Source organism: Bacillus rossius, assembly GCF_032445375.1.
Source record: "Bacillus rossius redtenbacheri isolate Brsri chromosome 4 unlocalized genomic scaffold, Brsri_v3 Brsri_v3_scf4_1, whole genome shotgun sequence".
NCBI classification, from domain to species: domain Eukaryota; kingdom Metazoa; phylum Arthropoda; class Insecta; order Phasmatodea; family Bacillidae; genus Bacillus; species Bacillus rossius.
Genome location: NW_026962010.1, coordinates 27033563 through 27321920, shown reverse-complemented (window position 1 = coordinate 27321920; position 288358 = coordinate 27033563). Strand labels below are relative to the sequence as shown.

Genomic DNA, 288358 nt, shown 5'->3' with positions numbered 1-288358 from the left:
AAAGTTGTACCACAATCCAAACTTCAAGCAGAGTTATTTTTGGAAAAAGATGTATCTCGCGATGAATTACTCGAAAAGGGAGAGACATTCATACTTTAAATGTACAGGCTTAGGAGATATTCTAATCTGAATGAAGCTCGCTACTACAAATTTACATCCATGACAAGTAAATCTGCTTTAAAATCTAACCTTGGTTTATCAAAATTGTCCCCCACATCAGAAGCAGCTTACCAACATCTATTACGAGTTTACCTCCAGGCGCAATATTGGATGGGCAATAAACTTCCACCTACAGAATGGGGTTGGAGGCATGAATATGTAAAGGAAAATTGCAGGAAAAATAAAGTTTTAAAACCTGTTCCCAATACCAAAGCCTTTGCCCCTGACGAACTTTGTCTTGTTTCCTGCAGCTGTAATAATTCATGCGGTAACAATTGCAAATGCAGAAAATCCGGTCTAAGCTGTTCTGCTATGTGTGGAAACTGTAATGGATTATCATGTCTTAACTCTCCATATTTTGACGAAGAAATTGAACTTCCTTCAGAAAACTAGTGTCATAGTAAGGTTTGTAAATGCCAATGACCAATGCAGATGAAGGTCAACATGTATTGATTAAGGACAATTTGTTAATAATTAAGGATACATTACTTTTATATTAGAGGCGGGTGGGCGGTCCGTGATGCTGTCATCTAAACTACAATTTAATATTTAAAACATTTTTAACTTGTTTAAAGTTATTCATAATCATGACAGCTACCGGTTTTAGCCAGTCAGGGACACGGCGGGTGGTGGATAATGGGAGGCCCTTAATTAGGTAGGGGTATCTTTCCCCCCGAATCAAATCTGGCTATGCGTATTTAAGTAAAGAATTTATGTACAAAGAATTGCTTTAAGTATTTGCTTATAAATATTAGTGTTAACATAAAGTGCAAAAAAGAAAAATTTACATTAGTCGTTTTATTAATTATTTTATATAAAAATTAAAACTGTTTAAAACTAGATATATTATTCCTCAAATAATTATGAAGGCTACGCAAACGGACTGCAAATACAAAAGGATGCACATAGTAGGTCGGTGCACGCTAGCCATACGCATGCGCTCACTCCCCCCCCCCCCCCTCCTCATTTACCCAGCAGTAACCAATGAATTCCCCGATATAAACTATAGCCTACATCATTTTAAAGTTGGAAGTGTGTGCTACAAAATTTACTTGATGATTTTTTGTGTATTTCCAATATTTAAAAACATCCAGAACGAGAACTGCGCATTTTGACATTAAAAACCCGTTTTTTTTTTATGTTTGTGATTTTATAACGCCTTAAATATCAACATTAAAGAAAATATTGTCAGAAACAAAATTAAAAACCAGACTTTTGATAACAAAATACGCTATATATTTACTAATTTACACAATTATTCACAAGCGATTCTGTAAAGGTCAACATTTTAGAACTTCCGAGAGGGATGGGAGGGAAAGCACAAGGGGGAGAGGCGGGGACTTTTGAGGAAATACGTGTCTTATAAGGGTCCAACATCTGACAAAAATTCAGCTTTCCCGGAATTAGTTGCGACAAAAAACCTTTATTTACTGGGCTATTAGTATAATTATATGTTCACCATACCTTTGACCTCGACTGTTGGCATTGAACTTTGACCTTGACCTTAAAATTAGACCTTGACCTTGAAATATTACCTTGACCTTGAAATTTGAACTTGACCTTTACGACCATCTTGGATCCGGCATTTTGTGTTCAGTACATGCTACCAGGAGCTATCACCTGTTAGAGGACATTACCACCATCTTATTTTCGTCTGCTGGAGGACACCATCTTGTGTGTGTACTCGTCTTTTAGAGTTTATTACCATCATGCTAGTTTTATTCTAACTCGCTAGAGTGCAGTAATCATTTATTATTACTGAGGTTCCCGCCATTAGGAAATTTGGACACCATCTTGAAATCATGTACCTAATTATTTAGCTAGAGATTCGGGAAAAATTCCAAAAGTCACCAAAAAATCACTCACCAAAAAATCACATCAGTTAATTTACATATTGAATCGATGGATTCCTATCCTCGGTTCGATTATTGACCAGTGTCAGGTGTAACTAAATATTAAATATATTTAATATTCTGTTTTCCATTACCTTTCGTGGAATTTATTAATAATTCACTCTACGAAAAACAACTCAAGTCAATATACCTGACCAACTAAATAAATACCTACAGTGCCGCTATGCCTTACATGAAAGTCAAGTTTTTGATGATTAGAATAAACTTTAAATTATTCATGTACAAAACCATCCATACATATACACCAAGCGTCTTCGGACCGCGAGACCGGGTCATGAACAATGTCAGACATATAGACCATGAACACACACAGTACACACAGTTACCCACAGGAAACGGAATGAAAACTCATTACACAAAGGAAACGGAATGAAAACACAGTAAACACTGGAAACATAATGAAATAAGAGTACACACAGTACACACAGGAAACGGAAATAACGCACAGTACACACAGTAAACGGAACGAACACGCAATGTTCTCGCAATTGACGCACATACACGCAAAGTACACGCAATGTACGCAATATACGCAATGTACACACAATGTCTACGCATCGTTCGCGCAGTATAAGCATTTAATGAAAACGAAGCACGTTTGGACGGAAATTCTACAAAACGAAAGCTCATTAAACGAAAAGAAGGGGCATTCTCTCGTTCATTAAACTCGCTAGGATGCGATCGTCAATGATAAGTTAGGATATAATGTCTCCAACTGTCTATGAATCCAACAGTTTTTAGTTCCAAAAGTCATTGGCTCCATCAGTCATTGACTCCAACAGTCTTTTGGCTCCAAATGTTATTGGCTCCAATAGACATTGGCTCCAACTGCCCTTTTCTTCAACAGCTCCAATGATATTTGGCTAGAACTCTACGAGTCTAACAGGCTATGAAGTTACAAGGCTATGAGTCTACAAGGATCTAGCAGGTTACGACATGGCTGCGAGACTGCATGGCTAAAAGGCTGCGTGGCTACGAAACTACATGGCTATGAAGCTACATAGATACAAGTCTACTCGGCTCCAAATGACTGCGAGGCTACATGTCTACAAGGCCACTTGGCTACAAAGCTTCAATTCTACTAGTCTACAAGACTCCTCCAACTGCCTACGAGTCTACAAAGCTCCAACTGCTCCAGCAGCATTATGTTAAAAGATTACAAGGCTACTTGGTTATGTAGCTACAAGTCTACGAGGCTACTTGGTTACGTAGCTACAAGTCTATGAGGCTACTTGGTTACATAGCTACAAGTCTACGAGGCTCCAAGGCATCATGACTACGCGACTATGAGCCATGAGGTTACGAGACTACGTGACTACGAGTTTACAAGTTTACGAGACTGTGAGGCTACAGAGCTACGAAGCCTTTAGAACACAAGGTTACGAGACTGCGAAGATACAGGACTACAAGTCTACATCAGTACTTGACTACGAAGCTACAAGTCTACAAGGCTCCAATTGCTGCATCTATCTTCGGCTGAATTTTCTATTTGGCTCCAACAACTCCAAATACGCCCAAAGCTCCATCAGCTCCAACAGCTTCAAAGCTCCAAATGCTGAATCATCTCCAAATGCTCATACAGCTCCAAAGCTCCAACAGCTCCAAAGCCCCAACAGCTCCAAATCTACAACAGCTCCAAATGCTCCAAAGCTCCAACAGTACCAAAGCTCCAAAATCTTCAAAGCTCCAACAGCTCCAAATGCTCCAAAAGCTTCAATGCTCCAAATCTCCATAGCTCCAAAGCTTCAATGCTCCAAATCTCCATAGTACCAAAGCTTCCATGCTCCAAATCTCCATAGCTCCAAAGCTTCAACAGCTCCAACAGCTCCAAATGCTCCATAGCTCCAAAGCTTCAACAGCTCCAAATCTCCAAAGTTCCATCAGCTACAAATGCTGCAACTGTCTATAGATCCAACAATCAATGATGTCAAAAGTATTTGACTCTAATAGTCTTAGGCCTTGCGCTACTTGACTAAAAGACCAAGAGCTTACGAAGCTACGATTATAAAGAACTGCTTGTATACATGAGTATTTGACTACGAAGCTACACGTCTACAAGGCTCCAATTGCCGCATCTATCTTCGATGTAATTTTCTATTTTTCTCCGACTGCTCCAACAGCATTATGCTATGAGGCTCCAAGGCATCATGACTACGTGACTACGAGCCATGAGGTTACGAGACTGTGCAATTGCGAGTCTACAATGTTACGTGATCGCGAGGCTATAGGACTACGAAGCTTTCAGAACACAAGGTTACGAGACTGCGAGGCTACAGGACTACGAAGCTAACAGGACACGAGGCTTGGGGAAACCACAAGAATAATCGAGAGCACACGGAGGAAAACGTCACACATAATTCTCCAAGTGCTTCTGGTTGTTACTGAGAAACCGTTCTATGCAAGAAGGATTATTTACTTAATGAGTTATGTCATTTTATTCAGAGTTAAATTTAATTAATAGAATTTCTGCTACTAAAATCTCACTTGTAATAGTTTTATCAGGTGGATTTCAAACGATGAAACCATTACTCAGTCATATATAATAATAAGCTCTCAGACAACTTTAAATCACTAATAATCTAGATGGACTTCCTTCTCCTTGGTACTTAACGAAGCCATCCTACTTTTGCGAACGTGAGCATCCTGCATCCCGCATAAAATAACTAAATAAAATTTACCTGTAAGCAGCTTGTGGTGTCATCTGTTGACAAGAATCGACATTACTTTAAACAGGTTATTTTGCATGAGATAAATTAACTCTCACCGTTGAATGGTGCTATTGTAGTCAGTTAGAGCCAAGTAGTCTCGTAGCCACGTAGCCTCGTTTCCTGTTAGCTTCGTAGTCCTGTAGCCTCGTAGTCTCGTAACCTCGTGGCTCGTAGTCACGTAGTCATGATGCCTTGGAGCCTCGTAGCATAATGCTGTTGGAGCATTCGGAGAAAAAGAGAAAATTACGTCAAAGATAGATGCAGCAATTGGAGCCTTGTATACGTGTAGCTTCGTAGTCAAGTACTCATGTATACAAGCAGTTCTTTATTATCGTAGCTTCGTAAGCTCTTGGTCTTTTAGTCAAATAGCGCAAGGCCTAAGACTATTGGAGTTAAATACTTTTGATATCATTGATTGTTGGATCTATAGACAGTTGGAGCATTTGTAGCTAATGGAACTTTGGAGATTTGGAGCTGTTGGAGCTTTGGAGCTATGGAGCATTTGGAGCTGTTGAATCTTTGGAGCTATGGAGATTTGGATAATTGAAGCTTTGGAGCTATGGAGATTTGGAGCATTGAAGCTTTTGGAGCATTGGGAGCTGTTGGAGCTTTGGAGCTGTTGGAGTTTTGGAGCTATTGGAGCTTTGGAGCATTTTGAGCTGTTGGAGATTTGGAGCTGTTGGAGCTTTGGAGCTTTTGGAGCATTTGGAGATGATTTATCATTTGAAGCTTTGAAGCTGTTGTAACTGATGGAGCTTTGGGCGCATTTGGAGCTGTTGAAGCCAAAGAGAAAATTCAGCCGAATACAGATGCAGCAATTGGAGCCTTGTAGACTTGTAGCTGACAGATGACAGGAGTGAGGCGCAAGAGGGTAAAAACTGGCAGTGAATGTGTACAAAGTGCTAAGAGGTAGCAATAACATGTTTATTATCAATATTACAACCCTTGATGAACATATAAATATTAAATATTCGTGGAATACAATTGATATAGCGTGTTATGAACTTATTCACACAGCTGAACTCCATGCAGCAGTATTCTGCGGGCAAACAACTTGTCAGTTAGTAGAGGACCTTAATACATGCGTGTACATTAGCCTTAAAGAATCAACTATGTGACACGTAAATAAATGTGTCTTTATTTCATGCAAACTCACAAGGCGCTGTCGAGAACACATAACACTGTCAAAGTTACTGAACATTATTAATCTCTTATTTAGATAACTCGTAGGAACATAAACAATTTATACAGTTGCTATGGATGAACAAGACACTATATTGGCCCTCTATTTACATTCAGAATATTACGTGGGGCAATAATAAGTATAATATCATCATTAATAAGTACACTCTAAAAACATGTGTTTATCACAAATTACTAAAGAACAATCTTTTTACAATATATAAATTACAATAGACACCACTACTGGGCTCATTAATAGTTATTAAAAATAATAAAAGTTACTGGTCTCCATCTAAATTGGCAAATACCTTTACGTTACAGTTTATTATAAATAATTCTGCTGTATTGTCCTACAACAGAGGCCATGTATAATAGTAGCATACATGACTATTCAGTGTGTCTTTGTAGAAAACAATGATATAACCCACGGCGCCAATGCAACTCGCCTTACATTAAGTGGATGCCGTCGTGGTGTCCCGGGTCGTCGTGATAACGAGGGCAGCTCCGCTCAGCGAGCAGAGTTACGAGTTACTCGTGAGCCTAAAGGTCTTGCCCCTCGGACTCGCTGCCTGGGCTGCACACCGCAGCTCCCGGGCGCAGAAGGCAACGACTCACAGGACGGCTTCCGCAACAGTCTCGTCCTAGTCTTAACACAGGCAACTAGGATGTCACATACACATAACCTAGGGCTGAAACTATGGTACTCGTCTGCCGCACCCGTGGTCTTGGCAACTCGTTACTTGCTGCTCAGTTTACTGTGCGATATCGTGTCACTTGAAGAAGTAACGACATGTAAACTGTTATACGGCAGTTTAAATCAGGTACAGTATGCACAGTCCCACTCGCCTGCTGCAAACCACGCTGTCGCTACACGCCAACCTTTATCAGCCCGTTACTCGTTGCGCCAAAATATTTCCGAGTCCAAACGAGTATGATTTATCACTAGCCTCGTTAACTGGCAAATTCTTCCAAGTCCTTGTAGCAAAATACAGGACAAGTCCAATACTTTAGGGCGTGAAGGAGAACAGAGAGGGCTTACCAATGTTCAAGTCCAGTAGGTGGCGGCGAAGGCGGCGACATAGCGCGAGCTTCTCTGACGGCGCCCACGGGCAGCGGTGGTGTTTGCTCCCTTCGCCTCTCGGAGGAGGAGGGGGGTATAGTACTGTAACATCGCCCATCGAGAAGGCGGTAGAAGTAACTGAGCTGTTCCCGCGGGAAGTAGCTACGGGCGCAGGTTCCTGTTCCGAAGACAGCCGAATATGAACGAGCGGCTCCGATGCTAGAACCACTGCGCGCGAAACAAGCTGGGCGGGTGGCGTCATCCGACTCGCAGACAGTGTCTCCCTGCACGGTGACACTTTTGGCGTGACAACCCGGTGGATTTCGATTCTGGAAGCCCGGCCCACCAAACACCCGCCCTTTTGTTTATTGCACCATCAACCACATGAACTACTCACACTTCCAGCCATGGCTGCCAAACTAGATATTTGCACCACAATGTCATACGTGACGCATGGCAGTAATCACAACATTTAATGTCCACAAAGTAGGGAAGAAATTTTGAAGTGAAACTTCATTACTGGGGGAGGGGGTGGCTATCTTTTTTGAGCGTTACGAAAATTCCGAGTGAGTCTGCGTCGACACCACTCCAACGCATGCACGAGTGGTCGAATGGGAAAATGGAAAAAAAAGGAGGGAGGAAAAGTACGTAGCATGTCATAGCATGCCCTATGCTAGTTATAATGGCCGGAAGGGGAAGAGTTAGAACTGGCTCAGCAGTGATGTTACGAAATTCTCGTAACGCTGCTTGAGTTTGTCTACACCTCAGTTTTCGTCATGGCTAACGATTGGCACTACCATATTACTTTTATTTAATTTAAAGTATCTACAAATGAAAATAGTTAATGATTTGTGCAATTAACTTTATAAGTATCAATAATTTTTATGTGAATAGTGTGATTCAAAATGTAAATAATGTATCTCTATTTACACCTAATAAGCAAGAAGTTTCATTTCGGTCAGACGTGGATTCCACGCACAAGCTTTTTTTTTTTTTAGGAAAATAAAGTAGTTTAAAAAGGCATTTTCAGACTCTGAGAAGCAAAGATGTGACACAGGGAGGATATTAACCGTTCAGCCTCATACATTTTAACTACATAAGTGGGCAGTAATAAAACATCACCCCAAATACACAAGAACCGACAATAATATTTTCTTTGTCATTCTTGCCTTACATATTCATTCTAGAGAGGTAATGTCACTTTTACCCTCAACCATCAGTCAGTTAGTGCATGAGCTAGGTGCTACTTCATGCTGATGTGGATGCAGATCTATCAGGAGATGGTCAAAGCTCTTTTCAGAATTGGAGTACCAATTTGCTATCCAAAGGGTTGTAAAATCACAATAATCAGAAGATCTAGACATTGTAATTTTTTCTTCTCGTAGCCGAATGATGCCAAATACAAAACAGCAAAACGACTGTAACTTTCTTATCAGTGTTTACAGACAGCTACCTTATCAGCTACTGATTGCCTGGAACTTCATAGGATAATGCTCCTTTTCTCTACTGCGACACTCTTTCTGGAACTGGTTCAAACTCACACTTTGGGGTAAAGAAAATTGCATGGGCGACCGTCAAGTGACGACGGAATAACTTTTATGGTAAACTAGCTGCCCGACCCGGCTTCGCACGGCTATACTAATGGAAAAAGAATTATGCCACATCTCCCATTTACAGTAATGGTAAATAATAAAAAATTCCGTGAAAATTTATTACAATGCTGTATAATGTACCGATGGTTTCCCGACTCGTGCACGCAACATAAAACTGATGTACCCGTACTTCGCTATGGCAGTCTACAGGCAGATCACTCTTGCGCCGCTTATTATACATGCCCCTCCTTGTGGGTACGCCACTGCCGCGCGATGCCCGTTGCCATGGAGACGCAGAAGGCATGAACAATTGAAAATCCTGTTCTCATGCAGACAAAGTACCCACTGTTTCCTGGTTTTAACCACCCATGGGATCTAATTTTCGGAAAATGTCATCCTGCGTAACATAAGGAACATTACTGTGAAGTTTCAAGTCTGTAAAATATATATACTTGAAAAAAAAAGAGCAATTTTTGATATTTAAAGTACCCGCAAAATTTCAACGGTGATGAGGACTGCACTAACAATGAAATAGTCGTTGCCATGGAGACGAATGAAGCATCAACAATGCTACAGCCGTTGCCATGGTGATTTCCTACCAAAAACTGGAAATAAAAAAAATTTAGGGGTGGACTACCCCTAACATTTAGGGGGATGAAAAATAGATGTTGGCCGATTCTCATAGATACCGGATAAGCACAAAAAATTTCATCAAAATCGGTCAAGCCGTTTCGGAGGAGTATGGCAACGAAAACTGTGACACGAGAATTTTATATATAAGATAAGGGACGTCAACCAAGAAATTTGTTTACTCATGACAGTTCACAAGTGCTTGGCTGTCTTCGCAGGCCTAAACAAGGCAGGGCGAGCAATTTAAACCTTCAAATTAAAAAGACGTTCGAAAAATTTGTTGTTGTACTTGACAGTAAGCCCACGTGGTCCATAAGTGTATTTACTATTAAACAGGTTTGTTTGTGTGATGTTTCCAGCTAACAATCGGAATATCATTGGTTGATCCTAATTGCCTGCACTGGAAATGAGTTTCCCCCCAAATGGTTTTTCATGTTCACTCAGTGCTTCAACTTGTACAAATCTTTATAATGTACTTTCACACTAATTCTGGATTAGAAGTTCATATAAAGATGCAGGGGCGTAGCGAGGGGGGGTTTTTAGGGGTTAAACCCCCCCCCCCTCCTTAGCCCCGAATCTTTAATTAATTTCTTATTCATTACTCAAACAAATTTCATATTAAAATTAATAAAAATTTTACCATTACAATATTTAAATTTAAGAACCGAAAACTGCTAAAATAGCACTATTTAACACCTTAAAATCCAAATTTTCCCGGGGGAGGACCCCCGGACCACCCGCTTTAATACGGGGGGGGGGGGGATGCTTCTTAACACCCCCCATACACAAATCCTGGCTACGCCACTGTAAATATGTAAACATTACAGAATCCTTGTGCATTATATTTTTATTGGTAATGTCAGTGTTGACATGACATAGAACATTTCGATCCCCACAAACTACAATTGTTCCAAATTTACATCTCGAATCCTAGACCTCTCTAGTTGTCATGAAAGATCATTGAACTCAGCTCCACTTGCAGATGTTATCTTCTAAAGATTTGTTAATAAAATCGTGTAGGCCAGGGCCCCAGTAAGGGGCTTCCAAACTCCAATGCTTGTGTGATTGTGTAAAATACACCCTTGTGGGACATAATTCGACACTTTTATTTGACAGCTCGGGAAGAAATAATAACTTGCTTGAACTGTTAAAATATAAACATCGGTGACGCAGTCGCCTGGATATGGGGCGCCTGGGTTTATGGGCGAACATCAGGTCGGTCCTCCGTCAGCTCGTGTGGCCATAGGTGGCATGGCCACTTGATTTTATATTTATTTTAATTAATGTTGAATTATGGCTGTGACGTAATTTTAGTTTTAGTATTTGCCCTTTTCCTTTTTTATAAGTATTGGTCTTTTATAAGTTTTGTTAATCTTATTTTTTAAATATGTTTTTATATTATGTTTTTTTAAATGGTTTAGTTTCTTGATATTTAATTATATCGTTTTGGACTTTGAATCATAATACGGTTTACGACGCTCCCCCCCCCCTCCCGTGAAGATTGAAATGGACTGTTCCAAGGCAATAAGGTGGTGGGGGAAATACGTCACGAGGGACGGAATGAGCTGTATGAGGGAGTCGTCAGCTGATCGCCGTGGTGGACGTGCATGCGCTTCGGGCGTGACGAGCGCGGGTGATGGCTCGTGGTATTGGGCCGGCGGGGACTCGTGAATATTTTGTAACATAAATCAGCTGACGTATATTGAACTTCGGCAAATACTTAGATTGTTGAGGGTGCTACCAAGGGGATGAAGAGTCTACGCTACATTTTTCGTTAATGAAGCTTTTAGCATGTGTGCTAAAGTACAGCTGGCTAAACTCCGGGCCAGGAGGTCCAGGGTGGGATGCGGCGTACAACGTTTAGTCCATGTAAGTGATTCCGGCTCCGAACTTTTGCCCCTGTAACCCCGGGGCGTTGATATAAACTTTGCCCACCATAACAGTGAACAATTTAAAAATGATTTTTGCCAAAAGACCCTAATTCCCTCGTCGAGTGTATGTTGCGTACTCATTTTTACCGAACCTTCCATCAAGCATGCCATGAAGCGCCTTAAAATAAATTCACCCGGGTGTAATCAAGATGTTTTAAAGAGACATTAATTTTTACTAACTTTTATTTGAATAGTATTGTAATTTATTATTTATACATATATATATATACTTTTAGAACGGTTTTTGTATCAATGTCTGAATTTATTTATGCGTTTATTGCAGTATTTATTATTTATTGGTATATATTAAAACGTGGCTATATTAAAAGCCTCTGTAACTTTATAGGGCAAATGGTTTTAGATATAATTGTAATTTTTTTGATATTTGGTCGTAAATTAAATTCATTACCATGCTCATGCGCAAATGGTCTCATTAAAGTTTTTCACATTTCGAGTAATTACGTTCTTTTCATTTTAAATACTATTAATCTGATCTCTTCCTTTTCTAAAAACCTTTTGAATAATTTATTTATGAATTTTGGGGCACTCGTTTTTCGGAGCAGCATGCAAAATAATAATTTAAAAAAGATAAACAAGATTGGAGTGTTGAAGGCTGTTCCCAGACGGGTGTCTAACTTGTGGTGGTGTGACACCGGGAGTGTCAACCGCGAAAAAGTGCGCCACTCTGCTGGGAAGAGCAGATTTTTAATAGTATTTGCGACTATTTTGTGTTTGAGCATGGCGGTAAATTGGGTATATGAACTTGAGCGGGGCGGAATTATGGCTAATTTAGAAGCGGCAGGAGTAGTGGTCGAAGACGATGATGACGTAGAGATACTACGGCTCAAATTAATAGAAATGATAAAAGAAAATTTACATGGGGTACGCGACAATATTCAGCCTGTTTGCACAAAAGAAAGGGATGTGGTGAGTCAAGTAGAAGCTAACCAATTAATTAAAGAGATTGACTCGTTGCCTTTTTTGCAGAAGGGTGGTCCCATGGAATCGCTAGAATTTTGTAAAGGCGTAGAGGAATTGTTGCAATTGCGCATTTTTACGAGCGCGACCAGCCTTTTTAAATGCATAGTTGGTAAATGCGCCGGTGTGGGGCGGACTATTATCGCGCGCGGACTCGCGGAAAATTTAGGTTGGAAAGAGGTTAAGGGTTTACTTTGGGATAACCTGTGTCTTAGACGGGTTAAATACGGGATAATCCATCAATATGTGAATCGGTTTCAAAGAAGGGATGAGTCAATGGGTAGTTACGTGCAGGAAATTTTGCAATATGCGAAAATTTTTGAAGATAATTTTTTGGAGGGAGAAGTAGTGAGTTTAATTTTGGAGAATATGAATCCCGAAGTTCGTAGGGAGTGTTCATTCCTAAAGAGACCTGAAAGGGTAGGTGAATTATTAGAGAGGGCCGCGAAAGTGGATAATTTAATGTTCGCGTGGGTAGAGTACCAAAGGACCGCGCGCGTCGATAATAAGAGAGAGGGTGTTGAGGGTATAAAAAAAGATACTGCTGAGTGCGAGAGGGAGGATTTTCAGAAAAAGGTAATTACGCGAACATGTTACCGATGCCATGTACCAGGGCATTATGTGCGGCAATGTAAACAAGAGAAGAGGGTTCCGGGTTACGAGTTAAGGCAAAGAAAAAATGATTTTATTAAATGTTGTATAATTAAAGATAATAAAAATGATGCAGATAATTTAAGGCCACGTAAGGGAGTGAAGGTTGAGCATAAGGTATGTTTTTCTTGTGAGAAATTTGGGCATTTAAGCCGGAATTGTAACCAAAGAGATGGAGGGCCGAGAATATGTGGCTATTGTGAGCAAGAGGGACATCTCGCGAATTGGTGTAGGATAAAATCGCGTGATAAGAAATATAGGTTTAAGGAAAAACACAGACTAGAAAGTAGATCAAGCATTATTTTGCACATAAAAGTTGAAAAATTTTCCTGGGACCGAAAATTTTACGTGATACCTAATTTGATATTTGATTTAATTTTAGGTATGGATTTCCTGAGCGATACTAAGGCTATTATCGATTGTAAACAGAGAAAATTGAATTTTGGTTTTGAACCTCGGCATCAAATAATGCTAGAAAAACCTAAGACAAAAAAGATGGTGTGTGGGGGGATAGAAGAGGCACGGGAAAGGTTAAGTGAAAGAGAGGCCGACAAGATACAACAGGTAATAGAGGAATTTAAGGATGTTATTACTACTCGGATAGGGAAATGTGAGTTGGCCCCATATGTCATTAAAGTAAACGATGAAGTGCCAATAAAATGTGCCCCATACCAGTGTGCTCCCCCGAAAATGAAGGCTTTTAAGGGTATTATTCGAGATTTACTCGAACAGGACATTATTACGCATTCTGACTCACCGTATGCCTCTCCCGCATTTTTAGTAAAGAAGAAAAGGCCAGGGGAATATAGGCTTGTGCTGGACTATAGATTGTTGAACCAGAAGGTGATATTAGATCCCCATCCCATGCCGAAAATAGAAGTTCTATTGCAATATTTGAGCAAGGCTAAATTTTTTACGGTTTTGGACCTGAATTCAGCTTTCCATCAGTGTATGTTGCACGAATCCAGTCGTAAGTACACGGGGTTTGTCACCCCCTGGGGTCATTACGAGTGGAAACGAGTCCCCTTTGGGGTAAATTTTGGTGCTCAATGCCTATCACGTATTCTGGGGAAAATTTTGAATGAAGAGCAGTTTAAATTTGTGCTAAGTTTTCTTGATGATATCTGTATCTATTCAGAGTCCTTAGAGGAGCATGTCGAACACGTGAGGGTAGTGTTGGAAAAATTACGATCTGTGGGATTTACCATTAATCCTGACAAAGTTTGTTGGGCCAAAAACCAAATACATTTTCTAGGGTTTGTGGTAGGAAATGGGAAGTTAGAACTGGACCCCTTGAAAGTGGCACCGATCGTGCGTTTTCCTCCCCCTAAGAACGTAAAAGGGGTTATGCGTTTCTTGGGAATGGTAGGGTTTTTTAGTAGATTTATTCCGAATTATGCGGAAATTTCTGCATCCTTAAATCATCTCAAGAAAAAAGGTGTAGATTTGTATGGGGAGAGGAGCAAGATAGAGCATTTAAGGAACTGAAGAAAGCCCTTTCGGAACCCCCAATACTCTCGTTGCCAGACTTTGACAAAAAATTTATTGTGCAGGTGGATGCGTCTAGTTTAGCATTGGGCGGGGTGTTATTACAGGAAGGTCCTAAAGGCTTGCAGCCGGTGATGTACGTCAGTCGTACCCTTAATCGGCATGAATGTAAATATAGCGTGTATGAGAAAGAGGCCTTGGCCTGTATTTTCGCTGTAGAACGTTTTGAAAATTTTTTGGAACATGCCGAGTTCGAGCTTTGTACTGACAGCCAGGCGCTTACATGGTTATTTTCCCACCCCCGCCAATTAGGGAAAATAGGGTGGTGGATAATGCGCCTAACCCGTTTTAAGTTCCAAATCAGACACGTAAAAGGTAGTGAAAATGTCGTTGCCGACGCGTTATCCAGAATGTATGATCCTCAAGATTTTCAGGCTGAGAAAGAATATAGTGAGGTGGATGAATTAGATGGGAGTAGTGAAGCTGAGGATATGGTAGTTTGTAACGTGTTGGGAGAGTTTCCCGAATGTTTTGTAGATTTGAAGGAATGGCAAAGTAAGGACCCGGAAATTAGTGAGATCCGAGCGGGTATTCATGAACCTAAATTTCAAGATTTTCAGGTTATTAAAGATAAAGTGTATTTCATAAAAAATGGAAAAAGGTTAGTTTATGTGCCGAGAGGATTAATTAATATGGTCATTAGATATTTTCATGACTCCGTAGTAGGGGCTCATGGGGGCATTGAAAAGACTTTTGAAAAAATTTCGGCCAAATTTTATTGGCCTGGGATGCGGTCTGACGTGGAGCAGTATGTGAGACATTGCGAACTTTGTCAGTTGGCCAAACAGCCACGTAACACTAAAGTGGGAAAATACTCCGTGGAGAAAATTACTCGACCATGGGAAAGGGCGTATATTGATGTTTTTGGTCCCTTACCCAGGTCTATGAAAGGGAATAATTTCTTACTTATACTGGTAGATGGTTTTAGTAAATTTTGCATATTTTTGGCTATGCGCGATATGAAAAGTGCTCAAGTGGTGAAGAATTTGGTAGAAAAAGTGTGGAGTTTATTCGGGGCCCCAGAGCAACTAATTTCGGATAATGCTAGTTATTTTAATAGTGAAACCTTTAATCGTATGTGTTTAAGCTGGGGCATAAAGCATATCAATACTAGTCCATATTTTCCAAACCCGAACTTGGTAGAAAGAGTAAACAAAAATGTTAAAGTTGCCCTAACAATTTTTCACCAACGCGATCAACGCAAGTGGGATGAATATTTACCTTTTTTAAACTTGGCCTTTAATACGACCAGGCATAGTGCCACAGGAGTAACCCCCGGGCATGTATTTATAGGGCGTGAATTATGCCATCCATTGTTAAATATTTGGGGGTTGGAAGCCGATAATTTGCTTATATACAGCCCCCGAAAATTAGAGCAGCTATGGGAGCATGTTGCTACAAATTTGGATAAAGTGAGGCTTAAAATGAAGTCGCAATATGATAAAGACCGGCTACCCAATCCTTTCACTGTGGGTCAAGAAGTAGTGTGCCGTCAATTTTGGCAGAGCAACAAAGCCAAATTCCGTGCCGCTAAGTTGCAAAGTCCATACGGGGGGCCGTTTATTATTAAGAAATTTCTAGGCCCAGCAACAGTGTTGCTCGAAGAAGTAGGAAATAAGTTAAGAGTGCGAAAAGCTCATATTACGCATCTTAAGAAATTTTGTGGTAAAAGGTAATGAGTATGTAAGTTTAGGAAAAGTTTATTAAATTTTGTTTAGTTTACTGATTTAAGTTTTCCATAGTTGTACCTGTTCCACGAGTGTGTTCTAATTACGTGTTGTTCTATCTTGTGAAGCATCTTAATTGTGCCTTGAGACTGTTGAGACTGTTTCTAATACTCTCCTTTCGAACTCTAATTTTCATACTTGCCTTATTATATGTTGCTTTAAGTGTTCTAGACTTACGTGGAACATAGGTAGTTGTAAGATTATGTATTTTAGTTACTATTTTTAAATTTTTTTTGGCCGGGGAGATTTGTGGCCATAGGTGGCATGGCCACTTGATTTTATATTTATTTTAATTAATGTTGAATTATGGCTGTGACGTAATTTTAGTTTTAGTATTTGCCCTTTTACTTTTTTATAAGTATTGGTCTTTTATAAGTTTTGTTAATCTTATTTTTTAAATATGTTTTTATATTATGTTTTTTTAAATGGTTTAGTTTCTTGATATTTAATTATATCGTTTTGGACTTTGAATCATAATACGGTTTACGATTCTCCCCCCCCCCCTCCCGTGAAGATTGAAATGGACTGTTCCAAGGCAATAAGGTGGTGGGGGAAATACGTCACGAGGGACGGAATGAGCTGTATGAGGGAGTCGTCAGCTGATCGCCGTGGTGGACGTGCATGCACTTCGGGCGTGACGAGCGCGGGTGATGGCTCGTGGTATTGGGCCGGCGGGGACTCGTGAATATTTTGTAACATAAATCAGCTGACGTATATTGAACTTCGGCAAATACTTAGATTGTTGAGGGTGCTACCAAGGGGATGAAGAGTCTACGCTACATTTTTCGTTAATGAAGCTTTTAGCATGTGTGCTAAAGTACAGCTGGCTAAACTCCGGGCCAGGAGGTCCGGGGTGGGATGCGGCGTACAACGTTTAGTCCAAGTAAGTGATTCCGGCTCCGAACTTTTGCCCCTGTAACCCCGGGGCGTTGATATAAACTTTGCCCACCATAACAGTGAACAATTTAAAAATGATTTTTGCCAAAAGACCCTAATTCCCTCGTCGAGTGTATGTTGCGTACTCATTTTTACCGAACCTTCCATCAAGCATGCCATGAAGCGCCTTAAAATAAATTCACCCGGGTGTAATCAAGATGTTTTAGAGAGACATTAATTTTTACTAACTTTTATTTGAATAGTATTGTAATTTATTATTTATACATATATATTTTTTTAGAATGGTTTTTGTATCAATGCATGGGCGTAGCCAGATTTCAGTTTTGGGGGGGGTTTACAAAATAAAATGACAAAACAATGCAACATTAATATACACGTGAATAGAAAGTGCATACTGCATACACAATTACACTTATAGAATTATTCTTCTGTTTTTCATTTTGAATATGTCCACTACTTCATCCGCATCTATTTCTGCCCCATAGTGTATATTCATAAGAGCCAAACCGTTCAGTCTGTTTTCACTGGTTGTGTTGCGTAAGTAGTTTTTCAGTCTCCTTAGGCTTGAAAACGTCCTTTCTGGGGTAGCAGTGGAAACAGGTATGGTAGCCAAAATTTGTAGCAATGTGTAAACATTTGGATATAGTTTTTGATCGCACTTATCTAGGCATTCCAAAGCAGATTTTGGAGTAGGGGAGGTGTTTGTCATCACTGCTTTCCACACATCTAGTTCTGCTTTGACTACAGATGTACTTCTTTCGGGAAGCACTGAAGAGTACATACAAACTGCCTCTTCAATTTCAGAACTGGCTGCGAAATTTGATGGCAAGATACCAGAAAGTGCAGTCACTACTTTACGGTGCTTCGTAAACCTTTCGTTCAATTGTTGAATGGTATGGTCAAGGAATGGGATGAAGAAATTTATTTTGTAATGCGAGCATGTATCAGACGCAGGAATGTTTGAGCGGTTCAACTGCCTTCCGACTATGCGTGGCATCTGCAGTATACCGCCATTTTCTTCGAGCAAAACCTTTGCTTCTTCAAAAATATGAGGATACTCGTCATCAACTTTATTCCTCAGAAGTTGCAAGGTATTAATAACATCATCCACATGGCTGAATGCTGTAATCAGGTCGGTGTTAGCTGTTTGCAGCTGTTTGGATAACGACAATGTATAGCTCATGACTTTCTCAAGAATCACTAAGGACATCACAAAATTCGAAGATCGAAGTGTGTTAAGCATTTGGACGGCTTGTTGTGATGTTTCCTTATTATGGCTAGATTGGAGTTCTTCGAGAGCATTGACAATCGCTGGATAAATTTCTTTGAATCTCATGACAGCTTCATGCTTGTTGACCCACCGTGTTTCGCACATTACAAGCAGGCTTTTTTGGTGATCGGCGGGTAACAACTCTCGAATTTTGTCTTTCAAAACAGCAGTGCGTTGAGCGGAATGTCTGAAATACGAACCGACAGACTGTACAATCCCAACACAATTTCGGATATCTGCTTGTGAACATGAGTCAGCAATTGCAAGGTTGAGAGAGTGTGCACTACAGTGTACATAAAGAGCAAGAGCACATTCTCGACGAACATAAGCTTGGGCCCCGTGCAAATACCCACTCATAGCTGCAGCCCCATCGTAACCTTGACCAACCACATGAGAACACTCAAGCCCATGCTTTTTCAGAGCTGTAATAATTAGATTTGCTAGGCCGGATCCTGTGACATCAACAGTAGGAATGTACTCGAGAAACATCTCCTTAACTTTATGATGTTCAACATCCTTCAAATCAACATATCGCAAACACAGCGAGACTTGCTCCACACGCGAGATGTCAGTAGTTTCGTCAGCGAGAATAGCAAATAATCGGGCTTTCTTTACTTCTTCGATTATCTTATGTTGAATTATTTCACCACAAATGTCTATTATTTCATTTTGGATCTGAGGGCTTGTGTAAAGAGCATTCTTCTGAGAAGTGGCCAAATGCTCAGAAAGATCTTTATCCCCAGACTCAGCTCCGTACCGCAACAGTGCCCGAAAATTACCATCATTCTGCAGTGGTTGATCAGGCTCTGGTACAATCCGCCCAGAATCTATTTTACCTCTTAATGGGATGCCTTGTTTACCGCAAAAAATTATTCCTTTTACGATAGGGATTAATTTCTTTCGGTTTTCTTCTTGCTGCCTCTTTCTCTCAGAAGACAACTGCTCACTGACTGAAAAAGCCTGCAAAGATGTTACTTTAAGAAAGTTTTCTGCAAGTTCCAAATTTCTCTTGTGATATCCTGTTTTTGCATGAGTTTCAAATATTTCTAATGCATTTTTCCACTTGCAGAATGGCTCGGTTACAAGCTGGCCAATTCGCTGATGGCTGCCTTTACCTTCAAGTGAACGTCCCATTACAACACAAATTCTGCAGAATGCTCCACTTTTATATTCAGAATATGACAACCAGGGGAATCTCTCTATCCATTTAAGTTGAAAGCGCAAATTTCGTTTTGTGGAAATGGGAAACTTATAATCTTTGGGTGGGGTCCAAGGGACTTTTAAAATTTGGACTTTTATATATTCATTCACCATTTCATCTTGATTCGAATAAAAACCAACGTCCAGTTTAGCTACAGGATGAGATGATGATGAAACAGGCAAGCTGGTCGGTTCCTGAATAAACGTAGGCTGGTTGGTCGTACCCATTAAACAGGCTGCAGGCACCACTGACTCGAATTCGTCGTTAGATACTGTAACTGAGGTCACAGGTGCCACTGACTCGACTTTGTCGTTCGATTCTGTAACTGAGGTCGAAGGCTCACTTGCCACCACAGTCTCATTACCAGCAGCGCGCAAGCTTGTTGTAGTTTCAGTAGCCAAATGTGTTTCCTTACTGGAAACCGCTTGACCACACCACTTTTTCCAGTAGTCCATACCCTTAAACTTATCGCCTTTTCTTTTTTTTCCCTCCATTTCTCGACAACATGAAACTCGTACCTAGAAAGAAAAATAAAAATTACAACTAAATAATAAGAGTTAATATTAAAATTAATGTAACTGAAATTATTCATTAAGTACATTACAGCAACAGTGCTATGTGCTAACCGCGCGAGTCGTCTGAATTGAATTATTTAATTATTATATCACTGAATTATCATTATTTTGTATAATACAAAGAAGGAGTAAGTTGTAAATTACATTTTTTTCGATAAATGTAACATTTATTCGCACTCGTTAATTTTAAGGTTTTTTTATTTTTGTAATAAACAATGTAAACCACGACAATGGAAACACTCGGCTCAAACGGAATGGGACACTTTTTCGTTCGTGCAGCCAGCGTTCATCGAGGTATAAGACATTATCACGTCAGAAATAACATTAAAGAACATTGCATTTGCTATGTATACTATTAATTAACATTCAATATGGAAAAAAAAAGAAACTTTTTTTACGACATCATTACAAATCTTTCTAGAATTTTCTCTACTATAATATGCATGTATAATACGGCCAAATATAGCTTACAAATATTTACGTCACCGAATCATGAAATTTCTTGCATTAATTTGTGCAGCCAAATTTCACTTAACCCGCACTGTTTTACTGTATTTTGGCATAACAAACCACTTTTCACATATTATTTGTTCAAAATTAAGCTTCCCCTAATGCGGGAGACGCTAAAAGTTTCAAAGGAACAAATCAAAACTTTTTGATGTTTTAAAGTCTCAGCATGCCATGGGCCGCGGCACTATTAAGCTGGAATCACAATGCCACGACGGGTCCGACACGACAGGCCCGACAAACCGTCGTACAGCATTGCAGCACGACAGATTTAATAGCCTAGGGTCACAATGCCACGACAATATTCAACCCGACGATTTCTGATTTGGCTGTCGGCAAATCGTTCCAAACAAATTATTTTCATAAAATAAAGTATATCTGACGTTTAAAAAAATAATTGAAAGAGAAACAGATGATGCTATTACAGCCCATGCTTTTTTCTCGCTATTTGTTAGGATAATTATGGCAGTTTTTCAACCTAATGCCTTACAAAATAGATTCAGCCTTAACTTTATTAATATTTAGTTATTCGCTAAACTCATTCATTATTAAATTCAAACTTCACCAATCTACAATAACAACTTTAACCATAAACACGATTAAATTTGTACAAACAGATGAAGGCAAGATATAAAACTCACTCGCATGTTAAACAAAATTACGAAGTAGGTAAATATTTTTGAAATTTAGTTCCGTACTGTTTCCTTTCCGTTGCCGTTTTGTTTTCTGTCGGGCCGTACGACACGACGGAATTAGAAATAAAATCTATTCGTTGCGGGCCGTCGGGGTGCGTTTTCTGACGGAGTGACGTCACGGTGACATTGCATTTCATTGGCTATTGAGCTTGTCGGACCTGTCGTGTCGGAGCCGTCGTGGTATTGTGATTCCAGCTTTATTCAAACATTTGAAATGCCGCCCGCCGCGACGAGGACCAGTCACATGCAGCGAGCCCGAAACTCCAAACAAAGCCGTTACTGATTCATAGTTTTACAAAACACAAGGTTATAAAAAACGTAATTTTACTCTTATATAATTAATATTAAAATAGAATTAGCAAAGTTTTCTAAGCGAAATCAGCAAACAAAAAAAAAATAAAAATTTGATGTAAACAAAACAACTTTCTAATCCACGATGGCTTCTCGGCGACTGGAACTGTTCACCGAATGAAGTTTCGAATTTCTCTAAAGGTGTATATGTATATTACGATAATATACCCTTACAGCCTTAACATAAGTTGAGTAGTTTAGAAGATCTAGGCGTACAGAGTTGCAAACTAACAGCTATAGAGACAACCAGACAAAAGCGGGAAGCGAATTAATTTTATAGTAAGTAAAGAAGATTACAATTTACTTACTCCTGTAATATGGCCAGTGGCCACTTAAGTTACTCGAAGTGAAATCACAGCCAGAGCAATGATCACACAAATAACTATGTCCAATTGTCCACACTTCACAGTACACGGTACACAGATTCAGTGATCGGTGGCAAGGGATCGGTGGAGACTGGCGATAGCCGAGCTGATTGCACGCAACGGATGCATGCGCGGCGCGGGTTACAACACGAAATCAAGTCTAAGGTTACCAAACGAATACGATGATGCGGGCAGTGTCATTGGATAATCGGCGGCGTGCGGCGGCAGCGCGGCATGTTCAAAACATTGTTGTAATAGTGAGCAATTACCGTGGAACAAGTGTTAATATTTCAGTATATATTAATGAGATATTTTGAATATTTCGGGGGGGGTTTGAACCCCTAAAACCCTCCCCCTGGCTACGCCCCTGTATCAATGTCTGAATTTATTTATGCGTTTATTGCAGTATTTATTATTTATTGGTATATATTAAAACGTGGCTATATTAAAAGCCTCTGTAGCTTTATAGGGCAAATGGTTTTAGATATAATTGTAATTTTTTTGATATTTGGTCGTAAATTAAATTCATTACCATGCTCATGCGCAAATGGTCTCATTAAAGTTTTTCACATTTCGAGTAATTACGTTCTTTTCATTTTAAATACTATTAATCTGATCTCTTCCTTTTCTAAAAACCTTTTGAATAATTTATTTATGAATTTTGGGGCACTCGTTTTTCGGAGCAGCGTGCAAAATAATAATTTAAAAAAGATAAACAAGATTGGAGTGTTGAAGGCTGTTCCCAGACGGGTGTCTAACTTGTGGTGGTGTGACACCGGGAGTGTCAACCGCGACACTCGTCATAGTGTATTAGAGAGCCTGAGGACCGCTGTGCTAGCGCTTCTCAGTGCTACACAGCCCCCAGCACAGACAGGCACCGGCGCACTTGATTACACCTCTCTGCCTGGCCGCAACCCCAGCTAACTAGTCCTGGAGCTCGGTCAGTCGGTGATTTGAAGTGTTGATGGGCTATCTACGGACAAAGACAACAATCATTCGACGGCCCCTGGCATCCCTGGCAGAACGTGGCAGACTAAAGGTTGAAGCAGATCCACGACCACACCTACAAGGCAGATTAAGCCACTCTGTGTATTCCTGTATCAGGTGCACATCTACCCAATGGTTTGGAGACGGAAAAATTAGCATCTTGCTATAGATGCTATTTATTTTTGCTAATAAACACTTTATATGATATTTTTTTGCTAATTTTCAAAATAAATGCTATTTTTCAGCTAATTTGTTTAAAATGGCATTCACTTGTAAAATATCCGTTTTAAAATAATACCGTTACATATATTTTGATAGTTTTGAAAATCGTTGTAGGCTAACCTTAGAAACAAACAACACTATATGTAGACTTTCATTTACATGACTCATATTCATACTTTCTGTTTGGCTAGGACAATTGTGCCAATTAAGACTTATCAGCAATAAATTTAATACAAAAAAAAATCATCCAGCATTTTTGCCGCAGATTTTCTCATCGCACGGACGAAAGGTGTATGCTAATAAAATGAAAACAAAATAGGCTACAGTTTCTTGCATTTTGCTTTAGCGGGAGAGTGTAGTAGACCGAAGCAATACTACAGTTAATTGACGTTCCCCCAATTGTTACACTTCACCATGTGGTGAGTTTCTGGTTATCGATCACTACACTAGTTTTTGTTACCATACTTCGTGATAGTGCCATGTCTCTGAGATACAACCAAGTTAAATGCATTGTGAGATGTCAAGATATTACTCAACCCAATCAATCCAGTTGAATTAAACCTGCGACCCAATGTTTACTAAAATATCACACTACCAATTTTTTAAGTAAAATAAAAATTTAAATAATTTTTGTGTTTTTTTACGAAGGAATGACAATTATTTTTTACAAACTGAACTAAAGGGTTATTTGTATGCATTTGTACATGTGAATATTTAGTTGAACAGTTATAATGTAAATATTAATTTTTAAATAAGTTGCATTTAAAGTTCTAATGTATTTAAATAACAGATGGTAATTTTGGGGAAGATAGATGCTAATTTGTCCAGTCCCCACCCATGGTACCTGGTGCCTTGCAATCGACCCTCCAGAAAACGTAGTCCGTGAACAACAGCGGACGCGACCGACCGCAGTGCCGACGGCTAGCACTGCCGAGTTCCAGCTGCACCAAGGCTCTCAAGGTCAGTGTGCCCAACATCCCATCCCTCTCCACAAGGATGAGGTCCTGAAAACATTCGTGTTCCGTGGCGTGCACCAACACACACACCAAGGTGTCCGCGAACACGAAACTGCCCGTCCAAGCATTCTGGTTGCTAGCCAACCGCCAGACCAGGCAAACATGCGACAAACTGCTTGTCGAGGTCTCTCAGACCTGCGACCCTTAAAAGATGCTCGCGATCCGCGTCGAAGACTACCGCCCCCCTCGCGGGCCACTGTACCAGGGCTGCGGCACCCCGACTATGTGTCACTGGTGCAGGGCCTCTGACTGTCCACAGGGCGGACATCGTGACTGTCCCACCGCCCAACTGCTTAGGCCAGCACCTCGCGCGGGCCAGCAACAACAGGTGTGCGCCCCTCGCCCAACAACTGTCCTAGCCAATAACCCCAGGCCGCACAAGCGAGGCCTCACTTCAAGGAACACACTAGCGCGAAACAGCCGGCACAAGACGAGCTGCTGGCCACGAGCTTCGCACAGACTCCTCCACGGCGAACCCTGCAACAACGGGCTGCTCCCGCGGGAAGCATGGCTGTCGATGCCACACCCAGGCCGTCACGCCGACTTCAGGAAGAGTGACAAGTACCATCACCCGCCACCAGGGGCGCATGCGCCACTGGCACAAACACAGACGCGCCCAAGTACCAATGAGGAGCCGCTAGTCCCAAGCTCCTGACCACAGTGTAGTTGCAACTATCTGCCCCCGACCAACTCTTCTTTCTGGACCATTCTTGTCGTGAATTAAATTTTCCTGCTTAATGCGAGCAGTAATTTAACCCCGCGTGAATGAGCCTAGGGTTTTCCCCGCGTCTTTGCAGGTTTTACCTGGGTGCAACTTAACAAGTTATAATCTAGATCTAAGACAGGGGAGTTAGTCATGGCATCAATTGCTGCCATGGCTGGCCAATCACTGAGAAAAGCACACGATGCATGCTACCCACCTGCAGGGCTGAAACCAGCATGATTGGGCATAAAGGCTTGGGACACACCTGGAGTCTTCCCTAACCCAGACCCCTCCCAACAATACACTTTGTTTTAGTTAGGGTAGGAAAAATAAATTGTATTGTATTATCCATCCCAGAGACGTACTGAAAGTTCTTATTTATTTTTACCGGCTTGAGAGGTTCTCAAATCTTCGTTAGCCGACACCATGAGCATTATTTATGGCACCAAACCACAGATTAAATGCAGATTTTAATGCATTCTGCTCTAAGAAAATGTTTTGGAAATCTTCACAGATTTTGTTCCCGACAACGAAATCGAAGAAAATTAGTCTTCAACTCAACTTTGACTTTTCGAAGCTTTGAACGCCCCTAACTCTAATCAACTTAGCCTGGTATGATAACACCTTAAATGTACTAATGAAAAAGTTAGCTACTTTCATTGAATGTCAGGTTTTCATTTCATCAGTTGGTATCCGAACAGCAAAACCAGCTCCTCTTACATCAATTCTTCGGAGCCATGGGGAATAAGTGGTCATATCAATTCCCTCTCAACAATGAAATCCATGTTTGATTTCCGGCACGCATAAACCCAAGTTTTCTGCATGTGAAAAATGTGACGAGCATTGCCATAAGCCAGTGGGTCTTATAAGTGTGACGTTGACCAGGGCTACGGCCTCCCAAACCCAATGTGCCTCACGCCGCTGCCTACCCCCTCTCCGCCCACCGACACAAACTATTTCAAACCTCCCGCCAACAGTATGTGTGTGTGCACGTGTGTTCGGTCGCCCAGCGCGAACCCTTTCGGCGCCCACCCTAACTTGAGCATTGGAGACTTCATCTTTTTAAATAATGTTCTGAATAATTAAATAACTGTAATACGCAATACTTCAGTTTAAATTAACGTGTACATTTTAAATGGATTGATTATGTTATGTTTAATTGTTCTGTTATATCAATTGCAGTCACCCGGCCTCTGTAGAGGGCTCGGGAAGTACCTGACGGGCGCTACAGGCGTCGCGGTGCTGCTGATGTCCGGGGGGGGGGGGGGGCGGCCAGGCTAGTGATACACTAGGCCGTTGATGGTGGGTCGTGGGTACTCTGCCCCCGCGTGCCCCCCCCCCCCCCAGGTACGCGGCTTGAAGTCTGCCCTGAAATTCCCTGAGGCCGCTCGGCCGTGTGGAGGACGGGGTGGCGCGAAATAATTGTAAGCGACACTGGTTATGTTGATTTACGTTTAATTAACGGACTTCTCCGGTGGTACGCATGGGTATGCGGTACTCCCTATGCGTACTCTACGCGGTGGCAGAACCGCTACAAACACTACGCGAATGCGCTATGCGGCGTCTGAGCCGTTGTACAGTTACATGAACATACGTTACTTACAGAACAAAACACGACACTAATATCACACAATGAACTCGCCGCGGCAGTCTCGCGGTGCGCGGTTACGAGTGCTCTGGAGACGGTCAGTACCGAAAGTTAACTGTTTTAGGGTGGCTCAGTGAGCGTGGCCTTAAATTACACCTTACACTTACTTGTGGTTGCTGCCGGCAGGCGTATTCGCGGCGGTCTAGCGAAAACCTGTTGGCTGGAGTCGGCCAGTGCCGTACGTGGTGTGGTCCGCCGGTCCGCGACGCGGTGCGGAACCACTAACGAAGGCGGTCGGGATAAGCCCGGGCCGACGTGAGCAGCTATGAATAAAAGAAAAGGTTTAGGTATTAAAATGACTGCAGAATGAGCGATCGGTGAAACAAAGTGAAAGGCTGCTCACGGACACACGTCTTGACCCGGCGCGGAGTGGTTGGAGACTGCCGAAAATGGCCACCTCGCAAGGGAGGGAAAGTTTCACTTCCTTTGTGAGTCGGTGCCAAAAACTTATATTAACTTAATTTGCTCTATTATAAGCTAAAAACACGTTCCAGGTGCCCAATTAAAAGGTAGCACCTGGTAATTGGGTGCTTAAGGCTTAACAAATGTTTTAGAGTACTATTTTATTATTTGAATTGTGGCATCAAGTTGGCGACTGTAAATTTATTAACATATTGTCTCCCTGTGAACAGTATTAGTGGGATTTCTCCTAATCCGACTTGATCATTGTCACTGGCACTTTAATTAAGGCCAGTGGCCGCGGTGAATGGTAATGAGGTTCGTTGTCTACTCCGTGCGTGCGGTGCTCGCACGGAATGGCTACGTCGCACTTGTTTAATGTCTGGTAATTAGTAATTTTGTCCTAATGTCTTTTCCCTTAATTGTTTTATGGGTTCGAGCCCCCGGGGTTACGTCTATTGGGGTCACGCCCGAGGCGCTCGCCTGACTCATTCCCGCTGGCCTGGGGGTGCGCTCCGAAAATGGGATCGGGTACTAGCGGTGCGGAGCACGGGCTTAGAGGCCATGGTCGGTACGACGCACGGTCTAAGAAGGGGAGGTCTGGACACTCGCCAGATAAAAGTGACCACTTACTGTCTCCATAGTTCGTTCGACGTCCGCTATTCAACTCTAGCGCTAGGTGTCTTGCGGTGGAAATATATCATTAGGCGTTATGATGATATTGTCAATTCTCGTGAAAAACAAACAAGAGGTAAATAATATACGATACAAGGATAGTTTAAAATCATCGCCGGAGGACGCACAGTATCGTGATAATCGGGCATAGGGCCACATTTCCGCAACCTAATTTGTTAATGTCTATAAAACTTTAAAAAATACACTCGTTTAAAAAGGTAATTTTTATGCAAATTACTGGAAATATCGCAATGCCGTTTTGCAGAATGATCAGGAATCATGTAAGGAAGTAAAATAAGTTTTGTTTTTACTTTTTTTATTTCCATGGTGGCCCTATACTCCATAATTACAAACGTAGATAGTTACGACAGTATTTGATGCACTGCAATGAATTTTAATATAATTACACTATATTTTAACATTTAAAATTAAAGGCTGAATCAAATTACATAACTTGGCTGATTTACGTATTTGAATAACAATACCAAACCTGCATTTACAATACATTATTTGCTACACAAATAAGTGCCATCGTCAATGTTTCGTGTCTCATGTCAAGTGTTGACGCTTCAGCTTGGGTGCATAGTAGGGACGTATTTTTTAATTTTTTTTTATTTACATTGCCTTACAATATCCAAATAAAAAATATATACGTTTTTATAAGTTGTCGAAAACAAACAAGACGCACATACACAGCAAGCAAAAATAATTTTGATAGCCGCATGAATGCACAGGTATTGTAATGTAAATTACAAACTGCTATTACTCCTAAACGAGTTTGAATTCCGTATCTGCGCCTTTTAAGATAACAAAGGAAAGTTTAAACCACTGAATAAAAGTATTTTGGGATTTTTATAATTTTTTTAAGGAAGAGATCGCACTCGTTTTGCAAATTTTGTATTTTAATAAAAAGTGGTGTATTGTCAAACTACTTACAAACAGGTATTATCAGGGTTGTGCTGGTCATTAATAAAATTCGACATCATACATTCCATTTTTAAAAAAGTTGGGCCTATACAAAAATAAGTAATCTTTAGACTACATTCATACAAATAATAAAAATTAACTTACTATTCCAAATTCCAATGACGTTTCCGAACTGATCTTTGTGTTCCTTTTTTTGTGAGAATGTCGTCTTCCACAAAATGTTTTTCGCATACATAATGGGATCTTTTAAGTACAAACTTGTCTCATGGAATTGCTTTCTGCCACAATTGCCTAACATTGTCATCATTGGGAACTCGGAATATTGCAACTTTCTCGTCCGACTTTGCCTGATAATTTGTTTTGCACCCAGGTGCAACACAAAGGTTAGGCATTTTCACAATTAAAATAATATACGCTTATTCTCTTTACTAAAATCAATGCTCCTTGCTCACAATGAAGTTCCCGCCAATGCCAATGTGGAAACTATACTTCGTAACCTAATTTATGAAATAATTCCCAAACTTATAAAAAATAAACACATCCAATTTAATACTGTATCGATATCTGGAGATTAATGCATTTTAAACATTTAAATGAACATTTAAATGATTATTATGTTGAGTTGTTCATAACAACAAAGCTTAAAATACCACCGCAGAACAACCAGCGCTACACGTCAGATGGTGGAGCGGAGCGGAACTACGGAGACATTAGGTGTGCCACTTTTGCATGCTGGCCAGGTTGGGGAGTGTCCAGACCTCCCCTTCTTAGACCGTGGTACGACGTCACAATCTACTAACGCTTAGTTCAGCACTTCCTGTGGCCATGACACCCAGGGCCCGCCGCAGCACCTTGTCGACTTCAACTATTGCTCTCACCAGATGTTATTATCCGCCGTCGTAATTATTTCAAACTTTTATTAATTAACCTTCGAGGCCTACCCCGGCAGCAGACTGTGTAACATAATTAATTAAAGCCCCCTGGAGTGATTTGTAGTACTCGGCGAGCTTGCACTTTCGGGACCAGTCCACACGGTGTCCTGGTCAGCATGAAAGCTGGACTACTTGCTGTATTTTGTACACATTGTCAGTGTACTTGTCGGTGGCAATAAAACTTAATATTCACCCGACTCGTTGCACTCGACCACTTGTTTTCCAGTACAGAGACGGGGGTGCGTGGGGCGCCTCAAGACCCCACAAGCAGTCGTCTTCGCCGTAACATAGCGTGCCCACCACTGAGAGCGGGCCGGTAAGTTCTAGCGAGTGTATACACGAGGGGGGGTGGGGGGGGGGGGAAGTCGAGCCTAGTTCCACATGGGTCACGTCACGACCCTGGGACAGAGTCGGTAGCCGGGTCCACGTGCCCATCCACGTCTACATGTACGACAATCCGAACCCCCCCCCCCCCCTCCTTACACGTGTACTCATATTCCTCCCATCATTCATTCCCACAATGCTCCATTATTATCCCATAACCTCTCACTGTCTTTGATGACCTTCATGATCCATCCATTTAACTATGGTTCAAGGTAATGGAATACATAGTGCCAATGGGAAGTCATGATAGTATCTAGCATTTTTTTTCCAACATTCATCTTAAAAAAAAAAATTGGTTGTCTGTAAAGTCGGTTTACGGACGATAGTTTAACGTGACGTCATAACAAAACATTGATGAAATGACTGATCCAGAAGAAAAGGAAATATATTCGGCCTGAGACTGAGCCTTAATAGGTTTTTGCAACCAAACCTTTTAGGCATTAAAAATATTATATTCTTTGAGGAAGAATTTTTTTTTAATTTTTCAATATTTTGCATGATAAAATCTACCTCTGCATACTTTCATGTATAAAATTGAATCATTTTTATTGAATTATCACTATTTTGTATGGATACAAAGGAGTGAAATGAAATGTGCAATTGAATTAATAAATTTACTTTTATTTGCATTCATTAATTCAAATATATTTATTACTTTTGAAATGTTGCGGGGCCAAATTTATTTTTACAAGTACAAACAAAAAATTTCGCAACTGCCGGGTTTCGAACCGACAACCTTATTTTAAGAATTAGGTACGCTAACCACACACCCACGAGGCCATACTAAAGTAATGAAGTTTCAAATGTTATATATATATATATATTTATAAAAACTTTGTTCACAATAGGGGTATAATATTAACACGATTTTATAACAAATACGCATCTCAAATACACCTAACTTATTTATAATATGTTACAATATTTTTTAAAACAATGTGCAAAAGATCCCGGGTGTAATTTGAATTATTATGTGTAAGTGTAAAACACCATTGTTGGTTCAAAACGTATTTGAATTTTCAACATTACTTTTAAATAACCGTACCGATTGTGCTGAAAATCGGTGTACGATCGTTAAATTACATAATATTAATAATTCAAATGACGAAAATATGATTGAAAAGTCAAATCGATGGTCGTTCCAATCGAGTGGAAGAAAGATGCCACGCATGCGTACAATGAGCATGAAGAGAGATGCCACGCATGCGTACAATGAGCAAATGGACACATCCGTAGTGGGACATCCGTAGTGGGACACTTTCGTGCGTGCAGCCGGCGTTCATCGATTTATTAGACGTCACGTCAAAAACAATAGAAATTTTTGCTTCTTGTTTTTGAGTAACTTAAGAATGCTACACTATCATTCACAGACTTTTAAATAATCACAGTAGGCATTATTCAAAATACAATTATTTCTTGCTCTCAGGACAGGATTTTCCATTAATATCTTATATTTTCATTAAAAATATTTTTTCAACAAAATTTATTAAATTATTTATTTATTAAAGAAACAATAGGATTAAAAATATTTTTATAAGCTAAAATTTTAGTCAACCTTGATTTGAGAAATACCATGTGGAAATTGATCCCATTTGGGAAAAAAAAATTTTTTTACTCTAAATGTGTAGTCCAACATGCAAGTTAATAAAAACGTTATAAAATATTTAAAATGTTTTTTTTTTGTTTGCTAATTACATTTAAATTTCAGAAATTAAAAGTTTTGTGTACAATGCTGTCATTGGTAAAGACAATTAATTAGCAGTAGTTCATGACAGTAAAAACCCTAACTATAAAATTTTGTTAGCACTTATGTGCTCTCGTAACTCATAAGTAGAGACCCGGAAAATTTGCGGGTTCATTTCGTGTTATGCTAAAATTGAAATAATTATACCTTAGTGCTGCTTCTGTCATTGGTTCACTGTTAATCTGGAGGACTGAGGGCCAATTAGAGACCCTCACTCGAATCACAGGCCACCCAGTCGAGACGACTCACAAGTCAGCAACCAATGAACAGTTGGCATTTGCTCGAGTGTGTAGAGGATATTGGAGTCTATCCTGGAGGTCATTGAACCCGCAAATTTTCCGGGTCTCTCCTCATAGGATATTTTGTATGATATGACCAAATTAAATCTAAGGTGATCAAGAAAAGGAGTAACTAAACCAACAAGATTTCAAACAAAGGTGAACTATTTGGGACTATACTTCAGAACTAAAAGAATATGTTTCAAATGAGTTTCTATACAACATCTTTGTCTAAACACCTACAGTTTACAAAGTTAAAACTATAAAATTTGAAGTGTTATATTTTATAAAAATTCTGGTAAGTTAAATTTAAATGAGCATGAAACATACTTTTCACAGTAACAACTAATAACTTTAGGTAACAGTAACGTGTCCCCCTCCCCCCGGAAGAGTAAAACATGCACTGGATAATGCGACTTCTGAAGTAATAAACAGATATTGTTCTAGGTCCAGATCAGAAGTCAATCATAGGTCCACCAGGTATCTATAAGTTTCAATTTGTAGTCTTGAACTTCATCAAGAGTCACAGAAAACAAAAATGTAAATTAAATTTACATATATGTAAAATGCAATTTTTGTATTTACGTAACTAGAGGTCTATAAAAAATTTTAATAACTTTTTATCACACTAAGATTTCAAGGTTCGACATTTCAGTTTAATTTTTCCATTATAAAATTTTTTGTAGTTTCAAGCTCTAAAATAATTTTTAATGGTTTAAAAAGTATAAATACATCAACTGAACAAACCAATTTTATTTTGGTCACAATCTGCATACTTACAATAAATAAAAATATGTTAAAATAACAGTAAAAAGCTTTTGCAACCTCCACATGCAATTTCACATATTAAAAATAAAAGTTTGTGTAACAAGTTGCTAAAAAAAACTTTTTAAGTAGGCCCTAATGAAAAAAAAAATACAATACAATATTTGATAAAAAGCAAAGAGTTACTTAGTCTAAGCTGAAAGAAACCATTTAAAATATTTCTGTATTTTGTGGTATTAAGTCATAATCTTCGGTCACTAACAATACAAGCATGCGTTGAGAAAGCAATCTCAGAATCAGCATTGGATGCAGGCAGCTGCAGCAATCTGAGAGGGAAAATATAAAATGGAAGATAACCTACTCTGAGAGAAAAGATCATTTGGCAGAGGTCAACATTCTCGATGTTTGGATCTTGTAACTGTTCTACAGTTATTCTCTTGCAGACCCTTAAACTTTCAAATTCACACTTCAACTACTCGTTCTAATCTTGGTTCTTTAAAAATTGGCAGTTTATGCAATAGTGTTAAATGTCTTTTCCATTACTGATTGAGCCATTAGATGTATCAGATGTAGCATTCTCCTGCAAGCATGAAAAATACTTAAGACTGGATCTGAAGACATCAACATTTACAGTTTTGTTTCGCTTTTTTGAGCAGCTGTTTTTAGTTTATTTATAAATTAGCTTGCTTCACGGTTCGAAGGACAGGCAGTTTCTGTTATATGTAAGTGAGTATCAGGGGTGCACAAATAGCATATTTTAATGTCGAGTTGAGTCAAGTAGTGCAAAAAATATAGTATTTTCATGTCAAGTAGTGCAAAAAATGTAGTATTTTCATGTCAAGTAGTCTGAATATATATATATATATTTTTTTTCATTTTCTTTTTAAGCTTAACTAACAGGAAATGGTAGCAAATATTACCCTCTAATCAAAGTATCTCATGTTGATTTTTGAAACACTATCATAGTACTAAGTGCATAATAACCTACAAAAATATAGTATTTAGATTTACAAAAGAATTTTACCAAAATTTGTAGGCAACTAGTACTATTAATAAAATGATAGAATGAACCCTTTCCAATTATCTTATGAAGCACAAGGAAACTAAAATATTGTTACGGATTATTAAAACAATAATCGTCGTCGTGGGAAAACTACTGGGTTCGTAAATTAAAGTTTTTTACTACACAGTTTTATTGATTACCAATATTTACATCACAAACAAATAATCTTCTAAAAATGCCTACTGATCAATTACATTTTAAAATGTTTATTCCCCAGTCACTCGGTTTTTACACACTACACGCTGGGCCGCACCTCTGGCACAATTCTCGCCGCAGCACCCCTCGTGGACCTCCGTCGCGGCACTCCATCGCTGCCGTCGCACTTCCCTTCGCCGAGAATCAGCTCGACGCTTAGCTAGGAACTTCGCTCGTGACTCTCGCTGCACCCGCAGCACTTTTGCCACCCAGCTATCGCCGTGAAACTCATTCCGGAACTCCCTCACCGATGAACTCCGCCACACTTGTGACTTTATCGGCCGAGAAAAAAAAACCTGGAGGCCAGCAACCCCGGCTTATACAGGCCCAGGCGCCACTTCTAGAAGTAAAGAGCACAGCTGGGGCCAGTCACATCATCCCACGCTAATCAAACGCCTCAAAACGTCAAGAAAGTTTAACGTGACAGGCCACGTCATCCCGCGCCGACCCGATGCCAGAATTGTCTAGAAAGGCATCGGCAGCTCGCGCGACAGCCCGTGGAATTCTCAATGCTGCCAGGTGCCAGGTAGCGGCGCCGAGGCAGGGCGCCACGCGGGCAGCAGAGGGGAGGAGGGAGGTGACGACCCTTGTAATCCGCCAGGCGCGCGTCAGCGGCGGCCACGTGACAGTGGCCGTGCAGGGCCGCCAGCCAGCTCCGAACCTGCACGCACCGCGGCCCTGCTCACGTTCATAACAATATATTTGTCCAGTTGCATTGCAGTTAAAGACTTGAAAATTTAGAATGTTAGTTCGGAACATTTGAATTGTTAATTTTTCACAACACTTTTTTTTTGTTTTTAATATTTAAAATATTATAGTTTATTATATTGCTTATGCTCGGTGGGTTAAATACCAGTTACACAATATTTAATTTGCCTAATATATATCAGGTTATTTACGGTAGCTTTGGTGCATCTGTGGTAGTTATCATTCGTCTGTAGTATGTACGGTGCTTTTATGGTAACTATTGTGTTTGTGCTGTAACTATGGTGCTTTGTCCGTGTTAATTTGTCAATCATTGTTCAATTGTCTTCAGATTCATGTAAGCAATTATTATTTTCAACTAGGCAGACTGTAAATCAGATGTGTATTTTGTACGTTTATTTCTTTTTATTGGCTCACGATATAGATGATATTTATGTAGAAAAGAATATCCAAAGCCCATTTTAAGAAACAGATGTTACATCCAAACAAAAGTGAAAATCATTAAGACAGTGCGTGATTAATGTTAAATCAGTCACCATTGCTAGCAAATTCAATTCTTAAGTATCTACTTTATTATGTTTTAACCTTTAATTTTTTATCGCAGTAGTGTATCGTGTATAAAAACGTAGTCACCGCTATTTGCATCATTATGTTTGGTTATGTTGATGCCCGTATAGAGTGCGCGCACATAGTGGAAATTCAATATTGATAGCTCGCCAACTTCATACAAAGTGCGCACTCTTCTGGTATGGAGTAAACTACATCTGATAGCCCGCACTCTTTCATGGTTAGTGTGTACTATGACAATACTAATGGGAATATTTCATTAGTTACAGCTCACGTTCTTCATTTTTTATATTTTAAGTTTAACTTAATATGTACGTTTTTGTTGCATAACTAATTTAAATTTTTTGGCATGCTTTTGTATACTCTGCTTTTTAATTCAACGTACTTTAATTGTAACATGTTTTGTTTTTATGAAGGAAAGAAACTCAACAAAAAATACTTTTCTCACCTAAAAATCACACCCCTACTTTTCAAAAATGAATTAAGCATAAAATCAGCGATGATTATGTGATAAAACATGGTACATCATTGCCTTAAACAAAGAATTCCAACACGTTGTTACTGGCAGTTGAAAAAATTTCACTGCTTCAGGATATTCTTGATGTCTTTCTCTCAAAAATGCTAATATGCATGTCTCCTTTTCCTAATGTTCAAGAACACACTTTTACACTGATGACAAAATGATTCAATTCCCTCAGTGTATTCAGCCATATGTTGCCTACAAGACTTATTTTATGTGCTCAGCATTATACATGCATCAACTGTTCACCAATAACACCAAGGAGAGTAGAATCACACTTTTTCATTTATGGAGCTGAATCTGTCACAATTGCAATACAGTTTTCAAACGTGACATCATATTTACTTAGTGTTTCAAGTATGGCCTGAGTGCACATACATTAGACTACCGATTATCCGGGTGCAGTTCGTGGTTTAACCATGCCATATTTCATAAACCATGGACACAAAAATTATTTTTTTATTTTATTTCGTGCACATACAATGGCCACGGCACTTGTGTAGCATTAAATACAATGCAATGAATTCGTACTGCAACTAATTAATAATGTGACAAATCAATTTTTTTCCCCTCAATAGCTAATCGCTTTATTCATCGGGTAATTATTTCCGACGCCGCCCAAGTGTTCAGCAAACATTTATATTCAGCCATCCTGCCTGTCAACAGCAGCTCTGGAGATAAAAACCAGAACCCAAAAGCTTTCAGGGCTAGTTTACCTTGCGCCACTAGGATGTGCTAGTGAAAAATCATGGCAGACATGCATTTAGTACACATCTGTGTTAGGAATTACGTTAACAGGTTAAATTATCTGTCTAGTAATAGAAAACATTAAGTTTATGCTTTTAAAATTCTTATTAGAACTAAAATTTATCTTCTATATCAAAAACATTATTAAATTGTAACTCAGAAATATTGGTAGTGCCTACATAGGAAAAAAAATGTTATGTCCAAACCCTATTATGTAAATAATGTAGTATCTGAATTTTATAATTTAATTTTAGGTTGTTTAATCTCTATATGTTATTCAAAATTTATTTAAATTTTAAATGTATTTCAAATGTATTTACAGTGAAACCTCATTACAAAGTACCTCACTATAAAGGATTTCTCACTTTAAAGCATTGTTACGATTTATAATTTGGGGAGAACTGGGTTCGTAAGGGATAGCCCAATTAAGTTTTATTACATATTTGTTAATTACTAATATTTACATTAATAATTCATTTTTTTTAAATGTTCGATAACAATTCACTGGCACTTAAAACACATTTATTCTAAAGTCAATCAATGTCTGTCAAGTTCCACAGTTCGCACTCCTCACTAGAGCTAGGCTTGACAGTGGTTCGCCCCTTATCTCGTGCCTGTCCTCACACAGTCTCGCGCCACTCGGATGCACTCTCGCAATCCCGTCGCTCTGCATCATGCCGCTCTCGATAGCGTCTCACATCCTCTTCAGCGATGTCGCACTTCCCTTCACTCTCGGAACTTGGCACTCACGTGGCACTCGCTGCACTCACTGTCGCGGAGGCCTGCGTCACTAATTAAGAACCTGGGCGCCTTTCTCGAACCAACGAGAGCTGCTGTGGCGAGTCACGTCATCCCGGGCCGACCTAACGCCTGAACAATCCAGAAGCGTGGCGTCAATTCATGCTGCTACGTGCAGCGGCCTGCGAAATTCCCAAGGCCGCTCAGCGATGGATAACGGCGCCAAGGCAGGATGATGCGAGGGGAGTGGAGGGTAGAGGGGGATAGCGACGACCCTTGTAATCACGCCAGGCCCGCGTGGCATGCCTTATGTAGCCTGGTATCGTGGTCTGATTCCAACAAAATGTTTCACATTTAGAAGCAGTTCTGTATAAAGTACTTTCATCATTAAGTACCAAAAAGGTGGGATTTTTCAAGTATGTTGTAATGAGATTTCACTGTAGATAGGCATTAGTACTATAAATTAATTTTAATAAAAGTAGTGTCTTGATTAAAATATTAGTCAGCAATCACACTTACCTATTAAGAAAGTGAATTATTTTGATAAAAATTCTTTCTTATGGAAAAAAAAGTGTGTGACTAGTGCTTTTTTTATTAGTGCTCTGTTTTACTGGAATGAATTAGGGTGTTATTTTGAGGGACTGATTTTACGGTGTTTGTCTAGTTGGAAACAAAAATTTCAATGATTTTTTTTACACTGCTTTAACTGTGTTTTTCGGTTATCCCTGAACCCCTTGCCAGTCATTACCCCGGATAATAAGGAGTCTACTGTAGTTGAATTGGCTGTATCCAAAACAACTGTGGAGGCCAAATACACATCTTAAACTGATGAAGGTGTCAGTGGTTTAAAGAGGATATTAAACACAGTTTCCAATTTTGTCCATGTTTACATCAAACAATATTACTAAGGCTGTACTTCTGAGTTCTGACATTCTCCTTGAATCTCTCCATCATTTTCTAACAAATCAAAGGGACATGTTTTCTTTGCGAAGTGTCGGAACACTGGAAATCTTTCTCTTAAGTTACATTGCCAGCTACCTAATTCCATAAGCTGGGAGGATCAAGTGTTCCCAGTGGGATTCCAGCCTCGGTGGTGCTCTTTCCGAAAGGTTGTTTCTCAGTTCCTGCCTTTTAGAAATGTCTTGCACTTTTTGAAGTAATACTCGCCTCTTCCATTCACTGCTAATTTTTAGTTTCTTGTGATGATCACTTTCCAAATGTTTTAAATAGGGATGGGTCGGTTCTGTAATTTTTTCGGTTCCGGTTCCATTTCGGTTCGGTTCTTCTCCGGTGCCGGTTCCTGTCTCATTGGTTGTGAGGATAATCAATCTTTAAGAAAAGAAAAAAAATTACTGTCTCATTGGTAGTATATGCATCAAGAACAAAATGTTCCCGCACAGATGACATTACTGCAACGAAAACTCCTCATGCACAAAGCTGAAAATATTACTTCCTTTATTAATTTACGTGCCAATAACACAAATTATTTATCGCCTAAACCACGAAAGTAGCCAAAACAAAACGTCGAAGTTCTGGCTGTGTACCAACCTCTCGGTATTATTGGTCGCATGTGTTGAAAAATTACGGTAAAATAAGTATCATGTTAAAGTAACATAAAAGGGTGTTAATTGTTTACTTCAATTTTCACATACATTTAAAACCACAGTCAAACCTCATTAATACGAATCCGCTTAGTACGAAATTCCCGTTTATGCGAAGTACTTTCACAGTCCCGGAAAATAAAGTATGATTTCCTATGTTATTCAGTACTTTTAATACGAAATACGGTTAATATGAATTACGAAGTTGTTTTGATCCCTCAAGTAGCTGTTAACGTGTATAAGTAAACGGTTAATACGAATTTCACCGCCGAAGTCTAAAGTAAATCGTCTTCATAACCGTCATGTAAACAAACGTTTCTCCAAAGATACATGTATGTATCCTACAGCGCAAAATGGTCGAAAAACAAGATGAAAAGTTCAACTCTAGTGGCGATGTTAGTAACTAAACTAGAAAAGATGCCATGTTGTAAACGAAAAACGAAAAGGAAAGAACTCTATACCTTATTAATATTAGTCGTCGGAAGTGTACATACGTAGAAGTTTAAACAATCTATGGAAAAAAATTCTGATATTTTCCATTGTTCATGCACGTGTATCTTAACCTCAATTTTGAGTGTTTGTTGTTTTGTAATATGACTGCGAAACGTAAACGCAACGAACTTACATTGCAAGTTAAAGTTAAAATTATCGAAGAAGTAGACAATGGAGAGAGAACGAAAACTGAAATTGCAAGAGAATTTAACATCCCGCAATTGTCGTTGTCGACAATATTAAAAAATCGTGAAAAGATTGAATCAGCTTTTGTGAGTTCGTGCAGATTATCAACAAGAAAAAGAATGCGAGGCCCAAAACATCATGAAATGGAAGCTACATTGTTGCAGTGGTTTTAAGAAACGCGTGCAGCAAACTTGCCAATTTCTAGACCTATGATTCAGAAGAAGACAGACTACCTAGCATTGAGGTTAGGAATTTCAGACTTCAAGTTCAGCAATGGTTGGCTACAACGGTTTAAGGATCGCAACAATATTGTTGGCAGAACAATGTGTGGGGAGTCGGCATGAGTATATATGACTAAAGTTAAATGTGGTAAACAATGCCTATAAGAAAAAGATAGTGCAAACCAGAATTGATGCTTTTTTTTAAACCAAATGTTTGAATTGAAAATGTGTCATGAATGCAAGTTTATTGAAGTTTGTATTATGATTTATTCTGTAAGTGTTGCATTGTGTTTGTTTTCTTCAGTGTTTACATATTGTCATGCATGCAGTGAAGCCAGCTTATACTACCAACGGTGTGTATAATTTTCTTTATAATTGTAAATATAGGCATTTAAAGTTCAATCAATATTTTTTGTCATGATATCCCAATAGTTTGGTTAATACAAACTCTCGTTATTACAAAGTGCTAAAATATGGTCCCTTCAGGTTTGTAATAATGAGGTTTGACTGCATATGGTTTAATTATAGAATGGTAAAATAACATTTACTGTTTATAAGTTAAAACGTATAAGTTGTGTAATCCATGGCAAGTTGGTCACTTGTTCACAAAAACATGGCAGCGCAGCCGCAGCATATTACCGTAAATAAATGAAAATAACAATATCACCAAAACAGAAATTTAGGAAAATTTTCAAATTTTCCATACAGAATAAAGTTATCCCGGCACTAAATATAATATAGAACATAGTTATGGCTGCGATTGCATCAATTTTCTTAAGCGCATTCAGTCACGCCTTGTAAGGAGGTTAGGCACTGACCTACCCTAACATTGATTCTTTAAAGTGGGGTTTTGAGAAGATGAAAAATATTTATTCTTGTGTTATGTTTCATGTTGAAATATTTGTCTCTGCATTAGGTACTTAAATGTTTTTCTATAACTCCTTTGTTTCTGTTGGTGATTTCTGGCAGAGATCATTTACAAATTTAAGTTTAAGCCGGGTTTGGGGAAGAAGGAGTAACGAAGGGCCGTCCAGCTGGCGCCAAGAGATGTTTGAAAGTGCTGTGGTGTGACCTAGATAGCTGTGATTGGCCAAGTGACGTTTCACTTTATTTGGGAGAAGATTGCTGTAGGCTGCCGCCATATTGTGCCGGAACTATTTCTTTATAGGCTGCCAGAAGTTATTGTAAACTGTTAAATAATGGTAAAGTAAACGAATTTGTGGTTTAAAATCATGTATTTTTTTTTTTGTTAAACTTATGTGACTTTGAAGTGTATGTTTGGTTGAAGTAAGTGCAAATATTGACCGCGGAAGGATATGTAACTTTGTCTTTGGAGGGAGAGAGAGACTTGTAACAGTGAATTGGAAGGAGCTGTAAAAATGTGGTGAAAATAAAGTTTTTTCTATTGTATTTGGGCGTTGTTTAAAATTTATTACTGGAGAGGGACCCACTACATATATTTTGGCGCCCGAACAGGGACCCGACGAAGTTGAGTACTCGGGTAAACAATAGACAGTGTTGAGTGAAAAAAAAAAAAAAAGGGACAAAAGGAGTTGTTTGTCAAAAGGTCGGCGTCCGCGTGGCAAATGCAGTGGAAACAAGGGCGGTGTAATCACCTTGGGAGCGTGACTGGAGGTCTGCAAAGGGCAGAATAACGAATGCGGCGTAAATAGTCACTCGCGGTGTAATCATGGGAGGAAGTGTGATTCTACATGTGAAGTCCACATGGCTACAGCGGCAGAGGCGACAACGTGGCTACAGCAGCAGAGGCGACAGCGTGGCTACAGCGGCAGAGGCTACAGCGTGGGACAGCTCGGCAGAGGACAACAGCCTAGGACACTCCGTGGACGACATGGCGGCATTCGCAGCGATCACCAGGGAACCCGGCAATTAAGGTCGGAGATATACCACCACACCCCACATACACAGTATCAGCAGAGTATTTTGACTCGTCGGTTTGTGTTAGTAGCCTATTGACGGTATTATATTTCTCTCTGTGGGAAGTAGTAGTGCACTTTTGTTATGTAGGGTCTTTGTAAAAAAAAAAAAAAAAAAAATTAAACCATAAAAACGTGCAAAAACAGGATAAGGTGCAGTGGTGTAAGTTGGAACTGTAATCATTGATCATTGATTAGCAATACATGTGCGAGATCCTGTTGGGTTTAGTGGAAGGGAAATATGTTTTTTTTTTTGTGTTTTGTCTATTTAGATTAACTAGTGTATGAGTAAAATAATATTATTGTCTTTGAACATGGCGCCAGTAAATACGCGGTCAACACTAGCCAGTAGCGCAACAGGCGCTAGTTTGGAGGACCAGCCACTAGTAAGTGTTGGGGTGCTCGATCAGCAAGGGGAAACAGTAGATCAAGGGGAGGAACAAACTGTCGGGTGCATATTCACAGCACCTCCGTCAGCAGGGGAGAGTAACCAGGATCTAGCGTCACTAATTAAAGAAATGTTTGCAGTACACAATCAAAAGTTGGAAAATTTCAAAGCAGAGATCAGGGGGGATTTTGCAGAGTTTCGCTCGAAGCAGGTGGTTTTGGAAGAGCGGTATGCTGGATGTTTAGCAGAAGCGGAAAACCAAGTTTCCAGCCTAGTGCAGGAACAGGTTGCCATTAGGGAGCAAATAGCCAAAGTGGAGGAGGAAGTAAACACTCACCTACTTGATGTCAAAAACATAGAACATCAGCTGACATCCCTAGAGGGAATGATGGCCAGCAGCCGAGGGGAATTTTTGCTCATTAATCAAAAGCTAGAGACGGCGAAAGCAAAACTATCAAGCGAAAGTAGGTTACAGGAAGAAGCCATGGCACAAACTCGTAATGAGATGAACCAGTGGGGGCAAAAGATAGATGGGAACGAAACCAATATAGGGAACCTCAGTCAAAAGTTAGCTACGATAGAGGGGGAACTTAGCTCTGGGGGGTGCAGTGGAAACAGCATTTGTCGAAATAGGAGTCTCACGCAGCCATATCAGGACCGAGACATCCCTAAATTTTCGGGGCAGGATAGGGTACACCCAAAGAAGCATCTTGGCAAACTACATGAATTTTTCGCTGTTTATGGGTGCTCAGAAGAAGAAAAACTTTTTGTTGCAAAGAGATCCATTGTGGGGATAGGTGAGAATTGGTTGAGGCTTAGTGAAAACCACATTACCACGTTCAGAGAATTCGAAAAAGAATTTACAAGTGAATACTGGGGAAAAAGGGTGCAAGGGATAGACCGAGCGAATCTGTATCAGGGGAGATGCGTGGCAGGGCAGCTAGAGGCTCATCTTAGCAATGTAGTTGAGCGTAGTAGGTATTACGATACGCCGTTCAGTGAAGAGGAGATAGTTACTCTCGTGTATTCTCAAACACCTGAACATGTACAAGAGGCACTGGTAGGAAAGGATATATCCACGGTGGAGCAGTTGCGCAAGGAGCTTAATGAGTTAGACCGTATCAATGCTTGGAGAGAGCCACGAGTAGCTTCTGGGCAACCACAGAGTCTGAAGGTCGATAATTTTTGCCATGGCAAAGCAAGTGGAGGGTATCAGAGCCAAGGTGGGTGTTTTCAGGAAAAGACCCGCAGCAGTAATCAGGACTCCAATAACAGCTACTGGGGGACCAGGCCATGGAAGGGAGGAGGATTTGGTAATGGGAGGGGGTAAGGTAGCTGGAGATACGGGAAGAATGGTAGTGGGCCAGCAGATGGGGATGATAGAAAAGCGGGTGCAGGACAGGGAGAGAGGGGTGAGAAAGAAGGTAAGATAGATGAGAGAGGAGGCAGCGGCGACCACCGTTCTAATGCCCAATCGGGAAACGAAGTGGATCGTCGAGCCTAGGCAGTCAGGCTAGGACGATCGAATCTGTTGAAGGGCCGGTAGGTGGGTGTAGGCCTATTCACATGGCTGCTGCAATCTTCACTGATGATAGAGAATTTTTATTTTCTGAAGGAGCCCAGAAAACAAATAAAGTATGTGTGCCTGAACTAATGTGTAAGATAGGGGACCAGGAGGTGGCAGTCCTTTTTGATTCGGGATCGGAAGTCAGTGGGATTTCCGAACAGTTCCTAGCAGAGCTAAACAAGCAGGGATTCACGTATTCCATACTGCCCGTACCTCAGCTGACGGTAATTGGGGCCACCAGGGGTAAAAGCAGAAAGGTAAACAAGCAGATTTTTTTTGATTTTCAGTTAGGGAGAGAGACCTACCGTGCAAATTGTCTGGTTATACCCAGATTAACCAAGGAGGTGATACTTGGCATTGACTTCATGCATAGTCACAACATAGTTGTTGATTTTGTTCAGGTTAGGATTTTCATTAAAGGAGACCCTTATGATATGGTGAGGAGTGACAACTGGTTGGACCGGAGTCCAGGGGTGTTGAGGGTACAGTGTGTGGAGGATTGGAAGGAGGGTAAATTGGAGGAAGAATTAAGGGAAATGTTAGAAAAGGACCACAACAAATTCAAAGGGTCACCGCTACACCTTGGGAGGAGGAGGAGGTGAAGCATATGTTAGAGCGATGTGAGGTAGGAAGTGAGGAGGAAAGGATGCAGTTGAGGGGACTGTTGCTTGAATTTAAAGATGTTTTTCGGGGAGAACCTGGGCTGACCACCAAGTATGTGGCCAGAATACCCATGAAAGACGACACGCCATTCAGAGGTAGGAGCTACCCGATCCCTTGGGCATGTAAGGATGAGGTTCAGAACCAAATTAGGCAGATGGAAGCTAGCGGCATAATCGAGAGAGGGAACAGTCCTTTTGTAAACCCCTTGGTGTGTGCTAGGAAGAAAGATGGGAGGGTGAGGCTATGTGTAGATTCAAGGACATTAAAAGGCAGAATTGTTCCCGATAGGCAGAGTCCAGTGGAGCCCAGCCAATTGTTCACTGCGTTCTATGGATGTAGATACATCAGCACGACTGATTTTGTAAAGGGGTACTGGCAGGTGCCACTGCATGTCAACGATAGAAAATACACAGCTTTTCTTTACAAGGGGCAAGTATACCAGTTCAAGGTACTGCCTTTTGGTTTACCTAATAGTGTAGAGGAGTTCTGTAGGTTGGTGGATGCTTCCTTAGGTCCCGAATTAGAATCCAGAGTTCGAACCTATGTGGATGATGTGCTAATTGCAACAGAAATGTTTGGCGAGCACTTGGAAATTCTTGAACAGTTGTTGTACCGACTAAGGGAGGTGAATTTAACCTTGAATGTTACCAAAACAATGTTTCTAAGGAACGAGGTGATTTTTCTAGGTTTTAGGTTAAGTTCGGAGGGAATAAGACCGGATCCGGAAAAGGTGAAGTTAATTAGAGAATTTCCGCGACCCAAAACTGTCAAAGAACTGCAAGGATTTTTGGGATTGTGTAATTTTTACCAAAGATTTGTTGAACGGTTCTTGGATGTGGTGGCACCTATGTTGAATTTACTTAGGAAGGGTGGCGTCTGGGATTGGAATGACCTATGTGAGAGTAGTTTCCACAGGGCAAAAACCCTTTTCGTGGACAATTGTGTAATCCGGCACCCTGATTTCACCAAGGAATTCTACATCAGTACAGATGCCTCCAGCTATGGACTGGGTGCAAAGTGCTTCCAGCTAGGGGAGGAGGGGGAAGAACACCTGATAGCCATGCTAAGTAGGAGTTTGAATGCAGCTGAAAGGTCCTATATTTTTACGGAACGGGAATGTCTGGCAGTAGTGTGGAGCCTCGAGAAATTGAGAAATCTAGGGTTAGGCAGTAAAATAATAGTGCAGTCCGATCATCATTCACTAGCTTTCTTACAATCATGCAAACTGATGGGGAGCCGTCTGACTAGGTGGTGCCTAGCTCTGCAGGAGTATGACTTGGAGATTGTTTACATCTCGGGCAAGGAGAATAGGGATGCAGATTTACTAAGTAGGACGATAATAGAGCAAGGGGAGTTAGTTATGGAGGAGAAACCCCGAGCAGGACCCATTATGGCCATTATTAATGTGGAAAAGGATGATGAACTATTTAGGAAGTTCACCAAGTTAGGGGAGGCCCAAAGGGAAGATGAAGTCTGGGGCATGATCATAGGGGTATTAGAAGATGAAAATAAAGATGTCAACGAACCACAAATCCAGAAGCTGCTTTTGTGGTACTGTAAAACGGGGAAAATACTCTATAGGAAGGATGCTTCGGGAAAATGGAGACTATGTATACATAACATATTGGTAGAGTCCCGTAAAAATGGTTTTATTTTTCCTTAAATTTCGTTTTGAAAAAATCAAATTTCGGTTTTATTTCGCTGTTTTGGTTTTCCATGTTTACTTTAACTTTTGAGAATGGTTTTATGACCTACAAGTTTTGCTTGGCTAAATAATAGTGGCACGGCGTATACTCGTATACTGCACTCTAAAGTCAACACTATTGGCAAATAAAAATTGTAGGCTTGAAACAGCTCGGCACGGCCCGGTGCCGCCTAGCGCGCTGCCTCGGCACGGCCCGGTGTCGCCTAGCGCGCTGCCTCGGCACGGCATGTCTCAACTTAGTATTCTTTTAATATTTCTTGCTGCTGTTCTTTGTCCCGTTGACGCCGTATTCACTTGCTCTGCGGTCGTATTGCATTTGCTGAGAAGTGTAGTTACGGCAGTTAAAGGTCACTGATTTTGCTTATCAATCGGCGTAGTGCCATGTGTTCATGTTTACGAGTAGTAGAGGTGTAAAAGTAACGAAAAAAAGTGTACCCGTATGTATTCGTTACTATAACAATTAGTACTCGTTACTATCGTGTCGCTACGTTACTCGTTACTTCTGATACCGCATAACATGCAATGTTATGTTGCAGCAACAAATCGAGTCATATTGCGTACGCGTACAGTATGACGTCACGTAAATAATAATAAATAGAATATAAACAATTAACAATATTTGATAATTAACAGTTTTTGTTAACCAAGAAACAATTAAATCTCATTAGAGCAGTTTTATTATATTATCTCTTTTAAGATAAAAACAACAAAAAACGTGAAAATACGCGATAATAAATAACAAAAACATACATATTTCTAATTTGTAAAAAATACTTTCTTATAAACAGTAAACGACAAATTTCCATATTATACTTAATAAACAAACATCGTTCTTTGTAACGTAAATTCATCGAATATGCGCGCGCATGCGTAAAACATACGAAAAATGCGAGTAACGAAATCCAGCCGTGTGTAACGTTTCGTTACTCGATACTAGATGGCGCACCCGTTACTCAGTCAGTACCGAATACATACGGTTTGCTACACCTACAGCTCTAACGAGTAGGTTGCCAAGCCAGTCAAACGTAGTTGAAAGCATGAGGTTGTTAACTGTTCAACATGAAAGGAAGAATTAAAATTTTATATTTCTCTACAAGATTAATGTGTAAATACAGCGGGTTGAAAATCATGGCAGCTATATTGTGTTGAAAACATCGCCGGTATTTTTTATTAACTTTGTGTTGATGCTCAGGTACATTTTTCTCTTTTTAATTAGTTAATGATTGCAATTACTGCTTTCGTTTCAAATTGTAATGATTACGTGACGGGAATACTGTAAATCATTATTTACTTTCATTACTACAAAGCGGCCATGTTGAAACTTAGAAAAATGGCGATGTGCCGTCAACGTCGTGTTTACTTGTTTTTCGCGATGTCTTGCATGGGTGGTCTAATTCATTATTATCAGTTTTATTTCTCGATGCTGTGCGATTTCGGTGTTTTGTCGCGAATTAAGGTAAATTGCGGTGTTATTTCGCGATATCGCGATTCGCGAAATTTCCGTGTCTCTACATATTGGTCAACCAATTAGTATGGCATCTTCACCGATCCACTGGACATTTTGGGAACAAAAATGTATTTTGGTTAGCAAGTAACAGCTACTATTGGTCTAACATGGAAAAGACAATTAGGAAAATAATTAGTAGTTGCGACATTTGCCAAAAGGCGAAATATCAGAATCGTAATTGGGAAGGTAAATGGGAACCTATTGTTCCATCAGGACCGGAGGATCTTTTAGCTGTGGACCTATATGGCCCACTGCCCAAATGAAGGGGAGGTGTCCAGTACATCTTCGCGGTATTGAATGTTTTCACCAAGTTTGTGCTTTGCTATCCCTTAAAGAAAGCCACAGCAGCGGCATGTGTTGACAAATTACTCAATCATTATTTTGAAAGAATGGGTGTACCTAAGAGAATACTGAGTGACCACGGTACCCAGTTCACTGTGGATGTTTGGCGCTGGGAGTTAGCCTGGAAGGGCGTTGATGTGATCTATAGCTCTGTCAGGCATCCGCAGGGGAATCCGATTGAGCGTGTTATGAGGGAAATAGGGAGATTGCTACGCACCTATTGCCATGAACAGCACAGCAAGTGGGCTGAAGCTGTACCACTATTAAATAGGGTTTTTTAATGAACACATTCACAGCAGTACAGGTTTTTCACCGCAGGAACTTACCAGTGGGAAAATTCAGAGGGACAGTCTAGCCCTAAGATTTAAGTTTCCTAGTGGGGAGGAGGATCAGACTAGTGACAGGATTGAGGAAGTTAAACTGAAACTTAAGCATGCAGCATTGAGGAGAGGAGTACAACAGAGAGTTATAAGCAGTAACTTCAAGATAGGGGATTTGGTACTGCTCAGAGTTTGTGGGAGAAGTGATTTTATGTTAAAAGAGACGAAAAAACTGGGACTGCTATATGAAGGGCCGTTCAGGATCACTAGGGAAGTAAGGAAAAAATGTCTGGGAGATTGGACACTTGACTGGTGGCGGGGGTGTTCGAGGTAGCTTCAACCAATATTTGTTAAAGCCGTACATTAGTGAAACATAAATCCAATCGTGTGGCGCCATTTTCAAGTTAATTGGAGTTTCGAGAGTTGTTTCATGTTATATTTTTTAATTTGATGTTTGTCGTGTGGTTAGTGATGTAACGGGATAACCTGCATAACATGTTGGCTTTAAGCAGGAAATCTCTTGAGACATTTTGGGACTCTCATAAGGGGGTTGTTGGTAAGAGCCAATGTGGTTTTATTTTATTGATGGTTGTGTACAAGCATATTTGTGCTAAGGGTGTCCTTTTGTTTTGTTTGTTAATTACAAGTCAATAATTTTGTCTACTGGGATTCTGTGACTTATTATTAACAGTGTCAGAGAAAGTAACTAAGTAAAACTGAACACTTGTAAATGTCTATCTTGTTTTGTGAGGTAAGTGGTGTAAAAGCTGGAAGGAAGTAACTAAGGGAGAATTGGTTGCCGGCTTGCACATACCTCAGGCAAAAGTTAAATTTTGTTTACTCAAACTCCATTTAACTTGGGGGGGTTGTAAGGAGGTTAGGCACTGACCTACCCTAACATTGATTCTTTAACGTGGGGTTTTGAGAAGATGAAAAATATTTATTCTTGTGTTTCGTGTTGAAATATTTGTCTCTGCATTAGGTACTTAAATGTTTTTCTATAACTCCTTTGCTTCTGTTGGTGATTTCTGGCAGAGATGATTTATAAATTTAAGTTTAAGCCGGGTTTGGGGAAGAAGGAGTAACGAAGGGCCGTCCAGCTGGCGCCAAGAGGTGTTTGAAAGTGCTTTGGTATGACCTAGTTAGCTGTGATTGGCCAAGTAACGTTTCACTGTATTTGGGAGAAGATTGCTGTAGGCTGCCACCATATTGTTCCGGAACTATTTCTTTATAGGTTGCCAGAAGTTATTGTGAGCTGTTAAATAATGGTAAAGTAAACAAATTTGTGGTTTAAAATCCTATATTTTTGTTTGTTAAACTTATGTGACTTTGAAGTGTATGTTTGGTTGAAGTAAGTGCAAATATTGACCGCGGAAGGATATGTAACTTTGTCTTTGGAGGGAGAGAGAGGCTTGTAACGGTGAATTGGAAGGAGCTGTGAAAACGTGGTGAAAATAAAGTTTTTTCTTGTGTAGTTGGGCGTTGCTTAAAATTTATTACTGGAGAGAGAGGTATGTACGTATGGTAACGTCTGTCTGTTTTAGATATGCGGAATGTTTTATTTACCTATTTATTATTTATACTATTATACGTATTGGAAAACACCATTAAATAAAGCATTGTAAAACGTCTTAACAATAATTATGCCGAACGGTTGTGCTTTAAATTTGAAGTGTAGTGAAAATACTGAAAATGAACCTTAACCCCGTAACTTTAAAAAACCGGTCTTTACAGTACCCGAAAACGGTTCTGGTCTGGGGGCCTAGAACCGGGGAACCGAGAAACCGAAGAATCGACCAGACCCATCCCTTGTTTTAAAGCATCCATTCGTTCATGTTCCAACCGGCAATTACATAACTTTTACATGAGAATTTTGTCTCCATAGCAAAAAACCAGTCACACTTGAACTGTGTGACCCTGGCCTGAGGGGTTACATGATTCAGAAATAATTTTACAACTTGAGATAAAAATACTTATGTACAAGAACTTCACATAATTAATGTAATAAGTAAAAGAAAACCCCCTTTATTTCAGAGTTATAATAACAAAATAAAAATGTCATAGTCAAACCATAGATAAATGTTAGAACAATACTAAATGTAATAAAATCGGTGAGTATGCTACGCAGCACCTATGTATAGGGACCCTGAAAAATGGTAAATAAAAACTACCAATAGCGGTGCAAAAAAACTAGTGAAAGCTGTGTAAAAACCCCTGGTAAGAGCGGTATAAAAAAACCAGTAGAAGCGGTGTAAAAAGTCAAAATTTTTAATAAAGCGGTAAATAAAATTTGTTTCACTTAACACGTAGTACATTTATGTAGGGGGGGGGGGGGGGGGAGGAGAGAATACAGGAAAAGTGAAAATAACTTAACTGTTAAATTTTAACTTTCATTATGAGATAATATTGAAAACATCTTGCTATTTTAAACACTTGAACATTTACACATTTAAAATTGTAATATTAATATAAACCCTTGTTGGGAAGTTGCAAAATTTGCACATCAATATTTGATTCTTTGCATCAAATACATAAAATCCGTCAGTTGCAAATTGATACAATTTTCGGCATGATTTAAACGCTTGTAACACGTTTAGATATGGCGAATTGCAATTGTATAACTGTTGTTTAAATTACATGCTTCATTCGAGGGCAAAGTACTAGCTAAATTACTGTTTCAGATAAATGTGTGAATATATAAATTCAAGAGTAACACTTAAATCCACTTTTCAATCTAAAAAAATATATGAAAAGTGTGTATTCAACAATAAGCAGCATCAAAACAAACAAGCCCGGAGTTTCTGAGCGAAAGATAAATGTTTCTCCGAACGTCTCAGAGAAGACGAGATAAAGTGTGTAAGTTTTCTTCACAATACATCAAGGACGTCATTTTGTATGGAAGGACGCCATGTTGGTAAAATTATTGTTTTTTTGTTGTTTTTTTGTAAATTACCGTAATTCGGTATTGACTTCAGATATATTGTGAATGTTCTAGAAAATTAAGACTTTTTTTCCGTATAAATGGGGTTTGAAAGAAAAAAGTAAAGATTCACAGCGAAAAATTAAAAAATTCAACATGGCGTCGCAATGATAAAGTGTTTATGTACTTTCTTTTCTATGGCTTGTTATGGCAGTTAGGAAACCCGTTGGCCAACGAAAGAAAACAAAACAGTTGTGTTATTGTTAGGTTAATAAACGTAATAAACCCGTTTCTTGAACCCGAGGGCGTTAAAATATGAAGTTACTTATATTATCAAATTATAAAGTGAAAAAATGATTTGCCTAGGCGTCGTTCTGTAAAATATTTTCGTGTAGTGTGGAGTTTTATCTTTGACTTGTAAACATATTCTTGCGCAAATCTTAAAAATAGTGATTTTAAATGGACTATTTCGTGCGAAATTTCGTGAAATAGAGGAATTTAGCCCTATTTCGCGCAAAGCGAGAAAAATGGCAAATTTCGTGAAATTTCGCGGAATTTCGCGACGCATAAACGGTTTGTAAGACAATAAAAATAACATAAATTGTTGGTATGTTGACCCTATATGCTTGTATAAAAATTTCGTGAATAAACCATTCGCGAAATAAAAGGGTCCCTACCTATGTATCATTGGAGTATATGTCTATGATGGGAGTAGATATTGATTGTTTTTTAAGGGCTCTAAGAAAGTTAGCAGTTCAACGTTTATGAGCAGTTGCTCCACTAGGTTTCAAAACGAAAATAATGTTGTGATGGTTTAATTTTAATTCTCATTCTTCTTGTTCAAAAAGTGTTTAATAACATTGTACGAACTGCATATACAAAGAAAATTTTTAATTAAAGGAGAAAAAAATAGTACATGCTTATGGTGCATCTTCACCAACTGTAGCGGAAACATGTCAAAACATTATACATGGGAGAATTTTTTTGGAAGCTGGATATAAACTTAGGTGTGTACATGTGATAACTTTCTACTTGCATTTTTTTGTGCTTGATGATATTTAGTATTGTTAACACAGGTTTTCAGTTGAATGTTGGTTTTATTTAGTGAAAACTGAAAACATATTCCGCAGCTTTATCACAAATTGGAGTTAATTTCAGAGTTATTTCGCGATTTCACGGTCTGCTAAATTTCCAAGCTCCTATAAATAACAATTTATTTTATATGTACAAGGAAAAAAAAATAATGGAAATTAAAATGAGGTATTACACTTTAGCTGGGCATGAAGATGGAAATTAAATTTCAATTTAAATTACCATCAATTTAGGTACTTCATTTCAAGAATCACAACCTTTGTACTCTGAAAATTATAACCAATGGCATTGGCCATTTGCTGAATTCACTCTATTCTACTACAGATCATTTTTTCCCCCCATGTAATTGAAATGAATTTTAAACTTATACAATTAAAATATATATACGTATAAGCACTAAAATGAGCACATATTAGAATTGATGGCATCATATGCAAGAAATATATGTATGTATAATGTATATATTATGAATTTCAGTTTGCATTAGTTTTCGAACAAATTTTAGGTGCATACAAACAGAGTATGTAATTACTGCATAAAAAAGTTACTCATCATTGGTGAAACTGAAAATTATTACCAATTGAAAACTAGTTTTGCTATATTTGAAGTGGCTGGAGAAACAGGTGGACTACATGTAAAACAGCGCAGGTACGATGTGCTGGTCTTCAGCTGAGCGGCTCAGCGCTGCGCTCCAAGCCCTGCTTCTCCGCCGCCTGGCGCATTCGTCGCAGCACCAGCTCCTCGAAGTCGCCACCTCCCGCAGACACCGCCGGCGCTGGCGCTGGCACTGGCCGTCTCTCCTCCTGGAACCCAGCCAGCCAGGCACTTCACACTGCCGCTCTTTTCCTAATTACGTAGCTGTAAACAACTGCCTGGCAGCTTCTGCCATGAACATACCTGACAACTTTTAAAATTTCATATTCAATAACAAAAAAATTTTAATTTTGCCTTCAATCAAAAACAACAATTTCATTACTAGATGATTTAAACTAACAAAAAAATTACCTCATATTCTTAATTTTATATGATCTACCACAATCGAAATATATGTCCAGTTAAAACACATATAAATTTTTAGTGGAGAACTATATGACCCTTTCAGCCTTCAAATTAATCAAAAGACACAAATATTGGAACGGGTTCCTCTTGCTTGTTTTTCCCAACAGCTGCCATGCCAATTTAGTGTCCAGGTATAACTGCAGCATTATCTGCAGAAAAACATATCACATTAGCTGCAGGTACTTTAAGTTTTTTTCAAATTGGCCAACATCAAATTTTTCAAATATATATTAATACACGAGAGAATTTTTCTAAATGTTGTTCCCATAGCATGGGAATGAAAAGGCCTAGAGACAAAAATTTTCCAACAGGGAGAGTCTACTTGCACTTTTAAAAAATTAAATTTAGTTTTCTTATTTAAGTTTGTGGCAATCTTTGCCCCACTACTGCTTAACGAACAAAGTAGAGTGTCAGAAAACTGTAAAACTAATTGCAGATTTTTGATGCCATGGTTTTTACAATTGTGAAGTTAAATTTGCAGCTTATTACACTATTTCATTTTGTTCTTTCTTTACTGCAGACATGTGTGACCAGTGCCAAAAAGGTAATAACACTGGATTCCAATTCAGAATAAAATAATTCACATTTTAATACTTCTTATGAGCTAATTTTGTCTTTCTGTCTTTACAGTGAGCAGTGCTAGTGTTATGCCAATAGATTTCCATAGCGAAGCACGGGTACATCAGCTAGTAACTTATATTGTGACCAGTTAATTCACTTAAAAAATTAGGCAACAAAAAATGAGAGCAACTAATATTTGCAAATATTTGTCCAAAAATTCTTACTCAGGATAAAGTTTATAATTTGAACTATTATTGCTGTCTTCGCAGACAGACAGAACAGGTTATTTTGTAAGTGGTCATATTAACCTACATAGCATAAGAATGCATCTATTTAATACGTAATAGCAGATGTTTTTGTTCTGCAGCAACTAGATTTATTTGCAATGTCAGACAAAGGAAACATTTTGCTAAACAGAGGCCTTACGTGGTCGACCACACTCAATGGTAGGTTATGTTCCACAATCAAATTTGTACACAAACTTGATTCTTACAACTGCCTCATCCCACAAAATAATTATGAAATTTCTTCTTTTCTTCACCTCATTTTGTATTGCTGATTTGTTTGTTTATTTTTTTATTTTTAAAAAAAAGCTATACTGAGATATTTTAATGCAATTTCCTGTGTTAAAAAACATAATATAAGGATTATCAACTAGGTACTCAAAAACAATTTATTCTAGTATCCCATTTTTGAAAAGTTTTTTTTTCCTAGTAAAAAGTGTGTTATAAAAAACAGAAAATTCAACATGGTGGTAAGGCAGAGCACTTTATGCTCAATCTCATGCAGAATATGGTTAGGTTTTTTTTCCCATTACTATTATAAAGAAATTTTCCTGTAAATTTATTCTAATAACTGTCTTCCATTGTTTAGTGATATGTATTTTAATTGCAGTTGTAGCAAATACTGTGAGCTTAATCATATTTGGTTATGGTTTCAATAAAATTATATTCATGTTTACAATATGACAAAAATTTTCAGTACCTTTGGATAGTTGGCCATAAACAATAAGTCACAAAGTTTGAAATGGCACACTATATAAACATTGCATTCCATTCCTTCCACAAACTATCTTGTACGAGATCAAACACACACGAAACTCAGTGTATGATTGCCTATTAGCAATCCATGAGGAAAATAATGACACAGACGTATCTACGACATATCTTTAAAGACAAAGATTTTAAATCACACAAAGCACCAAAAAGCACATCAGCAAAAAAATTTAGGCTAAACAAAATCAAAACAACCAAAATCAAGAAAACTGTTTACAAAAAGGTTTTATTTCAGAAATAGAAGATTTTTTGACCTTACAATAATTTTGCACATTTTCTAATAAAACTGTCACAAGACCCAGAAATTTAACTAGTTTATAAGAACTAGCATATCGTCACTTTTTTTTGTCACATAGGCAGTGTTGTTTCTTAAGCGATGATATGCATTTACCAATTTTGCAGTCTGAATATTGGCTTCACTACTGAAAACATACTGCCTACACAAAACTTCCTTATATTGCAACCTGCCCTTATTGTACTGCTCCTAGCTTTATTAAATGCTTATCCAAATTTTCAGCTGCTACCATCCAAACTCCTATGACTATTCACATATAAATTTTCAGGCGCTACAGCACATACATTCAACAAAGGGTGGCAGAGATACCACCCCAAAAATCTTAAGCTGGAATAAATTTTGTGAAGCTATGCTGCAACCATATTAAGGGCTAAATTGAAAAAAAAATGACTCATTCCACTTCTTCTGTTCCTTCTGGTGAAAAATAGTTAGGGTGACTTTGATATTTTTATTCATCTTTTCAACGAGGTTAGGGTTCGGATAGTTCGGGCTAATTACGTATAATATTCTTTATTCCCCACTTGAAACACATATCCTGGAACCAGTTGCTTGAGACACCCAAACAAAATTTGACCTACGAAGGCTCTTATTACCTGCATACTTTTCATGTCTCTCATAAGCATTAAAATACAAAATTGACTAAATCCATCTACCAAAATCATCCACTCACTAACTTAGGTAAAGGCCTAAACACATCAATAAATTCTCGTTCCCATGGCCTTGAAAGTTTTTCAACCAAATACAACCTAATTTAACTGTTCTGGGGTTACTCTATTAACTGACATAAATCACTCTCTTTAACATAGGGGAGGGTGGGGAACTGTGAACCATGGGGTAGTGTGAACCAATGAAAAAATATGTTTTGCTATTAAGGAAATTTTGACATTAATGCAAGAGAGCAGTTTGGCAGTAAAAGTTCCTTTATTTGTTTAAGAATGTGTGAAGCTCCATGCTGCATTTTGGTGTGTGGATTTTTTTTTTCATTTTTGAAGGTAAGAAACAAGAATTTGTCTTACTTAACTATATTCTTAATAACATTTATGTTTTTTAATTAATAAATTGGATGTAATACTCTTTTCAACTACATAGATCTCTATAATGTGTATGTATGTTTTAAACCTCCTGGTTACCTAACATAACTTAAAAATGAGAAATTTGTTCATTTTGGTATCATGGGGAACAGTGAACCATTTTAACTGGGGAACTATGAACCAGTGGTTCACTGTACCCCACATTTATTTTCCACCTTTGAAATAATGAATTTTGGTTAATGTTTGTTAATGAATGTTACTTAACAACATATACTGTTCTAGATAATTACTTAAGGATATATTTATGCAACTTATGTTTAATAATGTTGGTTTTGACATGGTGTTAATATAAATTTGTTGACAAATTTATAATACAGAATTAGTTGAACATATTTGAATGATAATAATTTCTCTGTTTCAGATTCATTTTAATTATATAGAATGGCTCGAAAACCAAAGAAGAAAACAACTCGTCAACCTGATGGAGAGTTGATGAAAAGAGCTCTCGAGGACCATAACAATGGGAAAGACTCAATACGAAAATCTGCTGAGAAGTTTGGTATAGTGTATCCCACATTTCGCAGGTATGTTTTAAAGTATATGCTGCTTCCATGAGCTTTGAGCCTAATTATTGCAACAGAAAAATTTTCACTACCCAGCAAGAAAATGAGTTAGTAGATTATTTGGTTAAGTGTGCAAATATGTGCTATGGCTTGACTACAACACAATGTCGTCAGCTAGCATATAACTTGGCTAAGAGTAATGACATTGATGTGCCAGACAACTGGGAAAGAAATAAGGAAGCTGGTATAGATTGGTTCTATAGTTTCAGACAGAGGAATCCCACCTTGACAATTAGAAAACCAGAAGGTTGCTCATTATCACGTGCAACATCTTTTAACAGGCACAATGTAAACATGTTTTATGATAACCTCCAGGAGGTCTTGCAGCGAGAACCCAAGTTTTGTGATGGTACTAGAATCTTTAATTTGGATGAGACCAGCACCAAAACTGTACCAGATAAATTGCAAAATGTGATAGCGGGCAAAGGGATTAAGCAAGTGAACCAAGCCACAAGTGAAGAGAAGGGGATTCTAGTTACTAATTGTATAGTAAATGCAGCTGGAAATTCGTTACCCCCAGTAATGATTTTTCCTCGAAAGAAAGTTACAGATGTCATGTTTGAGAAAGCACCATGTGGCACGTTAGCATTAAGTGAGAAAAGTGGATGGATGACTGGAGAAAACTTTGCAAAAGTAATGACACATTTTGTGAAGCACTCAACAAGTAGCAAGGACAACCCATCATTGTTAATCTTAGATAACCATGAAAGTCATTTGGATCCAAAGGCATTAGACATTGCTAAAACAAATGGAGTGACAATCCTCACTCTAACACCTCATACATCACATAGGCTCCAACCTCTGGATGTTTCTTGTTACAGGCCATTCAAGACATATTATGCAGGTGCACTACAGTCTGTTATTTTTAGGAAAGCTTTGCCTGTTACCATCTACAATACTGTAGAATGCGTAAGCACTGCACATGAGAGAGCTCTCAACTCCTCAAACATAAAATCTGGCTTTAAGAAGACTGGCATTTTTCCTTTTGACCGTCATATATTCACAGAAGATGACTTTGCACCAAGTCAGGTTACTGACAGACCTCCACCTGAAGATTCTGATACTGGCATTAACCTAGATTTTCCATCAGGTGAGATCACATCCCAAGCACCTGCTTGTGATGTTGACAAAGTTACTTCCTTCACGTCTTCACCAGATGACAGACCTATAGAAAGCAACACGAGTAAATTACGAACAGATTTAAATATTCCTGTTTCAGCAAACCAATCAAGTTTAGTTCCAAAAATGGACACAGCTTCTTCAACTGTTAAATTTCTGCAGGAGACACCAAATATAGGATTAGAAAAATCTGTTATTCCTAAGTGCTCCCCAGTTGATATAAGGCCATATCCTAATGCTGAAGAACAGAAAAAAAAAGAGGGGAAGGAAACAAGGCAAGAGTATTATAGCAACAGACACATCAGTGAAAAATGAAATCGAAAAAAGGAAAAAATTTAAACAGAAGGGGGAAAAAAACAAAGACACAAGTAAAGCAAGAAAAAAAATTAAGTTTGATTCAGACTCAGATGATGGAAAGCCATAAAATCTTTTGATGATGAAATGTCATCAACTGATGACATTATTATTAGGTAATGGTAGCTGAAAGATGAGTAACACCCGAAGATAGAAGTTCTTTATGTGGCTCAAATAGTCAAAGACAAGGACGAAAATGGTGATTTCGAAGTTAAATATTTAAAGAAAAGCACAAATGTGTAAGGACATTTTTATTTGCCATCTACTTGAAGACACCAAAATATATACACTACCTGATGATTGTATAAAGATGCTTCTACAAAACCCTAAACAATATGGCGTCACCAAAAGAGAGAACTCATACATTAGTTTTGGTATTTATTTTAATAACTTGGATATTAGCTAAAACCTATTTTTTGTCTAAGGAATTCAACATGACAGTTAGTTTTTGTGATGGTTTTGTTAAATACCTGGGGTAATGAATGTAAAACTGTTTTTTTTTGTGTATTTGTAGTGTTTGATAATGCATTTATGTAAATTAAAAATATGGTTCATAGTTCCCCAGTGTGTGGTTCATTCTACCCCATGACTGGGGCACAGTGAACCACAGTGCACCTTAAAAAAAAGTTGAAATTCAAGTAAAAGTAAAAATATATTTTAACCATATTACAAGTGCACTTAAAAGTTAAATATATGTCAAAACCAATTACAAAGTCAAAAATATAAATGTAACATAATTTTTTGCTGAATTGCCAAATTAAAAAAAAATGGTTCACTGTTCCCCACCCTCCCCTATCTTTCCACGTCCATACCTGCCAACTTTGGCCAGTCCAAAAGCGGGAGGTTTTTTAGTGAAGGGGGGGGGGGGGAATTTCGAATTTTTTTTTAAAGAGTAAACCAGCATGATTAGCACAAGCAATGGGCAAATTGTGTTCTAAAATAAAATACTTTAACAAACACTCTGCTTTTGTGACACTATCTTCTTTCCGACTTGTCACGAAAAACGTCTAATTTCTGATTTGATGCCATAGCATTGACGGCATGTTTCTTCGTATTTATATGCTTCACAATGTCGCCCTTTCCGGCATGCCAGACGGAAAAATAACAACGACACAAAGAACAAAATGCAGCATGTTCACCTTTCCTCGATTGCAAAATACACGGAAATCCGTCACTAAATGTCTTCTTGTACACAGCAAGATACTTCACTGTAGGCTTACTTAGCGCCATTTCTATTAAATCCCTATTGCGGAGTAGGCCTACAACTAAACAACGCATACAAAATATTCATCACGCAACTGCTTCCACAAAAAAATATTTTTATTAATACACCGTTGAATAAATTCGAAGACTGTACTATAATGCTACCTCTACACTTCGTCTGTGAGCACAGACGTGAACAAAGGCGAATTTGTTCGGGGACGAACAAACAATTCACACATAGCCGGCTGACAAACCGAAGCGAATTTGGGCACGAATGTAAACAGTGGTATCATAAACTCATTATTAATCCACTCCGTCTTTATTTCAAACCAACACCACCGAAAATACAGTTTACAATGTTGACAAAACACGCTATCTTGGAAAACAAATGAAACCTTTTTCTGGTTGGCTAATAAACACCAATGACGAACGTGTACCAAAACAGTTCCCATAATTATCGTAAATAACTACATTTCTTTCTTAGATGTACGCTTAACCAAGCGTTTTAGCCGACAATTGTGGGCATTTAGGTTATTAAAATAACTACACATTATGGTACGAACCGTAGTTACTATAAGATTGTACGGAATAATGGTACAAACATATTAATTCTAAAATTTATTGCATTAGAAACTTCAAGAGAAACAGAACCAAAAATCGGGAGATTTGAATGACAAATCGGGAGGGCGGGAGAAAGGGTACAAAATCGGGAGTCTCCCGCCTAAAGCGGGAGGGTTGGCAGGTCTGCACGTCCTATTTCATATTAGGCCAATAAAACACAAAAACTTTGCTAAGGGTCTCATTATCCCACCACGAGCCCCAACTGAATATATTTTAAAAGCATGCCTCTCGAAACATTTGTCACATACTCCCTTTTAAACCTCATCAATCACATTATCCAACATCCAATTTTCCCACGCTGTCAGGGATATGAAAAAAACAAGGGAAGGGACTGATTATCTGCCACAGCTAGAACCAGGCCCCCGCAACTTGAATAGGGAAACAAATTCCTTACATACCGAATACCTCCGAAGTTCGGGTTCTACCGTCATGCAACTTCTGTATAATAAAAAAAAGTCGGTACAATAAAGTAATTTAATGTAACTGAAATTATTATAGCGATGGAATATTAATTTTATTACGTGAATATTCTTTATTTATTTTTTAGTTTTAAAATTTTAAATATTTGATTTCATTTAGAAGGTGGCAACGAGGTGGAACTTGAGTTTTCAAAATGGTTGCTCTTGAGTGATGGTTAGCGGTTATGGACGAGATGTTGGCGTAAAGCATGTTTGATACATATTTGTAGTATCAATATATTTTTTCAATGCCTAATAAGAAGTATTGTTCTGCTTTTGGATGTCCATCAACATGGGATGCTTCTACTTCAGGAGAAAATGCTACGAGAATTCACATGTTTAAATTTCCTCTTCCAAGAAACAGGTAACCTAGTGGGTTGTTAGTTCTTTTAATTAAAAGTTAGGAAACCTATTATGTTAATGTTAGCTGTTAGGTATGTGTAATATAGTTATTCATTTTTAAGCTATTGCAGTTTTTAGGTATTTGAAGGATTTTCATGATAGTATGTTTGTAGTGAAATTCCCTTTAAAGGGTTTCTCTGGTAAGCATGTAGGTTATTTTTATAAATTTATAAATTTTTTAATACGAATGAAACAAGATCATCTTTTATTTACTAGGTTCCTTAAGAACAAAGTAGGCCGTTAAGTTTTTTAATAAACAAAAGCACTTGTATTACTTGGCTAGAAAATAAGTTTCCTTTCAATTTGATTAAAAATAATTAATTCATTCATTTATGAAATCCCGATTTGTAAGAAATTTAGATATATTCGTTTTCAATTTGTTTTTCCATACAATATTGGATGAAATGCTCTAATTAAGTATTATAACATCATTTCTTAACACATTAGTAAAGCTGACTATGGTAGGTCAGAAACATATTAATCAAAAAAAAATTTAATCATGGTGCAGCTTTATACAGCTTTATACTGCCATTTATATTTTTTGTTAATATTAAAGAGAAATATAAGAAATTTGGTTTTTGTAAAACTGCTATGTAATTGATGTTAACTGTAATCATTTATTTATTTTTCAGAAGTAATGAACTTTGCTGTTCAAGAGGGTTTTAGAGAAATTTCATCTCCATGTGATACTGGAGGTGTTAAAGGTGGGTAAGAGTATGTTAGTTAAAATAAGAATTGATCATTCGTTACCAGCAACGATACTTGTAAAACTGGTTATATTTTTATGTAGTTAAAAAATGGCACAGTTCACAAAATAAATTTTTTTTAACCATAAAAAATTTTTTTTTAATATTTTCTTATTTTTGATGAAATTACCACACAGCTTACATGTGTTATTATTACACTATATGATGGTAAAAATATGTTAATTATGTTTACTGTGAAACTTTATTATAGAACTAGAAGTGCCTTAATATTTTATGAGAGTTATTAGTAGGGTTGGTGATTTTTGTTTTCGTGAAATATATTCAAAAATATGCTAAATTATATTTTTTCTGCTATGAAATATGAACACAGATTATTCTGAGATAAATGTGAAAGCAAGGTAAAAAAACGTAGATTTCTCTTCACTCTACACAGTTTATTTACCGATTGTATTTGGTTTCAGTTCGCTAACAAAACAAAATCATAATTTTATGGCTTATTCAGCACAAGTATCTTATTGTTTCATTATTCAACACAACACAATAATTGTTCGTAAATATAAAACCATTAACGGGCGCAAGAAGGGCCATCCGCGCATCGCGATTGTAATGGCAATGAAGGACGCGAATAACTATCTACAAAATTTATTACATATAATAAAACAACTAATGCCAAAATTGATTGAAATTAAGAATAGCCCAAAAACTATTTTGTGAAATTCTGTCAAATTATGTCAATTCATAACATATACTTTTTTTTTTTTCAACTATTGAGTGCTCATTATTCACTTTAAAAAATACTTCTCTGGGTAGTTTTTTGTATCAATTGCATGTTTGTGTGAACTTTTCATCCATTTCATCAGTTATACTTTATTATTATACTAATAACAGTTATTGTGTACATATGTTCCAGATGGTTGTAGAAGTTTGGAACAGTTCAACATTAAACGGAGAAGAGAGACTAGTTGCTCATCTCAAACATCAAAACGGCAGTGTGTTCGTAATGCTGGAACAAAGAGTGTGAATAATTGTAAGTTTCTCTTAAGCTATTGCCTAATTGTGAGTATTATTTTATACCGAGCGTTACTGCCATATAAGAGCCACCACAGTTGTGATACTTTGGCTATAGATCATATTAATTTCAAAGTTATTAATTTGCATAATGTGTAAGTTTTAAGTAAATTAATTTTATATTGCCACAAAATGTAGACACCTAACACTTACCTTGAGTGTCGTACCAGACAGCAACTTCAAAACAGCAACATCAGCAAAATCAGGATGGCTATACTGGGCTTAAAACCAGTGTCATCTGGAATTATAGTTAAGTGTCTGAGCACTGCATCACTGCTCTATAAAATTATATTAGTTTATACTGCAACATTTTTATTCCAAAAACTGAAATTATCATCTTACATGAATTAATTTTTGTAACAAATACTGTAATACTAGCTGTCTAAAATTCTATGCTCATTTGGCAAACTGAGTGACCATGAGTCAGTGTTCATCAGTTTGGCCTAAAAAGTATGAATGTGTATTGTATCATCAGTGTTATGTAATAATTAAGCAATCACCAAAATGCAGTGTGCTGTGATAGAAAATATGAAAGGACAAGATAAAATACAACTTAATTGTTGTAACACTGAAGTAAGATTGGAATTCTACTTATAATTACACACACAATGTTAGAATTATACACAGAATGTGAGCTTATTAAATAAATAGAACTCAATTTTTTAAATCCTTGTAGGCTCTGCCTGCAGATGCAGATACGTTAAAAAACAACCTTCATAGCATGAGAGTCCCTGCCCACTATGTACTGCAAATAATGTTTTATCAGAACATGTATAAAAAGTTAATTAAATAAGTGAATACTGAGGGGAGGAGGGCAGGTAAAGCTGTATTCATATTTTTTTGTTTCATTTTGTAGGGTAAATTATTGTTTAATTAAACACTAACATTGTGATTAACTTTCCTTCCTTTTATGTTTTGTATGAAACTGTTAAGGTTAAGGTTCAGTATTTGTGAAGACCATATAGGGCTACGTATTTTTATAGTTTTCTAGGCTTATCTTTGAATTATTTAATGTCGTGTTTAGGGTCACATCTTCCGTTCCTGAAAAGTCTTCCTGAAGCCGCCCCTGTTTGTAGGCATGGACTGACTCAAACTGCAGTTTGATGAAACTAACAAGACAGGAAATTTTCGTTTGAATACTAACAAAATTAGTTAATCCCTACTGAAATGTTGTTTCTTACAACATCTCCTGAAGTTGCATTAGTCACAGTTTCACATGTGCAAATAAAATTGTGTTGCTGAGCTTATGAAATTAAGTCACTATTATTTTTCAACTAAGTGTGAATTAACAGATCAACAAAGTTTTTGTAATTATTAATACGTCCATGAATTTTAACATGCATTACGTTAAACTTGGTGTATATCTTTAGTTAGATGTTAGTGACTAATGACATTATAAATAGCTTATCAGTAATAGTAATTACAAGAAAATTGTAGGAAATCAACATAGCATATAAGATTGAGCCGTAACGGGGTGTGTCCCAATTCAGGCCATGATTTTATATTTACAGTAGTCGATCAACCTGCAGACTTTTCAAATGGTTTAACTTTCACAAAATGAAAATTTTTTACTTCGCATACTTTTTGCATAATTAGCTGCCAAAGTTATATTTTTAATGTTTTTGGGGCCTATATAAGGAGAATCAAATGGAAAACTGTACTAAGATACTTTAGGTTTTACTGAAATGCTACTGGCAACTTCATGAAATAGTTAGAATTTCTTTCAGAATAAGTATATTATTTAATTTTAGTTGGCATTTCGAAATTCTATTTTTTTATGGTTTTGATAGTAAAGCAACATAAAAAGAAATTTAGTGATAGTAATTCTAACTATATCATGAAGTAGCCAGTAGCATTACAATTAAACATAAGTTTTAGTACTGTTTTCTGGTTATTTCTCCTTATTTGTACGCCCCAAAAATGTTCAAAATGTAACTTTGGTAGCTAATTATGCAAATAGTGTGCGATGTAAATATTTTTTATCTTGGGAAAGTTAAACCATTCCAAAAAATCTACAGGTTGATCTGTAATTACTGTAAATACAAAATCATGACCTGAATTGGGACACACCCCCTTAAGCGATGCAAGATAATCTGATGTGCTTTAATTTGGTATTAAAATATTTTATAACAATCATTTTTCTGTCAAAACAAGTTTAGGTAACATTTGTATTGCTTACAGGGGTATGTGAGTACTCATAAATACAAATAGTTGCGAATAATAATTAATATACTATTCCCATTTGGCGGTTGGATATAAAATATAAACATTGTGAATATTTACAAGCACATGCATTTAGTTTCTAGTGGTCAAAGAGGTGTGGTTTCCCCTAAATTTAATAATTTTGTCATTTCTAATCTACCAAAATATTTGTATTAGCGTGTACCGTAAAGCTTGTTTAAACAGTTAACTCCCAGAATTTAAAGGAAATAGTTCGATACAAGCTGCCGCGACAGCATGACTAATAAATAAGCACAATGGCATTTCCAACTGAAACAGAACGTTAGCAGGAATGCCAACACCTACCATATTTGCTATCATTTGTAAAGCAAGCACACTGCAGAATGTTAAACATGACATTCTGAAAACTCCTGGTGACATTTTAAATTATACTTTATACACATTTGTCAACATGTTTATGTAATTAAAATGTATCCAAGGTTACTATTTTATTTGTTTTTTCTGTTCATACCAATTCATTATTAGCTTGAAGTAAAATCAAACAATTTTGTTATTACTGTATATGGAGTGATAAGTTGATACAAATAAAACTTAGAAAAAAGCTTTACTAATATTTTTAAATTGTGTTAATTTCTTAAGCTAATTATTATAGTACATTTAGTGATGTCTACTTTCTTTCAACTTTTCAGAACAGTAGATTTTACAGTATAAATTAATGTACCTTTTCTACCCAAAACTTTATCTCTGAATGTTGTTTATTCTGTTGTATTCTTTATGGTAGTACATGAACGCAATCTGTGACAACTATTTGACTACGAAACTATTCACATTCTATATGAAAAAATTACTATACCACCAAAATCCACTATTTGCACACCCCTAATTGCTTAATAAAGAAATAGTTTAACAATTTTTATTCATTTGCTGCCAAGAAGACTAACCCTACGATTTATTGTAATCATGTTAGATAATTTTTACATTTCCAATGTTCAGTCTTAGGTATTTATTTTTTCTTTCCAGGTACAGTAAACTAGTTTGTGTTTTGGCATGTAATTAACTGTGACTTGTGAACATGTTTTAAATATGTCAAATGAAAATAAAAAAATTTCCCCTGCATTTCTACTTTTATTTTTAAGAATATTGTCTTCCTGAAATAGACTAAATTTTTTTACAGTTATACATATTTGTGTGTACGTATACCTTTTTTTTTGGCTACATTAAGGAAAATTACATTGAATATGAGTCTCCTCTTACATTCGATAACTTTTCATGAAGTCTGTTACTATGATTATCATGCACTTCCTGATGTGAAAACATTTGGAGCAAACACATTAACAATTAATTGAATTGGCCAATGTAATCCTGAATGGTGATTACCTATACACTTCATTAAATGTGTTTCTTTAATCCATCATGATCACATACAAACATTTTTTAACAAAATTATTTTATGTTTTTTGTAAAAGTACAGTAAACTCCCGGTATATCGCGCCCCGATTCATCGCGGAATCGGGTATATCGCGGGTCAAACCATGTCCCCCAGTCAGAAATGAATAATAATAATGGAATAAATGGTTGACAGCCGATTAGGATAATTTTGCGGTGTAACTAACAAACTAAGCATCGGGCAGAAAAAAGCCTAGGCGTAGAAAATGTCCGCAGTAAAATTCTAAACAAGATATCTCCGTACATTATTCCTCTATCTTGTAGGGTTTTCAAATTATGGTCCAATCCAGCCCAGTGATATTTTCTGAAACACTAGTTCTTAACGTCGCTTTATCTCACAAATGAAGCATCGGACAGGGGACCTGATAAAGCCCACCATCCAGGAACATTATCCAGCGTGACTCGGCTGGGGATTGATGTTGGATAGGCTTGGTTGTCGGCAAGCGCTGGGTAGGGAGAGGCGAGCCGAGAATATGGAGAGAGGTAGAGATTAGAGCGGGCAGAAACACGAGGGGGAGTGGGGGAGGGAATGTGTTCATGCAGCACACAGGCAGAGCATGAGTCACTTGACTGAGCAGCGACGCTGCGTACAAGGCAAAATCAGGTAGTCCGGTGTTTAAAATTCCACTACAGAATCTTAATTGGTACTTTACTGGAAATCTGTATATAAATGTTTTGTTACAACTTAAACCTACAGACGTAATATTATTGGGTAATTCATTGTATTATACAAGTTCATCTTTCTACTTTGGTATAATGTTTTAACATTAAATAGTAAAGTAAATCGGCTAGCGTATTTTTAATCTTTGCCCAGGAATTCCCAGTGGTCCAATATTTACGTGAACCATACTGTACCACTTTTGCCGTGAGGTAGTAAACAAGTCCCGGAAATGTTTATGTGTAGCGGTCTCCCGACCTTTAAACAGAGGCTGGGGAATATAACACTTGCCGATCCGAGCCACACACACTCAGCAACTCGACACAGCGTTTGGTGAAATAAGTAAAGACAAAGTTTAACACGGTTTTTAATACGGCGTCACTGATTGCGCTAAAATTAAATTGGCGCAATTTTTGTTTCCCACATGTGACCATTTATAATTTACTGTAAGCATGGATAATAAAGTTTAACCACTTGACACGATAGACGATTCTTTATTTTTTATTGTACGAATGCTAGAATCGTTTTTTTCCTGTATCTGCGGCCTGCTTCTACAAAAGACAAGCTATCTGTAAGTAAATCTAGAATTTTTATTTTGTCAATCAAACTCGGTACTTTGCGATTCATATTCGGTTTGAAGTATCACTACGGCCTTTCTTTTTAGAAGACTTTGACCACAGAATCGTGTGTAACCGCACACACTGCACTTACTTTGTTACGGACACTGACGAAGCAGATACTGTGGCTAACACCACGAGACTGGCAGCAGCAGCTTGTGTGCCGCACGTGTGTATGGCGGCGTGTGGCGCGCTCGTAGGCCGTGCGACAAACTGTGCGCGGCACGCGGAAAAATAAAAACAATTCAACATTTAATATTTATCTTTAAAATTTATTATTTTTATTTTTTCACCCGTGTTTAGTGGAAACTGCGGATGCAAAGTCCGCACAAAGGCGGGCCGTCTATACTGTGCGTGCTTGCCGACCTATTAGAACACATGCTGTGTTTTATGCCTTTTGACCTTGGTCACATCGAAACATCGCGGTTATGCAACAACGCGGGTAAAAGTTATGTCCCCCAACAACCGCGTTAAATAGGGAGTGTACTGTATTAAAAACTACAAATGTACTCTGGGTCTGCTCTGGCCATTGTCAATTAATACTGTTGAACTGACTTAAAGATGTTATTTTAGTCAATTTGTATTTTAGCAAGGTATTCTTTCTCTTCAAGTAGTGTAAAATTAATTTCTCCCAAGTTAATGTTAACTGAAGTTAGATCAAATAATTTTTCTTTAATGTATTTTAATAGCTGGTGTTTATGAGATTTAATTAGGGTAAGATCTCAATGTATGTTTTGTATTTCGATTACTTTGGACTGTTGCGAGTAATTGTCTTAGTATTAAAAAAAAACACCGTAAATTACATTTTTTTTAGTAATCCAGTTAAAACAACCAGCAAACCAGTATGACAAATTCATTAGGAAGTTGAGTGTGAGAGAGAGCTGAATCAAAAAATGATAATCAACAATTTACTCCCAAGATGTATTCAAGGTAAGTAAAATAGTCACATAATAGTAATTTAAATGATATAAAGTTATATTTTAGTAATTTAAGTGAAGTAAAGTTACATATATAAATAACATAAACAATAGCTTTTGAAATTCCCGCCAACAATGTTTTTTTTTGTAGTACCAATATAATAATAAAAAAATTGTAACAAGTTTTGTGTTCAGCAGTTGGTAGTACGGTAGGGCCGACTTCGGGTGTGTTCGGTAAACAAACGAGCTCGACAAGATTCTCGCCGATTACCGTTGAATTACAACTCTTATCCTTTATATGCTCCTTGGCTAGAACTCATTGGGTTCCAAAAAATTTTAATTTCCTCACCACAGCAAACACACATGCAAGAGCTTATTTTTCATATGCACTGTAGCACTGTTAATTCTTATTAAGGGTTCTACTTGTAAACATTACCAGCTACAAAACTTTTTCTCCTTCTTGTAACAAATTTGCTCTATAAACGCCAGACTTGATGTACCGTATTTACTCGCATATAGGTCGCGGCAATTTTACCATATTTGGTGGGGAAAAAATGAAGTGCAACCTATATGTGAAGAAAATTTTTTTTAGAATTTTTGAGGAATTTTTTTTTGCAATATTTTGCTTTAAAATGCGAAAAAGAAGTTTATATAGGTATAGGCAAATTTATTTACAATGTACACATACAGCGAAACCCCTTATTTACGTTACCGTTATTTACGTTTTCCCGTTATTTGCACTATATTCTTCAGGTCCCGTTTAGTTCCCATTTAGTCCAATACAATACTTTCACGCAAATTACGACTCAAAAATAGATTCCATCCCGCTATTTACGTCACGTAACAACCATAAACAACCATAAAATACCGTGGGTACTTTAAGAGAAGATAAGATTAGCTAGTAGGCCTAAAAACATCGAGAAAAACGTAACGTTTATAGTCGGCAATGAACATTTTAAATCACAAAATATACATATTTTATAACATCAAAAGTTGCTTTTATTTCTAAACATATAATAATTTAAGCCTAGGCGTGTAAAAGTCCGAGTAATTATAGCAGGAGACAATCTAAAAGGCACGAGGGAAAAACGTAAACTCACGAATGTATAAACAAACGTGGCTGCTTGTAAGTTCTGATACTGTATTTATGTCACAACTTAGCCGAAATACTGGTACGAGACAAACTTCACAAGATAAAATAAGCGGATTCTTGGTAACTGTTTTATACGTATTTTATAATTTCGGAAGTATTGTACAGTTGACGCATATTTTTTAAACTAACAATTTATTCCTGGGGATCGTAATTAATTAATTATTGGTATCAAGACATCAAGATGGACGTAAACATGAACGTGTCACGGCAGCGAGAAAACTGGTGCGTATACCAATAAACTGGTATTAGAACTGTTCAAAACTGGTACACGGGAGGTGGAGCTTATATTTTTTTCCGCTAAGCTCGCATCTATTGGCTGGCTGCTGATGCAAGGTCACGAGTCTGGGCGGAGCGTTGAGTGAGTTATACTGCGCATGCGCAGCACAGTTAACAAAGAGAGCCAGCAGGCGCGCCGTAACAGCAGCTGATCGAGTACAATGACCTTTCTCCGCGCACGGCGCGGTAATGAATTACCGGTGCGACCTATTTGGGGGGAATCTTAAATACCAAATTCAAGACCTCAAATTATGGGTGCGACCTATCTGCGATGGCGACCTATATGCGAGTAAATATGGTATCTATCTACACCGAAAGTCTTCTTGAAATCCTGAACAACTAAAACCGGGGGTTGAGAAATGGTATTTTTTAGTTAAATAAAATCCTTATTTTCAACTTCTCCCCAAACAAACTTCACTCCTTTTTTTTTAGATTATTAATAGGGGCACACATAATCACATAGTTTTGGACAAATCTGTTAAAATACCAAAGCATGCCATAAATTTGCATCAAACCCTTTACATTTTTAGGGGCAGGGAATTAACAATGAGGACCTATCTCCATTTTTCCCCTCACCTATCACAAAACATCAAATTTCTGTTAATTTAAGTAGGCAGTATTATTCTAAGAAATAACGGAATTCAACTTTCAGTTACATTGTTTTGTAAAGAAGTTTATGGGCACATCTTACATGGAATAAAGTAACGTACATCTCATGGATAAAATGGCGGGGCCGAAACATTTGACCATATCGGACGGGAAAACGTATAGTGTCGGTACATATTAAATGAGATTTACCGTAATCATAATTACTATACTTTCCCATTATAACAACCACAATGCCTCACAGCAACCTGAAAACCTATTGCTGTTGCATGGTGCTTTGTCCTGTAATCTTTGGCAAGGTCATGTTTAACAACCTACACAAAGCGCTCCGAATCTAACAGTGGGACCAAATACATCATGCAACTTTTATTATTTTTTTATCCCAAATTTTTATACCCTCAAATAACAGTGCAACAATTATGCAAGTGTGACGATTATACAATAAAACACGGTAGTTTAGTCTACAGCTTTAATCTACATTGTTTTATACTGCAATTTTCCGTTTGCATACTTTTTTTACATTGCAATTAGCCTTTAACGTACGAAAAGCCAGAAATCGTAAAATTCCAACTAAAAAAAATGTGTGCATGGAGTCCTTGCGGGACAGAAGTGAAACTTCTTGCTTATTAGGTATACGATAGAGATAAATTATTTACATTTCCAATCATCAATTCACATAAAAATAATTGATTAAGAAAACTGAGCAGTAGACAAACACAAGCAGCATTACTAGAATTCCATAGCATCACTGCTGCATCATTTCTACCTCTCCCCTATTGTCTCTTCTCCCTTCCGGACCTTACAACTAGCATATAGCATGCTACGCTATGTACCTATTCCCCCCCCCCCCCCCCCTTTTGCTGTATTCCCATTCAATCGCTAGTGCATGTGTTGCAGTGGCATTGCCATTGACACACTCTCCTCCTCTACCAATTCCTCCACCACGTACATAATTATTTCCCTCATGCGATCAGAATTTTCTTAACACTCCAAAATTGTAGCCGCTCAGCAGATTTCACTTCAATAACAGTACTACCAAAATATGAAAGGAACTGAGAGATGCCATTTTGTTTCAACTGTGTTTGTGTCATAACAGTTTGTTTTGTTATTATTTGAAATTTTTTCTTTGTAAAGCAGAGATCACTCAAAAAAAAAAAAAAGAGAAATGATCAGTCATGATGAATTTCAGGAATTAAATTTAAATACACTACACTGTAACATAGAGAAAAATTAACCACAGAATCTATAGCCTAAACACTGCTGAAACTAACATGGCATCTTTTGGTTCCTATGTTTCCCCAAATTAATTGTAAACAATACATATTCTATGAAATACATTTTTCATGCATTATTACATCACAAAACATAGGTCACATAGAAAAAATTTGTTTAATTTTTCCGCATGAAAAAGTATCGCTACATGAGGTAGCAGAAACGTACGCAAAATACCAGGAACCGAAACCAAAGAAAGAAAAGTCGGTTTTGGGTCCGGTATTTGAAAGGAAATATAAAATCAGAGAACTGCACAGGCTGGGGAAACTTGCGACCAGTAAAGACACGGGGTACTCACGGGGTTTGCACGGGGGGAGGAGATGGGCTGTTTCTCGCTGGCTTCCCTTAGCCAGTGGACGCTCACGGGGTTGCTGCTGACCCCTCGCTCCAATTCCCTCGCCAGCTCCTGCAAGCGTCACGTCAGGAAGCCTCCATGCCACTCTTGCCTCCTTAACACGGGCTATAGAGCACCCCACTCTTAGACTGCAGTGTGGAAGCCACTCTCTGTGTTGCCATATATCATACAAATTTAAAATTGTATTTTTTGGACAAAGTGTTTTTCAATAATTGTATAGCATCTGGTAATATATATTTTGCATAGGTAGTTAATGGCAGTTTACAGATCCAAAAAAATTAAAAAATATAACTTCCTCACTGGGAACCTACACGTGTATTAAATTCAATTTTTTTTGTTCATAAATTAATGTTTTAGAATGCCACCAAAAACATTTTTCAAGACAAAAATGCTCCATGTTTCAGTTACATTTTTTTTTTAAATTCTAAAATGCATTTCCTCAGAAACTGACGAGTTCATTACGACAAAGTTTTTTGCTATTAAAGTTAGTTGGGGGTCCAAAGTTTGAAAGATGTTCACAATAAATGGAATTTGTTTTTAAAAGTAACACCGTCTCAATTGCTCCAACAGTATCCGTGTCCATTGCTGTGAAGACATGTTTATCAGTGCAAGAGCGAGCTGTAATATAGACTCACTCTCACACTGCTGTAGTAAGATGAAATACAGCAGTGTTTTTGATGAAGTGTGGTTCTGTCCTGCAAAGATAAGATAAAGGCTTCCTTAGTTCAGCTATTTATTTTAACCCGCATTTCTGGATACCAGCCTGCCAGTCAGTGCAGTGTCTTGAAACCAAGAAACACATTGTATCCTGTGACTTGTTACAGTTACAATTGGGACAAATTTTTTATTCATATGTATGATTTGACTTTCTGCCTTTATGTGAATTGGTACTTAAATGTACACTATGGAAGGTGGAACACCGAAAATAAACTTCATTGGTACGGGAAGCCTATGATGTACATTCTATATTGCACAGACCCGAATACTCACGTTCGCAAGCCTTCTTTTCACAGACCAGAGAGCCAAACCCGAAGTTCCCCAAAGTTCATGCTCACTTTTTTTTTTCTGTTCTATCTCATTGTATAAACCGGTGTGGCATTAAATTTTGCGGTCGATTAGGATAGGTTAGCTACATTATAAATACTTTAATACATTGTGGAAGGTTGGTTATATTAGGTAAGTATAGCTACATTAAAAATACTGTAAAATCATTTTATGGTTGCTTAGCAAATAACGTTTTAATATGTAGCTATCCAGGGCTAAGAAACCGTTTACATGATTTCACAGTATCTTTAATGTAGCTATCCTAATCAAATCAACCGTCCACAAGGTTTTAAAGTATTTATAATGTAACTAACCTAACTTAATTGACCATTAGTTATCATGAGTTGTATATTTATTTACAATGAACAAAAAAAAAAAACCGAACATGCACGATTGGGCGTTTGGCTCTCTCGCCTGTGAAAAGAAGGCTTGCCAACGTGAGTATTCGGGTCTGTGCAATATAGAATGTACATCATAGGCTTCCCCAATATTTACTGCTTGTAAACAGAGTAATAAAAATACGTGGATTTCAGTAAAGTGTCAAAACGAAGATAATATCACAGCCAGTCTAAGTTTATTTCAACCCTATGTTTATGATGGCGTAAATAAAGAGAAGTTGCGACATAAGGACATTTTTTGTGCGAAAAAGCAAGAATTTCATGCAGAAATCTGATAATTTCGCGCGAAAATTCGTGAATTTTGCAACTATGTCGAAATCAAAGGAAAGTTGCAATTTTCGTTTAAAGTATCAAATTTTTGCGTTATTTATGTGAATTTCGCGCTTTACCATTTTTCGGGTTCTCTAATTATTACTAATACAAATCTACATGATTTAATGTGAATATTTAAAACTTAGTCATCATTATTGCTCCTAACAATTTTATAAACAATGTAAAACAATGTATTATCAACATATACAAAAATATTTTTGCCAAATTATGTAATTAAAATATTTGCATCTATTAAAAAATAGTTTTAAAAAGAATTTTCGATTGGTTGTATATAGAACACTCACTGTTTTTAAATACGGCGGGAAGAACCAAGTACCACTTGTAAATTTATAATTTTAAGTTAGGTGTCTTTGAGTTGGAAGTATGACTTAATTCTTTAAAAATTTTAAAGGTTTGCATTTGTTTGAAGTTTTTGTGTCAACATCACTTAAACTTTGTCTTCGGTGTTTGAACCGGACAAGTACATTACGCTATATCCCGAGGAAACAACACCAATAAGTGTTTTTGTCTAAACACCGACATGTTATCGTTCATTAGCACCAAGCAGTAGCAAATTTTTCCGAGGCCCTTTATAATCATAGAGGTCTCCTCGTCACAAATATTTCTGTGAGAAACTCTGCTAATTGATAAACTTACTTAATCTTCCATGTTTTTGTTGCAACCCTTCATTTCAACATACAAAATAAAATATTTGTTTCCTATCATCTATACATTTACCAGATAACCAAGTTTAGCCTAATTAATTACTTTCCAAACACATTTGGAAGTAATACTTCAATAATTCATGCCTGACACATACACAAACATTCATATGTACATGCATACACGTAAACAAACATATATACATACCCCTATGTGTACAAAATTCCAATCTTCAACATAATTGAATGAAGGCCTACTTGTAACCTATACACATGTTTATAAATATTAACGTACTACAGATATATAAATAACATAATATAAATACATATCATATCCTATATTAATACAAACATGAGTTCATGAGAACGTTTAACTTTCAGATGACTATTAAATTAATGATGAAGATGATGATGATGATGATATCAGCTGAATTGTGAGCTTGGTAACATCAGTTAAGGGCGTGGTTGGAAACCGCAAAAACACCTAAGGTTTTCTCGATAAGGTGATCCTGCGATTGCCTTAGGTGACACATGAATGAAAGGAAATAAAACCAAATCTCAATCGAAAACATTTTCAACTCCGGCAGTAAGCAAGCTGGGATGTTCTAACCACAGACCAAACGACTGGATAAACAAACATACACATACGTACTCACGCCTACATTACACACACAATATTTGAGTGAACATATTTTTGAACAAATATACAAATTTAAATATACATACATACATACATACATACATACATACATACATACATACATACATACTAGGGTGATGCTTAAAAGACCAAAAATAAATCATTTTTATTTTTGCTGTAGTTCACCCCACCATTTTGTTCTACCTGATGAGAAAAACAAAATATAATTTTTTCAATTTTTTTGGACAAGTTTTAGGGGTTGCTTCCAAGCTTTGAAGTCATAAAAAATATTGCAAAATTAAAATTTTTCAAAAAAAAATTTGTTGTGGGGAATAAATATTTTTTTATTACAACCCAGTTGTTTGTGGTCGTTCAGTATAAAAATTTTTATTAAAGCCTAATTTAAATGCTAAAATTATCTCTATTTTGTTTTTAATTACATAATAAAATAACTGGTAATGGTAAAAAAAATAACACAATTTGGCCAATAAATCTTTTTATTTTCATTTCCTTACAAATAGATATCAAACATGGTCTTGTAATACTGTGATAAAGTGTCTGAAATTATATATTTATATTTTTTTAGATTCTTAACGAACAGTATACATTTTTGTTTTAACGTAATGATGCAATAAAAATACGTACAGACACAGTCTTTTAAAAACTATTCAAATCAAACCTAACCAACTGCTATAGTCCACTAGGCAGAAAACAATGTGGATTTTTTGTAGCCTGGATACTTCTGCCTGAATGATTTTACAAGTAATAAAATGTACTGTTTCTGGTCTTCATTAAGTGTAAGAATTTTATTATATTCCTGAATAAGGGACACTCCTCTCTCTGCAGTATCATTTACTACCTTGAATGACTTCACTTATCCTTTCATATTGACATATTCTTCGTCTTTATTCCAATCTTCAACTTTTTTTCCAATAAACTTTGAACCGATTCCGGCAATGGAAAAGAATCGTTTTGTATTACTGCTGACAAAATCCTCCAGCCCTTTCTTATTAATAGTGTCTAGATCAACAGTGATGCGCTTTGGAGAGAATTTAGCTCCTTCTTTATTCAGTGCTTCCACCATTTTTTTCTTTGTTGCATTTGCAACGTTATCATGAAAAAAAGATAGAGCAATCAGTTCTTCAGAAATGTACCATAAATGGCCACAAATTTTGTTTTTGCTAAAACACTGTTGACTTCCTCATATTTCTTCAGCTCTTTATGGAGCTCTAAATCGTTCCTTGGTGCCGAAGATGCTGATGGAACTTGGAACCAAAACTTTATGTAAATAATAACCGAGAACATACAGATCTCAAGCAATCCTTTTTCTTCGAGCTTCGTCAATTTAAATTGTTCTCTAAATAAGAATATTTTCAGAGAATAAATTGATTTGGCCATCCATCGAGCACGGTGAAGACCTGCAGGCTTCTTAAATGATACACCTTTTTCTGGAACTCCTACAAATATTATGCTTAGCTGCAACAGTTCCTTGTAGTCATCTCTTGGCTGATATTCACTTAGTTGTTTTTGAGAAAAGACAATTATTTCATCTTTAAGATTCTTTATATTGCCCATAGATTCTACATCATTTTCAATTGTTAGATATTCTTCTTTATTGAGCGATGACCAACATTTCTGGAATCTCTTGAATAACAAATTATCTGACCCTGAAGAAGGTCCTAATTGGTTTTGTACGATGGATTCGAGCATTATTTCCATAATATGGCGCCTACATGGTAGCCAAAGCATTTCTTTATCCCTTTTCTGTTAAAGTAAAATACAAGCCCCTTTGCGTGATCCAGTATTAGATGCAGTTGTATCAAAACACATACTCTTCACTTTATCAATTATACCCCAGGAAACGAGAGAGTCATAAACTGCTGATGCTATTTTTTCACCCTCTCCAGATTCAAGTTTTAGTATGCAAAGGAGCTGATCCACTCCTTTCCCTGAAACTAAAAATGGAAGACGATCGCCTACTTCCTGTACTGTAATATCTTCTAACATTTTCCCATCCCAGTGCACAGTTAAAGGTACAGTAGCTGAAAACTACTTTTTTATACATTCTGCTATGCTCTGTCTGCATTCAACTCGCTGGCGGCGTATAGAAGAAAAATTTAGATTATATTTTGCAGGATCACATCCCAGCCGATTTAAAGTGGATGTAAGGACAAGAGCTGCTTTGCGATCACTTATTTTTGCAACATCCAAGCTTGTAGTCAATTCTCTGTTAAGCAGCTTTTTTTCTTCCTCTTTTCTTTAGTCCTATGTTTTGTATTTCCCCAGATTTAGATGTTGAAGGCCCCTCAAAGTCACTGTTGTAATCATGTGAGGATTCATCATCGGAAAAAATGCTAGGAATTTTTGATTTACACGTGATTGCCTTAATACTATCATTTTTCCTTAAGCACCTCCATTCGAGCCTTTTTACGCTCTTGCTCTTCTTCCTTCTTGGATAGTTTCTTGTCAATGCGACCTATTTTCCCTGGATGTCCTTTTTCACGCTGCAACACTAAAAAGTCTCTATCGTCTTGAATTTGAATCATTTCCAGTGCCTTTGCATGCGCTACATCAAATAAGTAATCTAAATTGTAATTACATGTTTCTTCTTTTAGTCTTAATACTGCTGATCTTTTAGATTTGTTCTCTTTATTTTTCTTCAGATTCTGCCACTCTTTGAATAACTTTTCTACTTTATCAACAACATGTATTTGCTGTCTGGTAGGTATCCTAGCCTTATTCCAAACGGCTAGCAAATCTTTAGAGGTTGAATAAGCAGCTTCACGAATCTTTTGCTTTACTTGTTCTTTATAATAAAAAAATACGGACAGTACTTCCCGTTTAGATGAAAGTTTGGTACGAATGAACGTTTCAGACATCTGTCCAACCAACCATATTTCTGTCTTTTGTAGAAATTGCAGAGTTTTTACTATGTTCCATGGTAAATACTAATAGTTATAAAATTAGTAAACATAAATTATATGACTTTTCAGTTTAAATTCATAAATTTGCAGCCTACATAGATAAAAACTTTTCAAGTAAATAATATTTAAACAATGAATACAAAAACACTTACTATGAATTCACAAACCAAAATCACTTTCAATAACCAACTTTAACCACACACTCACAATCATAATTACTTTTAAAAACACTCTGGATAAGCTACATGAACAACTGCACATATCAGACAGGCACACTGCCCAGACAGGTACTGACAGGCAACTCACACATGTACCCTAGGGTAGCGCGCCTGGACGGAGATCACATTTCTTTTTCACGCCTTGACAGCTGCCCGGAAGTAGCGGGTTTGCCTGTCCCTTCCCCGCCCCCTGCTGACAAACCTTCCGCCAACACAGTTGCGACCTTCCCCGCATGTTTTATAACCCGAATTAGTCCAGGAAACCAAGACTTAAAAAGGCACAAACCTGTGAAAAATTTGTGTAAAGCTGAATTTTTGCACAGTGGTAGATTTGACTATGCTTAATAAAAAACCGAAAGTTTACCGCTGTAGACCTTGTGCGTATCACCAAAAATTTGCATTTATGTCCTAGATGACAGCGATTTACACCAGTCCAATAAAATGCTACCCATTCGTACAGTTTTTAATTTAGACTGTCCATAAAATTACAAAAATAATCTTGAGACTCTAATACAGCCATTAATGTTGTAAAAAGCATAAATTGTTAATATTAAAGATATTATATTAAGCAATTAATTCATGACATTTTTTTTATCTTTGCCACCCAGATAAAAATACTATTTACACCAATTTGAAGATACCACTGCGAAAAATGTCCAAATAAATGTTTTTGGTTATACCTTTAGCTTTAAGACAGTATATTTATAAAGAGTCTAACGTAATTAGTTGGCTCATTAAAGCGGCCCGAGCGTTGCAGTGTACTGCGGCCGTACTGATCTCTCACGGCCACCGCCGCGCCGGCGCGGAATTGCGACCCACTGCGTACTGCGACACTCATTCAACTTGGTCTTATTTAGGGATTACTTAAAACATAGCTAATTCATATGAGAGGATGTATTTATGTTCCATGTAATGAGATATGCATTTTTTTCTTATACGAATGTTTTTTGATACAATAAAATTAACAATAAACGATTTCTGCTTGGAACTTGTAAATGAAAAACTCTAGAGGACCTCTGGTATTATATCTGCATGGATTTATTCTGTTTCAAAAATTTTATTATTAAAAATAATTTTTTTAGCAATAAATTTTTTTTTATTTCTGATACATCGTTTTATTTTTGATCAGAACAATGCAAAATTTTAATGTAGCCTGTATTCGAAAATATTAAAAATTATATATTTACTTCTTTAAAATCAGTTTACTAATAAAAATTGAATAAAACGATTAATCGTAAATGTACTAGTTTTTTTTTTTCAATTTTATAACATAATTCCTATAATAATAGGTTTTTTTCCAGAAAATAAATAAAACACGAGTTATGTTGTAAAATGTATAGGCAGCATTACATATTTAAATTTTTTTTATAAGATAATGTAATTGAGTGCTGCGCCTAGCTGACGTCGTTGGATTGCTAGTGGCAAAGAGCGGTGGTGGATGTTTTTGCAAGAGTTTGAATGTATTTTATGACCATACCTGTAGAGGGTGTTCGTACCAGAAATCCTAACGGTTAAGGAAACTAGCCATTCTCTGTACGGGTGTGCTACTCGCGCAATATCGTCAAATATCACAACTTTCCGGGACGCTCAGTCATTTCTCGGTTAGCTCTGGTTTCACCATAGTAAACGGAACAAAATCTTGTCTGTAGTGATTTCATATTCCTATTACCGTAGCAGTATGGCGTTTGAGAAAAAACCAAGTTTGCTGTATACTGAGAGCCTACTTAAAAAAAGTATTTAGGGATTTATTAAATTATTTACGAAACACAATTTTGTGAATCGTTTGGGAAATTATCATTTAGGACTTAACTGCTCGTTATTGGTGTGATCACTAGGATTACATCGGTAAACTGTTGACATGTTACTAAGAAACGTTTATTCTACAACAGTACAAAGTTTCTGCATTGGGATAATTTACCATATTTCTTAACAGCGAAATTCGTCCCGACCCGAACCTACTTCGACAACCTCACAGTAGTACACACTACACGGCTCGGATAGCTTCAGCGGTTAAAAAAATTGTATGAGACCCTTAACAAATATACCAATTTAAAGATGAATAAATATGCAAAAAGGTTTACTGAAAGCGATTTTCACGTAGGGCTCTTTATATTTATGTAAGATGTATTAACATTTCCGTAAAATTGAATGAAAATGAATTCGTTAACTTTAATGATTTAAATGGTCTATTTTATAGAAAGATGTTTAAACTTTGTACTTTTTATCACTATCCTCAGATAGGGCAATGTTTCTAGATTACTTTGGGTTCCATACTGTCAGTCTACTTCATAAACTGCATTTGCAATATCCATTATTGTGGATCGTTGCAAAAAATTATCATTTAGGACTTAACTACTCGTTTTTGGTGTGACGCACAAGGTTTGCGGCAGTAAACTTTTCACGTGTTACTAAGAAATGTTCATTCTACTACTGTACAAATTTTCGGCTTTGGGATAATTTTTCATAAAAACCTTTGTTTCTTTACAGCAAAATTCGTCCCGACCCGAACCTACTTCGACATCCTCGCAATAGTACACACTACGCAGCTCGGATCGCTTCAGCGGTCAGACACATTGTACCAGGCTCTCAACAAATAAACTAATTTAAAGTTTAAGAACTTTCCAACTACTTTTATTTAATGTTTTCACATCGGGCTCTTCGTGTTTTTGTAATACGTATTTCCATTTGAGCTTTTTTTTTTTTCATAACACCTCTCTTCTAATATTATTGAATAAATATCATATTTAGTCAAACGTAGTGAAAGGTTTTTAAATTTAAGCATTGAGAATAATGTTTCGAGTAAGTTTTGGCTTGCTATTCTGAAAGTATACTATAGTAATTACGTTTGAGTGCCATATTGTTGAGTGGTCAATAAAGTATTATTTAGGACTTAACTTTTCGTTTTCGGTGTTCCGCGCAAGGTTTGCGGAGGTAAATATTTCAAATGTTGCTAGAAAATATTACCACTGTTTTAAATTTCAGTTAGGAGAAAATTTTAAAAAATGATAAAAAATCTTCGATTTCGTGGGAGTGGGAGTGGCCACAGCGCTTGCGGCTGTGGCTCTGTCGCAGTGCGTAGACGACATTGATAAGCTCGGGAGTCTCTAGTGATCCTATAAATTAAGCTAGACTTTTGAGAGATATGTCCCTGTAAAGCTTAAGAACTATACAAAAACTTTTGTTTAAGAAATATTTGCGTAATACCCTTTATTTGTAAGATAATTGTCTTTTTATTGCCTTGACTGATGTAAAAAAAACTTATTTCATTAATTAAACATTTTTTTTCTTACCTTTAATACTAACACTTAGAACTTTATTCATTATAAATGTGTGTAGTAGTGCTTTAAGATTATTTTCATATAGCTATCGAGAGTCTACGGTAAAAAGTGCGTAAATGGGAAGCATTTTAATGAACTGCTGCAAGTCGCTGTCATCTAGGACTTAACTGCAAATTTTCAGTGATACGCACAAGGTCTACAGCGGTAAACTTTCGGTATATTATTAAGCATAGTCGACTCTACCACTGTGCAAAAATTCAGCTTTGGACAAATTTTTCACAGGTTTAAACCTTTGTTTCCTGGGCTAAATGGTAGAGTGACAAAAACACAAGCAACCAAAATCGTTCCTTGCCCACCGGCCGCCTAGTCGCGCTTGATTGGCCGCGCAGTCTGTCGGCTAATGAAAAGTGGTTCTTCGCCTAGCGCATTCCTGCCCGAGCCTCTGGACGATGCGGACCTGTCCTGCATACACCAGAGCCATGCCTAGGCGCATCACATATAATGAAAGATACGAGCGCGGAATCGCCCTTGAGGTCAAGACCCCGTTTTTCGCAGCGGAGTTGCACTCTGTGAGGGCACTCCCTGCGGACCTAGGCAAGCGGATCGAGGCGGATCAATCATTGTGCGGGGCGCACTTGCAGCCATGTCCGGAGGACCGGAACAGGGCCACAATTTACGTGTGGTCCGCGCAGTAGATGTGGGATCTGGAAGATTTCGCGCAAGAGCAGCAGCCTCAGCTGCACCTAGAAGAGCAGGCTGTTCGTTTGCGCGCATCGTGCAGCGAATCACCTGCAAAATACACCTCGTGGGCCATCTACGAAATGATGCTGCTGGTAGAGGAGGCAAATGAAAGTGGGCGAACAACACCAGAGCCCGCCCCAGCAGCACCAGCACCACCAGAGACACGGGACGTTTCGACGCAGTCTGCGCCCCCGCAGGCTGCCCCAGAGCTGCGACCACAGCAGCTGCCAGATTGTCCCAGCTGTGTGGAGTCGGCACCAGTGGAGCCAGACGCCCGCCCCAGCCAAGTGCCGGGAATCTGGCACCCAAGCAGCTGTTGTCACGGCTCAGAAGAGCACTACTGCAGCTCTTCACGTGGCACAAGGATTCTCTCCACTGCTGCCACCGCCGGTAGCCTCTACAGCCACACAGACCGCCCCCAAGGCGGCCTCGGCTGCGGGGAGATTGGCGCGGCAGCCAGCAAAGGTGCAGCCCAGTCAGCGGACACAAGATCGCCGCGCGCCCTGGCACTTTGTCGTCCTCAGGGGCGGCAGGGGGGCCGCGGCACCTGCCGAAGAAATCGACGCAGCCTTGCGCTCGGCCGGCCACAAGCCGACCAGGTGCTGGCGCGTCTGCAGCAGGGCAACAGGGCGCCTCACTGGCCTCTACAGAGTGGCCTTCGCCACTGTTCAGGAGGCCACTCGCCTGCTGGAGGCCGGCCTCACCATCAGAGGTGCCCACTGCGCAGCTGAACCAGCCCACACCAGACAGCAGCTCCCCAGGGCCTGGGGCCCCACCGAGCTGCAGTCTACACCGCGCGGCGCAGTGCTGCAGTTGGCAGAAATGTTAACTGCGGTTCTGAGCTGCGCTAGGTACACACCGAGCCAGCCGTGGGCTGGACAACACACGAGTTTAAAGTAGAGTCACCACACGAAATTAAAGTAGATTATACCAGGCCATTTGCAACAAAACACAGCTTCGCAGCTTATTTAGAAAGTCATTTACAAAAGTCAAAACAGAAGTCACATAGGTCAAAACAGGAGGTTATGGGTCGGCAGGACGCCACCTGGTACTCCTAAAGGGTCGCGGAGTTCGATGCCAAGTTGCGGCATTCGGGCCCCGCGGCCCTCACTGGCGATGATGTTATCCCTTTATCAGTCAGACGAGAGTCTGCTGGGGGGGGGTGCTTCATTAAGCACTGATACTGAGCCTCTTCGCCTAGCGCGTGCACGCGGAGCGTAAAAACACAGTCCTTGCAATTCTAAGCTGGCAGTTCATACTATTAAGTTTAATTAAGTATAATCATAGTTTTAAGTGACTCATGCAACGCCCAACACCGACGCAGCCCTCGGAAAATACTGTCGTGCTTTGACCCAGAGGGGCTCTATAATTATAGTCTAATTTTTTTTCTTCCTTTTTTGGTTTCCTGAGACCCTAATTGGCAAAGCACACAAGAATAATCCCCTACACATTTACACATTCTTTCTGATATTTCTAGTTTAAGTATGTATGCTGGCTAGCAGCATGGCGGGAAACGGCGCAAGCAGCCCCATAAAAATCAGTACCATCCAAAATAAATGCGGACCAAAGAGTCCAAGCTCCTCACCTTTGTTTAGTAGAGATTTTCTACTCTCTCTCTCTCTCTCTCTCTCTCAATATATATATATATATATATATATATATATACACACACACACGCACGCACGCAGACACACGCGCACACACACAAATCGTTTTGTAGCATTTTAGTGGAAAAAAATGTAAAAAATAAATGTAATACCCGACGCCACCACGCATACAGATATCGCAACCTGGCCTATCAATTACGTGTATACTATAAACATAAATGTGTTGAGTACAAACTTAAATCTGTCTTAAATAATAGCAATATAGAAAAACTCAAATAATATTAATGGCATGTATTTTTTTTGTTAATGACCAAAAAAATTTAAATTTGTGTTTAGTCATAATATTAACAGGAATAAGGTTTTTTGTTTCTTAATGTGATTTTATGAACCATATATTTAGTAAATCTCTGAGGAAGGAACAAACCTGACGGTTGCCAACCCTTGAACACGCAACATTTCCAAATTCGCCACTATTTCTCGCTCGTCCATCTGCTCGATGTGGTTGTATTGGCAGCATGTGTTTATTTGTTCATCCTCAATGCCTATGAAATAGATTTGCAACACCTTTGGATGGCCATCAGGCATTCAGAACAAAAAAACAATTTTATGATATACTTAGACCTTAATCTTAAATGTCGATTCAAAATTACGACCATCCTCAATCTTAACAATTTATTTTGCTCTAAATGATGTCATTTTGAAGCAAGAATTGAATTAACGAATTTTCATTGAGATGTGGCTCCAGCCAATAGCGTTATCAATGGTTCTGGTGGCAAATGGTGGTGCGCAGCACAAGGCGGTGAAGTGGCTCAGATCAGTTGCTTAATAAACACACAACATATAAATATAAGGTTCTTATATTTGAATTTTTTGGATGTTATAATATGTTGAGCTAACTCACATGTTGTATATTTTCGATGCGCTGTTTAACACTCCGTAAATTTTATAGAATCATCGACACAAATAAGCACTGAAAATAAAAAGTAGCACGTTTGATTGATTGTCATTAAATGCACAAAGGCATAAAATTTAAATTCTTGGAATATCATGTAAGATATTCACTTAAAAACATACATAGTGCAAATTTGTAAGGTTCCGCGTTAAAGTACACTTCATTTATGATTTAAAAATTTTTTTAATGTGTTTTGTCGATGAATAATACACTCCATATGCACGCAATTGTGATACATGGAACATGGAAACAAAGAGAACAGAAATTGAAATATCAAAACAATGTCAAGCTACGACGCAAGTGACACAAACAAAACTATGTATAATACTTTACAGACGGTTTTACGATCAATTATTCTTTATATTATCATATTTTGTAGTTAAGAAATATTGGGTGGTGGTGGAGATGTGAAATTTTGGTTCTAAATATGCAAAAAATAAAAAATTAGTATAAAAAATCCGAAAATAAAGAGTTTTATTCCTAGAACTCGATAACAGCGCTACATATCGGGTCCAATTGTGAATCCAAACCATCCAGAGACCCACTTAAACACACGTAAAAAATTTCATCGAAATCTGTCCAGCCATTTAGGAGGAGTTTAGTCACTCACATACACACAGCCGGATATATATATATATATATATATATATATATAAAGATTAAAAAACTAAACTATGTAAACTGAATTTAATTAAATAAGCACAATAATAATAAAAAAAACACTATACAAAAAAATAAACGTTTACCGTTTTGAAAAATACTGGGTTAGAGTTGTTGTTTTAACACATTTTCTGATTGATGCATCATGTAAATTGTCCAATTCACTTAAGCTTTCTTTCACACTATCTGTAACACAAATACAAGCAGATTATTGGTCAAAAAATACACTTGTAACAACGTGTGGCGTGCGGCAAAGGTTTCAGAGGTTTACGCAGTTCTAATTGCACTAGAACCCCGATTAGCAAACCCCGCATTTTACGTAACATCGATTTTATGAATGCATTCTCAGGAACAGTCGAAAAATTGGAAAATTTCACACCAAAATATAAGTAATTAGAAAAATTTGAAAAAATCACAAAGAATGGCAATAAAAACATATTTAATGCACAGCAAATATGTTCTGTGAGCTTTAATACTCGTAATTATATTCCTATAAGAAGACCAAAATAATCGGACATTCCATTTTCGCAGTTCATATGGATGTATTAATATCATGGTAACACATTAAAAAAACAAGTCCTCTTTTACAGTCAGAAAATGCAAGGTCATAGGATTGCAGGGTTATTAATAAAGTGTATTAGAAGCTGAAGGTCTGAAGAAATATTACGTCCTCGGTTACAGCGGCTGTAGGTAAAGTGTGTGTTCAGAGACGTGTGCAACCAGGTCCTCGAATTGTGTCTTTTAGCGTATAAACGGACACTCGGTGTATTAATAATTTAGACTACAGTACTTCCTACCGGTAAAACGCTGAACTATGAATTTGTCGCTCTACAGTGTAACCGAGGACTCGGCCAGATTTCGTTGAAAATTTGCAAGAAGGCATAAAAAGACAGGATATAGGAGAAAATAGGGTTTTTTCAATCCGAGGACCTGGGTCAGGTCCTCAGATTCACATCTGGTCCTGGGAAGCCCGGTGAGAAATCATATTTGTATTGAACACGTTCGTAACATGATATTCAATCTAGTTGTCACCATAAATATCTATATAGGTTGCTTACAACAAGGTCGAAGATTTCTCAGGCTGGTACAACAGGATCCACATTTACGTAATATTTGTTGTAAATTATAAGTTATGTTTAGGTGCCAACATGAAATCTATATGAACATAAACACCTGAGTGAGAACCTTTGTTAATGCTATTTATTTTATTTGATCCTGTTGCAATCATAATCTCGAGATACAGTCCATTCCTACATTTAACCAGTCTGTTAACTTGTCTTTCCCGGATGAGGTTACACCACACTGTAAAATTAAACATAACAATATTTTTGAAATACCTTTACCACGCTAAGATTGACGTGTTAGACAGGGCAAATACAGTTGTAACTAAATCTATTCTTCTCGGTGTGCCAAGCGGAAGGGCGGTAGTTGCACATACACAATGTCTATATATAAGACAAACACCAATAAGATGTGTGTTCATGTTATTGTGAATTTTAATAACGTCTAATATTACACACGTCTCAGATTAATGCAAATTTAACTGAACATAAACGTATAGGTATTTATTAATAGTTATAAAACAACCACTAATGTACTTGCAATGTCTGCATGAACTGTGTAGAGCCGGGTGAACTGCTTACTACATGGTTTGCAAGTCCGTCCATGAAATACTGCTCGTGAGTATGTTATACACATAGCCTACACGCACACGCCAATTTATTGTATTGTCATTTGGATTGCGGATACGACAATTAGAAGAAGGTTAAAATTGCCTTGCAAGATATGATTACATAGCTAGTTACTAATTTAGTTTCAAGCGAAACTAATAAAAGCGTATTGATAAAGAAAGCACGGAAACTGTATTGCGCGATGGCGACCTCCCTCCACATCTAGAACGGCAACCTTTTTCAAAGTTCTCAAATAAGTTTACAGTCAGTGGTCAGTCCACCCCCCCCCCCCCCACCGCACACACACACACACACACACACACACACACACACACACACACAAGGGTCCACATGAATTCCTTGTAGTACTTTGTTAAGAGGACAGATGTTTCTGATTTATTTTTTAATTTTTTTTTTGGATCTTTTCGGACTGCAAGGATGAGTTGTAAACCACGGGAGGGCTACAAAGAAGGAAGGTTGGACAGGGTGTAGACAGTCTGACAATGGCTAAGGGTGAAGAAGGGTAAATTGTTATGGAGGAGGGGAAGAAGTGGACAGATTTTGTTTCCTGGAAAATGAAGTGAAGTTTTTTTTTAAATTTGTTATTAATTCAGTTTCGCTAAGCAAGTATATGTCAGTGTGGTTCAAATTATAAATTTAATTTCACTAATAAATGAATAGAGATAATTGCTGTGTACACTATGTAGCAAGAAAGTTTTTAAATTAATTTATTTTAATATCTTATGACAATTTATATATTTTATTAACAACATACTATCTATAAATAACATTTTTGTTTTTAATTTTTTGCACGTTTGACCACATTTTAAAAGTCAGCAAAGTAAAGGGGAAACTATCATAATATTTGGCCCATAATTATACAGAGTGTGGATAAGAGTGAATCGAAACCAAAATAAATGATTTTACCTTTCCATAAAATAAATGTAACACAAATTAAATGGTATATATAATTTTCTCTGTTTTCAGTCACTTACTGAAAAATTTAAAAACATAGATAAATAATTATGACATTTTTAATTTCCTGGTGTTTTGTAATAATAGTTCTTCCCAGTAAACTCTACTGAGCCGGCCTGGAAATTATATAGTCACGTGCCTGCTCGTAACGTGTGCAATTCTCTGTCGCACCAAAAATGGAACATGATCCAATAAAAGTGCAAACTTTGGGATCATTATTTTAATAGTTATGAGTTATGTGTGATTTTTTAAAATTGTAAGCAATGCTATTGGTTGGGAAATCACAAAAAACTCCAATTTTAAACTTTTGATTCCACGGTAACAGCAGCTTATGTGTGCGTAGTGTTTGTAACCATATATTTAAGTTTTAATTTTTTCTTTAATTTTAATTATATTAACTTAAGTTTATGTTTATACTTTAGTTATGCGAAATGTTTAGGAATACAAGTTTATGAATTTATATTTTTGTATGGTGTTGTAGTAGTGTGGTTAAGTGTATGAGAAGGCTAAGAAACTTAACTTCGCCACTCAGACAATAAATTAAAAATATATATGAATATAAAATATAAACTGATATGAATCACACTGTCATTTGATATTTGCATTTATAGTCTTTTTTTTCCGCGTGCGCATGGTGATAAAAAAAGTCAACGATATAGACAATTAGACTGAATATATTTGTATTGTTTGAATTCCTACAGAAAATCATACCTATTATATTTCTCTTGGTATTGGCTGCTAGATTACTAAATGTATTGACATAGTTTTTAAGGTTTTTTTCATATATTTATGAACATTTGTGCTGAAAAAGGTTATCGATGGAATCAGCAATAAAATACAAATTATGTCAATGTGAATAGCACAGTGAAACTTACATTTTGTCGCAACACAGTTTCATAACAATGTATTTCTATTTCTGCTGTATTCACGGGTGGATCCAGAACTCTCGCGAAGTAAGGGCTATTATAGTTCAGAAATAATGTTTTTCTCCCTCTCTCCTTAGAAAACGTAATTTAGACCCTGTGTAATTTACCATTGCGAGGGAGGGGCTTTATCTTGCTCCTCCTCTGCTTGAATTTGTCACTGCTTACTGGTTGTATTACCAAACACAACACACGTCCTGTCATCAAAATAACAAAGCATCCTGAATACATGCTTATGAGTAATCTGTAACTTGAAGTCCCGTGATAAGATGCTTAGCTGGTTACGAATAAGTGCACGATACACAGATTTTAAATCGCTGAACCCTTGTTTACAAAATATTGACCAATTCTATCGCAGACTATTTGTACAACAGACGGTAGAAAGTAAGTGATATCCATTTATTTAATACACGCTCTAAATCGGACTTACAACTATGCGTTTCCAATCACAAAAATAATGTATGTATTCCAACTATCCTCTCACTGTGTATGCTGCACGCGGCTGAGACAGGCTCCTTGCTGTGTTGTGAGACTCGGAAACATTTTCAATGTTTAACGTGAGGTTGCTAAATGCATCGTTTCATGTCGCAAATGATTCCAGAAAAACCTTTCGCACACGTTCGTGCGTATATGTATAGCCTAATGTGTGTCTAACTACATTTCTTTACATTGCATTTATATTTAAGGTTTTTATTTTAACTATGTTTATTACTTACATTTCTTAATGTTCTTTTATTATTAAATTTTTTTGGAATTTTAGTAATTTATTACTTTAGATTAGTTAAGTCTAGTATTTTCGTAATAAGTCACGTTATTTTTTTTTGTAGTAGGCCAAATGTTAAGCGAAGGCTAGAAGCCTGAACTCCACTATAAAGTACAAAAAAGGTAATGAGATAAAAATATAAATTTACTTAACTTTTCTCCAAATTTATTTAGTCACGAACAAAATGAAAATAGTAAACACTTGAGCAACTTCATGCTGCTATTAGGTAATAGTTCTAAATATATGATATAAGACTATACTTGCAAAGTAATATTTATTGGTGTTTTTTTATTATTTTTAAGAATCGTGTTTTTTCAGGATAAGATACTTATTTCGATCAACTTGAAAAGTAAAGTGTTAACTAAAGCTAAATTTTCACCCCAATCGTTTGAAAGGTTTCCGAGATACGAGATATATAGTGAGACGTAAGATGCCCACTGCTGAAGGCTGAACACAGGACGACCTCAAAAACAACAACCAAGGGCGACTCTGAGCAGTTTGTATATAAATATTTATTTATGAGAGCAATGTGAAGTTTCATGTTTTTCTCAAAGGTTTCCTAGGTATTTGGGAGTGCCCAGGTTGACTACAAATACAGATTTGAAATAAACAGTATGAGTTCCTTGGTCTAACCGAAAAACACACACACACACACACATATATATATATATATATAACATTGCTAGAAGAATTAACATGCAAATTTATGCCAGAACGTTCAGACTAACGATTTGTTTAAACATTCACACCTCGTTAAAGAAAAACAAAACTAATTGGTGATATTGTTATTGCCTTCAGTCTGTTCTTAAAAGAAAAACTTGGAAACAGTAAACAAAAAATATGATGGCAAAGATCAACTTACATACAGAAACAGTCGCGGCAGATAAAGGTATGTTCAGTTGGTATAGCTGTATTGAAGTTGCCACTCTGTGGTTAAGGTGACACAAAAACCATCTAATTATATCCGAACATCTCATACCAACTATTTAATTACATTTGTTTTTCTGAGATACACACATCTCTTTGAATTTTTGTTTACTGGTGTGTTTGTATAATTTAAATTTAAAATGGTACCTGAAAATGAATTTTCATGCATTTTGGGCCATTTCTCGCCTCTGAGTACATCTATTCTGTAAATTTAAACGAAATCGTTAGCGCCGTTTCCGAGATACACAAGATCATAGGCGTACCCAGGAATTTTTTTCGGGGGGTGTTCTTCCAGATTTTTAAGAAAAACTGCATAAACACCAAAATTAATTATTTCTTGAGTAAATAAATATAATAGTCTCAAATTTCATTTTTTAACCTGGGCTATTGTTGATATGTAATTTGTACGTAATTTTTCTTTCAATAACTTAAGTAAGTTCACATTACAATATTTAAATATGTACCTACAAAACCCCCCAAAAAGATAAATATTGACGCCACTCCCGCTGCCTGTTTAAGTATTTGAGTAATTATTAATTTGAAAGTGATCTCAGGGGGCAAAAACAGGGATTCGGCCTCGTGGCTGCAGGCAGGAGTGCGTCGCGGTTCGAAATCTACCCGGGCTGTTCAGGCCACCCAGAACGCCTTATAAATAAATGGTAAACTGATTGACACGGCACTGCACTTTATTAAGAACCGTTACACACGCTTGTCCAAGGACTGGCCGCGTCTGTTGTCTGACCGTCGCTGCACGCGAGTCTCTATACGAACACAATGCGCGCGACCAGGATAGATGGCAAAAAGGTATATGCGGACTTATACTGTGGCCACTATCGACGTGAATGATATGGCAAATAATCGCGGAGCTACTATGCTGCAACTGCTTATGCAGACAATGACGTTAACATGTAAAACAACACATACAAATGAATGTTCTAAAGTTATTTGCAATCTAACCTGTTACAAAACGTTTAAGTACTGAAAAGTACGTAGGCCCGGCAAGATGAAAACAAAAAAGTCATAGTCACTTATTACAGCTTGAAAAAGTTATTACGTGGTTAGATTGCACGTTAAATGTTACACACTTAAATAAGATTAAAGTTAAATACGTAGATTAACGAGTTAGAACTCGATACACGAGGCTAGCTAGGAGCAGTTGACGATAATAATTACTTGGCTTCGAGGCCTGAAAACAGCGTGAATCTTTTACGCTGTCCTTAAACTCTGGACAGGAAAATTATGTAATAAGTAGAAAATCTCCCTGTTGGGATTAAATGATTTAAGTAACCATTCGCACGAAATGACATACGACTAAGTGGGGTCGGGCACAGAGCTGAGAAAAGTATTTGAAGAACTTACACTATTGCTGAGACTAGGACGTGGCGCGAAATCTGAGGGCTAGGCATTCGCGGAGCGACCAACACGTGTGAGCTCCCGACGGCAACTAAGCGCGTGTCCTGCCACAGCATACGTGATATTAATGAGAGGTGGTGGGGCTGGAACGGTGACGGATTTATGGGTTTGAAGCTGACACAAAACCTGAGGGAGCCATCCTTCTTTTTCGCCGCTGTAAGGAGCACTAGTCCTGTATAACGTATGTAATGTTTTTGACATTTTTTTAACACTTAGAACTCTGAGATGTGTGAGGTAATGAATCGTCATGTTAGAAACACTATATAATGGCAACCAGATGATGTTTCCATGAAGCCGATACTTTGCATTACTCGCAGGACTGTGTTCTCTAAGGACACTAGTCCTGTATAACGTATGTAGGGTTTTTTACATTTTTTTAACACTTTGTTCTCTTAGATGTGTGAGGAAATGAATTGTCATGTTAGAAACACTATATAATGTAAAACAGATGATGTTGCCATGAAGCTGATACTTGCATTACTCGCAGGAGTGTGTTCTTAAAGGAGCACTAGTCCTGTATAACGTTCGTAGTGTTTTTGGCATTCGTTTATCACTTCGAACTCTGAGTTGTGTATAGTTATAAATGGTCATGTACGAAACACTATAAAATGAAAAAAAAAGATGATTTGGCTACAAATCTGATACTTTGCATTTCTCGCAGGAGTGTGTTCTTTAAAGAGCACTAGTCCTGTATAACGTATGTATTGTTTTTGAATTTTTTTTAACACTTCGAACAATGAGTAGTGTATGGTTATAAATGATCAAGTTCGAAATACTAGAAAATGGAAACCAGATGATGTTGCCATGAAGCCAAAACTTTGCATTACTCGCATGAGTGTGTTCTTTAATGAGCACTAGTCCTGTATAACGTAAGAAGTGTTTTTGACATTTTTTTAACACTTTAATCTCTAAGATGTGTGAGGTAATGAATCGTCATGTTAGAAACACTATTTAATGGAAACCAGATGATGTTGCCATCAAGCTGAACTTTGCATTACTCGCAGGAGTGTGTTCTTTAAGGAGCACTAGTCCTGTATAACGTACGTAGTGTTTTTGGCATTCGTTTATAAATGGTTTAGTACGAAAGACTATAAAATGGAAACCAAATGATGTTGCCTCGAATATGATACTTTGCATTACTCGCAGGAATGTGTTCTTTAAGGAGCACTAGTCTTGTATAACGTAAGTAGTGTTTTTGGCATTCTTTAGCACTTCTAACTCTGAGAGGTATATGGTTATAAATGGTAAGTTCGAAACACTATAAAATGGAAACCAGATGATGTTGCCACGAAGCTAATACAATGCATTACTCGCATAAGTGTTTCGTTAAGGAGCACTAGTCCTGTATAACGTACGTAGAGTTATTGGCATTCGTTTAGCACTTCGAACTCTGAGATGTGTATGGTTATAAATGGTCGAGTACGAAAGACTATAAAAAGGAAACCAGATGAAATTTTCACGAATCTGGTTCTTTGCATTACTCCCAGGAGTGTGTTCTTTAAGGAGTAGTAAACCTGTATAACGTACGTAGTGTTTTTGGCATTCTTTAGCACTTCGAACTCTGAGATGTATATGGTTATAAATGGTAAGTACAAAACACTATAAAAAGGAAACCAGATGATGTTGCCACGAAGCTGATACTTTGCATTACTCGTTGGAGTGTGTTCTTTAAGGAGCACTAGTCCTGTATAACGTATGTAGAGTTTTTGATATTTTTTTAAAACTTCGAACAATGAGTAGTGCATGGTTATAAATGGTAAAGTTCGAAACACTATAAAATGTAAAATTGGTGATAATGCCACGAAGCTGATAGTTTTCATTACTCGCAGGAGTGTGTTCTTTAAGGATCACTAGTCCTGTATAACGTCCCTATTGTTTTTGAAATTTATTTAACATTTAGAACAATGAGTAGTGTATAACTGTAAATGGTCAAGTACGAAACACTATAAAATGGAAACCAGATAATGTTGCCACGAAGCTGATACATTGCATTACTCGCAGGTGTGTGTTCTGTAAGGAGCACTAGTCCTGTATAATGTACGTAGTGTTTTTGACATTTTTTTAACACTTCTTTCTCTTAGATGTGTGAGGAAATGAATCGTATGTTAGAAACACTATATAATTGAAACCAGATGATGTTGCCATGACGCAGATACTTTGCATTACTCGCAGGAGTGTGTTCTTTAAGGAGCATTAGTTCTGTATAACGTATGTAGTGTTTTTGGCATTCGTTTAGCACTTCGAACTCTGAGATATGTATGGTTATAAACGGTCAAGTACTAATAACTATAAAATTGATACCAGATGATTATGGCACGAATCTGATACTATGCATTTCTCGCAGGAGTGTGATCTTTAAAGAGCACTAGTCCTGTATAAAGTATGTATTGTTTTTGAATTTTTATTAACACTTCGAACAGTAGTAGTGTATGGTTATAAATGGTAAGTTCGAAACACTATAAAATGGAAAACAGATTATGTTGCCACAAAGCTGAGACTTTGCATTAATTGCAGGAGTGTGTTCTTTAAGGAGCACTAGTCCTGTATAACGTACGTAGAGTTATTGGCATTTTTTTAACACTTCGAACAATAAGTAGTGTATGGTTATAATGGTCAAGTTCGAAACACTATAAAATGGAAACCAGATGATGTTGCCACGAAGCTGATACTTTTCATTACTTGCTGGAGTTGTTCTTTAAGGAGCACTAGTCCTGTATAACGTACGTAGTAGTTTTGACATTTTTTTAATACTTTGTTTTTTTAGATGTGTGAGGTAATGAATCGTCATGTTAGAAACACTATATAATAAAAACTAGATGATGTTGAATTGAAGCTGAACTTTGATAATTACTCACAGGAGTGTGTTCTTTAAGGAGCACTAGTCCTGAATAAAGAACTTAGTGTTTTTGGCATTCGTTTAGCACTTCGAACTCTAAGATGTGTATGGTTATAAATGGTCAAGTACGAAAGACTATAAAATGGAAACCAGATGATGTTGTAACGTATATGATAGTTTGCATTACTCACAGGAGTGTTTTCTTTAAGGAGCAATAGTCTTGTATAACGTACGTAGTGTTTTTGACATTTATTAAACACTTCGTTCTCTTAGATGTGTGAGGTAATGAATCGTCATGTTAAAAACTCTATATAATTGAAACCAGATAATATAGTCATGAAGCAGATACTTTGCATTACTCGCAGGAGTGTGATCTTTAAAGATCACTAGTCCTGTATAACGTACGTAGTGTTTTTGCCATACGATTAGCACTTCGAACTCTGAGATGTGTATGGTTATAAATGGTCAAGTACGAAAGACTATAAAATGGAAACTAGATGATTTTGCCACGAAACTGATACCATGCGTTTCTTGCAGGAGTGTGTTCTTTAAAGAGCACTAGTCCTGTATAACGTACCTATTGTTTTTGAAATTTTTTTAACACCTCTAACAATGAGTAGTGTATTGTTATAAATGGTAAGTTCGAAACTCTATAAAATGGAAACCAGATGATGTTGTCACGAAGCTGATAGTTTGCATTACTCGCAGGAGTGTGATCTTTAAAGATCACTAGTCCTGTATAACGTACGTAGTGTTTTTGACATTTATTAAACACTTCCTTCTCTTAGATGTGTGAGGTAATGAATCGTCATGTTAGAAACACTATATAATTGAAACCAGATGATGTTGCCATAAAGCAGATACTTTGCATTACTCGCAGGAGTGTGTTCTTTAAGGAGCACTAGTCCTGTATAACGTACGTAGTGTTCTTTACATTTTTTTAACACTTCGTTCTCTTTGATGTGTAAGGTAATGAATCGTCATGTTAGAACCACTATATAATGGAAACCAGATGATGTTGCCATGAACCTGATACTTGGCGTTACTCGAGGAGTGTGTTCTTTAAGGAGCACTAGTCCTGTATAACGTACGTAGTGTTTTGTGACATTCGTTTAGCACTTCGAACTCTGAGATGTGTATGGTTATAAATGGTCAAGTACGAAAGACTATAAAATGGAAACTAGATGATTTTGCCACGAAACTGATACCATGCGTTTCTTGCAGGAGTGTGTTCTTTAAAGAGCACTAGTCCTGTATAACGTACCTATTGTTTTTGAAATTTTTTTAACACCTCGAACAATGAGTAGTGTATTGTTATAAATGGTAAGTTCGAAACACTATAAAATGGAAACCAGATGATGTTGTCACGAAGCTGATAGTTTGCATTACTCGCAGGAGTGTGATCTTTAAAGATCACTAGTCCTGTATAACGTACGTAGTGTTTTTGACATTTATTAAACACTTCCTTCTCTTAGATGTGTGAGGTAATGAATCGTCATGTTAGAAACACTATATAATTGAAACCAGATGATGTTGCCATAAAGCAGATACTTTGCATTACTCGCAGGAGTGTGTTCTTTAAGGAGCACTAGTCCTGTATAACGTACGTAGTGTTCTTTACATTTTTTTAACACTTCGTTCTCTTTGATGTGTGAGGTAATGAATCATCAGGTTAGAACCACTATATAATGGAAACCAGATGATGTTGCCATGAACCTGATACTTGGCGTTACTCGCAGGAGTGTGTTCTTTAAGGAGCACTAGTCCTGTATAACGTACGTAGTGTTTTGTGACATTCGTTTAGCACTTCGAACTCTGAGATGTGTATGGTTATAAATGGTCAAGTACGAAAGACTATAAAATGGAAACTAGATGATTTTGCCACGAAACTGATACCATGCGTTTCTTGCAGGAGTGTGTTCTTTAAAGAGCACTATTCCTGTATAACGTACCTATTGTTTTTGAAATTTTTTTAACACCTCGAACAATGAGTAGTGTATTGTTATAAATGGTAAGTTCGAAAACCTATAAAATGGAAACCAGATGATGTTGTCACGAAGCTGATAGTTTGCATTACTCGCAGGAGTGTGATCTTTAAAGATCACTAGTCCTGTATAACGTACGTAGTGTTTTTGACATTTATTAAACACTTCCTTCTCTTAGATGTGTGAGGTAATGAATCGTCATGTTAGAAACACTATATAATTGAAACCAGATGATGTTGCCATAAAGCAGATACTTTGCATTACTCGCAGGAGTGTGTTCTTTAAGGAGCACTAGTCCTGTATAACGTTCGTAGTGTTTTTGGCATTAATTTAACACTCGAACTCCGAGATGTGTATGGTTATAAATGGTCAAGTACGAAAGACTACAAAATGTAAACCAGATGATGTTGACACGAATCTGATACTTTGCATTACTCGTAGGAGTGTGATCTTTAAAGAGCACTAGTCCTGTATAACGTACGTAGTGTTTCTGACATTTTTAAAACACTTCGTTCTCTTAGATGTGTGAGGTAATGAATCGTCATGTTTGAAACACTATATAACTGAAACCAGATAATGTTGCCATAAAGCAGATACTTTGCATTACTCGCAGGAGTGTGTTCTTTAAGGAGCACTTGTCCTGTATAATGTACGTAGTGTTTTTGACAATTTTTTTAACACTTCGATCAATAAGTAGTGTATTGTAATAAATGGTAAGTTCGAAAGACTAAAAAATGGAAACCAGATGATGTTTCCACGAATCTGATACTTTGCATTATTCGCAGGAGTGTGTTCTTTAAAGAGCACTAGTCCTGTATAACGTATGTTTGTTTTTGACAATTTTTTTAACACTTGGATCAATAAGTAGTGTATTGTAATAAATGGTAAGTTCGAAAGACTAAAAAATGGAAACCAGATGATGTTTCCACGAATCTGATACTTTGCATTATTCGCAGGAGTGTGTTCTTTAAAGAGCACTAGTCGTGTATAACGTATGTTTGTTTTTGAATTTTTTTTAACACTCGAACTTTGAGTAGTGTATGGTTATAAATGGTCAAATTCGAAAATCTATAAAATGGAAACCAGATTATATTGCCACGAAGCTGATACTTTGCATTACTGGCATGAGTGTGTTCTTTAAGGAGCAGTAGTCCTGTATAACGTAAGTAGTGTTTTTGACATTTTTTTTTTACTTTGTTCTCTTAGATGTGTGAGGTAATGAATCGTCATGTTAGAAACACTATATAATGGAAACCAGATGATGTTGCTTGAAACTGAAATTTGCATTACTCGCAGGAGTGTGTTCTTTAAGGAGCACTAGTCCTGTATAACATACGTAGTGTTTTTGGCATTCGTTTAGCACTTCGAAATCTGAGATGTGTATGGTTATAAATGGTCAAGTACGAAAGACTATAAAATGGAAACCAGATGATGTTTCCACGAATCTGATACTTTGCATTATTCACAGGAGTGTGTTCTTTAAGGAGCACTAGTCCTGTATAACGTACATAGTGTTTTTGGCATTTTTTAGCACTTCGAACTATGAGATGTATATGGTTATAAATGGACATGTTCGAAACACTATAAAATGGAAACCAGATGATGTTGCCACGAAGCTAATACAATGCATTACTCGCATAAGTGTTTCGTTAAGGAGCACTAGTCCTGTATAACGTACGTAGAGTTATTGGCATTCGTTTAGCACTTCGAACTCTGAGATGTGTATGGTTATAAATGGTCGAGTACGAAAGACTATAAAAAGGAAACCAGATGAAATTTTCATGAATCTGGTTCTTTGCATTACTCCCAGGAGTGTGTTCTTTAAGGAGTAGTAAACCTGTATAACGTACGTAGTGTTTTTGGCATTCTTTAGCACTTCGAACTCTGAGATGTATATGGTTATAAATGGTAAGTACAAAACACTATAAAAAGGAAACCAGATGATGTTGCCACGAAGCTGATACTTTGCATTACTCGTTGGAGTGTGTTCTTTAAGGAGCACTAGTCCTGTATAACGTATGTAGAGTTTTTGATATTTTTTTAAAACTTCGAACAATGAGTAGTGCATGGTTATAAATGGTAAAGTTCGAAACACTATAAAATGTAAAATTGGTGATATTGCCACGAAGCTGATAGTTTTCATTACTCGCAGGAGTGTGTTCTTTAAGGATCACTAGTCCTGTATAACGTCCCTATTGTTTTTGAAATTTATTTAACATTTAGAACAATGAGTAGTGTATAACTGTAAATGGTCAAGTACGAAACACTATAAAATGGAAACCAGATAATGTTGCCACGAAGCTGATACATTGCATTACTCGCAGGTGTGTGTTCTGTAAGGAGCACTAGTCCTGTATAATGTACGTAGTGTTTTTGACATTTTTTTAACACTTCTTTCTCTTAGATGTGTGAGGAAATGAATCGTATGTTAGAAACACTATATAATTGAAACCAGATGATGTTGCCATGACGCAGATACTTTGCATTACTCGCAGGAGTGTGTTCTTTAAGGAGCATTAGTTCTGTATAACGTATGTAGTGTTTTTGGCATTCGTTTAGCACTTCGAACTCTGAGATATGTATGGTTATAAACGGTCAAGTACTAATAACTATAAAATTGATACCAGATGATTATGGCACGAATCTGATACTATGCATTTCTCGCAGGAGTGTGATCTTTAAAGAGCACTAGTCCTGTATAAAGTATGTATTGTTTTTGAATTTTTATTAACACTTCGAACAATGAGTAGTGTATGGTTATAAATGGTAAGTTCGAAACACTATAAAATGGAAACCAGATGATGTTGCCAAGAAGCTGATACTTTTCATTACTTGCTGGAGTTGTTCTTTAAGGAGCACTAGTCCTGTATAACGTACGTAGTAGTTTTGACATTTTTTTAATACTTTGTTTTTTTAGATGTGTGAGGTAATGAATCGTCATGTTAGAAACACTATATAATAAAAACTAGATGATGTTGAATTGAAGCTGAACTTTGATAATTACTCACAGGAGTGTGTTCTTTAAGGAGCACTAGTCCTGAATAAAGAACTTAGTGTTTTTGGCATTCGTTTAGCACTTCGAACTCTAAGATGTGTATGGTTATAAATGGTCAAGTACGAAAGACTATAAAATGGAAACCAGATGATGTTGTAACGTATATGATAGTTTGCATTACTCACAGGAGTGTTTTCTTTAAGGAGCAATAGTCTTGTATAACGTACGTAGTGTTTTTGACATTTATTAAACACTTCGTTCTCTTAGATGTGTGAGGTAATGAATCGTCATGTTAAAAACTCTATATAATTGAAACCAGATAATATAGTCATGAAGCAGATACTTTGCATTACTCGCAGGAGTGTGATCTTTAAAGATCACTAGTCCTGTATAACGTACGTAGTGTTTTTGCCATACGATTAGCACTTCGAACTCTGAGATGTGTATGGTTATAAATGGTCAAGTACGAAAGACTATAAAATGGAAACTAGATGATTTTGCCACGAAACTGATACCATGCGTTTCTTGCAGGAGTGTGTTCTTTAAAGAGCACTAGTCCTGTATAACGTACCTATTGTTTTTGAAATTTTTTTAACACCTCTAACAATGAGTAGTGTATTGTTATAAATGGTAAGTTCGAAACTCTATAAAATGGAAACCAGATGATGTTGTCACGAAGCTGATAGTTTGCATTACTCGCAGGAGTGTGATCTTTAAAGATCACTAGTCCTGTATAACGTACGTAGTGTTTTTGACATTTATTAAACACTTCCTTCTCTTAGATGTGTGAGGTAATGAATCGTCATGTTAGAAACACTATATAATTGAAACCAGATGATGTTGCCATAAAGCAGATACTTTGCATTACTCGCAGGAGTGTGTTCTTTAAGGAGCACTAGTCCTGTATAACGTACGTAGTGTTCTTTACATTTTTTTAACACTTCGTTCTCTTTGATGTGTGAGGTAATGAATCATCAGGTTAGAACCACTATATAATGGAAACCAGATGATGTTGCCATGAACCTGATACTTGGCGTTACTCGCAGGAGTGTGTTCTTTAAGGAGCACTAGTCCTGTATAACGTACGTAGTGTTTTGTGACATTCGTTTAGCACTTCGAACTCTGAGATGTGTATGGTTATAAATGGTCAAGTACGAAAGACTATAAAATGGAAACTAGATGATTTTGCCACGAAACTGATACCATGCGTTTCTTGCAGGAGTGTGTTCTTTAAAGAGCACTATTCCTGTATAACGTACCTATTGTTTTTGAAATTTTTTTAACACCTCGAACAATGAGTAGTGTATTGTTATAAATGGTAAGTTCGAAACACTATAAAATGGAAACCAGATGATGTTGTCACGAAGCTGATAGTTTGCATTACTCGCAGGAGTGTGATCTTTAAAGATCACTAGTCCTGTATAACGTACGTAGTGTTTTTGACATTTATTAAACACTTCCTTCTCTTAGATGTGTGAGGTAATGAATCGTCATGTTAGAAACACTATATAATTGAAACCAGATGATGTTGCCATAAAGCAGATACTTTGCATTACTCGCAGGAGTGTGTTCTTTAAGGAGCACTAGTCCTGTATAACGTTCGTAGTGTTTTTGGCATTAATTTAACACTCGAACTCCGAGATGTGTATGGTTATAAATGGTCAAGTACGAAAGACTACAAAATGTAAACCAGATGATGTTGACACGAATCTGATACTTTGCATTACTCGTAGGAGTGTGATCTTTAAAGAGCACTAGTCCTGTATAACGTACGTAGTGTTTCTGACATTTTTAAAACACTTCGTTCTCTTAGATGTGTGAGGTAATGAATCGTCATGTTTGAAACACTATATAACTGAAACCAGATAATGTTGCCATAAAGCAGATACTTTGCATTACTCGCAGGAGTGTGTTCTTTAAGGAGCACTTGTCCTGTATAATGTACGTAGTGTTTTTGGCATTCATTTAGCACTTTGAACTCTGAGATGCGTATGGTTATAAATGGTCAAGTACTAAAGACTATAAAATGGAAACTCAATGATGTTGCCACGAATCTGATAATTTGCATTACTCGCAGGAGTGTGTTCTTTAACGAGCACTTGTCCTTTATAATGTACGTAGTGTTTTTGACAATTTTTTTAACACTTCGATCAATAAGTAGTGTATTGTAATAAATGGTAAGTTTGAAAGACTAAAAAATGGAAACCAGATGATGTTTCCACGAATCTGATACTTTGCATTATTCGCAGGAGTGTGTTCTTTAAAGAGCACTAGTCGTGTATAACGTATGTTTGTTTTTGAATTTTTTTTAACACTCGAACTTTGAGTAGTGTATGGTTATAAATGGTCAAATTCGAAAATCTATAAAATGGAAACTAGATTATATTGCCACGAAGCTGATACTTTGCATTACTGGCATGAGTGTGTTCTTTAAGGAGCAGTAGTCCTGTATAACGTAAGTAGTGTTTTTGACATTTTTTTTTTACTTTGTTCTCTTAGATGTGTGAGGTAATGAATCGTCATGTTAGAAACACTATATAATGGAAACCAGATGATGTTGCCATGAAACTGAAATTTGCATTACTCGCAGGAGTGTGTTCTTTAAGGAGCACTAGTCCTGTATAACATACGTAGTGTTTTTGGCATTCGTTTAGCACTTCGAAATCTGAGATGTGTATGGTTATAAATGGTCAAGTACGAAAGACTATAAAATGGAAACCAGATGATGTTTCCACGAATCTGATACTTTGCATTATTCACAGGAGTGTGTTCTTTAAGGAGCACTAGTCCTGTATAACGTACATAGTGTTTTTGGCATTTTTTAGCACTTCGAACTATGAGATGTATATGGTTATAAATGGTCATGTTCGAAACACTATAAAATGGAAACCAGATGATGTTGCCACGAAGCTAATACAATGCATTACTCGCATAAGTGTTTCGTTAAGGAGCACTAGTCCTGTATAACGTACGTAGAGTTATTGGCATTCGTTTAGCACTTCGAACTCTGAGATGTGTATGGTTATAAATGGTCGAGTATGAAAGACTATAAAAAGGAAACCAGATGAAATTTTCACGAATCTGGTTCTTTGCATTACTCCCAGGAGTGTGTTCTTTAAGGAGTAGTAAACCTGTATAACGTACGTAGTGTTTTTGGCATTCTTTAGCACTTCGAACTCTGAGATGTATATGGTTATAAATGGTAAGTACAAAACACTATAAAAAGGAAACCAGATGATGTTGCCACGAAGCTGATACTTTGCATTACTCGTTGGAGTGTGTTCTTTAAGGAGCACTAGTCCTGTATAACGTATGTAGAGTTTTTGATATTTTTTTAAAACTTCGAACAATGAGTAGTGCATGGTTATAAATGGTAAAGTTCGAAACACTATAAAATGTAAAATTGGTGATATTGCCACGAAGCTGATAGTTTTCATTACTCGCAGGAGTGTGTTCTTTAAGGATCACTAGTCCTGTATAATGTCCCTATTGTTTTTGAAATTTATTTAACATTTAGAACAATGAGTAGTGTATAACTGTAAATGGTCAAGTACGAAACACTATAAAATGGAAACCAGATAATGTTGCCACGAAGCTGATACATTGCATTACTCGCAGGTGTGTGTTCTGTAAGGAGCACTAGTCCTGTATAATGTACGTAGTGTTTTTGACATTTTTTTAACACTTCTTTCTCTTAGATGTGTGAGGAAATGAATCGTATGTTAGAAACACTATATAATTGAAACCAGATGATGTTGCCATGACGCAGATACTTTGCATTACTCGCAGGAGTGTGTTCTTTAAGGAGCATTAGTTCTGTATAACGTATGTAGTGTTTTTGGCATTCGTTTAGCACTTCGAACTCTGAGATATGTATGGTTATAAACGGTCAAGTACTAATAACTATAAAATTGATACCAGATGATTATGGCACGAATCTGATACTATGCATTTCTCGCAGGAGTGTGATCTTTAAAGAGCACTAGTCCTGTATAAAGTATGTATTGTTTTTGAATTTTTATTAACACTTCGAACAATGAGTAGTGTATGGTTATAAATGGTAAGTTCGAAACACTATAAAATGGAAAACAGATTATGTTGCCACAAAGCTGAGACTTTGCATTAATTGCAGGAGTGTGTTCTTTAAGGAGCACTAGTCCTGTATAACGTACGTAGAGTTATTGGCATTTTTTTAACACTTCGAACAATAAGTAGTGTATGGTTATAAATGGTCAAGTTCGAAACACTATAAAATGGAAACCAGATGATGTTGCCACGAAGCTGATACTTTTCATTACTTGCTGGAGTTGTTCTTTAAGGAGCACTAGTCCTGTATAACGTACGTAGTAGTTTTGACATTTTTTTAATACTTTGTTTTTTTAGATGTGTGAGGTAATGAATCGTCATGTTAGAAACACTATATAATAAAAACTAGATGATGTTGAATTGAAGCTGAACTTTGATAATTACTCACAGGAGTGTGTTCTTTAAGGAGCACTAGTCCTGAATAAAGAACTTAGTGTTTTTGGCATTCGTTTAGCACTTCGAACTCTAAGATGTGTATGGTTATAAATGGTCAAGTACGAAAGACTATAAAATGGAAACCAGATGATGTTGTAACGTATATGATAGTTTGCATTACTCACAGGAGTGTTTTCTTTAAGGAGCAATAGTCTTGTATAACGTACGTAGTGTTTTTGACATTTATTAAACACTTCGTTCTCTTAGATGTGTGAGGTAATGAATCGTCATGTTAAAAACTCTATATAATTGAAACCAGATCATATAGTCATGAAGCAGATACTTTGCATTACTCGCAGGAGTGTGATCTTTAAAGATCACTAGTCCTGTATAACGTAAGTAGTGTTTTTGCCATACGATTAGCACTTCGAACTCTGAGATGTGTATGGTTATAAATGGTCAAGTACGAAAGACTATAAAATGGAAACTAGATGATTTTGCCACGAAACTGATACCATGCGTTTCTTGCAGGAGTGTGTTCTTTAAAGAGCACTAGTCCTGTATAACGTACCTATTGTTTTTGAAATTTTTTTAACACCTCTAACAATGAGTAGTGTATTGTTATAAATGGTAAGTTCGAAACTCTATAAAATGGAAACCAGATGATGTTGTCACGAAGCTGATAGTTTGCATTACTCGCAGGAGTGTGATCTTTAAAGATCACTAGTCCTGTATAACGTACGTAGTGTTTTTGACATTTATTAAACACTTCCTTCTCTAAGATGTGTGAGGTAATGAATCGTCATGTTAGAAACACTATATAATTGAAACCAGATGATGTTGCCATAAAGCAGATACTTTGCATTACTCGCAGGAGTGTGTTCTTTAAGGAGCACTAGTCCTGTATAACGTACGTAGTGTTCTTTACATTTTTTTAACACTTCGTTCTCTTTGATGTGTAAGGTAATGAATCGTCATGTTAGAACCACTATATAATGGAAACCAGATGATGTTGCCATGAACCTGATACTTGGCGTTACTCGAGGAGTGTGTTCTTTAAGGAGCACTAGTCCTGTATAACGTACGTAGTGTTTTGTGACATTCGTTTAGCACTTCGAACTCTGAGATGTGTATGGTTATAAATGGTCAAGTACGAAAGACTATAAAATGGAAACTAGATGATTTTGCCACGAAACTGATACCATGCGTTTCTTGCAGGAGTGTGTTCTTTAAAGAGCACTAGTCCTGTATAACGTATCTATTGTTTTTGAAATTTTTTTAACACCTCGAACAATGAGTAGTGTATTGTTATAAATGGTAAGTTCGAAACACTATAAAATGGAAACCAGATGATGTTGTCAAGAAGCTGATAGTTTGCATTACTCGCAGGAGTGTGATCTTTAAAGATCACTAGTCCTGTATAACGTACGTAGTGTTTTTGACATTTATTAAACACTTCCTTCTCTTAGATGTGTGAGGTAATGAATCGTCATGTTAGAAACACTATATAATTGAAACCAGATGATGTTGCCATAAAGCAGATACTTTGCATTACTCGCAGGAGTGTGTTCTTTAAGGAGCACTAGTCCTGTATAACGTACGTAGTGTTCTTTACATTTTTTTAACACTTCGTTCTCTTTGATGTGTGAGGTAATGAATCATCAGGTTAGAACCACTATATAATGGAAACCAGATGATGTTGCCATGAACCTGATACTTGGCGTTACTCGCAGGAGTGTGTTCTTTAAGGAGCACTAGTCCTGTATAACGTACGTAGTGTTTTGTGACATTCGTTTAGCACTTCGAACTCTGAGATGTGTATGGTTATAAATGGTCAAGTACGAAAGACTATAAAATGGAAACTAGATGATTTTGCCACGAAACTGATACCATGCGTTTCTTGCAGGAGTGTGTTCTTTAAAGAGCACTATTCCTGTATAACGTACCTATTGTTTTTGAAATTTTTTTAACACCTCGAACAATGAGTAGTGTATTGTTATAAATGGTAATTTCGAAACACTATAAAATGGAAACCAGATGATGTTGTCACGAAGCTGATAGTTTGCATTACTCGCAGGAGTGTGATCTTTAAAGATCACTAGTCCTGTATAACGTACGTAGTGTTTTTGACATTTATTAAACACTTCCTTCTCTTAGATGTGTGAGGTAATGAATCGTCATGTTAGAAACACTATATAATTGAAACCAGATGATGTTGCCATAAAGCAGATACTTTGCATTACTCGCAGGAGTGTGTTCTTTAAGGAGCACTAGTCCTGTATAACGTTCGTAGTGTTTTTGGCATTAATTTAACACTCGAACTCCGAGATGTGTATGGTTATAAATGGTCAAGTACGAAAGACTACAAAATGTAAACCAGATGATGTTGACACGAATCTGATACTTTGCATTACTCGTAGGAGTGTGATCTTTAAAGAGCACTAGTCCTGTATAACGTACGTAGTGTTTCTGACATTTTTAAAACACTTCGTTCTCTTAGATGTGTGAGGTAATGAATCGTCATGTTTGAAACACTATATAACTGAAACCAGATAATGTTGCCATAAAGCAGATACTTTGCATTACTCGCAGGAGTGTGTTCTTTAAGGAGCACTTGTCCTGTATAATGTACGTAGTGTTTTTGGCATTCATTTAGCACTTTGAACTCTGAGATGCGTATGGTTATAAATGGTCAAGTACTAAAGACTATAAAATGGAAACTCAATGATGTTGCCACGAATCTGTTAATTTGCATTACTCGCAGGAGTGTGTTCTTTAACGAGCACTTGTCCTTTATAATGTACGTAGTGTTTTTGACAATTTTTTTAACACTTCGATCAATAAGTAGTGTATTGTAATAAATGGTAAGTTCGAAAGACTAAAAAATGGAAACCAGATGATGTTTCCACGAATCTGATACTTTGCATTATTCGCAGGAGTGTGTTCTTTAAAGAGCACTAGTCCTGTATAACGTATGTTTGTTTTTGACAATTTTTTTAACACTTCGATCAATAAGTAGTGTATTGTAATAAATGGTAAGTTCGAAAGACTAAAAAATGGAAACCAGATGATGTTTCCACGAATCTGATACTTTGCATTATTCGTAGGAGTGTGTTCTTTAAAGAGCACTAGTCGTGTATAACGTATGTTTGTTTTTGAATTTTTTTTAACACTCGAACTTTGAGTAGTGTATGGTTATAAATGGTCAAATTCGAAAATCTATAAAATGGAAACCAGATTATATTGCCACGAAGCTGATACTTTGCATTACTGGCATGAGTGTGTTCTTTAAGGAGCAGTAGTCCTGTATAACGTAAGTAGTGTTTTTGACATTTTTTTTTTACTTTGTTCTCTTAGATGTGTGAGGTAATGAATCGTCATGTTAGAAACACTATATAATGGAAACCAGATGATGTTGCCATGAAACTGAAATTTGCATTACTCGCAGGAGTGTGTTCTTTAAGGAGCACTAGTCCTGTATAACATACGTAGTGTTTTTGGCATTCGTTTAGCACTTCGAAATCTGAGATGTGTATGGTTATACATGGTCAAGTACGAAAGACTATAAAATGGAAACCAGATGATGTTTCCACGAATCTGATACTTTGCATTATTCACAGGAGTGTGTTCTTTAAGGAGCACTAGTCCTGTATAACGTACATAGTGTTTTTGGCATTTTTTAGCACTTCGAACTATGAGATGTATATGGTTATAAATGGTCATGTTCGAAACACTATAAAAGGACACCAGATGATGTTGCCACGAAGCTGATACTTTGCGTTACTTGCATGAGTGTGTTCTTTAAGGAGCACTAGTTCTGTATAACGTACGTAGTGTTTTTGAAATTTTTTTAACACTTTGTCCTCTTATTAGGGTTAGGTAATGAATCGTCATGTTAGAAACACTATATAATGGAAACCAGATGATGTTGCCATGAAGCTGAACTTTGCATTACGCGGAGGAGTGTGTTCTTTAAGGAGCACTAGTCCTGTATAACGTACGTAGTGTTTTTGGCATTCGTTTAGCACTTCGAACTCTGAGATGTGTATGGTTATAAATGGTCAAGTACGAAAGACTATAAAATGGAAACCAGATGATGTTGACACGAATCTGATAGTTTTCATTACTCGCAGGAGTGTATTCTTTAAGGTGCACTAGTCCTGTATAACGTACGTAGTGTTTACATTTCTTTAACACTTCGTTCTGTTAGATGTATGGGGTAATGAATCGTCATGTTAGAAACACTATATAATTGAAACCAGATGATGTTGACATGAAGCAGATACTATGCATTACTCGCAGGATTGTGTTCTATAAGGGGCACTAGTCCTGTATAACGAACGTAGTGTTTTTTACATTTTTTTAACACTTCGTTCTCTTAGATGGGTGAGGTAATGAATCGTCATGTTAGAAACACTATATAATGGAAACCAGATGATTTAGCCACAAATCTGATACCATGCATTTCTCGCAGGAGTGTGTTCTTTAAAGAGCATTAGTCCTGTATAACGTACGTTTTGTTTTTGAGAATTTTTTTAACATTTCGAACAATGAGTAGAGAATGGTTATAAATGGTCAAGTACGAAACACTATAAAATGGAAACCCGATGATGTTGCCATAAAGCTGATACTTTGCATTACTCGCAGGAGTGTGTTCTTTAAGGAGCACTAGTCCTGTAAAACGTAGGTAGAGTTTTTGACATTTTTTTAAAACTTTGTTCTCTTAGATGGGTGAGGTAATGAATCGTCATGTTAGAAACACTATTTAATGGAAAGCAGATGATTTTGCCACGAATCTGATACCATGCATTTCTCGCAGGAGTGTGTTCTTTAAGAGCACTAGTCCTGTATAACGTATGCATTTTTTTTTATTTTTTTTAACACTTCGATCAATTAGTAGTGTATTGTTATAAATGGTAAGTTCGAAACACATTAAAATGGAAACCAGGTGATGTTGCCATGAACCTGTGACTTTGCATTACCTGCAGCAGTCTGTTCTTTAAGGAGCACTAGTCCTGTATGACGTACCTATTGTTTTTGAAATTTTTTTAACATTACGAACAATGAGTAGTGTATGGTTATAAATGGTCAAGTACGAAACACTACAAAATGGAAACCAGATAATGTTGCTACAAAGCTGATACTTTGCATTACTCGCAGGAGTGTGTACTGTAAGGAGCACTAGTCCTGTATAACGTACATAGTGTTTTTTACATGTTTTTAACACTTTGTTCTCTTTGATGTGTGAGGTAATAAATTGTCATGTTAAAAACACTATAAAATGGAAACCAGATGATGTTGCCATAAAGTTGATACTTTGCATTACTGGCAGGAGTGTGTTCTTTAAGGAGCACTAGTCCTGTATAACGTACGTAGTGTTTTTTACATTTTTTTAACACTTCGTTCTCTTATTAGGGTGAGGTAATGAATCGTCATGTTAGAAACACTAAATAATGAAATCCAGATGATGTCGCCACGAAGCTGATACTTCGCATTACTCGGAGGAATGTGTTCTTTAAGGAGCACTAGTCCGGTATAACGTATGTACCTAGTGTTCATGACATTTTTTTAACACTTCGAACATTGAGATGTGTATGGTATTATATGTTTAAGTTCGAAACATTATAAAATGGAAACCAGATGATGTTGCCACGAAACTGATATTTGCATTACTCGCAGGAGTGTGTTCTTTAAGGAGCACTAGTCCTGTATAACATACGTACTGATTTTTACATTTTTTTAACACTTCGTTCTCTTAGATGTGTAAGGTAGTGAATCGTCATGTTAGATACACTATAAAATGGAAACCAGATGATGTTGCCATGAAACTGATACTATGCATTACTCGCAGAAGTGTGTTCTTTAAGGAGCACTAGTCCTGTATAATGTACGTAGTGTTTTTGACATTTTTTTAACACTTCTTTCTCTTAGATGTGTGAGGAAATGAATCGTATGTTAGAAACACTATATAATTGAAACCAGATAATGTTGCCATGACGCAGATACTTTGCATTACTCGCAGGAGTGTGTTCTTTAAGGAGCATTAGTTCTGTATAACGTATGTAGTGTTTTTGGCATTCGTTTAGCACTTCGAACTCTGAGATGTGTATGGTTATAAACGGTCAAGTACGAATAACTATAAAATTGATACCAGATGATTATGGCACGAATCTGATACTATGCATTTCTCGCAGGAATGTGATCTTTAAAGAGCACTAGTCCTGTATAAAGTATGTATTGTTTTTGAATTTTTTTTAACACTTCGAACAATGAGTAGTGTATGGTTATAAATGGTAAGTTCGAAACACTATAAAATGGAAACCAGATGATGTTGCTACGAAGCTGAGACTTTGCATTACTCGCAGGAGTGTGTTCTTTAAGGAGCACTAGTCCTGTATAACGTACGTAGTGTTTTTGACATTTTTTTAACACTTCGAACAATAAGTAGTGTTTGGTTATAAATGGTCATGTTCGAAAAACTATAAAATGGAAACCAGATGATGTTGCCACGAAGCTGATAAATTGCATTACTCGCAGGAGTGTTTTCTTTAAGGAGCACTAGTCCTGTATAACTTACGTAGTGTTTTTGACATATTTTTAACACTTCGTTCTCTTAGATGTGTGAGGAAATGAATCGTCATGTTAGAAACAGTTCTGGCTATTGTATAGGGGAGAGGGGGGTACATGTGGACAGATTTGACTCAATAATAATATGGCAATAAGCAAATTTTTTCTACTATTAATTAAATAATGCATTAGTTGCAGTGGACAGTACTGTAAGTGTGTTAACTTGGCCTCACCTACTCAGATTACACTTATAATTACATACTTTGTTACTGAGAATTTATTTTGTCAAACTGAGTGTTTTGTCCACATGTACCCCATGCTGGGGATCTTGTGGACAAATGTGGCAGTTGTGGACGCTGATTTGAGTGACTGACCACTTGCAATAAAATTACACTTTGGCATGGAATTTATTAACTAAGTATTATTAGATTTTTAATTTAGCAAAAATATAAATTAAAATTGTATAATAATATTATATTTGCATATTGAGTTCAAGTTAATTCCATTTATGCCTACAGTCTTAACTACAACTGCACTAATAAACAAAATAATAATCATGCACATCAAAATAATATGATAAGGAAATAGTAATCTACAATTCAAAATGGTTTTTCATTGCTATTCTTAACCCAAGTTGTAGCTCTCAGTGTCAATTGAAAAAGTTAGAAAGCCACTTGCTCGCATTGTGCCACCAATTAAACCCATTCTTGGTTTTGGCAATTTCATGACAACGTCCTTTATAAGCACTTCACTTTTGTCAACTTCATTTGGGAAAACAAATTTTCCATCACTTTTCCGTTTTAAAAAGTTAATTTCAAAACTATTCTCATCTATTTTCTCGTCAACTTGACCAACATAATGTTTAACCATTTTTTTAGACTGAAATATTACTATAACATAGTCATTCACTTTAATTTCACCCGAACATCCAGCTGAATCCATAACGTCATTGTCAATTTCATTTTCGCTGGTGCTGTCAAATGTTGTGGTATCAGAGTCAGTAGAGTCATTTTCATTTGATTTAAGTTTTGATCTAAGTAGGCCTACACTGCTAGGAAAATTAGTTTTGATGGTTTGATTATTTTTACTGCATCTTTTCTTAGTAGTTCTTGACTTGCCCTTGTCTTTTTCCTGTAGGCGTAGGAATTCTTCTTCAAGTCTAATTTTTTCCGGCGTATCAGTCAATACTGTAGATTTTCTTTTTCTCTTACAATTTTTTGGTTTTTGTCTGTCTGCCTTTGGGAATGGTCTTACCATTTCTGGTGACAATGTTTGTACAGACCTTCTAGTTCCGCTGTTCAGTTGAGATAAAGTAGACCTACAGTTCTCGTTTGATGCTGTTGAAACAGAATCAGAAACATTATAGCACTGATTTGAAGTGGATGGATGAATAGCTTTCACGAAGCCCGGATTATTGTCTGGATGAGAAGAACAAGTCGCTGTGCTTGACTCAATTGAAGTAGGATCTGGAGAAAATCTCATACTTGACGTGGACGACTGAATGTCCGACTCAATTGAAGCAAGATCAAGCCTACTTGAAGGCCCAGGAATGGTTGATTTTTCTAAATTACCATCAGTAGAAATACTAACCATGTGTATCTCGGTAACATTAGAAGGCATGAAATCTTCGTCAGTAAAAACATCCCTATTCAGAGGAAAAATTCCTGACTTCTCAAAACCAGCACAAATGTTATTTTGTGAGAATGATTCAATGAAGGGTTTTGCACTCAAATAACCAATGTTGTAAATTGTAATCGGCTTTCCGGGATTAGAAGCCATCCAGGAATTGAATGCAGTCTTGCACCTAGACTTAATAGGACCAAAAACTGCTATATCAAGGGGCTGGATTCGGTGGGTGCAATGTGGAGGGAATGTTAATAGAACTATTCCATTCTCTCTACAGAATACAACTAAATCAAGACTTGTGTGAGAGTCATGATTGTCAAGAAGAACCAGAATTGGATTTTCTTTGGAAGCTGCAGTGACCTCTTGAATGTGTTTCATAACCTGCAGAAAACCGTCTCTTGTCATCCATCCATTTTGGATTGCCAAGCCGATGCTACCTGGAGGAGATCCTGTGAGGAATGCTTCCTTGAAACGAACTCTAGGAAATATGTACACTGGAGGGAAAGCTTCGCCTGCCGCTGAAACTATTCCCACAAAAGTAACTTGCTCACCCCTCTCACCAGACACTGTTTGGCCCACTTGCTTGCAGCCAGTTGGAGCAACCACTTTAGGAGCTGGTAAGACAGTGCTGATTCCACTTTCATCAACATTGATGATCCTGCTGCTACTAAATTTGTGTTTGTATAACACCTTATCTAAATTGTCAAAAAATGAACTAATATTATATTGATTAAAACTGATATTTCTGCCAATACTGGTCGACTCTGGTTTACGAAGAGATAAAGCAGGATGACGTTTCATAAATGACTTCATCCAGTCAGTCCCGGCCATTTTCTGTGTTGTCCAGTTGCTCGGTAGAGGACGACATAGCTAACAGCATAAGAATATGCAAATTCTCTAATTTGAAGATATGTGAGCCCAAACTGCATTTTAGACGACTGAATAAGGTACTCTTCTAACATAGCTTCCTCTTCTTTTGTAAATATTTGCCTGCTCGTGTATTTTGAATTATAGGGTTGTATTTTTTCTTTATTTTTATGTGAAGTAGTTCCTGGTACACTTACACAAATTTCACTGTTTTCACTACTTGCTTTCATTTTTGACATTCTTTTGTGTAGCATTGATTTTGTTAGATCATACTTTGCAGCTGCTGATCGGATAGAAGCACCACCTAATATTTCTTTAATTGCTTTTGATATGTTATCTTCAGGAATTTCTGCACGGCTGGTTTTTCGTTTATATGTTCGTACCATTTTTATTCACTGAAAAGAAATATAAAAATTAATATAATAATCATGTGGGCAGTCCCCACTCCTCCTTCTATGTATATTCTTTTATTTATTTTCTGAGCTCGTAACTTAACCTTATACTTCAGCTTACAGAATTAATACTTGAGTATGGTGGGTGATACCACAGGGGTGAAGAAAATGTTTAATCTGTGGTGTTGATGACTCGTTGACATATTTAAAACTAATTTGTACTAAAACCCTTGAACACTAAATACATTAAAATAAATGAGCCAACAACAAATGACTCCTGTTGCTGATAAACTGTAAATGATATGGTCAGTATGCTATGGAACCCTAGACTATAGTATACTGGTAGGAATGCAGTTAGAAAAAGAAATAACAAGATAATTATGATGAGAGAAACAAAAATATTTAATGGTGGAAAATTTATTAGTTAAAATTAAGAGCCGTCTGGATGAAAATATAGTTTTGAAGGTGGAAATGGTAGATATATAAAATGACTATAAACAGGAGGCAAAACACAGCAAACACTTTCACTAACAACAAAACACTGACACACAGAACCAAACAATTATTACTGAAAACCTTCAAAATCTTATTTAAACCGTATTAAGATTAATAAACATGAAAATCTTACATTAAGTTTACAATTCTCTTTGGTGTATGACGTAGTTGAGGATTAGTAGAAAATTTATTATACTTTACAGGCTTTATTTCTGAGCAAAAAAAAAATATATATATATATTATAATTATTTTGAATATTTAAAATTTACATGTGATCAATCCCTTCTGGAGTCTAATTGCAGCTAAACTCATTGGGAGATACGGAGGCACAGATAAATTACAAATGTTTGTAGATACTTTAATACAGTTTAAATTCAAAGAGATAGTTATAACGAAAACAGAAAATAATAGTTACTTAAGGCACACGGCATTACTCAGTAGAAGCAATTGTTAATCGATCTGAAGGACCACTGAGTGTTCGGAAAACGTACTTCTCTTTAAAAACAGCCAAAAATATTTGATCTTCGTTCCAAATAATGTTTAAGGTTACAAAGTTTACGTGACGGTACAGTTCAACAATTAACGCGGGCGTAAAATCACTTTTGCTATAAGCCCCTTGCTTAGTACAATGGCGAAGCTATTTGCTTATGGCGTACCTTTACTAGTGAAACTTAAGTCAATTTTCATCTAAAATAATTTCCTTAGTTCCAGAACAACTTTACTCACTGTCGATGTCTGGGTCGAGATGCACAATTTTACATTACACCATATAAGCAACAATAACAAGAAAACCATATTTTATAGATTGTAAATCACCAAGGCGTTAGGCCTCAGCCTATACGTGGTAACGCCAGAAAAAAACTTCTTTCTTAATTTCTAATCTACTTCCTGTTCCGGTGCTGCCGAATCCCGTGAAGACCCTGTCTGGGAGATCCAGAGCAGCATCTCATGGCCTTCGGTCACAACAATAGTGTTAAATCACAGGTAAGTAATATCTCGAAAAACAATAAAATTCCAAATTAAAAAAAAAATGTGAACAGGATGAAACATACATGAAAAATCAGTAGGACTTTCAACAATACATAGGAAAAATAAGTTCATAATAATAGTGTTCAAAATATTATAAGTTCTTGTTTTCAGGTTAGACCTATAGTGTTTTTCAAGTTGAGGTAAATCAACAATAGCGTGCTCGTAAAAATACATTGACACGAGAGAAGGTTAATTCAAACAATAGGAAAGTATATAAATAATACTGAAAATAAATTTAAATAAGAATTAAATGTCTGTACGGACACTTTGTGGTAGTACACATGCACATCAAAATAATATGATAAGGACATAGTAATCTACCATTCAAAGTGGTTTTCATAAGGCTACATAACCTAAAAATGGAAAATTTATAGGATGGGGCACATGTGGACAGTGTCCACATGTCCACATGTCCACATGTGCCCCCTGTGCACTGTACACATGTGCCCCAGCACCACTTTAAACAAACATGAAAATAAAAAGTGCATTTAGATTATGATCTGAATTTCATTGTTTATTTTAACAGTTAGATAAAATTACACTCTTTCATCAGGCAAATAATTGTAAATATATAAATGCATACAATATTTGTATTTTCCCAAGATATAAAGTTCTGAAAACTTACCTTTCATGAGTAAATCTGATTATTCAGCAATAGAAAACAAACAACAGATCTCAACAGGTTGAAATTTCATGTAAACATAGTGTGCAGTAGTGCCAACTGTGAATAGAAGCCACAGTAACATTTAATAAAAATAAAGGCGGGAAATCTGAACTGTCCACAACTACCCCATGTCCACATGTGCCCCCCTCTCCCCTACCGTGGGGAAAAAAAGTAGTTTATGTACAAACCATGCTGAAATCTTCTGAATCATAATTTTTAAAATCTTACGTTGACGTCTAGATTCACGTAACATAGACGTATTCGTATGCTAGAGATGCAAAACGTCTCACACCGATGATGATTGTTTTTGTTGCCATGTTTTAATATTAAATTTGTTGCAGTGAAGCCAACAATTACGTATTTTACCGTTGTATACTTTCAAAATATATTTTTTTTTGTTTTATTGTCTTTATAAATCACGACTTTACTAATTCCTTGCTCTACTTTAACAGTTAACAGAAAAGCGTTTTCGCGTGGTTAACATTTCACGGCGTACTCCAGATGCAGCTGACAGTGGCCGCAGTGACTGAGACTGCTTCACCTGTCAACTGTTGCATCAAACAATAAACATTACTTGTTTACAGAGGACACTGTAATCTTTTACAGTTTATCTTGTCATGGCGATTGTTTAAGTATTTAATTAACTGTGTTACACAATATGGAAATTCATTACGGGTGCTTCAAAACCACCAGAAAAGAAAAGAAAAACGGACGAGGACAAGTCAGAATATAATGTTAAATATCACAAAATCGCCCCGTCCCGTACCTTTTTAACGTCTTGGTGTTCCGAGTTTCTTTGGCTTCGTTACGACACAGAAACCAAACAAATGTTTTGCAAAGTCTGCGAAACGCATTCAAAATCATCTGGATCAGTTTTTGTTACGGGCTGCTCAAGTTTTCGCAAGGAAAACCTAACGTCGCATGCTACAAGCAGTGCCCACAACAAGTCTCAAGATATGGAAGACGCAATACTGACAAAACCTGGACAATCCAAAGCAGAGATGACCTTACAAAGTATTCAAAAGGATGTTTTCACTAAACTGGAAATACTGTTTCGTACGTCTCATGCCCTGGCTAAACCTTTCACAGACTTTGTTTGGCAGTGTATACTTGACACAAAGAAAGGCCTGGATGTTGGTAATACTTACCGCACTGACAAGAAGTACAAAGAATTTCTGGGTTCCATTGCAGAAATAGAACGCCAGGAATTGGAAAATAACTTAAGAAGTGCACCATATATTTCAGTAATGTGTGATGAGTCTACAGACAGTGCTGTACAAGAACAGGTCATTGTTTATGTAAGGTTTGCTGTTAAAGGGGTAATACATTGTAAGTTTGTAGGTGTTAAACATGTAGAAAGGCCTAATGCAGCCCTGATTTATGACTGCATATTGTGTGTTTTAAATGAGTATTGTGGGTTCACCATTTCAGATTTAAAGCTGCATTTGGTAGGCTTTGCAAGTGATGGTGCAGCAGTGATTCGAGGATTGCATAATGGAGTTAGTACCAAATTGAAGCAATCAATTCAGCCCAATGTGGTTGCCATACATTGTCTAGCACACCGTCTTGAACTCGCATTGAAGGCTGCACTTTCTGAAACACCATTGAATCTCAAAGTGGAAAATTTCTTGAAGAAATTATATGCATTCTTCCACCACAGTCCAGTGCACCGAGCGATCTTGACAAAATATTGTGAAACTCTGAGAATCAAGTTCTGCGTACCTACCAGAGTTGGAGGCACTCATTGGGTTTCTCACACCAAACGAGCCTTGACAAATATGCTCAAGATTGTTCCTGCACTTATCCTCACTGCAGAAAATTTACGCCAGGAATCAACGTGTAATGCATCAACTGCTGGTTCATGCAAATTTATTGAAGATGCACTGAACAGTTTGGAATTTTTTCAGTATATTCACTTCTTTTGCGATGTAACCTCCATTTTGAGTTACTTTTCACAACTTTTGCAACATCCTTATTTGACTGTAGCAGAAACACAAAAGTCACTGTGTGATACTATCACCATGTTGCAGAAGCTATGTGACAAAGATGGCTTTCATCTCCGTGCATGCAACAAATTAATTGAAGATGAAGTTAAGCAGTTGAAAGGAGCTCCTATGCAGACACCCACGAAAACAGCTGTTTTAAATGCAATTGTTGAAAATTTAGAATCTCGCCTTGGAGATAAAAAAACTGGACTCTGAGAATTACTGACAGCTACAAATTTGTGTAGTTTTAAAACGTGGCCTACAAGCATTCAGCCAGAGTTTGGTGACACTTGCATCGTTAGGTTGATACACTTTTTTTCTCCCTCCCTTGTGAATAATGGAGTAAAGTGTGAAATGATTGAGTTGGAATGGACAAGTCTAAAGACCACAGTTTACCAGCTGTATAATCCAGTAACCAAAGCAAATTGGAGTGATATCAATCTCAAATACCACACTGAGTATGAAAATGTACTCTCTCTCATTGATCTTGTGCTATCCCTGCCAGCTCACACTGCAGATTGTGAGCGAGGGTTCTCGCTCATGAAGTCTATAAAGACAGACTGGCGAAACTGTCTAAATGATGATACACTGTCTGCCCTCATGCGTGTTCAAATACAGTCACCTTCTGAAAGTGAGTTTGATCCAGCACCAGCAATAAATCTCTGGTATCATAATGTTCAGAGAAAACGTCGACCCTTTCAGCCTCCTTATCGAAGATGTTCAAGACAGAATCAGCCAAGTAATTTGTGCAGTGACTCAGACAGTGACTCGTCTGAAAATGATGATTAAATAAGGATGTTAAGTGTGTGATAAAAATAGGTGCAAAATATAGCAAAAATCCTTTTTTCTCACTTTTTCAGTGACTTTGAAATTTTTTTTATTTGGGTAAAACAGCGGAGAGGCAAATTGGATGGTGGACAGGCAAATTTTCGATTACACCTGTCCGTTGGGCAGGTTAAAATATTCCTTAAAATCTAGCCCTGATTAAAACATATTTTATCAGGAGGAATATAACAAAAAAAATTGTGAATTTTAGGACTTTTCCGCTTCGTAAAAACGTATGAAACGGGAAATTAATGATTTTATAAGTGTATGTTCCGGGAAAGAAAACCTTTGTAAATATAGTACTTTCGGCAGGACCAAAATTAATTGACGTATGACACAGGAAAATGAATGAAACGGGAACGTATCATCGAGGTTCTACTGTATATCCAGTCACTCACAGCCTCGTTCGTGCTCCCAGGTCAGCAGCAATCATCTTAGAGCACAAAACTTTTCATCCATTGTCACAACAGTTTTCTTTCTTTCCTCCGCCATTTTAGCAAAAATCAATGATAAAGAATATCAACAATAAAAAATATCAACTATGAAATATGTACAGTTATACCAGTTAATAATAGCTATAACAGCAGCAAACACTTCTGACATACAGTTCAGAAACTCACTTGCAAAACAAAATGACACTTTAAAACAAAAACAAAGACTGAGGGTAGCAAGCAGATGGCAGCCGAGGTTGAGAATAAAGGAAGGAGTTTCCGGGAAAGAGGCATTGACCAAGTCAAGGCCGCAACCCCGCTCAGAATAGACTAGGCGCGCAAACAACATTCCAGCTGCACCTTTCACTTTTTCATCCCTCTCATCTGGCACACTACCTCGCACACAAATTTCACAAACCAAAATTGAGACATTAGCTTGGAGATATGTCCAGATATGGGAGGATCCGGACATCACAGGTCCGGATGTGACAGGTTAAACTGTATTTTATTTTAATGGTACTTCCAAACATAAATTTTCCCTAAAAAAAACACAAACAATACATCTTTAAATAGCATCCCTACAGATGAGAACTAAAGGTTTTATGTATAGAGCATCACCATGTGAAGATCTAAAGTCACCTCAGCTGGCAATCACACCCGTACATCATGGTGTGTGCGTAATCTGGCCACTCAACCTTCGCAACCTCAAAACTTTAACTCGGAATAATAAACGGAAATCCTTCAGATAAACTCCTTACCAGATTATAACTATTTTTTAACTAATTTTTATTGCTATATATAACATTTAAGTGCATTATTGGCTCAACAACAATATGAAAAAGTAGTAAGGTTAAAATATTCATGATGTCACTACTGAAGAGCAAGATGTTTCGACACATTTTGTTGCTATTATTACTTTTAGTGTAAAAAATACTAAAAATGTATGGCTTAAAAAGTAATAAAATAAAAATGAATTAAATAAATTTATCTGAAGAAAGATTTAAAGGAATGTTATCTGTGACAGCTTTCCTGTAGCTTTCCAAAACTGATACTCAAATCTGTGTAAACTACATGTGCACCAACAGCACAACGGCAGTTAGAACAGACGGAGCCACTGACCGCAGCCTGCATGGTGCTGTACTCCACCAGCGCACTGCCCTTCTTCTTCGCAGACAGGATCAGCGCCGTCACCTCGCCGTGCTGGAACACAGCGGTCTCACCTCCGTCACCACACACAGCTCTGCACTTGACATGCTTCAATACTGCTACCACATTCAGTTCCTTTCACACGTTAACAAAAGCCAGTTTAGGATATAACTAAATAGATAATGGGATAAAACAGCTATGAGATTTATTTGTAATAGGAACAGATAAATGTACAGAAAAAACACCTACCAATGCAGTAGCAATTAAATTAATTCTGCATGTAAATCATATACCATATTTACTCGTGTAAAGGCCCCGCCCATGTATAAGCCCCCCTCCTTGTTTTGTAAAAATTTTTGAGAAAAAATTTAAAAACGTGTTTTTCTGGGTTTATCTGAGGGCAGGGCAGCTTGGCATGCATCAAACAGCAAGCCATGTATTGTGAGCGGCAGTGATACAGAGACTGGTATTATAGTTTGTCCGTTCTCAGTAGGACCTTTGAATATATATATTGTATAGAAGTCGCGAACGGATAGGATTTACTCTACGTTTTTCAGTAGCGTAAAATGAGCAGCTTGGGAACTTCACCGCTGCAGTGCGCTGCCGTAACGTCTTGTATCGTCTTAGGTTGTTATTTGCACGTTAGAGCGCAGCACTGTCGACCACTGTCTTTCCCCCGCACCCCCCCATCCTAGCGTCAGCGACAAAACCGGTTTGTTCATTCCCCTGATCCCCTCCTTTCCGGCTGCCTTACAAACATTTGCAGGTTTCTACCCCGCACGCTGTACGAAAATAACATACCATTATAAAGTATTTGAAAACACACCGACGGGACGGTCACTCCACGCGCCAAGCTTTGACCATCGAGATAAAATTCTAGGGTGCTAGGGAACAATATGTAATGTCACAATTTGGTCACAATAGCGGAAGTCAGCAAGATGACTGACTGTTTACATTTTTTCATTGTACATTTGTACATTTTTACTCTTTCAGCCCATGTAGCAGATTTCGGAACTATTAAATATGCTAGCATAGATGTGAAGTAGAAAGTGATTTTTTTTCCTTTAGTGTAAGGTGTATATGGCAGTTCGTGACAATAGTTATACAACCTTTGGCGTGTGACGTCGGTTGTCGCTTCCCGTTTCGTGCTGGCAGAGAATATGACGTAGTGACTGACGTGATACGCCTGTGGCGAATTTGTGTTAGTTAATTGTTATTTTATTTTCTCGCCTGATCCGGCGTAAACAATATACATTAGCATGCTTGTCTATGGTATGATGGGAAACGTGTTTATTTATTTTTGGTATTTCGTTGATACATGAAAACGTTTGTGGGTGTTATTGACACAATAAATAGTGCATGGTAAATAAAATATCTACTAGTTGGGATTTTGTGGTGTTTATAGTAAAAACACACGGTGAATATCAAAACAAAAACGCCGCGAATCACTGAACTCTAAAGTTTTGTACGGATTATTTTTTATGACACATGAATCTCCAAACATCTTACGTTATTATTTTCATTGTTATAAACAAATGGGTCATCCCTATTACTATGTCCAACAATTACAGTAACAACTAATAATACTGCGAATGAGTGATTTAGCAGCTGTAATTTGTCATATTTGAAGTAAACCACTATCAGAAAAATTAAGATATTAAATGTCAACGAACGCGTAGAACATATTGCAAACCACCACACACACGTACTACTTATACAAATATATTTAGTTGAAAAACAATGGTTCACTCATGTAGCATCATCATACTTATTATTAGTGTTTAAGTTTTTTCAGTTTACTATTTTCTTTCACATTATCTGTCATTTATCATGTGACTGATTTATTTGGGGGTCAGCTTCTGAAATATGTTCTTCATGGAGTGTCAAAAAAACAAGGACTGGAAGCAGTCTCCTATGTGTTGAAGCTTTGTTCAGTTAGTGGCGAGGATTTGCATGGTGTGAACATTCGAGGAACGACAAAATAATTTAATGACTTCTTAAGTTCATTTTTGAATTGGTTCACTTCAAAATGATCAGCGCATATCACACGGTTTCTAAGTTTGTTGTCTGATAGTTCCAGAAGTTTGTCGTAACCACTTTTCAAAATCCATTCAAGACATCTTAAAAAAAATGTCATTAGAACCTGTTTTTATCAATCAATATCAGTAACCACAGTGTACCTACTATGTCATTATTAAAATAACCTTATCAAGTAATACGTACATTAAAATATGCGTACATTGAAGTAAATTACTGCTAAAAATATTATTCTGCCTCAACTTTCAAGATTAAATATTACTTATGCGTAGTGTATTACTAGGTTGTGATGAAATTCTTTCAGTAGGTTAGGAAAATAATCACATCTTATTAAAACGAAAATTATTACACATTTACACGTTTGCAAGATTTTGGTGTTGAAAAACACATATATTGATGCGCCAAACAATATAAGGGGGGAAAAAACCTATTTGTGTTGATATTTGAACCACGCCATTGTTCTCATTTCATTTACACTGATAATGTAAATACTTTCAATTTATTATTGTTAATAATAAAAATCCTAAAATGAAACATTAGCACAATCATTTTCCATTTTTACTACAGTCCTAACGTAATTATCATGACTGTTACATGTTTTTGTGTATTGGTAAATTTGAAAGTATGTAAACGTAATGGGAAAAACGCCAAACAATATTTTATATTTTCATGTTGGATAGGGCACACACTTAAGTGTTCGTTAAACCTTTGTGTTTCTTACATGTGTACGGTTGAAGGTAGAATTTTATTGTTGCAACTTTATACCTAATCGTGAATTTCAGCGTCACAAATTATTTACTTTGCGTTATTTGACGTAAATTACATTGTAAAAAATTACATACACCATACGGCAGGGTCATCATGCGTAACTCATAACAGTTGTGTCTACAAGAGTCATTTTGTTTTGTTTTGCAAGAATTTAATTTCCTCAACATAATAACACACTTCACGTGGAGGTGAACAAGAATAAAATATGTTAATAATTGTCTTGTGAAATCACAGAAAGTATTACTTTTCTCTAATAAATTATTGCTCGAGAAAATCATTTGTTCACATTATATCCCTATGAAGTTTAGTAAACCAAAAAGTTTAAACGGTTTCAAAGGCTAAATTAATTGAGGGCTTTCTTTTTTCAAAGAGAAAAAAATGTTCTATTTACCAATTTGAGCCGTGCTTACGCATGTCTCACCTGTCCGCCGGCTGCTACGTGTCTACTCACGTCTCCTCACTGTCCGCCGGCTGATACGTGACTGCGCTCGCTGTGTGTGTGGTGATTTCCTTCTCACCTCCCCTGCCCCTCCTTGCCTCCCCTCCGCTGGTGTGTGCTCGGTCAAGCCAGTTCAGTCTGGACGGTTCGGGCTAGTTCCCCTCTTCCTTCCCCTCTCCCCTGTGTGCTTACTCCGCCCCTAGTTAACTTGTATATAAACACGCTATTAGCTGTGTCGCTACCTGCAGTCTGCCTTGACGTTTGGTGTGTGCACTTGTGCACTTGGTGACGTCGAAGCCGTGGTCATGGGCGTGAGTAAATTGGAACTTTAACGAAGTTTGTTTGTTTATTGTGTTTGTAGTGGCTTGTTAATTTAGAGTTGTGTTTGTCATTTTTCCTTTTCTTTCGTTGGCCACGTTCTTTATCAGTTGTTCTCCCTTCGCCCATGACCATATGGCTCGCTCGCCGTAAATATTTATAGTGTGTTGTCATTTTGTTTCAAATCTTTGCATAGCTGGTTTGACTGCAGGTCACTGGTTAAAGTAGGCTGTTATAGTTAAAATATCGTTTACCGATTGCGTCACCACCTGACTTTTTGTCTGTATTGTGTAAAGTATTACAAGTTGTATAGTATACCACTTATGTATTATCTTTTAAATCTTTGTTATGCTTGAACATCGGTTCATATATTTGTTATTGTTACTAACGAGAATAAAAAATTAGTCTTGCATTGAACTTGGGCTCTTCTGTAGATGGTGCGCCGAGTTTTTCCCCTACACCTCCTGCATTCTTAAGAAACTTGTTACTTTTACGATCTTTTTCTTTAAGTCATCCTTGGCTGGTTCAGCTTGAAGGATGCTGTGACGTTTTGAACTTACCTTGCGCACAGTATGGTTCAAGCTGCGCCACTCTGCTCCTTAAGAGCAATTATAGCGGAGGTGTAAGGAGTTAGGATCAGGATTTTTATTATTTTTGGTGGTGTGCGCACTCGGGAGACATGGCAACTTCTGCGGCCCCTGTAGGTTGGGTATATACTTTAAAACGTAGTGATCTTATTGATTATTTGAATGAAAATGAAATAGAGTTTGATGAGTCCGAAACAGTGAAAGAATTTAGAGTTAAAATAATAAATCATTTAAGGGCCAATATAGACACTCCCACAGCTCCTTCTTCCGCCTCTACCGAGACTCATGCTCCCTCTAGCCTAGATCAAAAGGTTTTCCTTAATGCTTTAAAGGGATTACCTAGGTTAGAAGGTAGTTCCCCACAACTGGTTCTGTCTCAGCTTCATGAAGCGGCTCGAGTACACAAGTTAAAGTTAGTAGGTGAGTCTGATTTCTTGAAGGCATATTTGGGGAAATGCGGTGATGCCTTCTTACCTTTACTCACGGAAGCGATTACATCTCCGCTTACTTTTAGCGCCTTTAAGGCTAGTGTGGTTTCCCTGGTTTGTCCTCCGCGCATTTTAGAAGCATGTAAACAGGAACTAGTCTACAGGTTTCAAAGACCACAAGAGAGTCTCTCCGATTTTATCAATTCAGTGTCCAGCTATGCCGAGGCTTTAGAGCTAAAATTAACAGAAGCGCAATTAGTTCAGGTCATCCTTAACAATATTTCACCATTGATTTTACAGCATAGTGTCATGTTAACCGCTCCTACAAATATGTTGGAGTTGCGTCGTTGGAGCAGCGAAGTAGACAACAAAATTGTAGCTATGAATAATTATGTAAAACAATTTCCTTCAGTATGTTCTACTCCTTCACCAGCCTCTCCAGGTCCCTCCACCTTTCCAATTGGGCGTCAGTCATCGCGGGGCAGGTTGACTCAGGTCAATGTGGTTACTACTTGTTCATCGGATGGGGTAACTCAACCAGGGATCACGACAGTTAATTCGAGGCCTTTAGGGGCAGTCACCCGAGATTCATCGGTTAGATGCGCCAATTGCAGTCGGTATGGACATATGGCATCATGTTGTACTGAGCCGCTCAGGGACAGCTCTTCTCGAACCTGCTTTCGGTGTAAGAAAGCGGGGCACTATAGGTATCAGTGTCCGGGAAACTGATTGGGGTACCCCGTGAGAGTGGTCGGCGTACCTATCCTTCTTATAACAAGAAAGCCACTTCTGATTCGCGTTTGTTCTTTGTGCCTATCTCTCTGTGTGGTAAAAGCGTTTCGGCTCTTGTTGACTCCGGTTCCACCAATAGCTTGGTTAGTGAGTCATTTTTAGGGCAATTAAGTAGCTCTACCCCAGGTTTGAAAAGTCACATTCAGCATGAGGCTGAGATTAAAATTTGTGTAGCTAGCAATTCCATGGTTGTCTTACACTTCAAGATAGATCGACTGTCGTCGGACTGGCAGTTCCTTGTAGTTCCTGATTTGTCCTACCCCTTCATATTAGGATTAGACTTTTTAGGGCACTCACAGGCAGTCATAGATTTCTCACATCACGAACTTAGATTCGGATATGAACCTAATTTAACATTGAAATTAGAATCCGGTGATCGTAGCGCATTTAAGCTTCTGGTTTCGGATGAAGTCAGTGATGAGGATCAGAAAATGAAGGCCCTAGTAGCCGAGTTTCCGGAAGTCTTTACGTCTCGCATAGGGAGATGTAATGTTGTACCCTACAAATTTCAGTTGAAAGACAACATACCTGTGCGTTCCAAATTTTTTAGGCCCAACCCTCATCTACAGCTTAAAATGAGAGAGATTCTGGATAAGCTTCTTCGAGCAGATGTAATCTCCCCCTCTGTTTCTAATTATAGTACGCCCACCTTTCTGGTAGCCAAGAAGAATGGTATTGATTACCGCCTTGTACATAACTTTATTCCTTTAAACAAGAAAATAATTATGGACAATTTTGGATTACCTACTGTGGAGATGGCTTTGCAGCAGTTAGGCAAAAGTCGCATTTTTTCAGTTATCGATTTAAATGCCAGTTTTCACCAGTGTCAAATTGATCCTACCTGTAGAGGTTTTACTGCCTTTTCCACCCCTTGGGGGCAATTTCAATATAACCGGATTCCCATGGGAGCTTCCTTTGGAAGTCAAGCCTTAAGCCGTGTTCTGGATCACGTGTTGAACGATATCAAATTTAAGTATGCTTTCAATTATTTAGACGATATCATAGTTTATAGTGACAATTTTGATGATCATCTAGTTCATCTACGAGAAGTCTGCACTACCTGATTGAACAGGGTCTTCTTTACTACACCGGTAAAACAGGACGTGCTAGAAAGGTTTTTGTTCCGGTCTCGTTACGACCATTGGTACTTCGTTACTATCACGATGCCTTTTTGGGTAGCCATTTGGGTATGGAAAAGACCTTCAAGAAGATCGCCAACAGTTTTGCTTGGCCTAGCTTACGAGAGGATGTGCGTCAGTATGTTAGGCGTTGTCATGAGTGTCAGGTTTCCAAACCACCTCAAAATAGTAAATTAGGATTATATGATGCTGATCCACCCGTCGCTCCTTGGCATACGGTGCATGTAGATATCTTTGGACCTTTGGTACGTTCTAAATTAGGAAACACTTGTTTGCTTGTTATGGTGGATATATTTTCTAAATTTATTTTTTTGCTTCCCTTGCGTAATTTCAAAGCCTCCTCTATAACCTTAGCATTGCGACGTCAAATTTGGAAGTTTTTTGGTGCACCCTCAGTGATTGTTTCAGATAACGCCACTTATTTTAGATCTTCTGAGTGGAGTGAGATGTGCCTTGAGTGGGCCATCAAACCTGTCTTCAGCAGTGCTTACTTTCCTCAGGGCAACATGTCTGAGAGAGTTAACAAGGTGTTAAAGTCCATTTTCACAGTATACTACCGCCACGACCACACCTTGTGGGATCGTGATCTTGAATTTATCAACATAGCTCTTAATAGTGCTGTACATTCCTCCACAGGTTTCTCACCTTCCGTCCCCTTTTTGGGACGAGAGCTCACCCATCCCCTGTTAAGTATTTGGGGTTTACTCTCCATTGACAGTCCGTTGGAACAGGATGCCATGGAGAAAGTGTTAGATTCAGTAGCATGTAATCTTCAGAAAGCTAGAGAATCTGTTTGCGACAGGTATAACAGTGGTAGGTTAGATCCCCCCTTCACCACTGGAGATATCGTTCTGGCCAGGAATTTTTCTCTCCCTTCTAAAGTTAATCAAGTAGGATCCAAATTTATTCCGCCCTACGTAGGACCTTACGTCATTTCGCGTTTTTTGGGGAGGAACACAGTACTTTTGTCGCAGCAAGGCCGTAGGGTTAAGCATAGAAAATGTCATGTCTCACATTTGAAGCTTTACCATGCGTAACTTTAATAATCTGAAGATAATCTATTGTGCATTACTTATACTTATTTGACTTGTGAGTAGATCTTTATCTTCATTTTTATTGTAAGGTTGTAATATGCTCATGTTTTAAGTTAGTGTTTTGATATAGATAGGTGTTCATATGTCTGAGGGGTAAGCACTCCCGTTGTGTTCTCCCTCCTCACATCCCTCTTCGAGTTTGTTGCAGCGCTTCATCTTTCGCTGGGCCCGCCTTGGAAGGCACTGCAGTTGGGATAGTGTCTTGGCAGCCGAAGCTACTTGGCTCCCTTCATGTGCCTGGAGGGGTTCCGCTCTGGATGGAGCAGTGGAGATTCTGTTTGCTGCCGCAAGGACCGGACTGGTTCGCTGGTGGACGCATCACGACAGCCGGATATCCGCGGACCAGCTCAGACTCCTGCATCTTTTCGTCGAGTGACCTGGGTATCGCCATTTATTATGGACTGGTTAGTTTTTGGCTGCTCCGATGCTCCTCGGCCCGTTATGTGACTACAAGAGGATATCATGTGTTGGTGCCGGACAGAGATGAGTGGGGTATGAACTGACTTCACACACAAGTATTGTTTAGTCAGCTGGACTCTGGGAGTTGCAGAGTTCCTACCGGAAGGCGGAACCCCTGATGGATGGCTGAATTTCTACACATGGACTCTGGACCTGCTGGGTCATATCCTCGTCGGCTACTTCGGTGGATAGAAGTCCTACATCTGCCTAAAGTTCTTCGCCTGGAAGTCTTCGTTAGAGCGGGGGGTTTTATGCCGTGCTTACGCATGTCTCACCTGTCCGCCGGCTGCTACGTGTCTACTCACGTCTCCTCACTGTCCGCCGGCTGATACGTGACTGCGCTCGCTGTGTGTGTGGTGATTTCCTTCTCACCTCCCCTGCCCCTCCTTGCCTCCCCTCCGCTGGTGTGTGCTCGGTCAAGCCAGTTCAGTCTGGACGGTTCGGGCTAGTTCCCCTCTTCCTTCCCCTCTCCCCTGTGTGCTTACTCCGCCCCTAGTTAACTTGTATATAAACACGCTATTAGCTGTGTCGCTACCTGCAGTCTGCCTTGACGTTTGGTGTGTGCACTTGTGCACTTGGTGACGTCGAAGCCGTGGTCATGGGCGTGAGTAAATTGGAACTTTAACGAAGTTTGTTTGTTTATTGTGTTTGTAGTGGCTTGTTAATTTAGAGTTGTGTTTGTCATTTTTCCTTTTCTTTCGTTGGCCACGTTCTTTATCAGTTGTTCTCCCTTCGCCCATGACCATATGGCTCGCTCGCCGTAAATATTTATAGTGTGTTGTCATTTTGTTTCAAATCTTTGCATAGCTGGTTTGACTGCAGGTCACTGGTTAAAGTAGGCTGTTATAGTTAAAATATCGTTTACCGATTGCGTCACCACCTGACTTTTTGTCTGTATTGTGTAAAGTATTACAAGTTGTATAGTATACCACTTATGTATTATCTTTTAAATCTTTGTTATGCTTGAACATCGGTTCATATATTTGTTATTGTTACTAACGAGAATAAAAAATTAGTCTTGCATTGAACTTGGGCTCTTCTGTAGATGGTGCGCCGAGTTTTTCCCCTACACCTCCTGCATTCTTAAGAAACTTGTTACTTTTACGATCTTTTTCTTTAAGTCATCCTTGGCTGGTTCAGCTTGAAGGATGCTGTGACGTTTTGAACTTACCTTGCGCACAGTATGGTTCAAATTTAAGCAATTAACTGTAGCGTCAGCATGCAGGGATTGATATTTTCACCTATCATAATCTTGGCAGTGAATTATAAGCTAAAAGCAACCTCCATTGTTATTCTTCGGAATTTTAATGAACAGTTAAAAGTTATTTATTACTAACTTTTCAAGCTAGTGTTTTACGCTAAGCATTGAAACTAATATGTAGATTTCTTTTTAAATCATGTGAAATCATTCCGAATGATAGGAAAGGAATATAGTAATCTACTTTCGAAAAAAAAAATAGTCTTAAAACTTTTAGGGCATTATTCTATTTAAAGTTAACAGTAACTAACCATATGGTAGGTATTGTTATTAGCTTATAAATGCATCGATTTAATAACCACCCTGTTGTTTGTCATATACACACAATATTTCGATGTGTAAGAAAGTTATGCAAAATACACACTACACCGGCAAAAATATCATGCATGAGACAAATAAGCAATCACCTCAGTTAGCTCTGTTAAAGGGACCGGGAAATGAAATGTGAATGAATAAAATATAAAATCAATGATAAAGGATAAAGTGTGAACCAGGCACTCATTATACTGACGACTACATATTTCAATAACGGACGTCATATCTATTAACTTTTAAGAATAATATAGGGCTACGAATCACAAACCCAGTTAATGAGGAGGAAAATATAAACTGTTCAACAACAATCACATCTCAGTGATAATTAGAGTTTAAAAACACTTACGACTCTTATTTTAAATTGAAACAATGTTCATGTAAACTTAACCTCAGAATTACAATTAATCCGCGGGTTATTTTCTCTGTTTGGTTACCATAAAGCTATGGATATAATAATAATAGCCAAACTTCCCCCCCTTCTTTTTTTTCCTTTCCTACTTGATGATGAAACTAAAAACAGAGAAATTTTTGCATATTATGCGTAGACTATAACCTCACGGAAGCACGTGTCGTATTAAAAACAAACCATTTTAATCATTGAGCGAACCTATTTTACTTTCATAATCACAACCTCTTGGTCCTTGAACTACACTTCTGAAATAGCCTATTAATTAAAAAAAATTACAGTCCTTGTCTTTCATTGGGAAACTGAACGTAGATATACCTGTGGTACTGTTTCTCGTATTAAAACAACCAGTGTAATCACATTTCTTGCCCATTCTGAAATTTGCCATCGTTCCTCGAAAACTAAGAACGCATACATTCAACCGCATCGCACCCGAAACCAAAATCTGAGGAAGGAACTGTGAAATGCTCGCCTGGGCGAAACATTCACTGCAGCTCAAGGTCGTTCAACGGGAGTTTGTGCGTCACAAAACTGTAGGGATGAGAGGTGGGGTAGACGGTGGGTGGAGGACAACGCGTGTTTGTTGGCAGGTGGGGAAGAGGTGTTTGAAAAGTTTGACACTTGTCCGCTAGAGACCACCACAAGTCGATGCCCTAGAGATGGTGGCGATTGCGGCTGTGAATTAACCAACTACCTCAAACCGTATTAGAAATTTTAACCTGGGCTGGCGACTTCTATACAGTATATATATTCAAAGGTAGGACTGTCGTGAGGCATGCCAGACGTAAGCAGTTAGTCCTATCTCAAACGACATAAAGATAAAGAAAGCTGGACTCGGGCGCTGCCGCTGTGTTGATGTGGAGTGTTGTCGGTGAAGAGGGGAAGTGAAGGAGGAAGGGAAGTGGGTCAAGGATTCTAACACTCCTTTGTCTGGTTGGCTGGCTAGCTGGCAGGAGGGAGGTTAAGCCACGCCTCTGCCTCTCCCCCTCCTGCCAAAGCGCTGCCTCTGCCTCTCTCTCCCCCCCTGCCTAGTCGTTGCCTCTCTCTCCCTCCTGCCGCGTCAGTCTCAGGCTGGCACTCGGGCGAGCAGGTCGCGTTTTTTTTTGAGCTCTTCGTTCGAGGAAAACGACAGGAGGCGGGGTTGAGTTGGCAAGCCATCTCCCCCTCCCCTCTTCTACACCCAGAGAACACAGAACAAAGAAGACAAGTGAAAGAGTAAGTGAGTAAGTCTGCGTGCCCGCAGCTGCGGCCCACGCGCGCACTTTTCCCCCGCACTCTATGTTACCTGTCCCAGGTACCTGGAGGAATGCGGGTACTACTGAACCATGCTCGGCCGCTGGCCACTGAGAGTGCGCCAGACGATCAAAGCGCATCTTCCAACAACGAGACTATGGGTGAGAAGTCCCTAAGCGACTCCTCACCACAAGCCTCAGGTTCATGTCCAACACCTGCCCTGTCGCAGTGCGAGGTTGAGCAATCGCTCCTCGGAGGGGCTCTCTCCACGTCACTGCCGAGCACGGGCTCCAAGTCCTCCGACCATGCTAGCCATGTGGAGCAGACGGCCACTACAGTGAGCGGAATAGCTTCCCACTCTGTCAAACCCGCCTCTCCAGCGAGCCTCGCTGAGGGGGTCGTAAATCAGTCCCAAACTGCCGCAGGGCCTACAGCAGACAATGCAACCCTGCCTACTGAGCCTCCCAGTGGGTCAGGGCTCGGTAACATGCCTCCCCCTGGCACCAAGCAGTGGCAGGCTGGCTCGTCCCAGGCAGACCCTGAGGGCGAGTTCATCCTAGTCACAAGGAGGGGCCGCAAGCGAACCAAACTAGAAGCCGATGTTGCTAACCAGCAGGCTACACCCCAACCACAGCAGCCTACCACGACTGCCCCTAGGCGCACCACCCGATCCAGAAAGTGGCACGAGATAAAGGACGCAAACCTTTACCTGCAGCTCGAAAGAGCTTGCAAAGAGCTGTGGGCGCCGACTACTTGATCGGATACACCAGGGGCAAAATATTGCGCCTAAAATTCACAGACGTCGCGGATCCTGCAAAAATCTGCGACCTAGTGAGAGAGCGGAACATCGCGGCTCACTGGTACTCATCCGACCGAGACAAGCCCATCAAGGTGTGCGTCCGAGATGTCCCACCCTCCATGCCGTGCGCTGACTTGCTCCGCGCCTTTGTGGACAAGAAAGTACCCGCCACCGGATGCGAGCAACTCCATCAGGCACGAGAGGAACAGGGTTCAGGCAGGCGCACGCTGCAGAGCACAGCGGTGTTTATAGTATCACTGGCACCGGGCACACCTGTGGATCACATGTTCTCCTGGACGCACATTGGCAACACACGTTGCAGCATAGTGCCCTACCGCCCCAGGACACCGGTGATAGCCCAGTGCCATCGGTGCCAGGAATACAAGCACACACGCATTAATTGTAACCATCCGCCTCGCTGTGTGAAATGCGGTAAGGAACATCTCTCCAAGGATTGTGTGAAAGATGCCGCCACGCCACCGACGTGCTGCCTGTGCGGGGGGCCGCACACGGCCAACTACAAGCAGTGCCCGGAGTACCTGCGGCTCCTGCGAGAGGCCACGGGTGGGACTCTAACCCAGGTCCCACAGACCACGGAGCAAGGAGCGCGCGCGCGAGGAGAGGGTTCCACCGAAAGGACAGGGCCGGCGATGGGGGGTGCGGGGACACAGCAACAGTCGGCCCCGAGGCCCCTTGCCCCTCGCCAGGGCACATTGGGGGCGAAGCCGCAATCACAATTACAGAAACAGGCCCCTGCACTTGCTGTAAAGCGGACTATGGTGCTCTCAGGGGCGGGGGGAGGGGCAGGACGATTGGCCAAGGTCGGCCACGAGCATGCTGCCCCCAGCACTTCAACACTAACTCCAGCGAGTCATCATAAGCCCACCCCCCCCCCCCCCCACGCCAACCATTCCCGGGCAGAGAGAGCGCATGTGGCCGGAATTTCCGCCTCCCTCGACACCATTAGAGCCTCGCTCAGCAGTGCAGGTAGTGCAGGACCAACAATCTCCTTCGCCGGCGCAACAATACACACGCCCAGCCACGGCAACCAATTCTACTCCATCTGCCGCACTTCAAGGCACCAACGATTCCGCAATGTGTGTGGGGCACCCGCAGCTGAAAAATACGACAACCAACAAAGACAAAGGCTCAGCTTCCCTGGGAGAGCTGTTCTCCTTCCTACAGGAAATGGACCTCCCCAGGATGCTGGCAATATTCACTCCCCATCTGATACGCTTGCGCTCTGTCTCTGACCCAGTCCTGCGAAAGATGGCATTCTTACACGCCATGTCAGAATACATATCGTAACTCTCATGGCGGACACGACGGACTAGACTGACGAGACCTTCAACATCCTGTATTGGAACGCGAATGGACTGAGACGACAGACCACCGAGTTCAGTCAAATGCTCATAACTTATGGCATATCAATCGCCTTGATAAATGAGACTACCTACTCCACTCAGCGACTGAGCGTCCCTGGCTACACTATCTACAGAGACGACTCAGGTCGCGGCACGGCCATGCTCATCAAGCACGGTCTCTAACATTATCCCGTTACTTTTACTAACCTACAAACACTGGAGAGCCTCGCGGTTGTGTTACCAACACGGGCGGGAGACTTACTAGTGGCTGCGGTCTATAGGTCCCCGAGTAAGCGCTTTTATGAAGACGATCTTGACATGGTCGCAGGTCACTGCCCTTACTTTTTCATGGCAGGTGACTTAAACGCAAAGCACTCTGACTGGCACTCGCGAGTCACTAACCCAGCTGGTAGGAGACTGGCGACATACGCGGCGGACAAAACGTACCTTGTTCGTGCCCCGGAGCTCCCAACGCACTTTCCTTATACAGGTGGACCGGGGGATGTTTTGGACATTGGTGTTACAAACGACCCACGCCACCACTTCACACTGACTTCATTGAACGAGCTGGACTCTGACCACAACCCTGTGCTGTGTGAAATGCAACTCTGTGCAGACGCACAGCCCAGGGCAGAAATAAAATACTCTGTGACAAACTGGACAGAATACAGAGACACACTAGAAGAAACATTGTTCCCAGACACAGAACTTGTGACCACTGACGACGTTGATGCGGCTGTAGGGTGTTTCACAACCACATTACACACAGCAGCACGGGACGCGACCACACGCCTCACCCGGCGCGAAGTACAGCGAGCAGAGTACCCTGATATTGACTACTTGATAGCAACCAAGAACGCGGCACGGCACGAATACCAGCGCACCCATGCACCGGCCGCAAAAATTGAATACAACAGACTCAAAACCAGGCTGAGGCGTATAACACAGCGGCTTAAGATCAAACAGTGGGAATCACATGTCCAGGAGGCAGAGTGGACTGACTCACGAATGTGGAAACTGACTAGCACACTGCGCGGCGCCAAGGTACGGCGTGTCATCCCGGCAATCCACGGCGTGCATGGCATGGCATACACGGCCGAAGACAAGCCAGAGGCTATAGCAGAAACACTTGAACGCCAGTTTGAGCCAAACGAGGTCCCGCAGGATGACGACTTCACGGACGAGGTGGAGCGCACCGTGCACCGCCATCTCCGTGGGATAGTCGCGCAGGAACTCGAACCCTTAGAGCATGTGACAGACGCCGAAGTTAGGCGGGTAATTCGTGACCTCCCAGCGCAACGGGCCCCAGGGGCAGATCGAGTCTCTAACCTAATGCTTAAGAACATGCCGCCCTGTGCGAGAGAATTCTTGGCCCGAGTACTGACTGCGATTCTGCATACTGGGGTATTCCCGCAAGCGTGGAAAGAGGCTCATGTAATTACCCTGCCAAAACCAGGTAAATATCCGATTTTCCCAAAGAACCGCCGACCAATTAGCTTGCTGAGCTCGCTCAGTAAGCTGGCTGAGAAAGTGATATTGATTCGTCTGTCAGCGCATGCCATTGCCCTCGGGGTGCTCCCGGATTACCAGTATGGCTTCCGGGAGGCACACTCCACGACACACCCTCTGACGCGGATGGTCGAGTCGGCCACAGGTGCCTTCAACGCCCGGGAGCATATGATGGCAGTGTTCCTGGACGTGGAAAAGGCATTTGACAAAGTATGGCATAAGGGACTCTTTTTCAAACTCATCAACCTCCATTTTCCACCCCACTACATTCTCCTCGTGTCTAGCTTTCTGGCCGGCCGGACATTCCGAGTCAAGGTGGAGGGTAAGCTGTCTCGGCCACGGCCTATCATAAGCGGAGTGCCGCAGGGGGCACGCCTCAGCCCATTTCTGTATTGTTTGTATGTAGCCGAGATCCCCACAGCGCCGGATGTGCGCGTCCAGCTCTTGGTGGACGACACTGCGCTGTGGACCACAGGCGCAAACATCGAGCAGGTGCAGGAGCGACTACAAGGGTACCTGCAAACCTTCGAGTGGTGGTTGGAGCGTTAGCGGATCAAGGCCAACGCCGATAAGTCGGCAGCCATCATCTTCACTCGCCGCAGGCCGGAGCCCCCACTGCCTCTAGAACTTTTCGAAACGCCCATTCCTTTTGCCGCAACAGCAAAATATCTAGGCTTAAATTTTGATTCCCGCCTGACATGGCAGCACCACATAGTCAATAGAGTGGCTGAATGCAAAAAGAGAGTAGGGGCACTCTATTCGCTGTTCAAGGGGCGAGTGCTGCCAGACAGGACCAAGCTCTGCATATACAAAGCAGTTGTTCTGCCCGCGATGTTGTATGCAGTTGAGGTGTGGGGTTACGCAGCCCGTCGAACAATACAGAGGTTACAGGTAGCGCAGAACCAGGCACTATGATTGATGACAGGCATGGACAGGTATACTCGTATTACAACTCTTCAAAGGCTCACCAGAATGTATCTCATTTCACAAATCATCTCCTCACGCAACATCAAGTTCTATGACACTACTGGGGCACACGGAAACGCCCTAATTCGCGAACTGGGCAGCTACGATCCGGAGGAGGTCGTTAGCTACAAACGCCCTCGGCTCACAACACCCTGAACAAATCGCAGAGAGAGCTGTGGCCAGCCTGGTCTGCTGGCCGCGCACGGATCCCGGTGGCGGGACCCACGGCGGGAGTCGAAAGAAACACCCCAGACATCAGAGTCAACCCCGCACTCACGCTTTAGAGGGGAAAGTGGGTAGTAACACCACCGACCCACAGCATGCTCCACCTCAGGGCAAAAACAGCGTGCCACTGGGGGATGACCCAGCACCCCGGGAACAACAGTGTGCACCCACTAGGGCCTCGACCCAGGTCCACGTAGAGGCTGCACGGTCGAGAAATGCCCAAACCAGCAGTCGGCGCAGGCAGGCGCTGCGCTTAGCGCGCTGCGGCTGTACTGTCAGCCGCCTGCACCTGGGAATGCTCACAGGTGCGGGAGATCCTCCAGGGTACAAAGCAGACAGCCGGAAGGAGGGAGCAGCTGGGGTCACCGGTAAGAACCCAGGACCCTGCAAACCAAGCAACGAGAGCAGGGGGAGGACGGACAGGGGTGCAGACTCTCTCCCGCCTGACGAGAACCTGACCGCGCGACTGCGTGGACCAGCGGACGAGATCACGCGATTAGTCCATGTGCATAAACAACACATGGCTAATAAGCTTCTTGAGGTGAGCCAGGACTTCCAGTGGCGGCCTCCGAAGGAAGAGAGCTTTCTGGGGACCGTCTGGGGCTGGACTGTCGCCCCGAGGAGTGTACTCATACAACATTTCACCCAGGTCTACCATTCATTGCGAACAAGTTCCACAAAAATCACAGTCACCACCAACATACACCATCCTATAACTTATCTAACTGTTCGTTTACCCAATACGAACAGAAACCATAGCCAGCTAACAACCTATACACCCGAAATAAAGAGCGCAGGGCATGCAGCCCGCTGAAACTTTCTCCGCTGGGATTCGAACCCACGAACCCAAATCACACAACATTCTCCCACCGTGCTCCTGAAATCGCACAGCACGGGTTCGAGTCCCTACTGCAACCCCGTCAAACCACCCAACTCACAAACACCTCAGGGCCACCAAACATCCGTTATCTACATCACCATTCAAACCTAATATCTATTTTCACAACTAGAGGTAGTGGGCGGCAATCCGCGGCCTGTAACTCTACGCGGGCCCGCGGTTCAATGCCCGGATCTGGCATTCGGACCTCGAGGCCCGCAATGGCTATGATGACAGTACAGTTGTAGCTTACCCTGCGGCGGTATTGCCTGATTAAGCAACAAGTCTGAGCCTCCTGCCGCGTCGCTGCCGCCCCCGCCCTACCTCATTCGAACAAAGACGCACGACTTAAAGAGAAAAATCTATTTTTTCCTCCAAATTCGCGTATAGGCCCCCTACCCTTTTTTGGAGTCGAAAATTTGGGGAAAAAAGGGGGGCCTTTATGCGAGTAAATACGGTATGTGTTATAAAATATATCATTAGCAAAAAAATCATTAAATATCTATTTACAGATCAATGTTATTAAATACATTTACTATCTACCTACCTAGACTGTCAAATTAACATATACATAAGTATATATATTTTCTATTTCCTACCAGTATGTTAAAAAAAATCAATTAATAAATCACAATTATGACACAAAAATGTAAACGCTACATTAAATAGATCAGTTGTATTAGTGATACTGCTGGCCCAATATCCAAAAACCTGATACCGATACCGATTCAGATATTTCCAAATTTACCGATCCGATACCCGATACCCGATATTCCGATAATAGGCCTATCTCATTTCTAACACTGATTCTATAAAATTGTGGTTCTGGAGAACTGTTAGAGACAATAATGAAAAATGTTAAATATTAATAAAACATACTTATGTGAATGTATTTTATTTTTATTAATTGTAAAATATTGTAAATTCACATTAAATGAAAGCTAATAATGAAATTATCATAATAACCTACAAATAAGCTCTCTAAATTCAAGGTCTTAAAAAATTAAATTGTTTTTCAAGGCCAGATAAGCAATATTCTGGTGTATGTATTACCTACAGTATGCAAAAAACATATTCTAACTGCTAGGAAACAAATTTCAGATTTTTGTGGGGAAATGTTAGCATTTTCAGGTGAAACGCGATTCGGTTTTTTGGTACAAATTCCACCTGCAGAGCTAAACAATCTTTCAGAATGAATTGAGGCAGGTGGAAAGTCAAAATATATTCTGGCTAACAATTTCAGTCTCGGAAAGGTAGCCAGTGGGCTGTCATTCCATTGTTCAAGTGTATCACTCCATTTATTGGTGTGAAAACACGTTAAAAATACATGAAAAGTAATTTCAATACAACTTTGAAACGTACTGCAGATTTTATAAAACCACACATCTTTATTTATGTTGTTAGCAATGCACTCAATATAGCCAACATACATAATACCTTTGTTGCAACTTGCCCTACTTAAACACTGTTCATATTTTAGCTTTTGTAAAACTTACGTAACGTCTTTGTATAGAACGGGAAGCGTACAATGTACAATCTGTATTGCACAGACCTGAACAAGCCCGAATATCTACCTTCGGCCAACGTCGGCATTAAAATGATTTGACAGTATTTTTAATGTAGCTATACTAACCTAACATAGCCAACCATTCACAATTTTGTAAAGCAATAAACAAAATAACTGACGAAGTTGGCCGAAGGTGGATATTCGGGCTTGTTCGGGTCTGTGCAATACAGAATGTACATCATAGGCTCTTCGTATAGAACAGCAGTTGGCGACCATGAAACGACACGGAAAGAAAATGCCTGTTATATCAAGCAGCAGTTTAAACCATGATAAATTGATGCTGTTATAGATGGGTTGCTCACTCTAACTATACCACTTTGAAAATAAGTTTACAATTTTGTATGATTTAAAGTTAAAAATAACATTTACTCAAAATAGTAATAGCATTGTAAGAATGCTCAATGCTTTCATTATAAAGTAAACATTGCCATCAAATGTACACACCAATATTTAATGGTTTATGCTTGTTGTAATTTATTAATTATAACCCCCTTTTGTACCTACTTCTATGTTGACCATGCATTGAACTGAAAGTAGAAAAAAAAATTGAAATTGCTGCAAGAAAATGTATAAATAGTAAGAGTAATTAAAAATTTTCGTAATAAACACAAACTGATTTTTTGACATAAAAATCAACAAAAAGAAGACATTGTTGGTGAAATGAGCCATAAGTAGTATATAATAGTTCCTCCAGCGCCAGGCGTCAGGCTGTGGTGCCTGTGGTGCCGACCGCCATCTTGGATTGTGACGTCACGGCGGCCATCTTGGATGACCTTGACCTTGACCTTTGATCTTGACCCCGGCGGCCATTTTGGATCCGCCATCTTGGATGACGTCATTTTGTTTTCTCGAACTTTCCGCAATTTTGTTTTCCGCCATTTTTAATTATGACGTCACCGTTGCATTTTCCGTTACGTCCGCCATCTTTAACTTTTTTATTTATTATCAGATTTTAATGAAATTTTTTTTAAAAATTATAAAAAAATCCAATTAATAAAATTTTAATATATTTTCTTTAAAAAAAACGTACTTTTTAGACACGGAGTTCGGAGTCCTCGGTTCGAACCCGACGGGTGCAAAAAAAAATTTAAAAATGGCGACAGGCTCCTTCCCCCGTGGTGGCTGTAGGCAGACTGACTTACCCCCACCACTTTTTTTCATAGCACATATATCTTCTTCCCCCCACCTCCATCGAACCCATTTTTTTTTTCATTATTTATTTTATCGTAAAAAAAACTACTGTTGCTGTTCCCCCACCCCTACAAGAAAAAAAAAGTTCACCCCTCCATCTCTCTTTACCGTCATTCCCACCCCTACCCTCCTCCCCTAATTTTTGTAGAGTATAAATACACCTGTTGTCGGACCCGGGAAGCCTTCAGTTACCTCCAGTTCCTCGCGCGCACCAGTCATATACTGAGGCGGTAATGTTTGCTTGTTGTGCGAGCAAAATAAAGATCTTGTCGGCCATCTTAGCATATGGTAAAGTGCGCACGCTTGCGGCACTGGATAAGGAGACGGAGTTGCCGTACTTACCTAAAGAGTTTCTCCTGGTCTACGCCCCTCATGAGATAAGATACGTCTACAAGTTCCTGCCGGTGTACCTACAGCAAGACCCAGACATTCAAGATTGTTCGCCGTGCACCGAGTGCGTCAGAAGAAGCTCCAGCGTCCCCGACACACCGCACATGAAGTCATGGTGCAAGAAGCGGCGAGATGCGTGCAGGCAGCAGCAGCAGCAGCCTAGATCCTGAGCGTTGTGCCGCAGACATAATCTAGGTGCCTCTCCAGCCTCGTCGTACGTGTAACTGTGAGTAATGACAAAATGACACTCTTTCTTGTCAACGTCCAGTGTCTTACGTCCCAAAAGGGACCCGTAGTGAAGCAACTGTCAGTGATGTCAATTATTGGAGGTGAAGAAACCAGGACCTACGAATACATCTTTAAACCTCCTTGCGACTGGTCGGAATTGGACAGATTCTCTCAACGCGAGAACCGTCGACTAACCTATGAAGTGAACGGGCTCTCGTGGAATGACGGTGATGTGGACTATGACCAACTTGTGTCTGTGCTGTCGGACCTCGTCGAGCCGGAGGACGACGTTGTTTACGTCCGTGGTAATGAACATAAACATATTGTGAGTGATTTGTGCAGTGGCAAAGTAATTGATCTTCGTAAACAAGGCAACTGTCCTGGCTTCAACAAACTGTTAAATATGTACGGAAACCAAATTGAAAATTGCGATAAATTTTATAATGGTTTTCACTGTGCACATTGTAATAGCCAGTTACTGAAGCTGTGGCTCTATGAACATCCTTATTACTACAGTGAAGATTAAATATATTTCTGATATTTGAAAATGTTTCCTATGTAAATGTCTGTTGTGTGTGTGTAGAACTGGCGAATTTTATTTGAAAATAAAAAATGATTACCATTGTATTTGTTTTATTCTTTTTTTCACCTTTAATATGGTTTTTTGTGAAGTAAAGACTCTTAATTCCAAGTTTCAACAATAAACTTAAGTATGCAAAAAAAAAAAAAATAATCATTTTACTCTTTTTGCAGCAATGTATGTTCTCAATCATACATTATAAATTTTTTCTCATCAAGAAAAAAAAACCAAGGTATTAGTACTATAGAAATAAAACACAAAGTTAAAAATTTTTATAGTTACATATATATTGTAGTTAATATATATATATATACATTTTTTTTTTTTAATTTCATGTGTGAGAGTGTAGATTCGCAGATCTTTCTGTCAGCAGGCCACGCTCGTCCCAACGTCTCTCCATCTCCATCCCACTGGCTCCCTCTCCTCCTCACGTCGAATATCTCTCTCCATCGTAGCAACTGCTCACCTGCTAAATACTTAAATATAATATTAGTCACTCAAACAAAAAAGCTTGCATCGCAGCTCTCTGTGTTCGGAACAGGCTGGAGACCGACACCGCTAAACAGTCTAGTCACGCACAAGTACCTTGCCTCCATATGCAATATACATACATCACACATGTAGTCAAGTACTTATGAACAACGTCTCTATTTAGCCGTGGCCCATTACAACGATGCAAGCCTACCAGAAAGATCTACCATATTGACACAAAGCACGTGCTTAAATTTAACAATGTCACATACAAACACTGAAATTGCCCAGTCACAACGACGTATCAACACCGAAATCTTGTATAACATAGACAGTGGAACCCAGCGGCGTAACAGTCCATCGTTGACACCATTGGCATGAAACCATCGATTTAAGGAGCCCATCGACGCATAAAATTGCATATAAACACTTAAAACGCATCGGTGTAAAAACACATCAGTGTAAAAAAATATATGTATTGCACCAAAAACTACGTAGGTGCATAAAACCAAACTAACCAACCAACCACCATCCAGCCAACCAAAAAAGTAGCATCACAAACAACGAGGATGCAAAACACCACCACTTCCATCCCAACCAACCAACCAACCAACCAAAAAACGTAGCACCTCAAATCAACATAGGTGCATAAAACCACCACTTCCAACCCAACCAACCAACCAAAAAAACGTAGCATCGCAAACAACGAGGATGCATAAAACCACCACTTCCATCCCAACCAACCAACCAATAAAGTAGCATCACAAACAACGAGGATGCAAAACACCACCACTACCATCCCAACCAACCAACCAAAAAACGTAGCATCACAAACAACGAGGATGCAAAACACCACCACTTCCATCCCAACCAACCAACCAAAAAAGTAGCACCACAAATTAACGTAGGTGCAAAACACCACCACTTCCATCCCAACCAACCAACCAATAAAGTAGCATCACAAACAACGAAGATGCAAAACACCACCACTTCCATCCCAACCAACCAACCAAAAAAGTAGCATCACAAACAACGAGGATGCAAAACACCACCACTTCCATCCCAACCAACCAACCAAAAAACGTAGCACCACAAATTAACGTAGGTGAAAAACACCACCACTTCCATCCCAACCAACCAACCAATAAAGTAGCATCGCAAACAACGTGGATGCAAAACACCACCACTTCCAACCCAACCAACCAACCAAGAGAGTAGCATCGCAATCAACGATGATGCATAAAACCACCACTTCCATCCCAACCAACCAATAAAGTAGCATCGCAAACCACGAGGATGCAAAACACCACTTCCATCCCAACCAACCAACCAATAAAGTAGCATCACAAACAACGAGGATGCAAAACACCATCACTTCCATCCCAACCGACCAACCAATAAAGTAGCATCACAAACAACGAGGATGCAAAACACCACCACTTCCATCCCAACCAACCAACCAAAAAAGTAGCATCGCAAACAACGAGGATGCATAAAACCACCACTTCTATCCCAACCAACCAACCAAAAAAAGGAGCACCACATATTAACATAGGTGCAAGACACCACCACTTCCATCCCAACCAACCAACCAAAAAACGTAGCATCGCAAACAACGAGGATGCAAAACACCACCACTTCCATCCCAACCAACCAACCAAAAAACGTAGCACCACAAATTAACGTAGGTGCAAAACACCACCACTTCCATCCCAACCAACCAACCAAAAAACGTAGCACCACAAATTAACGTAGGTGCAAAACACCACCACTTCCATCCCAACCAACCAACCAAAAAACGTAGCACCACAAATTAATGTAGGTGCAAAACACCACCACTTCCATCCCAACCATCCAACCAAAAAACATAGCACCACAAATTAACGTAGGTGAAAAACACCACCACTTCCATCCCAACCAACCAACCAAAAAAGTAGCATCGCAAACAAGGAGGATGCATTAAACCACCACTTCCATCACAACCAACCAACCAAAAAAGTAGCATCGCAAACAACGAGAATGCATAAAACCACCACTTCCATCCCAACCAACCAACCAATAAAGTAGCACCACAAACAACGAGGATGCAAAACACCAACACTACCATCCCAACCAACCAACCAAAAAAGTAGCATCACAAACAACGAGGATGCAAAACACCACCACTTCCAACCCATCCAACCAACAAACATAGCACCACAAATCAACGTAGATGCATAAAACCACCACTTCCATACCAACCAACCAACCAAAAAAGTAGCATCGCAAACAACGAGGATGCATAAAACCACAACTTCCATCTCAACCAACTAACCAAAAAAGTAGCATCGCAAACAACGAGGATGCATAAAACCACCACTTCTATCCCAACCAACCAACCAATAAAGTAGCACCACAAACAACGAGGATGCAAAACACCAACACTACCATCCCAACCAACCAACCAAAAAAGTAGCATCGCAAACAACGAGGATGCAAAACACCACCACTTCCAACCCATCCAACCAACCAAGAATAAACGGTGCACCAAAAAACAACGTAGGTGCAGAAAACCAACCACCATCCAACAAACCAAAAACATAGCACCACAAACAACGTAGGTGCATATCCACAACGAAGAAAAGCATTGCACCACAAACAACGATGCAAAGATCAAACAACGAACAATCCGACGTTGCATAATCCACCGACGAAGGCTATGTACACCTAATCAACAGAGACATGGGTGGCTACCTTGTGGCATCACTAGCGCCATACTCGTAAAATATCAGTAGGTATTCCTGACGGACCCTGTCGGCTACTGTATCGGTCCGGGGGTCCTCAAAGTCCACACCATGCTTCACCCCATCAGTGAATCCTACACGAAACGTACGAGCACAGTCACCAGTTTCAACATTTCATGTTATAAGTTCACTTTTTTTTTCTTTGTAAAAAAAATATTGTACTATTTTGCAGACATATTTATCATGTATAACTATTGAGCTACAATAGCATTATCCATTGTACCCATATGGTAACGTATGAATTCCGTCATCGCATATTATGCGTTTATCGTCGTGCCAACTAAGTGCCAATTTATTCATAGTTTCTGTGTACAATACCATTTGGTGTGACCTTATGGACCGGACTTGCGCACGCTTTGTTGTGTGGTGTTCCAGGACTTCAAGAAAATCTTCAAACGTAATTTTGTTCTTCACCACACATTTCTGAATTCCTTTAGCTCTCTTGGATATATTATCGTTATATTTATATGTATATAATTTTGCTCTGAGGCCGACAAACTCCTCCATCGCCACCCCATTGCACTCATCTTTGAATTTGCCCACCACCTTTTTATTGGTGGGCGAGTAGCAGGGGTGGTCAATGGGATACGCGCTCGTGTCAAACACGCTCATGAGCGCAGAGTCGTCGGCCAGGTCCTGGTAAAAGTTGTGCGTCTTGATTTCATAGATGAAACTGTCCGTGTCCATGTACGCCAGCGTGATGTTGTCCTTATATTTTACCTTCATTATGTCGTAATGGAAATTGTACATGAGCGTTTTGGACAACTCCAGGACGGCTAAACCAGCATATACAGGGCGGTCAAAGAGGATACTCTCATGCTGGAGTTTGATCAGAGCCAAGTTTTCATCGAGAACTGTCCTGTCCTGGAACGCTGGCTATGCCACAACTTTCCGCAGCCTCTTCTCGCTGCATACGAGTTCCATCCTCTGCCTCTTCCTCTTTTGCTCTAATAGTTTACCAAAACATGCATTGTTTGCCACTTAAAAAATTCTTTTTCGAATTCATTGGAAGCATTCTGCCTCATAATCGTATTTTTTATAATGAAGGGCTTCATCCACGCACGCTGCTCAAATTCCAGAACTCGGTGTACTTTTGTGATTCGCAGTCCGTGCTGGAGAGCCTGCTTCAGGTTTCTATAATGCACTATGTAATTACTCTTTTTCTCGAGCGTCGTCATTAATTTAGGCTGACGCGAGCCGGGCGGGCACTTGTTGACGGGCAGGAACGGCAGGTCTTTGTGCTCGTCATGCAGGGCGGATGGGTACTCAACATCCACTTGTAGGATGTAACCCATCCGCCCCTCGTCCGGTATGGTCATGACGTCAATGTCCGTGCCCGCCCACCTGAAGCCGCTGGCGGGAAGAGGCAGGGACATGGCCCATCCATAGAGGTTGTTGGCGTCCAGCTACATGACGTGGGTTGATGACTGGCTGGGATCGTAGGTGCGGGGAAGGCAGACATTGTTGGCCTTACAGTGGCGCTTGACCACTTGAGCAACCCCGCCCCTGATCCCAGTTTCGACGAACATGTGCATGTCGTATTCTGTCATCAACTCCAGCTGTACCTTTGTATGCTTTAGCATAGCGTCGAACGTGAACTCTAGCGCGCTGACATAGTGGCTGCAGTCGATGCCGTAGGTCTTGAGGCAGAGCTGTCGAAAGTTTTCAAACACATCCGTCAGCAGCAGCACGTCCATCTTGAGGTAGACGTAGCTGTATTCACCCAGGGTCACGCAGCCGAACTCGCTCCACACTGCCTGCGCATGTCTGTATTCTGCATCGCTGATATGGCTGACATTTAATATATTGTAAAACTCCTCTTTCGCAGGCAGTTGTGGCTCGTCAAGTTTTTCCCAGCAGGTCACGTAGTCGTAGGGGAACACACCTTTTCTTGTTACAAGATTCAATTCATTTTGGGTGAAGAATTTTTATGTTTCAACGAATTTGTCGGCTGGCAGGTACGACGCGAGGGACGCCAAACTTCGTGCCATGAACCTGAATGTATCGATAAACTGTACGGAGAATTTGTTACCTAGATTCTTAGAGAATGTAATCATTTTCTCTTGCGTGTGGGGAATAATAAATATTTCCTTGTTGTCGTAGCCCAGTTTCTTGATTATAAACTTTTCATCATAACCCAGGTTGTGGAAGTACACAAAAAGCTTCTTGGGCCGCCTGCGCAGGAGATTGCAGCTGTTGCAGGCGGCACCAAGGTATTTACCACTAAAATGGTCGTGGTCCTTTACTTTGATGTTGTAGGCCGTGAATGACTTTTTACAGTAGCAGCACTGATGGGCTGCGACGAAGCTGACATATTCTTGAGTCGTCAGCAACGTCATTGACAGGCTCGTCTCGTATATGTCCTTAACCTTTTTACCAATGTCAACAATGGTCTCCACGAATTTTGCCTCAGCATCGGGACCCCTGTACAGAATCGGCTCTTGCGGCAGCGAGGTGGTGAGTGTGGCTGGGATCACATCATTATCCACCTTGACATATATACAATAACTAAAGGCTTCGTGCTTCTGGTAGGCCTGTGTGCTCGATTGCTGGGGGTTCGGCTGGCATGATGAGATGGGCACGAGCATTGCCTCAAAGTCTGCATAAACGACGATGGGCATCTTTGACATGTGGTGGAAGTTTTTAAATTCTAGGACAGGTGGCTTGCCATTCTTGTCAGCTTTAGGCATCTCGACACGCACAGGAGCATGGGTGCTGCAGAATTTCTTGTGCGCGTCGAGACACTGCTGCCCTGTCAGTCCTGAAACTCGGTGCTGATCATCGTAGTACGTAAAACATCTCTTGCAGACATGTATATTCGCATGATGGGCGGTGATTTGGGGCCTGACGAGTCTTGAGAAATTTTTTATGTAACAAAAGTGCGAGTTCTTATCTTCGAACGTTACCAACAGGAGGTCGAAATGGTGTTGCTTTTCCTCCTTCCCCACACGCACTGGCGCGATCTTGTCGTTCTCATCGATGATGTAGATGTTGACAGACACTTCGAGATTGTTCCTCTCAAACACTTTGATTTGGTGGAGGAGGGTGGGGAACTCCAGTCCTGAAAAATCAAATTTACCTTGAAGCTCAAGGTATCGATGGTCGACTCGGTTGACATGTTCCCCCTCCACGTACCGCGCCAGTATGGCACACTTGAAACACTCGTTATCTTCCAGGTTCATGGGATTTATGCATGCTTTCCTGTTCTTGATTGTGGATGGTAGATCAATGTAGGAGGAGACTCGCAGTGGTACTAACTTGTTGAAACGTAGCTGAATTTTCTTTACTGAAGACAGAGTCCACCCCGAGCCTTTACTTACATATTCATCTTCCTCCCTACATATTTTCTCAATACATTCCGTTACTGCCTCTTCAATGTCGCTCTCTTCATAGATAGGTATATTCTTTGTCTTGAATGCCCTCTTGTCTACACCTTCATCGAAGGGAGCGGGCTTGGCATAATCACATTCAAGCCATACATTGAACTTTACTGGGCCATTTTCACGTACTTCCTGGGAAATGTGATCGATCAAATTATTTTTCATTTCGCCCAGGTACGTGCAAATATCTTTGGTCGCACCATTGTTGACTGCCACTATTGTTTTCAAATTTCTGCAGAACGCACTCTCCGCCTCAACAAACCCGGAACCGCCTGCCCCCAAGTCAACCTGAGCCTGGTCAGGCGCTTGCGCCTCCAAGTCTCGCTGTGCCTGGTCGGGCACACTCGCCACGTATTGCGGGCGAGTGCTGGGGCCGGGCTGTTGCAGGCCAGAGGACTCGTCCGTACGCCGTCTCTTAGCGGCCTGAGGAGTCAGGCCCTTGCACGTCTAAATGTGTGTCAGTAAATTATCTTTACGTGTGAATTCGCCCTGGCACTTTATGCATTTATAGCTCATACGACCAGGATTGAACAGGCACTGGCTCTTTTCGTGGCGTCTGGCATCATAGCTATGTTTGAAATGTTGCCCGCAGTGAATGCACCTCGAGCCTGAGCTGTGCTCGACGGTGCCCTCACATGTTCTAATGTGGCGGGCCAAACTGTCTTTGCGGCTTATTGTCTTGCCACAAGTATGACATTGGCTGGTGGTAGTACAGTCGGGATTCGCCTGGCACGCACGCTCATGCCGTCTGGCACTGCGGCTAGCAGTAAAAACTTTGCCACAGTATGCACACCCATTCCCTGGTGACGGTGCACATACCTGAGATGACACAAGCTGGCTGGTCCCCGAGGTCGTAGGCTAGACGGCTCCCGTGGTCGAGGGCTGGCCGGCTGCCACGGGAACCCCAGTCAAAGTCCTCTTCATGTTGATGGAGTCTGTAACATGAGCAGATAAATTATAGTAATATACTTTATTTAATTTTTTTCGTCTTAAAATTTTGAAACTGAAGTATTGAATGATTAAGGTTTATATGTTTGTGATTTTCATGTTAATTTAATTTTTTATTTGCCAAGCATAATTAAAAAAATAAAAATTTCAAGCATAAAGGCATTCGCGCGCACAAACTCTAACACACAGACATGTACATGTATACAAGCAAAAGTTGAAATTTAAAAAAAAAATTCAACTCACCAGACGAAAACAGGAACGGCTCTGGGTGCACTGCACGCACGTACAACGAGGAGGGCTGGAACGTCGTGCAGCACACGCTGGTCGCAGGAACCTGTAGCACAGAAAAGGAACCCCCTTGCTAAGTATGCTCACGTCTTACTTTTTAAAGACAGCGCAAAGACACTGATGTCAATATTTTATGTTTTATGTACTGACCGGAAACGTGGCAGAACCGTACGGAACTCCAGAGGGTAGACTGGCTTTCTCCAAGCGGATCACACTCGAAAGTAGCTCGACGCAGGGAGAAGCACTGAATACAGTAAGTCCTCTATTTACGTCGTACCGATTTACGTCGTTTCGGATTAACGTCGCTAATGTTTGAGTACTCATGTTTCAATTTAAGTTGTCGCCGATTCACAATAACGTCGTTTACAATGACCGTAAATCTTTATTTTAACCAAAACACCGTATACAATTCGTTTATAATTCTTTGTTTCCTTCGGTAGTTAATTTATGCTATGTAGCATAAGCTACACGTTCACCGCCTTATCTTATCATACATCATGAGGGACGCTTCCTGCTCTCCGCTGCTCTCTGCGCGGTGATGCAATACTACCAGCCTGCCCGCTCGGCCACCCACGTATCTCGCACGTAGAAGTGTTATCTACTTCCCGCAACGACACAGCATTTTCTCCTACCCCTTTTCGTCCAACTCCTTGGCACTTCAGTCGCTATGATATCATTGAGTTGGCCGGAGTTTTAAACGTGCCGTTGTTACGTAAAATGAAATAATTTATATTGTTTGCAACGTAAATTTAAAGTAGTGTTTCTCATGAAAAATATTTTACATTTATTTTTATTAGAATTATTCCCGTACGAAAATTGTAAGAATTGCGCCGCGCTATTGTATAACCTCTTTTAGGTGTTTATTACTTCATGTGATTATTTTAAATCAAGGGCTCTCAATGTTTGTCATACTTATAGTACTTTTATTGTATGTATGCATTTCTTTTGACTTTGTTCTTACCAGCCTCCTAAAGAAAACCGTTGTTTTCTCCTGCGAATGACTCAAAGTAAAATCTGTGTAGCGCTAAACCACTTTGTATCCTTACACTTTAAATGCATTATGCGTTTATATTACGTACAGTATGTACTATATATCTGTTTTTATATTTCAATCAATAAAGGTAATAAAGCAGCTGGTTAAATAACCATTCTATAAAGCTGAGAAGCACTAGTTGGACTTGTTTCCCACGCTGTCGGTTGTCATTTGCTGATAAAATTGCCCGTTGTCACGTCTGTATGCCAGCGCTTCCGGCCGACCTTGGGCCGTGGCCGGCCGGTGGCATGAAACATGGCTCATTTTGCGTCGTTTCTATTTACATCGCGGTTTTCAGGAACGTAACCCCGACGTAAACCGAGGACTTACTGTACCAGCAACACATATATACTATGATAAGTAATTGTAGCAGTAATGAAAATGGTCGTGTTATGCGTCGTCGGATAGGTAGCGTGTGCTAATTTCCTTACTTTTTTTTTCATTTGGCAGTAAAAAATTATAAGTTACTGTTATTAATATTGGTAAATTCTTGTAAAAAAATCGTAAACTTTAAATGTAACATTACCAAGACTCCATTTATCAAAATACCATCATTATTATTTTTTTGCCACTGTGATTAATAATATAAACTACTAGTGTAATCATTTAGCACGTCAGGGATTTCGAGCGCGCCATGCGACACGCGTAGGAATTACGTCAGCTGGTGGCCACAGATGCAGCGTACGGACGCGAGCGCTCCGTGTACGGGGAGAGGGGTTGGAGGGAGGGAGGGAGGGAGGGAGGGAGGGAGAGCGCGCGATTCCCCCACCCGCGCAAGCCACCATTTCATCACGACAACTCAAGCTGCACGGAGCTCCTGCCAGTCCTCTATCCCTCTCTTACGTCATCCATCTTGTTTCAAGCTAAGTCGTACGTGCATTAATAAGAACAAACATGTATGCTAGGAAAAAATGTTATTTTAAAATAAAACAAATACTGAAACTGATAACACTAATAATTTCGACACGGAAAAAAGTAATTTAGGTTGCTAACACTTTTTCATTAAACACAAACGTGAATCTATCCTACTTTACACGCTTCGGAACTAACGTGACAAGTAGTGTATTTTAATCATACATAGCCGTGAACCTAATTACACGTTACAAATTCAGCCGATGTAAATTTCATTTCAAAGATGTCAACTGTAAAACTAATAACCCGAATAGATTTCGTACACTGACACTAATCTCGCTGCAATGATTACATTTACAATCAAATAATATTCTTTTCAGACGTAATTCCAAGATGACTACTACGTTTAATTCTTGTTTGCACATCGAAACTCGTGAGCCGAGAAAGGAACGCGCACGCAAGACATTTTTTTTTCTCCCGCGTCCTTGCCCCTCTACCCAGCTGCGCGGGAGGTGCGGTGACATGTACTAGCTGGCTCAGCAGCGGTCTTCACTACAGCTGCTACACACACTGGGTGAAGGACGCAGCGGGTACACAGGTAAGAGAGACTGGAGAAATTTCAAAGCTTAAAATCTACGGAAAAAATTTCTCAAAGTTGAGAAAATTTACTGAAAAATTTACAAAGTTAAAAATTTACGGAAAAAAATTTCAAAGTTGAAAAAATGTACGGAAAAAATTTTAAAAGTTGAAAATCTGCGGAAAAAATTTCAAAGTTGAAAATTTAGGGTGAAGTTGTACTTACCAAGCTGCTGGAGTTGTAGAAATGGAAGGAGTCGCAACGAAGCTCGAACTGGAACATGCGGTGACGGCGGCCAGACCAAAAGTGAAGCCCCCGACGTCTCACACGACAATTTATAGGTAAATTCCCCCCTTGGTCACAGGCTCAAGCCAATCAGGTTCCGCGAAAACTGCAGCATGGTCAGCACTATTTTTGAATTATTGGGAGGGATGAGGGAAAAGTGGGAGGAGCGAATGTGGCGGAAATCAGGAGGGGGACGGGAAATGTTGCCTGTTTGGTGGGGGGATACTCACTAGCCAATCAGAATCATTCAGCTCCTGGCAGCTGGAAGAGTCGCCACGTGAATTGCTATGCTCCAGAAGAAATAATTACCAACTTATTGAAAATTGATATATTATGACACATGATATTTTCATCACTTTCATATTTAAATAATTTACTGAAAAATAATAAATACATTTTTTTCTAATTCTTCAACACTTATTATTTTTTTTAACCAAATTTTACTAACTTGTAGGTATTTTAATGAGAACTTCGTGCTACGTATAGATTTATTTATATGAAAGGACAAAGTAAATAAAAACACGATATTAAAATTATGTACTCTATTTTTTATTTATTTCAAAACATCTAACAAGGCGGAGAGTACAGAACACAGGGCGCTACGAATGGTTTTTACAGAATCAAATTCGTAAAAGTCCGTAGCATTATCACTGTAGATCTGCGGCGTAACGAAGCTCAGTCCTCGTTTCTTGATGCTGCGACGACGTGTCCTAGTCTTGGGTTTGGAAGCCTTGAGTTCAGGTCTGGACAGGTCGCTGCGCTTCAAAGCCGTGAGTTTGGACGGGTCGCTGCGTCTCGTAGACATGTGTTTGGACTGTTCACTGCAGTCCAGGGTGCCGGGAACGATACCGCTACAGTCTTCTGGCGTGCAGTCGGATGCGTGTAGAGTCTTGTGGAGAATTTCTTCTGTGCTGCACGGAAGTACGGTTGTCGGTCTGAGGTTAAACACGACGCACGTATCCGGACCGGTACAGTTTATTTGTAGTTGCGATGGTTCGTAACTGCGTGGTGAATGAGCCATTTAAAAATGCAATACTCCACCGTAACAGATTTCCGTATAAGTACGTAAATTTTCTTCTTCATCCAGGAAACTATATTCGACACAGTTGAAGTCTGGTTTAACGCTCAGGTACTCTGTTTCCGGCTGGAATGGCGTCATCATCGTGTCCGAACGTAAACTGATTGATAGAGCTCGATTTTCGAACTATTTATAGAAAAAAAAAATAATAATCATATGTGCCACTATTAAAAAAAAAATCGGGTTTGCCAATATTAAAAATATAAAAAAAATTATTCGCACTGTTGCGAGTGCCATTTCTGCATTAGCTGCGAGTTTGAACAGGCACAGACATGTTCGAACTTGTCGTTTGGTTGCTTAGCTTCGTACATTGAACAGAGTTTACGTAGGGAAGGACAGCCTTATTCATCCTGCAAATCTACGATTTCAACAGTTCCGTCGTCACATAGATCTCGTAGCCATTTCTTCTGTTCAGGTCCGGCAACGTATATTATTTTGTTTTGGACTAGTAAATCTTGAAGTGTGTTTTTCAATTGGTGGTATGAGATTATTCCTTCGTCCCACTCTAGTCCGTGATAATACTTACATAGCCAATCGTTCGAGCGTTTACTTTTTTCGTCTAGTAGTTTCCACGGATAAGGAGGTCGGAAGGTGCGGGTTCGAGTCTTGTCTCCGGAGGTGACGGCAATTTCCTTGAGAACAAAGCCATTTTGGCTCTGGAAACCTTGCAGGTTGCAGTACATCTTGTCGCCAACTGATGATGAAATGATGCATGCAGTCGTATTTATATCTAGCTGAATATTTTCACAAGACCTGAAAACGCATCGTAAGTAATTACTCTGTCGTGTAGGATCAGACAGAACGCCGTTGTGAGTGGCGGTACGTCATTTTTCGTGGAGATTTCCAATCGACAATCAATCATTGAAGTACGAATCGATTCGTCTTGTTTGCTCACATCAAATACGATTAGCGGAGCCAATGTTTTGTAGGTGTCTGGACTCAGGATTGGGTGCGATTCCCGTCCGTGGTACGAAGATTGGAACTGCGTGTACATGTGATATGGCAAGGAAATACCGACATTTTCGAAATCAATGTTCATGTCCACGTACGGGTAGCTTTCGCTGTTTAAAAATAATTTTACATTTTCCATAAAACAGTGGTCAAACACCGACCTGTCGGCTTGGAAGTTCATTTGTCTGTCTGTTTGCAAAGCTAATATTATAGATCTTAGTTTTTCTGTACTGCTCGACGTTTTGACGACCCAGTGATTGCGTCTGTTCTGGGTCAGTAAGGGGCAAGTTACGAGATTCCAGCTCCTGAAAGCAATTTCGGCCATCTTGTCTTTTTTGACGTAACTTAATAGTCTGAGCCTTTCTTTCGTGCTGACGGTTATGTGTGGAACAAACCACTCGGTGCTCGTGACGGAGACTGCGACCGGCTGGGGGTCGTTTCCGGGTGCTCCCTCGACGGCATTCAGGTGCGTTGTCGCTAGAATTAACACAAGTTCTTGGCGGGCTTGAATCAATATTTTCTTGTAATCCTCCGCGAAGCCGAGAAGCATCGAAAGCGGTATGCTAACTTCGAATTTACCGGATTCATAAATGGGAATTTTGAAATCGGGGTCCATTCCAAAACCCGCGATTTTGGTCACGCTCAGGTCATTCAGTGTTAGAGACAGGTAATTTTTCAACGTGGCAGTAATGCCCAAGTCCCACGATTCGTCGATCGCAATATTATTCAATTCGAAAATAATTCATTCGAATAACTGCAATATTCCGTTTCGTCCGAAATACGCAGTTGTGGGATGTGATCCGTCCGCCTTTGTCAGCGTGCCTCTTATACGAATAAACGACTGGCATGGTAGAGTATAAACGTCTTGTTTCTGTACCGGAATGCGTATTTCCCTACCGGGCATATACGGCCCTTGGAGGTAGGGTGCGTAGCAGTGGTATTCAAATTTATTTACCTCGTCGCTAAACTGAGCTTTTTCTGACACGTTTAAATAATCTTCCATGCTTGTGAACTTTGTAGCCTAAACTGCGGAGATACTTTACGTTAATAGGTGTTAGCGCAGCGCGGCCTCGCAACAGACTGGTCCTGGGTTCGTGTCGCTTCTTTGATTTATAGGCCTTGAAAATCAGTCCCATCGCTTCAAGTGTAAACGTAGTGTGATTTCTTCGTTTCTAAAATTTACTAGTTTATCGTTTTGATCGACAATGTTGACTACCACTTCGTGTACTGTTTTGGCGAGCACAGGGGCGTAAATGATACTTTTCGGTACTTCGACCAGTTTATATCCAGGCGGGACCGTTGGCGAAAACTCGTGGAGCATGTTGATTAGTCTACCGTTGAGGTACGTTCCACTTGCCAAATTACAGTTTACACGTACTACTATCACAGGCATTATTTGTACGGGTAACGAGGAGACGTGCTAGGTCTTGGCTGCGTATATTTTCGGTTCGAATCTGAGCATAGAACCTATGGTCCTGGGTTTCGTAAAGTCGACATTTTCACTGCAAAAGAGTTCGCATTGTAGCGTGTTTGGATTATCTCGCAATTCGAAAATTGTGTTTGGAGTCAAAGCTTGCTTGATGTAATTCGTAATATCGATCAACTCGTACGCCCCGGTAGGTATGGAAATTTCCCAAGTTGATGTTCCATCGCTTTTCAAGAAGCACATTTTGCAGTTTTCTTCGTCAATGTTTGGTATAGCATTATACGTTTGAAAATCTGCGAGCCCGATGCTCCATTCTCCGTTCAAGTCCAGTGGCGGGTAGAATGTGGCTCGTAGCTGTGAGCTACGGCCTGACAATATCAGTGTTACGGACATGACTGATTTATTTTCGCTACTGTTCATTTATTTTATACTTAGGAATCTCAAGCACAAGTGACCGCAGTTTGTTTGATTAGGCTTCTGTTCCGTTTCGTAATTGTAGAACAATGTAGAGGACCGAGCCAGGTACCGCCTAAGTTCAGGCAAAGGTTTCAAATTACCGAAACTGTCGTAGTAAGTAGCTTTTTTCCAGACTTTATGTACGCCACCCAGTGCGTGCCGCGACCTGCCGACGTGTCTAAATTAATTATGGCACGTTCGTTGGTTTTTGGTTAGCTGGGTAAAGTGTCTCGCATAAACACGCAGCGGAAATTTGGTATTTTCAATTTGCGTGCGTACTTTATTAAATCTACGTTGGTGAGCGGACGTTTCAGCAAAGAACTTAGGATTTTCGTTTCTTTTTCATGCCTCGGCCTGATTTGTGAGGACGTAGGTACAGTCCTGCACCGTTTTTTTTACCCATGGCAATGGCTTCCATGCTTGCATTATGTCTACGTGCTTCCTCCAACTGCTTTCGCTGGTTCGTGGACGTATTCACGGACCTAGCAATGTTGGAATTGGCTGCTGCGATCCCGCCTAGTGCGCCTATAGCGGGCACCAGCAACGGTAAAAATCCCCCTTTTTTCTTATTGGATCTTTGTATTTTGCGTTTCTTGGTCTTGCGAGCTCAGGGTTTACGGGCACCCATTCCTAATTTGGTCTTTGCCTTCATGATTTTAGATACGCCCCAGGCCGCGATTTTTTCTCCTAGACCCGCCTGCGACGATTTACTAATATCTTCAGCTTCCTGTGCCAATGTCTCGTCAGCCCGGTGCCTGGATTCCAGATCCTTGCTGAGGTAATACACAATATCGTGCTGCTTGCACTTTTCGTCAAGAGAATTAATGCCCACGTCACCGCGAGCTAACCTTTTCGCTAGTTTAGTGCCGGGGCCGCAAAATCTGTAGCCGGGAATGTGTAGCTCAAATGGTAGATTGTTTATCAGCGAGTTTACGAGTCCTGCACCGATGTGTTTATTGTTCTTACCTCTTCGAGGCATTACATACAACTGACCTAAAATCAATAAATACGATTGTTCTTATAGGATGTTCGTCAGTAGCGATGGAGGTAGTCAAGCAAGAAGTGTGTTTGCCCGTGCGCATTACGCAAGACGATGAAACTAGCGGTCGCGAATCGCGACATGGTGTATTATTACCGTCCACCGTACGTTGCATCATAGCAGGGCCGTCAAACTGTGGCAAGACGTGCGTTCTACTGAGTTTACTGGAGGAAACAAACGGTCTTCGGTTCGAGAACGTTTACTTGTATTCCAAGTCGTTGCAACAGCCAAGTACCAGCGCTTGGCCACTGTTCTACGCTCGGTGGATGGTCTGGAGTATTTTCCGTTTAGCGATAATACCGATGTGGTGTCTACCGACGAAGCAAAGCCTAATTCCGTGTTTGTTTTCGACGATGTTGCTTGTGAGAAGCAGGGCATTATACAAGAGTACTTTTCCATGGGCAGGCACGCCAAGGTAGACTGCATATACCTGTGTCAGACGTACGGTAGAATACCCAAACATCTCCTACGAGATAATGCGAATGTTCTAGTTTTGTTTCGCATGGACGAACTTAATTTGCGTCACGCCTACGATGACCACGTAAACACCGACATGTCGTTTCAGGAATTCAAAGACATGTGTTCCTTGTGTTGGAAAGACGAGCACGGATTCCTAGTTATAGTCAAAGAGTGGACTCTATATAAGGGCAGGTACAGACAAGGTTTTGACCAGTTTATCGTCAAACATGAATCATAGCATTTCTAAATTCGGTCGTACCAGTCGAGCTCCAAGTACACAGCTATGCGCTGTGAACCATGATGCTGAAATACGTAAATACATTTCGCTACTTGGACCAAGAAATAAAACGTGCAAAAGACGAAATAATAGTGTACCTTGTAGTCATAGACCAGCGCGTAGAAGCCTCTGATTCACAAATTCGAGACATGATCAAAGTTTCAAATGCACAAAGGCGCGATGAGCTAAAGTCGCTTCTGTCCAAACTTAATTCGCGCCTGGTGTCTAAAGGTGTTTCGAAATAAACACTATGGATGTTAAAACCGATTTGGTTAAGCAACTGCATGATGTCATCGAAGCCATTCGCGCGAAATACCTGCTTGCCAAGCAGCACAGATTAAGCGACGAGGTTCGAAGAGAGGAAAAATTGAAACCCTTGATTGCCCGTCTGGATAGTTTCACATCCAGGCGAGGGGTCGTCGAAAACGAGAAACCAACTAAAATTGAAATAAAAGAAGAGCCGCAAACTACGTCCACGGGCAAACGAAAGCGGAGTCCACAATTAACAAATAATTCCATCGTTCTACTAGCGAAGACGAAGTTCAATCCGGTCGAATTCTTAGGAAGAAACCTCGAAATAAAAAAAGTGACGAAGTCGGTCCTCTCGCCAGCGAATACCTAGCTTCATCTGTGCCACGAAACAACGACGCGACGTATGGAGTGCATAAACGAGGTACTAGGTGGGTCCTTGGTTCGAAGGAAGTTCATTTCGTGTCCGACGATAATATTGAATGTGGAAAAGAGGTCATAAAACTTACTCGCGGATTATGTGAACTTTTGTTTCGTAAAAAACTGCGACGGTATTCTGAGATGGATTTGCGAAAATATAGAAGATTGCTAGAAGCTTCCAACGCTGTTTATGCAAAAAATGACCTGAAATCGAGTCGATTCAAAGATTATGAACATGTGAAATATCCTTTGATAGCTAGCTTTTTTTTAGATGTGAAAGGGTCCGGACTTTATAAACTCGACACGAATAGCAAAATTGATTTCCAGTTTTGGGACGACCCTAATGAATTAGTTGCTCGCCTTAAGACTGCTCCAGGCATCTCAGAGTGTGGGAAATAACGCACACACCAACGAAATCGTTTCCATTATAGAAGAATTACAGGAAGCTGGATACATACGATGAGTCGATCTGGAATTGCGCGCAAACTACACGCGCCTGCGAGACGTAATTATACGCAACGAAAAATCAAGATTAAAGGATACATACGATGAGTCGATCTGGTATTGCGCGCGAACTACACGCGCCTGCGAGACGTAATTATCCGCGACGAAAAATCAAGATTAAAGGATTGGACAATAATTGGCAGTCTGATCTGCTCGAAATGTGCAAATATTCACGTGTGAACAAGGGCTACAGGTACGTTCTCATAGTCATAGACACTTATTCAAAGTACCTGTGGGCTAGACCCTTAAAACGGAAAACTGCTGTGGAAGTTACGAGTGCTATGGCGGATATTTTGAAACAGAAACGAAGACCTTCGTTACTTCAGACGGACGACGGGAAAGAATTCTTCAATGCATCATTCAAGGCATTGATGAAAAAGTTTGACATCAATCACTACTGTACGTTTAGCGGTGTCAAAGCGTCAATGGCAGAACGAGTGATTCGTATGATGAAGAATAAACTGTATAGGAATTTTACAGCGAACGGGAAGTGGCTGAATTTACTTCCTAAACTTGTGCGGGAATACAATTCTACAGTGCATTCCACAACAAAATTAAAGCCGAAAGATGTCAAGAATAATCGACTGCTTCGAACTGTGTACTCCAAGACGAATATACTAGATTCTCGAAAGAAAAAAGCGAATATCGGCGACATTGTGCGAATTTCGAAGAATCGCGGAATTTTTCACAGACCTTACAAAGGGAATTGGACTGGTGAACTTTTTCGTGTATGTAGAATAAAAAATACGTATCCACGTACTTATTTTCTCGAGGATCTGAAGGGTAAACGTATAACAGGGGCGTTTTATGGAGAAGAGATTATGAAAACTAAATTTCCAGATACTTTTCTCGTTGAGAAAGTGTTAAAACGCAAGAGAGGTAGGGCCTTGATACGCTGGTTGCATCATGGACCAGAGTTTGACTCGTGGATTGATGTAAAAGATATATTGAAACATTAAAAAAATTTGTTTTGTGTAAATAAAATTTATGTGTAATAGTTTGTTAATATTTTTTGTAACTACAATTTGTGTGTAAATTAAATTTAGTGGAAATGTAATTTGAGTTTTTTAAATGTAAATTGTGTGCATGCTCGGAGCGGTGTCCTCTGCGCGGCGCTCTCTGCCGCGTCCAACGGAGGAATGAAGGTAGATTTCCCCCTCCATGCGGCCCTGGCGGAGGCGGGGCTTGGCGTCCTGATGTTGCATATTGCTGGCGGCGGATGTGAGCGCTTGCAAATTTTTTTTTTTTTCCCACCTCCCCTGCTCCACTCCCTCCTCGAGCTGGTACCTCGTCACGGACGAGCGATCTCTCGCCGCCTCTGTGCTGGCTTTTTGATAAATTATTCAGTGTCTAATCTGAAGGATTTTTCATTAAACTTGAAATATATATTTTTTAATATTGAAATTTTTTTTTAGAACATACTTGAAACTTTTTTTTTTTCGTAATACACCTGAATAATTTTAAAAAACAAATTGGAATTTTTTTCCAGTCATAATTACTAGTATGGAAAATAATACACATGGTACTTTTTTTTTTTAATTTTGGGATGGGGAAGATTATTTACTAATAACAACATACACGTAAATATATATTTTTTTATTTGTCACAACTCACCGACCAATACCACGGCCCGTACAGAGGAGAGATAAGATTATTATTACACAAAGGTTAAACACTCTAGCTGGTTCTCGCACACTGTTTCTGTACATGCTTTGCCGCGGAAAAGTTGGCTTCAAACAACAGCCGAGTTCTGGCCACGGAACACAGATGGCTACAACAGGGGGTGTCGAAACGTCTCCCCTGTGGCGAGTAGCCATAGATATTGCGACAATGTTTTATTCCGTTGCACTGTTCACTGTAATGTTGTTCGTATTCTGTTTTTCGTGAGTTTAAGAGTTCCTCTAGCGTACAGGGGAAACTTGCACTTGGATGACAAAGTTTTACGATGCATTTGAAATCGTCACAATCAAAGACCACCACGGGCATCACAGTCTTGATCGGATCGGACGAGTCATATTTTAGACGAAAGTGTGTCCCGTCCCGACATGACTCTAGGTATGTTATGGATGATACAAACACGTCCGTCGGGGCGCTGAAAAAGTATACTTTAAATTCAATGCACTGAAGTCCGACACGTACACGAACGTAATTTTCTTCGGTCATGTTGAAGATTGAGCACTTGTTTGTCTCGTATGGTCGAGGGTCCTGGCATACGTACATGGTACACGGAGAGATGTCCTCGTTGACGTCAGCTTCACCTCCGTCGTTCATCTCGAACACGTCTGGGGAGCTGGTCCGTTGTTCGATCCTCGTTGTGGAGCTTCGGGACTGCGTTGATGTATGTGTGTTGGGTGCGATCAGTTGCCATGGATCAGAGTCGTACGTTGCCCACAATGCTTCCGCAAAGTGTAAATCGTAGCGTGAGGGCCACAGCACGTCCAGAACACAGGGCGGAGCTAACGGCAGCCCCAAAGCCCTCCGACGACCATCGATGAAATCCTTGACTGACATGGTCGTTGGGGTACAACCGTAGTCGGTTCCTGCGGTCCACCTTCAGCAGTAGCAGAGATGATATAATTTTTTGTATGCTAGTACAGCGCTCTTCTTTCCTCGGATAATGATATTATTGTTGTGGATATAAAGTTGCAAACAAGTACATCTATCGGGTCCGGGTACAATGTATTTTCCTCGGCGTTGATTGCTGCCACGCTATGCCAAACACAGTCCATTTCGAAGCCGTCGTATCCTACCACGATCTCGTTGATTCATCTTGAGGATTAATTTGTAAAACTGGCGTCTCCCCGAACCGATCCGTGGCTTCCAGGATTTCCAGAGACTTGCACATGATTTTTTTTTTTTCGACTCGTAAGGTACAAACTCGTGTCACTCTCCTCCCAGGGTCGGTACTGGTCGGTGAGCTGCGTCAAACTGAAGGGTACCCTGGGCACTGAAGGTGGTATTTATAGTGTTTAAAACATATTGTGGTGGGGGGGGGGGGGAAGTTACAAATTCAATATGGTTGCGGGGTGGGGATGATTATTACTACTTTTTATGATTTAAAAAAAAATGGGGTGGGGCGGGGGTGTTTGGAAGAAGGGGGGGGGGAAGAAGATATATGTGCTATGAAAAAAAGTGGTGGGGGTAAGTCAGTCTGCCTACAGCCACCACGGGGGAAGGAGCCTGTCGCCATTTTTACATTTTTTTTTTGCACCCGTCGGGTTCGAACCGAGGACTCCGAACTCCGTGTCTAAAAATACGTTTTTTAAAAAAAATATATTAAAATTTTATTAATTGAATTTTTTATAATTTTTAAAAAAAATTTCATTAAAATTGGATAATAAATAAAAAAGTTAAAGATGGTGGGCGTAACGGAAATTGCAACGGTGACGTCATCATTCAAAATGGCGGATCCAAGATGGCGGAAAGTTCGAGAAAACAAAATGACGTCATCCAAGATGGCGGATCCAAGATGGCGGATCCAAAATGGCCGCCGGGGTCAAGGTCAAAGTCAAGGTCAATGTCATCCAAGATGGCCACCGTGACATCACAATCCAAGATGGCGGTCGGCACCACAGCCTGACGCCTGGCGCAGGAGGAACTATTATATACTACTGCCATACATTAAACACATTTTTCATGTTCTAAAAAATAAAACAAAGATTATAAAAAAAAATTACTCAAGGAATCTTTTTGGTGATTTCAATGAGAGATGGACAAGTCTGCAAATTTTTGGGTTGAGTTGAGCAGAGTTCAGTAATAATACCTTCCAGTTGAGTAAATTCAAGTCCACATTTCATGATATTTTAGTTGTATCAAGGTCTTAAAACTCAAGTCAAGATCAAGTAATTACACAAATTTTAAAGAATAATTTTATGTTGCTGGTGTTTATGTTAAAGTACCATTAGCATTAATTAAAGTTATATACATCTTTAAAAACTTAGTCATTTGTGTTCAGTAAATAAGTAAAATACAACTATCAATTCAACTATACATATTTATGATTTATTTTAAAAGTGAGTATTTTATTCCCACTGGATCGTAGAAAACCCTTAAATGATTTCAACTTTAAAATTTTCTAGATGGTAGTTCTTAAGGGGAACATATTTTCTAGAAAAAAATATAAAACTCTTTTTTTATCTTCCTGACTTGTTATAAAATTGTTTTCTAAGAGAGTTTTATGATACGTCAAGTAGTTTACCAGTAGTTCACCATTTTAACGTGAAGTTAGATTAACTCCATTACAAATTATGCAAATGTTCAATAAGATTAGGTTAGCTACATTAAAAATATTATAAAGTTTTTTAGGACAGTTTTCCAGGTGAATAAAGAAAACTATTTAATTTTTAGTTCCTAGCATACCGTAATTTAATAGCATTTTCTACGTAGATACCACAACTCCAACCAATTGCTCTCAAAATTAAACTCCTGGTTTAATATACCTAATCCACCAGTCATTGAACTGGTAAACAAGTTTTTTTTTATTACAATCCTCTCTTATACAAGGACTTGAAAAGATATCAGGAAGAAACCAAACAAATTTGAATTTTTAATTTTGTATGGACAATAGGCTCTCCTTTAGAATTACATTTAGACTGTTGAATTTTTCTAAAATCACTAGAATTTAAAAAACAACCCACTGCAGCATAATGTAGCAACATTAGTACAAACTAAAAAATACACTGTTAAAATTTTTTCCATATTGCCCTTTGAAAACCCACTATCATCTGCTTCAAGTACTTTTTTTACTGTATTCAATTGATGTGCCAAAAGTCATGCGCATACAGGTAAACTATAATCTTACCGAAAATGTAAACAAACTGAAAATTAACTTGACATTAGTTTAACTTTCTTCTGCCATTTTCTGGTTGGTAACGAATGTCCCAACTTCAAAAATTTCAATACTTCAGCATTTTTCTAAAGTTACATTAAGAATTTCTTAACCATAAAAAAATACATTAAATTGCATGTAAAATAAATAATAGCTTTAGTTTTAGACAAAAATAAAGCAGTTAGCCAGTTTTACTAGACGGTCAAAGATATGACGATACATGATCCAGCACTTTCCTGTTCCGAACTGCGATAAATTTGGCTGACGCTGTAGACATGAATTTCACATAAAATATTTTATATTCATAGATGGTTTTCTATGTTGCAAATCTATAACATACACCAGGCCATTCCAAAATGGTATTTTTTCCAGTGTTCTAAAACTTAGACAGTGTGCGGTGAACTGCATATGTTACGTACCGTATTTACTTGCATAATGTCCGCAGTAATTTGGTTACATTTTTAACAAAAAAAAAATGGGGTACGGACATTTGAGGTGAAGTCCGAAAAAAAATTTTTTTCCTCAAAATTTTATGTTTTGTGTAGAGTAAAAAAAGTGTTCTCTCATAATTAGTTTACAAACAGAGCGCTGGTGACTGGCGACCCTCCGCAGCGGACATGAGAAATGTGACGTGTCAAGATAATTGGGTGCCGGCGATTAGTGGAAGACGCCATTACTTTTTTTTTCTTCTCTCACTCGCATGTGCTCTCTTACGTTCAGAAGCCACAGCCAGCCTACACAAAATAAACGCTTTGCGTGAAAAGATATTTTTTTTAATTTTTCATTGAGATGGCCACTGACGGCACGGGGCAGATGTCTAATGTCTGCATTAGCCGGTGCCGGCGAGCCTCCCTCCCTGTCCCTTGCCCACTGTGTGTATAAAAAAACCATGCGCATGTACCCCCAACCACTTCTCCGCTACCTCCCCTACTTTGTGACGTAGTGTGAGTTGATGTGTACTGGCTTGTGCTATATATAGCCCATCCCCTTGCAACTCGCGTGACGCCGCAGGCAGCTGCGCAGTGGAGTGCGAGTTTCTGTGTCCAGACGGTTTTACCACGCTACAAACCCTCTCAGCGACCGCTCCGGAGAAATGAACAACTCAAGGTCAAAGCATTGTTGACAGCGTCTGTAATTTTCCATCCCATTACTGTGCCTTTCAGGGGTGGCCAAGGTTGCTTTGTCTGGTGCGGACTTTATGCGGATTTTAAAAAATTCCATTTCAAGTATATAAAAAGAAAGTTGCGGACATTATGCGATTAAATACGGTATTTTTCGTGCTTTAGCTAGCTTTGATTTTCTCTGTCAGTTAGCTCTGAGCATTGCCTCCCCTCTCCTCCCTTCCCTTGCTACCCAGCTCCCCTCTTTCTTTTGGTAGTATCTTTCCCCCACTCCTTCACCTGTAGATGTACTTTCAGGAAAGTATACGTTTTCTAGTTTGTATAAGGTCATGTCATTTTTAAAATCCTTCTTGTTCGTTTAGTTCTCTTGAAGAGATACTTAGTGTCAGTGTCAGAATTGTTCATGGGCGTGTAAGTATATTTCTTTGGAGTTGTATGTTAAATGGCTTAGTATGTAACTTGTTTCATAACTCCTCATATTTGAATTCCTTTTGGTTCGCCATGCTCAAAATGTAGTTTACTCGTATCTTTGTTTTGCAACTTCGCTACTCAGCCCATCATCGGTTCCACCATGGCACATTCTTAAATACATTATGCCTACTTAACGTATACATGTATACCTCAATGTTTAATGGACCATTATTCATATGTTTAAATTTTGTTTTGAGTATGGTAAGGAATATTGCCTTGTTCACAATCTAGTTGATACATGCATCTTGTTGCATGTTGCACGTTTAGGTAAACTACAAATTTATTTATTAATTTATTATTTGTTTCTACTTGAATAAATATTTAATTTCTGTTTATCTTGTCACCCTTCATACAAGAAAAATAACCAATTGCAGGAGCCTCCTACCTTAAGGGGCGAAATGTTTTTTGACACTTTTGTTTTAACTAATTCATGATCATAACTAGAGACGGGAAAAATGGTATAATGATTTTTACGCGAATTTTCACGAAATTATGCGAATATTGTGGTAAACAACGTCAGCCGTCAAACAAAGTATGCAAACTTGCCAATAATTTATGTTAAGTAAATAATACAACATTGGGCATCCTAAGAACATAAAAATAATATGTTGTTTCGGCAATTAAAATGTAAATACGGCAGCCATCATGGCTGATGGCTTCAGTCAAGATTATGGCCAGCGAATCTGTATATAGCCAGACTGCTTGACAATTGTGTTGCTAACAATGCTCCAGTGAGAACGTGTTCTAAACTACCAAAAACATTACGTAAATAACGAGATTGAATGTTTAACACTTTGAGTGCTGGGCTTAATGATGCATTCCCTTCTAGAAAAACTGGCCATTTTAAGCCTTTTTTATAATTTTTTGATAAAAAATTATTTTAGTAATAATTGGGCACTAAACATTTTTTGAAAGTTTGTAACTTCTTCAACAAAACAAAATATATATGGGTACACATATTGAATAATTAATTTTTAGAGACATGTCTGAATAGAACCTTTTTTAGAAAATATAAAAAATAAATTACAGTAATAATTTTCACTGTATTCACAATGTGTATATTGAATTTCGCTGCTATCCACTTCAAAATATTTCTTTAGTCACCTACAGAATTGTATTATATTAATACATTATGATGTATAGTTTTTTCTTGAATGGTACAGAGAACACTACACTGCCATGTTGTGTCCTTGCGAATTGCTGTGCCAGGCCTTGATCTACCTGTTTCTGCGCATACTCTACACTTCTTTTGTTTCTTTTTCTGTCCTTCTTGAACTGGAATTTTCTCCAGAAAATGTTTCCCTGTGAGTCTATCCAAACTAGCTCCAGAACGACTTGGCTCATCTTGTGGGTCCTCTTCAAACACAGCCAAGTCACTGGCAATCTGCTTCATAAAAGATGTAATTGATAATTTTCTTGGTTTTACCTGGTTGTACATAATACACGCATTAGATACCCCAATAAGGATCATGTGAAATGCCAACTTCCTCCACCATTTCACAGATCTGTGGTTGAAAGCTCCATATGACATGCGCTGATCTGAAAGGTCAACACCAAACTTCTTAGCATTGTAACTGACAACAGCAGCAGGTTTTATTTTCTCATTTCCCCTCCTGTCATTATATGTTATCATCTTAGCCTCATGTCGTGTGGTGAGCATGTACACATCCCTTTTATCCTTCCAACAAAGCACCATCAAGTTTCCTTTCCTACGAAAAATTTGCTTCCCTCTTTGTAAAGTTGGAGTACGAAGTGCATGAGGCATACCAAGCCGGTTTTTTTTGAACAGTTCCGACCAGTCCTGTCTGCACTTTTTCTAGCTGCACAGCTAGGGAAGGGCTTGTGTAATACCGGTCAGTAAATAGAGTGTGACCTTTTCCTGCCAAGTCATCCAGTAGTCGCATGACAACATCGGTAACTACATTGTCTTGGCCACAAAACACATCGTAGTTCCAAACATACCCTGTCTTTGAGTCGGATAGCATGTACACCTTTATCCCATAACGACTGGGTTTTTGTGGCATGTATTGTTTGAAGTACAGTCTGCCTCTGTAGGCACACATTCCTTCATCTATTGTAATGTCTTCTGCAACTTGAAATGATGTTCTACATTTCTGACGCAATAGTTCAAGGAGTGGGCGCACTTTGTGCAAAGGATCAAACCCAGGTTCGCCTTTCTGTTGCATGTGCTCATTGTCATTCAAATGAAAATTTGCTAACAGTGATAAAAATCTATCCCTTGACATCAAATTAGGGCAAAAGTTGCAGGAAACCACTGGTGTAGTGCTCCAGTGGTCTTTCATATCAGGGCATTCAGAAATGCTGATGTGAATAATTATAGCAAGAACCTTCTTTTCTTCTCCTAGAGATACAGGCTTCCAACTCGCTAATCTACTTTTGGGTGAGATTCGGTTGAGATGTTTTTTCTTGTTTATTTTTTGGCGAGCATACAAATTTGTTTGTTCTTTCATATGCTTGATAATATCTGTATTTATAAAATGAGAAAAAAAATCTAGTGGTGCACTGTGTTCATCCAAATCTGATTCTGGCATAACTCCAGTTTCCCCTGAATACACATTTATGGAAGGCATCCTATCTATTTCCATCCATCCATCTTGCGAATCTGTTCGTAATTTTCTGTTTTATCTACTTCTGCTTCGTACTTTGCTGCCTCTTGTACCTCTGCTACAAGGTCTCCGCCTGCCTGTTCTACCTCTGCTTCGTCCTCTGCTTTGCCCTCTGTTTCTTGTCCCAACACCTGGTACTGAACCACTTCTAATACTCTCAGGTTCACTTTCAGAATCGTTTTCTTCATCACTGTCTGTGGAAAATAGTAAAGTGAATTAGGATTTCCATGTAAAAAAGAAAAATTTCCTTATGATGAATTTCAATTACTATAGGACTTCATGCGAAATCACAAGCAAAATATGCATGTGCAACAAATATTGCGTCTGTACCAAGAAATGTAAGATTCTATATTATAGTTATGATTTCTACTAAACCATAGCGCAGCAATGTTCATATTTTTTTACTGTTGAAATTAGGAAAACTTATACATATACATACATAAAATTTTTTAAACCATGCATTATACTTATTATTATTTTCATTACTATTCTTTTTAGTTTTCTATATACATTGATTGCACATCTGCGCAGTCAATTGAAAACCCTATCAGGCCGATACATAAAAACCAATACATAAATATATCCTACCTGAGTCTGTATAATATGAAGATAAAAAAAATTCTGGGTCCAGATCACTATCATCACATTCATTTCGCGAGTTACTTTCACTTGTATCACTTGACATTTTTGGTATCTTATTTATGTTTATTTACCACAATATTTATTTATTCACACACAGAAATCCCTAATAAATGTAACACCTACTATCTTTGGGAACACTGAAGATAGGGAAGCCCCTTTGGACTTGTCAAACCCACAGATTACAGGTAGAGAAACAGGGAAAGCCCCCAAAATAATTCCAACATATACATGTTAGTGCTTATAAATACAAAATATGCTCCATTCAAAATAATAAATAAAAATGAAAAAATAAAACGTACTTAGATAATAATATTCAAAATTTAAAAAAAAAGTTTTTAATTTTTCCTTCTCTCATATCAAAAACAATCCTTACAAACATATGAGCCTACTATCAGAAAACTGTACCGTTTATTTGTGTACAGCACTAAACTATCGTGTATGTGTAAGCCAGTATGTATAGTACGCAAAGCAGTAACAAATGTGTTTATTTCATCAACGTCACGCAGTTGGGAACTACACTGCCACCTAGCATTCGTAGAATGAACTGTCATGTTGGCCGAAGCAAAACAATTGATTCTATCGGCCCACATTTTCGATTCATATGCGATCTAGCGATGGAATTCAAAACTAAAATGAACAAAGGAACTTTTACTGGTAAAACGGCGGACGTAATATTACGACTAGCCAAAGGAAAGTATTTTTAGATCATGGACGTACCAGTACGTCCGTCGCATTTCTCAAAAGCAATCGATGGACGTAAAATTACGTCCATAGCACTCAAAGTGTTAAAAACAGATACCCAAGTAAAATAAAATTAATTAAAATTTTTAAATTGCAGTGGAACGTTTGATTCCAAAAGACACGGATATTGGAATATTAACCATACATTTGCGCATTTGTAACACTTTTCAATTTAGTGTTCAATCCACTATTTACTGCACGGAATAAAATCGATACGTCAAATTAGTGTTTACGTTCATAAACAATTATTTATGAAAGACGTGACACTGTTGTCAAACATGTGCAAGGCAAACTCACATTAAAGTAAGGTTAGGTAGTCCCGGTACCAGCAACAAACGCCTTAAAATTTCATTTTGGAAACCACAGAAGCATTTATTTCGGCGAACATACCACTTGAAAAGTTAGATGACAGTAAATTTTGTGACTGGATAAACGAAAATGTTAAGGGAGGTGGGGATATTCATTCCGCTAGTTCCCTTCGTAGAACATATATCCCCAAATTAGGTGAAAAAATTGAAAATGACATTAAGAGAGAGTTTGAAGGTAAATATATTTGTATCCTTTAAAGTATGGAATGTCCTGTGGAAAAGTAAAGGTGTTCCCTGAGCCAGTTTTAACGAGGTGGAATTCGTGGTTCTGTTCAGTAGTTTACATTTGCAGTTATTTGACATCATTGAGTTCTTTGCATCATCTGATAGTTTACCAGACTATGACAACAGCGGTATTACTTGGCTAAAGGAGAGGAGCTCTGCAGAACTGCTACAAATCAAAGTTGAGGCTAAATTTGTTTCAGAATACTGCAAGTCAATTGAAGAGCTAATAACTTTTCTTGAAGGTTCTTCTTATGCAACAGCACACATCCTGTGCTGTAAGCTAAATGATATAGAGACAAAACTACAGTTGCTAAGCACTGTATAAATCGAGCAGTTCAGCCTTTGTATGGTTTTGCTTGAGCAAATCTTGACAATGGCTTTTTTTATTAATGGTCAATGACTAAATGAGTGAACTGCAGAACAGTTATATGGATCATATAGGAGTTCTACGATATTAATTAATGTATATTATTTTGTTCATTTTAGAGGTTATCGTTATCGTCAATAATAATTATTGTAGTTTATGCTTAAGGCGATTGCTGCACGGTAAAAAACGGTCACAGGTCCGAAAACAATGAATTTTGTATCATATGATCACTAAAGAGTCTAAATGCCTATGTGGGTGACCGTTACTATGTAGGGAGGTCAGGAGCTTAGTTCCAGCTCGTCAGTGGCGAGATGGCCTTCAGACGGGAAGGGTGTTGCTGGCGGTCGCTCTGCGGCCTGCCATCTATGAGAAAGTAACAGAACCTCGAAGGTTGTATCTCGCTCTCCCTCTAACACACAGCCGATACGGTTCTATCGTGCCCGGAGGAGGGGAAGGTTTAGCAGGTTTCTCTTTCAATCATCCTTCGCCATGGGGAGGCGGAATGGATTATTTTTTTGTCCGCAACTGCGCACGACGTCATGTGGCTGAGAGCTAACCTCTGCCACTCCCGCACATCTTCTCACTCAACTCGCTCATTCTCTCACACTATTTCAATAAATCTTTTCAAATCTTCAACATCAATACTTTAAACCATTGCGCTTCCTACCGATTAATTATATTTAATGCACGTGCCCGAATTCAGCTGCAAAAAAATAAAACGCGTAGTCAATTTTTTTCTTCAAAAACCTTCCGAAACACTGTGTGTTAAATAACATTCTCAAAGCGCATTTTTCTAGATAAATGGAAATTCTAAATCACCTACGCCACAAGGAAACATTGTGCTTTAATATTATGTAAAGAAAACACCTCTTAGCTTAATAGTTATGTAAAGGTGGTGTGATATGTTTTAGATGTCGCACCATCTTATCATCCATGTAGAAGAGTAACCCGAAAAGCTAACAAGACTACTACCATGGAAATGGAAATATGGTTAAGGAAATATTTTTCAAATGTTTGTAAACAGTAAACAACATATAAACAATCTTATAACTGTAAAATTAAAATACAAACAAACCTATAGCAAATTTAATTTCAATATGAAAATGTCTAAAATAATGTTTACAAGAAACGAAATTGCAATAGCAATACAAAAATATCGCAATTTTGTTACATTGTTAACATTTATATTATTTTTAATAAAGGCAATTAAAATGACATACTCAATATTTGGAATACAATAAATACCTTAAGCCCTACATAATTGCTGCGATATTCACAATAAATGCTTTACTTAAATATAGTAGTTAAAAAACATTGTAAATAAATTATGAACATACATATTATGGTGAAGGAAAGTGGACACTATCACACTGAAAAATCTTAGAGGGTATTTTTCCTCATCTTATTTCTTTCTTTGCGTTTTTGGTCTTGTTCCTTAAAGTTTTCATGTTCAAATACTTGATACGCATATACGTTCTTGTCCTGACAAAACAGTATATAACTTCTTCTGGATATTTATTTTCAGTAGTTCCGCAAATAATTTTAGTCAGTGATTCAAAAATCCACTCTTTTTTGCACAAATTGTTGCCATGAACATTATCAAAACACATTTCAGTGATCTTTATTAATTAAAAAAATTCATTAGTGGGACATTTTAAGTTACCCTTTGATTGTACATGTATCCAGCTATTGTTCTCCGAATTGAAATCCTTAGTGCCAAGGTCAGGATATTTATTTCTGAAATGGTGAGCTATATAGCCAGAAACATATTTCAGCCCATCAAGCGAAATTTCGTCACTTGAAAGGGGCCTGGCCTCTAAATCTAAGTTGTACTCGCACCTACAGCTGAAACGGGACATCAACACAAACAAAAGGTCGTTCCAGTACGACCGACGGCAGAAATTCGCTATGCTACAAAAAGGCAAAGTCCATATACCAATTAACAAACAGTCCAATTTATTAATTTATTAATCACAATGCATACAATGCATATAAGATGCATATAACATTTCGATTCCCGTGGGAATACAGGTTAAAACAATGGTGCAATAAATGGGGCAAGCTGACGACGCGTTTAACGTAGCACAATTATATGGGCCGCTAGCAACAACAAGAAAGAAAGAAAGAGTTTAAAAATTACATACAATTACGATTACCGTTACGACGCGGCTTGACAAGAAGTGTCCAAAGCCATCATGGCATGCCCATATACAGCCGCAGAAAAACACTGTTACATAAGCTACCGGTAGTACTCGGGTGAGCAAAAGAAACTAAGGCAAAGAATCCAATTAAGCACTGACCTGAAGGGTCCAAGAGAAATTACAAACATTACTAAACATGGCAAAAAAGAATAAGTGAAAGTGCGGCCACGACGCGCAAGCAAGAACAAGAAATCATGCTAATTACTGACAATTACAGACGTTAAGTTTCACAGCCGAGTACATACCAACGCGACGCCAACCCCAAGTGACAGTCCTCGTGTCAAACGACCGGAAGACTGCGGGAAATAGCCCGGGGTGCCGAGGTTATATAGGCCGGGAACAATACACGGCAGAGTGCGCTGGTGGCGCGGCGGGGAAGGGAGAAAGAGGGGGGGTAGGAAGGGGAAGTTGGAGAGGAAGGGGAAAGGAGGAGAGGGGAGGGGAAAGGAGGGGAAGGAACGCTAAGCAGTCCCCGCACTGCTTCATAGTCTATTACTTCCATGTCAGCAAGATCTATTTCAAAAGGTGATTTCTCTTGAAATGTCTTTGTAAAATGTGTTTCCTTGCACAAAAGTATTTCTGTACTTTCATTCTGTTCCATTTCATTTGACGAAAAATCACTTACCAAACACATTTCATCTGTCTTCTCATCCGTGTTTTTCCGTTCAGCAAAAACTGCTGCAGAATGTTTTCACAATATGTAGTTTATAATTCTGTATTTAAAGTCAATGGGAAACAGATGCGTATTTTGATGTCCCATACCTCTAATATACGGAGAAAAAAAAAAACACTCTAACACATCTTGGATCAGTTTAACTGTTAACAAACATTTAGGTTAACAGGTCCTATACATATTTTCGAGTGTTTTACTGACTGAGTTATACTGGACATTAATTAAATTGATCGCTGATATTTATACTTTCAAACGAAATTTTGGATTTATCATTTTATGTGAACTCTAATGCGTTAAAAAGTGTAACGCAACACTACACACAGGTAGTGATGTCTAGTGCACTGCCCTATGCACATTAGTTAACAAAAAATAAAATAAAATATTAATTACTGATAAATAATACCTAGATGTCGTGATACAAGTAACACATGCTTATCTGATATTTATCTCAATTAGAATACGAAAGAGGAAAACAAAATAATTAACTGATTTTAAGACTGATTTATTACTTACACACGAATAAACAAATACCATGTATCCCTCAATACAGTAATTGAATTTTACCAAAATATCACTCCGATTTTTTTTAACTATCGTTGCCAGGTACATGGGCACGACTTCGCAAATGTCAATGTTTCACGTAAAGTTCAACAATGGATTTACGGTTCGAAAAATTCACAAACTCATAAATTAAATCAATTGTCCGATTAAACATAAGACCTATGGACTCAAGACCACTAAGATATTTGTGCATTGTATGTTCAAATGATCATGCCATTAATAATACTGAGAGGCTAATTAATTTAGTAAATATAATATTTAATAGCGGCTGGTTTTAGTTTATCCCAGCAACATCAACAAAGTCATAATATCAATCGGCAATGTTAAAAAGTTGCAGGGCGTCAGTACAGCGTTAGTGATAGAGTAATAACAAAATGGCCATACCTGGACTAATGATATCTTCTGATGTTAATAACTTTAAAATCGCGTATTCCCGTTCGCAACTTAACATACCATCAGCAGTCTGATGATAACCTTTTTATACATACTACCTATTAATAACGCACACATAACATAACTTATGGTAGGCCCGCGTCAGGAACGTCCTGACGCGGAGCTGCACTCACCAAAACGGCCAAAACCAAGCTTCTTTTTAGTAGCCTAACTTTTACAACAATAGGCTCGAGGCACTTTTTGAAAGTTCCGCCGAAACCTCGGGCAATTTCTGGCCGTGAAAAATGTAATTCCAAAAGCCGCAATTACTTAATAATTACATAGAGAAAAGCCCAAACGTCTGTAACAATGTCAGAAATATAGTTCAAAACCCAAAATAAATTAAACATATAAATTTAAATAACGTAGCACAGAATAATAAAACTGTAAACAAACATTTGAAATAGTAAGGTTTCAGTCTTCTGTGCAATGTAATATTACAAAAGGACATTTGTAATTAGTGTGCCCGACATTCTGGCATCGCTAGCTAACATTTCAAATTTTTTTTATTTCATATAACTGGAATAGCCTAGTGTTGATTTGATGTTCTAAATAAATTTTAATACATATAAAATCTATTTTTTTGGTTAAATTTAGATCTGTCATTCTAGTGTGCATATAGCATACCCTAACTAACCGGAATACAAAACTGATGTTCTATGCTGTCAGAACATATTAATCTGGAGGGTCAAAATTTATTCATATGTGTAAACAACCACCACAAAGAATAATCACTGTGTCAGTATTCAACTTCAAGTCAAAACATAACCGCTAAAAAGAATTTCGCTATACGAACTTTCTGTACAGAGACAGTTTCCTTGCTTAAGCGTAGATAGACTCCAGTATGAAGCGCGACCTTGACAGACCCTTCGTTTCTTCGGCCTCCTCTCTCGTTCTCCCTCTACACCCCATTCTTCCCCCTCCCCTCCCGCAGGCAGCGCTAGCCGGCGGGAGCTCCATCGGACCACCTGGTTCCGACAAGCGCCGCCCTCAGCGCCACGTCGCGGGGACATTCTTCCCGGCGGCGAGAGTTTTACACGCAGCACTAGAACTGTCACTCCAGATGGCGTGTTTTGAGTTGGATCGTATCAAAAACAAAAGGATATGAAAATATATACATAACTCAATAGTGTTCTGCCAATTATGTTTTCATTTTCATTTAAATATATTCTTTAAATCGCTCCTGAAGTAGTCCAGCAAAGATGAATGGAAATTGTCAATATTAAACTGTAATTTTGACTATGAAAAAAAATTTTTCTTACTTTTATAGGAGCATAAACCTATTCGTACACTCGTTTCTTGAACTATACTTAAGTTTAACATAATTATGGGTTTTCTAAATAATTCTGGCTTGGAATAAAAATAAATGCATTTAAAATGACATAACTCAGTAAAAAAAGTTTATTAAAAAAGATCCTAGGTATATTATGTCTTAAAAAGAAGCATGAAAAATAAATATGTACAGTTAAATTAGTTTTGTCGTAATATTTTCCATACACCAATCGCCTTAATGCATAAAGGTATTTTATTAAAAAATATATAATTTTTGAATTTAATTGACTACAGAAATTAATGATGGGAAATATTTAAGTTTTAAAGGCTTTTTTGCGAGTAACCTAGTCATGTATGGGCTTTTGTTTATAAAACCACAAAACACCGAAATCCTTTATTGGATATAGCGCACAACGTTTGTCAATGTTGATACGTTTTCCCGTGTACCACGAAAAAATTTTGCCAACATAATGCACATTTATCTCAAACATTTTCATATACCTAATTACAAGTTTTTTCACAAAACGTCTATTCTGGATCACATTGAAGTTTTTCTCCGCAATACGCTACTCGATTGTCCACTGTTCATATTATAAACAAGTCGTATTCGAGTGGTCTCGGTAGGCTACGTATAGCCAAAAATGGTGATAAGTTTGGTGAAAATAAAAAATAGTTTTCCCTGCATAGTTAAAGAATGGGCGAACGCGTGTACATTTAATGTTATCAAAATTAAACATAAATTACCGCCACACAAATATGTATGTCAGGGTGTCTACAGGCAACAGAAAAATTAATTTGGTGACTTTTTGGTGACCTTTTGGTGACCTTTTCAAGAAAAGTTGATACTTCGAATTACACGTTTCATTTTTAGGTAAAAAGTTTTCAGAAACGTTTCACATTATACCACACAGAAAAAAGGAATATTTTTAATGCAACTTATTGACTATGTAATAACATACACTATTGAAAATAACGAAAAAGCAACAAAATATACTAAAAAATATTACACAGTTTTATGTGCTTACCTTTTAATAGTCCCGGGTGTTAGCAGTTGTTATACAAGACCACAATTTCAACACTGGCCAAAAAACACTGACAGTTAATATTTAAATTTGTAGGCCTATGTGTTTCTGCACTGTGGATATGGATAAAAACATAATTCATAATTTTAAGCCTGCTTTTTCAAAAATGTTATCCTATCCTCCATGCTGGTCATTTCCTCCTTATGCATTTCTAACATCCTGCGTTTTGTAGCTTGCAGTTCCTTCAGTTCTGACTTGGCTTTCCTCTTTGATTCTACTTCCTCATCTTTCTTCATGTTTTTCATCCTGAGTGCTTCCTGTCTCCTGGCAGATGCATTCCTTACAGAATGGATCATTTTTTTAGTGATTTGGACATTTTTAACTCCACCTTCTGAATGAACAGAATCATACACACATCTCTGTGCTATCAAAGAGGCTTCCGACAAGTTTTCTACCAGACATTCTCTGTTCACTGAAAACCCCCTCTCAACTGCAGCATTGCCATGAAACATAACTAAAATCTTCTTGCAAAACTGAATCAGGGCAGCATTGTCCACCTTCGCCATAGAAATTAATTCCAAAACAAGGGCATCCAATTTTTGAGACCTCCAATCATATGTCTCTATAGCATCTTTAACAGCTGCATTGTCACAAACAATCAAGTAATCTCGTTTGATGCAGTCTGCTACATGTGGAGCCATGTGTCCATTTGACACAAAAATGTCTAATGCAGTGGTAATGCGTGAGTTTCTTAATAGACTACTTCTGATGACTTCAGGCGATAAACAGGATGCTCCTTTAACAATTTTACATTTGAGTGGAGACTTCACAGTAAACTTTGAAAATATATGTTGTAAGTAACACCTGCATTCATTTCTAAACAACAACACTACAACCTCTTTAAGGTCTTTGCATGCTGCTTTGGCACCAAATCCTATATCTATATTGCTCACAGCTTTCAAGACATCTGAATTGTATACATCAACATTTGTCAGCTGAACACCCGATTTGATGTCTTCTACCACATTTTTCTTCAAGATGCAAGTGCCAATGCCTATCAAGAGAGACAACGTATCTTGATAGAGCAGCGGAAATAAAGCATCATTGGACTGGAATTTCGTTAGAAAAGGCTCTAGCTGCAATGAAACTGATAGAAGAAATTCCAACTTTGCAAACAATAGCTTATCTTTCAAGGCTTCTTTCACTCTTACATAACACTGAGAATTCGGGGGATTTTTCTCTACTGCACTGACATATTTCACAAGTGATGGAAACATCTCAATGGCTCTTTGAAGTACTCTTGAATTTTCAACCCATTTAACTTGGCAGAACTTGAGTGGGAAAACTTCAGAAGCAGTCTTCAGAGTGTATTCAGCTCTTCTAACCGGAAAATCCCTGAACAGATAGTACACAGATCGCAAAAATTCATGTATTTTCCATCCTACTGTAGTGTGTGCTGTTTTATAAGCCCCTTGCACAACATGTAAAGGGCATGTTCCAGTATCAAAAGGCTTTCCATTTCCATCCAGCTCGTTACCAATACTGTCTTGCAAGTCACGTAAAAACTTTAAGTTCACGTTAGGCCCATCAACAGATACTTGCAAAATGTGATTTAGGGGCAAACCTAGATTGGCCATAGTAGTTGTGAAAGTTTCCAACAAATCTTTTGCTGTTGCTCGTTGAAGAAATGTTGATGTCAGGTACTTGGTCACAACTGCATTGCAATCTTCATCCCAGAAACGTACAATCAGATCCATTTGACCTTTCTGACTAATTTTATTTAAACTTTCATCTAGGGAAATAGCAAAAAAATTTGCATTTTTTACTTCATCTACAAGTTTACTTTGAAAATAAGGTCCAAGACCATAAGTAATAACATAGGACAATTTGTCCTTTTGCATCATGAAATTTTTTGCAATCAAACTATCGGGGAACATGTACGGAAACAGTTCAGAACTTGATCCTGAGCCACGTGAAGACCCATGAGTAACTACTTTATTTAAAGCCCAAACAATTTCTGCCTTTGCTACGTCATCCTTCAAAATGAAATTGCCTAGGCCTATGCCAGAAGTACCTGCACATTCAGTTCTTTTAGTATCACTATTAGTTGTTCCGCTAGAACAGTCATTCTGTGTTTCAGTGTTCATTGGTGAAGTGCCTGTTGCCAACACAGATGGAGCATCATTTTTCTTAGAAAATTGCAGTAATGTTTGCTTACCTTTAGAGATTTCCAGGAGTTTCTGAACATGTTTTTTCCCCTTTTCATGAACTTTAACACAGTATACACCACCATGGGAAATACCAAAGTCGCTTCTACAAATAGTGCAATAAGCTTTGTATTGTGACTTTTCTACAGGCCTAAGCCAAGACGTCCAATTTCCTTCTATTGCGCAAGGCATTTAGAACCACTGATCTTGGAAACTGCACTTTCCAGGCATTTCTTTTATATTTCACACATATATATACATAAACACGTGAAGACGTGTCAATCAGAATTTCCAGAACTTAAGTAAATAATTAACTGTAACTTTTTGTTACAACAAACTCTTCCATGTTCCTAAATAGCACATGATACATAAAAGTCAAGAAATATTTTGCACCAATTACAGAAAACACCTTTTGGCCGATCTATATTTAGTACCACGTGCTAAAACGTTGCAGTGGCGATTAATTAGAAAAGCACACATCGATTTACTGGTAAATAACGCACGGAACGTTTTTACTATAAACTCAGTTAACTGGCACACAAACGAAAACGTTTTCTTTCCGGTTTTATATTCACAAGAATTACAACTACATGACGTTATAATTAGTAAAATCCACGCCACTTTACACAACACAAGTCGGCAGCCATTACAAATCTACGTACAAATCCAAACATCCGTGTTTCGAAGACAAAGGAAACAGCAAACAGGAAAGCACTATCGACAGGGTGGCCAGCAAGTCAGTATAAAAAAATTCCCTGACTTTTCCCTGACTTTTCCAGGTCTTAAAGAAAATTCCCTGACCACTATAAAATACAAAAATTTTACACGATATAGTGTAGGCCTATCAATGCAGCTACTTAAAATGCATTAATTTCTCTGCAAAGATACAAAAATAACCATGTGGCAACTATGCTAAGACAGAATTACTGAAATTTTTAAATTATATGTGAGTAATAAGCAACATGTAATAAATTTACTCAATGGAAAAATTGACAAAAATATGATTATTCACCCTGGCGGCTTCAAACTCTTCACAGCAGTTCACATAAAATAAATTGCACTTTAAAAGTGTGTTTAGTAAGTAGTTTAAACATTTGATCACACATTTGAAGATAGCATGCCTGTTGATGTGATGTTCAACAAAATGACAAGCACAATGTTCTAAATCTGAATAAAGTTGGTATTGTTAATAAATAAATAAAAATGCTGAAGACACAGGTATAATTACTGAAAACTATCCAAAATCTCACTTCTCATGTTTGTTAGCCATAAGTTTCCCACACAGCCATCCTAAATTGTAAAGAAATTACTAGCTGAAAAAACTTGAAACATAGATGTATACACACTTGTTTTCTTTTGTAGCTGCGAACAACAACATATCACTAATTCAAAGACAAAATTTCTTTTTCAATTAGCTCAACTTCCCTCTGTGCATTTAACATAAGTGCAGCTTTTTTTGCCTCGAGCTCCTTTACCAGAGCGGCAGCTTTCCTCTTCTTCAACATTTCCTTTGATAATGCATATTCTGCTTCCTGTTTCTTTTCATTTGCTTCTTTGTACCGAGCATGGGCATTTTTTACAGAATGAATCAGAGGATTGGTGATGGTTAGGGTTGTGCGATTCCATGATTTTCAGTTCGATTCGATTCCGATTCGATTCTCACTTCAAGAGTTGAAATTCGATTCCGATTTCGATTCTTTGGGTAACTTTATCTACATAGTCATTAGTCTGGTAGGGCTAACTAAAAAAAAATTGCATTTATTTTGAACTTTATGTATTTAACTAAAATGAATAAGAAATACATTTCTGGAAGCTTGAACTGGCCACAATTTTCATCCATTACTTATTTTTTTATTTAATCACTTCACCACTGTTTAAAGATGTCAAATGTTACCAACGGTAAAGTCAGCTGCCTCACTGGAGTCGCCGAGATAGTGCGATGCGTGCTGCACTAAGAAGTATAATTTATTAATTAACCTACATTTGCACATTACGTATGCAGCATGGCCTAACCAGTAGGTTTATTTAAATTAAAACCAATAAGTAACATATTTTTCTTTGTTTATTTCAACAAGATCTGTTCCCTTAAAAACGGAAAAAAATACGTAAATATGATTAATTTATTAACTTCACGAAGTTAAACCACACAACAATGATCAGCTTTAATTAAGTTTTGTAAAAGGCAAAAGCATAAACAGTAAACAGTACTTAGATACTGACAGAATGTTACGATTCAGTGATTCGATTCCTTTGTGTCGGCACGCGCGATCTTTGATAAATGGTGGCCTGTCACGGTAGCCTACAACTCACATAGTTTCGGTTCCCTACCACGTTCGTGCAACTTCGTATTTCTCTCAAAAATTGAAATTTAAAAAAATCGAAGGGTTAGGTTAGGTTAGTCACAACATGCTTGTTTTCATTGGAAACTTCTGATTTAGCGGCTGAAGTGGCGTTAATACCAAAACGCAAAACTTCGGAAATCTTCGGAAATTCTTGCAGGCAACCGAAACTATGTGAGTTGTAGACTTCCCGGCATGTCAACTGGTCTACACGTCCGGCACCGCTAAAATATTTTTATGTCGTGAATGTTTTAATGTTGGTTATTCTGTTAACAGAAGACTGTCACAGAATGGCGATCTTTGTAAATGTATCTATGGTTGAACAAGGAACTATTTAAACTGTTAACAGAAAATTGTGCGTTGATGGTTATAAAATTCATTTTAATATGTGTTATTTATTTTTAAAAACAAATAAACCAACAATATTTTTTACCGTGCAACGTGAGAAATGGTCATGAGTAATATGCCGTAAGTAGGCAGAAATAAAAATGTTTGAGTAGATTGTTAAACTATTTCATAAACAAGCAGTTTCGTAAGGTATTTATCTTTGCAAGCCGAAACAGTTAGTGGTTCTGAACGTGTAAATTATATCATACACGATCTTTGAAAAAAAATTAATGTTCGGCCTAACCTATATTTCAAAACGTTATGAAATTTGCTTGAGTGAAAGTGCGCGGCAATTTTGCGAGTTACATTAATGATAATTGACGAATAAATTTATTTCTAGCAATCAGTTAAACGGTAACCGTCAATTTCTTTCTTCGATTTTTTTACTTTTGAAAAATTTGCCAGAATTTTTCGATTCCTAATTTTAGTTTCGGTTCCGGGTTCAAATAGTTGAGGAATCGAATCGAAGTTGAAATTATCGAGTACCCGCACATCCCTAGTGATGGTTAACTTGTTCAAACCTACAACGTTGGTGACAGCATCATACACGACTCTCCTTGCAATCAATTACCACGTTTCCATGTCGGGTTCAAAACGTTTTAAGAACACTTACCGATTCGAAAACGTCCATGGAAACGGGTTCCAAAAGTTATGAGTTTCAAGGATTGAGCAGAGGGAAAAATGGCATGGAAACGGTTAACGTATTGGAAACGGATAGAAAGTAAATATGCACAGCGTTTGTTACCAACGGCAGTTGTTTAAAACACTTTAAAGTGTGTTGTTTAAAAATGACGAGTGTTAGTAGGAATGTGTGGACAACAGAAGTGTTAGTTTTGCTTATCCATTCTATTTTCGTACGGAAAGTATTTCGGACGTAGTAGAATGACAAATCACCTGTTTGTGTTTATTTACTTACGTCTTTATTTATTTCATGTGAGCCAACATAAATTTCAATGTCGCCACCCTTATAACAAGCAAATATATCAAGCAAATCGAAGTCGTTTTTAACTGGATCTAATTATTGCATGGAAACGGGTATCGTACACAAACTAAATTGGATACCCGAAACGTTTTAAACCCGACATGGAAACGTGGTAAATGATTCTTCTTTCATATTCACTATCAAACTTTCAGCATTTACCAAAAAACCTTACTGAGTTAGACAGCAGTTAACATGAAGTGTCAGAGAAATGATAATACCAAGCGCCTAGTGTTTGATTTTAAAAATACCGAACACAAAAACGAAACTAGCAAACCGCCATTTTGGGGTACAGCCTAACTACAAAATCTGTGTAGGAACACATTAAAATGTGGAGAATACTTACGTGATAAAAAAACAATGCGGCGACTTTCCACTTCAATCGGCATTCGCAATTTCGCATATCAATCACATTAACAAAGTATTACATAACCAAGAAGTCAATAACGAATAAGTGCATAGCGACGCTCACGTTTCTCGCAGTTGCGCATTTTACATTTGATTACGATATTTTCGACTGCATTGGGTACCAATCTCAATATCTCACAGTCATGCATTACAATCGATTACGAAAAGTTCGATTGCTCTCAAAGACGTAGTCTGACGTGTTACTAGTTGAACATCACGATACATTTAATAAATACACACGTGCTTTTCAAATCTGGAATGAAGATTTATGTTTAGAAAAGATTTTGAATCGCTAAACACATGACATTTTTCATAAAAGTACATAAACGCAGACTGAATCACCTACAAAAAATTTCCCTGACAGATAAAAAAATTCCCTGACTTTTCCATGACTTTTCCAGGTTTCCTGGAATTCCCTGACTTTTCCCGGTTTTCCCGGTTTTCCCGGTCGCTGGCCACCCTGATCGATTAGAAGATATCAACGTCTGCTTCCGCGAGACTATTGATGCGCATATGTCGATTTCTACACCCGCAAACTATCGATTTGTATCGAAACGTTACATACGACGGGTAAATAAACATTAATCCGTGACTTCCACAACAATTGCGCCACTTTTTCGGTACTTCCGTGACCAGCGCTTCATTTTAGTTACTTTTTGGTGACTTCCGTGACTTCCGTGACCTGTAGACACCCTGGTTTGTACATTATAGCAGCAAATTCAATATTTTTAGAGTAAGGTTCGTAAGACTACCACTAGATAGAACTCTGGACTAAATTTTTCCATAGAAAGTGAGAAAATTTTGTTCCAGCTTTAGCAACTGTGATACTAAATGATACGTAGTGATCTTTGATGCGCCAGACTCGTTATTTTTTCGTTTATTTACTTTTGACGGTAAAAAGAATTTCGTGTTATTAAGCTGCAAATGTGCTTCAATAAGAAATACATACATAAATAAGGGTGAAAAAAGGGTGAAAATGCGGTAAAAAACGTAAGGCATTATCTCCATTATCTGTGCGAGATAAATGGGACATTATTGAAAAGGTTGGGAATTGCAACATCCACATTAAGTACAATATTAAACAAGCTGAATAATCTTCTTTCTCAAGCTGCGAATACGTCACAGAGCATTAAATGCCTGAAAAAAGGAAAATACGCCGACACAGAATAAATAAGGGATATCAGAAGCGAACTCCACTGGCCAATCACGAACTCGACCGCGTGGACGGCCGCCATGTTCTAACTGCGTTTCCAACGTATTCGTGTGCTTAGTGTATAAGAGCGACAGATTGTTTTGGAATAATATTGTGGTGATTTTGTGCAATCGGATTTACTACTAAGATTCGTAGGAAAGTAAATATGTCTGCAAGAATTTCCATTCAAATTTTTTTAATGACTTGATTCTTGGAAGAATGTAAAAACGTAAATAGCCTCGCGGGACAACGTGCTGTTAAGCATTTAATTGTTCGAACAACCGGAGGCAAGCTAAGAAAAGAAGTGTCACCAAGTGTTTGTTGTGTTAATGCTCAAGATTACCGCCATCTGAATGTTCCAGAGCAGAATGCGTTAGTTTACATTAGTGGCTATCTTATGTCTAAAGCTCTCATTCGACATTTTTGTGGAGTACCTATGTGAAAACTATGCACGTGCTAATGCCATTCTCACTGACAGTTCACAGTTGTTAGGTTACTTCAGAGCATATTAAAGTAATCGTGGAGATTTTGGAGCTTTCATGATGCCTTGTGAAGATTTTGTTAGTTTCATTGTTAAACTTGATGAATTGTTCCAGCTGTTGTTTGAGAAACATAAGACACATGTAATTGCACACAACAATTTTACAAGCATTTGAGCTTGTTGACTTCTGCCATCCTTGCCCCAGTTTTCCATAATTATTTACTATGAAGCTATTTTTAAGAATGAAGATATACCATTCTGTGAAACTGTACAACAGAGAAATATATTTCGAACGACTTCAGAAGAGAAGAAACAGGAAAGCCAATAAAGTTTTACACAGGTAATTGTGCTTCAACAAGTGTGTGTGTGTGTGTGTGTGTACTCTTGGATTACAGGTAAATGGCAAACAGTGCAAATTACAGTACAGTTAATTTTTCTCTGGTTAATCCAATTTCTGTTACTCTACTGTATTCTATTGTATTGCATCATTGTTAGATTCTCATGAGATACGTTTTGTCTTTAAAATTTTGAACACTAGTAGCAAATCACAGTTAGTTCTGCATCTTCTTAGTATATAAATATGTAAACATGGTACCCTATATTTATGTAGTTTCTGCATTTATGCCAAGTGATTGTTGCACTTTATTTGTTACTGCATCAACAGTGGTAATTCAGTTTGTGTTGGTATTTTTGTTTACAGTGATTTTCTTAGCAGTAATTTTGACTTAATTTTTTTTATGGAAAAGTCCTTGTGCAAGATTTTTACAAATGTCCATTTTATTTGCTACGTATTTATTATTATACAGATGGCAGTGAAAGGTATGTCTCTTATTCCCTCTCATAGGGTTTTAGGATACATAAGATATAAAATTTCATTTTGAATTGTTTTTAAATTATTTTGACTTAATTTTAAAAAAAGTTCTAAGGATACAAAAATATGTGATAATATGTGGTGATTTCAATATAAATTGTAATGAGGAAAATAACACAAACAATAAATGTTTTTGTCTACTTAGGCAACATGGTATACATAGAACGATACTTACCCCTACAAGAATTGGCAATACAATTAATACATGTATCGATAATATTCTTACTAATATTAGATGTAGCCCTAGTACTTTGTTTGCAGAAACTATTGATACTGCTATTTCTGATCATTTGGCTCAACATATAATATTAAAATTAAGTGACACTGAACTTAGATCTAATCATAATTCCACTACTCATTTACTGAAAAGATTGTTTAAACTTGATACAATAGATATTTTTTGTAATGAGATTGCACTTGTATTGTGGGAAGAAATCTATAACACTTGCAATCCCAATAAGGCATATAACTTGTTTATAAATACATTTTTACTTTATTTTAATCAATACTTTCCCTATTTATGGATAAGCATTAACAATAAGTCCTCTCCTTGGATTAATAGTGATCTTGCCTCTGGATTTGAAATTTTAAATCATTATAAGGAGAAGCTTCTCCGCAAAAAAAATTCATACATTCGAGATGATTATAAAAGATTTAAAAAACAATTTAATAAATCTGTTATAGATGCTAAAAAATTTTATATTGAATATAAACTGTTATCTTCCACCAATAAAAGTAAAACAATGTGGCAAATAATTAATAATGATATGAAATGTTTCAATAATAAACATAACATTTCTTTAATTGATGATGATAATAATACAATCACTGACAGTTTCCAAATTGCTAATAAGTTTAATGCATATTTTACGGAAATTGCAGCCTCTTTAATAAAAAACAATTCAACCATTATAAATACAGGAATATCACCTAGAATACTTGATATTCATTTGCATTTGCATTCAATGTACCTAACACCAGTAGATGAAAATGAAATTACTCAAATAATAAGAGGTATGAAAAATAAAAATTCTGTTGGTCTTGATGATGTTCCTATTTCTGTAATAAAATCATGTGCAGAACACATTAAAAAGCCCTTTGTCTATATATTTAATAAATGCTTAGAAAATGGCATATTTCCTGATAGGCTCAAAATAGCGAAAATTATTCCACTACATAAAAAGGGTGATACTACCTGCATTAATAATTATAGACCAATTGCTTTATTACCAAATTTTTCAAAAATTCTTGAAAAGATTATATTAAAACGGTTGCTTTCATTCTTAAATTGTTATAATATAATTACCAGTAATCAGTATGGTTTTGTTAAAGGCAAGTCAACGGAACAAGCATTGTTCACTTTACTCAATAGTATTTATTCTCATTTAGATAATAAAGTCTTGACAGCTTGCATACTTGTAGTTTTAACCAAAGCATTTGATTGTGTAAGCCATGATATTTTATTAGAAAAATTAAGTAAATATGGTATAAGAGGTGTTGCAAACAATATTATAAAATCTTACTTATCAAATCGTTCACAAATTACTAGTATTAATGTGACTTATAATAATATTACCACTACTTCTAGGTCAACAATTTTGAAAATTGGTATTGGTGTTCCCCAAGGTTCAATTCTCGGTCCACTTTTGTTTTTGCTTTTTATTAATGATTTACCTTTGTTTCTAGATTATGGCCAGACTATCATGTTTGCAGATGATACCTCCATTATAGTAACAGGCCAGACTTTACAGGAACTACAAAAAAGAATTTCCATAACCCTCAACCAAATGCAAACTTGGTTTACTGATAATAGACTGATTCTAAATATTCAAAAATCTTCTATTATATATTTTAACTCTCAAATAAATATATTAAATAATATTGAAGTGACTATTGACAATAATATTCTTAATACTGTAAAAACAGCAAAATTACTGGGACTGAATCTTGATGAGAATCTAAATTGGAATAATCATATATCTTTTCTATGTCGTAGACTTAGTTCTCTTTGTTTTGCCATAAAAACTATTAATACTGTAACTTCACATAAAGCAGTAATGGCTATGTATTATGCAAACATATATTCAATAATGAGATATGGTGTTATTTTTTGGGGAAATTCCTTAAATTGGCTAAAGATATTTAAGCTTCAAAAACGTGTTATTAAAATTATTTATAATCTTAGTAAGACAGATTCTTGTAGGCCTATTTTCCTGAATAACAAACTCTTAACATTTCCAGCCATTTATATATATTCGGTTGTCATTTATGTAATTCAAAATATTAAGTATGTAAAGAATAATGAAATACATAATCACTTTACCAGATCCATTTATAAGAATCATATTCCTTTTCATTCAACAAAAAATACGAATTGAACCCTTTTTACATGGGCCTTAAACTAATAAATGTTCTACCGATATCCCTGTTAAATACAGCATCCCAATCACATACCATATTTAAACGACATCTCAAAGATTACCTACTACGAATAGCTCCATACTCTGTCAATGAATTCCTCAGTGCATCTACATAAATTGCTGCATTGTTTTATATTATCATTTTTTATTGTATCATATATAGAGACACGGAAATTTCGCGAATCGCGATATCGCGAAATAACACCGCAATTTACCTTAATTCGCGACAAAACACCGAAATCGCACAGCATCGAGAAATAAAACTGATAATAATGAATTAGACCACCCATGCAAGACATCGCGAAAAACAAGTAAACACGACGTTGACGGCACATCGCCATTTTTCTAAGTTTCAACATGGCCGCTTTGTAGTAATGAAAGTAAATAATGATTTACAGTATTCCCGTCACGTAATCATTACAATTTGAAACGAAAGCAGTAATTGCAATCATAAACTAATTAAAAAGAGAAAAATGTACCTGAGCATCAACACAAAGTTAATAAAAAATACCGGCGATGTTTTCAACACAATATAGCTGCCATGATTTTCAACCCGCTGTATTTACACATTAATCTTGTAGAGAAATATAAAATTTTAATTCTTCCTTTCATGTTGAACAGTTAACAACCTCATGCTTTCAACTACGTTTGACTGGCTTGGCAACCTACTCGTTAGAGCTGTAGGTGTAGCAAACCGTATGTATTCGGTACTGACTGAGTAACGGGTGCGCCATCTAGTTTCGAGTAACGAAACGTTACACACGGCTGGATTTCGTTACTCGCATTTTTCGTATGTTTTATGCATGCGCGCGCATATTCGATGAATTTACGTTACAAAGAACGATGTTTGTTTATTAAGTATAATATGGAAATTTGTCGTCCAAGTTTTTTACTGTTTATAAGAAAGTATTTTTTTACAAATTAGAAATATGTATGTTTTTGTTATTTATTATCGCGTATTTTCATGTTTTTTGTTGTTTTTATCTTAAAAGAGATAATATAATAAAACCGCTCTAATGAGATTTAATTGTTTCTTGGTTAACAAAAACTGTTAATTATCAAATATTGTTAATTGTTTATATTCTATTTATTATTATTTACGTGACGTCATACTGTACGCGTACGCAATACGACTCGATTCGTTGCTGCAACATAACATTGCATGTTATGCGGTATCAGAAGTAACGAGTAACGTAGCGACACGATAGTAACGAGTACTAATTGTTATAGTAACGAATACATACGGGTACACTTTTTTTCGTTACTTTTACACCTCTACTACTCGTAAACATGAACACATGGCACTACGCCGATTGATAAGCAAAATCAGTGACCTTTAACTGCCGTAACTACACTTCTCAGCAAATGCAATACGACCGCAGAGCAAGTGAATACGGCGTCAACGGGACAAAGAACAGCAGCAAGAAATATTAAAAGAATACTAAGTTGAGACATGCCGTGCCGAGGCAGCGCGCTAGGCGACACCGGGCCGTGCTGAGGCAGCGCGCTAGGCGACACCGGGCCGTGCCGAGGCAGCGCGCTAGGCGACACCGGGCCGTGCCGAGGCAGCGCGCTAGGCGGCACCGGGCCGTGCCGAGCTGTTTCAAGCCTACAATTTTTATTTGCCAATAGTGTTGACTTTAGAGTGCAGTATACGAGTATACGCCGTGCCACTATTATTTAGCCAAGCAAAACTTGTAGGTCATAAAACCATTCTCAAAAGTTAAAGTAAACATGAAAAACCAAAACAGCGAAATAAAACCGAAATTTGATTTTTTCAAAACGAAATTTAAGGAAAAATAAAACCATTTTTACGGGACTCTAATCATATATTATTGTGTTATAATGTATTTTTTTTTTATATTGTTTTGTTAGTGTATTATGATGTTGTATTTTATTTATAATGTTGCTGACAAAACCTGGACATATGTACTGTCAAATATAGGATGATAATAAATGAAATGAAAAATTAAAATGAAATAAAAAAAAATTATTTCACTTTAAATTGTGAATGTAAAATTATTACCATGTATCTTGTATTTATAACATGTACCAAATGTAAAACAGCCCAGAGATGAATTTAGGATTAATAAATAAATAAAAATTAATCAGTAAATTATTTGTGTAACTATCTGAACTAAAAAAAAACTCCCTATCCTCCCCACATCCACCCTAAGAATCTTACCTGTACAGTTCCTGTAAGCATGTAATTATATTCAAGACATTCTATGAAAATAAATAAGGTAGGTATTGGAAAGAATTCTGCTGTTGGAAGCTTTTTTAATTGCCAAAATGTGAGGACTTTTCTTTAGTTTTAAGTCTTTCGTGAGACTTTTGTAACAGAGGCCTACACTTGGTACACAAATTGGTTACCTATATCAAACTGATGTGATTGGATCACGAAGAAATGGACAAATACCTTTTTATTAATTTGCAATGTAAGTAGGCCTACTTATGTTTATCTCATTTTTATGTTGTGAAAACAGCAGATGCCAGTTTTCCTATAGTAGGGTTTCATCAAGCCAATCATTTATTATAACTTACACTTTCAATACGAAGCTGCGTGATATCTACTATATAAATACCACTAAACTAATTAGTAGGCCTACATTTACTATAAACAAACGACTAAATGCATAACCCATTTATAGCAGTGCTAACCTTGAATCACGAACATGTGTTCTGTTGCCAAACTAAAACATGCATTTCTATATATATGCGTTTACCATTAAAATTTCCGATGAATTTTGAATACGTATTAATAAATTAGTAGCATTTTATGTCTTATTTTCTCGAAATCCTACACTTCGTAAATTGACATAACAATAAAATACCTGTCGCGCACTGCACAACTATTGCAACCACCCAAAAAAACAAACACTATTACTCGTGCAAAACCACATTTAATAGATAAAAAGGACTTGTCTTCCATCAGAACAGGTGATTATTCGGGTAAAATAACCAGTCAGCATCAGCTACGCAGGTTAATAAAATAACAAGTTTAAGAACAAAATTTTATCATTTCCTTAAAAAACGTTTTTCTATTACGAACCGTAAGTTTCGGCGTGTTTATGAAATTGTTTTTAATTATCTCAATCGCAAAGAAAAAACATATTTGACGATAAACATTTCACACGAAAGTACATTGTCATATATGGGTTGTTTACCTCGGGAACGCAGTTACAATATGGCGGACATAACTAGCCAATCAGCGCCCGAGTTCGCTGACATCAAAGGCGCCGACTCGCTAGTTCGCTTCTGATGTCCTTATTTATTCTGTGACGCCGATGTCGAAGAACCATTAATAGAAAGTTTGTACATGTGTAGTGCATTAAAAATAATATCTGCATTTGCTCATAAAACTTGCTTTGAGTATTTTCATTTGTTCTTTTCTTGGCTTAGGCCTATGTGTAGTTAAGATTTTGCTTTTGAGTATGTATTGCCAATATAAAAGTTTTCCCTCTATAGTGAACATATAAACTACTCCCTTCAGATTCATTATAACAGGGTTCTACTGTATGTGCATTAACATGAAGTGGCGAGGTAGCAGTCTGGGGAGAAGAGTGACTGACCTTGGAGAAGATGGTGTGCAGAGTAGTGTAGTCGTACCCTCCGTTGCTGGGGTCGTCTCTGGCTGCTCTCCAGGTGACCCGCAGCCGGCTTCCCTCTGCCTCGAGCGTCTGCGCAGCCTCCTTCACCCTGGCCTCATGCAGCAGCTGCTGCCGCACCGCCTCCTGCTCCTCCTTCACCTGGCGCGAGCCCTCCTTGCGCAGCCGCTCCACCTCCGCCTGCCACACCCGTCCCGGCCCCATGCATCTCTCGTGCAGCACCAGAAACACTGAATGACACACCACACTTCCCACTGCCGGCCACACCCGTCCCGGCTCGCTCTCCTGCCTCCGCCTCATGCATCTCTCATGCAGCACCTGAAACAATGACTGACACACCACACTTCCCAAAATGTCTGCTCTACTTTACCAAACCTTGGGACTATAAAAATTAATTTAACCTTGAACAATCTCGAGGGAAAAAAACTTTTTTAGATTAACCTTGAAAAAATTGCTCTTTAGTTTGCGGTAACAATATATACTTAAAAGTATTTAATCTGGTACACGTTCATCATATTCTGTAGCCGGCCTCAATCAGGCTGTTAGAGTTCTTTTTTTTTTTTCAGTTGGATTCCATCAGTTGACTCTGGCTGTCAGGTTGCCATACTGTGCTGCCAACATTTTTCATTCGCTCAGCATTTATCAACAGTGTTTTCATTTCAGTACAGTTTTTTTTACATTTTTACATTTGGTATTCCTACTAAAACTATGTATCTTGATATTCGATACGCCAGCAAAATCACAATTCTAGCATGATAAAGTTCCCAAACCTGCCAGATCAAAGATTGTTAACTGTGCAAAAAAAAATGTGAGCAAGTCTTTCAGTACTTGCCAGTGATATGTACCTAAACATGTAACCTTCGTAACAAGCAAATTCATGTGTTCTCATGTTGAAAAAAAAACTTATAAAACGAAACATACATGAAATTCAACTTACAAATTCTTTAAAATAATGCCACGTGTGATAAATATACCAAAGTATTCATTTTAGGGAAAAACTGAAAAAAAAAAATCTTGCCTTTTTAAACCTAGCTATAATTCTGTTTAACATGATGGTATTACTAATTTAGTAATTTCTCAAGGCTAGCCAAACAACAGGAGTACCAAACGTGTTGCACGTAAATGCCTCAACGCTGAACCTGTCACATTTCCCCCTACATTGGAAATTTTATCGCCTGCGTTTTTGAGGTTACTTCTTTGGAGGTGTTGAGGGTGAAATTTAATAAGCACCAGAAATGCAATGCAATAAGCAGGCATTACATAACCAAAATTTAACATGTCGAAAGGCCAATGTGCATGCATGCAGAAACTGTGCTGATTAAGTCCCCTAGTGACAACAACGTTCTTAAGTGCTCTATTTACAGTCTCAGCATGTTTGTTTGCAAACTGTATTTTTGTTTTTAAACAGTATTTAACAATTTTTCATAGATGTTGACACTATAAATTATATTTAAATTATTATTTTATGAACATTTTTAGTCATTAAACTCAGTTTACTTTTGATTTCTCAGACGGTGTTTCGTGATTGAATAAGGCTTGCCGGCACCTATAGCGAAGCGCCTGGCGTTGAGGATGATGGGAACTCGGAACGTTTCTACCGCTTGGTCCAGTGAGACTGCCCATCAGGAGGTCCTGGCGGCAGTGATGATTTAAAGTGTAATTCGCGTGTGCAGGCGCGATCGCAGTATTGTATTGAACCGCTATACACCCACAAAAATTTAATGGTAAAAATCGTAGCAAAATTCTACCGTAAATGCCTAACTGGTCCAGAGATAGCACCAGGTAGGCCTTGGAAAGGTCCGGTGTGGCAAAAATTAGTGACGCCAATGCATTTTAGGCTCTTTTGCACTACAGTAACTGTGTGATTTGTTGTTCATTACATGGCCAATAGTGCAAGTTATTAAATGTAAATGTTGCTTTATGCCCTTTGGCTTTATTAATAATGTAATCAACATATATACATATGCAGAAAAATCTAAACAATCATGGCTAGTAGTCCAGAGTGTACTGTTTTTTGTAATACCTATTTTGAACTAGCTTGGATACCATACTTATACTTATACTTATACTTATACTTATACTTATTTATTTGAAAACTGTGAGATTTAAAGTGAAACATAAACGTTTGGTAGCTAACTGTGCCCAACCTATTCAGGGAGATTTTTGCCTCTTATTTTTTATTTGTCTTAACCATTTTATTTTCTGAGAGAAATAAGATATTGGTCTATGGCATAAATGAGTGTTATTATTTTTGAATTAACAGTAATTAAAATCTGGCATTTATTTTCCAACATAATTTTGTTGTCATTGTGTTCTCCACCCACCATTACAGAGTCAAAGTGTTTTTGTTTTACTATCCACAGTTTATTGAATTTTTCTTATTACACATATTACAGTGTTTTCAGATTGATGAAAAGAGGTCACACACATACCACCTTTTCAGAGTGTCACTACGGCATATATATATATATATATATATATATATATATATATATATATATATATATATATATATATATATATATATATATCCTCATTTTACATCAGAGCCATGTGTGGTAACATGCGTACACACACACATGCATGTGTATGTGTGTGTGTGTATGTGTGTGTATATATATATGTGTGTGTATATATATATATGTATGTGTGTGTGTTTATTTATTTATTTATATATATATATATATATATATATATATATATATAAACATTCGTGAACATCAGGGGATGTAAAAAGCGTACTGGTGTGCCAAAGTAAACTTTATTGTTACTAAAACTATCCTGGAATAAATTTTGTAAACTTCTTTAATACTCATAACAAGACTGAGTCACAACTTTAAAAACATGTATAATTTATTAGCCAAGCGAATGCAAAATATACCTTTACATTACGAATACATTTTATGAAAAACCTCTTTATAACAAATTTGTTATCATTGCGGAATATAGATAGGAAGTATTAATTACCTCTATTTAATGAATTTTCTTCAGCTTATAACCTTTACATAACGTATCCTATCAATTATATCCACTTAATTTCCTAAAATTCTTCGTAATACAGTCATTGGTGTTTGATGCTAAGGACTGTAAACACTGCTGTTTGTAATTGTTGTTAGTTTTAAAGTTGCAATGGCTGAGAAACGAAAAAGGTGTTCCTTAACTGTCGCACAGAAACAAAAAATCATTAAGTATGTGGACCATAATCCTACAAAGAAAAATATATTCATTGCCAAAAAGTTAGAAATTCCCACAAGTACATTGGCCACAATTCTAAAGTTTAACGATAAATTTTATGAAGAAAGTGGCTTGCTTGCAAACAGTAAATGATTGAAATTATGTGTATACACAGACGTAGAGCAATGTATTTTGAAATAGTTAAAACAGTGCCGGGACAAAAACGTGGCAATCGGAGGTCCCATTCTTCAGGAAATAGCTCAACAGTTTGCAGTAGAATTGGGACATGCAGAGTTCCGTGCTAGCAACGGGTGACTTCAAAATTTTGAAAAAAAGAAATGAGATTATTTTTTGAAAAATATGTGGATGAAAGTGCAGAAGTAAATGAAGAAGTATGTGATGAGTGGAAAGACAAACTTGCAGAGCAGACTGAGGGATATGACCCCGAAGATATCTTTAATATCGATGAAACAGGACTTTCCTACAAATGTTTACCGGACAAAACCTTATCATTCAAAGGCGACAAGTGTCATGGCGGGAAAAACAGCAAACATCGTTTAACGGTGTTGCTAGGGACCAACTGTACCGGGACATACAAACTTAAACCACTTATCATTGGAAAATACAAAAAACCACGATGTTTTAAAAATGTCAATAATTTGCCAACAGTAAGGCACGGATGATCTGTGATGCTTTTAAGAATTGGCTTAAAAGTCTTGATAAGGAGATCAAGAAAAAAAAGAAGAAAATTCTTATGTTCGTCGACAATTGTACTGCACATGGAGACATTCCCAATCTAACATAAAAATAAAGTACTTGCCTGCAAACACCACTTCGAAACTTCAACCACTAGACAAAGGCATCATTCAAAGCTTCAAAATGCACTATAGGAAGGAAGTTTGCAGACAGTATCTTGCTGATATTGAATACCAAAACCCAACTACAATTGATGTGTTACAAGCCATGTGGATGATTGCAAAGGCTTGGAATCAAGTCAGTGAAAAAACCATCACAAACTGCTTCAAAAAGAGTGGATTTAAAGGTCCATGTGATGAGAAGGATGATGAGAATGATGACCTACCACTCGCAGAACTTGCTAAGACCTGGCCAAGAGTTCAAGAAGAATTCAACCTTCCAGAGACTAAGTTCGAAGAGTTTGTTACCTTTGATGATAATTTAGCTTTTCTGTGGAGAACTCACTGATGCTGAAATTTGTCACATCTGTATTGCCAGTTGCTAATGAAGAAGCGGAAAAAGGTGAGAAAGAAGAGAGTAAAATTAACCAACTTGATTTTACAATAAAAGACGCTTGTAACGCTCTAGATTTAATAAAATGTGTATTTTAAAATAAATAAGAGTTTAAAAAAACACGCTTTTATATAAAATACAACTAAAAAATAGAAAATAAATTTTAAAAATTTAATTTAAAAATAGTGTAAAATAAAAAAAAAGTATTTTATTTAAAAAAAAAACCGGGGGGTGCATGGTGTCAATAGTTATAATTATTTTACTGACAGATATGAGTAGAAGGATTATCATTTTGATAATATCTTAAAAAGCACCCCATGCTTTTTTTAAATAAAATACATTTTTTTTATTTTACACTATTTTTAAATTAAATTTATTAAAATTTATTTTCTATTTTTTAGTTCTATTTTATATAAAAGTGTGTTTTTTAGTTTTTTTTTAAACTCTTATTTATTTTTTACTTTTTAGTTTTGTTTATTTATAAAAGTGTGTTTTTTTAATTTTTTTAAACTGTTATTTGTTCTAATCTACTATTAATTCCGTGATAACTATAAGTAACAGTAATTAATTTACAAATTATTAATGTGTACAGCTGTATTGATAGTCAAATCTCGATTTTAGAAGCCATTCAAAAATTTTAACGTTATCAATATATACAGTGAGACTTAATGGTATAAGGTTATTGACGAACAAGTGATATTGACCAGTCTTACATACTGTACGAAATTAATGCTGTGAAGCAGGAAAGGATGGGAGTTACGGATTAATTATTACGTGAAGCGTTCCACATTTACGTAACAGTAATTTTGGGAAGGATAAGGATTGATAAAGGATGAGGAAATGACCTGCTCAATGAGAGTGTATACAATATGTGAGAAAATTCGGATAGACCGGACTGGGATTCGAACCCAGAGCCTTCCGATGACATGTCGGCTGCTTTACCGTCGGGCGCTCGATGTACGATAAATATGATACAAATGGCCCCACGCCTTTTTCACAATAATACTAGTATTTTTCATTCATTATTGTTTTAAGCTTATTTTAAAAATTATTTCCTCAATTTCTTCCAGGTAAAAATACTTAAACTGTAAGTTTTGCTCTCTATCCAAATATATTTCTGATAAATCATTTGTCAAACTTATCCATATTTTCCGTGTTTGATGTCTTTTATTTAATGAGTTACTGACCTTGGCTTAGTTTGGAGTATTTGTAGCTGCTTGGTGTAGATTTGCAGGTTGGTGTTCGAGTGGAATTTCAAAAATCTGCACATCAGGTGTAGCTATTGAGGTTATGCATAATGGTGTTTGGTTTCCCATCTGCTGTTGGTTTCACAGCAAAATAAAACTTCAATTTTTCCATGTTTCGTGAAATATTTGCAGAAAATGTTGTTTTATAATAATATTTCACTCTTGGTTAATTGGTAAAATGAAACAAAGATGTAATTGTGTTTCTCTATTTAACGAAAGAAACAACATTTAAAGCCCTTATTTCCGGGTTTTTTTATTTTTCATATTTTTACAAATATAGATAATATTCTCTTCAAGAAAGTATATTGCTCACAATAAACATAACCCATTATCACTTTTCATTTAATTAAATGTCACAATATTTAGTAGGCTTTGTTTATATCGCGCCAAAGACAAACTGAAAGAAAAGAGTTCGCACATGAGCGAAATTGTTTTCTTTACAAATACGTTTTTGCTTCATTTTACCAATTATATAAATTGACAAAAATCTAATTTTGCAAATTTATTAATGGAATAATCTTATCAAATTAGTGTATTGTCATTGGTCCTCGATAAATCTACAAAGTTTGAATGAAATCTAGCCGTTTAAAGTGGGTCAAAATCGCACCCAAAAAAGTCTGTTACAAACATACAAACAAACATACAATAAAACATACAGGTGAAGCTAATATAAAGCGTGTAAAAAAAGGTGGTTTAAGTGACAGTGCAGTCAAATCCATCACGGAATTGAATTGTGCTTTGGATATGATAACTAACACCGTTGGTAAGCAGACCACAATTTGTGACTTTTTCTCTAATCAAGAGAGACAAAATGACTACTAAGCTACCATAACCACATTGTTGATTTTCTATGTTTATATGCGAATATTGTTTATTGATTGTGATTTCTATTTGGACATAAAATTGTGTAACTCTTTTGAAATAAAAAATTGTACCTCGTTAAAACTAATCATAGACCAACCTAACCTCATTGTAACGAATTACTTGGTATAACGAATATTTTCTAATTCCCTTCAGTTTCGTTAAATCGAGGTTGCACTGTACATGTATATATTATTTTTGCATAAACGACAGAAATCAGTCTGTAATTTCTTTCTACAAACAAACCTTAACATTACTGAGCTGATTAAAAATTTAATATTAACCACAAAAAATCTAATCAGGAAATTCTTTTATTCAAAATGCTTTCTAATGTATTTATGTAGGTTAACAATTTCTTTTGTCTCTGCTGTATGACAAATGCTGCACCATATCAACATTTCAATGATAAATAAGGATGGTAACATTGTAAATTGTAATGTATATTTTTTAAGGTGTAAATATTTATGTTTATGACTATAAATTATAACATGTAGTATTAAAGGATAGTTGTACATTTATAAAGTTTAGTTTGGCACACCAATATGAGCCCGTTAAAGCCAAAGTGGTGTAAGTCACTTTTTCTGTTATTCTGAGTTATATGTAGTAATGCACCCTACAACCTAAAAATGGTAATGGTGTAAGTCATAGCTTTGTAAAATAATTCACAGATGGCAGCACACATATTACATGACAATGGATTAGAATTATTGTTTTCAGCCAAAGTGGTGTATGTCTGACTTACACCACTATGCTTTACAACAATATGTTTAGACATTTATTTTTTGTTAGTTGTGATACAGACATGAAGTTATATGTTGAATGAGAGTAAGGTTTGTGTTTCGTAAACGATAATATGTATGATTCAGACAAAGACGGGCTAAGTGAATCGGGATCAGAATATATACCATCTGAATCGGAGTTTCAGAATCAGGTAAGTTTTAAAAATAATATTATTTTGTGTGTGTTTTTTAACACTAATAACATAATATGTTATTTCGCATTTTAGAGTAAATAGTGACTTTGTGAACTAAGTGTGGATTATTAGCAGTACTGTAAAGGGCATTAATTAATGTTGCTACGACCCAAGCATTTACTACAATGTTGCTATTTCATTTTGTTATGAAATGTTTTTTATTATTATTACAATAATTTTATAATGATTTTAATTTAATTTAATAACCACTATAATGTAAAGTATTTTTGCTAAAAATATTTTTAAAATATACAAATATATTTAACTATGTACGTACCTAATATTTTTAGTACCTATGAATAACGTAATGAAACATGTGTTTAAGAGAACAAACAATTTCATACTCAACATTTGCATTTTGAATGATAATATTGTTTCTAGAAGTATTAAGTTCCGGGTTAACGGAAAAATACGTAAAATATAACCCATTTTAACATTCGACTTCATGGCACAAAGGTATAGGGTCCGCTTGAGATTGCAATGGTGGCAGGTTCAATATCAACCACAATCTATATGTGCTTATTTTTTATTATTATGTTTCTTAAGTGTAATATTACTTAAAATCTGAGAAATCTTTAATTTATGTGACAATGACACTAATTTCAAGTTTCAGAATTTTAAATTGAAGTAAGGCATATTGAACTTTGTTGAGAGGGATAAGTTAATGTGTATTTTATAAAGTGTATTTTTTTATAGATGTACGTAAGGAAACAACACCACTCGTAGAGGCTCTTGGTGATGCCATGGACATTACAGACGATGAAAGTGAAAAAGGAAGGACACCACGAACACGAAAGAGGAAATGTTAACTAAGCAAGAAAGAGTATCGGAGAAAGAAAAGAAACTCTGGTAAGGCTTACAGAACTTTAAAAGGTAAAAAAGTAAGTGAGAAAATTTTCAGTAATGTAAATTGCCACTGTAGAATGAAGTGTTTTGACAAGGTAGATGAAGAAGATCGTAAGAAAACAATTGAAAACTTCTGGAATATTGGTGTATTTAGTTGCCAAAATGCTTTTCTGTGTGGGTTAATCAAACAAGAAAAGCCAAAGGTAAGACGTCCTAGAGATAATTCAAGACAGGCAAAGATAGCGATTAACCAGTATTATATTCCAATTGGTGGAAACAGTGTCAAGGTTTGTAAAAAGTATTTTCTTGACACCTTCCAAATATCTGATGGCAGAATGACCAGAGCTATGAAAAAAGTGCAGACTCGAGAACAACCTGGAGCAGACAAACGGGGAAGTTATACTCCTGAAGATAAAATAAATAAAATACGAGAACACATATCAAGTTTTCCAATGTATCAATCCCATTACACTAGAGCCCATAACCCAAACAGAAAATATTTGTCTTCAAATTTGAATATTCGCTTGATGTACAACCTGTATCAAGAAGATTGCAAAAACAAAGCAATTATACCAGCAAAAGAAGCCATTTACCGTAGAACCTTCAATAGCGATTTCAATTTGCATTTCCATGTACCCAATAAAGATACATGTGTAAAATGTGACCAGTACAAAATCCTCAAAACTGCTCCTGCTGTAGATAAAAACGAGAAAAGGAAGTTAGAAGTAGAACATGAACTTCATTTGCGGAAGGCAGAGGCAGCACGGCAGTCTATGAAGCGTGAAAAAGAAAAAAGTGACCGTGATTCTCTTTACTATGTGTTTACTTTTGACTTGGAGAAAGCCCTTCCTTTTCCAACATTGACATGTTCTGTTGCCTATTACAAAAGGAATATGTATGTCTACAATCTTGGCTGTCACGAGCTATCTAGTGGTTTGGGTTTCATGTATGTATGGGATGAAACAACAGCTTCATGAGGTGCACAGGAAATTGGCTCCTGTGTTACAAAACACATTGATGCAAGGGCTGCAAAAAGTACCCATGTGGTTATGTACAGTGATGCATGCACCGGTCAGAACCGAAATATAAAACTTGCATTAATGTGCATGAAAGCCATCCAGAGTGACAATAATGTCAATATCGACCATAAATTTATGGTGAGTGGCCATTCATTCTTGCCAAACGATTCATATTTTGGTTCTGTAGAGGTTTATGCTAAGACTCGTACAATGTTTAGTCGAGAAGACTGGTACACAGCAATTGCAAAAGCAAGAAGAAATAAACCCTTTCATGTTACAGTCATGACCAGTGAAGATTTTATGTCAACAAAAAATCTTGAGCAAGCTGTTACAAACAGGAAAATCAATGAAAGGAAGCAGCCTCTGTCTTGGCTGAAAATGCAATGGATTCGTTCCACACGACACGAGCCATTTACTCTGTTTTACAAAGAAACCCTAAATGAAGATTACCCTTTTGAATCCATAAACTTAAAACCAGCAAAAGTTGGAAGGCCTACTTCAATTGGAAACATTCAATTGGATAAGTTGTACAAAGGTCCTCGACCTGTGACCGCAGAGAAGAAGAAAGACATGGTGGATCTTCTTCCATACATTCCACCAATTTATCACGACTACTTCAAGAACTTGAAAACATGTGGTATTTCCCAAGATAGTGGTCCAATGCAGGGTTGCCATCCAGCTGGACCTCCAAAAATAGGGTGTTTTAGGGACAAACAGAATAAGAAAAGGGACCTTTTAGGGTCTTTTTAGGGACTGAAATTTTTCGGAAACCTTAACATTTCTAGAATTTTTCATACAATTTTATGGTCGAGTACAACAAATAACACAGTATTAACTCAGCATACCAAGTAATCCATTATATAAAACTTGAGTCCCTGTTCTGCTATAACCAAAACCACAATAGATAAAGTGTTCAATACCGTCGTTAAAAGAATGGTCACCCTTCTTCCCAATGAGCAAAAATACAATGTGTGTATGTCATTCCATAATTATACTTTATAGTTGAATTTACCTTGAAGTTTTGCAGTAATAAATGTAAATTTCTTATTTTTCTTTTAAAGTCTTGCAATCTTCAGTGTTAGAAAATATTTAAGAAACATTTTGTCAAATATTACTAACAAGTAATGTAAATAAATGCTGTTTTTGATTATAAATTAATTTAGGGGCAAAAAGCATTATATATTTTGCTCATACCATTCCCTTTCCACCAAAACTTTTATTCTAGTTAATTATAACATATTTTTTTATTTTTCAGTAACCTACACATATGTACATAAAGTCATTATGCAGTAAAATTACAGTAAAAAAGATATTACAAGTACATCTCCTTCTGCAAGATATATATACATCTCTAAAACAAAAAAAGTAACGACAAAAATTATTAAATAAATGGGTACCTACAACTAAGTAAGAAATTATTAATTGTGTTTAATTATATTATATACTTTATTAATGGCACAATACAACAGTATTACCATGACAATACATATTACTCAAATAAAAATTAAACCAATATTCTTTCTTTCATATTTTTAAACTCAATCAGAAAATTTGCAAAGGAAATACTAATAAGTGTCCAACTTCAAAGTTATCAACTTAATTTATAATATAAAATAACACACAATGGTTTAGTTACATTTATTTCATACACACAATGCAGTTATATCATTGCATTCAAATATACAACAAAAGTTTGCAGTTTTCATGTTGTTAAGTTTCATATGCTCGACATTTCCAATATTCATTAAAGTTAAATATACAACATTTATTTTCAACCTAGAAAACAATATATAACAAACCTTAATATATATTGCACTTAGGGTAAAAAAAACTAACTTTATTTTTTTCCAAAAAAGTCTGTCAATAAAAGTTAGGATTTTTTCTTATCCAGCTCTTTCTGTACTTGTCTGCTTGTTTCTTTTGGCCAGACACCTCTTCCTGGACTTTCATAACCCCTTCAATCATTGCCTGTGCAAGACTTGCTTCGTATTTTAAAGCAGCAATTTAAGTCTTTTATTAGTTTCTGAAAATAACCTTTCAGCAGTTTTCCTTTTTTTCTCTTCTTCATTTCTCAAATCTTTCAACTTCTCTTGAGCTTGGAAAATAGACATCTTTTTTTTCTCAAACATTATAGTATGCTGCTTTTCTTCAACCTTTTTTCTCTGTTCTTCTTCCAGTTTTTTTTGCTTCCAATCCTTTTTTTGCTTTCTGCTCCTCTAAATAAGAACAATATTTCTGATGAGCACACCTTGCAAGATTCAGGAGCTCTCTTGTCACAGGTACCAAATGTGGCTTGTTGTCATATATTTTTAAGGCTGACTTTACTATTAACACAGTATTGAGAGTGCGTTCTGACAACAAAGACCTGTCTTCTGTTAAAATTCTCACTGAAGTTGAAAACCCTCTTTCTACATCTGAATTTCCATGTGATACTGCCAATGCAGCTCTGACTACAGTTGAAACTGTTGGATACTTTGGAGACCCTAAAGCATTTTTTAATGTTATGAAATGATACCAGTATTTGTCAATTCTTACTTCACACTTGTCAATTATGTCTTGATCTGGTTCTGACTGCAATAACTTCCACTCATCAAAAAGCAGGTTTGTATTTATGTTCAATAGAAGATGTAGCGTTGCAGAACCCTGCCCTCCAAGATAAATAATTTTCTTTTAAACTTCTTTTTGTATAGGTAAATATAAATAAGTCAATGTTTTTAGAGTGGTGTGTATGTTATGAGACAGTATAATCAGACGTTATGACTATTAATATATTTTATTTGCACGTGCTATGGGTTTTAAGAAGGTATTTTGTATTTTATTAGACATTTTTAATCATTACTATTTTTTATGTAATTATTCACAAATGAGCCGCTGTACTAGATTTTTACCTGTTTAGGCCTACTTTTTCAGGTATTTCTCAGTAAGTTTAATTTTGTAAAGTAATTCGTATTATGATTATTGTTCTTAATTTTAATTAACGTATTGCATAATTGTAGATCAAGGAACTGTGTCTGGACTGTGTCTGATGTGTAGGGAGAGAGAGGCATGAGAGGCCTGTAAGTGTAAGTAAGAAAGAAACAGTGCTTCCCCGCCAACCGAGATAAAGACGGTAATTTCCCCCCTGCGTGGGAACTGAGTGGTAACTGCTCTCTCACGGTGTGGGAGAGAGAACGAGAATGGGAGTCCCCGATTTCGATGTGAAATTGAAAAGAGATAATTAAGGGGAAGCCCAGAGTTCTGTATGTACAAGGTTTTTTCATGTATTGTAACTTGTTCTGTGATTGGCTTATATCTGTAAGTGTGAATGAAGAGTGCGTGTGATTGGTCAGTGAGGTCATGTGACGTCTACTCCCTGCGTGGAGGAGACGTGTCATGAGTTCAGTAGTAGTCGTCGGGCGATCGCTGCTCGCTGCTCGCGTTTCGGCGGCTCGCGGTTTTTAGCTAGGTGTGGCCGTGTTCTAGGCCACACATATTTCGGATATTTCCTGCAAAAGATTGTTGAAAGACTTAATCGACGTTATTTTGTTTATTGATTCTCATCGAGCGAACTGCGAGTATTTTCGACGGGCAGATGTACGTGTGAAACGAGTGAATGAAACATTGGGTTCAATTAGTCTATGCATTCTAGTTGAAAAAAATAAAACAACTAAAATCGACGCTTTAAATCTTTTTATTTTTGTAAGTAACGAACCGTTACAAAGAGTTTTGCTGATGGTAACAATATCAAGTGAACTCTGGTCTAACACTCTCTTGTTAGGCTGAAGACACTGAAAACATTTCAGTATTGGTTTAAGTAATGAGGACTTTGTCATTATATGTTCTGCAGCAGTTTTATAATGATGGTGTGCTTGCTTTAAGAATATAAGTCATTGCTTTTCTCTAACTTTTAACAGTTCATCATTCACATCCGCTCCAACGAACACATCACAGAAAGGAAGAAGATTTCCATCACCTAGATTATCGACACTTACATCACCAGTAAGTGGTACCTTGCATATTCGTCACAGCAAAATTTACACCAGGCTTTTGACTTCTTCATATAACACATGTACAATAGGCTCTTCTTTTTGAAAAACTAGAATAAAACGGCTGAACATGTTTGCACTATCTTTAGCAAATATCAATTCAGCTTTAATTGCAGGTAATTTCAGCAAATCCGCTATCTTCCTGCAACTATGTATATTTAACAGTGATCTTTTACTAGCTGGGATGTCCTTTAAAAAGTATTCTTCAATTGCTGGAGGATTCTGGCAGCTGCAGTTTCCATAGTGAGCCATCTGGACGGCACATGTTTAATGAAACAATTCAATGGAACTTTCATTTTCTTTTGAACATGAGAGTAAACTTCCCACCTTGAAGGCCAGTCCTTGAAGAAATAGAAAACAGACAAAATTAGTTCAGATCCATTGTCACCTAGTTCACGGAGTGCATACTGATATGCATTATGTATTATATGAATATTACATGTGCCTATAGGGAACCACACATAACTTAGAAAGTCACAACTTAGAACTGTCATAACTTAGAAAACTTGGAAAAATCCACGTAACTTAGAAACACACAACTTAGAACTGTCATAACTTAGAAACACGTAACTTAGAAACACGCAACGCAGAACCACACAACTTAGAAACGTCGTAACGTAGAAAGTCACAACTTAGAACTATCACAAGTTAGAAACACACAACTTAGAACTGTCATAACTTAGAAACACGTAACTTAGAAACACGCAACGCAGAACCACACAACTTAGAAACGTCGTAACATAGAAAGTCACAACTTAGAACTACCACAAGTTAGAAACACACAACTTAGAACTGTCATAACTTAGAAACACGTAACTTAGAAACACGCAACGCAGAACCACACAACTTAGAAACGTCGTAACGTAGAAAGTCATAACTTAGAACTATCACAAGTTAGAAACACACAACTTAGAACTGTCATAACTTAGAAACACGTAACTTAGAAACACGCAACGCAGAACCACACAACTTAGAAACGTCATAACGTAGAAAGTCACAACTTAGAACTATCACAAGTTAGAAACACACAACTTAGAACGATCATAACTTAGAAACACGTAACTTAGAAACACATAACGCCGAATCACGTTACTTAGAATTTGAATGAGAAGGCGTAAATATTTTGAAAGGACTGTAGTGAGAAATATTTTTGCTTTCATTCCCCGCATTCAGAGCTGCACTCTTGTGGCTAAACAGTTACTTTCGGGTTCAGTTTGGTTCTCTGTGTATAGATGGTGCTGTTAGTTCCACACATAGCTAAATTGACTTCAGCTAATGGTTTGCTCGCCATATCTGAATTACACGTTTATTTTATTCCTGTTTTCATATGATTAAGATTTAATTTGTGTTAGTAAAACAGTTTGTTTTGTTTGTAGAGCTATAATAAATTCGCTGTTGACGGAAATTTAAAACTAAATAAAAATAAACTTGTATTATCTCATTTACCCTACGTTGTAGCGTCATTAGGTATTCTTCTCTCGAAGGTTACATTAGTGTCTTTTATTTAATATAAAATTTTTACAGTTTTTTAAATGTAGCGATAAACATAATCTTGAGAATATAAATACAGAATGTATGTAAAATAATCGTTAAAACTGTAATAAGTGATAAATCACGTAATGTAGAGAAAGCAGAAACATTAATGTTCAGACGCAGGGTAGTTATTAAAATCTTTTTAACACATTTTGAGATAAAAAGCTTTAAAAATTTTATATATGAGGAACATAAATATTTAATTTTTCCATTTCATAAAATTTATATCAAGGTACTATTTTCCTGTTGATTTCCGGGGCAATACTGCACAAGCAATGTTTACTGGGGATGCAGAAAAATTTTGGCCAGACAGCTGGTTCCAACATGACGGCAAGGTTATAGGAGAGGTGGTAAAAAAATAAAGATTCATGAAATGATTTCGAACCTGAGCTTTCGCGTTTTCGCTACCTCGTTGTATTATACGTAGTGCATTTCCGAGTAACACTCATTACTTGATGTGAGATAATGAGGTATTTTTACGGGAATTAGGTTTTAAATTTAAAAGTATATATTTTTTTACAATTTTTTTCATTGTTACTTTAATTAATTTATTGTTTGCCTAACCTATTTTCATAGTTGTAAAATAAAATTCGATAACTATTTTCCTTTAATATACCTATTCATATTTTTGAATGAGTTACCCGTAGTTATTTATAACTATTTTTGACTAATATTATAAAAAAATTTAAGGGTATTTTCCGTTTATATATTTATCATAACTTTGAATTAGTAACAGTTTAGGAAAAATTGCTGTTTCTTTTCTTCGGCTCGTAGAAGTTTCAATCGAGTTCATATTTCAGCGTGACTCATGTAGCTGAAAATGCCGGTCGATCTGCTCGGTGTGACCTGCGTTATGCCCTACGTATAAATCAGAAATTTTACTATCTCTCGCGGACTTTCTCTTCCTTCACGTAAGATTGCAGAGTATTTTGTCTACAGACTTTTAAGTTTCCAATGTCTTAGTAAATATGTTGAAATGTACGTACTACGGCAGCTCCATTTTTTTTTATAGTTTTGTCAACAATATAAGTACGGTTTTTCATCAATTAATGATTACATTATTTTTGGTTTCGTATTTCGCACAATAAACTTTAAAATTTAATATTATGTATTTTAATGGTTCTATGAAAAAAATTCCCTTTTATTATTTACTTTACTCTAAAAGTAAGAACTGTGTCAGGTGTTTTGGACGAAAATTTTAGGCTCTATTGCTTGCAACCAGATAACTATTTACTGTACTCGACTTTGAATTAACACTTTCACTAATTCATTGCCAAATGCGAGTAGGTTGAGTGGAGAGGCATTATTCACAAATGAGTTAACTAATTGTTTTCTTGAGAAAAATGCTGTGACACAATTACTTAATTGAATGTCTGCGGTTGGTTATGTTATGTGTAGACCTACATTACATTAGTCTGTGGCTTTTTGCCTCATAGTGCTACACTCCATTAACTAGTAATTTTAACATATTCACTTGTGTTGTTTTGTCATATTTTGACTCATTTTTTTTGCAGCTGAAATTAACAGCAGGGCCTTTCCCTTGAAACACACAAAACTCCTTTTGATATATTTTTAAAGAATTCTTAACAAAAAAAGTATTTATAATTATTAAGAAGTTCACGCCAGTATGCATTCAAAATAAACTTTTTTTTCTAGCATTCCGTATGAGAAGTGTATAAATGTATGTCCGGAAACTGAAGTCGGTGCGTGGTGTGTTTGGAGTCCGCCATCTTGGATTGTGACATCATGGCGGCTATCTTGAATGACCTGGACTATGATCTCGCCGCCATACTGGAATCCACCATTTTGTTTCTAAAACTTTCCACCATCTTAAAATCAAATGCCCCAATTCGTTACGGCCGCAATCTGGGTTTTTCCATCATCTTGTTTTTATCTGCCGGAAGTTGTCATCTTGCTTTTCTTTCTTCTACTGGAGGTCGCCATCTTGGATTATGTAATGTCTACCATTTTTGTTACTGCTATTTTTTCCTAGTGTTTGTCAAATACTCTCTGTCTCATGCACATAAGTTCGATGTTCCATTACCTACTAATGAGTTTATGACCCTTATCGACATATTAAATTTAATTTTTTATACTGTATACATTGGCAGTTAGGTTATTCGAACCATGGAAGTTCGGAACTCTGGATTAGAAACATACGCCTTTTACCACATGACCATCGAGACATTTAACAGACTGAGATTATATAAGGTATATATAAAAAATGTCGCAAATTCAGACGTAATTTTTTTCAATATGATGAAATAAAAATATCAGAATTTGTTAGAGGGAACTGCCGCCATACTTGTTTTCAATTCACAATAATAGGAGCGTGAGTGTCATGTAGTACACCAACCATATGCTAGAGGGCGCTGCCAACATATTTGTTTTCAATTCTAGCTACCAGGCACGTTAGTATCCAGCCGTATGCTATAGAGCGCTACCGCTATGTTGGCAAGAGTGCAGGAGTATTTATTGCAAGAATGGTGTCACTTCCGCCATATTTTCGAACATCATATTGTAATTCTGTAATTCTGTAATTATTAACCTATATATCCGGAAATGATTCCAAAAATTATAAAAGAAAATCTTTCATAATGTAATGATTGACCCGATTGATTTAAGTCTTTGGTTCAATCCTTGAGCAATACAAATAAAGTTTTATGTTTAAAATTTAATTAAATTCATTTAAAAATACAAAAATATATATATTTACTTTCCTAATCTATCGGCTCCTAGTGAGCCGCAGATGTAGGTTTGATCGCCATATTGAAATTCTGTACTTATTAAATTAATAATCGAGAAAAAATCAAAAAAATATTAGGAAATTAGCCAAATAATATAGCGATTGAATCAATTGATTTCAGTCCTCGGTTCAATCCTTGGTCGATGCAAAAAAGGGGATTTTAGACTAAAAACATATATTTTTTATTTCTCTCTTTACCTTCTGACAATTGGATAGTTGGCCTTACAACAAAACGTCACTCTAGACAGGCCGTATGACAAGCGTCTCCACACCAAGAGGTTTGGAAACTCCTTCAGCTTACTCATGTACCATTTCAGGTATAGACAAAGTATCCCGAACCATAAGATCTAATTCATCGGTTCTCAGAATACTGTTCGAACAGATCATTTACAATGTCAGCCTTGTAGGCCAAGCATATCCGAACCACGATGTATTCGTTTTCGATACTTATGTTTTTACTGCTGATAAAGACAATGCACCCGTTAAAGTCTCCTCTAGTATGTAAACGACGATGGTAGACCTTCCACAATGATCTCTACTGACGATAGTCAGCATTACTGTTGTTATAGGTGATAGGTCAGACTGAACTGAAGAACCTTCAATTGCTGATGGTACATACGTCATCAAGGTCTTCGTCATTGTTGCGACTGCTACTGCCCAGTCCGAGTAAAGATTAAAATCAACAACTCAAAATTACTCTGGCTTCCACAGCTCCAACTGGCTACGACGGCTACAATCGCTACATCAGCTCCAACTGGCTACAACGGCTACAATGTCTCCAACTCTCTACAACAGCTACAACTGAACTTAGCTCTTATTGGTTTCAGTCATATTTAGCCCGAAATTGTCTCGATTGCTGAGAAGGCTTTTTTGTTACTTATTATTTTGTTTGGTGACGATTTTTGCATATTTTAGTTAGAAATTGTAGTGTGAGAAAACAATCTTAGGCGATAAATTAAAATACAAGAAATAAAACATTTTTTCCAAAATACAAAATATAATTTATTTTTCAATAAAATACAGTTGCAGGTAAAACAAGGCATTATTGTACTATCCCGTACATCTTAGTGCATGAAGTATAGTACCTTTTTCTTTAGTAATGGATATATTTTTAACATTTTGGGAAGCAAGTAGAAGTCTAAACCTATCGACCAATATTTTAGGATCTTCTCATGTTGTGTAATCAATCTCTTCTGCTGCTGCTGCCTCCATCTTCTTTACGCTTTTACTGCCAATTTTCTGAGAAACTCGATAGTCTTCTGTTTTCAAACCAGCCTCATAGTTATTATAATCATAATCGTCCCATTGATCATCACGGAAATGATCAGAATTGATAATTTGAACATGTCGCTTCCATCGTTTAGATCTCAGTGCTTCATCACAATTGTCGATCTTGTAAGATTCAGGTGCTACAGCTTGGTCTTCGATCTTGAAAGGTTCAAGTGCGTCATCACGTTATTCGAACTTGTCAACTTCAGATGCTTTTATATTGTTTTCAGTTATGCAAAGATGACTTCAATTTGCTATTGATAATTCTTTTTTTTTTTTCATTTCCATTAAAGATGCTACTTTCTTCGTTAGCATTTAATTTCAAATCATTAACGAAATCTGGGATAGTGTTGTCTTTATTTCACTTTCTGGATGTTGAAGCACCGTTCTTTTTATCATCAGTTAGCTTGGTTGTACAGATCTTGTGATGTTTATTCAAGATATTTCGTCAACTAAATGATGATGAGTGCAACTAAATAATTTTTGGTAATGACCCAAAATACACTATCTTCTTTCATGACGTTTAACAACTATTGCAAGGTAAATTTCTTGCTGCAATAACTACACTTGTGTCCGTTCGATAACGGCTACAGACATCGCTACGGAATCCATACTAGCTTCTGTGAATGTGGTCAGAAGCATACTGAGTGTTCCAAACTAAAACAGACATTCAAGTAGGAATTTCAGTAAACCATCAGCTAGAGTTAATTTTACATTTGTTGAAAAATTCATCTACAAGTAGATCTGCTTTTCACCTACAGATGTCTCCTCATGTAATTGCTCACAGTGTTCTTGCTTTAAACAATATATCTGAATCCATCTAGTACAATTTACCTTGTATAATAATGCAAGTATAAAACATTCGTTATTTGTTATGTTGTAAAAGCGGCCACTGTTTTAGGCGAGATGCAGGATGCTCACTCACGATCGGAATAGAAGGAGAGCTTTGCTAGACCTCAAGCAGAAGGAGAATAGTCTTGCATGCTGTGGTTCTCAGCTGTTTTAATACATAGAAATCGACTCAGTGATAAATCTAATTTATGTGTGAGTTTCACCTGATTTAATTTGTAGTTGTAATTTGGTAACAGGAATTCACTAACTAAACGTAAAACTGAATACAATTGCATTTCTCATATCGAAAGTAATTTGGTAACAGGAATTCACTAAATAAACGCAAAACTGAATACAATTGCATGTCTCATATCGAAAAAATGCTTGAAATGAACCTACTTTCTAATGATTAACCAGAAGCACACTAAGAAATTCAACAAAAGTTTTGACAGGAATAACCAGGAGCACAAGGAGAACACCAACAAAATGTTGTCAGGAATATCAAGCGGCCGAGGTCAAAGTCAAGGTCATGCAAAATGGCCGCCGTGAATTCACAATCCAAGATGATGGACCTCAACCACACATGATGGACCTCAACCACACACAATGTACTGGCACCAGATGCCGGACATACATTTATATATTACTCGTATGCCATATCGGAATGTTTTAGGGCAAAATTACAGAGTAGCGGCTCCTGGAAAACAAGTTGAATAGTAACTACAGTTAAAGGTTAGTTAGGTTGCCTTTATTAATTGCGTAATAAAGTTTTACTTACGTACCAAATGAATATTAGTACTTCTGAATTTACGCAACGAATCTTCCACTTCACGGTTTTGTATTAGCCTTATTTACAAGAAGCTGCTATTTTATAAAATTACCATATTACGAACCTATCCTAATTTTTTGTGTTACAATATAGATTTTATACTCCTTATATACGAATTCTAACCAAATGAATAGTGCCCTCAGCGTCATCTAAGAATAATTAGTTCTTGAGTTTGGCTAGGTTAATTTTAGTTCTCAGTATATGTTCTTTAGTATTGAGTGGGTTGAGTGTTGGAAAAACAAGTATGTTTTAACTGTGCGTAGCCTTGCATTTGTGAATAACAGATTGTTTTGCAAACAGCCTTTCCATTTTATTTATACAATACATTTATTTTAAGATATTTTCGAATGTAAGCTTTCACTTGATTCGTTGTGAGGATGATTTTGACTTTACACCAAAATCTATAGAATTGGTTGTAGGGAAAGTGGAAAATATGTACATTTCATCGTAAACAATTTTAGTAATTTGGTTGCTCTTGTATTATGTACTAACTTGGCCCCGATTTCAGGAGCCAGCGCTCTGGGAAGATAATTTTTAGCTGCCCCCTTTCTTTCCAGTTCCCCGCAAAAATAATAAAACTTTTCAATGGCAAGCTTATTTGAATAAGTTTTAAAACAGCATATTATGCAACTAAATACAAAGGTTTTTCAAAGACAAAGGCTGTGTGTATTTTTTTAAATTTAATAAATGCTTGTAGCATTTTTATACGGTTGTTATACGTACCGTAATAAAATATGAGTTACAGTATACCATTAAACAAATTTTAAATCTTTTTCTAAATTATTTTATTTAGTAATTTATATTTTTAGGCATTATTTCTCGTCCCTAAAACCTTTTTGTCCAATTTTTTTCGTACCACGAATTCTTTCGCCGCTCAAAAACTGGAAATCTGGGCGAATGCCCGGTTGACCCATATGTAAATTGGGGTCTAGTACAAGTACATTTTGTGGATCTACAATGACGAAATTACTAGGATATGAAGCGTAATACGAAGTTAGGTCATGAGATGTAAACATATCAATGCCTGATTATTAACTATTAATGTATACTTGGTTTATAAACACTTATCATTTTTTCCGATTATCATCGAGTTCTAAGGTAAAGCTGCCATGAAGTGAACGATTTTGATAAGAAATTGGAATTTTTTTTTTTTTTAGTATCACTGATGGAATAATATCTTTGAAAATATGATTTTTTTTACATCCGGTCATTCATATATGCTAATCCTGTATGTTGTTGTTTTTACACTGATTTTTTTGCAAGTTCTCATAAAGCAAATGCAGTTATGAATCATGGTAGTTGAAAGTGTAGACGTCCAATAGCGCTGGATTTCAGTAATTAATAAACAGAGTATGCTGTTGTTTTCATTTTATTTGAGAACTTTTAATATGTAGTTCGCTATTATAAGACATTATTTTCAATTTGCCTCCAGAATCATTACTTTGTTTTTAATTATATTTAATTATATAATTATGTTTATATACATGTGTGTGTGCGTGTAGGCGTGTGTGTGTAAATCATGACCGTGGTTATTTTATCGTAACTCAACCAATTTTCAGTTAATTTATTTTTTTCGTAACCGTGAAATTCAATCACTTCATTACCATTTGTTAAGTTTTCACACACTGTGGAAGCAGCGAACGCATATTGAAACCTAAATTTCTTGAAGTTCCATTACACATTGTGGAGCGGGCTTGAGCGGTAGATACGTGGCACTTTTCACGTGGAAGAAGTGTGAAATACATGAAAATTTAACAATTGGATGTAACTGTAGTAAATTATGTTTAAGAATTGACCACGGGTGTCTGAAATTAAATAAAATCAACAAGTATAATTTGGCTACACCTTAAGGTGTTCACTAGTTGACTACAAGGCTAATGTTATAAACTTCGCAAGAAAAGCAAACGCACAGGACGCTACATGCAACAAGTGCAATAAAACTGCGGCAATTTATAGGTAAAATACGCCAGACGCTAACATCGCCGACCCTGCAACTTAAAACAATACAAATGTCGAAACAATTTACAGTTGGCTTATTTCTATAAGTAATGTTAATTTTTATGTCAAAGTAAGCAATTCTTTATAATTTCATTAAAAAATTTCATGTGCTTTCACTGTTTGGTAGTTTCATAAGTGAAAACGTGAAACGTGTAATAAAAATAAAGTCGTTGGCTTCCATACAAATAACTTCAGTGTTCTCGGAATACGTTACATTAAATATGGAGGACAGAATTACAAGATGTCTTGTGTGATTTTTAAAGGTTATTTGAAAACATTGTTATTTACCTTTTCTTGAGTTTCTTGTCTGAAACTGATAAGACTCGGTCTCATTGGGGGCCATCCCTAAATAACGCCATGAGTTAAGGGGAGGGGAGGTGGTCGACGAAGTGTGACATTGTGTGACAAGGGGTAGGAGGCGTCATAAGCTTCGTGATGTCACATGTCCAAATATAAAATATTGAAATCCGAAACTTTAAATGTAAGCGAAAAATGTTTGATTTAATGTTATTTTGTTTAAAAAATATTTTTAATGAGAGTAAAAATAATTTTAAAACTGCTGTTTTAATTAAATTAGTTCAATATATAAAATTGGAAAATTTGTGACGTCACACCATCTGTGACAAGTCCCGGGTGGGGGTGGGGGGCAAAAAAATCATGATTCGAGTGACAATTTATGGATGGCCCCTTGTAAGTGTACACGTGCGTCTCTCAAAGCTCGTTGTTTTACCATCTGAACGGGTGAAAAAATTTTATGTGTTAGAATACGATTGTAAAAAGTGAAAAACTGTAGATTTTTATAACATTATTTAATGTGAAGGTTTAATTTTGGAAGTAACTTGGAACACTTAAACTAAACAAAAATTTATTTCCCCATAGAACTCAAAAAGACTGTATTGCGTTTTTATAATATTTTGTGTTTGTGAATACTCGAATTATATTTCATACAAACCAGCACGAATATCTGCGTAAGTTTCATTCTGTCCTTTGTCTTGAGAATCCGTTTGCCCGTAAATTGTTCCCCCACCACTTGGCAACTTATCTCCCCTTCCCCAGTGACGCACGGGTTTCCTGCCACACCCCACCCCAGCACATTTCAGGTATTCTTCTCCAAAGACCCTACGACCTTGAGTCCGGGATCTCAGGCGCCCCGCTGAGGCATCACAATGACAAGCCATACAGTAAAACCTGCAAACATTTCCGTCGACAACAAGCAGTCGCTGTGCTCGTATACACAAGCATAAATATTCGTTCAACCTATTCATAAACAAAACTAAATTAACTTTTTTTATTTTAGTATCTGATTTCGGGAGGCACATATCTAATTTCATTGAAAGAAATGTCAATGACTTAAACAAATATAGGTAAACGACTATGAAAAATAAACACAGGCCTGTTCCGTTCAATTAGCACTTTTATTCATTCATCCTACTAATATTATAAATGCAAATTTGATTTTGATTGTTTGTTTGTTACGCTTTCACGCCTTAACTACTCAACCGATCATGATTAAATTTTGCATACACATTGTCAGGGGTACATAAAAGGACATAGGATATATTTCATCAAAAAATAAATTATAGTTTAATAAACTTAAAGAAAATTTTTAACAGCAAATCTAACTAATATATCGCTGGGTGTAGTTATTTTTCGTTGCTATGAGCAATCCGTTAGCACGGAGAAACGTTTCCATAACATAAATTGTATGTATATATTTTTACTGGTGAAAAATCTTATCAAATTTAAAAATCTAAACAAAAATTGGTGAAAGGGTCTACGGAATTCAAAAAATTAATAATAACCTAGAACCACCTACATGCGATCCCGCTTCGAATGGTGATGGTCCCATACCGGTACTTTTAGTCGTGTTTACGCGATTGCACCTCAAAGCAGAAGAAATTTCATCATTTATATATATACTACCTGCGCAACCTGACTTCGCACGGCTATACTACAGGGAAAAGAAGACCAAATCTCCCATTTACAGTAATAATTAATGTAATACCATGGAAATTAATTTATTACAATGTTTTTTAATGTATCGGAGAGAAAACGAATAGCACCGATGGTTTCCCGACTCTCGAGCACGCAACGTACAACTGGTGTACCCGTACTTCGCTTCGGCAATCTGCAGGCAGTACACTTTTACGCCGCTCATTTTACATGCCCCTCCTTGTGGGTACGCCACTGCAGCGCCTCGAATGGAAAAAGAAATCAAAGCGATGCCCGTTGCCATGGAGACGAAGTAACCACTGTTGCACGGACTTAACCACCCTTGAGAGCTGATTTTCGGAAAACGTCATCCTGCGTAACATAAGGAACATTACTGTCAAGTTTCAAGTCGGTAGGATATATATTTGGAAAAAAAAAGAGCAATTTTTATATATTTAAATTCCCCGCAAAATTTCAACGGTGATGGGGACTGCACTAACAATGAAATAGTCGTTGCCATAGAAACGAATGAAGCATCAACAATGTTACAGCCGTTGCCATGGTGATTTTCTACCAATTCATCACAACATCACTAAACCTCTAAAATTATCAGTGTTTCTCTATTATATTATGCATGTTTTATAGATATAAACCTTCCTCTTGAATCAATCTATCTTTAAAAAAAAACGCATCAAAATCTGTTGCGTAGTTTTAAAGATCTAAGCATACATAATGACAGTTTGACAGCGGGAAGCGACTTTGGTTTATACTATGTAAGATATAGATTACAAGCGGAGTTAATAAGGGATGTTAATTAACTGTAGGTAAAATTTAATATGGAGTGGGATCTTAAATTCGCGACAAGGCAGAACCCATGACTCTACTAACACAAACTCCGCTATTTCTTTTCTTCTCCAACACTTAACCCTGATTTATATTGTGTAGTTTTTTTTCTTTTGTAAATATTTAACCTCTACCCGTATTGAACAACATGAATGAAATGAGTTAATTATATTATTAATTAATTTATTTTAATAGTTTTTCTTCCTGTGTCGACCGATAACCTGAATTGAATGACAAAATCTACTTAAACGAGAGCGAAGCCGTGTGGGATAAAGCTAGGAAGTAATAAATGTGATGGATATTATTTTTATTATATTTTAAGAAATGAATGTATTATGTATCATTTATTCATTTCTTGTTCTACAAACTGCTGAAAATGTTTTATATATACACACATGTACATACAAGCACACTCACATATTAGGTGTGTGTATATGTTTGTATATATATATTCTTTCCTTGCGCGCTTGAAGTTGTTAGGCTAATATTACACTATGCTTTTCTGACGCTGCGGCTAAAACTTACACTGAATATATATTACTTTTGACACGAGCAACTAAGAAATTTACTTTATCTTAAGTGAACTATAAACATACTGACTACTTGTAAAACATTTATTTTATAAAATTAGTTGTATAATTCTTTATTTTTTAATTTTAGACCAGATTTTTCTAATGAAAAAGGTGTGGGACTAAGTAAGTTGTATGGATGGTTCAGATTTAGCATGTTTTCTTTATAGAAGCAGTACAAATAACTAGAGACCGGAAAAATTCACCGATTGTTTCAGCGATAGGCTAAAATTAAAATAAATATACCTTTGAGATGATTTTGCTATTGGCTTATTGTTCATCTGGACAAATCTCAACCAATTATAAACCCTCAACCAAAGAAGGATCGAATCACAGACAAACCAGCTGAGACGACTTACAAGTCAGCAGCCAATGAACTTGCGTTATTTGCCCGAGCGTACAGGGGAATGTGCAGTCTATCCTAAAGGCAATTGAAACCGCGAATTTTTCCGGTCCCTACAAATAACTGATATCAAACTGAATGTAAAATTCGAACAATTTCTTATATTTAGTTTTTATTTAAATTTATTTAATTATAGCTGTAGAAATGTGGTAATAGTCAGAATTGATAAAACATGCATAGCAAAACATGGTTTAAAATATATGCATTGCTTTTAAAAGTAGAGAAACTTAAAAATATATTTATTGTAAAGATAGATGGTTTGATTAGTTAGCAAAACGTATTTAGGTACACACTGATGGCTAGCGTCTCCCTTCTGAGCTCCGTGTGCGTGGCTGATAGCAAATAAAGACGAGACTACAATCGCATTACTTAATAAGGTACATGTAAATGAAAGACTGTAACGCTATAGGCGTATAAGCTTGACAGGAGCAAGGCACTGAGACTAGGGATTGCAATACAGCTAAGAGGAATCCCGCAATCCCGCGGGATCCAGCATCATCTGAAGGCCTGGGGGATCCCGCACTGGCTTGTGGATCCACATCGTGAATTTGTTGACAAATCGCGCAAAATTCAGTCAAATTTGCCACTCTTTGAATCGCCTAGCGCGACGTTGCCGCTCCGTCGCTCTGCATCTCGCATGCACTCGGACATAGCCGCGCCGCCGCGCCGCCGTCTCACTCGCCAGTTGGCATTTGATTCGCGCAAAAAACATGGGTGGTTTCACGAACAATCCGTCGTCGTGTTAGTAAAGTATATTTTTGTTTTCGCTCATTTAAATAATTTCTGCCTTTACCTTGATTCAAGATAATCCCATTGAATTGTGGTAACTTTTTAGAACTATTTTATTATCTACTCACGTAAGGTGTATTAAATTAATTCATGTACAAAACCTAATCTATTATTTTTAATTGTGGGTACTAGTAATGTATGGCTCTTTCAAAACCACATCAGAAGAATTTTGGTGACAGTAATGTTAAAGGTTAATGGCATTAATTAAATACATCTGAAGGCCTAATGTGTTCTCAATTTTTGAAAATCAGTCAACGTTATATCACTGGCTTAAGAACCCACTTAAAAACAAAGCGATGCTTAGAAATAGGTCAGTTACGTCCATTTATAAATACAGATATCAAAGCATCCTCGTTAAAAAATGAAGATATTGAAGAAGAAATACCCAAAAAGAAAAGTAAAACTATCAGACGGATATTTGATAAAAGAATATTCGATGTGGCTTCTTACTACAATATTAAAACATAAACACAATTTTTCATACAAATGTTTTCTGAACAAAACATTACCGCAAACCGTTATTTTCAAAGCCTTGTTTTCGCCAAACGAAAACTAAGCACAGAGTGACTCACAACATTTAAAGTAATTTGCCTGCGAAGTAAATCAAATCGGAGGCTTCCAACGATAAAGTTAAAATCACGTCTAGCGAAAGAGGAATTAATTTCTTACATATGTAAGGTTTAATTCAATATAATAAAATAATAACTAAGCCTATTTGTATTTGTAAACATTAAGTGGCGCTCACCCGTCATGACGAATAAAAGAAGTGTGAAATGGACGGCGTATGCATTTTACGCCTTTAAATCTAATAAAATGCACGCACTTTTGTATGTTGTAAGTGAATCCAATTATAAGTGCAAATATGGCGTTTATAAATTATTGATTTGTATAAACAGAAAATTGTGTCTTCTTGGTTAGAACTTTTGCAATTTTTTTTAATGATGTTACATCACATAATACTTGTGTTACCTTCTTTAAGCAACAACTAAATCTGATTTTTTTTTGTTAAATGTATATTTCTGTATTCAATTAAATATAGTACAAGAAAACAATGACGTTAAAATTTTTTTTGCTACCTTAAAATATTTAAAATTACTCTTTATGTATATACCATAAGTTGGCAAACATTTATAAAAATAATTATTTGCATTAAATGTAATGAAATAATTTCATCATATGAGAATAATTGTCATTAATTGTTTTTAATTGTATGAAGATTTACATACCAGCATTCTGTATATTTTTATGACATGTGCAGTGAGATTGAAAAGTTAAATAATAGAAATAGTATTTGAACATAAAGACATTCTGCTTGTTGCGGAGGAAATCAGTCACCTAATAGGCTTGGAAGTGTAAAGACAGCTGTGGATTTTTTGTCTTCCCGAAGTTCAAATACCGTAATTGAATTAATTGACACTAATATTTTTTTTTCATGTGACTGGTTTCAAATACGTCTTAATATAAGTTATACTTATAAATAGTTGTCTGAAGAAAAGAGAATGAAAAAAGAATTCATAATTTTTGTAATTTATTTTAATTTTTTTATTTGAATCTTTTAGTTTCTAGGTAAAATTGGAATCTAGTATTCAAATTTCACTCTAAGCATTAAATTCTACCTGAGTTATGAAACAATATTAGATCTGTTATTTTTCTGTAAAAGTAATACGTCAAAGTCGGGTAGAACCCAACTTTAACAACAATAACAACTCTAAATTATGTTTTCGACTCGCCAGACCTTACTAGTTGCAAGAATTCAGAAATTTGTTAGTCCATGAAATTTTTATGTAATTTTGTTCTCTTTTAATGTTAAAATATTCAAGTTAACCAACATTAAAATATTTGTTTAAATGCTACTTTCCTTATTCATTTAATTTAATGGAATTTAGTAACTGGTAAAAATAACGACACAATGTTTGTGACTGCAGAAGTTACACTAATTATTTTGGCAACCAAATCCAAGTACACTTAAAAAATACAGCAGTATGAATCAGTCCACAAAGAAATATATTCAGGCAATAGTTTGTAGGGTTACGAAAAAAAAAAAATACTTAAATTTGTTTTCAGCCTAATTTTTTCATATAAAATTTAAAACAAAGTTTTTAATTTTTGATGAGTCTAGAGAAATCGTTTTAAATAGAATTCTGAAGAAGGGGCCTATTAAGCGTTAACACAAATAAATTATGGATAGTAAAAGTAAGCTCAGGAACAGTATAATTAATTTACGGTTATAAAATTAGTTCTTAAAATAAAGACTCTCTTAAACAATGAACGTTATTGAGTTAAAATAAGATAGGATGGCTGGTCGCTACAGCAGTATCGAATATAATTTCGAAACACAACTCATAAACTTTGTACGTGTTTTCGGCATTGTTTTCTTGATAATCCAATACACGATCAAACTCTATTCGACAATACGTTTGAAGGGTACAAAACTATGTCGCTAAGATTTTTTCTTTCTCATTTCCATTGGCCTACAACACAAACTCTAGATGATTTACTTACAAATAAAAAATGGTTGAAGTAATATCTTGTAACGTGTAATGAAACCATTGAACTATCATGTATATTTTATAAATTTGCATGATTATAAAGCTCTGCAGTAAATAGTAAATTTACATATACAAAAAAAAACATATGAAATATTTTGATTTCAAACTTTTGTCAAAAGATAGACCCGTAAGTCTGCTAAGTATGTATTTATTAGACCAATTTTTAAACTAAAATAATACTACTTAACTGTGAATCGCACATAACGAAAACTTAACAAAATGTTTCATTGTGAATCTATTGGCTAACTTTCTGTGTTGTATGGGATGATTATACATTTTCTATAAGACGTCGACTAGCCGTAGTCATTAATGCATTTTATTACACGTAATACTTCAGCGAACATACATGATTATTGAACATTGGACTGTGAATGAATTTTTCCGTTTCACAAATGACCAACAAAGCGGAGTTTTAACAATTAAAGGAAATAACATATAAATTCAAAATACTTGTTTTAATTACGCAGTTTCAAAACACGAAGAGTTATTTGGTGTTCACTATTACAAAGAATAAACCAATCGTATTGTTCCCAGTTTTAAAACCGTGCAATCAAAACTACCCATCAAGTTTTAGGCATTACTAGCTCATTTAAATGGCCGTTATTTACATCATATTGGTAATTGGATGTTAACTTTATTTTTTAATTCAGTTGAAGTAATTTTTTGTTAGATTGCGCTTCAAATAATTTAGGATATTTTTTTATATCATAGTTCAACTTTGTGTTTCAATTGGAGATAAGCTCATTTTTTGACTATTCTACAATTAATAATATATAATATTTATTTCTCACAAATGTTCTTTGTTTAATGTACGTACTGTGTGGAAATGCACATTGTTAATAAAAAAAAGTTTATAAAATGTAGTATTTAAAGTAACCAATAGAAAGCACTCGTGGTAAAGATGGTTAGGTATTCATCTCCATCTAGCGGGCAGAGTGAGAACTATGTAGGGACTGCATGAAAGACCGTATGAAAACCTTCGCCACAAACACACAACCGAATGTTAACAATTCAAGATCCACACAACTTAGAAACGTCATAACGTAGAAAGTCACAACTTAGAACTATCACAACTTAGAAACACACAACTTAGAACTGTCATAACTTAGAAACACGTAACTTAGAAACACGCAACGCAGAACCACACAACTTAGAAACTTCATAACGTAGAAAGTCACAACTTAGAACTATCACAAGTTAGAAACACACAACTTAGAGCTGTCATAACTTAGAAACACGTAACTTAGAAACACGCAACGCAGAACCACACAACTCAGAAACTTCAAAACGTAGAAAGTCACAACTTAGAACTATCACAAGTTAGAAACACACAACTTAGAACTGTCATAACTTAGAAACACGTAACTTAGAAACACGCAACGCAGAACCACACAACTTAGAAACTTCATAACGTAGAAAGTCACAACTTAGAACTATCACAAGTTAGAAACACACAACTTAGAACTGTCATAACTTAGAAACACGTAACTTAGAAACACGCAACGCAGAACCACACAACTTAGAAACGTCGTAACGTAGAAAGTCACAACTTAGAACTATCACAAGTTAGAAACACACAACTTAGAACTGTCATAACTTAGAAACACGTAACTTAGAAACACGCAACGCAGAACCACACAACTTAGAAACATCGTAACGTAGAAAGTCACAACTTAGAACTATCACAAGTTAGAAACACACAACTTAGAACGATCATAACTTAGAAACACGTAACTTAGAAACACGCAACGCAGAACCACACAACTTAGAAACGTCATAACGTAGAAAGTCATAACTTAGAACGGTCATAACTTAGAAAATTCTAAGTTATGTGTTTCTAAGTTGCGTGTTTCTAAGTTGTGTGTTTCTAAGTTATGACAGCACCCCGTGCCTATATCGAGTAAAGGTTTCTTTTTTTCAACTATCATCCTATCATTCATGAGCCGCATTACCTTCTTATTTACGTTTGGTCCATCAACACCTAGCATAATGAGGTTTCTACTAGAAAGAGATGCATTTTCCATAGCCTCATATAATTTGTCTAAAATGTAAGTGGAAGTAGCACTACCAATAAAAAATGTTACCAAATGTCTGGTTACTACTTTACACTCATTACTAGACCAAAAACGAACCAATGTTTTTAGTTCTTTTTTACCATAGGAATTTGTGGTTTCATCATAGCACAAATAAAATAAGACATCGTCCATATCTCTGACAAGTTGTTGGTGAAAGAATGGTGGTAAACAGTCTGTTATCAAGTATGTAGCTTTGGTACGACTCAAAGAAAAGTCATCTAGTTGGTTTTCAAGTTGCGGGAACATAGCAATGAAAGTATTATGCAGTTCAACACAAGAGTTAAATCTTAAATGCATAGTCTGCAGACAAACATCTTAACACCCAAATAAGCTCAGCTGTAGTACTACTATCGCGCACACTGTAAAGTCTTATTGTAGCTGAATTACCACTTGTGGTGCTGGAACTTGAAGCTGAGGGTTCAGAACAAGACCTTGCTGGTGATGATAACGTTAACTGAAGCTGGCATGGAGCTAAACTAATTTTACACAGTTCCGTATGTTTTTCACCTTTTGAATGCTGAATGATTTTTTCAAAACCTTTTGATACATTAAATGTTTTTGCACACAGTTTACAAAACACTTCACTTTCACTTTTTTGGGCAGCCCAATCTGATATCTTGTAACCATTTCCATCTGTTTTAGTAAGCCAGGATTTTTTGAATGTACACTTCCCCATGATTCAGTAACAAAAGATACCATAAACATATAAGCAACTAGATTATAAGTTATACAGAAGGTACCTGAAATTAAATGCTACAAACAACTTGTGTTATACCAAGTTGGAGCATGTGTGCCCCTCAGTTAATCTTCATTGGGGCTTAAGAATGTTATCCCCCATAAAATTTTAATTTGTTCACACAATATTTTTTTTAATAAAAACATTGAAAGAATAATAAAACATTATCAATACTGTAAAACTTACATGTAGTAAGATGCAGGAAAATGTAGCTCGACGGCTGAAAAACTTGATGGATGTGTGGAAGCGTGTTGATGGCCACTGTTCATGACACATTCATAAAAAATAAAATAAATATGCTAATTTTCCAATGAATTCCATTTCAAAAATTAAAAAAAGGGACTTTAGGGACCTATTAAAAAATAGGGACTTTTAGGGACCAGTGGCAACCCTGCCAATGGAAATCATTGAGGAATTATAGTATGGAAAACTAAGAGTGTAAACATCATAGTGGGACATTTTAATATTTTTATCATCGCTATGTTCTTGAATATAGTCATAGTTAATATTGATTTAAAAATAGTTTAAACAGCTAGAAGGTTTTTATGTCTTTTTGTAATAATATTCTTGTCTTTGCAATTCTCTTAGGTGTATTATAAAATCTTAAGACTAATGGTGCAAGACAATCTGGTAAACAAAAATTGTAAGACGAAGTTAGTTTTACGTTAGTGTAATAATAGTGGCTATAGAACTTAGGTAATGCATATTATAATTATATTTATATAAATTATAATTCCTACTAAATAACTTCTTATTAAATCATCAATAATACACTAATTATTATGGTGTTTTAGTAATAGATAGGTCATGCACATTGATAACCTTTAAAAGTATTCCTGTAATCATTAAAAACCAAAGTGGTGTAAGTAACTTCCATGCATTATTTAACAGATATTAAAATCGTCATTGTAGTTAAAAATGGCGGAAAAGTTACATCCATATATTATAGACATAAATATATAATATTTAAGTGGTACATTAGGTCATAGAATTTACAATAACCAATCTTATAAAACCTTATGTATCTCAAAACAGGTAAAATGTGACACACCACTTTGGCTTTAACCGGCTCATATGATCTGTACATCCTCCGATGTTCGCGAAAGTTAACATATATGAATGAATCATGTGTTCGCCATCTTTTCGAGATATCTGAGACTTCCAAAGATAGCAGCAGCATCTTTATACATTTCCATTCCATTCATATTACTCCTACCAAATGCTGTTTACCGAGAGCTAAGATGTTTACACTTCAAAATATTCTTTAAGTTAGTTACAAAAGATCTGGTATTTATGCCCTTCTGGCCTATTATTCTAAATTAAACAGTTGTAGATTATTGTGTGTGTTTTAAGTTGATTAGTACATAAATAATTGATACAATTAGGGGCCCATTTTATTATAAATTTATAATTGCTGCCAATCAAATTCATCTCACCCTTAACAAGAATAAAATGTGATTGTGACTGCCTTGCTGACTAGTTTCTTACAAAGATGCAAAAAAGTTAAACTTTGAGTACTTCACAAGAATAGAAGACATTTTATGAAAAAAAAAAAAAAAAAACCTAAATGTAATAAAACATTAGTTTAACTTTAGGTAAAATAAAAATTAAAACTTACATGTTAGGGTTGTTCAAACATTTATTAGAGAAGTTAATATATAAATCTTTACACCGGATATTTTTTTTTATTTTTGAAAAGAAATTATTTTCTTTATGAAACTCCAACAAAAATTTTGGGTTCAACTAATATTCAAGTGCTTAGTGAATTTTAACTTGTTTTTTATTAAATAGTACTATCTAACTAGTTTAGAGTCAATTATTTTCTCACCCAATGAAAATAAATAATTAAAAATTCAACATTCAATTTCAATTTTTATTCTCAAATCATAACTTTTTAGTTATACAAAACAGAAAACAATAGTAGGCAACCTTGTACTAAGACAATGGGAACGAAGACAATGTATATGACAACCTCCAAAGTGAAATGATCTCTAATGTTTGTTGACCTCAAATATAAATCTTCAAATGTGAGGGAGACTTGGAATACAAGACAATCACGCTTATAGTAAGACTCCAAAAGACTTATAAGACTTAGAAAGTAAAACACTCAGATATTAAGAGACTGGCAGTAAGGTATAAAATATCAGAATATTTTAAATATATGGCAACTTACGACTCAAAACGACTTTTCAAAATTAACTAAAATAAAAGGCCTGTCCCAAGTACGTAAAATACCGTATTTACTCGTGTATAGCGCGCCCTCGTGTATAGCGCGCACCACGATTTTTGCAACAAATTCCAAAGAAAATTTTTTTTTCCCCATAAATAAATTGTACTAACATTTTGTGGTACCTGTTAAGTAATTACGTATGAAACAAATGATAATTTAAATTGATGTGTGGTGATGCGTCAGGAAAATACTTAAACTCTGCTGTGTAGACGGAAGATAATGAAGCGCTGTATCGTCACAACTGGTACGTGGGCGGGAGGAAGGGAGGCAGGCAGGAATGTGACACGGAGGACTAGATGACTCACCGGTAGCAGCTGCGACGAAGCGAAGGAAGTGGGAGGGGGGACTGGTGTCAACATTCTCTCTCTCTCTCTCTCTCTTTTATTTTACTAGCTGTAGAGGGGGAGGTCTAAAAATAAACAAGAGACCTGCGAGCTTGCGCGTGCACATGTGTGTGTGAGAGAGAGAGACCAGGTTGTGTGCGTGCATGTGTGTGTGTAAGAGAGGCCTTGTTGCTTGTGCTTATGTGTGGGGGGCTGGCCAGAAACGTCACCCGTCACCCGGCAGTTAACGACTTCCACTCCTCCCCGCCTCATCTACTCACTTTTTTTTTTTCCGTGTATAGCGCGCATCCTTATTTTTTTCCTTTACTTGAGGGGAAAAAAGGGCGCGCTATACACGAGTATATACGGTAGTTTACTTTTCATTACAGTCTTGTGAATTAAAACTTAAAAATTTCCCATTCTTCATGTAAAAAGTTCAATCTATGTATAACTTTGCTTTTTTACAAAAAACTTTTTCACCAGTGTTTGATCCTTTCACCAATAAGCACAGTGGCGGTTTTACCAACAGGCTGAGTAGGCTTGAGCCTAGGGCGGCAGATTTTTGGGCCGGCAAATTTTGGGACCGATTTAGTTTTTGCTACCTCATAGAAATCAAAAAGATTTCTGAATGGCGTTTTCTGTTTTCTGATGTTTTACAGATAGAAGTCAGCAACAAATGTTTCCGATGACTTTCTCCTCTCCCTTGTCATTGTACGTTCCGTGAATCAGTGTAGCAAACTTCCATATTCTAGAGTAAAACAGCTAGTTCGCCGCCCCCCAACCAGTAATTGGCCTCTGCCCACACTTTGAATGAGTGAAAACAGCGAAATTATAGAAAATGTATTTCTCTCTTCCCACTATCAACCCATACATGCCAGTCCTACTACTGGTTGGAGTCTGCGAACTGGATGGTTTGTATATAATTTAGTGATTTTAATTTGAATATATCAAATAATTTAGTGAATAATTTTACAGATTTCAATCTTAAGTATCGACTTTTATATGTTGAATATGCACTCGCTTTAGCAAATTTTATTGGAATTCTAACAAAAAAACCTTAAGCAGCGACAGCGAGATAGTCTTAAGTCAAAAAAATATTTTTTCCCCTTAACAGTATTTTTTTTTTAACGCTACAATGTTATCAATGACATCAAAGTTGCACATGTACGTGGCGAGGCCCATTCTCCATTCCAATAACAGTGTGGGTTACCCCAGTTACCCAAACAAATCGAGGCGAAAACGAAAACAACATCCAAACAAAAGAAAATAAGACACAAAACTACAAAACCACGAGTTGGCATCGGTTAGTAGCGTCCTGTTATAATTGCATAACGAATAGATATTTCTACGTGGGTGTGTACTTTTATATTTCGAAGTGTTTCGTGGAATGTTGTGACGGGTCGATTCCGATTCCGGAATCGGTCGGTTCCACCGATTCCAGTATAATCGTGGGATTCAGAATACTATGGTTTTGGAATCGACCATGACCGATTCCTGCATTGTTTTTAAGTTTGCAAAATACATCTCCTACACAACGTAAGAAAATATTAAAATGCATGCAAATATAATTTTTAAACTACATAATACAATCTTTTATTACGGAACTGATTTACGAATTACGGTGATTAACGTATTTATTTACTTGCACCGCCATTTTCCCTACAGTACAAATGCAGTACAGTAAGTCCTCTATTTACGTCGTACCGATTTACGTCGTTTCGGATTAACGTCGCTAATGTTTGAGTACTCATGTTTCAATTTAAGTTGTTGCCGATTCACATTAACGTCGTTTACAATGACCGTAAATCTTTATTTTAACCAAAAAACCGTATATAATTCGTTTATAATTCTTTGTTTCCTTCGGTAGTTAATTTATGCTATTTAGCGTAAGCTAAACGTTCACCGCTTTATCTTATCATACATCATGAGGGACGCTTCCTGCTCTCCGCTGCTCTCCGCGCGGTGATGCAATACTACCAGCCCGCCCGCTCGGCCACCCACGTATCTCGCACGTAGAAGTGTTATCTACTTCCCGCAACGACACAGCATTTTCTCCTACCCCTTTTCGTCCAACTCCTTGGCACTTAAGTAGAGGTGTAAAAGTAACTAAAAAAAGTGTACCCGTATGTATTCGTTACTATAACAATTAGTACTCGTTACTTTCGTATCGTTACTCGTTACTTCTGATACCGCATAACATGCTATATTATGTAACAGCAACGAATCGAGTCGTATTTCGTACGCGTACAGTATGACGTCGCGTAAATAATAATAAATCGAATATAAACAATTAAAAGTATTTGATAATTAACAGCTTTTGTTAACCAAGAAACAATAAAATCTCATTAGAGCAGCTTTATTATAATATCTCTTTTAAGATAAGAACAAAAGACGTGAAAATACGCGATAATAAAAAACAAAAACATACATATTTATAATTTGTAAAAAATACTTTCTTACGTTGTTTCTGTTCCAATCTCAAACTTTGTCTACACACACAATACCTTTAATAAACAGTAAAAAACTTGGACGACGAATTTCCAAATTATACTTTTCTTAATAAACAAACATCGTTCTTTGTAACATGCTTAAAACATACGAAAAATGCGAGTAATGAAATGCATTTGTGTGTAACGTTTCGTTACTCGTTACTAGATGCCGCACCCGTTACTCAGTAACGAATACATACGGTTTGCTACAGGACAGCTCTACACTTCAGTCGCTATGATATCATTGAGTTGGCCGGAGTTTTAAACATGCCGTTGTTAACTTTATCGTGATTAAATGCGTTTGTAGTAGGCCTACAGTATCAGCTCACTGCAATTTATGATTTTTTTCTTCATAAGATGTCTTCCAAACGATTATATATCTGTTTTTATATTTCAATCAATAAAGGTAATAAAGCAGCTGGTTAAATAACCATTCTATAAAGCTGAGAAGTACTAGTTGGACTTGTTTCCCACGCTGTCGGTTGTAATTTGCTGATAAAATTGGCCGTTGTCACGTCTGTATGCCATCGCTTCCGGCCGACCTTGGGCCGTGGTCGGCCGGTGGCATGAAACATGGCTCATTTTGCGTCGTTTCTATTTACGTCGCGGTTTTCAGGAACGTAACCCCGACGTAAACCGAGGACTTACTGTATCTACTTTCCCACTTTAACCCTCCGTCAGGCGCAATGTCGGGAGTCGCGAGTTTGGTCGCAATGTGCCCAGTAGGCACACATTAAAAAAAATAATAAATTGCTGTGAAAAAAATGTTTTTATTTTACAAAACTGTTTCTGTACATATTTAGAATGCGTATACGCGTATTTGCCAAGTCTTGGATGTAAAATAAGTTGGCCATAATAACAAATTTAATCAACAACCATAAATTGATAAACATTTATTTTATTTTATTTTATTATTTCTGAACTACATTCTTTGCTCTGTAAACGCAGTTGGAAGATATAAAAAAGACATATATTACACAAAAAAATTATAATACATTTTTTAAAAAGGTTTTGGCTTTCTACACATCTGCAAAGATGACACCTAAAATGTACAGGATTCAGTTCCTAAATAAATCTATATAATGTTGTCTTGCATATATAATAATTTTTTAACGTTTTATTTCATTATGAAGCACTACTAGAAGACATAATACATTTATGTAACACTAGAAAACAACGGATCACTTAACTTACATATTTTAGCTTCTAATTTAGCAGCAAATATAACAACCACAATCTACATATTTCAATTCCTAAAAACTCTCTTTTTCATGTTTTATGTTTTTGCTGTTTTTTCCTCTCACTTAAAAAAAATACAGGAAGACATAAGACATACATGGAAGAAAACAATTAATCACTTAATATTTGAGGCAGTTTTTGGCTGTTTATTTGCCACTAATGATGGCACCCAAATTTCACACATTTTAGTTCTAAAGTTGTCTTTCACTTTCAATGTTTTCATAATCATTTTATTCATCATAAAACACTAATGCATTACATAAGACTTATATTGCAATGAATAGGGATATGTATCACTTTTTTTTTACCAAATTATGCTTTTTATAGAGCAGAAAATCTTTACAATACATATTACCTGACAAAATCATTCTGTAAATTAAGCGAGTTAGGAAAACAAAAATATTCAGTCAATCATGAACCACCTATCATCTGAAGGCAATGATAGTTACTCACTGAGTGCTGAAAAACAAGTATCACATACATAATTTGCATGAGACAGACAAAGTGCCCGCTTACATTTTCTGCATTCGTACTTTGACAGCCTTCTTATTCCAGTTTCTGCGGTGCATGCAGAACATCGTCGTCGTTTCGATGATGATGATGTTGAAGGTGATGGATCAGGTTCATCATCTGGCAATGGTCGATATCTTTTTAGCCTTTGCTGTAAATCCAAGGGCATGCCAATCGTTTTTACACTCCTTCGACGAAGTTCGCCAATCACCAACTCATGTGACAGTTGTTTCAGAAAAATTCTTCTCCTCATTGCAGCAAGGCCATTACCAAGGTAAATAACTTGGGAATTGATGCCAGCTATGTTCAGCATAAAAAACAAAATGAGCATTGGCCATCTTTTGGTGTTTCTAGCCACATTGTACGTTGAGCACATCTGGTCAGCCGTATCTACACCACCCTTTGTTGAGTTGTAGAATGTTATTATTTCTGGTTTATTTTGTTCACCAGAATTTGGGTCTATTGCACTGTCATCATGAAGCGTTGAAACAAGAATGACGTTTTTATGTGGTTTTGGGATATATGATACAATAGTCATTCCCTCACAAAATCCAAAAACACTGGTATGTGTTTTCCTCCCTTTTGTAGCGACGAAAGAAGGCGGGAGCTCTTTTTTATTTTTTTTCAAGGTACCAACATATGAGAGTTTCTTATCTTTCAGTTGGCGGACAAGAGTTAAGTCACTAAACCAATTATCTGCCGTAATGTTGCGTCCACTACCAAACAAGGGTTCAGCCAATCTTGTCACTACATCAGCTGGCTTATAACTTTGCGCGAATTGCCCTTCCGGCTGCTTTCCTGGATAGATTTCCATATTATGGGTGTAAATCATTTTTGCATCAACTAGTGAAAAAACTTTCAAGCCATACTTATTTGGTTTGGAAGGTATATATTGTCTGAAAGGACATCGACCACGAAATCCTGGAAGCATTTCGTCAATTGTCACATTCTTCCCAAGAGAATAACTGCTCTTGCAATTCTTCACAAATTTTTCAAAAATCTCCCGAATCGGTGCAAGGCGATCTGTTGCTTTTCTCTGTAATCTAGTACTACGATCATCAAATCTTACACAACGAACTAGAGTTTTGAATCTTTTTATATTCATCACTATTCCAAATTTTTCGATGCCGTCACCATCAGTCCCCCACAATTCTTCCAAACTCTGCCGATTCCCTCGATAAGCTCCTGCTAAGTACACGAGTCCAAAGAAAGCCCTCATTTCTATTATGTCTGTTGTTTTTATATCTCTTTCTCTCGAAAATGATTCTGTAATGCTTTCAATATGCTGATTGGTGAATCTGACAATATCATCTAACATGTCATCAGAAAAGAAGTTGTCCCAACAATCAACAGCAGATTTTGCGTTTCTGGCATCCCCTATTACTCCAGGCAGTCTAGTAACAATGTTGTGTGGTGGCCTTCGCACTTGTCTCTTAGGAGGAGTACTTCTCCACTTTGTCTGATTGTCTTTCCCCCAAAAGAAATTAGTACCTTCGTCATCTTCTTCATCACTGCTACCCTCATCTTCATTCTCCTGCTCACTTTCCGAGTCAGAATCGCGTTCTTCCTCCCCATCTTCAGATGCAATGTCACTTTTTTCGCCAAAATCTTCATTACTTTCATCATCATCCTCCAGCAAATAGTCCGTAATTTCTTTCCAATGATCAGAGTTATTCAAATCATAGAATTTTAGTGACATTTTTCATGAAAACCTGCCACAAAATAAAATGTATATCATATGTGGGCGCAATGTGTCTGACAAACACAGGGCAAAAACATGCATGTAATAAACATAACAAACACTAAATTTCAGTGCAATATCTTATAAAATGTACAAAATCATCAATTTACTATATATAATTGAAAAGTACACACTTCACAAATTATGATGAGTTCGGGCGCAATGTGCTTCTCAGGCCACTTTGCCACATGCGAGCATAATATTTGGTTTCACACTAACTCACATATACACACTGAAAGAACAATGAAAAATATACAGCTACTGAGGAGCACAACCCACACTGCCATCTATTGGCATCCAAACGAACTAAAACATATGACCTGTGCCTGTCAGATCAGTTGCGCCCGACGGAGGGTTAAGTGAAAGCATTTTTCGGAAATTACGTTGCAGCAGCACTGCATTTAATAGTAAACCTTCAAAAATAATTAGACAAAACCATAAATGTTTAAAGAAAATGATGTAAATGTAAACGGCAAGTAAAATAATGTAAACGTTAACTATTTGATCATGGCAGATACATTTGCCATTGTAAACAACCTAATTTTTTTTTGTGCTACCTGCCATGGAAAACCATACGGCCATGAACAAAATCTTTGGTGACGTGAACGTGAAAATTAAGATGTTTCACATCTCTGCACTATAAACTTTAAAGAATTAAAATGAAATAATTTTTGAATGAGATTTTACCCAAATTCACAGTTTATTACTGCGACCATATTAAAATAAGTTTAAAAGCAACATAACCAAATTGCTGTAAATCACCGTTCTTGTGCGTGTTCAGCGATGCTTGTTTTACGTGAGATATATTTTGGAAAGGCAGTTGGCTAATCTGAATTTCCAAACATTGCTGCTGAAACGTTCGTAAATTTTTATTACCAAACATAAACAATCTTTTGAAAGTAGTTGTGTTAGTTTAACAGAATTGTTTCCGATAAATTTCTGAAATGAATTAAAATGTTAACACGCAATTATTTTAAGAGTTTAAATATTTTGTGTAAGAAAATCTCACCATAATATGTGGAAATTTTGAGATGGTAAAACATGCACAGAACTTTCTTACTCAAGAACCGAAAAATTATTTTCTCTTTATGGTTGTGAAGAACTGCAAGAATGGATGGATTTATTCTTTTCACCAAGTGAGATAATTAAGTTCTAGGTAATATATTAAAACGTAAGCATCTCTGACATTTAATTTTAGTGTGGTGCATATTTGTTTCTTGTCATTTCCATCATAATGAGATAATAAAGTTTTATTTTTACATTTCCCTATTTTTATTTTTTTTCGCCCTGGTCCCTTGAAATATGTATAAACAAGGTTATATTGTCATTTTATTTGGATCATTATTTAGTTGTGCTTGAAAATAAAATTCTTAACCTAACTGTACAAACCTCTTTTATTACAATTAATTAATTGAGTTGATAATGTAAGGTATCTAAAGTTGGTTAAGTTATAACATTATTTACAATTTACGTCATAACTCATAAGACATCTTTGATTATTGGCAGTGTTTGAACACGTGTTTCGTCTAACTATGTGCAAGGTTAAAAGGCCAAATTGTGCTAGAAATTCAAGGTAGCGTAACTTGATGGTAATGAACATACTTTTTAACATTATATAAGCTGTATACAGTCAAACCTCTATCTATCGAACTCGCATGTATCGATTGTCCGTGTTTATCGTATACTTTCTACGGTCCCGGCAAAATTGCCATACAACTAAAGCCCTTTTCACAATACCGCGATGCGACGCGACGCGGCGCGATGTGACGTGACGTCATACCAAACCAGCCAATCACAACTACATCGCCCGCGATGCGCGACAGCTCACTTGGCGACGAGGCTGTTTCGTCGCTTCGGCGATGTCGCTGATGACGTCAGAAATAACAGCCAATCAGAAACAAGATTGTGGTAGAGAAGAAGAAGAACTGAAAACAAGAGTTAAGAAACGATGTATTAATGCATCTAAGTAATGTTAGTAAACAACACGTGGATTTTGTTCAATTGAAATGAGTTTTGAAGAGCGTCTGATTGATGAAGTTCAGAAAAAGCCGTGTTTGTACTATGTTTCTTGTACCTAACAAATATTGTAATTAGACGGAGAAAAATAATGCTTGGTTAGAAACATATTATGGGCTTCGCGATTCATATCCATAATTAAATGCTTCTACCAGTCAGTCAGTGTACAAATATAATAACAATCTGAATATTACCGCCAAAAACTTTTGTTTACAACCATGTTGTAAAATATCCCCAGCAGAGTGCAGGCTGGTTCGGTTTTTTTCGCCATCTGCATGGCGATCGCGTCGCGCTATTATGAAGTGCACTAGCTGGCGACATATATTTACGTCGCTGCCTTCGCTACATCGCGTCGCCAGATCGCGTCGCATCGCGGTATTGTGAAAAGGCCTTAAGGTTAAAAAAGTCCGCTTGTACCGATGTTCGAATTATCGTTTTGTCCGCATTGATCGTACAAAATATGTGGTCCCGTCACTATAAATTATAATAGATGATCGTTTAACCATAAAGATTTTGCAGAAATAACCATTTCTTAGAAAGAAATCGTCATAAAAACAGTAACGATAGTATACAGTAGTAAAAATCAACTTAAATCTGCAGCCAAGTAATGGAGCACGTAAATATGAAGAAAAGACAAATGAACAACAACTTACGAAGAAATATGGATGATGTACCATAACTACAGTACAAACCCAATTATTATCCTAAGATAATTACCATAAAAAGAACTAAAGATTCTTTGTCGATACCATAATTACTACAGAAGCACGATAGCTACCACATTTGCACTACAGTTACCGTAACAACCGAGATGTATATTTACCGTGACGGTAATGTATTTATTTATGACATATTAAAAATAAAGAACATTATTGAAAAATAGGATGTTAAATTTTTATATGTACGTTTGGCACATGTTGCGAAGAAATAATGCGATCTCAAAAAATGCAGTACTACTACGAAAAGCGAAAAGGGTAATCGTGGATTTTTAGGTTATGGCAGTCTCTCTCGTTTTTCAGTAATATCGGCCGAAAATTAACAAGCGTATCGGAAGTCGGCAGAAATGCCGATTCAACTAAATATTGGCAAAATCGGCTTCTTCAGTACAGCTCTACATTTGATGACATGAGTAAACATATTTCAGACTTCAGGATATTGAAAAAGACTTTAATTTCCATGTAGATTTATTGTGCGTATGTTTTTTTTTTGTAAGTGTAAATTGAATTAAGTAAAATACTTCCATTTTTATTTATTTTTCAACTGATTTAACTTTAATGACAAGTAACTGATATATTTCTGACACTAATTTTGAGGTTGAAATATTTTTTAAAAATTCTTAGAGTGAAGTCCACATCTATTGAATGTCCGCATCTACTGAATTTTTTTGTTGGTCCCCTGAAAAACGATAGATAGAGGTTTGACTGTATAATGTTAATTTCTGCACAGAAAATGAAACACAATGCAATTACATTTTTAAAATCATAAACAACCTTTCTTTTTTCTTAGTATATTACTCTGTTGAACATTTCAGATAAAAATTAAGGAATCGAAATCGGATTCGAAGAATCGACCCTTTAATTTAAGAATCGAAAATGGAATCGGAATCGGTATATTTTAGGAATCGGCCCAACACTAGTAGAATGTATGAATATTTTCACAGCACCGGTACGTAAAAACTTTTAATAATCATAATAAATTATAATAAATCATCTGTAACGAAACAATTTATTGAAAAAGCCTTGCAAAAATATTTTCCATTTTGAAGCTTGGAACATGGTCACATTAAACCTTTGAACATTTTCATATTAACTATAAATAGTATTCTAAAGATGGTTATCTTGTCATTTTGTATTTTTCAATGAAGCAAACATAAAAAAATAGAAATAATGATTCACAATTAACAATTCATCGGAAACTATGCAAAGAAGTTTTAATTTTTCGTTATAGCATAAAAAAATTACGTTTTTACGTTAACTATTTATTGTGTGAATTCTGAACAAAGGATATCGCTGCTTGTGTATGAGAAATAAACTTCTTAATTTCATCCTTGCCATTTCAGTTCCTGAAGAAACAATTGTGAAAATGAGTTATGGGAGAAAGCATCTTAGTGGAGCAGAGTACAAAAATAAGGCCAAATAAAAAAAGAAGAGCAAATTATACAAAAAACCACAAAAATTAACAGTTTTTTTAAAAATGAAAATTGTGTCAAAAAATCGGGAACCTCAAAAATGCAATCTGGAAAGGATGAAATGGACTTGAAATCTGCTGCTCAACCGTCATCTGTCGAACAATCGACTAAAGAAAAAACCAATGATTATGTTCTTGACAACGAGTGCTCCAAAATTGAAGATGCCTCTCAGACCGAGTCATTAAATGATGACCGAAAGCAAACAACTGTAGTTCAAAACAAAGATCCAGCTTTATGGAAAGTTAATGATACTTTAAGGGAAATTATGGCAAGATGCGGCTTCGATGAAAACAAGCTTTCTGATTTCTCTAAAAGTGAAAAACTATATGCTGATCAACGTCGTTTCTTGCCAGTGAGTATCTTCCAAAGAAAAATAAAAAACAATAAAGTGACGGACCAAAATTGGCTGGTTTACTCTGAAAGTAACAGTTCCGTACATTGCGGACAGTGTTTGGCATTCGGTCCATTGGAGAATAAAACTCAGTTCGAGAATGAAGGATTTAATGACTGGAAGAATGCAGAACACCGAGTAGCTCAGCATGAAAACTCTGCACGTCAAAAATCCAGTATCCTTAGTCTGAAACCTAGAAGTGCCATTGATAGTCGAATCGACTATTTACTGCATTTGCAAATTTATGAAGAAATTACTTATTGGAGAAATGTTCTGAAAAGGATTCGATTGTTGCTGTAGTGAAGCGGCTGTGTTCAAGAGAACTCGCTTTTAGAGGAAAAAGTAAAAAGTTCGGTGATCCACACAACGGAAATTATTTTATGATTCTGGAACTGTTACCTGAGTTCGATCCTTTCTTAGCCAGTCATATTGAACGGTTTGGCAATCAAGGATCCGGAAATACCAGTAAATTATCGAAGACCGTTTGTGATGAGTTTATACTCTTGATGGGCCATAAAGTCTTGAAGCAAATTGGAGACGAGATAAGAAGGGCGAAATACTTTTCCTTAATCATCGATTCGACACCGGATATAGCACATGTGGACCAGCTCACCTTCGTGATTCGATATGTTTTCGAAACAGGAGAACCCTGTGAAAGATTCCTCAAGTTTTTGCCCTCAGTGGGACATAAAGCTGAAGAAATGTTTGCTGCCATTACTTTGGAAATAAAAACCTTAGGTTTGAATATTGAAGACTGCCGTGGACAATCGTATGACAATGCCACAAATATGTCTGGCATTTACAATGGCTTAAAGGCTAAATTTCAAAGTCGAGCACCGTTTGCTTTTTTCGTTCCTTGCTCTGCCCACTCTTTGAATTTAGTGGCAACTGCAACTGCTGAATCTTGCACAGAAGCTTATCGATTCTTCATGTTGCTCCAAGAAATATACTTTTTTTTTCAAGTTCGACACAACGTTGGAAGATATTGATGACTGACGTTGGAGAAGACAAAACAGTCAAGAGAGTAAACCTCACACGTTGGTCAACTAGAGAGGATGCATGCAGAAGTTTGAGAGATTCGTGGCACAAAGTCATCAAAGCTTTGGAAACAATCAGGAATGATTGCCCTGAAAAGCCTGTCACACGAAACGAAGCAACAAGAATTCTTTAAAAATTAAAAAAAAAAAAAAGTAAACAGCGTTAATGGTTTTGTGGAACTTTTTTTGGAAAGAATAAACAAAGTAAATGTTCAAATCCAGGCTTCTACCATAGATTTGATTACTGTAGCCGATCTTTATGAATCTCTTCGCAAGTTTTTCGTAGATCAACAAGAAAACTTCCAGTATTTCTAAGAAATGGCAAAGGAATTAAGTGCGTCGAAGCAGTACACAAAAGACCTGTGAAAAAGACAACAGATAAGAAAAATATTTGCTGATGAAACACCCGATGAAGAAATGAATACAGCATTTACTCGCATAATGTCAGCAGTAATTTGGCTACATTTTCGACAAAAAAAAAATGGGGTGCGGACATTATGAGGTGAAGTCCGAAAAAAAAAATTTTTCCTCAAAATTCCTCGGCTCAGTTGAAAAATATTAACGGCGGCACACTACTTCGCAGAGCGCTGGTGACTGGCGACCCTCCGCAGCGGATGTGAGAAATGTGACAGGTGTCGAGATAATTGGGTGCCGGCGATTAGTGGAAGACGCCACTCATTTTTTTTCTTATTCTCTCAATCGCGTGTGCGCTCTTACTTTCAGAAGCCGCAGCCAGCCTACACAAAATAAACACTTTGCGTGAAAAGATATTTTTTAATCTTTCATTGTGATGGCCACTAACGGCACGGGTCCGCTGCGTTTACAGTTATTTTTATCACCTAGTAGTCTAGTGACCTTTCCCTTTCCCTCTCCCAACGAACCGTGGTGGGAGTATTGAGAAGGTGAAACAGTGCGCATGTACCCCCACCACTTCTCCACTACCTCCCCTACTTTGTGTCGTAGTGTGAGTTACAGCTGCTTTGTCCGCACGTCTGCGCGTGAGACGTGTACTGGCTTGTGCTATATATAGCCCATCCCCTTGCAACTCGCGTGACGTCGCAGGCAGCTACGCAATAAAATGCGAGTTTCTGAGTCCCGATGGTTTCACCACGCTACAAACCCTCTCAGCAACCGCTCCAGAGAAATGAACAACTCAAGGTCAAAGCATTTTTGACAGCGTCGGTAAATTTCCATCCCGTTACTGTGCCTTTCAGGGGTGGCCAAGGTTGCTTGGTCTGGTGCGGACTTTATGCGGATTTTTAAAAATTCCACTTCAAGTATTTAAAAAGAAATGTGCGGACATAATGCGATGGCGGACATTATGCGATTAAGTACGCAAGACCGCAAGTGATACTTTCAGGGTTAATAAATTTTTCTCGTCATCATTGATAAACTCGTATCCGAATTAGAAAAAAAGGAGGCGTACGACAATTTCAATGAAAAATTTTCATTTCTGACCAAAATGAGCGAATTATCATCAACCCTTACGAAAAAGGCTCTGTCCTTAGAATAAATGTATCCTAATGATTTAGAGACTGAGTTGGTTCAAGAATGCACACATTTTCGAAGCCGCATATCTTCGCAAAGCATTCTGGTAAAACCAGATTCTACATCATTACAGAGTCTATCTTCATTTCAGCGAAAACAGAGTTTGCAGAGCGTTTATCCGAACTTGGACATAGCCCTTCGTATGGCCTTATGTACACCTGCGACAAATTGTTTGGGTGAGAGAAGTTATTCTTGTCTTAAAAGGGTAAAAAAAAATCTGAGATCGACCTCTAGCCAAGAAAAATTATCGCTTTAGCTCTTTTGTGCATAGAGTCGGAATTTATGAACAAGATTACTTACGACGATATCATTAATGATTTTGCCAACAAAAAATCGCGCAAAAAGGTATTGTACGAACTTTTATAACTTGACTGAGTTGATTATTTTTAACTGTTTGTAAGCGCAATAAAGATTATTTATTTACGTTTACCAAAAGTAAATTATTGTGTAAGTAGCATGCATTACCCTGCCTTATTAATCATACATGATTGAGTTTTGATTAACTCAAACATATACTCAAAAATACAAAAATTATTTTACGTGCAATTGCAATGAAATTGTTGGATTGTAAAAATAATCTAAGACGTGAAAATTGTCTAAGCAAGGGCGGCAAAAACTTTACAGCCTATACCTTGATATTTGTAAATCTGCCACTGAATAAGCAAATATTATGAATTTCAGTAAATTTTTCGATTCATATTTTATAAGGAAAAATGTCTTTTTAGAATCATAAAAAAATATTAATACAGGGGAACCTAAAAAGAAGGCATTTAATTTTCATGTAGTTAATTAATGGCAGGTGTTCATACAACCTTAGTGTGTAGTTATTACTTTTAGTGTTTTCTACAACTGCAACACCTAAATCTATAGATATTTGAGAGGGTCGAAGTAAAAAACACAATGTTTGGTTTGCACAGGAAGTCTAGAAGCAGAGGCAGAGAGACCACACCTCCAGTTTGTCTTCGTCCGTCCTGCAGTGGAAGTTCGCGTGACTGAGCCGTGCCTCCTCCTCCTGGGCTCTCCTCTCTCTCTCCTCCAAGTCCTCCCGCAGCTTCTTGTACCTGCTGCTGAGGCTGCGGCGTCGCTGCTTGGCCTCCGTCTTCGCCTTGTGCACTGCATCGTAGGCTGCCTGCGACACAGGTGCCTCCAGTCAGCCACCATCCACGCAACTGTTGCAACTGTTCTGTTACTGCCCCAGTGGTGAGCAGGTTCTGTTACTGCCTCGGTGGTCACTTTCAGAAGGCTAGCTGCAAACACTTTACCTTGATACAGTGAAAGCTCTTTAACGGAGCATTGTATGGTTTGGCAACTCTAGCCCCGCACCAGTCCAACAACACTCGCGTACATGCTTGTTCTGGTGGGTTCAGGTGTTTGTAGACCATCAGTATCAGGTCGCATTACTGCGCCCCCTGCATTTTTAGTTCACTCTCAGTTTTCATTTCAGTGCAATGATTCCTTTGTATTTTAAATTTCACAATAGACTTCTGTAATGATTATTTGAAGATATCAGAATCATGAGTGCAACATGATATAGAGACATTTAAACAGTAATGTTTAGACATGCTGTTTTTCCTATAGAGTAGTATATTAAACTAGTTTTAAATACTATTGTATTGTGTAATTTTATACCTTTGATATTTCTATTATTAATATATTGATGATCAATAGTATGGCAAAATCACAAATCTTTAATCCATTATGGCTGTAGTCAAGAATGTTCTAGATTAAAGACACTTCACAGCAGGGTTGGCTGATTTAAACCACAATGATTTAAACCATAGTAAAATTTAAACAATGGTTTCAATCAAGTGGTTTTTTTTTAAAATGTACTTTTTAAATAGAATATCTTAATCAATTTTAGTGAAAGGTCTAATTCCACTTTAATAACTACAATAGTTTGCTCATTAATGTTTCTTGTGATACAGGAACATATAATTATATACTATTCAAGATCTTATCATTTGAATTATCTGAATAAGTTGTAAATTATACCCCGCTTAATATTCCTCTAAAATTAAATTAATTAGTAAATTGTAGTCAAAAGTATAAAAAAAATTGAAATTATTAAATAAATTTATTATTTTAAAAAATATCATATTTTATGGAAAATCTCTGACTGTAGGCCAATTGTAAATCCCCTTTTCGTGGGAAACACCCATTCTATGGAGAATCCTCTTCCTCAAAAATTCCTACTACTTTCTGAAAAACTCCAGTTTTGAGCTCAAATTTCAATATCTGTGCATTGCCGCTGCCCGCCATTAATTGTTTATGCGTGTCGGTTTGTGTGTTCATTCTGAAGAACTTCAAATATTGTGAATGGTCGTTTAGGGCTGCCAGCTAGATCCGAACCTGGCATCGCGGTCTGGTCTTTCGCGTTCGTAACAATACTTTCAAACATTGTGGACGGTTGGTTGGGTTGGTATAGCTACATTAAAAATACTATAAAATATTTACTATGGTTGCTTAGAAATTACAAATTTAAGATGTAGCTATTCTGACTTAACCAACCATTCACATAAATTTACAGAATTTTTAATATAGCTATACTACTAACCCAACCAATCGTCCAAAATATTTTTAAGTACGTACTTTTTTAAATTGCTAATGTAACTTATGAATCATTCGTTACTACGTGCTTCAAAACACTACTTTAAATTAAATGTTTAAAAAAAAACTTTCTTAATTCAATGATATTTGGACAAAGAACCAACAAATAGAAAATATAAGCATAATTTCTTTACACCTGCAATACGCCATCATATTAACTACTTTTTTATTAAACAATACCGTTGACTAAAGTTCTCCAAAATAAACATACAAACCCATGAGGGTAAACAATAAATGGCGCGACAGCGGCAATGCACAGATACTAAAATGTGAAATAAAAACTGGGATTTCTCAGAAACTAGTATGAATTTATTAACTCTGTTTCAGGGTAAATACAGGAACGTCTCTAATGTTGTAAACTGGTATTTTCGTAGTTTAATTTTTACTGTGCAGAAAAGCCGCGACATATGATATTTACTGAAATACCCTTTCTGTGGTTATGTATGTCAGGATGTGCAGATTTGCTGGAATTCACAGTTCTTTGATGTTATAACATTTCTGGTTCAAAATAAGTAGCAGAAAGCGGGATGTTGTATGACTTTCATTTGAACATGCTGAGAACAAAAATAACTAGGTAATGTAATAAAAAAAAAGGTTGTTTGGTTTTTTTTTTACAAAAACCTGATTTTTTTTTTCAACACCGTTTCACAGAAATGCAATATACAGCCAACCTGAGGCCATTAAATCCCTAAAGCATGTTGCTTTAATCTTATCTTAAGTTTATCTTGATAATTTTGTTTTTATTATTAAAAAAATTATTTTAATATATCAGGGTTGCCATCCAGCTGGACCTCCAAAAATAGGGTGTTTCAGGGACCAACAGAATAAGAAAAGGGACCTTCGAGGGTCTTTTTAGGGACTGAAATTTTGCGGAAACCTTAACATTTCTAGAATTTTTCATACAATTTTATGGTCGAGTACAACAAATAACACAGTATTAACTCAGCATACCAAGTAATCCAGTATATAAAACTTGAGTCCCTGTTCTGCTACAACCGAAACCACAATAGATAAAGTGTTCAATACCGTCGTTAAAAGAATGGTCACCCTTCTCCCCAATGAGCAAAAATACAATGTGTGTATGTCATTCCATAATTATACTTTATAGTTTAATTTACCTTTAAGTTTTGCGGTAAGAAATGTCAATTTCTTATTTTTCTTTTAAAGTCTTGCAATTTTCAGTGTTAGAAAATATTTAGGAAACATTTTGTAAATATTACTAACAAGTAATGTAAATAAATGCTGTTTTTGATTATAAATTAATTTAGGGGAAAAAAGCATTATATATTTTGCTCATACCATTCCCTTTCCACAATAACTTTTATTCTAGTTAATTATAACATATTTTTATTTTTCAGTAACCTACACATATGTACATAAAGTCATTATGCAGTAAAATTATAGTAAAAAAGATATTACAAGTACATCTCCTTCTGCAAGATATGGTATATACATCTCTAAACAAAAAAAGTAATGACAAAAATTATTAAATAAATGGGTACCTACAACTAAGTAAGAAACTATTAATTGTGTTAAAATATTACATAATTTATTAAAGGCACAATACAACAATAGTACCATGACAATATTACTCAAATAAAAATTAAACCAATATTGTTTCTTTCATATTTTTTAACTCGATCAGAAAATTTGTAAAGGAAATACTAATAAATGTCCAACTGCAAAGTCTTAATTAATAATATAAAATAACACACAATGGTTTAGTTACATTTATTTCATAGACACAATGCAGTTATATCATTGCATTCAAATACACAACAAAAGTTTGCAGTTTTCATGTTCTTAAGTTTCACATGCTCGACATTTCCAATATTCATATTTCTGATGAGCACACCTTGCAAGATTCAGGAGCTCTCTTGTCACAGGTACCAAATGTGGCTTGTTGTCATATATTTTTAAGGTTGACTTTACAATTAACACAGCATTGAGAGTGCGTTCTGACAACAAAGACCTGTCTTCTGTTAAAATTCTCAATGAAATTGAAAACCCTATCTCTACATCTGAATTTCCATGTGATACTGCCAATGCAGCTCTGACTACAGTTTAAACTGTTGGATACTTTGGAGACCCTAAAGCATTTTTTAATGTCATGAAATGACACCAGTATTTGTCAATTCTTACTTCACACTTGTCAATTATGTCTTGATCTGGTTCTGACTGCAATAACTTCCACTCATCAAAAAGCAGGTTTGTATTTATGTTCAATGGAAGAGTTTTGCTGATGGTAACAATATCAAGTGAACTCTGGTCTAACACTCTCTTGTTAGGCTGAAGACACTGAAAACATTTCAGTATTGGTTTAAGTAATGAGGACTTTGTCATTATATGTTCTGCAGCAGTTTTATAATGATGGTGTGCTTGCTTTAAGAATATAAGTCTTTGCTTTTCTCTAACTTTTAACAGTTCATCATTCACATCCGCTCCAACGAACACATCACAGAAAGGAAGAAGATTTCCATCACCTAGATTATCGACATTTACATCACCAGTAAGTGGTGCCTTGCATATTCGTCACAGTAATATTTTCACCAGGCTTTCGACTTCTTCATATAACACATGTACAATAGGCTCTTCTTTTTGAAAAACTAGAGTAAAACGGCTGAACATGTTTGCACTATCTTTAGCAAATATCAATTTAGCTTTAATTGCAGGTAATTTCAGCAAATCCGCTATCTTCCTGTAACTATGTGTATTTAACAGTGATCTTTTACTAGCTGGGATGTACCTTAAAAAGTATTCTTCAATTGCAATCTATTGCTGAAGAATTCTGGCAGCTGCAGTTTCCATAGTGAGCCATCTGGACGGCACATGTTTAATGAAACGATTCAATGGAACTTTCATTTTCTTTTGAACATGAGAGTAATCTTCCCACCTTGAAGAAATAGAAAACAGACAAAATTAGTTCAGATCCATTGTCACCTAGTTCACGGAGTGCATACTGATATGCATTATGTATTATATGAATATTACATGTGCCTATATCGAGTAATGGTTTCTTTGTTTCAACTATCATCATATCATTCATGAGCCGCATTACCTTCTTATTTACATTTGGTCCATCATTACCTAGCATAATGAGGTTTCTACTAGAAAGAGATGCATTTTCCATAGCCTCATATAATTTGTCTAAAATGTAAGTGGAAGTAGCACTACCAATAAAAAATGTTACCAAATGTCTGGTTACTACTTTACACTCATTACTAGACCAAAAACGAACCAATGTTTGTAGTTATTTTTTACCATAGGAATTTGTGGTTTCATCATAGCACAAAGAAAATAAGACATCTTCCATATCTCTGACAAGTTGTTGGTGAAAGAATGGTGCTAAACAGTCTGTTATCAAGTATGTAGCTTTGGTACAAATCAAAGAAAAGTCATCTAGTTGGTTTTCAAGTTGCGGGAACATAGCAATGAAAGTATTTTTCAGTTCAACACAAGAGTTAAATGTATAGTCTGCAGACACACATTTTAACACCCAAATAAACTCAGCTGTAGTACTACTATCGCGCACACTGTAAATTCTTATTGTAGCTGAATTACCACTCGTGGTGCTGGAACTTGAAGCTGAGGGTTCAGAACAAGACCTTGCTGGTGATGATAACGTTAACTGAAGCTGGCATGGAGCTAAACTAATTTTACACAGTTCCGTATGTTTTTCACCTTTTGAATGCTGAATGATTTTCTCAAAACCTTTTGATACATTAAATGTTTTTGCACTCAGTTTACAAAACACTTCACTTTCACTTTTTTGGGCAGCCCAATCTGATATCTTGTAACCATTTTCATCTGTTTTAGTAAGCCAGGATTTTTTGAATGTACACTTCTCCATGATTCTGTAACAAAAGATACCATAAACATATAAGCAACTAGATTATAAGTTATATAGAAGGTACCTGAAATTAAATGCTACAAACAACTTGTGTTATACCAAGTTGGAGATTGTGTGCCCCTCAGTTAATCTTCATTGGGGCTTAAGAATGTTATCTCCCCCATAAAATTTTAATTTGTTCACACAATATTTTTTTTAAATAAAAACATTGAAAGAATAATAAAACAATATCAATACTGTAAAACTTACATGTAATAAGATGCAGGAATATGTAGCTCGACGGCTGAAAAACTTGATGGATGTGTGGAAGCGTGTTGATGGCCACTGTTCATGACACATTCATAAAAAAATAAAATAAATATGCTAATTTTCCAATTAATTCCATTTCCAAAATTAAAAAAAAAAGGACTTTAGGGACCTATTAAAATAGGGACTTTTAAGGGACCTATGGATAAATAGAGACTTTTAGGGTCTTTTAGGGACCAGAGGCAACCCTGATATATATACTTATAACCATAATGATATTTTTTAAAAGATTTAGACCCTTTCAAAGAGGCAAAAATCTCAATGAAAGACATTTTGAATTCCTAATTTTTTGCAGTTAAGATAATTTCTGACGTAAATGTATTATTGTTATTTCATTAATTAATTTAAAATTGAAAAATTTAGTTATTATAATTTTTAAGTGTCTTTTGTCATGTGCTTATGTTTGTGTTGTCCCATTTTATTATTGTTATTGTTTTGTAATATTTGTTAAGTGCCTACCTATAAAAGGCTCTAACTGATGGTAGGCACTCAAATAATTATAATAAATAAAAATAAATAAATGAAAAGAGTAGCACGTGAAATCACAGCTTGGGTGGTGGGTGAGAGAGAGGACTGCAAAGCAGATACCAGAATGATTGTAGGTGGTGCTGCAGTTGGATTGGTGTGTAGGATGTAACTGTTTCAAAAATAAACTAATAAAAGTGCTCATAATTAGTTTACTTGTAAGTGGGACACTTATTTTACATAAGAACTGCAATTTAATAAAAAAACAACAAAAGTTTGGTGAAATATATATCCAATTATTCTCCATAAAAAGTTGTTAAATAGTAAGTTTTGTTTTTTAGGAAGCCTAAAATTCCCACAATGCTGTGCTCACATTCAACCTTTGACCTCACTAGCCTCACTAGACTGAATTACTTGCTGTACCATCACAAAGGTAAGAATTAACCTCCCAGCTTACAATCAAGATGCAGTGTGACACATGACCAACCAAAAATATTGAAGCTGTACGTCCTTGTGCAAGTGGACACACTCCAAACAACCGGCAGTTTACAGCACAGGCCTGCCGCGGCCTGTGACGTGTCCCCGAGTGGGTCCGTGTGGACTGCCACACACTGCTGCCCCACAGCTCTCGACTCACCCTCGCTGCTTCATCCGTCAGGATCTCCAGCGCCCTCGTCAGCTCGTGGAACAACTCCGCTGCTTTCGGGTTGTCGGGCAGCTTGTCCGGGTGGCATTTCAGCGCCTTCTGGCGGTACGCTTTCTTGATCTGAAACCACACATCGTACCAACACTGAGCAGCTGTCCTGGAAACAACAGTTTATGAGTATTAAAGCCTAGCTAACTCAGGCAGAGACAACGGCAGCATGAACCCTACTGAAGTCCCTAGATGTGCTGGAACACTGCAAAAGGAGCAGTTTGGATGATCGGAGTAAACCTATCTGTCATGTACTGAGTCGCCACACCTCTCGTTAGGAATATTTACCAGCAACGTGTTGATTTCTAGCTTTACTGTGTTGAGTGACGATCATTTAAATGGTCCGGAAACATTCCGTATCATGTATTTCAGTTTATCCCTTGATTCTGATGGCATGATACTGTATACATTGATCCTGTGGTACATGATGCTTGCTGTTTTAATTAAGCACGATGAAAGATCCTGGACATAACAAAATATTATGATATAACAATGAATTATGATCCCAAAACATATAGGTATGAAAAAAAAAATTCTACCAGACCTAAGACATAATTTGATTATATTGTTATATTCACGTTTTTTGCTATGACCAGGATCTTTTGACGTAGGTACTAAATTCAGGCATCAAAAGTAATCTAGTGGCTCTAGAATAGTGAAATAGGTGACTTTCGGATTTCAAAAGTAACCAAAAAGTGACTACCACTTACAAAAATTGTGAACATAAATAATTGGCAAGGGATTCTCTTTAAAAATAGATTCACAAATTTTATGCATCTAATATTGCAAACAATAACAAGTATATTGTTACGAACGTGAGCAGGGCCGCGGCACGTGCAGGCTCGGAGCTGGCTGGCGGCCACGCACTGCCACTGTCGCGTGGCCGCCGCAACGTGAGACCTGCTGCGCGCGCCTCGAAGATTGTGGGGTTCATTGTTTCCCCCCTCCCCCCTACGCACCCCTTCGCTCCCTGCACAACGCTCTGCCTCAGCACAGTTATCTGACACCTGGCAACTGGGGAGTTCCACAGGCCGCCACGCGAGCTACCGATGCCTATCTCGATAATTCTGGCGTCGGGTCGGCGCGGAATGATGCGACTGGCCCCAGCTACGCTCATGAATTCTAAAAGTGGCGCCTGAGCCTATATAAGCCCAGGACGCCGGCCTCTGAGAGTTGAGTTCAGTAGAGATCAGTTCCGGTGCGATAGTCCGGGCAATAGTGCCGCGGGTTCCGGGGAGTTCCTCAGCAAGCTAGTTTCTCAGCGATAGTTGGGTGGCGAGAGTGCTGCGGGTGTGGGGAGCATAGATAAGGGAGGGGATAGATGGATATCTTCCATAGAGCAAACATTGGCAGTGCTTACAGCGCTCCTGGTGGCTGGACCTCGAACTAAACCAAAAAAAACTACTGTGGCGGTCAGTTCAAAATACACTATTGAGACTTGCATTCCAACTCCATCAATGAATTTGCTTAACTGTAAGAGCCTATAAGTAATTAAATTTTACAAACAATAAATTCCATTTACCGAGTATACACCATACATGAATGTCCTGTTTGCAAATTTTAATAAACATTGACATAAATTGTTAGAAGGAAAGCAAAATAAAAATAAAAACATTATGAGTTGAATTTCAAGCCTTAACAGTGCATTTTGAACTGCCCACCACATGTGTGCATGTAAATTGTTAGTTGAGATACAATATTGTAATAACTTTATTAAAACAAAAATAGGTATATATGATACTGGTGACTACAAAAACAAGCATTAAGATTGTACATTTGCAACAGCATAGAGCAAACATATTGCCATATGTATAAAGCACTACTAGACAACTGTATACAATATAATTTATTTATTGGAATGTACATATAACAGGCAAAAAATTATTCACCATTTATTGACATTGCAGAATAGTAAAACAGTTAGTACCTACACTATAAATGATATGATGTAATGTGCCATAAAAGCATAAATTCTATCATGAAACAGTGATTTACTGAATTTTAATGTTTTATTTGTTATTTGGATATTGTTGCGCAAATAATTAGTAAAAAAAAACATGAGTTCTTACTGTTTATCCTTTGTCCCGGTTTGTTAGGTCAGGTCAGGTCAGTTACATTATAAATACTTTAAAACTAAACAACCATTAAAATTAATTCATATTATTTTTAATGTCCGCTTAGTTTGAAAGTATTTATAATGTAACTGACCTGACCTAATCGACCATTTTAATAAATTAGGCATTCACAAACACTCGGCAAAATAAAAAATGGCGACGGTTGAATGATTGGACAGGTCTTGTATTACAAAATAAAAACGGCGATATTTCCTAAAGTATTTAGAATTTCTTATCTCCGCCAGGTTTAATGAAAAGAGGAAGTTAAAGAGCATATAATAAAACTATTTTTGGATTTTTTAAATTTTTTTTTTCACAAATACCGCTTAATTACATATTTACCGGGACGGTTTTCGAAAAACAGAAAAATTGCAATAACCTCCATAAATATGATGAATATCACATCCAATGGAACATATAATAAATTGTTATGAAAACACAATTCTTTTTTGTCCAAACTAATTTTTTTATACAACCAACAATGATTGCTAGGGGTAGAAAAACAGGGTTTCCTGGACCAAAAAAATTCATAACTCCCTCATTAGGCAACTTATCAAAACCAATCAATTTTTTGATTATTCTTATAATTTTTGTCTGAAACTTTTATCAAAAACTATTTTTGATAATTCGAAACATTGCAGAAAGGGGTTTAAAAAACTGAGTTTGAATATAAATAAAAATTCGTAAGTTCAGAACTATGTAAGATTTTAAATACAATCTTATTTATTGTTAAACATTGAATGTTTGTGTACAACTTTCGTCTGAAACAGTTTTTTTATATGACCAAATTTATTGCAAAGGGAGAAAAAAGCAGGGGTTCAAGAACAAAAAAAATTCATAACTCCCTCATTAGGCACACTATCAAAACCGTTCGAATTGTTTATAAATCTTATAATTTGTATCTAAAACTGTTACATGAAACAATTTTTGATAATACGAACAATTGCGGAAAGGGGGTGAAAAAACATGTCGACATGAACGAATACATTTGTAGTAACAGAAACAGATAATACTAGGGCATAAATTGATATTACGAACCTGACAATAGGAGGGTTGGTACAGAATTAACAATCTGCACTGAAGTGACTGTTGCATATCCTGTACTTTGTAAATATGCTCATTACTAATGAGAGCTAATTTCGGCGAAGCAATCACACGTTTCCAGTGCTGAAAGCTTTCCACATCACAAACACGAGGAAATATGTGACGGGTTTCAGTCCTGTTTTGACAACCCGGCACACAACAGTTTTTAGTGTAGTACATATTGACATAACGCAAGTACGACAAAAACACTAAATATAAATTACACGATCAACAGGAATAAGCTAACCTAAACTGTGCACAGTTCAAAAGCATTTAAGCGGGAAAAATTGTCAGTCAACGTAAACAAAACAGACTACAAGCGCTCAAATGCACTCACGTGGGTGTACCTCGAACTAATTACACTGTAAGCGGTTTTCCCATAAGAGATAGCCCGCCATGGTGGGGAGTTTCTCGACGATAGTTGGGTGGCGAGAGTGCCATGGGTGTGGCGAGAGTCCCGAGCGAAGTTCTGAGCAAATCGTTGAGCAGATCCTCGGTGAAGGCAAGTGCGACGGCGGCGACGGAGTGCGGTGACCGAGTGCCGCGATGGAAGTCCACGAGGGGTGCTGCGGCGAGTTGCACCAGAGGTGCGGCCCAGCGAGGTGTGCGGTATGTAAAAACCAAGTGACTGGGAAATAAACATTTATTTTTAAGTGGAATTGATTATTAGGCATTTTTAGATGATTATTTGTAAGTGATGTATATATTGGCCATCAATAAAACTGTTTAGTAATATCTTTAATTGGGCTATCCATTTACGAACCCAGTAGTTTTCCCACGACAATTATTTATTGTTTTTAATAATTTTAACAATATGTTTAAGAGGATACGTTGAATAAAGAAGCTTTGAAACAAGATGTTAACCATGACTTCTAACATTTATGTTTTTTTTCGTACGTAAGTTCATGCTGTATTTTTTTTTCTGAGATAATTATACTGCTGTTACTACATTCTTTTTTTGCAGCAGCAATATGATAAAAATTAATTTAAAAGAAACATGGGTAAACATTAATCATAAATATACTAGAAAAAATACTTTTAGAAGTTTTATTAGAACAATAAAATGTGTCTGAATAAAATGGTCCATTTTATACAGTAATAGCAACTTTATACTATAATGATATGTATGACTTGATGTAAGTTTTTGGACATACGCCATTGCTAAGAACTTTTTCTGTTGAAGAAAAACTAATAAATAAAATAAATAAATAAAATTACCCAAAAATGACAAAAAACACACAAAATTAAGCAAACAATTGCTGTTGTCAACAAGGATATGAACACCACAAAATATTCTGAAACAGGAATATGGTCAACAAACAAAGAAAAACAAAAAAAAAAATGTACTAAGAGAACGAAAAAAAAAAAAAACCACAAATGATGACAACACAAAAATATTGAACCCAAAATAATTCCGCACAACAGTTGAAACGAGACAAAAACACGACAAAACGAAAAGACAAACAAACTGATATGTATTTCAAACTAATGTTCGATTAATTCAACATTTCTTTTTAAATAACACTGACTTTGCTTCTCACAATACCAGATGGATGAAAGTTAAAAATTCAAAGACGACACAAGTACTAGTATCATACAGTTAACATTATAATTTAATTGATCTTAAGCCTTCTAGAAAAAATTATCTGATATAATTTTTTTATTTTACTGAAGTGTAACTTCTTTGCTGAGGGAGTAACAATTTTCAAGCATTATGAATATTCCGATCGCAAGAGGGGAAATAGCTAGGTACGTGGTAGGGGAACCGAAAGAAGAGACGGCACGGAAAGGTATAAATGACACAGCATATTTGCACTCTTGCTCTCTCGCGCACTTCCACACTTTTATGTGCTCGGTTGTTTCTTGGGGGTGGACGTCACGCTATCCCCACTCCGGGGCCACGTGGAGGCGTGCGGCTCAGATTGAACCCCGCCATGCTGCAGGTATAGGCGGGTCATGGCGGTAGGGACCTGCCTGTGCCTAATGCCACCCCGAATTTAGGGAGTATTTGGGCAGAGAGCAACACAACGGGATTTGAGCTTATTGTTGTGCACCGTACCACCAGCCATATCCACAAGAAAATATTGTTGATTCACGTATTTATTAATAATTTAATTACTTGTGTCAGTCAGTATTGATAAAGAGAGTTATGTGAGTATTGTTTTAGCTGTGAAACTAAATATTTCTGCTGGCATAACGCTTTTCACGCATTAGTTTGAAATGTGCGATTTTTTGTCATAAATTATTATTTGATAAACTAAATCACACACTGTGTGTAAATATGTTAAGTTCAACTAAGAGGCATGAATATTTCTTGATCGGAGTGTAGCTGTGGGTGACTGTGGCTTAACAAAGTAGCTTTAAGATGGGGCCTATTCGCATGTCATGTTGTCACTTCCACATGCCAGATAACTACCTCAAGACTACACACGTCCATTTGGACCAGAGGTGCCAAGTTCTATGAATTGTCCGTAGTTTATACGAATTATTGTGGCTTGCTACGGAAGTACGGATTCCGTTTTTAAGCTACGGAATAATCAGCTTCAGATTAAAAAAAACGGGCCATTGTCTTGTGCACGTACGCATCTACAGCTGTGTATATCGTATGATGCATCATTTTCCCACGCTCAGGGAGAGTTTTGTTTTCACTTTAAAATTGTGTGGAACTAGTAGAGTAAGCATATTATTGTGAATTGTGTGTTTTGTGTATAGATAAGTTGTTTAAACGCGTATGGTGTACAACGTCCCGCTTCGCTTGTTCAAGATACTTTTGTATTTGTATAAGCACGAGAAAAATATTGATTATATACAATCGATCTGTGTATTGTTTCGGGCGTGTGGATTGGCTTTTCGACTCATTCATCGATACATCGATCCGTCCAGTTGTTGGTTGTTCTTTGTGCGGGAAGCGTCATGTGTAGTTATCAAGTTTTACATTTGAAGTTACCTTAAATATTTGGGAAATATAAATGTTGCGTGCGTGTGAACTCAACATGGCTTCCAAACCAAAAAATTCACAAAAGTATCGCAAAGAATATTCGCAGTTGTGGACAAGTCTAGCCGTGTCTAGTGTATCTGAATACCACGTGTTTTGTAATTTGTGCAAGTGCGATTTTAGTGTTCAACATGGAGGTAAAAACGATTGCCAGCGTCACGTAAGTAGTAAAAAGCACATGGACAATTTGCAAGTAAAAAATGCTAATAAAACTTTGACGTCTTTTTTTAAAACTGAGACTGCTGATCCCGCTACAAACGCCGAAGTTCTTTTTACTTCATTTCTCATCGAGCACAACATACCACTTGCTGTTGCAGATCATTTCAGCCCTTTATTAAAATCAATGTGTCCAGATTCAAATATCGCACAGAATTATGCTTGCAAGCGAACAAAGACTACTGCAATTGTGAAATCACTTGCAGAGACGTCCCAAGCCGAAATAATTGATAACTTAAAGCATTCAGCTTTCAGTATTGCTACTGATGGGAGTAATGACAATGAAGAGGTTACATTATACCCCATCGTCGTAACGGCCTACAGATCCGATCTAGGAAAAATCGTTTCAGAAGTTCTTGCTGTTTGTGCTTGCAAAGTTCAAAACACAGGAGAAAACATCTTCATTTTGATTAATGAAGAGATACAGAAGAGGGGTTTGACATGGAATAACTGCTTGTCATTTGGCACAGATAATTGTTCAACAATGATTGGCAGACATAAAGGAACAGCTTCCTTCATAAAGAAAGAAAATCCAAATGTGTTCATGCAGGGTTGCGCTTGTCATTTAATACACATTGCTGCACAGAATGCTGCAAAAGAATTGCCAGTATGTATTGAAGATCTTTTGGTTGATTTGTACCACTACTTAGATAGAAGTTCTCTTCGTCATCAGAAGCTGCAGCAATGTCAGGTTCTGTGCGATACCGCCACACACAAAATTCTAAAGCATACAAGCACTAGATGGTTATCATTAAAGAATTGTATTGATAGGTTTTTGGAACAGTGGCCTGCACTACTCAGTTTTGTTTTTGGTGAAAAAAAGTGTGATGAACGTAATTTGAAACATACTGCTTGCATTTCAGCTGGTGGTAATGAAGTAGGAGAGGCTGGGTGCATACCTGAAATTACTAGTACTTTAGTTCCTTTGAATGACAAAGCAAGGCAAAAAACTTCAAATGTTACCAATATCAAGTCCAATTCGTACGTTCTTGAGAGGCCAAATGCACCTGACAGAGACTCCATACCTCGAGATGTTGCAACGTCTACAACTAAGAAGCACGCTTCGTCTAAGTCAAAGAATGATGAAGCTCCAGCTCAATCAAAACGCAAGATTGACATCCCAAGCAGTAAAAATCCAAAATCAGCAAAAAAAATAGCAACCAAGCCTACGCATCACAGTGTGAATGTACGACTTGATAGAATTAAGCAGGCTTTGTCTTCGCCTGTTACAAAATTGTACTGTTTGTTCCTCCAAAACACTACCCCAGTGTTTACAAGAATTAATACGGTGCTGCAAAGTGAAGAACCGCTAATTCACATTCTCCATAGTGAGCTATTGTCACTACTCACTCAGCTTTTTATCAGGTTTCTGAAGCCTGAAGGTATTCGGAGTAGCAAAAGTATTTTAGATGTTAAATATTGGGATAGGAATCAACAAAAAGACAACAAAGACCTAGTTATTGGTGCAAAAACAAGAATGTACATAAGTGATAAAGATGTGGGTTTAAGTGAAGAAAACATGGTGATTTTCTTTACCTGTGAGCGAAAATATTTTGAATCTGCTTGCAAATACATTCTGACCAAGTTTCCACTACAGAATGAAACTGTAATCCATGCTGCTGTAGCTGACATACAAAAACGTGAAACAGTTTCCTATGAATCTGTTCAGTATTTTTGTGCGAAGCATTCATTCTTGTTGAATGAGCAGGAGAGCTCTGATCTGGAAGTGGAATTTGCTAGGTATCAGTGTGAAGATCTTCCTCAGGAAATCAAATCGTGTAACAGAAATAGAATGGATGTTGCATGGCATTTGATTACAAAACTGAAGAATGCTGATGGACATAAGTAATTCATTCATTGTCCTTCCTAAAATAATGTTGGCAATTCTTACGATACCTCATAGTAATGCTTCTTGCGAGAGAATTTTTAGCATGGTTAGGAAAAACAAGACAGAATTCAGGCCTACAATGGGTTCTGAATTACTAGAATCTTTGGTTATCCAGAAGACACACATGCTAACAAGTGGCAAAGCTTGCTTTGATCAGAAATTCTCAAGTGATGTGCTTATCAAAGCAAAGAAGGCAACACTCAATATGCTCCAGAAATCCTATGTAACGTATGTATCATCACATCTAATAAATATTTTGAAGAGTTGTTACATGGTTTAACATTTTTTTTGTCTTGGGCCAAAGTTACCCTCAAAGGGCCAATGTGACCCCAACTGACGGTATTACAAAATCAAGCAATTATTAAAACAAGTGTGTATCAAGTATTTTCACGAGTCTTGTTACAATTATTATGATTAAATTTATTCTTTAAATGCAAAATTGAGTGTGCAACTAGCCTACATGATAGAACAAGTTCACATTTCTACAATAGCACAGGGTCATTCCATGGCAGTTTTGACGAAACTTGGCATAGTTGTTCTATTCATTGATGTAAGCAACCAAACCAATTTGTTTTGCTCTATCTCTAATGGTTTAGATTTTACAGCCCCTTAAAGTTTATGGATTATTGGAATTTTAATAATCTGGCCGCCGTTAACTAGATGTGTTGTCCGATGGAAAAAAAAAATCATATTTTTTTTATTTATTAACCATTTTGTCTGAAAAAATTTTTAAGGTTGTATCAATGTAGCAGGAATAATATAAAAAATTAACAAAACTACTAAGTGTTTATTTGGAACCATAAAAAAATCTCAAAGTGTAATTTTTATGATTATCGAAACAAAATTTAGAGTTTTACAGAAAATGGTAAATCTCATAAAGGGAAAAGGATAATCATGAAATCTTTGTTTTGTTTTTGTTCTAAAAGATATGTTCTACCACATTAAATAGTAATATTTGTGGTTTTTTTACTCCTTTGATAATTTTTTTCACTTCAAAACACAAAAATGAGTTAATTATTTAATTTTGGTTAAAAAGCTGCTTTGGCCGCTATTTGCCTGCCTGCCTGTGTTTCTGAATTATATACAGATGATTAAAATAACATATTTTCCTTTTGGTATCCCACACACCTTTTTATAAAATAAATTATCTTACTTGCTGCTTCCTGTTTCCCATGCTGTCAAATCCTGCATTCCTGCCATGACAGCAACCTGTTCCCTTTACACTCACAAATACGAACAGAACTAACCTCAGTAAAGAGATTGCAGTTCAATTTAAATATAATTATTATATTACACTACATAAAACATTTGTGTGTTTTCTTACACATGCAATACTCCTATGTTATTAAGGCTTACAGTTCTTGCGGTTGTAACACTGTTAGGTCATTGTACTTAAAAATTCTTCTAGATTGTCAAATTTTGATTGGATATTTGTCATACATTCTTGTGAAAACTGATAGGTTCTTCCAGTCATTGTTTTTGGCGGTTCCACCATAGCAATAATATGAGGAATGGGCACAGCACATGTATCTTCTTTCTTGGGCCAAAAAAAGGATGGTGATGGTCCGCGGGGATGAAGAAACTGTACCGTGACATCTTTTTGTTCAGAATTTATCTCATTCACCATGCCAAAGTACCAGAAGCTGTCATAAACACAAGCAATAAAACATCCAGGGTACAAATCTTCTAATTTCACGAGATAAGTTTTGTTGAATGCTAAATAAATTAAAAACAATAGCTGCTTTTTCATCCTTGCTAATTCTTCGAGCCTCAATTGTTTGTGAATCATTTTGTGGCTGAAAGTTATGAAATGATCTTGTCCCTGGAAGAGTTTGAACATCTTTGAAGTGACTTTCCATAGCAAGACGATTCAATTTAACTGCTTCTTTAGTAATAAAATGGAAACTGATATTTTCAATTCTGGTCTTGCAGAAGTCAAACAGTTCAGCCACTGTTTGTTTTTCCAGAGGTCGTTTAAGACTTTCCCTCCGAGCTATGCATTTTACAGTACCGCCTATTCCGTTGCATTCCGTTTTGCCATGGCTGGTCGCAAAAAAATGACCACTGAGCTCTCAGTAAAAAATCTCTATCATGTAGACACAGGTTTACGAAGTTGTATTTATTTTTATATTGTGCTGCACACCCATCACTAAAGTAATAAATCTCTTTAATGTGTGGGTGGTCTCTTTTAAAAAGGCAGTCATAGTTTTTTGGATTTCGTACACCATACTTATCATGTTTGAGGTCATCAGATATGATGCAAAAAGGTAGAACAAGCTTTTTGCCAGTTGCATCCTTGCAGTGAATGATTACAGGATGAATAGTGCATGAATCTGAGGTCCAGTGGTAACCTTGGGCTTCCTCTTGTATCGTGAAAGCATAATTTTCACTGAAGTCCATTGAAATTACAGCTACATTGGAAACAGCTGTTTCCTTTAAAATTTAAAAGTAGATGTTTGTGATTTGGCAATGTAAGAATGAGGTATTGATTTGTTTAGTTTTTCAACTAATGTTTCTATAAATCCAACAACAGAGCTGGAACACCTTATCATTTCAGTTCGATCTGTGGAAACCCACTGACTGAACTCAATAACGTCTTCATTGTCATATTCTTTAAACTTTGTCTGTAAAAAAATGGACAAGGTTATCTTTTGATGAACATTTGTCACAATGCCTTAACATACATTCTCTTGTTGCTCCTTCACAAACCATGAGCAATATCAGTTCTTTATAATCTTCCTCTATACCAGCTCCATGAATCAATAAAATAACATTCTGGTGTATTGTGCACACACATACTAAGTGTGTGCCACTAGAGGCAGCTAAAATGCACCATTTAGGTCTCAAGAATCAGAATTTTGAAAAACCTATTTTCAAATGAGGATGCTCCCATTTAAAACTTGAGTATAGCTCAGAAAGATTACACAAAATCAAATGCTTTCTCTCATAAACCTTTTTTCCTATACTCACGACATCCTTCATCCCTGGCAGAATTCTACAATGTTCATCACTTTGATAAAATTGTTTCACTAAATCAATAGTTTCAAGGCTTAGCTGTTTCCCTTGCTTAGAGTCTGGTTCGCCTAAAAAACCCTTGTCTTTAAACACTTGTTGAGCCTTATGAACAGAATAATCAGATGTGTTAAAAGTTTATTTTATTTTTTTTTCTTTATGCACCTATAATTTCCTTTTTAATAATATTCACTAGTTTATCCATGTCTTCACTGTTCTGCAACATACTTTTTTCCAACAAGTTTTTTTTCTTCAGGTGGATCAACTTCAAGAACAGTTTCAAATTTTGATTTTACTTTTTCATGAACTTTTTGTAGCTTTTCTTTAGCATAACGTGATTTGCTATGATGACCAAGTGCATGTAATTTCATTGGTGAACATCCGATTTCATGAAAGGAAGAATTTAGCTCGTCAATTACAGTATTTTTTTGAAGTTGGTTTAGTTCATCTCTAAATGTTAGTCCTATATCCTTTGTCCATTCTTGTGCTCATCATTACTTTCAACCTTGTCAGCTTCTTTATCTTTTATAAGTTTATTCCTGCAAAACGCACAAAGTTTCTGACCAGGTTTAACCTTGTACCCTTTTGATAAGATGATTCTACTCTGTTGTACAGTTAAAACAAAAGGTGGTTTTTTAATAACAGTTCTATGTGTTTTGAAAGGATCACAACACACCTATTGTAAAAATTCATACTTCTTTAAAAACACACTTTCATGGTGAAGGCAAACAGTTGTTAACTTGTTGGATTCACATCTTAATGTAAAAAGATTCAAATCTTCTTCAGAAAGTTTTTCAATACCTTGTATAGGCTTGTCCTTGACATAGTGTAACAGATGCAATCACTTTCCGTAGTTTCTCCAACACTGCACTTTTTCTCCATTGTTCAACAAAACATAACAACAAAGCACTTTGGTACTCACTTAGTTTAATAAAAACACATAAATATTATCAATAACACTCATTTACTGAAATGCTTAATTGACTGTTATGTAAAAGCACCAATCTTACTTCTTTCATGGCAACTGCCTGACACGGACTGACATGGAAGCTATATTAAATAATGTTGCTGTGAGGGGAAGGCAGGTTTGGACATGCAGAAGGTCACACACAGCCCGCCTTGTTCTCTCCCTATGCACGGATTGTATCAGTTTCTGGCCTTCATGCTTATCTCCTGGGAAGATCTTGCATCTGGATCTGGAACAGGGTGAGCACAGAAGACGGGGGAAGGGGTGTGTGAAGTCCGCAGCCAGACACAAACACAAAAATATAGGTAAACTACACTGGCAGTTGTTTACGTATTTGCGAGTGGAAAAGGAACAGGATGGTGTAATGGCACGAATGCAGGGCTTTGACAGCGTGGAAAACAGGAAGCAGCAAGTAAGGTAATTTATTTTATAAAAAAGCGTGTGGGATACCAAAAGGAAAATATGTTATTTTAATCATCTGTATATAATTCAGAAACACAGGCAGGCAGGCAAATAGCAGCCAAAGCAGCTTTTTAACCAAAATTAAATAATTAACTCATTTTTGTGTTTTGAAGTGAAAAAAATTATCAAAGGAGTAAAAAAACCACAAATATTACTGTTTAATGTGGTAGAACATATCTTTTAGAACAAAAACAAAACAGAGATTTCATGATTATCCTTTTCCCTTTATGAGATTTGCCATTTTCCGTAAACCTCTACATTTTGTTTCGATAATCATAAAAATTACACTGAGATTTTTTTATGGTTCCAAATAAACACTTAGTAGTTTTGTTAATTTGTTATATTATTCCTGCTACAATAATCCAAACTTAAAAATTTTTTCAGACAAAATGGTTAATAAATAAAAAAATTATGAATTTTTTTCCATCGGACAACAAATCTAGTTAACGGCGGCCAGATTTTTAAAATTCAAATAATCCATAAACTTTAAGGGGCTGTAAAATCTAAACCACTAGAGATAGAGCAAAACAAATTGGTATGGTTTCTAACATCAATAAATTGAACAACCATGCCAAGTTTCGTCAAAATCTGAGACGGTGGGTGTCAAAAATAGTTTTTTTTTTTGGTTGATTTGGTATGGAATGACCCCACAGAGATTACAAAAAACCATGGTTACATATATAAGAAACTGTCAGTTATTTGGATATTAGACATGTAGTTATGGTCTCAGCTTGCAATTTGTTGCCAAATGGACAATTTATTGAAGATAATTATCTAAAAAAATATTAAAAATCCAATTTTTTTACATTTATGTGGTAGGCCTACATGCAGCATTTTGTAATTGTCAAAAAATTGACCATCAAAAATTAATGACCAAAAGTGACTTTCAGTGTAAAAAAAGTAACCTACTTTGTGGCCTGAAATTAAAACAGCACGCATCATGTACCAGAAGAACAATATATTCAGAATCAATCCATAAGGATCAAGGGACAAACTTGGATACGTGATACGAATAATTACCAATGGTCCAAGCAGGCTAGGTTTTCTAATGCACAGTTGTACAAAATTACTGCCCAGTCATGTTATACAACACAAATTACAACCAGTGACAAATAATTGTTCTTAAATGTTTAAGCTTAATCCCAACCTAGTCATATTAACGATTCAACATAAAAAATACTTAAAAACTTAATCCACATGATCAGTGTTCCATCTTAAATACTTTATCCATTATTTACAATCAAAATGTTGAAGCCCCAACTTCAATGATGGAAAACAGCAATTAGAAGCACTTTAAACCATAAGTTGTAAAAATGTTTTCAACTTATTTTGTCGCGATGAACCTGCAGTCGACTTAGTCGGTCAAAAACACCTACTCTGTAAAATGTAGTTAACCTAAACAAACAACAGTTCACACAATTTCATAGTATTTTCCATTCTACTACCCTTATGTACTGAACAAACAATTCACAGATATTTTTACAGTATTTTTTTAAGTACCTTAATTTACCTAACCAACCATCTCTACAGTTTTGTACCTAATACAACCAACAGTTCACACGAGTTCACAGTTACTATCTTTTAATGTAGGTAGCTAACTTTACCTGAACAACCATTCACATGCTTTTGCAGTATTTTTAATGACTAAAACAACATAACCAACCATTTTCCCAATTCCACAGTATTTTTAATGTAATTAACCTAACTTTATTAATCGTTAAAACTGTTAAGTAGGTACAGGTTAACTACGTATCACAACGGCTTCTTCTTAAGAGAATGATTCGAATACACGTATGGAAGTGAAAAAAACATTTCGCAATTATTATTATTCTAGTTCGCAAAAACCTTACAAATGCAGTTTTTTTTTATGGAAACCCCTCTACAATAATTTTACAAGCACTGAAATGAACGTGACAAGGCAAATGAAATTATGATATAAATAATAAATCCTCTATTTCTAAAAGTTATTTTACTCTTCTAAAAGAAATGCATTTTCTAATATAGAATTCCAAATAAATCAGCGCTGAGACATTTAATAAAAAATAAAGATAGTTACCTAACCTCTTTAGTAGTACTTGTAATCGATATTCCCAGAAGTTCATATAAATCAATGTCGTGTATTTTAGAAGAAGTCATGTTCAAAAGCTTAATGAACTCTCAATACCCATTTTAAAAAAAAAATTAAAAAAAAAGGTAACATTAGTGCAACTTAAAAACATCAACAAATAAGTAGTTACCTTCCTTAGTCACAGGCTAGCAACATACAACAATTTAAATTATGAGCCAACAACCTAGACCTAGAGTAGAGATCATTTGTTTTTTCTTCTGGTGAGTCACCACATCCTGCTACGCCAGCGTGAACCCCTTCACAGTTTTGTGGACCCTCCGGAATATTTGTTAGTCGCTAAGTTCAATTGAAGTATCGATGCGTCTGAGGGTAAGCCCTAAAAACTTTTGGTGGGAGTTTTTATTGTAAAAATATTGCTTGTTTTGCGGCTGTAGGAGGCTGCATAAATAAAAGTGGTCTGGTGACATGGCTGAAGTTTTAACCATGGAAACAACAAGAAGTACGAAGAAACAGATTGAAGGGCACAGGAAAACCAACAGAGCCGGAAAGAGGCTTAGGAAACCTGTACCGTCAAGCGAGGTGACTACGGCCACGGGGGTGACTATGGTCAAAGCAAAGATAAATCTTAAGATTGCTCCTAACCTATAAAAAATTACACTACTAGCAATAACTATATTTTTTACAGAATATATGAACATATTTAAATATAACAGGAGAATATTAACTTAAACTTTGCCAAAATATATATATTTTTTGGTCAAATGTTTGTACTGGCTAAACTGTTTAACACAGCTGATCAGTGTCATGTGGTATAGCAATTAGAATACTTGTGTAACATGCACCAAGATTTCAGGATTTTAGGTAAGTAAACATGAGCATTTATTTTAAAATTGCTGTTTGCCATTAATAATCCTAATAAATAGTGTAAATACATAAATAATGCCGTCACCCGGCCTGTGTGGAAGGCCCGGGAAGTAACTGACGGGCGCTACGGGCGTTGCAGTGCTGCTGTTGTCCGGGGGGACGCCAGGCTAGTGAGACACTAGGCCGTTGATGGTGGATCGTGGGTACTCTGCTTGAAGTCTACCCTGAAATCCCCTGAGGCCGCTCAGCCGTGTGGAGGACGGGGTGGGGCGAAATAATTGTACACGACACCGGTTATGTTGAGTTACGTTTATGTTAATGCGCTTTGCGGCGTCTGAGCCATTGTACAGTTACATGAACATACGTTACATACAAAACAACACATGACACTAATCTCACACAATGAACTCGCCGCGGCAGTGTCGCGGGACGCGGTTAGGAGTGTTCTGGAGACGGCCAGTACCGAAAGTCTTAGGGTGGCTCAGTGAGCGTGACCTTAAATTACACTTACTTGTGGTTGCAGCCAGCAGGCGTATGCGCGGGGGTTTATGAAAAGCGTGTTGGCTAGAGTCGGCCAGTGCTGTACGTAGCGTGATCCGCGACGCGGCGCGGAACCACTAACGAAGGCGGTCGGGATAAGCCCAGGCCCGCAAAATACACGCCGAGTCGACGTGAGCAGCGATGAAATAAAAGCAAAGATATTAAAAATGACTGCAGAATGACCGGTTGGTGAAACAAAGTGAATGGCTGCTCACGGACACACGTCTTGACCCGGCGCGGAGTGGTTGGAGACTGCCGAACATATGGCCGCCTCGCAAGGGATAGAAACTTTCCCTTCTTTGTGAGTCAGCACCATAAACTTATATTAACTCAATTTACTCTATTATAAGTTAAAACACGTCCCAGGTGCCCAATTAAAAGGTAGCACCTGGTAATTGGGTGCTTAAGGCTTAACAATGGTTTTAATTTATTTTATTATTCAAATTGTGACATCAAGTTGGCGACTGTAAATTTACTAACAACATATTGTCCTACTGTGAATTGTTTTAGAGGGAATTCTCCTAATCTGACTCGATCATAGTCACGAGCACTTTAATTAAAGCCAGTGGCCATGGTGAATGTTAATAAGGTTTGTTGTCTGCTCCGTGTATGCGGTACTCGTACGGAGTAGCTACGACGCATTTGTTTCATGTCGGGTAATTAGTAATTTTGTCCTAATGGCTTTTCCCTTAATTGAATTATGGGTTCGAACCCCCGGGGCTCCGTGCCTTTATGTTTCTTTACGTCTATTGGGGTCACGCCCGAGGCACTCGCCTGACACATTCCCGCTGGCCTGGGGGTACACTCCGAAAATGGGATCTGGTACTAACGGTGCGGAGCACTGGCTTAGAGGCCATGGTCGGTACGACGTCAATAATTGGGGGTTACTATGGTCATTTGTTAATTTTCATTATAACCTATAAACCATGCATTATTTTAAAAATATTAATGTCTAAGATAGGTAACCTATTCAGAATTAACTAGCAAATAGGCCTAAAATGTATAAAAACAAGAATACAGATAGGTACTTTTCACTGTGTTCTTTTTATATTTACCTGCAGGTATATTGTCATCGTGAGAACCTATCAATGATCCCCTGGGTCGCGATCCTACATGGATTACAGCCCATAACAAATGGATTCAGCAATTACTGCTGTTAGAAAGGGTATGAGCATAAGGACAGCTGCCGAAAGATACAAAGTAATAAGGGAAGCATTGAGGAAAGATGCAAGAACATGGACATGAAGAGACCATGTGGACAGACAGTATTAATGGAAGCTGAAGAATCTTTGTTGTGTTCTTAAACTATCCAGCTTGCTGAATGGGGCTTCCCAATAACCTCATTTCAGTTACGTTTGCTCGTGCGATCATACTTAAAAAGGCAAGGTCAAACAATCACAAAGTTTTCTGATGGGTGTACCCTAGGAGTAGAGTGGGCTCAGTCGTTCATAAAACACAACAGTGAAAAAATATGTTCCCGCATTGTCTCAAACATCAACCCCAAACGTTCTCAGTTAAATACTGATATTAACAACTATTTTGTCAATATGGCAGACATTAGTGATATTCCACCTGACAATCTAATTAATTTTGACGAAACAAATTTGTCGGATGATCCGGGTAGGTTAAAGTGCATTGCTAAACGCGGAGTGAAGTATTTTGAGAGGGTCCTCACATCAACCAAATCTTCAATAAGTGTCATGTTTGCTGCCTCAGCTTCTGGGCGACTCCTCCCACCATTTGTAGTGTACAAAGCCGAACATGTTTATGATTTGTGGGTGACAGATGGTCCATCAGGAACAAGATATTCATGTTCCAAAAGTGGATGGTTCGACACAGCAACATTTGAAGAATGGTTTTTCACCATACTTCCCCCTTACATCCGGAGAATTAATACCGGTTCTAACAACCAGAAGTTTGTTGTCAATGATGATAATTTATGATCACATTTCTCACCAAAAGTGCTAGAAACTTGCAAAAATAACAATATAGCTTTCAAGTGCCTGCCACCTGATTCAACACATGTTTGCCAGCCACTGGATGTGGCCTTCTTTGCTCCACTAAAAAGGTATTGGAGAGAAAAAGTTACTATGACACCGACCGCCAATGCTCCTCTATGTCGCATAGACCGCTATGCCTCATCAACGTCTCACAAAGGCGTGTGCACCGAATGCGCTCGTGCGCACACCGAAGTGTAGAAAGTGCAGCGGGGCGAATGCCAGGTAACAAGTGCTACGTCGGCGAAAGGATCCGGCCGGGTGTGGCATATCCCTCCGCCGAAATACAACAAATGTAATGTATTTATTTTTTTCCACAGGAGATTATAAGACATTATTTTCATTATTTAATATTTCATTTCTTTCAAAATTATGTTTCACGGTGCGCCTTGTCCCAAACCTGGCCGGTTCAGTTTCCCGAAAATCACATGTTTCCGCGGGAGGGCTGACGGGGGAGGGGGGTCACGCGCGGCTTTAAATATATATACTGTATAGAAGTCGCCAGCCCAGGTTAAAATTTCTAATACGGTTTTGAGGTAGTTGGTTAATTCACCGCCGCAATCGCCACCATCTCTAGGGCATCGACTTGTGGTGGTCCCTAGCGGACAAGTGTCGAACTCTTCAAACACCCCTTCCCCTCCCCTTGAACGACCATGAGCTGCAGTGAATGATAGATGGGGGATGCGGGGAACGACAGCGGGCGACAGCGCTGCGCTCTAACGTGTAAATAACAACTAAGACGATACAGGGCGTTACGGCAGCGCACTGCAGCGGTGAAGTTCCCAAGCTGCTCATCATACACTTCTGAAAAACGTAGAGTAAATCCTATCCACTCGCGACTTCTATACAGTATATATATTCAAAGCGCACGGTGAGAACGGGAGTATCCTTCCGGAGCTGAGAGAGGCCGGCAGCCTCCGCGCAACACGGGACCAGCAACTTTCATTTTCACTGATATGTAGTTTTCAATAGTCGACATCTTTCGCAAACCATTTCTTCAGTTCCGTGGTCGGCCTCTACTTACCATGTGGTTTTTAACTTAAATTATTCAGTGCTTCAAGACGAGCGTTCGTCGTAATACATAAGTACTGTGGGTGATCACCGAGACGTTACGTCGGCGCTTCACGCGATAATTTAGCCAACCGGATAACTAGTCTCAGCCCGCATGGGGCAGCCAGTAGGCAACACATGCACACAAACTTAATAACGAGTCAATGTCTGGGACAAGTCTAAGAGTCAGGTAGTGTGCCGGAAATTAGGCATTTCGTCACCCTTTTTTTAATTTTTCTATAATTTTAAATTTTTTTGGAATTCTTATTTTTTTTAATTTATCTGGTTGTTAAGGGGGTGATTTACTTTTTGTTAGGCCGGTGTACGCCACGTATTTAAACTTTGTGCCAGTGGACCGAAGCCCTTTCCCAGGGGGCCAATCTGATATTTTGCTGTCTAATGTGGACGTGGTCAGCCCGGTTGAAATTTCTCTCGCCTGCAGTCACGTCCCGAGTTTGTAATTTTATTTCCCTTCATGACCAAAATTGCATATAGCAGCTCCTGGGCTGCAAGCTGCTAATTCTTACAGGCTTGCTGAGAATAGCAAGTCTCGTCACGAATGGGGCTCCAGTGGACCTGTGTTCCCAGCGGAGTGGTGTTTTCTGTCCACCCTCCCCTCCCTTCCTCCTTCCCTTTAGTTCTGAGAAATCATGTCGGGAGCAGTGACCTGACGTGAACTTATCCAAGACTATGGCCTAATTCAAGGACTTTCTCCCTGGTCCGACAGAGACATCCACGACTTCTAGCGGCAAAATAAAGTAACCGCGGGCCTGGTCGCCAGTGTGCAGAACTCACCCTCGTGACACCTGATGGCAAGTCAGCTCACCGCCTCAGTTAGTTCCCATTTACGCCGCTAGAGAGCAGCGCCGCGGTGCCATAAGGCACTATGCTTTCTTCTCGCGGCCTGTAGAAGTCGATTCTTTGTAGCTTCCGGTTACCGCCGGTGGAGAGCGCGCAGGTGGTGTTGTTATCACACCCGCCTCGGGCACCTCCGCATGTTTTCGGCTTAGAACCGAACCTTCCCCCTCCTCCCTAGGGCTTTAGCGCCCGTTTTAATTAGAAGTCTTGTCCGCCATGGCGACACTCAGTACTCTGACCTCGGCTGCTGACCATGTCTTCTCGGCGTCCTCTGTGCTAAGAGGTTTTTGGCGGGAACGGTGATTTTCGTTTGCATAAAAGATGTAGTCAGTTGCTTAAGGGATGCGATCCCATTTGTACAGTAGCCAGGCAGATGTAGTTTTTAGGAAAAAGTCATGCGTAGTTAATTTTTTTATATATATTTAATTCTTTAAATCTGGTTTCCTTCGCGCATCCGCGAATTCTCGGTACGTGCCATGCTGATGTCGGTGCGAGACACCTCGCGAGCCCTGTTTCCACACCCTGTTTGGTGAGTAATCCATTTTTTTTTTCTCCCCAAATTCCCGTTTGTTGGCCTTTCGCGCCGACTGTGTATGACTGTCTGGACGCAGGTCTAATTCGTTTTGAATTTGGCTTGTGTTTCAGACAGGGTCAAAGTTTCCGGGGAGAGAAATTGCTCCCCGCATGATCTTCGGGACCTGCAGCTGATTTCCCCCTTTAGAAGAGTTTTCCTCTCGGTCCGACGTCATCCTGGGAAGACCCGGGTAATATGAGCTATATATATTTCGCTTCCATAGAAGGAACTAAATTCATGAAAAAGATACCAGCAAGCAGGGCTTTAAGAACGTAATCCTCAAGAGCATGTAAAATCAAGGAAACTCATATATATGTAATCGTTGGGAGAATCAAATTTTGGTGCTATACTTGAAATTTTGTTAATGGAATCATTTGTTTGTTAAGGTGTAATATGTATTGTTTTAAATAATGTAGGGGCGCCCCCTTAACTTTGTTAATTACTAAGAATTTTATTATCATGGCGAAATAATGCTAAAACAAAACCTCTTAAAAATAAACCAGGAAAACCTATAGACCAAGCTGTTTATATAGCGTATTTATTTATCATATACGGTACCTTCTTCTACATAACGATCCACGAACTCCCAAGTTACTAGTGTGCAGGGAGTGTAAATTTTGTCTTGTTCACCGCCTCGTGTCCTTTCTGGTAATTAATTTTAATTCTCTTAATATTTTGCCCAGCTGTTTCCAAGGTGTTTTTAATTAATTTAAATAATATAATTTTAGGGCACAAGGGGCGTTACAGTAGAGTCACCGGAGTTACAGGCCTACGTGTCATTAGCCCAGTGTAATACGTAATGTGTAATTGTGAAGTGTTTTATTTGTCAGGTTTTAATATGTCATGTTAGGGTTTGTTTTATAATCACCGCGTCGTGTTCAATGAATGACCTTACCGGGGAATAAAATCGTGAGCCGCCACTGAGGAAGTGGTCACGCGTGTGACTATTCAATTCGGGACAACCGTTACGGCCAGGACGGGCAGCACTATGTATTGGGCTGTGCTGGAATAAATTCATCAGACATCAATCAGTATTTTCGTGTTCTCTTTCAGGCATCCCGAGTGGCCATAACAGCTCGGGGGGTCCTACTGCGTTGAACCGCTACATCTAGCCACAAGGCCGAACCTACCCTGAGATCCCGAACAATATTAAAATCACGTAAAATTCAATAGAGGTAGTGGGGACGGCGTCAACTAATTTCAAGCAGAGTAACTCGGGGAAGACTATGTCAATAACCAAGGCACAGTTCCCACATATGTTAAATGCCCTAATAGACAAAATTGCTCCTACTGCTAATAGAGCACTGCAGGCAGGATTCCGAAAGTGTGGGCTATATCCACTAAATCGCAATGAAGTCATTCTAAGTCTGCCAGGTGGGAAAGGTAATGACTCCACTCTGTGTTTATCTCCATCAAGAAACATGTCTGCAACAGTTTTGAAGTTTCTCAAGGATATGAAATATTCCAGACCACAAACAACTGCAGGTAGGAAGAAAAGGCTCCGTGTAGAAGCAGGGAAAAGTGTTTCTGTTGCTGACATACCACTCAAGGAACCATTTATTGATGGTGAACATCCATCAGCGAGTCAACTACCCAAAAATAAAAGAAAAAGGAATGATAGCTTATCTTCATCAGAGGATGGATGTGTTCAGTATGCAGAGAGTGATATAGAAACATGGGAAGTGGTTAGACAAGATCATGTGCAGAAGGAAAATGAAAATGAAGATTATTTCTTGGCGGGTGCTTCAGAACTACAAAAAGGAATTTGGGTATTAATTGAATTCGCAAGCAAGATCATCTGAAAACATTTTGTCGGCAAAGTAACCGAATCTACAGACTTGGAACAGGAACTGATCGTGACTTTTCTTAAAAATATCTCGAGGGGGTTTCTTTATTTGGCCAGACAAGCCAGATGTTTCTGTCATTGACAAAGCACAGGTAATCAGAGTTCTTCCTGCACCAGTTGAAGAGAGAAGAGGCAGGTTAATGTTTCATGTAACGTTTGATAGCTTTAATTTTGGTTAAACTGTTCAACCGAATTTGTGTTTTTTTAGTGATGTTGTTGGAGAATTTACATATTGGTTGGCAAAATGAACAATTATGGAACAACATGTAACATAACTATGGATACCGTAGATATGATGGCCTATTTAGGACTATTATATATATATATAATTCTTGTGTATTGCTATGCATGAGGGTTATTTTTTTTTCAACCTCCGATCGGCTGGAATAAAAAAAACGGGAATGAATTTGGAAATTATTTTAATGTCAAAAGAAACGTACATCTTTACTCTATTTTTCCACATAATCACCGTGCAGATTGAGGCATTTGTCGTACCGATGCACCAGCTTTCCAATACCCTCTGCATAAAATGATGCCTCCTGCCTATTCAGCCACGTTTTAACAGTGCTCATTCGGCGATGGATTTCTGCTGCAGTGTGCCCTTCTGCCTATAAGGAACGGATGACTCCACGCAGCTCGCATTTCGCCGTACAGTTTATCGTTGCAGCCATGTTGACATTCCCATAACCAAGCTTCAATTGAGGTGTGAGTTGGCCGCTCCACATGGTTGGTGGAAGGGGGTAAACACTACGAGACGTGTCGATTCGTGCACGAGCGATTAGGTTATCGATTAATGGGCATGCCATGGAGAAATGAAACTGTAATCACACTGCAGGGCACTGTTAAAACGTGGCTGAATAGGCAGGAGGCATAATTTTATGCAGAGGGTATTGGAAAGCTGGTGCATCGGTACGACAAATTCCTCAATCTGCACAGTGATTATGTGGAAAAATAGAGTAAAGATGTACGTTTCTTTTGACATTAAAATAATTTCCCAATTCATTCCCGTTTTTTTATTACAGCCGATCGGAAGTTGAAAAAAAAAAACCTCGTACCTATTCATTATTTTGTGTGAACATATTCACCCCTTTAAAAATTCACCATTTTCAGAATGTTTTGCATTGGTTTTGTGTTTTCACTATAGTGACCCCAATTCAGTGGCGTAGCGTGCCATCTCGGCGCCTGGGGCGGGAGACCTATTTTGCCGCCCCCATTCTATAGGTGCTTAGTTAAAATTAAATTTCACATGCAATGAGGTACCTTATATTGAAGTTAAAATAGGATGAGCGGTTTTACAAGCGGATTATACGGGCCTTATGAGCAGCGAAGTCAGAAATAACTTTGTCAAAATCAATATTAACAGCCAATTCTTGTTCAATTGACAATATAGCCAAGTTTGATAGTCTAGTGGAGCTCATAGTAGATCTGAGGTAATTTTTTATTAGTTTCAACTTCGAAAAACTTCTTTCACAACTTTCAACACTAATCGCCAAAGTCAAATATACGCATAAGGATGACTATATTTGGAACCGAAATTCCGAGATTCAGTTTTTGAATGAACTGGAGGAGCTCCAGTGGTCCTTTACAACTTATATCTTCCTCTGATTCAGAACAGGCAACAACAACAAACTGCTGAAGACGCTTCCGCTCCATCTGAAACTCGTCCTTGTCGATGTATTCTAATACATGGGAAAGATCCCCGAACTTGCTGTCCAAAAGTTTCGCTGGCATCAAAAATCCGAACTTGTCCGATAATTTTGAATTTGCTGGAATAGAGTCGTCATTTCTTGAATGATCTTGTCGAATGATGCGATAATCTCTCGACGGATTTCCTGTTCGTGAGACAAAGCTGCATCTTCAGAAGATTCATCGCCATGCATGCGTTTTTTCCTGCGAATTCTTCTCGTTTTGAGTTCGATTCCGAGTTTTTCGCAGAGAGTCTTAGCAAAGTCAATTGCTTCTTGCACGAAACGGTCTCTACTTTCCACTAAGAAGGTTTTCAAAGCGCAGAGTTTCTGATCACACTTATCCACACTTAGTCCTCGTTGCTGCAGGTCAATCTGTGCGTCATCTACTTCAGGTAGCACTGCAGCCCAAAAGCCAAGAAAAGTTAGGAAGTTAAATGACTGCATGGCTGTCAGGAGAAGACTGGCTCCCGATCTTGTTTCGGAAGTTTGAGATGAATCTGTTAATTGTTCCAGTACCTCAAGAACTACCTCAAACTTATTTTTAAGCATCTTGACAGCTACATGTCTAGCGCTCCAGCGCGTTTCAGTGACTCGTTTTACTGCTTGACCTGTGACGGCAACCAAAGCGTTCCATCGAACAGTTGATGCGGAAAAGAAGGCAAACAGCTTCTCCAGAGTTCCAAAAAACGTCACGGAATCCACTGATTCAGAAGCAGCGTGTACCCCAGCCAAGTTTAGTGAGTGGTTTGTGCATGCAACGAATATAGCTTTCGGATTCAGTGCTTTAATCCGGGCTTGAACTCCATTGTGGATCCCTGACATTGTGGCAGCATTGTCATAAGCCTGTCCTCTCAGATTCTGTATGTCCAGTCCGTCTGATGTTATCTTCGCGATTATATCGTTGCTGAGATCTTCTGCATTTTTTTCCTTTTGGTTCGAAGAAGTCAATGAAAGATTCTACCACGGCGACTTTTTCTCCTTCGATATGTACGTATCGCAGAACTTGGCTCATTTGGTCATTGTGGGAGATGTCTGGTGTACTGTCGAAGATTACGCAATAATATTTAGCTTCTTGAATACGACGGATGATGGTGGATCGAACTTGCTGTCCCAGTAAGTTTATAAATTCATTCTGGGTTTCTGGAGATAGATACGAAACTGAGACTCTTGCTCCCAGCTTTATCTTTGTCAGGTGTTCCATTAGAAGAGGGTCGTATTTAGCTAGGAGGTGCACTAACTCCAGAAAGATCCCGCGATTGCCACTATCATCTCCTCGAATGTCTTCTCGATGTCCTCTGAAGGCCAGATTCTGTTTGGCTAAGAACTGGATAATATTCAGCAACCTGTACAGTACATCCCTCCACTTCTTCTCCTCACTTTCGAAAACTTTTTGTTGTTTCTGATCGATGGTTGCTTTACAGTTCAGGCGAACTTCCAACTCCTTCCATTTCAAGAAGCTCTGTTCATGGCCCAGGCTATTTTAATGGTCTCCTATTCTTGTATTTAGCTTCCACCATTTGTTGAATCCTTCATCAGATGCGAAGTTAGAGCCGGAATTGCCAAACAGCTTGCAAGATAAACCAATACAAGGATTGCCCCTTTGACCCCTGGTGCGAAACTATAATTTGTGGATTTATGGGATTTAAATTAACGGACTAATAAAACTGAATCTGCGATTTTACGTTCAGCGTGTTTCACCCAATCCCTGCCAGACCTAGAAGAAAAAAGGCGTCGACCGTTAGAAAATGACTTAACTGAGAAGGGCTTGTAAACCCATAATTTGTAATTTGCTAAATTTTTGGTATATTTATTTGCATGTTAAGGTGTGTCAATTTTTTGCTAGATTTCGCCTATGTTAATTGGTATTTACAGCGGTGATACGCCCGGTGCGTATCTATATTTGTATTTGTATTTGTATTAATATGTTCTTATATATTTTTAATGCCTTTTTGGTAATTATATTTAATTTTCGGAGCTCCGAAGTATATGATCAAATTATAATTTTTTGGGGGAATTGTTGAAGTATTTTTTTAGTATTATTATATAGCTATTTTTTATAAGTAGTAATAGGGCATGTATTTTATGATGGATGCGCCTATTTGTGATGAAACGATTTTATGATATATATATTTATTAAATGTTGTCATATAAATTTTGCGTCTTTTTAACTTGCTGCCTCCTCTCACTGTTCGCAACCTTATTAGTATTTTTTAAGCCTGCTATTAGTTTGGGTTTTAATATTTTTTTTTGGGTTTACCTGCGCTCGCGGTACGGGGCAATATAGGAGTTTTACTGTGTCCCGGTTTGCGGAAGTTCTTTGGTTTGCCCTGGGTTAAAGTCAAACTTTACAGTACAATGCGTAGTACTAAATTCAATGAGTGCGAAAGAGAGGCATCGACACGGGCCGACGCGTGAAACAAAAGATTTTGTATGAGTAATTAACATAATAAGGAGTGCCGCTCAACTCGGCTCGCGCGCGCCGGGCGGCGCGGCGTGATGCGATGTTGCCGTTCGTATGTAAACAAACAAACGTTATAAAGAGCTCTGTCAGTGATTTCGCAGTTTTTCTTTTAAATAAATATTAAAAAATAGTCGGTGCGCAAAATTGTAGATAAAAATGGAACATTATAGTGTGTCTGACACATGTAATGAATGAATCATAGATCAGATCTCAACCAGCTTCACCGGCGACCCGCCCCCGCGGGCTGCCGCCCGGGGCGGGCCGCCCCCTCCGCCCCACCCACGCTACGCCACTGGGTGCGCGCCTTCCGGGAAGAAGTTATTGCGGATAGAATAGCCATGCAAGATGCGTGGAACATGGACATAACTGCTGTTCTGCACGAACTCAGGAGGCTTCGGGAAGAAGTGGAAGATATCCAAGACGTGATTCGTCGTGAAAAGAATATGATTCGAAAATAATTTTGTACATATATATTAATAAATATGGTGATTGTTCAAAAATGTTGTACGTTATTTCTTAGTTTAAGTTCCTTGGTACCAATATATATATATATATATAAATAAAAAATATAAGTAGCATGGTTGTAAAAAAAATAACTAAAAGGATGGTCTTGTTAACAATAAAATATTTTAAAGTTTGTTATTAAGGTATACATAAGTATTACATTGAACAATATGTACAACACTAGACGGAAACTATTATAAATGCTTGTATATAGTGCATTAAATTACATATAAAAAATTCGGTAATAAAAGTATATTTCAAGATGGCTGCCAGTAGCATACAAAATAATATTAGAGATGGTGACTGAATCCTCATTAGTTGTGATGTAATGGTAGAAAGTTCTAGAATTCAAAATGGCGGGCATGTTCTAGAATATAAAATGGCGAAAATCTAAATCTTGGTAGTTATGTTGTAATGGTAGAAAGTTCTAGAAAACAAAATGGATTACATAGTAGAAAGTTCTAGAATTAAAAATAGCAGCCAGAAATTACATAGTAGAAAGTTCTAGAATTAAAAATAGCGGCTAGACCAAGATGGTGATTGCATAATGGTAAAATCCTAAATCCGAAGCTTCATTGGTAGTGACGTAATAGAAAGTTCTAGAAAACAATATGGAGGCCGGAAATGATGCAATACAAAATGGCGGAAATTTTTGGAAATGACGTAATCCAAGATGGCGGCCGGAAATTACGTAATCTAAGATGGCGGAAATTCTTGGAAATGACAATCAATTATGGCGGCCGGAAATGACGTAATACAAGATGGCGGCCGGAAATGATGTAATCCAAGATGGCGGCTGGAAGTGACGTAATCCAAGATGGCGGCCGGAAGTGATGTAATCAAAGATGGCGGCCGGAAGTTTCGTAATCAAAGATGGTGGCCGGAAGTGACGTCAGGGGTCAAAAGTCATAACAGTGACGTCAGGGGTCAAAGGTCACTGCTCCTAGCTCCTTATCCTCAATCCTCTGTCCCCGGAGCCCCTATTCCTAACTACTCATATTATGTGTGAAAATACATTTAATTAAATTCAAACTATACAAAGTAATTTCGGTTGAAAAATTTTAAAGCACGACACATATACAAACGATTCACAACATTTACAAATAACCAACATTGTGTGTAACTCCTATGGAAAGCATAAGTTTGTAATGAATTAGGATTAAAAATATTTTTGCGAGATCATTTCAGGACACGCTCCACTTGAAACACGCCTACATTTTAGTTACTTTTGTTATTGTTTCGCTGTAATCTAGACAGACCCTGAACACCTCTAAGCTAATAACACATTTTGCACGGAATAACCGAGATAAACTATATGCTTGTGTGAAAATAGAAAACGCTGAAGCATTAAATGGAAACTGGCAGAAACTTCAGTATACATACATATTCGTGTGGAGCATAGACGACCGGTCATTGAACCAGCGAATACTACCACTTAAAATGTCTTAAGCACAGGGGCGAAGCCAGGGGGGGGGGGGGGTTAGGGGTTAACCCCCCCCCCCTTTAGCACCAAATCTTTAATTAATTTCTTATTCATCACTCAAACAAAATTCATATTAATATTAATAAAAATTTTACCATTACAATATTTAAAATTAAGAACCGAAAACTGCTAAAATAACACTATTTTACACCTTAAAATTCAAAATTTCCCGAAGGAGGACCCCCGGACCAACCACTTTAATACGGGGGGGGGGGGGGCATTTAACTTAACACCCCCCATACACAAATCCTGGCTACGCCACTGCTTAAGCATACAACAATGTATATATGATTTGTAAATAGCTTCGTGATTAATATTTTCCGGGATTCATATATGAGGCACTCAGAATACAAGTGATGTAAGTCCATAAAAACTATATTGATGTAAATTTGTCAAAAAGTATTATGAACATTATCAATTCTGCTGACATTTTGTGTAAAGTATTGTCATCTAGAGGCACAGTAATTCAAATATAGACTTGTTTCATAAATCCTCTGAAAAAATAGCTTCCTAGCACCCATATTCAACAAAAATACAGATTTTTTATATTTTTTTGGACTTACACCACTTGTATTCTGAGCGCCTCATATGTCGAAGTGATGATTTTTTATTCATGTTTACACAAAACATTACATGTCATTTGAGTGTGCTATAAATCGATGCCAATGCAGCGGATTTCAGTTAAAATATATAGGTTATCTAATTTTTGTTACAGTTTGCCCAAAAATAGACTTAGTTTTAAAGGGAAAATCTATGTTATTTTAACGGTCCTGCTAAAATTCTCGGTTTCAGTCACTTGAACATTAGACTTTATATTCGTTTTCTGAGTTTAATATTAGTTTATAATCCTGTACGTGGTTTTAAATTATCAACGTACCAAATACGAAAGTTATCAAATGCTTAGAAGCGTAGCTGCCTTAAATGAGGGGGAGCGAGAGGGAGAGGTTGACATCACACAGTTTTTCACAGAAAGGCTTAAAGCGATGGGACCTCTTAATTGCTGTAGGTTCTGATCTGCAAGCATCTCTACTCGGTGTTCATATTATACTTGAGCCATGCCATGGGCTGCGATCAAACTCACGTACCACGGCACCCCGCAACGTGGACATGACGCTGTAGCGATCACAGCCACAAAACACCTATGTCAGTAAAGGAATCTACAAAGATGACAGGTCTCTAGTTGTTTAGTTAGTAAACTTCCTTAAAAGAGTATTATTTTCGTTTCATCAAATCTTCAAGTTTATGTTCGAACAACTGATAAGCGTATACATATTAGGCATACTGATATATTTGTCAAGTCTTCATGTTACGGATTTTAAGACCTTTGTTTGTTCTTATTTCTACTGTTCTGTGGTTGATTTATGAGAACAATTAATGGCATATTGCAACTGAGAGAATATATTATAGGATTCACGGAAACACATTATATATACACACGCATAAACAAACTATTCACATATCATCATAAATTATTATAAAATTTAATTTTATTTTACCTTTTCAATTCTCTTCTCTTCTTTAATAAACATTTTTGACGTCATTATGGGTACATTCAGAACTACCATAAGCTCCTCTACTTGTGAGTGACCTATTCCAGTGGCCACAGCTACCCATACTAACGCAGTGTTAATTTCACAATTGAGTACAAATTTTCATCTGTTGTGACATTTTCTTCAGCGCCACATTTTTCACATTCATACGCCCACATACAGAGAAGCCCTGTACGAATCTCATTCTGTATTTTCATTCGACCTGTTGTACATACTGTAAGGTGTTTCGATATGGACTCCACCTGCGGGAGCAAAAATGATGGATTCATAATGCGTCGTCCAGGGACCACTTCGCTGAGTTGCAACGGATATGGATGATATTCAACGATGAGAGGTGGATTATCCAGTTCGTTTATCTCAAATCCACCGTATTCCCATTATTAATTGACATCGTCGTCTTCATCTGTAGTCTGAATAGCACTGATAGTGGGAGAAACTGGTATAAGAACAAATTCATCTGCATCACTGAAAATTAAATTGAAAAAATATATTTTACGTTATTATTACTTTTCACAGTCCATACATAAGAGAAAATATGTACCTAACAAGTACTGTATAGGGGTGGAAGACATACGTGATATATACGATACCGACCAGATTATTTAATCCCAGACTAACTCATGTCACTTTACTCATGGAACAAAATGCGGAAAATACAGATTGTAGCGGTTAGGTCCGCTACTTTCAAACTGCGCGCGCCGTCGCGGGCCTCCGGCACTCCGTTCCCCTCCTCCTTCTCCCACCCTTTCCCCTTCCTAGTGATGTTCAATTTTTACTCGTTTCCCCCTCCACTTGATCGGCGCATGCGTGCGCTGCGGCGCGAGCTTATAAATTCAGCTGCAACCATGTTAAGGTTCTTCTTCTACTAGTTTACTTAAACAGGCTCGGTTGTCAGCAGTAGCTGATCTGTTGTAATTCTACTAGCATGTAGTCCGAGAGCTTCTAGTTGAACTTCGTGCGTGTGCGACCTCAGGGGAGAAATGTAAGTTGGTTTGAGTCGTCAGTGAGGTGGTGGCCCTCACCCTAATGTAGAGTCATTCGTTCTTGAATTTGTTCTGTATAAATTCCTTTTCGGCCGCCACCATCAAAAATTGTTTGGATTATTGCATTAAATTTAACTTCATCTTCGCTTCCGTTTTTCTGTTTGTAACTGTCTCCCCCTGAGACGTCGTCACACGTATTTGTTTGTTAAAGTTTTTTTAAAGAATAATGTAACTTCTTTCTTTCTTGTACCTGCACTTTGCAGTAGTTTTGGAATTTAATTTTGTAATATAACTTAATTCGTGGCAATGCTTGTGTTTCGAGTTAACTGCGCATTGTCTCTTTTTGACGATCGTTGTTTGGATCGCTTACAGTGTAGCCGGCTTACCCATTAAAATTATAATTGTCAACTAACTCGCTTTGTTAGAAATTGTTCTCACTTTATGTATTCAGCCTTGCATTGTTTAAACTTAACATTATCAGAAATGTTAACGTAATGTTTTTTTAATTAATTTTGAATTTGAATAAAATGTCTGTGTACCTGAAACCATTTACCTTGCATACCTGATCTATTCCATTCACGTATACCCCAGTCCATGCCAGGTTCTGGCCTCCCTCCACGCTTAGTAAGGCCCCCACCTATTACATCTGTGCTATTCTGCTGCAGGACTGTGAGTGCTTACGTGTTTCTGTTCTTTGTTTTCATGAACCATGGGGACTCCGGCAACGGGGTGGATATACCGTTTGCGGAGAGACGACCTCATCTAGGTTTTGACGGAGGAAGCCGTTCCTTTCGAGGAGGACGCAAATGTGGCGACCCTTCGTGGATTGCTCGTCAGGCACGTGCGCGGCGCCTGGGAGTCGTCAGACGAGGTACAGTCTCGGCAAGTCCCCACCCCCGCTAATCCAGTTGTGAATAATTCCAGATTTAATGAAACGATTTTTTTTTTTTTTCGAATTTGAAACTTCTCCCTCGTCTTGATAGTTGTGAACCGCGTGCGGTTCTTGATTTTCTGAGTGCCGCGGCACGTTTAGCTGGTTTAAAGTTAGTCAGTGAGGCGGAGTTTTTGAAAGCTCTCTTGAGCCTGTGTGGGCCGGCGTTTTTGCCACTGCTCACTGACGTCGTAAATCAGAATCTGACATTCGCACAGTTCAAGACGTCTGTGCTACAGTTTGCCTGTCCACCACGTGTGCTAGAAACGTGTAAACGTGAACATGTATTCAGGTTTCAGAAGCCTGATGAGCCCCTGTTGTAATTCATTAATTCAGTTGCGGCCTATGCTGAGGTACTGGAGTTGAACCTCCCTGAGGCGGAATTAACGCAAACTATTGTCGGTAACGTGTCTCCGCTGGTGTTACAGCATAGCGCCATGCTTAGCCCTCCCTCCAGTCTGAGTGCTCTCCGTAAGTGGAGCGCAGAAGTGGAGAATAGATTGCTAGCTGTCAAAAAATATCACGAGGATTTTCACTCCAAGCCCACTCCAGGCAGTTTTGTTCCTGTTTCTAATTCTAATTCTAAATTAAATTCTAATGTTCAGTTTACGTCTCAAGTCAACACCGTACCCGCTCGCGCGGTGCGCGCAACGCGGCAAGTTGAGTGCGCGGCTAGTGTAAGTGATCCCTCTGTCGGGGCGAGTTTTGCCGCTGGCAGACGTCATGAGTCGGCTAATGCGCCCGGCCCGTACTCTAACCATCCCAGGTGTGCCAACTGCTGTACTTACGGCCACGCGGTGTCTGAGTGCACGCAGCCAGCTGTGAGCCGTGAGCAGCGAAAATGTTTTCGTTGTAAGCGCACTGGGCATTACAGAAATCAATGTCCGGGAAACGGGCCCTGACCGGGCGAGCGAGTGGTCGCCACGGTCGTCGCTTGAGGAAAGCTGCTCATTATTTGTACAATAATTTTGTACACGTTCGTCTGTTCGGAAATAATATTCCGGCCTTAATTGATTCCGGTGCTACTCGTTCTTTGATTAGTTCCGAATTGTTCGATGCATGTTGCATCAAACATCCACATTTGTTACGCCGTGTATGCACCGGCTCTGACGTAAAAATTTGTGTCGCCAACGGCGTGATTGTTACGTCAGACGTAGAAGTTGAAATGCACATTAAGATCGCGGGTTTCTCTTGAAACTGGCACTTTAATGTTGTTCCCGGGTTGTCACCCGCTTATTCTAGGTTTAGATTTTCTGGGAAAGACGCGATGTTTGTTAGACGTCGCTAACCAGGAACTGGTTTTTGGTTTTCATCCTACATGTAATATTAAACTTATTCATCAGGACTCTGCTCCTATCGTCATGTCGTGCGCCGACACGTCTGACGTCATAAGTAGGGACGCGGTCATTGCTGACGTCATGAACAGGTATTCTGACGTAATTTACAACCGGATAGGCAGGTGTGACGTCATGCCCTATAAATTTTATTTAAAGGACACGACTCCTGTTAGGGCTAAAGGACATAAAATTTCTCCTCCCAAATTGCAAAAGTTTAAAAACATTATCGATAGACTCCTAGAAGCAGGAGTTATTGCTCCGTCTGTTTCCGATTTCAGTTCGCCTTCCTTTTTAGTCTTTAAAAAGGAAGAGGGGAAATTTCGGTTGGTACACAATTACAAGGAACTGAATGATAAAATTAAGGACAGCTACGAGTTGCCGACCGTAGAGAGCGCCCTTCAACATCTTGGGAATGCCGCAATATTTTCCGTCATTGATTTAAATGATAGTTTCCACCAATGTTTGTTGCATCCAGATTGTCGTTTATATACTGCATTTTTTACCCAGTGGGGGCAATTTCAGTTTAATCGTGTGCCCATGGGTGTGTCTTTTGGTAGCCAGGCGATGAGCCGAGTGCTTGATCATATTCTAAGCGACTTAAAATTTAAATCAGTCTTCAATTACATTGACGATATTATCGTCTACAGTGATAACCTGGAACAGCACAAGCAACATTTGTGTCAGGTGTTTGATCGTCTCAGAGCCGCTAACTTGACTGTTAATCCCGAAAAAAATTCATTTGGGAAAAGAATATGTAAAATTTTTAGGTTACATTATTTCGCAAGGCAAACTCATAATGGATCCCGATAAAGTTTCCCCCATTGTAAACTTCCCTCCTCCTAGGAATGTCAGTGGAGTTCAGAGATTTCTCGGCATGACGGGATATTATGCTCGTTTCATCCCCGATTACGCCAAGGTTTGTGGTCCGTTTAATACGTTGCGAAAAAAGTGTTTTGAGTGGGGCGACGCTCAACGGAAGGCCTTTGACAGTCTTAAGGGGCCCGCCTACCTGGTCACACAGACGGTGCGCAGAGCTTCAGGAAAAACAACGCGATTTCAAAACTACTCAAGATATCCTAGTGGGGTATGTTTACGAAAAGCATTTAAGAGTTCGCTGAGGCCCGAAAAGTACTTTTAATTTTGGATCATGTTTTTAAACTGTATTTCTAGAAGATTTAAAATGGCTAAAACGCGTGTTTTCAGAGTAATTTTTAGGCGTAAAACAACCAGTACAGGTTATTAAAAGCACTTAAGGGACTTGCATTACACCTTTATCTTCATTTCTCCGCCATATAATGTTACGGTCACCGCTCAAATTTCACAGTTATCCTTTGACGACGAGAATACTGTGCGCCAATTCAGAGACTTGCGCGTAGAGGCGATACCGCGCTAGAAATACCATCGAGCGTCGCGCTTATCATCCCGCCTCACTAACACACATACACCCCTGACGAGGCGGGCCCCTTAAGGCCTTGATTTCTTCTCCCCCTGTCTTGGTTCTACCTGATTTTCAACGCAGGTTCGCCCTCCAGGTAGATGCGTCAAGCATCGCGGTAGGTGCTGTATTGGGGCATATTGAAAACGATAGGTTGCGCCCTATTGCCTATGCCAGTAGAACACTTACTGACGGGGAACGACGTCTGGGTACCTACGAGAAGGAAGTCTGTTTGGCGTCGAGAAATTCGCGTCTTATCTCGATTGTTACGAATTAGATCTGTTCACGGAAAATCAAGCGCTCAGTTGGCTGTTTAACCATCCGAATCAGCTCGGGAAACTAGGGCGCTGGGTGTTAAGACTGTCCCGCTTCAAATTCAAACTGCATCATATTAAGGGTAGTGACAACGTTGTCGCAGATGCACTCTCGCGAATGTTTTCGCCTGACGAGTTTGCGACTCGTGTTTCGTCTGCGGATGAAACGCAGCCGATGTGTGCAGCTGTTTGTAAAGTATTTCCGGAATCTTTTCTTAGTATTCATCAATGTCAACAGGAGGATCCTTTGTGTGTTCAAATCCGGAAGGATATGAGTGCCGGTAAAACCGTGCCATATGTTGAGGAACAGGGTGTTGTATACTATACCGGGACATCTGGGAGGCAAAGGAAGGCTGTTGTTCCTGCATCCCTCCGCCCTATGGTTTTGAAATATTTTCACGATTCCTTATTGGGTGCACATTTGGGCATCGACAAAACGTTCCGTCGAATTAGTGCACATTTAGCTTGGCCTGAATTGCGAGCTGATGTTCAAAAACACGTGCGAACTTGTCGAGATTGTCAAGTCTCGAAACCGCCGCAGTGTGCCAAAGTCGGCTTGTATTGTGCTGATGCTCCTGTTGCCCCCTGGCATGTGCTTCACATTGACATTTTTGGTCCCCTAACACGTTCTAAAAAAGCTAACAATTGTATTTTGGTTATTCTGGAAATTTTTTCGAAATTTGTGTTGCTCATCCCCTAAAAGAACATGAATGCAAATAGCATTGTTAAAGCCTTACGAGATCAGGTGTGGAAATTTTTTGGTGCGCCTGCTTTGATCACGTGTGATAACGCACGTTACTTCCGCTCTATACAGTTCAAAGACATGTGTTTTCAATGGGCCATTAAGCCTATTTACAGTAGTCCTTACTGCCCCCAGGGCAATCAATCAGCGAGTCAATAAAGTGCTTAAGAGCATTCTTACTGCTTTCTACAGGGATGATCAGTCGCTATGGGACAGCGACCTGGATTTTATCAATGTAGGGCTTTATTCAGCTGTGCATTCTGCTACTCGATTCCCTCCAATTCCGTTCTTAACCTGTGGGGACTGCCGTCCCTGGAGGCTGCCTCGGATGACGAGTCACTGGAGGCCGTGCTGGATAGTGTGGCTTGTAATCTTACGAAGGCTCGTCAAGCTGTGGCTAGTTCATATAACGCTTCCCGGAGGCCTCATGGTTTTTCTGTTGGACATCTGGTCCTAGTAAAGAATTTTGTGCTACCTAATTTAGCTGAAAAGATTAATGTTAAATTAATACCGCCATATGTTGGACCATTTGTTATTAATAGATTTCTTGGTTCTAAATAATTCAGAAAGGCTCATGTCGGGCAGTTAAAAAAGTTTAATACTTAATTTGAGGGTTTGCTGTTGTTTTGGCGTGCACGTCTGGTTTCGTGGTTTTTTTTTTGTTTTCAGTTTGGTATGGTTATTGTTCCTCCCCCTCCTTCCTGGTCGCGGATGCCGTGCCCTCAAGAGGATCTGCGCCGCTACGGACCTGACACTCCTTGGCCTGCCCGCTCCGTCGTGGTCACTGGTGCCCGCCCGCTTTTTCCTGCGTATTCGAGGCCGCCCGCCTTTTTCGCTGTCCGTGCGACTCCATCATTCGGAGTTCCGCATCAGCATGCAGCTGTGAGACTCTTCCCTGGCTCGCCCTGAGGTGCCTACCTGAGTCGCCGCGGTTGATGGATGCTGTCGCTGGGTGAGCGAGCGGCCGGCTGCTCTGCCATGCTGGCGTTTGACTCCGTCCCGCCAGTCTGGAGCCGTGATTCATGCCGCATGCGAGCCTGCTCTATGCACGCAATTGCATCTGGAAGCCCTCGCCCCTGTGAGCATGCAACCCGCTCGACAGGGGTACGAGGCGAAGAGTCGACCATGCCAGGCGCCATCGGCATCAGCTGCCTTGGGGACGCCTGCGGCAGTTGCGTCCGGAGATGCGTCTGTCTGTCGACATACGAGCTATGGAGCTCGTTGCAACAAATTGTTTGAAAAAATGAACTTTCCTGGGACGTCCCTCAAGATAAAGAAAAGTCATCAGCGCTGAAGATGCTCCCTTTGGTCTTTGTATTTGACCTTTGTAATCCTTCAAGAATCCTTGGCCATTATATTCGGCGTATTTATCTTTCACTGACAGTTAAGTTACTAATTGTGTGTTCGTCTAAAATTGAACATTAACTATGACATTGTTCTGAAGTTCGGCGGGTACCGTGGTTTAAGGGCAGGGGAGTTGTAGCGGTTAGGTCCGCTACTTTACACTGCGCGCGCCGTCGCGGGCCTCCGGCACTCCGTTCCCCTCCTCCTTCACCCTCCGTTTCACCTTCCTAGTGATGTTCAATTTTTACTCGTTTCCCCCTCCACTTGATCGGCGCATGCGTGCGCTGCGGCGCGAGCTTATAAATTCAGCTGCAACCATGTTGAGGTTCTTCTACTAGTTTACTTAGTCAGGCTCGGTTGTCAGCAGTAGCTGATCTGTTGTAATTCTACTAGCATGTAGTCCGAGAGCTTCTAGTTGAACTTCGTGCGTGTGCGACCTCAGGGGAGAAATGTAAGTTGGTTTGAGTCGTCAGTGAGGCGGTGGCCCTCACCCTAATGTAGAGTCATTCGTTCTTGAATTTGTTCTGTCTAAATTCTTTTTCGGCCGCCACCATCAAAAATTGTTTGGATTATTGCATTAAATTTAATTTCATCTTCGCTTCCGTTTTTCTGTTTGTAACTGTCTCCCCCTGAGACGTCGTCGCACGTATTTGTTTGTTAAAGTTTTTTTAAAGAATAATGTAACTTCTTTCTTTCTTGTACCTGCACTTTGCAGTAGTTTTGGAATTTAATTTTGTAATATAATTTAATTCGTGGCAATGCTTGTGTTTCGAGTTAACTGCGCATTGTCTCTTTTTGACCATCATTGTTTGGATCGCTTACAGTGTAGCCGGCTTACCCATTAAAATTATAATTGACAACTAACTCGCTTTGTCAGAAATTGTTCTCACTTTATGTATTCAGCCTTGCATTGTTTAAACTTAACATTATCAGAAATGTTAACGTAATGTTTTTTGAATTTGAATAAAATGTCTGTGTACCTGAAACCATTTACGTTGCATACCTGGCCTATTCCATTCACGTATACCCCAGTCCATGCCAGGTTCTGGCCTCCCTCCACGCTTAAGGCTCCCACCTATTACAAGGTGTCTGGTGACCTATAGAAAAAAATAATTTTTTTTATTAATAAACAAGGTAAAGAACTTAATACTATAAAACTGAAGAAATCAGTCACGTGCTTTATTTCTTAAATTTGTTACCTACAACGGGTAAAACTTGGAGGAGGGTGATCTAACGATCGACATATAGAAAGTTCAGTTTCTTCTTTTTTCACAATTTTTCACTTTTTTAAACAATTTTATTTTACAAAATAAGTTTGATCTAACGAAAATTTTGGTAGATCAAAACTGATCTAACGATTATCCAACAAATGGAATAAAGAAAGTTCTAATTTTTAATTGTAGGGGTGCTAACTACGCACTTTAAACATAATTATTTGGTAAAATATGTTTGATCAAGCGCAACTTTTGGTTGATCAAAACTGATCTAACGATTTTTATATAAAAAATGTTAATCTTCCTTTTCCTTCCCCGATTTTTAAATTGGGGGTGCTGACTTCGCACTTTTTTAAACATGATTATTATCAAGATACCACAATTGATCAAATAAAACTTTTGGTTGATCAAAACTGATCTAACGATGATCTAACGATCGACATAAAGAAAGTTTAAATTTTCTTGTTCCTTCCCCGATTTCCAAAAGTGGGGGTGCTAACTTCGCACTTTTTTAAACATGGTTATTTGGGAAAATAACTGATTTGATCTAACGAAACTTTTTGATGATCAAAACTGATATAACGATGATCTAACGATTGACATATAGAAAAGTGTGGTTTTCAAAAGTGGGGGTGTTAACTTCGCACTGGTGCTAGCGGAGTGGCTAGGCACCACTTCGGCCCCCACTATCGTCCTGTAACAGTAGAATTTAAATTTGAAAGTGATGATTTTTCAGACGTGAACCACGCCCTTAAGAGGAAAAATTAACACCCAGAAATAAACCTTAGGTCCATCCGAATGCAAGTTGAGCGCATTACCATGGCACCGCGCCAGCTTTTTTGGCAACTATAATCAAGTTGGAGAAATGTTAATAGCCTAAAATAAATTATAGCCTGACTGTATAGCCGCAAACAATGTTGTATTGTTGAAATAACATGGGGCGTAATTAAGATTGAACGATGGGCTACAAGTTTATTTTATTTACTTTTTTTTTAAACTCAAAACAATGTTCTCAACTGGTCACGCATTTACAGTGAGTAGTTACATTTTGTCCTATTTTACAAATCCTTGATAACGGATAAACCAGCAACATTATCAGATTTCCGTGAAAAACTTACGTCAAATATGTTCATGTTCGATTGTGATTCAGATTAACGTTACGTCTATAACTCTGAGAGGCAAAGGATTTATTAATGTGTTTTATTTTTGCACTTTTACGAATAAAAAACATTCTAGTTAATTATCTGGCACTATACCAGCAGTGTTGATGATTAAAATCCTGACATTTTGGTAGAGCCTCAGTGCCGTGTAGCGAAACTGGTCTGCCACGTGGCAATTTCAGCTCTGTATTTCTTCATTGCTTTGGAACGTTTAATCATTTTACTTTTGAGATAACGTCTGCCGTATTTAATATTTACGGTGCCATCGCAACAGCAAAAATAACTATTCTATAGAAGTTAAATTCATTTAATTACTCTAATAAATACAACATATTAAACCGCAAGCATTAAACCACCTGACAACTTGTTTAAACTGCCTTGGGGAAAGGTAGAAAGCCTGCGGGTCTAGAAGCAGGTAGAGAGGATTGTCACAGACGGGTCAGGTACTCGGCAACGCCGGGCCAAGTCCGCGTGCTCTTTCCGGGAAGAGGAAAAGACTAGCCAGACAGTGCGGCACCACTAGAGTGGCGGGTTGCATTCAATATATTTTGGAATTCCAAGGGATACATTTCTCTCGTAGAGGCTCAGAACTTTGATACAGTGAAAGTCACATTTTTGTTATTTTAGATGAAAGAGTATTCAGATATGTATTTCGTAATTGTATTTTTATATGTTTTAAACAAATATTTTTGGATCTAGAAAAAAAATTTATTTTCTTATTTTCGAACTCAAGCACACGAATCACTTATTATTTTTAAAAAAATTTAAAATACAGCACTCAATAGTAGGTATGTATAATGAACTCCTAAATTACCTAAAATAAAAAATTACGTTGATCGGCTACTGAAATAATGTCTACAAGAAATGTCATATATTTTAACTTTGAGTGCCAACTATGAGATAACTATAAGTTATAGCGAAAATCGGTTTTGCACAGAAACATGTATGCATGAGGCCAACATAAAGACAAAATAATATGCTATAAATAATTTTGGGCCTAACACCTTTAAGGGCAAGGTTCAAGTCGAAAAAATCTTCTCCGTTCCGAAACATTAATTTTCTGTCGTGATAACATTTGGGGGCTCAAAGCGATGTCCCCCACTACTCCGCGCGCTT

The 288358-nt window shown here is 37.7% G+C and overlaps 1 protein-coding gene and 1 long non-coding RNA gene across 7 annotated transcripts; both read right to left on the bottom strand.

Annotated features, from left to right (window-relative positions):
- Positions 1-51878: 51878 nt before the first annotated feature.
- On the bottom strand, positions 51879-262603 carry LOC134541497 (dnaJ homolog subfamily C member 17-like). 6 transcript variants are annotated; one of them, XM_063384987.1, is made up of 7 exons: positions 262361-262603; positions 247506-247634; positions 240590-240769; positions 191398-191613; positions 120519-120599; positions 72077-72184; positions 51879-52899 (listed from the first exon to the last, which is right to left on the bottom strand). In XM_063384987.1, the coding sequence occupies exons 1-7, from the start codon at positions 262433-262435 to the stop codon at positions 52762-52764; spliced, it is 927 nt and encodes a 308-aa protein (XP_063241057.1). In that variant the 5' UTR covers positions 262436-262603; the 3' UTR covers positions 51879-52761. The 6 variants fall into 6 exon arrangements, 5 of the variants coding, with proteins under 5 accessions (XP_063241057.1, XP_063241058.1, XP_063241059.1 ...); XM_063384988.1 differs by lacking the exon at positions 262361-262603 and adding an exon at positions 261904-262291; XM_063384989.1 differs by lacking the exon at positions 262361-262603 and adding an exon at positions 261963-262291.
- Positions 141777-149042, bottom strand: LOC134541498 (uncharacterized). The gene is made up of 2 exons (XR_010076646.1): positions 148968-149042; positions 141777-141980 (listed from the first exon to the last, which is right to left on the bottom strand). It is a non-coding gene; the product is annotated as an uncharacterized LOC134541498 (long non-coding RNA).
- Positions 262604-288358: the final 25755 nt, after the last annotated feature.

Excerpts from the sequence above, each read along its gene's own strand:
- LOC134541497 (XM_063384987.1), bottom strand. The coding sequence starts at position 262,435 with ATGACTTCTTCTAAAATACACGACATTGATTTATATGAACTTCTGGGA. Across the intron at positions 240,770-247,505 it reads TGACGGATGAAGCAGCGAGG|GCAGCCTACGATGCAGTGCA; the intron begins GTGAGTCGAGAG and ends CCTGTGTCGCAG. Across the intron at positions 120,600-191,397 it reads TGCACACCATCTTCTCCAAG|CACGGCGAGGTGACGGCGCT; the intron begins GTCAGTCACTCT and ends GCTGTGTTCCAG.